The following is a 273,817-nucleotide window of genomic DNA, read 5'->3' as shown; positions in this document are numbered from 1 at the left end:
TCGCGTTCGCACACCTGACTATATTTTTTTCCCGAGGGCTTTTTACTGTGGAATGCGTTAAACCATCCTCAAACATTGTCATCTGAATGCCTCGAATAATTCACTGCAAAATACACCGACGACTCGTGCCAAACGAACCCTGAAATATTTTGCACTCATCTCAAATATTTTTGATGAAGTTCAAAGCTCAGTTGTGACTTAAGTCCAAAAAAAATGTTTTAGATCTTAAAACTGTTCTTAAGTTGTCAGATTGACTATAGAAAGAGTCTGCAACTGAACCCTAGGCACACCACTGGCACACCGCTCGGACACCACTGGCACACCGCTGGGACACCGCTGGCACACCGCTGGTAAAATCCACGGACAATCCATACTTAGTGTCCAGTAAAACCCTGGGCGTACTCAAGTTTATTGAGGCCTCGGGTGCAGTAATGTCCAGTAAATGCTGAGTGAGTCCCTGGGCGTGCTTATGCCCAGAAGGTCATCGACACAGCGGCGATGTTCAGTAAGACCCCGGGCATACTACGCTGGGCCAGTAAAGCACTGGGCACAGTAATGCCCATTGGGACATAGGACACAGTGACGTCACACCCCACACCTCGAGTGCCCTCGGTCTCTCCACCCCCTCCCCATCGCGGGTACAAGATGCTACGCGCACTGATGGAAATCTGTCACGTGTAACCCTTCTCATTGAGTATGACACTTCACGTGCGTCACGTGACACGCGCGCCGTTCATAAAATTCCAAAACGAGTTTTTTTTTAAACTAATGATTCTCGCAGGGAGTTTTTTCATCATGAGATCATTGATTCGCTATTTATAATTATAACAACAAACGAAACCGGTGGCGTCGTCCACCCACGCGATTATACGTAACCTCGATATGACTGTGTGAACCGCACTAGGGCGCTGGGAGAGAGCTGATCGCGCGGACACCTTATTGACTATAGCTATCTGAGGGCAAGCAACTGGGCGTGGGCATCTAATCGGGGTGGCTATCTGAGGGCTAGCAACTGGGCGTGGGCATCTAATCGGGGTGGCTATCTGAGGGCAAGCAACTGGGCGTGGGCATCTAATCGGGGCGGCTATCTGAGAGCAAGCAACTGGGTGTGGGCACCTAATCGGGGCGGCTATCTGAGTGCAGGCAACTGAGTGTGGGCACCTAATCGGGGCGGCTATCTGAGGGCGAGTAACTGAGCGTGGGCATCTAATCGGGGTGGCTATCTGAGAGACAAGACAGTCACGACTGTGCAACATAGCCCTTGATCGGAGCCAGCCTATTTTTCGCCACTAATCTATGCTGTGTGATACTAGTAACCATTTCAGTCCTTGTTTCACATTGACTCTCTACGACTTGTGACTTCAGGTGTGACTTCGAAACTCTCATTTCGCTGTGGTTCTTATCGACACACCTAATACAGTTTAAAAGGACGCATATTTTTAACGCAAGATCCATTCATATACGCATTATTGGCCTTGCTTCTTTTCAAATCCTTTATACACCTCGATGAAAGCAACCACAAATTAAAAGGTCGCCGAATCGCAGCGTGAGTCGTTATCAAATTAACCGTTATTCCATTTAAAACATCGTCAAATCGAACTATACCTGGATAAACAAGTCAAAAATATGTCTAAAACGAAAGATTCCCATGTGTTATGTTTAATAGCCGTTCGATATTGGCTCACACAATACCAACAGTACAAATGGAATATGTCATTTAACAATGTTCTAACAATTAAGTTCGCAGTCTAGTTTATGCACATAGTAAGATTGAATAAACCCGATCCCTTTCAAGTTTCGAACGTTTCGTTCGGCTCCCACGATCAGCCGCATGAGAAAATACTTCAAGTCGTTAGAAGGTATTTCAGCAATCGTTTCGTTGCGTCGAGCCAACGAAGAAATGTTTCGCCTACACAGGGAAAACTAAACCTCTGCACACGCGCCCGTTTCCACACCGCGGACTGAACAAGACAACTTCGCTATCGTTTGCAAAAATCCAACATTAAAAATGAAAGATAAAAGTTCGAAAATGTTTCTTTGAGCCGTGGTTGTTCATTCGACGTTTCGACTTATCGTAACCTAACAGACAGGAATACGGACTCTAATTACGGATGTATCCGCGCTCAAGGAAACATTTCGGATTGTTTTCATTGATTGTTTGTGGATTGTATATTATCACCTTTACAACACGGACTCAGAGTTGTTACTTCACGGACTCAGAGATGTTAGTTATCGTTAAATCTTTCATTCGTGTGAGTTCTGTTGACGCTGCAAAGTCGATATATTTTCATTGATGAATTTTAACAAGAACTTATTCTGTTTCACTAAATATCGAGTCTAGAAATACTTATTGACGATACAACATATTCTAATTAGAGGAAATATAACAGTTCATTTCGGTTCCCAAAAGTGTAGTGACAGTTTTAGGCGGTAACAATTACAGACAGTGACTGTTTTAGACATTTATTGACAGTGACAGTTTTAGATATAGAGCCATTTCTAGATCGTAACAGTTTCGACAGCGAGAGTCCTTGACAGTGACAGTTCTTCTCGGTGACAGTTGTGTGACAGAAGCTATTTCTTATTTCACAGCTAAAAAACCGCAAGAATCAACAAGAGTCAACAATGAAATATATTATTGTTGTTTAAGGGAGTAGTTATACGTGTAGAAGGTGAATGTCCCAGCTAGACGGGGGCGTGAGTACTTGACAATAACAGGTCAATTGACCTTGAGATTATTACATGAATAGTTGGAATTCATATCACAAGTTTTCATTCATTGGTTATAAAAAAGAGTTTAAAAAGTTGAAATCAAAACCTTACTTCTGTCATTGAACGAGATAACAAGATTGCTTTCAGTACCGTTGAAGCGGTTGAATTTAAAATTTAAAAATCTCATGTCGTCGGTGTCTAGATATCGTAGTCGTTTATTACTGTATAAAATATCTCCTCTTATTCAGACCGTTCTTTATTTTATAAATTTAACAGCAGAACCCAGTTCCACGTTTCCACATTTCCACAGTCCCACGGTTCCACAGTTCCACGGTTCCACAGTTCTCAATGTTCACTTTAACTCAACAGATTTGAAATGAGTTGATTTGCGATGTTTTTACCCTGGATTCCGATAGAACAGTGAAACTGACTATGTTTGTAGGGGTCAAAACGTTTTTCAGGTTCATTTTCTAAACAGCAATTTTGCATAAAATTAATTCATATACATGTAAAAAATCACCGTTTAATTTTAAGTTGCTCGTGAACTGGACGGGTATAAACCAATCTTACAACTTAAAACCATTTCATAAAACAACTTAAGACCTGTCTAACGAAGAGCAGGAAGTGGCCCCCAGAAGTAGAGTCAGTCAAACATCAGCATATGTGTAATTGTTTTTTCTTTTCGCGGTGCGGCCAAATGGTTTGATTGAATAATAGATTAGATTCGGTCGTGATGAAAATCTCTCAATTGTTTCCTTAAAGAAATGAATTTGATGAGATTTGAATCAGTCACGCGATACGTTTTACTCCAGATACAGACTGAAGGATAGGTATATAGGTGGTTTATAGGTCACTGTCTGGTCTAAAGAGATGAGACATTATTTGACAGCTGCGGTTTCTATAAAAATACATGTTTCAACGTGTTGAAGATGTTGCAACATTTAATCTTTATCCTCTCCTTGCCTCCAGAGGAGAGAGGAAGTTTCTAACAGATACAGGTCAGTTTTGATACAGTGCTATGATACATATACAGGTCAGTTTTGATACAGTTCTGGGCAGTTGAAAGTCATCATAAATCAAGTTGCGGGTTTGGCTATAGAACAAATTTGGTCCTAGACTGGTTGTTTTTTTATTGGCTATAGAACCAAAGTGATCTTAGACTGGTATTATGTCTTAGCCATCATTGTGTTACTGAATCTTGGGCTAGAAAAGGGACTAGTTCTAACCAAGAACTGTATACCATGATCCAGGATCCATTTCGATAGCTTTAACCCCCTCGGGACGTGTTGAGTGTAGGTTAACATGTCTACAGGTTCTAACCCCCTCTAGGCTGACATGTCTACAGGTTCTAACCCCCTCTCTAGGCTGACATGTCTACAGGTTCTAACCCCCTCTAGGCTGACATGTCTACAGGTATGAACAACCTAAAGTGCGTCACAATTAATCAAAGGATTCAAAAAGGATATTTGTACAATGAAAATATTGATATCAAGGTATGTTCTGCGAAAATCTTTTTTTTCTTCTTAATCTAAAAAATTGCATCAATTTCTACGAAGATCGAGCGGACATTGTTGATAGTACATTTAGACACCTAAAAAAATCGATATTTGAAAGTCTAGTGAGATTAGAGATCGTCTGATATTCGGGATTATAGGACAATAATCCGCCAGACGGTTTATTTCAAACAGCTAATCCGATGTAATCCGATCTTTGACAATAAAACACTTTTAAACCGTTATTGATAAATTGTTAGATTGAATTAGATCACTTTAATAAAACACGCGCAGATTTTTAAACGACATTTTATTTTGGGTGATCACCTCAATTACGAGGCTAATAGCGTTTAAATGCTTTTCTTAATTCGTGTATTTTTACTTAAATCGGATTTGAAATTTCCTGATAAGAATTCATTAAGCGATTTCTTTCAGGTTTATGATTTGTATAATAGTTGAATAGCCTGGAGACTAATGTGTCTGTCTGATCAGCAGGGCACAGAATGGAAGTATTCAGTAAGAAAATGTTTCAATTGTCTCAATGCGGCCATTCAGTTCCACTCAGTTCCATTCAGTTCCATTCAGTTCCACTCATTGGAAATGAAATAATTCACTTTCATGTTTTTTAGGCTTCCTAACTCGGTAGTCTCGTCTTGGTACCGACAATAGAATATTATCATAGATCTTGGATTCTTTGTAACGAAAGTTTGTGTTAATGGATGAAATTCTTCAGATTCTGAATTCAATTCACGGTGGCTCTATGGATGGGTTCTAAACGAAAGGGAATTCGATCAGGTGACCACGAGCGAGTTCATTTCGGGTCAGAGATAGGCTGTAAAAACAGCCCTTTCACGCCTCTTTAATCGAAGGAATTCAGCACCATTTATTTAGAAAGTTTATTCTCTTGTTAACATTGTATAAACCTCTTGTTCCGTGCGATAAAATTTAAACAACTAATTGTATTTTGGTGATTCGTAGGATTGAACATACAGGTCACACATATAATTATAGATGTCACTCACTGTCCTTTAGAACCAATACTAAATCTTGTTTTGATAATTGAAAATCTCATGATAGATCATCAATCTGAGGCCGCGGTTCCAATGTTCTCCCTCTCTCTCTCTGCTCTCTCCCTTCCCTATTTCCCTCTCTCTCCCCCCTCTCTACCCCTCTCTCTCTCTCATCACTCGCTCCCTCTCCCTCTCCTCACTCGCTCCCCCTATATCTCTCTCCTCCACCGGCCCCTCTCTCCTCTCACTCTCTCTCCCTCTCTCTCTCCTCTTACTCTCTCCTCCCCCTCTATCTCTCTCTCTCCCTCTCTCTCCTCCTCTCTCCTATCTCTCTCTCTCTCCCTCCCTCTCTCCTCCTCTCTCTCTCTCCTCATCTCTCCTCACTCTCTCCACTCTCGTACCCTCGATGCATGCTTGTAGTTTCACCTGGCCTCGTATTTACGCTCGCGAGTCAAATAGTAACTGATAGTAGTTGTTTCTAGCGTTGAGTTTTCCCACGCTTCCGACGAACCGTGGAATTTTAATGGAAGTAATCTCTTTACGTTTGGTCTTCTTTTCGTTTTAACTCTCCTCAGACGCTCATAGTTCGTCCGCCGGGGAGATGCTTATTACCTAACCTTTCTTGTCGCAGTTTATCAGATTTTGAAGCCGATTACTGCAGATTTTATAGCAGAAGAGTAGCAGATTTAGTTTTTAATGTTTTTATCTATACAAGAGGATGTACAAACACGTAAACATTCTTCAAAAGGTAAAATGATCCGGGACATAAGATGAAGCCCGCAAACAGGTCAAAATTCGCTCGACTAATATCGCGTTACCGTCATCGAGCGCCATCTATGTGACCGGTGACACGTGACACACTAGCAGACGATGTTAGTGACAGATTCAAAACTGTTTAAATAACGAATTTATTTACTACATTGTAACTTTACAATGTATATAATATAGAGATTATTGATAACGAATATCATTGAAATTCTATACGAGTATAGTTGAAGTATTTGATGTTACATCTATTGAAGGACGCCCAACTATCTGTACCCCCAGATAACTGAGACCCCAGAAACCGCCCCAATAAAGTTAACTTCTAAAATCACATAGTTTCCAGGATAGTTTCCATAAATGCAATGCATGGACGTCACGCTTATTGTTTACCTGTGTCATGTCTGACGTCAGAATGGCCGTCATCGTGCCTTTTTATATCAGTAAAAGTCGCTTGTGATTTACGTCCATCATGACGCTGATACTATCGAAAACAATACACGATTTCTAACGAGTAAAACTGAATATCTAAATTAATAAAGATGTTAAATATTTGTCAATCTTGTAATAATACGCCGAGGGTAAAGAGGTCCAGGTGAATCTAATTTCAGTAACGGCGCGTTGTGCACATGCGCGCGTAAATTAGTTCGATTAGCTGATATAACGACTTCCAGGTTACCTGAAAAAATGGAGGGAAGTTTAAAAGAGAAGTATGTTGATCCGTGGAGCGTTGGCTGGCCGCATATTTTCAGAAATAAAAACGCCATGCGCGGAGAGATGGATGGGAAAGAGTTCCCAACAACAGTTTCTTATATGCGTGGAATTTCACTTCAAATATGAAACAACGTCTTAAAAACGACGAAAGAAATGGGTGGAGAAAGTAATTAGTGAATGGTTGCTGAAACCCATCCCGTATAAGGCGTGAGATTGTGCAGTTAATTACCGGCGAACCCGCGAAAGCGTGTGACCGCCAGACCGGAAATAAATCATTCATTTCAAATTCGTGTTTGATTACCGCAATTCGTTAATAATTAAATAAACACCGGCTTAATTAGAGTCTAATCCCGATTGTTAAGTCGCGAGACCTATTATCCGTCTAGTTCACATCAATAATCCGCATTAATCTACGGATTAACTATATTAGGCAGCGGTCGGGTTTTAGGTGTTTTAAGTAAAAGCGATAGCCCGATTTTTATTTAGTTAATTGCTCGGTAGGTTGAATAACTGATATTGGATGAATCTATGATTGTCTTGTGTACGGACTAATTACAGACTAACACTCACTCAGACTATTACACATTAATCATGTTTATAAGGAATTGTAAAAATCTCGTTTGATTAGGATTTATCTGAACGACGTTTAAAAAAAACTGTTTTAGTGGTCGCCAGACTTGACGCCTGCAGATATATGTGTAATTAATCCTATAAACTCCTATAAATAAAGACTGTTCGATTGAGACAGATATCATTCGTGATTCTCTCTCTCGAAGACGGACCTATAACTAACTCTCTGCGTGATTCGACATCAGACATTAGATATCAGACATCAGATAGGAGTTGATATATAGATATCTGCAGTGGTAAGTTCATTATCGATAATTGAAATTACGTAAAAGGCGTAGTTAACGAGTGTTACAATGTGTAAGATGAGTAACGAACATCTACAAATAGAGAACTGGTTTCATATTACATTCTAATACATGCACTGATTATCAAATCCTTGTTCAGTAAGAGAAAGAGGAAAAATAGAGCGAAATGAGTTTCATCGGGTTGATTTATTTCAACTTTAAATTCTAATAGTAACTTTGGTCAAATTTCGTGTAATATCTAATCGATAGTGTCTACAGATATAGTGGAAATGTTGATAAACAATACTAGCATAGGAAACATTTCGGTCACTTTTCTTCACTTCTATTATGTTTATTTTACAAAAAGTGCTCATAGTTTTATCAATAACATTCATGAGAACTGCTACTTTTTTATTAGATTAAATATTGATATGGTACTTGAATAATAGAGAAACTATTGAACTTCTCGGTTTTAAATGCAATTATACACGATCAATTAAGGGTCACAGATTGTTAATATGGAATGAGTGCATAATTTCTGAATTCGTGAGAAACAGTTCAGGTATTTTATTGCTCGGAGGAAATTAAAGCGTTTGTTTTTTAAACCGGTCCCAGAAACCACCAGACCGATTCTAAATATTCAGGAAATTAAACAAATCGAGAACCTGTTATACATCACAGAACCGAGCACTGGAATGTGAATTAACATCCTACTTTTAATTCCTAGTTTCACATATTTTACAGAATTAACGATGAATTAATGCTGAACGTTTCATTAGTCTGCGCGAATTCATTAAATAACTTAACAAACATTTTTATTTTTTTTTTTTTTTAGTCTACCGTCTATACATCTCAGTATATCCATATTTTACAATCATTGATAAAAGATTGAATCATATCTGAAGATTAAATTGGGATTTTATATTTGTATTATCAAGGTCAAAAACACGCGGAAGTTTATTTTCTATTGATATAATATACAGTTATTGTACGGATATTCTATCTCGTCGAAACAATATCTCAGTTTAGATACCGGTGGTTAAAGCATGGCTTGTTTCTTTACAAATTAGACAGCATTTTTACCTCGTGGTTTAGAGTTTCTTTGTAAATCAGTGAAAACTGTTGATGAATTACGGGTTGTACGGTCTCTCAACTCATTGTATCCAATCATCTACTATAATCGAAACAGTGTTACCTATAGTCTATGACAAAGAAAACATCTTATCTTGGAGTAATTATCTTGGAATGATTATCTTGTCAAGATAATTACTCCAAAATCTAATATACCCACACTGTCTATCACTCGAATTATACAGATGGCTATAGGATAAAATTTGACTTATGGAAGCAATCATAATTCGCTATATTTCATGTCAGCTTTAGTTACTATGATGAACTATTCGTACTAAATATTGATATAGTCCATGTAAACACTCAGACGTGGAGATTATATTATAAAATAAGGACACGGATAAATTTAAAAGAATCCCTCGCACCTGACGCCAGTTCGAAACGTCGTATTTTCCGGGTTTTTTTTAATTTTCAATCTTTTGATGATAAATTTTGTCTTTAATCATTTCGATTTGTAAAAAGTTCGTTCGAATCATATTTTGAACACGTTGAACCAATGCGTAAATACATATGTTTAAATCATACGATTTCACATACAATCTAGATGTGTATAATGTTGGAACTCTGGTTGTAAACAGACATCTTTCTCTTCTTTCGTGATGACGTCTAGAAAATGTTCTATAGACATCTTTAAGCCCTCTATAGAGCGTGAATGCGCCCGTTTATGTGCGCCGAACATCTGTCAAGAAATTCCGATTCTTAAAACATTCTAGAATTCCTCATCCTCCTCTCGGCGTTGAAAGCATTAAAACTGTTATGATACGTTTTCGATTGATTCATCGCTGCTTATAAAAAACTATAAATCTCTAGACAGCGACGGAGCCTCGGAATCCCCGATACAGCGGCTGCGGCTATATCCATACACTGCCGAGAATGAACTTTAAGAGACGGCCCTGGTTACATTCAGAATATTTTTCGGTCTAAAAATAATATCGTGTAGCGACCGCAAACATTATTCACAACTCTCTCGGCTCTCAACGCGTATTGTTATAGACGCCATGGACCTCTAGGCTTTATTATAGTAGGGTCTGAGACTGTATAACAAACTAAACCCCGAAACTAGTTTTTAACCTCCTCCGTCCTTTAGCCCTGCGTGAAAATAACATTCTAAAGAGGAGCGAGTTTCGCTGAATGAATGAACGCGACGTCTCCGTTACAATAAAACCACAGAACGCGCACTAACGACATCTCAGTCTCAGTGTGCCTGTGTTAGTCGTGTGCGATACTCGTGTGCCGTGTGCGCTCCTCCTTCACTCGTCGTTCGTTCGGGATATTATTTAATAAAACTCTGATTTTTACCGGAAACGCGTTATATTCGAGTTGAAACCGCTAACGTTTTAAAACGTTGTACGAATTAATAAACGTCGAAACGTTAAGTTACAATGTACAGCGTAAACGCCACGTTACGACGCTGTCACGTTGTTTTACGCAAGCGTTATTCAAGTTCATTGTAGTAAGCGTTTTACGATAGCAACGTTTATTTTAGATCGCTGCCAATCATAAAGAGGGCGGAGTCTAACATCAAGGGTGCCACGACTCGACAGCGAGGCTGTTGGGAAGAAAGCCAATATCATCATTAGTGGATATTGGAAGAGTCACACGCAACATCCAAAGATGCGGTCCAAAATGCCGGGAAAAACGGCATTTGGCAGGACAATCATATGGACCTTACTAGTTACATCTTTAATAGATAAGGTTTGTATTATGTCATCATTTTTACGAAATGACATCAATTTTTGACGTCATAAACGTAGATTTTACGCGTTAATATTTGTAAAACGACGTGTTATTTGTAACGTTTACGTTAATTACATTGTAGGTAACGTGTAACGGAGTGTTTGAGTTACGTTTAACGTCATTTTTTAACGAACAAGGGATTAATTCGGAAGGACATTGTTGCGGCGGAATAAAAAAAGACAGAAAATGTACTCAAACTTGTCGGACCATGTTTTACGTGTGTTTGAAACAATACCAGGCGAAGATATCTCTAAAATCGCCCTGTACTTTCGGATCTTTCACGACTCCGGTTCTAGGAGAAAATTCATTCGGAATAAATACAAACAATAATCTGACGACAGGTTTCGAGAACCCGATTAAGTTCTCCTTCCAATTTAGCTGGCCGGTAAGTTGTTGAATTTCGGCGCGAGTTTTACTCGGTATAGTGATGAGTGTGTGAGAGTGAGAGACAGTGTCAGTAGTAGTAGAGAGGTAGGGGCTATAGTGCCGTGTCGCGTAGTGTGGTTTAAACCTATATATATATATATCTCTCTCTCTCACAACAGCTGCGGGAAACTGTACAACATAATTCAATATTCAATCAATAAATATTGAACATATTACACGACATATAAGCATAGAAAATTACCTTATTACCAACGACTTACCTTAAAAAACTTATCAGTTACGAAGGAAAATTTACTTATCGTAGATTTATCGATCGTTTCTTTCCTCGCAATGTTCTCGTTCGATTTCTACAAATCAGTATCTAATGGTAACCGTTACTATGTGACATCATCGATCGTTAAAATGGATTTTTATTTTCAGGGCACTTTTACGTTAATAATTGAAGCGTATCACAGCAGTAACGATAGCCTCAGTCCGCGAGATGGTAAGTGTTCATAACCGTACATAGATCAGTCTGATTGTCACTAGGCTCACCAGTTACTGGACCCAGTTCCACAGTTACTGGACTCAGTTCCATAGTTACTGAACCCAGTTCCATAGTTACTGAACCCAGTGCCACAGTTACTGGACTCAGTTCCATAGTTACTGAACCCAGTTCCATAGTTACTGAACCCAGTTCCACAGTTACTGGTGGACCCAGTTCCATAGTTACTGAACCCAGTTCCATAGTTACTGAACCCAGTTCCACAGTTACTAAACTGGGGCCAGTGTGGAACTGAGTGTGGAACTGATTCCAGGTGGAACTGGGTCTAGAACTGTGGAGCTGGGTCCAGAATTGTGAAACTGGGTCCAGAACTGTGGAATTAGGTTTAGGGTCACTTTAAAACTGGGTTCAGAGTCATGTTAAAACTGGGTTCAGGGTCACTTTAAAACTGGGTTCAGAGTCACTTTAAAACTGGGTTCAGGGTCACTTTAAAACTGGGTTCAGGGTCCCTTTAAAACTGGATTCAGGGTCACTTTAAAACTGGGTTCAGGGTCATTTTAAAACTGGGTTCAGGGTCACTGTGTCGTGAGGTGATTTCAGCGTGAAAACAAAAGTTACCGATGTATTTTTTATAATTACGTTGTTGAAGTTGTTTTTGTTTGTTGGTTGTATTTACGCGCTATGTTATACCTAACATTGTTTGATTGACAGCGAGTGTGCTGCTGCTGCTGCTGCTGCTGCTGCTGCTGCTGTTTCACTCTTAGATAACTAGTTATAGCCATCACGCGATTAAAAATACTCGTGTTTTAGACGAGATGAGAATTAGCAGAATGGAGACGAGTATAATTTTCGTGGATTTTGAAAAAGTTGCGAAAATTCGAATAATCAGTAAAGTCGAAGTCGTCACAATGTGTGTATTTTCAAGTCTTTCATATGTTTGTGTTTGCAATGTTTACTAAGTGAAGGACCCAGTGTCATCGAAATGGACGATATAGAGCTCGGGTTTTACTGGCTATAGACCATCACGTGCCATGAATCACAGATGGGCTCCGGAAATTATAAAACGCTATTGAAAGATTTCTTGTTTCATAGTAAAAGCTAAGTTATATTTTGAATTTGAAAAGCGAAGATTTCGATGCCTTGTGGCGCGAAGGAAGTTAAGTATTTATTTCATTCAGGTTTTTATGGCGCGTTTATTGATATCGAGTTTGAATGAAGATGGACTCGATGAATCCCCGCCCCGTGTTTATCGAGGCCGCAACATCTGTTGCTTCGTAGCACCATTTGTAATAATGATAACATTCAATTTTACGAAGAATTCAAGAATTCGATTTAAAAAGATTTTGTCATTTTGACCGCGATGTTGTGACCAACACGTCGTGTCCCGCCGAGCAGCTCCGGTAGCCATCTGGTAAAGTTATCAATTGCGTGAGAACAGAACTGGAAATATGTTCCAGGCCTCCAGTAAATACTTAGTAATTGCCTCTATTAGCAACGAACCTTCAAATCTAGTTGATGGTTGTTAATACCTGAGTCATTCTCTCTGACTACGGCAAGAGAACATTCTTGAAAAAAGTTTAAAACTATTTTCATAGTGTGGTATGCGATGTATAGTGAAGAGAGCGTGGTTTTTGTTATGTCTGAGAGACTGGTTCTATATTGGACGGGTTGTCGGGTTTAATAGGACGTAACCAGGTGCTAAACTCGGCCAAACTGCTGCCGTATATCGCATGCCTGCAGTCGTCATGTCAGAGTCTTCACTGAGTGCGTGTGTGCGTGTGTATGCAAAAATTGTATACGTTCAAAACCACAAAAAATATATCGCTGTAAAAGTGCAGCCTGAAGAGTAGAGGGGAGAGAAAGAGGAGAAAGAGGAGAGAGAGGAGAGAGGGAGAGAGAAGAGGGAGAGAGAGAGAGGAGAGAGGGAGAGGAGAGAGGGAGAGGAGAGAGGGAGAGGGATGGATGGATATCTGAGACTAAAATTGACATAGGGCACTTTATTTTTAGGGTAAATCAAATATGGAAGCGCCTTTTGACAGTAACGGGAAAGCGCCCTGTTTGTTGTCCTTTCCGACACGAGGGACCTTTCAATATAAAATCAGGGATGCTGTTTCGAGTGTATTTTACCTGTGTGAACTCAACTCAGCTTCAATCATGACGGTTCTCTTTTTGTGTGTGGTTCATGAGTTAAAAGTCGGTTAGATCCTCGCACGTGTCCGTACAACATACGAGATTGTCTCCAAATGTTCGATGATAACAAAACTCGTAACAAAAACAACAGAAATCACTGTTCAGGCGGGCGGGCGGGGAGGGGAGGGGAGGGGAGGAGGGGGGTCTCGGTTATAGATTCCTGGTTAAGTCAATATCACGTAGATCCCTTCGTTAAAAATTAACATCCTTTCTTTGTTCTAAGAGCCTTAGGAAAAATATTATGATTTTCTAACTCGGGCGCGCACACGTAATTCGGATTACATTTTTTTCTGCTTTCAATTTTCAGGTAAATCAGGGCAGTTGATTTTGAGGTCGGCTACCCAAACGTCGGTGCCCGTGGGACAGCAGTGGAGCATGTTTAACCACACCGACCCGTCGCAGACGAACGGTAGCCGTTTGGAGTACGCTTATCGTGTCGTGTGTGCTGAACATTATTACGGGGATTCGTGCGAAACTAAATGCGTCCCACGTAGAGATAAATTTGGATATTATAAATGTGATAAATCGGGCAGGAGAATATGTTTGCCCGGTTGGCAAGGCCAGTATTGTGATAAAGGTAAGAGTTAATTATTCAGCTAGGTTGCGGAATTTATGGAATTGTTCTGAATGGTAAAACATAGTCTGCAGTTGCTCTAAAATTGGTGAAAGATAACCAGTGGATTAATACTATATAAATAATGGACTTTTAATCGTCACGTTGTTAACTATCCACTGGTTAACTCTAACCAACTTTTGGGCAGCTAGTCCCGGGATTTCATCAGTTAGTACAGAAGTGGTCTAAAGTTGTTAGATCGGTTATAGAATGAAAATGAGTTTAGACTGGTCCTAACAACCTGGGTCCTGAACGTGATACGGCTTAAAGTACATAGTATCCCGTATAACCAGTCAGATACAAATTGTCTTTGTCCCCTCAAACTCGTTGTCAGTGACTCGTCGCCAGTTTGAATTAAAATCAAATTTCTCGATAAATGACCGCAACAGACACAACAGATTAAGAAAGATGAGAGGTTGGTCGCGTGTCGTATATTTACATATGAAATCAGTCCCTCAGTTCGCAGAATGACTCGATGCATCTCGGTCAACAGAATCCTTTCATATATACTTTACTATCAAACACATGAATACCAATACACAATGACTCATTTAGTGGACAGATTTTTTATATATAGCCCCGAGGTTTGATAGTGTATGGTTAGATATATTGGTCAGATGGTGGTTTGGTTTTTTTTAGCGACGGTTGATTGAAATATTTGAATAGAAGGCGTAGATTTAACTAAGTAATCGGCCGCAGTTTAACGTTCGTCACGAATCGAAAATGTTTTGGTTTATTTTTTGTCTAATTTCACGGCCGTTTGGATAAATCCGCTCAGAACGTATGCAACACTTGTGTTACTACGATACGAGCCGCATTTAAAAATATAACGACCTTGTTGAATATTCGTGTGGAACAAAGGAACGAGAAAATACGAGGATAAAATGTCTGTTTCAGCTTGTTCGAACGGACGTCACAGTTGTTATAACTCAGTCAGTTTAGGTAGAACTTGCCAGTGAAATCGGTGTTAATAGGACCTGTACAGATCGGGGCATCTGGGCTAAATCATCAATTTCTATAATCAATTTTATACTATATTGAAAGATTGCTTTAAAGTCTTATTATAAAGAAATGAGACTCCATTTTTCTGAAGTGTTTTCAGCGCGCGTTTCGTTGATACTGATGATTTGAAGATAAGCAAATAACCACAAGGGGTAGACCTAACGAGATCGCAAATTCAGATAATAAGTAAACAGTGTTTTTTTAGAAGTTCAAGTGACAGTTTATATTTATTGCTGTTGTGTAAGGCACTCTCCACGTTACTACGATACTATAACACGACCAGACTATCATTATACGAGATTGAATAATCGATAAAACCAGTCTCCGATAATGGATGCTGCGACAATATCACATCTGCTTTACCGGATTAGTGCTTGATAATCCGTTTTTATCCCTATTTTATATAATCCCAACGCGTCGACTATCAGCGCTCGATATATAAATCTCATTAAAATTTAAAAAAAAAAGCTCGCTGATATATCAAAATCTTCTCGAGATATCAAAATCCCACTGAGATAGCGAAACTATCGTCGAGATATCAAAAAGCTCGGTCCCTCTTCGAGATAGCTAAATCTCATCGATACTTCAAATTCCCATAGGAATACAAAACATTATTTAGGACTTCGAACTTTTGGGGACGTGCATAAACTTTACTTGACAACTAGGTGGTGTAGTAAACAATTTCCCAGATAATGAAAATGCCTTGTGCCGCAGAAAACCCGTTATCGCTGCTTTGCAGCTATATTTAATTATCGATATTAATTAAGGATATGCATTCAAATAATCAAACCGATAAAGTTGATTTATATCTAAAAGTAATTGTTTTTCTATTTGTAGCGATTTGTCTTCCTGGTTGTAACCCTCGCAATGGATACTGTGAACAACCGAATGAATGCAGGTAAGAGCATGAGAGAGAGAGGGAGAGGGGAGAGAGGGGAGAGGGAGTGGGAGGGAGGGAGAGAGAGAGGGAGGGGAGAGAGAGGGAGAGTCGTAGTTAGCAACAACTAACCCTTCAGAGATCAAACAGCAGACCCTTACAAAATGTGAACCAGATTCAATATTAGCTCTGTATAAATACACTTTATTTTACGGTGATATTTTGTAAACATTTTATCGAGGATAAAATTCTTTGTGAAGACATTCACAGTTTGTTTAAATCCTTTCTTAATTCTATACAAACAGTTTACTTTATTTGATAGTTTTATACATAGAGATATAGGGGTGTCTTGTTGTATCTTTTGGCGCTTGGATATTCCTCAATGAAACTTTCAATAGATAAGATCTTAGTCTGTATGATATGTCTTAGATTGTATTGGCGCCAAATCTTTAGAAGACCAGTAGTTGCGTAGTTATTGCTGTGAGTCTTGAGACCAGCTTTAGTTCTTTAGCTAATTCAACATCGTAAATTCAGTCTTTTAAGTCACAACTGTGCTGAAAGGTCCAGAATCTCATCTAGCGGTGACTTTTAGAATGAGAGTAGAGACTTAAGATAGATTTAATTTCCTAAATATTCTGACGAATTGTTCAATGCATTTAGAAGATAAAAACCTCGATAATCGTCACTATAGCGACTAATGCAATTATTGTTGAACTGTTCCAGTTAAGAGACAAATTATTTGCTCCAGTTGTTAGACAAATCAAGTACATTCTGATAACATTCTTATTGGGAAAAAAAGAAAATAAAATCTAACCGTTTATTATGATAATGTTTGTAAAATGTTGTTCAGATGTCATCTACATATGTTTCAAAGGGCGTCTTTAATATACTAAAGTCTACATCTGGTGAAACGACCCTTGAATTTCATCTTGATCGCTAAAAGACTAGTCACAACCACCTGCCGACCGAGACTAGGGTGACCTATATATATATGATATATTACTTTTCTATCAGGTTTACCTTTACTATCAGGTTTATCTGAACCTAGGTTTACCTGAACCTATACTATCAGGTTTACCTGAACCTATACTATCAGGTTTACTTCGTAGCATTACTTTATCGAAAATACCTTCTTTGTTCTGTTAAATGATGCTAAAAGTAGATGGCATTCGAAAACGTCTGTAGGTTTTTATAAATTCTTTAGAAAATATTTTCTAAATTTTGATAGTATATATAGAAACAGGAGCCCTCGGCAGACGATGTGGTATGCGTGTATGTATTATACTTCCGTAGTAAAATTCATATCTCAAACCATACAAAAACATCTGATGTATTTCGCATTCATATTTCATATATATATTGCGATTGCTGCCTGGATATAAAAATACTTTTAAGCTCAGATTTGAGATAATCTAATAACAGCAATGCGATGATAAAAAGAGAATTCTGCTATCAGGAACTCGACGATATTTCGACTATTATCAACTCGAAATGTGTTTTTTATTTCACGGTATTTTCAAATGTGAAATAATCGATCAATTAGCGATAAAAAGTGAAGTTCTACGAACGGAGTCAATGTGCTTAATTGAACTAGAAAAAACGGTGTTTTTCAACGTCGACGGCTGATCCAGGGTCGACTCCTGGGACCGGTTCCATAGTCGAGACTTAAGACCAAAAGTGGTCTTAAACCTAAAGACTGGTTTTAAGTTGTTAGATTGGCTATAGAACTTAGACCGATTTTAAGTCTAATTCCTGTCTATGGAACCGGCCCCTGACCATATAGTACCAACAGCCTGAAGCGGGCAATTTCAAAAAGGGTAAGAAGGGTGCCAAACATAGAGGGCGCCTCTATTTACGTTCTTGGACACATTTAACGGATTTGGACACAGATATTATGAACGGTTAAGAAGGGTTCCTGATATCTGGATCACGACTTGAATATTCTCAGTTTCTCGTATTCAAGTCTGGTTGTTTTCCAACATCTGTCGTTACAAAATTCCTCATCGTAAATTTTTCTTCACATAACGTTATGAATTTTTATGTATGTTTGTTTTGAACAGATGTCGCCATGGATGGCATGGTGAAAATTGTAACCAATGTCTTCCCTACCCTGGCTGCGACCACGGATCTTGTAAAGTACCTTGGGAATGCACATGCGATGAAGGCTGGGGTGGAATTATGTGTGATTTAGGTAAGAAACTTTTGAAAATATTTTTGATTATTTCATGTTCGTATATTTGCAAGAATTAACTATTGAATGCAGGATTCACTATACATATGAAATCACTCAGTGCCGCAGTTTGGAATATGTAGACACGATATTTTGTGCCCGAAGTCGGTAAAACTTGAAAAAAGCTCAACTACAAAATTGTCAAAACGACACGATAATATTTCTTTCGGAAACTCATTGGAGACAAATTATCGTCATTCAGACTCGAATGAGAAAATTAGAAATAATTCACGTGAAAATTGTATGAATTTTTTATAAACTCGTTCTATATTTGTTTCTACTGTGTTTTTCCCACGGTCAAATTAAACTCTAACAAAACAACAACTCGACGAGTTTTACACCAGACACTAGTTTATTGTACAATTACTACCCGAATTTATTACGCTTGTTTATCTAACAATATCATAATCTACTGAAAACGTTTCTTGATTTTAGTCTGGATTTCTTTTAAACCGGGATTATTTTACGATTTTCCGTGTTTACTTGTAGTATACTGTATATCAACCGGTTATATCGGTGTGACACCTGGATTAAAAATTAATCGCGTTTTAAAGCTCGATGTAGCGCAGACATAACTGGGAATATCTGGTTACCCGATTTCCCATGGTCGACACAGGTTGAATTATGCATTTAATAAGAAATGTTCAGATATCGTTAACGATGATGTCTGTAGGGAGTTTATAGAATAATCTACGAGAAAGCACGGAAATGTCCGATCTCTACCGATCTGTTCCGAATATTTGATACTTGGAAAAAACCGATTAAACATAGCTTTGATTTCATGCACCTCGATAGCGGAGCGCGTGAATCGTTTGAATATTGACACAAAAAACACTATTCAGAAATCTGAAACGAAAACGAATTTTTTACACAATTGAAATATGATTATTGAATTAAAAAGACACGACATATCGGACTCTCAGAAATATATGAATATGAATTTCAGACGTTTTCTATTTGATGCATATTTTGTCCTAACCCCAACCTGTGCATCAACTCATATTTAAATTCCATTGAAAAAATACTTTACCGGTTATAATTGCGCTGTTGTACATGGTGTATTTACAACTACCACGTCGGGTGAGGGGAGTAGAGGGGGGGGGGGAGGGGGGATGTTACCGGGGGGAAGCTGTGTTAAACACACTAGTTCAGGAATTCCATGTTCTATACACCTGCATTTGTAAAACATAACTTTTACTATAAGAATCACATATCTAGTTTAACATACTACGCTCACTCGGCGGCTGAGAGAGAGAGAGAGGGAGAGAGAGGAGAGAGAGGAGAGAGAGGAGAGAGAGGAGAGAGAGGAGAGAGGAGTTTCAGTACCGGGGTATTCCACCCTCCTCCTTCAACCTAACCCTACAGTATTATTATCATTACCTGATTAACACACGCCGCTATAAGACAAGTTGAGATGCCTGGGAAAGAGTTCAATAAACATTTGTTAGCTATCTATCTATGATATAACTTTTACTCCTGAGTCAAAACACATTGTGAGAACTAAATACTATCATTCTGCTTTTATTGTTTATTGCTGTTTCTGTTATTTTATTTTCTATATAAAAATAAAAATGATATTTATTTCGTTGTGGTAATTGTTTTCAGTATCTTGAATGAAAGTTCAACGACATTCCGATTACTATCTATTCGTTTGCTAAATCTATTCTAGAAAATATAAAGACAGAACATTTATATGCGAATTTAAACGATTTAAATGCAAAATCGAGGTTCAATTAAAAGCTAAAATCATTCATGAATTTTCTAAATTTTAGTCTAAAATTAGGAGAAAATGAATGTAATCTCAAATTTAGCATCACGGGAACACGCTGCATGGGTTCGAGGCAAAGTTGAGTTTAAAGTTAGAATTTACTGATTTAGATTTATTTTGATTCAAAGTCAAATGTTACAATCGGTGGAACTGGAGTCAAATCTAACTCACAACTGTGGAGCTGTTCTGTCGCTCTGATAATTCTATTAAACTGTGTGTTTTTTCTATTTCTATTTTGTGAACAGATTTGAATTACTGTACCAGGAATCGACCATGTAAAAACGGTGCTACATGTCTGAACACAGGACGAGGAAGTTTTACCTGTTCTTGTCGACCGGGATTTTCTGGTACAACTTGCGAAATAAAGAATGATCGAGATAAAGATGATTGCGCTTCGAGTCCGTGTCTAAACGAGGGAACATGTGTGGTAAGTGAGGAATCTTAGGGAATCAGAAGAATCTGTTCACATTATGATCAGAAGTTCATTGTATTCGGTATGAAATTACAGCGGTACATCAGGATTTCTAATTGCGGTGGAATCTCGTTACAACGAACTTCTGATTACAGGAAAATCTGTTCGTTATAACCGATAGTTCGCTGTATGAAATAGATTGTTATAATCAGGTTTCAGTGCGTCATTGTCGGCACGAATATTGGATTTTGGGGTTATTTTGTCAGTCTTTGAGTGAATGTGTAATTAGTGGAATATTTACGGTTTTTACGATTTCTATAGAGAGAGACCCAGTCACATATTAGAATACCTATCAGGTTAGAGCCAACCAATCGCGTACAAATGTATAAACTCATTTGATGGTTATATTTTGGATGATGATATCAACTACCAAATGAAGTCTATAAATCAATCCTGAAATTTAGATGACATTATCTTTTATATACGATATTTCTTCTGGATATGTTGGAACTGGTAGAATATACAGTAAACGGGGTCAGGTAATCGTCTGCTGCTGCGCGATCAATGAATGAATGAATGAATGAATGAGTGATTGATTTGTGGGACTTCAATTGTTGTTACCTTCAGACCGGAAATCATTATAAATGGCGGACATTATTGCGAGGACAAATACACAAAACTCAATAATTAATGATCTATTCTCACCAGACTTTCTCACTCCCTCTCCCCTCTCTTCTCCGTCTCCCCCCCTCTCTTCTCCGTCTCCCCCCCTCTCTCTTCTCCCTCTCACCCTCTCTCTTCTCCCTCCTCTCCATCTATCTACACTATATCGATGTTTTATATATAGTGACTACAGTACCGGTGTATTTGTCTTAAAGACATTCAGATATATCTGTGATGATATACATTGCATCAGAGCTGAACAATAATGAATGTATATCGCCGGTGCCTCTCTGCAGATGTATTACACATAATAATTCCTTATATGTACCATATAACCTTATCAGTAGTGGCATCAGCTGGTTTTTCATGGTGTCACGGCGGTGACTATTTTGTAGTAGAGCCTTTTGAACGCGGTGTGTGGCAGGGAGAGAAGAGAGAGAGAGGAGAGGTTTTTGAGAGGTGTATTTGTGTATGCTATCGAAGCAAGCTGTTTCATTTTCGTGAAATCGATTTATTTTACACAATAAACTAAGATTCTTGTTCTACATCAATTACAATTACTAATGTATAAGTGAGTGTATGAGCACTGAAGATCGCAGTACAATCTGGATTTCATGTTCCACTTCGATTTCCGATTTCAAAATCAAACCCCGATCCGATACCGGCAGGTGTGATGACTGCATGTTATACAACCACTTCCAGGACTGGGTGAACTTTTGTTGGCTTGTAAAATACTGTTAAAATGAAGTTATTGATGAACTTATGTTTGGGATACTTGAAACTTGAACTTTAATTTTATTGCTCCATATAATATACAAGTTACATAGGAAATGACATGCAATAAAATACTAACATCAAAACACAGGAAAAACAGTACAAAAGTGGACATACATTTATAATGGATATATATGGATGAAATACCGAAGAAGCCCTAGTTTAATTAAAAAAAAGTTAAAATCAAAATAAAACAGTTTATTTATCGTATGATATGTTTTAATACATTACAGGATATCGGCAGAACATTTCAGTGTATTTGTAAAGAAGGTTTTCACGGTCGGAATTGTGAATCTAACGCCACGAGTTGCTCAGAAATTCCCTGTAAGAATCGAGGGACATGTATCGATAGATTCGAGACGTATCTGTGCGAATGTGCACCCGGTTATACCGGAGTCGACTGCGAAATGGAGGCCGACGAGTGTCAACCTAATCCCTGTATTAACGGTAAGATTAATCCTAGTTTTATATTTACACCTGTTCTTCCTGTATAAACAACGTTTTCATATCGGTTTCACTAAAGCGATTAGTTGCTAATGACAACCTCTCAATTCTCGGCAATTTCGCCATCTTGATGTGTCTTTGTGAAACTGGTCACAGAAACTGTTACATCTCCAAACGAAAAGCTATATTAAAAAGATTTGATATTTCAAAAATGTTACTAAAATGATATTTCACACGATGTATTGAAAAATACTCAAATTTTTATCTGATAACGCGAAATTCTACGAACTCTAAAAAAAAATGTGATCAGAATTCTTTATTTGTTGTAAATTCTCCCACGACATATTGAACAATGCTGCAATTACTGTTGAAGAACTGGTACGAGTAGAAGTACATCTAATATAGGGGACGATTAAATCATTAAAACTTGAATAAACATTTGAACATATGTGAATTAAATGTAAACATTGATGACACGTGACGTGGGCGGTTGATTCTTCAAATTAAAATCGATAAAATCAAAACGTATTCAAGATAGATCCAAAGTTGAATACAAATCCATTTTATTGACGCGATAATGAATTCCATCATTTCGTTCGAGAGTTTTATTTTTTTTGGTCTACGTCGTCGCTACGTTCCGGCATTCCTTACGTTTTAATCTGATTTCTGGGTTAATTTAGATTGTTACGTCGATTTACGAGTAACGTAGATCTACTACATACTCCAATACTAACCGATACCATTACTCCACATAGGAATACCTGGCATTCAGCCAACCGAATCAGTTATTTCGCTTCCGACTGAAAAGCTCCATCATTTGTTTATGTCTTCAGTACGAAAGTCTAAGAAAACAATTCTGCGGCGAAAATACTCGCGAGTTTGCTCAATATTTCTCCGAAATATTCCGTATTTTCGTGTACATTGTGTAATACAGTATATATAACCCACCCTAAACACCCGAGTAATACTGTATATATACCCCACCCTAAACACCCGGTTATACTGTATATATACCCCACCCTGTACACTACCCCACCCTGTACACTACCCCACCCTAAACACCCGAGTAATACTGTATATATACCCCATCCTGTACACTACCCCACCCTGTACACTACCCCACCCTGTACACTACCCCACCCTGTATATATACCCCATCCTGTACACTACCCCACCCTGTACACTACCCCACCCTGTACACTACCCCACCCTGTACACTACCCCACCCTGTACACTACCCCACCCTAAACACTACCCCACCCTGTACACTACCCCACCCTGTACACTACCCCACCCTGTACACTACCCCACCCTGTACACTACCCCACCCTGTACACTACCCCACCCTAAACACCCGGTTATACTGTATATATACCCCACCCTGTACACTACCCCACCCTGTACACTACCCCACCCTAAACACCCGAGTAATACTGTATATATACCCCATCCTGTACACTACCCCACCCTGTACACTACCCCACCCTGTACACTACCCCACCCTGTACACTACCCCACCCTGTACACTACCCCACCCTAAACACTACCCCACCCTGTACACTACCCCACCCTGTACACTACCCCACCCTGTACACTACCCCACCCTGTACACTACCCCACCCTAAACACCCGGTTATACTGTATATATACCCCACCCTGTACACTACCCCACCCTGTACACTACCCCACCCTAAACACCCGAGTAATACTGTATATATACCCCATCCTGTACACTACCCCACCCTGTACACTACCCCACCCTGTACACTACCCCACCCTGTACACTACCCCACCCTAAACACCCGAGTAATACTGTATATATACCCCATCCTGTACACTACCCCACCCTGTACACTACCCCACCCTGTACACTACCCCACCCTGTACACTACCCCACCCTGTACACTACCCCACCCTAAACACCCGAGTAATACTGTATATATACCCCATCCTGTACACTACCCCACCCTGTACACTACCCCACCCTGTACACTACCCCACCCTAAACACCCGGTTATACTGTATATATACCCCACCCTGTACACTACCCCACCCTGTACACTACCCCACCCTAAACACCCGAGTAATACTGTATATATACCCCATCCTGTACACTACCCCACCCTGTACACTACCCCACCCTGTACACTACCCCACCCTGTACACTACCCCATCCTGTACACTACCCCACCCTGTACACTACCCCACCCTGTACACTACCCCACCCTAAACACTACCCCATCCTGTACACTACCCCACCCTGTACACTACCCCACCCTGTACACTACCCCACCCTGTACACTACCCCACCCTGTACACTACCCCATCCTGTACACTACCCCACCCTGTACACTACCCCACCCTGTACACTACCCCACCCTGTACACTACCCCACCCTGTACACTACCCCACCCTGTACACTACCCCACCCTGTACACTACCCCACCCTGTACACTACCCCACCCTGTACACTACCCCACCCTGTACACTACCCCACCCTGTACACTACCCCACCCTGTACACTACCCCATCCTGTACACTACCCCACCCTGTACACTACCCCACCCTGTACACTACCCCACCCTGTACACTACCCCATCCTGTACACTACCCCACCCTGTACACTACCCCACCCTGTACACTACCCCACCCTGTACACTACCCCACCCTGTACACTACCCCACCCTGTACACTACCCCACCCTGTACACTACCCCACCCTGTACACTACCCCACCCTGTACACTACCCCACCCTGTACACTACCCCATCCTGTACACTACCCCACCCTGTACACTACCCCACCCTGTACACTACCCCACCCTGTACACTACCCCATCCTGTACACTACCCCACCCTGTACACTACCCCACCCTGTACACTACCCCACCCTGTACACTACCCCACCCTGTACACTACCCCACCCTGTACACTACCCCACCCTGTACACTACCCCACCCTGTACACTACCCCACCCTGTACACTACCCCACCCTGTACACTACCCCACCCTGTACACTACCCCACCCTGTACACTACCCCACCCTGTACACTACCCCACCCTAAACACTACCCCATCCTGTACACTACCCCACCCTGTACACTACCCCACCCTGTACACTACCCCACCCTGTACACTACCCCACCCTGTACACTACCCCACCCTGTACACTACCCCACCCTCAACACCCGAGTCATTATCTCTACTTATTGCAAAATGCTTTCGTGGTAAAACGTGATCAATCATAGAAATCTTGTCACCAATTCCTATGGATAAAATACGAGATAAACTTCCACGATACAAAATGAAAATAAGGATCGAAAATGTTTCCATTGGCTACAATGCATTCAGTCGACGTTTCGACTTCATCCACATCTTCTCATTTCTATAATCACAAGAAGATACCAAGGGATGAAGTCGATACGTTAAGTCATTTTCTCGAAACTGACGAAAAGATGACTATTACGATAGTCAAACATCGAAACAACTACTGATAACTAAAGGAAACATTTCGGAATCATGTTTCTTTTTGTAATTATCATATTTTACATTTGCATCTCATCACATGGCGCACGCACACTGTAGATTGTAGTTGGAACCTCTAGGTATAACCAGACCCGTATGAATTTCAAATAATCACAAGAATTTGATGATGATAATAATTATTATCAGCAGCAATAAAAGTACAATTTCTGATTCCGCGAAATGGCGCTCTAAAATACAAACTATGTGTTTCAACAGCGGTTGTTACAACAATTTCATTATCATCACTAAGTACACATTCATTTGATACACGTGTAATTTATATGAATTTTCCCACAATTTTGATAAAGACTATAAAATGTACATACTATGTATCTAATATATCTATCGGTGGAAACCCGACCAGAATCCCGGCACAAGCCCGTGCGTTATTTCTGCTTGATGATTCATACTCTTCTCCGAACAGAGAAAGAAAAGCAATGCATCAAAATCAAATGGTGACAATATTTGTCCAGCTGTCCTTTTAGTTTCCATAAAAAATTGATATGAATGAGTAGCGTCCCCTCCTCTGATCAGACAGACAGACAGACCGACAGCCAGAGACAGAGACAGAGACAGGTCATGCAGCTTACTAGCGCAACGACCACCCGGGCGACACTCAGGGCAAACTTCAGTTATCGGAGTTAGTCGTCGACTATTTGCGAACTAAGTGAAACCGAATGTCAGTTAATAGTCGGAACTATTAGTCCGCAGATAGTCGACGACAGGACCGAGCGCCTTCGTAGACCTAGCTTCAAGATGGCTGACTCCGTGTGACCAAATTCAAATTCAAATTCAAATTCATAATAACGTTATTGGTAAAGTAGGATAAGTTTTCAAAAAGAACTATATCGCGTTCGTCATTAGTTCCAACCACTAGTCGAGAGTTCGCTCTGGGTTTCTTCCCGGCTGAGCCGGAATCAATCCTTCATCTTCCTCTGCTGGGACTCTGTGGTTTTATCGTCTTCAATTGATTGATAATCATGTATCGGGGTTACATCACTCAGACTGTCTCTCGTGTCTACTTATAACTGACATATTTATGTAATTGCAGTTTTTGCAGCCGCGGCGGCTGCGCGACTGCACGACTCTGCTGCTGCTGCTGCTGCTGCTGCTGCTGCTGCTGCTGCTGCTGCTCACTAGATACAGACATCATCGTCAATTCAAGATCGATTTTATCGATCGCTTTTATAAAAACTATTCTCTCTAACTTCAAGGTCGTCTGATAACAAGGTCAAGAGTTGACTTGCCCCGTTACGTCACAGTACTTCCGCGTGCTTCAAAAATGAAACATTAATTGAAGAAATAAAAAAAGGAATATTTTCTCCCAAAGTGCCGCCGACTGACGGGTTTGGACTCGAAAATAGCACTAAACAAAGCTCATCGGATACTAACCCTAGCCCGCAACAACCCTAACCCTAGGTGACACATAATAACCCTAACCCTAGCTCGACTGAGACTCGAACCCGGGTCTCTGCCATACAAACCCAGAGTGTCTACCACTAGACCATAGAGTTCTGGTGACCAACTAACTTTGTAAGTTTGTCTGGTCAGTGTGGTGACTGGTAACCAGTCAGGTGTGGCGACTTGCGACCAGTCAGGTGGATCACCAGACAAGGATTTTTTGCTACGAGCCTGGTATCTGTAATTGACTAAATCAGTTTTTGTTTTTTATGATATTTTCAGGAGATTGTATCGACGAGTTTAACGGATATAGATGTGTCTGCCCGGTCGGGTACAGCGGCAAACATTGCGCACAAAACGAGAATAACTGTTTAGATAAACCCTGTCGAAATAACGGCACCTGCGTCGACTCTTTAAACGATTTCAAATGTTCGTGTCCGGCGGGATTTACCGGGAAACGTTGTCAAGTGAACGTTAACGAATGCCGTCACGTGACCTGTAGTAATCGCGGGAAATGTCTGGATCTTATAAACGGATATCGATGTGTTTGCGACGCGGGATTTTACGGTAAAAATTGCGATTTAAACGTCGACAGGTGCGCGTCGCGACCTTGTAAAAATGGCGGAATTTGCGAAACGAAACGCGACGGATTTATTTGTAAATGTGTGAACGGTTTCGGCGGATCGGAATGTCATCTCGGTAACACTTCGCTGGATTTTATGCGGGCGCTAGACTCGACGGAGGAAGGGTTACCTTTACAACAGGTAGTCATCATTATCTGTTTAGGCGCCGGGATACCGATAACCGTCATTATTATCGTCGTGATTATTTTCTTGTGTCGTCGCCGTCGTACTATGACGTCATCGGAAGATGACGCGGCGGCCAAACGAGAAAACGAACAAAATCACCAAAAAACTAAATCGCTAAATAATAAATGCGTCGATAGTGACGTCACGATTCCATCTAGTAGAAATATTTGTATTAAATTGACGAACGAAATGCAAAACTGTAAAGAGTTTATAATAGAAAAACCAAACAATGACAAGCATTTAATAAGAAACGACTTACAGACGGTCGATGAAAGAGTTCAGAGGAAAGAACTACAAATTCAACATAGACATTTATTAAATCGTATGGATCTGGATTATAGTAATACTAGTAAACTTTCATCATCATCCAGCTCCAGCGGCAGGAGTCACGTGCAATCTAGTTCATTTAAAATAGACTCTAATCATAAGAGATTGTCATCGCATCGGAGAAGCCGACCAGACTCTGATGAATGGTAAGCCATAATATTGTTTATGTTTGTTCTGTTATTTTCTGCATGTCACACAGTTTGTAAGGAGTTTTTTGCTTCCAAATACTGAGTACAACGTCTTAAAGTTTTCATTTTGTTTTGCAATTCAATTTACTAAGGAGTTTTTGCTTCTAAATACTAAATGAAACAAGTCTTAAAGTCGTCATTTAGATAAGTTCTGACACTGCTGAATTCTGATTTGTATTTGCAATTCAATTTACTAATTGTAAGTCGTCATTTTGTATAAATCGTCAACATAATCGTCTCAACTAAGAAGACTTAAAGTTTAGATAAGTCAAAACCGGCAAAATGATTCCAGACTTTGAGAATATTAAATTAGGGAAATGTTTGGAATATCTCTTCTGGTTAAATTGTTTAATTGCTTTTTTTTATGTCCAGGGTTTTTTCATTGCAATCCAAATAAATGAAATCATTGATTCTAAAAACGATTATAAAAAAGTAGACGTTTTAGATGTTTAGATCTGATTGTGGATCGCGGTCTGTTTACTGGGGTAGATACAGTGTATATCCAGAGTCACGTCTGTTCTCCTCGTGAGACTGGAAGTCTATAGTTAGTTCTAATTAGATTCAATTAGTTTAAATCAATTTGTTCAGTTTAAACACGTGGTGATGAAGTCGAGGGGGGTTAAATATTCAACATATGTCACCGTTACAACGCGTGATGGGTTTCTCTTCAATCGAATAGCTCTGCTCAATTTATACATCTATTCTATTTCATCTTGGTCATAACTCAGCCAGATACCAGATATAGGTGTCAGAATGACCAGTACAGATCCGGCAGCTGAAACTAAAACATCGATTTCTATAATTCATCTTACGCTATATCTAAAGATTTCTTAAAAGTCTTCTTTTACTCAAGTTGAATCCGTGGAAAGTGTTTTTTCAATATAAAATCAACTTATCAAATTCATTGTTAGTGAATATTATGTATAAGCCAACGTATATAATTCATATTGTTTCAACATAGAAATGTATTAATATAATACATTGCAATGCAATGTAACCGGATATGAGAAATAATCGATTTTTTTATTCGCTCCTGACACATTTTTTCCAAAACGATACATACAGATCTACAAACATGGACCTGTACATAATTATACAGACCCTTACATTAAAGATGGCTCTCTCCTCGATCGCCGATGACGTCACCATCTTATTGCTCCACCAATCGGACCTTTATCATGGTCTTATTTTCAGTTTGAGTATTTATAGGTCACTCGGTGATGTCATAGGGGGATTTAAAGATGTGGCTATCTTTATTTCCAATTAAACATATTTTAATCATTGGAAAGATATCCAATAATAATAAAATGCACGATAGAATCCCTATTTTAATAGGCCCCCGATTTTCCCCAAATTGATTAGTTGAATTACATGTTGATGAAAGTCTACTTCAGTTTGGATTAGAGAGATACGTTTTTTCTATATGTTATTTTTTCCTATCGCTAATGAAAATAGTTTATGTAATATGCAGTAGGAATTGATGATAGAGAGAATGCTATAAAATGCGCATTAGTTTAGGTAGCGTGTGATGTATTGCGTGACGACGATATTGAAAAACCTATAAAAAATATGTTCGGCGCTCACCTTTCAATCTCTCTTGGAATGTTTATACCGAGGCAGATTATTTTGTTGCTGATTGATTTTCTATCGGGTCGATATGGCTATGAATAGATAGAGTTAGCTTACTATCAGCCATCATGAGACTGAGTTGTACTGAGCGGAAAGAGAGAGAGGAGATTATAGTAATAGTAGTGAGTTTTTGGCGCCAAGAATTGCGCGCGCCAACTGAACGCGGGGTCAAGGTCACGAGAGTAGAGAGAGAGGGATGATGATTACCGCTGATACAGCTGTCTCGCGATCTGATCAAGGGTCTCGCATTAGCGTCGTTTTGTGTCACGACCTTGTGTCATGGACCGCGTTTTTTGAAAAAAAAGATTTCTGAAATGATTTTTATTTTTGAAAACATCAGCTGTGAAATGATGATTTGTGTATACCGTGTGCGGTGGGTCTACCGGAGGGTCTCTTACCATGGATCCAGTCAGTCGAGGCGCGCAAGGCCGAATATTCCTGAAGATGACTATTAGGACATAAAAACTAGTCTTAGTTTCGGTTGTCAGGCCACAGCTAACAAGTTAAGACCATGTTAAGAGCACTATTGACTGTGCTGTGCTACGGCGGATGGGTTGGTCTAGGGCCCGTAAGTGGATGTTATGGGTAGGCCCTGGAAACTAGTGTGTCCAGGCATTCGGAATCATATTGAACAAAAACGTCACTTTGAATAAAAATTTTTCCGAATATATAGAAATTATTTGGAGTATTTTTAAATGCATATTTTAATGTTATTTGATTCACTGTTAGTTATCTGAATGTGCCTGGATCCTGATGTATATATACAATGTGTATATGGTGTTTGTACCCTGTACCGTCACAGGAGACCAGCTGACGTTGAATCGGGAATCCCTCGCCGTCAATGTTCACATTTTCTAAGTGAGTTTCGATTGGTGCTCGATTTTTAAGGCTATTGTTTGTTATTTCGTATGAAACGCGCAATGAATTTTAATTCGATTAATTCGTTTTATGGGTTCAGACTCGATGAGAGGTCGTGGAGGGTCGTCCGTCTCGTTCTAGAATCACACTTCAGGACCCTGTTCTAGTTCAGAACCCGGTCCACAGTTAAGGACACAACCACACTTCTGGACCCAATTCGACGAACCCGTTCCACAACTTTCTGGACTCAGATCCTCTGGCACAGTTCTGCATTCAGTGCCACAATTTTTGTACCCAGTTCCACAGTTCTGGACTCAGTTCTACATTGGAACTCTGTTTGTTGATTTAGTTCATTCTCTTCGCCAGAGTCAAATTCTAACTGAAGAAGTGTCGTTGGAACACAGGTCCTGCCGTAAGTGTATGTCACATAACGGTCCACATTGTCGTCGTGTCATCAATCACATTACAAGAAAACTTTTAGAAAAAAAGAAACCGCCTGAACTAAATTTGAACTCTCGTAACCTTGATAATCTTATAATCATTAACTTTCAAATTAAAACTTAATCGATTTTTTAACGATGGGCGTCACGTGACACGCGTCATCGTGCTTCAATACAATAATGACCTTCGTTTTTTTTTCATGGTCGTTTTGGATTGTACTTCAGCCGCAGAGATTGGTGTCGCACGATTTGACCCCCTGAAGACAAAACACACATAGTTAAAATCCTTCTGTCTACAAAAATAATTATCCCTAAATGTAGCAAAATCACTTTAGAATAATGCAAACAAATTCCGGATCTAAAACAATGTTTCTGTAGTATTTGCAGATATTCTTTGTTAATGCTCGTGAGGTTTTAGAGCCGCCACTAAACCGGCGCGGTACGCTTTATAATTAGATTACAATATATTCAAGGACACGTTTTAAACTGCTTTCAAAGAAAATTTACATTTTTTCCTGCCGTTGTGTTTTCTATTTAGGCCCGAGGCTAGGATTAGATTCACCTCGCATTCGATTGTGTCAATTCAATTCAACGTGTGGTTGAACTTTCTTTTAACCACAAAATAACAAGCAGTTCTAGAATCGAATTATCTAGCAGCATGCGACAGATACGGAGCCCGAGAAGTGTTCACAGTGTCCTCCTGATCGGGCTACCGTAAACAGAGGACGCTTTAAAAGATATTTCACAACAAAAGAAAATAGTTGAACCTGTTTCGAAATTTTCGTATCAAAGTTTTGAATATAGAGTTGGTGATTTCGAGGGACTGTGTTTGTTGGTATCATCCAATTATACGCCTTAAAATCAGAAAAATACAGTTTTTGGTCTCACACAAACATGATGTTTCAGCCGTTGATTTTCTTCCTAATTGAGGACTCATTTTGTAAAATCCCTGGAGCTACCGGAACCGGTATAATTCAAACCTGAATCATGCCGCTAATTCGGATTAGATTGTATTTTCTGAAGTGGTCTATTCGAGGATTAAACAGCGGTAATACTGGCGTACAGAGGAACGCACCGGGGTAATTTCTACTCCTGGAGTACTCCTCCTGTTACATCTGTCCCGTCGTTGTCTACCGATCGGTTTTTTAAAACCAACAAAAGCTTTTTTGTTGTCGTTTGGTTAGAGATAAAAAACTGCAGAAGGATCTCGTGGTCACACGAATAAAGACAGTGTCACCGAGAGAGGGCTGGACGAAAACAATAGAGACTGAACTCAGAAAACACGCGAATACATGTAGCTATCACACAGGTGTCTCACTAAACTACTAGCCGCATTTTTTGGACTGAAAAGATCCTGACAGAAGGCCGATAGTGACCAATTATATTGACCACAATGGGGCGTTGATCCGACAAAATAATGATGTTAGAACTTTAATAATCTACCAGATTGGAAAACCCTTCTAAATACAGATCTACGGATAAAAAACCTGAACGACGCTTACAAAAAAGGAATTCGACCGTTTTTTAAGCACGAGGATGTCCATCTGGCTTTAACCGACCACTGAGTGTCGTCTTTCACTGGTCGAGTAGCCGTTACTCTTCAGTCTTTAATCGACCAAAAGGGATCGATAAACCCGGTTGGTTTTGCTGCATTTCTCGGTGTCTAGTTTTACCTTACGCATAGAAACATATAATGCATTTATTGACTTCAAACTGTAGAGATTTTATTGAAAATCCTATTTTCATACAATTCAAACTTTTCATTGCGATCAAACATTTCAAACTCGCTGCTGCCAGTGTTTGTAGTTGTGACGACAGTGTTGATGACTTATTCAAACGACGACTTATCAGGATTAAAGATTGAGGTATTAGGACGGCTTATCGGATGCTGACTTACCCATGTTCAGCCAGCCAGCCAGCCAGCCAGCCAGCCAGCCAGCCAGCCAGCCAGCCAGCCAGCATGCCAGCCAGCCAGCCAGCCAGTCAGCCAGCCAGTCAGTAGAGTGGGGCATGCTAGTAACTAGCACACACAGTTACTGTTGTGCTAAAAGTCTAATAGATACGTTCAGATGAATGAAGAATTCGTCTTATCATTTTGGTCAGGTGTGTCAGGGATATTTCTGTCGCTGTCATCACTGACGTTACAATGTTTAATGTGTTTTAATTAAGATCTAGGTAACCTCATAAAAAGCGGCAGAAAGTGAATTTTATAATAGGTTTTCAGTTAAGGAGACATGTTGAGATATGTGGCTATTTGAATAGTTCATTTAGGATCATTTTTCAGAATTTGTCTCAATAATTATAACACCCTCAGTCGGGGTCAATGTACGATCGATCATAATCCGTCCGATACGTTTTCATTTCTGACTGGTTTTATTTTGGACGGGCCCCGAGCATTTTACGCGTACCTATTGATGAGATGTTTGAAACCCTGCGGGGTAGCGTCATCTGTGGTAATCAAAAAACGTGCGCGGGCCAAATGTCTGTTTTTTAGGTGCCAACAACATCGATGTGCCACTGGCAACGTCGTTAGTTAGACAAAAGGTTTTCCTGGTATGCGAAGAGAAGATCTCATCTCCCTCTCTCTCCTCTCCTCTCTCTCTCCTCTCCTCTCTCCCTCTTTCTGGTATGCCAATATAGAAATGCCATTCTTTAAAAATTCTTGCTAAAAATATCAGTAAAACTTTGAATCATAAAAAGATGAGATTTAGGCGGATTTCATACGGATGCTGATTAACGCCTGGTCTAGTTATAATTCCGTTTTTTTATGAACGATGTAATAATAAAGCTTTATGAAAAAAAATATGGTTTTTGTAGATGATGTCTATATTGAATGTTAGTTCGGTTGAATGAGATGGTTTCTGGTACTCAGTGAAGTAGACATTTTGACATTCAGGAAACTACTTCAGAAACTGAAGCATTTTCTAGCACTTGAATAATAACCGTTTTTATTTTCTAGACCTATCTCGTATTTTCAATGTGTGCTTGAAAATTACAATTCCTCTCTCTCTCTCTATATATATATATATTACTATTCTCAGATGATAGACCAGTAAAAATCAACTTTCCCTCTCCCTCTCCCTCTCCCTCTCCCTCTCCCTCTCCCTCTCCCTCTCCCTCTCCCTCTCCCTCTCCCTCTCCCTCTCCCTCTCCCTCTCCCTCTCCCTCTCCCTCTCCCTCTCCCTCTCCCTCTCCCTCTCCCTCTCCCTATCCCCTCTCTTCTTTATCATCCATTTCCTCTCTCCCCTCTCCCTCTCCTCTCTCCACTCTTGGCATCGTCTCTCTCACTCTCTCCTCTCGTCTCTCTCCGCCTTGTTACTGTGATATTTCTATTGATATTGCACTTATTTATGGTTTGAATGGAAAACATATAAAACGTCTCGATATCAGTAATAATAGAATTCTCAGACAGTTAGAGTCAAAAGGCTCAAACGACGTTCAGTTGGACATTAATCGTCGTCAATCCCGATTTTCAATGTAATCTTTGACGCTGTTTTATTATAGATGTGTTTCTATTGTAACTAAGCAACTACGCCCATTAGAATGGTTGATGCCTCTGGGATATTACTGTTCACCCTACTACCGCGCATGCGTGCGAGCTGTTTCTGACGCTAGTTATATCTCGTAATATTTTATGACCCCGCAATATTAAATTGTCGGCTTGATCAAATATACATGAATGGTTGTGTCTGTGAGTTGGGTCTGTCCACCCCACAGGACGTCGTGTATTGTATATCATTGTTGTGTTAATTGATAGTAAATAAAACACGGGTTTCACCTATTTGTTCGATGATATATCAGGCAGCAATATCGATATATCGACAAAAATTGAGATTGTCAGAGGATCAATCGAACCAACACCCGCGATACATCAACGTGTTGTGTGATATATCAACTCGTTTCATCACCAATATCTCAACGCTGCCTTTATGGTATCAATTTATCCCTTATCTTAATATACGTCACAGCGCATCATATTGGCCGTCTAGCCTGTCAGTAACGGCCAATATGACGTATGTGAAAACACTACTGCTCCTCCTATTCGCGATTCGCTAATTCTAATCACATGACTCGATAAACTCATTCTGATTGGTTGCTGACCATTTTTTCAAATGTTCTCTCTTTACAGTAGTGAAATATATCCAGCTGAATTGATGGTGTCGAAACCAGTGACGAGAAGCGGCAGTAGCAGCAGCAGCAGCAGCAGTAACAGTCGAGGTGGTGCAGGGGACAGTACGTCGGTATACTCGTTACACACTCATCACCCTTACCGGGATTCTATCATCCTCGCCACTGAAGTATAATTCATCATCACAATTATTCTCACTCATGACTTCCCTTTTTAATGAACACTGCTTAAAAGCTTGTTACGGATGCATTCTTTAAATGTTCTTGTCTAATGTGTAAGTGTTTATATTATACACTGTGTATATTTTGTCGTATATACAGCTGAGAATGAAATACCAGTAAACCTTGCTTGACTCAAACAAACCGCGATCAGAAAAACTGGTCCGATGTGAGCGAAGTCCGAGAAGGTCAAGTCAGAAAAATGATTTCGATTTATTCCCCGAGTTTGTCAAAAATCATATTTGCCATGTCCGGGTAAGGCTGTGAGGTTTACTGCGATTTCTTAAAGATGCCTTCATTGAAAGATTCATCGATTTTTTTACAACAACATTTTTGAAAATAACGGTTAAACAGTTATACATATATGTATGTAGAGATCGGTCATTTGAAGGCTGAAAATAAAGGGGCTGTTCGAATTATGGGCCTCGCTTGCCGGGGTTAACAAAAGACCAGACTAGGCAGGCGAGGATGACGCACGAGCTCGTGCGTGACGACGTCATTATGCAAATTAACTCAATGTCAAGCAATAAAATTAGCATTTAATATAAACGACTATAAAATACGTAATTGTAGAATATAGTTTTATGAATGGATATGGAAATCATGCTGAAATTAATGTTACAGTTTTAAGTGGTTGAACCTCCTGATAAAAGTACATTGAGAATGTTATGAAAGAATTTTGAATTATCATCCATGGTCTATATGTATGTATGTAAACTGCAAACCACTAGAACTTTTTTATATTCTTAATGTATGTAATAATTGTACACTGAAAACTTTGGTTTGACCACCACCGATTCCGCATATATATATACATATATATATATATATACATAAAATGTGCTTCTAGAATCTTGTTACAACGAATGTACAAAAAATGTATTTATATTTGTCATGACGTATTGTTGTAAATTTATTACGTGTTAATTACATTTTCGTCCGCTGCGGAATGGCATTGAATCCTAGCTCTCCCCAACTCGATAGAGTATCTATAGGCAACGCAACAATGTCTGCGGTTCGTCGCCATCTACTTAAAATATCGATTTTTAGGCTGTGAAACGCACCGGAAATGACGTGCGAGTATAGAATCCAATATGGCGGATATTAAAGAGTGGTTATCAGTAAAAATAACCACATTGAACTGAAAACACTGCCATTTTGAAATGTACGTATTACTTGGGCTGGTCTTATAGACTAACCTTAACCTTGGGGAGGGGAGGGGGGCTAACTCAATTGACCCCCGGGTTAAAGGTGGTACCAGTCTATAAAACCGGGCCCTGATTTCTAAATTTCTGAAAAAAAGCTGACACTTTTTGTAACAATCATAATGCTTTATCGTCTACACATGAAACTGTGTCGAATTTTTGTTGATCTGAAAAAATTATGTACAAAAATGAAATGTTGTAAAGTTAATCAATGTATATGTAGATGTATAGTGTAAATAGTCTGCGTGACACCCGTTCGATTCGCTTCAAACAGTAAATCGTTAAATCAACAGGTTTTTTTATTTGTGTATACATGTACAAACAAAACGATTTCTTATCCAGAATTTCTCATCAAACTTGGACCAATTTTATTCCTTAGATTTTAATCGTTCAAACGCTAAATGACTATAAGCAGAGTCCGACTACTCCATTATCACCGATTCCTCACTCACCAGAGTCGCCATCTTCTGCTGTTGTAGATTTAAAGTTCAGATATATCAGAGAGATTTTTTGGATTTGACTTTTGTACTCAGTTACCAGTCGCCTTCTGCTGTGGTAGAATTTTTAGTGATAGTTTGGATAGTATGCTATGTTTGACACAAAACACGCCGCTGTACTCTCCAGTAACTTAGTGCACGTTTTATTTGTTTGCCAGCGCACTTTTGATGATCTAAACCTCAAAGAAAATATCGGAATTATTTTGTCCTTTTATCCGCACCATCTGTTTCACATCGGGCGCGATAACTACAACACCCCTACTACCCTTACTATCGCTACTATCTGTGAGTTGTAAACTAATTTTCTATAAATCTATGATTCATATTTTTAACCCGGGGAGTCTACGCTCGTAGAATACCTGGAAAACAACACACTCACACACGCGCAGGCTGCATGCTTATGGCGCATTTTTGCTTAGTCTAGAATAACAGATTTGATCTAGTTCGATATAGTTCGATTCCTTGCGGGGTTTTTATAAATATGTATATAATGCCTCACACGATAAGCTGCTTTCTGTTCGTGCCCTACAGGGGGCGTTGTCCACCATTTCTCGGTGCACTGATTGGTTCATCTATAAATCATACCACACAGACTCATGAAAAGCACAAATATAAATGATAATTTCTCTGGTGTCCACGCGACAACGCGTTCGGATACTCGCGGATACTCGCGGATACACGCGGATACCTTTGTTACGTCTGTGATGTTCTTTTGTATATAATATGTATATTTATAGAAAAATGATGTCCTGTAAATAAAATAAGAGAAAAAAACATTATTACCACATTTGTTGGTATTTCCATGATTATGAAATAAAGATGTCACAATTTGACTATTTTTTCAAGTAATTCTGAAAATTCGTCGTTATGGTTCTGTTACATTTGTTTGTTGTCGGTTGCTATGCGATGATGTTACTGCAGACGGATTACATCATCATAACGAAAGATCGATTATCGTAAGTGCCAGACGGTCATCCATCATTCGATTTTAGTCTTAAGACTCTGCGGTGGTTATTGACGTAACTGTGTTTATTTAAAAAGAACTAATTGCGACCCGAGGAGGAATTATTTCAAACGTCACATGTCGGCAGGGTAGAAAAGTCGCACGAAGATGATCAGACTCGTCATCGGGTTCGAATCCCAGCCGAAGAGGTGTATCAGCGTTTTTTCAAGATTTCTAGAGAGAAAAGGGAGGGCTATGATTTGAGTTGGGAATCGGCTTTGTAAGTTTATAGGTCGAAGCCATGACTACACAATTCTGACCACGAGACCGCGTTTTGGAGAACGATTGATTTAAGTATTGTCTCAGGATTCAGTTTCATAAAAGAAGTTTAAACTCCAAAAAACCTAAGTTCTGTTCATTCATTTTATCTTTAATCGATTTTAAACCTTTTTGTGAAACTGAACCCTGGTACAGTGGCATGACCATCTGAGAAACCATCAAATTCAGGATCTCATTTTAATCAAGTTGTTTTTTTACGTAATCTGATTATAATCTATAATGAACCAGGCATGCGATAGGCTAGGACAGACTGCAACGCGACAGAATGATAAATGACTCTCTCCTCAGCGTGGATGCGTGATCAGAAATAGATTCAACAAAATTATCAGCTTTTTAACCGTTTAATAATTCGGCAGACGGCATGGCCGTAGCAGACGTGATTACAGATGGCAGACTGACACAGAATGGATACATCATACAATAATATCAATTTCATCAGTAATATGCAAATTTTTACTACGATAGTAACATCGACCTTGAGAATTTGCCCTTGGGCACTATTGCACTGTTACGGAGATCGACTGCATCGATTCAAGTGTGATTTATCTATTGAAAATGTACCTTAGGGAAATAACCCGCGAGGCGTTCGCTCACAATTCCTGGTATTGTTTATCAATGACTTCTAAATTCCGCTTAAATTCTGTCCGCTCAATTTAATTACAGAATCTGATTTCGTAACTGATCTAACGTTGTTACAAAAGCATCGTAACATTGTTTCCAATTAACCAATCAGATGGTTGGAAATAAGACACGTGATAGTGAATTAACCAATGATTGGTCGTTATTATGTCGTAACCTTAACGACTGTTTGATTGTCCTGGTCTCCAGGGTAAAACGTACTATTTGAGGAGGCCCGTTACAATGGAAACAATGGACACTAGACGTCCATGATCGAACTTTCTTCACCCCGGAATCTGCACCGGGGATCCCCACCCCGGGTTACCCACCCCGGAATCTCACCCGAGACTCAGTTCCACAGTTTTGGACCCAGTTCCACAGTTCTGACCGTAGGTACACAGTTCTGGCCCCAGGTACACAGTTCTGGACTCAGTTCCACAGTTGTGACTTAGAACTGGTTCTAGAACTGTGGAACGGTGTCCAGAACTGTGGAATTGAGTCCAGAACTGTGGACCTGAGTCCAGAACTGTGGACCTGAGTCCTGATACATCATTTGTTGTATCTCTAATATTGAATATTCTGAACTGTAAATTGTTTTCCCTTCACTATTAAACAATACATAATTACAACGTACAATTGAATACAATAATATATTCAGTGTATGAAATGAAGTGTCCAAACAACACGTGGATTTCACTGAGTAGTAACACCTGAGCTTTTATACTTCTTTATATTCTAAATTGTACTAATTGGATGTCAATATAACGAATATAAGGATCGGTGCTTCATGTGATCGATAACTATATTAAACCGTCATATGGCGTTAAACACGGGCCGTTTTATTATAAGATTCATTAGACAAATCTCTATTCTATTCATACCATATGTAATACATTAGTACTTCCTTACATAGGACCCTGTTCCAAATGAGTTAAAACGATGAACTAATGTCTAGTTAACTCGAACTCTGTAACGAGTCCAGTCCGTGTCACTATTATCATTCAGACGTTCGGCTGTTTATACCTTGCCTCAAACGGGGCACCTGGCAATCAGCCCTACCCCTGTTCACAGAACTCGGCAATCAATCCTACCCCTGTTCACAGAACTCGGCAATCAATCCTACCCCTGGATCTCAGCGCCCACAGAACTCGCTAGTTTAGTGACAGGTTTCCGGCTACGAACGATAAAAGAATTAGATGATATTATTTCAGCTAAAATCAGATTAATATTTTAATCCTACTCCCGGACTGAGTCATCAAGAGATTGAGGAGGAGTTTACTGGAACAATGGACTGCGGCCGGCATTATGCAATTCATCTGTCTGTGAGTTTAATGTGGGAATATAACCACATCGACCTGCTCGGGACATTCAACTCACAACTCACAACTCACTACTGCTGCTGCTGCTGCTGCTGCTGCATTTATGTGTGGTCATCAAACTTATTTCCAGTTATTGGTTTTTTGAGTATTTCCCAACACGAGAATCACTCTCCAGTGAGACACTTGGTTTTTGTCGACCCCTGATACCCGGGTTTGGTTCCCTGACTCTGAACAGACCTCTCTACACCACCGAGCCACCACTAGGGATACAGTGCTGGGAAGTGGTTGTCTCCACACCGTGCTCTGGGACGCTGTTCGATTCCTACCCAATCTTGAGTACCGAACTGGTGTGGTGTACAAAACCGGGCATGCTTAAATGGTCTTGTGGAGAAAAAAACACTTTTATTTGATTAGAGACGACACATTTATATTCAACCACAAAAAAGATACAAATCTATCAATTGTACATAAATCCGATAACAAATATATACAAATCTAACAAATATATTGTGTATAAATCTAACAAATAGATAGAAAACGTTACAATTTGATACAATGTATCTAGATTATTATTGATTAGAAACATTGTAACAAGTTGTAATAAATTGTAAGTAAATGTTGGGAGGGGGGTTATCATGGTTGAGTCACATGGATGACATCTGTTGTGAGACTAGTCCTAAATCAAAACGATTGTAGTTCGAGTTAAAATTACCCGGTTTAAACAACGTTTAAGAACATGGATTTATAGACGTCAAACGTTTTCAAAAGAACAACGAAATGAAACCACGAAAAAAAATTCATCCGAGAAATTTATGAATCTGACTACAATAGATTTAGGTTTGGCTCGGCGAATGAGTAGGCATAGGACAAACATTGAGGCTTTTACTAATCGTGAAACACTGACCCCCAGCGAAGACGAAACGGAACCGAATGCAGTGAACGGCGGGATATAACACATGTGTTATGGTATCACGCTAAGGTCTTCACATAGAAATCAAACTTGAGGCTTTTGTTCCGAATTATTTCCCTTCAAACCAGAATCGACGAAACACGCGCGCGCATGCGCGTTCACGATGTAGAAACCGTCATTAAAAAGTAGTTAAATCTAAATTGTATTTAAACACTTCCCTCCCCTCCTCTCTCCCCTCCTCTCTCCCCTCCTCTCTCCCCTCCTCTCTCCTCATCTCTCCTCTCTCCCCTCCTCTCTCCTCTCTCCTCTCCCCTCTCCCCTCTCTCCTCTCCCCTCTCCCCTCTCTCCTCTCCCCTCTCCCCTCTCCCCTCTCTCCTCATCTCTCCACTCACTCCTCCTCTCCCCTCTCCCCTCTCCCCTCTCCCCTCTCCCCTCTCCCCTCTCCTCTCTCCTCTCTCCTCTCTCCTCTCTCCTCTCTCCTCTCTCCTCTCTCCTCTCTCCTCTCTCCTCTCTCCTCTCTCCTCTCTCCTCTCTCCTCTCTCCTCTCTCCTCTCTCCTCTCTCCTCTCTCCTCTCTCCTCTCTCCTCTCTCCTCTCTCCTCTCTCCTCTCTCCTCTCTCCTCTCTCCTCTCTCCTCTCTCCTCTCTCCTCTCTCCTCTCTCCTCTCTCCTCTCTCCTCTCTCCTCTCTCCTCTCTCCTCTCTCCTCTCTCCTCTCTCCTCTCTCCTCTCTCCTCTCTCCTCTCTCCTCTCTCCTCTCTCCTCTCTCCTCTCTCCTCTCTCCTCTCTCCTCTCTCCTCTCTCCTCTCTCCTCTCTCCTCTCTCCTCTCTCCTCTCTCCTCTCTCCTCTCTCCTCTCTCCTCTCTCCTGCGCATTGTGCTGAGATATGATGTCAAAAGTTTCATTAACCCACAAAATACATGTATCTGATTCAGGACGCACGTGGCACCTCCAGGAGTAGGGTATACATGTGGTGACGTCTGCAGACACAAAGTCACATACCACATAGAACTACCATATCATCCAGGACCTGGCTGCGATTCACAACTTGAGTCTAAGCACATTTTAGTTCTATAACCAATCTAACAACAAGACCAGCCTAAGTTCATTTTGGTTCTTAACCAATCTAACAACTTAAGACCAGTCTAAGCTCATTTTGGTTCTATAACCAATCGACAAGTCTAAGTTTATTTTTGGTTCTATAACCAATCGTACAACCAAGATTTGATACCAGGTTTGGGCCTGACTCCAGATCTCTTACAGGGCGTGGAAAAACACACTCTTTCTATCGGCGTCTAATGTAAATCTCTGAGTTTTTTATTGCATTTTTTCTAAGAATATCGGATCTGCCGCGGTTCAGCAAGCGACATCTGGCTTAAACCCTATGAACAATACGTTTATTACCGATCAAACCGTATATTGACTATTGAAGCTAACTAATCAGCCAGTAACCCCAGTCAATTAAACCAGACTTCAAAAAACTGTAGACCGCCTAAACGGCCATTACAGCGGCTGAGATTATGTAGTTAAACCTCAATGTACAAGGCTAATATTGACCCGAGTTATACAAGGTTCATTGGTCAGTCCCATCTGTTCGACAAGTCGTCAGGATCGTGATTTTTCTGAGAATATAAAAAGTGCACCCGAAACAGAGCGAAGTCCAGCCGCGCATAGTCTGAGTCGAACAATGAGTATTTTTGTAAGATTTCTAAACCTCTGTGAGTTGATGAGTCTAGCGACCTCTATAGCTATTGTTTTCGAGTCGTTATAGTAAAGCTGACAGCTATAGGTCACCGGGCTCGTATTGTATTTGACCGGAAGTGGTAATAATTGGCACGCAGCCCGACAACAATGAGCGTATTGTATCCGTCTGTAAAGATGGATTATTTTTTTTTATTAGAGCAAAAATCAGTGCTACTCCACACTATACTATAGAACTAGACCCTAGGAAATCGAGGTTGACATTGAATTGAGTTTTTTTTACAATGATACCCGAGGATTGAAACAATTGACCCGTAATCTTCAGGGATACTGACTTTTAGAATATAGTCGAAATTTTGAATAAACTACTAGCTGAATACAATACTCCCGAAGATGATTGATAAAACGTTGAATAAACTACACTAGCTCGAGGAATACAGTATTCCTGAAGATGACTATCAGGATATAGTCGAAACGTTGAATAAACTACACTAGCTCAAGGAATACAGTATTCCTGAAGATGACTATTATGATAAAGTCGAAACGTTGAATAAACTACACTAGCTCGAGGAATACAGTATTCCTGAAGATGACTATCAGGATATAGTCGAAACGTTGAATAAACTACACTAGCTCAAGGAATACAGTATTCCTGAAGATGACTATTATGATAAAGTCGAAACGTTGAATAAACTACACTAGCTCAAGGAATACAGTATTCCTGAAGATGACTATGAAAATGTAATGTCAATATCTACACAATGATTTACGATAGATGTTTTGCACAGACTCTGTAAACTCCTACTGGCGGCTCGAGCAAACATCTTCGGACTTCATTTTTTCGTCATTATTGTGGGACTTTCTACACATCATGACACGGGTACTTAGTGTTTATCAATGTTAACTGGATGAAGCGATTCTTATAGCGAAAAATCTGGTTGTACAAAGTTCACTATGTCTAACGTTTATTGATTTGATACCGTATTTTATAGTTTCACTGGCCCTATATAGATACAGTTATTTCGCTCAATCATTTCCTTTGTTTAATTTTGATACAGTCGCGTCTCATCTATAGAAAACTCATCAGCTGATAAAGATTGTTTACACGAGGAATATCTGTTGTTTTCTCATGCTGGCGATGATTATAATGTCCCCGCTCTCAGCCCCGGCGCGTGCCGTCCCATACCCCCCTCGCGTCTGGTCAGTTGTTACTCGGATATTGGGTTGTTGTATGTGTAGATTATATTGCACTGTCAATATAGATTTATCAGACGAACTTTTGTCCCTTGTCGACAAACAAACAAAAATCAATTCTTCTCAGAATATCCGTTATATCCAATATTGCTACAGTACTTTAGTAGTGTCCATATCCATAAAGCAATTATATATACATAACTTAATATGAGTTTTCAACTTCCCAGGACTGGGTTTAATACTGAGATGAGATCAACATCACGACCGCGTTCCTTTAGGTTTTCAAATCCTTGTCGAACCAAGATAGATTTGCCTTACAGCAAAAATTCCTCAATTCATCCCTCATACGATATTTGAGAATGTCGAAGTTCAATGCGATTATAGTTAGATCGGATCCCGCGACTTTACAAAGGCAAATATTCAAACTTCAAGTCAACAAAGACTCATCAAACATTATGCGATATTTTCGAGAAAATCATCTAATTTCGATGTCTGAATTCTGTTGATATCTTCAGTTATGAAACAAGTGAAGAAATGAAAAATGATTTATCTACAAATCTAATGTTTATAGTTCAAACTCTCTGAAGAGGACATTTGGCCGACTTCACAAACATTACCATTATTAATGTTTCTCATATGAGTTATCAATGTCCCCCAATTTTCCACTAGATTGTTCACATGTTCTATTGTATAAATCTCGTGGGCCTCTTTATTGTGTCCAATGATAAATCAAATCAGAGATCATTTTAATGAATTATGAATACTAGGCATATGTCACAGTAAAGGAGGCCAGTTTCTAATCATGTGCTACTATAGGTTAGTTATAGTTGTAAACTGATAGCTCTCGTGGCCTATTGTAAATGCAGGTGAACTATGGGTGATTATAGGTGTATTGTTATCTTGGGGATACAGCGTGCCGTGTCAGTCAGATCGTTACCCACAGATTCACAAGGAGTCGTTAACACAGCGTGAAGCAGAGAACACTGACACAAACACTGAGTCACAAACCCTCAACCTCTCTCCCTCTCCCTCTCCCTCTCCCTCTCCCTCTCCCTCTCCCTCTCCCTCTCCCTCTCCCTCTCCCTCTCCCTCTCCCTCTCCCTCTCCCTCTCCCTCTCCCTCTCCCTCTCCCTCTCCCTCTCCCTCTGCGGAGGCGGAAGTTGTAAGATATTTGGGAGAGAAACCGTGTTAACCTGGCGTCAAGTCAGACGTGATAAGGATAAACACCGTATAGGTTTAGTATATGATAGATATTATCTGGGTCTTTTTCTACTGAGTATTAGCTTCATCAGTAAATAAGTAAAGTCTCCAGCTCACTTTCTCTCAGTAGTTTCACTCTCCCTACTGTCTCTCTATTGACTTAACTCATTTACCTGATGAAGCTACGGTATTCACCAGTAACGACTCACTTTGAATAAAATCTAGTTGCTACCTACGAAGAACTATTTGTTTTCACGTTTAACCGAAGATATTTATGGGTTTGGATAATATTATGGTTTGTGAGGTGCGGTATTTGTATTCACAATTTGCGGTAAAGTTGAGACTGAATTGTTGAGGATTAGCGGTTTCTAGAGTCACCTCATCATACCCCCCTCCCCCTCCCCTACACACTACTCACAAAGAGTAAAGAAAATGTCAAAAACCGCAACCAAGATTCTACTGAATATCTGAACCGAATTAGGAATATTCTACATCTGGTACAATAAGTCTTATATCTGAAAACCTATAATTGAGCATTTTTGGAAGATGAGTCAATGAAATAAAGGAGGCTGTCTGAGAGTCTGTCTGTATATATAAGCCTTGCAGGCCTTCTTTGATGGTAAAGAATGATATGATGTAATTATCATGCCGGCCCGGGACTGTCGGGCCCCAATTCTATCGGTGGCCTTAAATACTTTACATCCAAAAGCCCAGGGGTTGTTCAAGTCCAACATGGTTCCACGAGCTAAGGGACTGATACCCGAGAACTTTTCAGATTCGAGATGGATGCACCACGGGCTATCAGTTGGAATTTAGGAAACTATGATGATTAGATTATGGTTGGTTAACTTGTCGAGTTTATGAATGACAACAATAAGATTTGACTAACACGATAATTGCGGACGACTCCACCAGCCTATTGTCACCACAACTAATTCTGGTCATTCGGGCAAACAATATTTCGGACAGTTATCTGACTTAATCTGGCGTAATGTAACCCAGGAATCAATGAGAATGGCGCCCCCCACGACTAACCTGAAATGACCAAAATCTGGTGTCTTTTGCGTTCACAAACCTGTACACTTTCAGATATATGGAGGATGATTGTTTAGCTGTAAGGGATGCACTCAGCTGTATGGAGGTATCTGAACCAGAGGGGGGGGGGTGAGAGCCAGGAGGTATAAGGGTACTGCAACCAGGGAGCTGCTGAAACGAAAGGCGATCCATTATGGCTTTAGCCCACAAACAAATCCTTGCAGTTTAACAGATCTTCACCAAACCCGTTGTAAAAATTACGAAATATACGCGATAATATGACAGATATAAAGACTGACTCTCAGATCGCTTTCTCGGGCGACAGAAACATAAAACTTCGCGATATTTTATTTATTGCAAACAGACGAACAAAAAAATTATTGAGAGAGAGAGATAATCAAATCCACTTGAATGAACTGCCCCTCCTAGAATGGTTCCCTCGAATTAGAGGGCGTTGGTTTTTTTGGTGTTTAAATCTTACCGATGACTAAAGGAGACTCTTCTCTCTCTCTTCATGTTTTTTATACCGAAGATTTATTTATATATAGTTTGTGTTGTGACGTATTGTTGTTGTGTCGTGAAGGGAAGTTTTAAGGAGTGTTTTATATAATTACAGTGTCGTCTGGCAATGAAGAGAGTGAGTCAGGAAGTCCATATTTAGCCTCGGCGTCTCTAGCGCGACATGTCTTTTTATGCAGTCTGGACATTTAAAAAGTAAGACAAGGTCACTTAGATTCTGTAAATTCTGTAAATAGTAAATTTTCCAGTCTCTAGGCGCCATTTTGTGGCGGTCAATCGAGGTCCCCATTGTTGAGATAAATTTGGAATAAAAGTTTTCATTGTATATCAATAAGCTCGGCTGCGATCCCTCGCCTGGCAAACTGAACTTATACATCGTTTTAAAGGAAATGAAATGTAGATTTTTGCCGGTAATTTCCGTGTTTTTCGGTCGCGACAATTATTAAGAGCAGTGACGATGTGAAACCAGCGTTTTCGAAATATCAAAAAAAGCAAGCGTAATGAATTTTGAATTGTGAAAAATCTATCGAATTATTCTAATATTTGAAAAAGAAAGCACTTAATTGTCTTCAGTTGATTTCGTTTTCCTCCACACGGATGGATAGAGATGCACTATAATAAAGATGCCACGCAGATGCTGCATGACTCCGGGCTTTGATGACATCTTTAACAACCAGAAAAGAAAACATTATTCAGAAAGAATGAACCAATTTTCTATTACAAAGAAAACAATCGAAGAAACCAATAATTCATTGAAATCTGAACCTACGATCAAACCCTTAAGATTATTAGCAGAAATAGCGATGACCAATTGACCACTTGACCACTTGACCACCTGTTGTTTTTCTTGTTCTGGTCATCAGTGGTCAGTCGAGGATGTGGACAGTGGTCATGGTTTGATCAGCTAGCTCATTGGTAGTGAGTTGCCAGTGTTACGCAGCTTTTTGGCTTTTCTGAGGTCAGGGCTTGAACTGTGATCGTCTTTAGTTCTATAACCAATCTAAAAACTAAGACGACTTATCAAAGAGTTATGAATCGACTTTGGAACTGGGCCCTGGACCTATGCTATGACATCATTTGTACATATTCTATTTGAGTTGGGTTAAGATCATTTTCTAGCACTTCTGGTTACGACACCAGATTCCACGCTTTCCATCAACTTTGCGCAGGCCTGATGTCATATATACCCGTCATCAGGTTAAACAATCCATAAGTGGTTAGTTTTGGAAGATCAAGATCCCAACAATGTTTATAAATCAAGGTAAACAAACGAACAAACAATACAAAGTTTTTATTTTTCAATGCAATTATAGATAATTGTATTATTTTAGGGTCTATTGAATTCTAAAAAGATGTAGAATCACTAATCATAGAACAGATATATCGAAATTAATCATATCCATTTAGAGTTAGTTGATTTCATCTACGGTTGTTCTATGGAGACATTTTCATATTTTGAGGGCCCGTGATGAAGAGAACCCGTGTTTATTGGGTCAGAAGTTATATTGATTTATAGAACTATCCGCCATTGATTCTAGGCGGAAGTTGACAGACTATAGTTTGACCTGAATTCTAACTAAAGATTCTCTATTCAATTTAGTCTGCAGTTCAGTGAACGGTTGAATGAAGAATCTGACTTCAAATCTCAAGAGTTGATTTCCTGTTGTATTCAATATAAATCAGTGAAAGTCTTTTATTCGAATTCTGAACACAATGGCGACCGCCTCGGGGTAGAAATGTGACGAAGAATTTGAAACATCCAACATTGTACGTCGTCGCGTAGAGACAACACTCAAATAATAAACATACCACAAACTAAATGATGCTCAATAAATTGTCAGATTTCAAACAAATTATATACACCTAGGAAACTGAAATGATTTATACGAAGTTGATGCTTAAGTTGTAGTATGTTGGGACAATGACCTATCATCCAAATGATGACTGACACTTAGTAAACTGAATTGAAAGTACAAATTTGGTCTCAATTTGGTAATGACGACTTATCCAAATGACGACATCATCGAATTAGTTTTTAATATCACGATCTGGACCCAGTTTCACAGTTTTGGGTGAATTCTGGCTATGAATTGAAAACTTCAAATGTTCCTGTCAAAATTGTGGTCGTGTCACTCTGTCTGGTTGTGTAATCCTCATGTTATGTGACCACAGTCAGTGAGATTATGATCAGATCGAGACGGCAAACAAACCTTACACAGACCGCTCATACGCAATCTATAGATTGACCAAATAGGTCGGATTTGGATTGTTCTGGTACAAACCAGTTTGTGGCCTGTACGACAAAAGGTCACGTTATTGTTACGTGACGAAGGTAGCGGCTTCACTTTATACCCGTCCTGTACACGAGAATCTGACGAAGAAACTGCAGTTTTCGAGAAATACGCATTCTGACGCCGAGTCCTGCTATCTGATCATCGCAATTAGTGACCAGTTTTTTTTCTCTGGTAATACTGCCCTCTCCTTCAGGGCAACATTGACATAAATCGGTTTTTCATAATTAACTTAGATACTCTGGGAGAAATGATTGCCTCCCTTGTGACTTCCCATCCATCCGTTTATCAATCAACTGACCAACTGACCACTTGACCACAGCTAATTTAATTGCAATCAGCTCTTGAGAGACTGGACTTGGGTCAATAGTCTTTATCATAACTTCCGATGATACAACTCTGGGGCAGGATTTTTATGGACTGATCCCGATTCAAACCCAGAGGCCACAACTAAAGTTAAAGTTGATACCAGTCTATAAAACTGGGACTTAGTTCCATAAGTTCTACGTAGAGCCAGCGATGTGACGAAATCGGTTAGGATTCAAATATAGTCAGACTTAACTAAGTCTGCGGAACTGTGACTTTTTCCAATATTTTGACTCTCAATGGTCAAAAATTTCAACTCACAACTCGAAGGAGACAGCTGTCAGTTAGAGTAAACTCTGTGTTAAATCAATTCATTTTCAATGAGGTTTTAAACTGTGAGTCAAATCAAACCGCTGTAGAACTTCGCCCTCAGTTTCTTCTCTGTCCGATTTTGTCAACAGGCCGTCATTTGGAGAAAGTATAATGGTTGCCATGTACCGGATCAAAATCGTCGAAGCATTGTTACATGCATTGTACCAATGTATATAAATCGTAAATACATTGTTATAATACATTGTAAGTTATAAGCGTGATGCTTAAAACGTAATTAGGCAGATCAACAATTCCCATCTTCAGATCGCTTCAAACGCCTTGAGGATATTTTAAAATGAACAAATTTTCCATTGACTCAGCTCAGTAAAAGGACACGGGACCTCACAGAGACAGTTGGAGGTTTAATTAAGGGTATATCTATGATTCGAATTCATTCGTATGAATTTAACATCAATTTTCGGTTGATCCGTGACCGGATGTGATGGAATACATGTGACCAACAGATGGACAGACAAACAACACCTGTCGAATCTAAGACATCCACAAAAATGATGAATCGAAATTCAGCGAATTTAGGATGATTCCTTTTGGGCCATCTGTCCGAGATAACCTGATGAGGAGAAACTGAATGAATGTGGTGAGATCCTATCAAACCGTCTCATAAATCTTACACGATATATCAAACAGTCGCCAAGACACGAAATATCACGATTATTTTTTCCTTAAAGACGATCAATGTAGTTTTGTCGATAGCATCTTTGTAAAGCGCGACACTTAAAAACATATGTCATTTCTGAGTCAGTGAGTTTCACATAGATCTTCGTTCATTCTGCATCTTTCATTTTCTACATTGAGTAGAGACATCTCTATAATCATTAAGTCAGTGTAAGATCATCTCAAACATTTGCAGTTCGAATGCTATTCAATTTTTCCAGGGGGTATCGGGATTAGGTAAAGGGCAGTTGTCGGAAGAATACATCATATAGTATCGGGGGTAAGGGGTTTTGTGGTAGATACAGGTTTGTGGCGTTTGGTGATTGTTAACATATCGTAGTGTCCCAGGTTTTTCTAAGGATATGTTACAGGATATTTCTAGTGGTATACAACCATACAGTCAGTATACAAAGGGCTCAGACGATGTTTTTGATTGATCGACTATAAACTGGGAGGGTGAGTGGGCCGGCCAGTTAAATGTCTCCATATCGCACTGGAATAAAGGATGTTGTCACAGAACAATTAGCATTGTGTAATAGCCTGGACAGATGTGGTTTTATCTGCGGGTTTATTCTCCGGGGAACTTGCAAATACTAAACGCCCATAATATTCTATACCCATCACTCTCTCATTACGCGACTAAACTCAAAACTTTGTGGTTTTATACTTCGACTTAAAAGCCGAACGTGAAACTCAGTCCAGTTCCGGAGTGTGAAATATGTAGATTAGGCTTTTTTCCATGAAGCCGATTTCACCAGTGTTTTTAAGTCCTCGCCCACTCCTAGGAGACAGATTACTAAACTGCCGCCGATTTAAGGACTGGTTCTCTCCAGGGACGATATTACACTCTGTGATTCACACGATTTAACAAGAACAGTTGGTTTAATGGTCGCTGCATGCGCCGTAATTAATGTTGTGATTTTTATGCGGTTTTTGCGTCATCGTGAGAATCGTCTGCAGCTCTCAATCAGCGGTCGTGAGAATTGGTCACCAGGTGACTGAACACGTGACTCGTGTCAGTCACCAGGTGACCAGCCACGTGACCGCTCTCAGGATATTTACGTCTCAAAGGTTTTTTAAAACGATATTCTTTTGCATGAAAATAACAGCGTTGAAATATGATTTCTGATAAATGGTTTTTAATAAATTACAGTATTTGAATTTCTAGTTCAGATCTCTGATGGCAATCCTGATGTTTCCAGACTTATTATTTGGAATATGGACCACCAGTCCCATTTTAACGTGGTAGAGACCTACACATGCATGATTAACCTCGTTAGTAACAGAAGTATCACAAATCAGGTTACAAGAAAACCTACTTTATTTACAATTAACATCAAACATTGTAAATTTAATGACACAAACAGCCTGACACGGAGAGCTCGATACAGGGCTCACGATTCTGATATAAAATCTAAGCGCAACCGTAAAACATGATGCGGCTGGATAAATGTGCTTTAACCCGGGTTCGATGCCATAAAATCACGAATTTACGATTTTCATTTTTTGTCGAGACCGACACGTCAGATTATGCCGCTGCCGCCGCGCGTCGATCTCTCCGTGGCTTAATTCAAAAAACCAATTTAAAAAACAATAAAGATTCAAAATGCCGCCGGATTTAGAAAATAAAACAATGAATGGGAGTGTTTTAAGCCTTGGTTCTCGGAGCACAGATGGGATTTGGTTAGAATAAAGATAAAACGCCTGTAGCGCTAACTAAACACATATATAAATACATATCTCTACCACAAAAACAATAAAGATTCAAATAGTGATGAATCTGCGGCGGCGGCGTCTGACACTGCGAGGCTATAACTGGGATGATCTGGCAGGAGGGAGGAGGAGTGGTCACATCCTTTACAGCTCAAAGAAAGTGCCGTCTTTTCACTGTGTTTTAATCCAACAATCGCCGCCGGCAGTTAATTTCAAGTGGTCGCCTAGAAACAGATGTCGCTTTTTGACAATTTTATTGTATATTTTTGAAAGCGGATCCTGGTGTCTGCAGTAATGTCCACACTACACACGGATGATGTCACATGATGGACTGCAGTTTCGTATGAGTTTGCGGCTAATTTTTGGCTTAAATTTTTTTATTCAAACAAAAGATTTAATTCATTCAGGCAATTCTATGAATTAATGCCACGCCATCGTCGTGTAAAGCGGCCTATCTGCTCAATTTCTGAGATAACATCGCTTCGCACAACGAGCTATTTTTCTATAACTCATTTTTATCTTTGTTCGAACAAAACACTTAATTCATAAAATTGTAAAATGAAGTTGTCTGTGAGATACTAAACCACATGTCATGTTTACTATCCATAAAATATGGACCTTTAAGTGCCTGCTCTATAACGTCTAGTAATAAACCTGATCGTTAAGATTAGAATATTTTATCAATAATGATGTTAAATTCACAGTTGTCACAAAGATTAGTTTCAGTTTTATGGTCATAGATCATCAGTTCGCAGACGGTGGCTGAGCGTTTGAATCACACGCTTATTCACCGTCAGGTGTAGGTGGCGCTACGGGTAGGGGTCTAGTCCCTGACGTGACTCATCTAGATGTTTGATGCAGAGAGCCTATATGGCATTTCTTTTCCTATGTACGATACAAATTCGTTTAGATGTCATATATGATTCATTTTCTGGCTCAAAATACTCCAAGTACATAAAAGCTTAAGTTGGAGCGAAATAAAGATAGCTCAAAGAAGGTAGTCAAAAAAGTTTATTGGATCCAGTTCCATAGTTGTGAGTTAGAAATAGGCCTTATTTTCAAATTATCCAGCTCGAGTCAAATTTAAGGAATTGTGCCGAAGTAGATCCCGAACTCAGTTCCACAGTAATGTTGTGAGTTTATCTGAATTGTGGAATCATGGATCCATTGAGTTTTCCTCACAGGGAATACACGGAACTCGGAGAAACTCGTGGTAGTGTAACTGTCTCGGTCAATGACTCTACTCATGTTTATGGCTGTAAGAGCTAACACTGCAGACTTTGGACTCTTCAGCCTTTATACTACTGTCAGTATTTATGAGCAGAAAAATCAGCCTTTAGATGATCTGCGATACAATTACCGCCAAATAGACAAATATAGACAAACGTTGAAGCTCTATGTTGATTTACTGCTACGAGGAATTATTGCTCACATCTTGGGAATATTTAGTATAAGTTTTTGTGTAATCCATTATTTGCTTTGCTGTTTGTTAATATCTCCTATCGTGCATTTGTGCATATTAGATTATGAGGAGATGGTGCCTGGGAAAATTGAGTCAAATTGAGAGAGTACTGATTATTTTTATCGATACTGCTGCTGCGGCTGCTGCGGCTGCTGCGGCTGCTGGGAGGCAGGGGGAGAAGGAGGATCAGGATGCTACTCTAAATCCGTCTGATAGATTTTCGTATCGTCTGTCTCGTTCATTATCAAGGGGCCAGTTAAAGAAATCCAACAGACTTTAGACCAGATCAGTTATAGCTGTAAAATAAGCTTACACTGGTAAAGTTGTTAGATCAGAGGTCCCGGCAGTTGCGCAGTCTAAATCTCAAGATGCGGCAGAAGTTGTCAGATTGGCGATACATACAGAAAAAAAACAATAGGCTTTACTGGCATGAACCAGGGACTGGTCTTATTAGATTGGTTAGAACCAAAATGGGCTTTGAATGGTCGGTTAAATCTTTCCATGTGTGAATTTTTTACCAAAATCCACTCAATCTGATGTTAATTACTTTAGGCGAATTTGACATATTAAGTTGCTAGATGTTAGAACCAAAATTGGCCCAGACTTGTCTTAATGATGTTATCGGATTGGTAAAAGAGCGCCAGGTCAGTTGATTTGACAGTTACTTAGCTCATAATAGTCTGAGGAACTGAGTATAGTCGGCGTGAATCCGGTATTTCGTTCATTGACGTCATTCAGCATCTCACTGAAAAACTCCTTAAAAATTCATGTCCTGTTTTTAGTATAAACACTATTCGACTACCACACCTGGTGGTTCCTAAGTTTCTGATTCTGACTAGACCTAGTTCTATTCAGGTCAAATGACAATAAATTCTGGATAGTATTTTTTCTTTTCGATGTAGAGTCTGAGAGAGGGAACGAGAGTTACTCGTGTCTGATGCAGTGTCTAACGCAGGTCGCCTTCCAGACCTCGTTGACGGGACTCACGTCAACCCCAGACCTCACGTCACAGTATTTGTTTTATACAGAGTTTAGAGCGTCGATCGTTTATAAAATTAACTTCAGCGCGAAAAAATCAGTCAAGTGCGCAGCCTTATTTCCGGAACCGGATATTGGACTATCTATCAATAGTGAACGTCAGACGGTGAAATGAAATGCGTTTTGATACTGATAGAGTTTTATTACAGGACGGTAGGGTCTGAAACACGGCCATTTAAACGAAAAAAAAGAGCGGCCGCGGCCGTGTTTAAGACATGTGCGGCCGCGGCCGGGACCGTGTTCCAGACGTGTGGCCGCGGCCGCGGCCGGGGCCGGGGCCGTGTTTCATACCCCACCCTACAGGACCCACTACCGTTATGTGGTACAAGGCCGCGTAGGGTTCTGCATTACGTCACACTAGACTTAGATATAGATCACCATGATTCCCGTGTTGTAATGATGAGACACTATCTCCGGGCACAAAATAAAAAAAGAGTCCTTAATACTCGAAACGTCGACTGTCAAACCACAAGGAAACATTTTGGATTCCCAGAGTGCAGAGATTTTCTGTGAAACTGGATCAGGCAGGTGTGGACCCGGGTTTACAGTCACTGAAGATCAACAACTCCTCCATATCTTTATTTAAAGTACATTATCTTTTCTTGTCTTTTTCTCCGTATCTTTTTTCTTGTTGACAATTTCTGTGTGTTTCTTGTCGTGACGTGGTATGAGGAAATCTTAATTCGATTCCCAGAAATTTATGATCAATAATTGATGGATATTTCGAGGAATTGATAGATAGAGATAGATGAAGAGTGATATGCCTTGAGGGAGACTGCGCACTCAATTACTCCTCTTATCACAAACTGAATGAAATATTTCTATATTCAATGCGGAATTGCTCTCGCTCATAAAACCATTCCATCCTAAACGCTAACGATTTTCTCAACAACTCAATGTTAAATCAGCGTAATCTTTCGAGGGCAAATTACGTAAAATCGTCTTTACTTGGCGACTTCAGACTTTCTAAATCTAACCATAAACTCGCATTTATAGCGAATCATTCATTACTCCTCGCTTCAGTTCATCAGATGATGTTGTTCTGATCGGTATCCGTGTAAATGTACTATTCCCAGATCGGCGCATGTTTATAACCGGCTCATGAGGCGAACGGATTTTTTCGATACTTATCGTAAAGGCTTAAACCGTTCTAAAATCAGTTTATGAATTCATCATTGATTCAAATAGAAAATATAGTTATTGTTATTGAAGTATATGAAAGAAACACAAGCTTTTGTGCTCGGTAGCAGCTGAGGAGTATCAAAATTCAACTCGATGATAAAGAAGATACGAAACTATTGTTTGGCCGGGTGCGCGAAGAGAAGGAGGCTTTCAATCGTCTCAAAAACTTAAACAACTATTTTTTACCGAAAGCTTTAGAAGTGAACACGTGCGACAACAGTGACAAGGATCCAGACATCGTCCGCCCTAAACGCTGCGCAGTAAAAACAATTTAATTGCTCCCGCGATCTTTATATAAGAATGACACTTCTATTTAGTTATTATTTCAGGTTACAAAGCTAGCTAGTAGGAGATGAGTTGTCTGCAGCTCGGTAACCAGCCTCTTAGATTTTAGACATATGTGAGACGAGCGTAAAAAAAACCGCAAAATCAGTCTGAAAGATTGGATGCGCGTGTAGAGAAAGCGAATGACAGCATGTATGTGACGGGTTTAATCAAGCTGATAACTGCCATGACCGCGCATTTCACGCGGGGTCACGTTACGCTTTAGACTCTGATGTCGTGAATTCTTTTTAAATTGGAAATTTAAAGCGTTCTTACTGTTAAAATAATCGTGCATACATTCGCCATCTGTTACTTGCGGAAATCGTAGAGGTCACGCACTAATCTGTCGTCGATTCGCCGCTTTGTTAGTATCTTCAAAAACGAACAAAGAATTGTATCTGTTAAGAAATGTATATGTGCGTATTGTATGTGGATATCTGTTGATTATTCTTGAAAGTTTTAATCGCGTGACGAAGTCTAGCATCAATCTCCAAACCAAACACAGCCACAACGAAAAACGATAATTCATCCACTATGGATGCTGCGAAAAGTTTTTCCAAAAGTGATGACACTTTTGAAAATGCCTACATTGCATGTGAATCAGAGATGAAACTAAAAAACAATACAAAGTAAAGAATGTTTCGTCTACCAAGTAAGAAATATCTGTAAAATGAAGCGTCTGTTTTGTAGACACCTTGTAGACAATATCTTAAAATGTCTACATTTGTTACTTTGTAGACAAACTCAATCTTAAAGATTGTCCTAAAGTAATAAATACTAACAATGTAATGAATCCCTAACGTTGTTTACAATGTGATGTTAAATGTTTACAATTCTGATGTAAATTACATGTTCCTGTCTGATGTTATATTTCTAACTCGCTGTTTATTCCATTCAAGCTGCGGCTGAACTCAGTATTTTTAACATCAACGTTATTAAGTTATTTTCCGGTAAACCGAAACGTAAACATTTTTATTGTCGTTGTTACGTAACTCTATTTTTCCGGTTCGCGTACACAGCCGGCATTCATATTGTACGTCAGTAACGCTATTCCCATAGCAACCATTAAAAAAACCATTTTCCAGAAAAAAATTTCTACATCCACGTCGGGCAAATTGCAGTGGATTTCTGAAAACTCTAAGGTTTAATATAACGATCAAATGAAGCTTCTATTTGAAATAACGGTATCATTTTGGTCATTTATATCAATAATCAACGTACAGACTCAAATATCCTAGGAAAAACTGCATTCTAGTCGCTGTTTCATTGTGAGATTCTCGTGTACATGACGGGTATAAAGGGAAGCCGCTACCTTCGTCACGTAACAATAACGTGACCTTTGTCGTACACACCACAAACTGGTTTGTACCAGAACAACCCAAAACTGACCAATTTGGTCAATCTATAGATCGCGCATGAGTGGTCTGTGTAAGGTTTGTTTGCCGTCTCATACTGACCATAACCTCACTGACTGTGGTCACATAAAATAATGATTTTACAATCAGAAAGGTGACACGACCAGAGAGGTGACAACTTCATCACTTACTAACTATCAGTGCATAGTACATATAGTCAAGCGATGTGACATTTGAAAAAAATGAAATCTACACCAAGTTAGGTTATGATGGAGCTGAGAAGGCGACCTCTTCTCATTTGTGAGATACATATCTTGAATTAATCATATTTCGCGAAATAAGTGTCAGTTTTAACGGATTAAACTGGTCAAACATTGATAATCCGAACTAGTTTTTGTATGAAAACACTCGCACATTTTAAGTAGTGTTTTGTTTGTCAGATCGTCTGCTACTTCAGCTGTGACATGGCTAATTCCGGCCACCATTCACCGGTCATTGTCCCTGTCAATATGGCCGCTAAATTCGACCGTTCAATCACAACAAACTTCACTTATTCGCATCGCAGATAAAATAACATTCGAGCCCGGATTAAATTGGCCAGGAATCTAAGTAAGCATATTTTTTTCCTGGACAACAGTTGGTTCGCGGTGCATTCCCGGCCACAATCCGAACAGAAGGATCGACCGTAAACGACAATCACATTCTGGATCACTGGGTTTGTCGACCACATGGGTTCGTCATCACTGGTCCCAATAGAACAGCCACATAGTAAGTGTGAGACCGCTTTGATCGATTCTTATCAATGATTGATAAGTTTTTTGGAAAATGAAATTAATGAACTGAGTTTCACTGTTATATTAGAACCATGAAGAAAACTACTCGACTGTGTGGATCAGGCTCAACTGTTGCTGGTGGTTTTGAGTGTCTACGATGCATATTTTCTCGTCTAGTTAAAACACTAACAAGATGTTACTGAATCTCAGGGAGAAATCCCCCTCTCGACTGAGCAGGCGGCGGCTCGAGGTATGTCAGAATCAGGATTAACTACAAACAGTGAGGAATTACCCGGCGAAGAGGAGCAGAACCACAATCTAAAAAAACGTTACATCATAAAACCATTTAGAGCTCCGTGGTTTTATACTGAGAATTCCTCCGCTGCAGTTCGTAGTAAAACTCAGGCTTTCGTAGTAAACCACGTACTTTATGCTAACAACAGTGTAAAAATACTGCATCTAGAATTCCACAATTCTGAATTAGAGTTTGACTGAGAATGACAACTCGAAGTTAGGTTTAACCCACAGACTGTTGCTTAGCTGATAAAGCTCCTGTTTCAAATCATCAGTGTAAAAATGTACAGATATCAAACGATGAATGAATTGCATTCGCTTAAAAAGTGATTTCTAAAATTCTAAATTTTGCGCCTTAGAGGATGACGAAAGATGTAGTTCCGATTTCGTTCGTTAGATGGCACTATATTATGGTAGTGCATTCTACTGGACGTCACAATGCGTCGTATTGGCCGTCAAGCAGCTAACCAAGTCGTATACGGCCAATATGTTGCATGTACACAGCGTTTTAATTACTTTTCTCCAAAAAAGATTTTTTCTAGAGCATTAATAAACAGATTCAAAAGAAGGGATCAGTCGAGTAGTTGAGCTATTTCAGTTCATCCTGTAAACCTGTAACCAATGCACGCAGCAGTAGGGCTGTCCAACAGATAGGCCAATGATTCTCAACATTGTCTCTAGGTGGAGCTCTAGTCATAGCAATTAGGTTTATCTAAGGCCAACGATTGTGAACATTGGCCGTATGTGGAGGAGGACTCGTCATAGCAGTCAGGCCAATGATTCTCAACATTGCCTCTAGATGGAGCTCTCGCCCAGAACATCCATAAAATGAAACGAAACAAGAAGAAAGACTAAGTCTATTTTTTCTGTCTGTACATTGTTACAACTTTCAATTTTATTTTCGAGTCAAAAGTATTTTTGAGGTCTGTGACCCATCACAATCTAACACGGCCTCAACGTAACATAGCGGCTACATCGTAACGTGGCTACAATGTACGTAACATAACCACTTCGCATTGTAACATATAGCTACATTACAGATAGCTACATCGTAACATAATCACATTGTAACATAACGTAACGTAGCTACATTGTTATCATGTTCTAAACACTGAAAAAAAAATATCTACATACAAACAATGTTTGTAGCATCCATTGTAACGTTTTATATACATCAATGTTTTACATTTACACGCAATTGATCGAACTTAAAAATTACCCCGGATATTTCTGAAACAACCTTTGAATACAGTCGAACACACTGTTTAATTCATCATCATGGTTAACTGGTAATTTAATTGAATTAGAAATAAAACTTGCGACTCAAATACAAATTTAATCAGTAATCTGTGGTTTAGTTTTATGATCGAATAAATTCATGAACGGCAATGGTTGGTATAAACCCATCAGGTTATAAAAGCTTACCGCCAATTATTAGGTAACAAACTAAACACAAATTGGGCCTAAAAATAGAAACAACTTCAGTATAATGATGAGTCTTATCCAAATGATGACTTACATTTAGTAAATTGATTTGGAAATACAGATTAGAGCTAAAAAATAGAAATGGCTTCAGTTATGTGACGACTTATCGAAATGATGACTTAACCATGTATGACTGCATTGAAATTCAACCTTTGATAACCAAAGAAAACTGCAATTTTTACCCCTAAATATCAATTTCTTTTGCCTGAAATAGAAACGATACATGAAGACAACAAGTAAATAAACAAGATTTCTAGAAATGATTTTGCAAGTTCAACTTTTTTACGAAAGAAAAAGAAAGGTTGACAAAAAATACGACGACTGAGGAGTAGGTTTGTTCGAGGGTTGTCTCTAAAACTGAGGGGTCACAATATTTCATCAGAGAACTGACAATGACTTATTATAGAGTTACAATAGTTGATGATGCAAAACTTATAAATTTAACAAAACATACAACGACTGCACAGGTTATATCTAATACTATAGAAAATATAGATCGCTGAATTCTGCTGCCAAACAATTAAACCACATTTAAGATTACAACTGGTTTAAATAGTGGATAAACAAACATACAGTATATTAATCCATACAATGTAACCATCATGGCACTTACACTAGTTACATACAATAGACCCTTCTCTCTAAACTCAGTAACAGTCAAAACACTTTAGCTTACAGTCATGCACGTATCAGTGGAACCTGCACTACCCAACAGGCTGCATTCCTTCAATACATCATCACTTTACCAATTATCATCCAAAATTCACTAATAGTGTTCAGAACTTCACCAGACATTTTCATTTAGACAACGTTAATCGAAAATGAAACATCAAGTAATGCTCAACGTCTGGAAGGGAGAAGGTTCCAGGGCTGGTTGCATAGTCATGGCTTAGACTTAAACCTAGTCTAAGGCCAACTTAGTTCTATAGCCAATCGAACAACTTAAGATTTTAGACCACTTTTGGACTTAAGTAACGACTGTGTAACTGGCCCCAGGGCTGTGGCGCGATAGCTGCATAACTCATATTCAAGTTGATGTCAAGCGACCCCAGGGTCTCACTGCTCAGAGTCTACTGTATAAACTTGGGATTTAATTTGTTCGATTCAGGAATGTTTGTTTGTTTATTATCTTTCTGAGTTCAAAAACTCAATTCATAAATTACACATATTCTACGCATAAACTGAAAACATCGTTTTAATTTAAAGGTATGAGAATGGTACGCGAGGCGGGGATTTCTACATCGAGGAGGACAGGATTCATTCTAAACCGGTTTCAATCTAAAACGAACGTTTAAAAAGCCAGTTTTTAACTAACTACAATAATTCAAAAATACGCACAATAGAAAAAAGACACAGAAAATTGTTGTATTTTTATTCCATTTATCAGGTATTTATTATTTATCTATTTACACTGTTAAAATTGTATTTGAACACATTTTTCTCTTTTCTTTTTTCAAACGTTTTTCCCTCTCAATTTTTAAACTTTCAATAATCATCGATTGTAAAATGAGAAATAACGGATTTTGCTGCAGTGTTTCGTAACAAAGTTTACAGCAGTCGGACCGAGTACTTAAGCTTTCCAGAAAGACTATTTTTCTAAATCAATGATTAAGCCATGAAATTTAAGAAAACTACATTTGCAGCCTAAATTAGTCTAAAAATAAGCACTTTTCAGAATTGGTTAGACTCGCTACAAACCCTGGATTATATCAGAGGCTGTTTAAACTCTTGTTTAAACTCTTACTCAAAATGTAAACGTGTCACAAAATGTCCATTTATCAATTCCTGCTTTTGCTGTTGAGAAAAACTAAAACTAAAACTCTAAACGACTCTGGTAGGAATCGATAGCACTCAATATGTTTATACTGTTAACTCGGTTTGACCTTAAAAATGCTTTCGAGAACAGACACAAGGGGGCGCTCACTCGTTACGGTGGCTCCCTCTATACAGACGGACGTGTATTTACGATTGTTCCTCCATCGGAGATGGAGTTTGCTCGAGACCGTTCAAAAGAACATCGTCATCACCGGTAGTTCTATAATCAGTGTCTGAATCGTCGACAAGAATAGGCTTCACCGGTGAGCTGTAAGAATGTTGGGATTCAGGTGAACTAATATCAGCAGCTACAGCTACTGTTATAGTTGTAGCTGCTGCTGCTGCTGCTGTGACATCGTTTAATTCAACATCACTAACCACCTGATGCTGCTGCTGCAGCTGGTGGTGCTGTTTAGTCAAAGTCGTGGTAATGCTAGTAGTTAAATTATTAGATGATGAAACAGTCTGCGGCAGGTGAGGGATTATCTGCCCGTTAATTTGCTCATTGTTACCGTTCTGTGATTCAGTATGTTCCCAGAAGCCCCCGTTCTCGCGCCGCGTTGCCGTGGTAATCGCGGTATCGTCTGTGACGTCCATTAATTCGTGTTTTATTTCTGTCCGTGTCGGCTCGATGGTAGCCGCGCCCGTAGTGCCCGCCGCCGGTTCACAATCATCAGACGCACACTGTAAACCAGTCTGTTGTTGTTGCTGCTGTGAATTAAGAAACTCGTTTTGTTTTTGAAGTTTATTGATTTCTTCTCGAGCTTCTTTTAATTGTTGTTGTAAAATATAGATGGTGCTCTGCATTCCTTCGACATCCTCGTCCAGTTCTACTAGGAATTCATCGATTTCTGAAAGAAAATAAAATATGTCAACATTTACATCTGTAACTCATCTCTCTATCAGCCCTCTCTCCTTAACCAGGTCACAGCTATTGCAGCTGCCCCTCGGACAAACTGCTGTCTGTTTCCCACAAAACCTGACAACAAGAAAATGTAGTCTTTCTACCTAGTGACCCGACAGATATGGACAGATTATGGATCCATTAAATGGTGATTGACTAAGGTGATTGCAGGAGGAATTGATACCTGCATGAAATCAACTATTTCTATAAAAAGAAAGAATTACATGACAATTTATCCCAAGAAATCATTGAAAGCTGAAATGAAAATTAGATAATCATTCTCACTAATTGTATGAAAAATTAATTACCTGCTTGACTTTTCTTCATTTCTTGAACTAAAGTTTTTTCTAAAGCGATGTCACCCTCTAATTTAGCGATTCTCCCCGATGAAACTACTTTCCCCAATTCATCGTTTTCTTGTAACAACATTCGACATTTCGCCATCAGACGTTTTCCGGTTTGACTGAAAGTGATATCAACGAATCAATCGAAAACTGATTAAAAAGAGTTTTAGGGTTTTACTCACTCATACCTCACAACATAGCAAGAGAGTTACAATAATAACTCATCCTTCGAAAATGTCCTTAGTAGAACAGTTAAACAACATAGACTTCTCAACCAGGTACGGTAGGTCCTGTCTCGAAAAGAGTCCCAGCGATGAACTCATCCCGGTGTCAGAATGTAGGAAGTGAGTTGAACTCATTCCTCATTCTAAGATTTCTATAAAAGAGACTTGTTAACTCGACCTACCTCGAGTTTACCTCAAGTTTCCGCGATCAACTCACCTGTCTGGGGTAAACTTCCACGCGCTGAACTCATTTTGAGTTTGTTCAAGTTTTTGTTTTGTTTCGTCGAGTTCTTTGCGCATTTTTTGATACATGATATTCACAGCTGGATCCAGTAACATCGAACGTAGCTGAGCTGTGCTCGAATTCTGAGCTTGTTTCAATTCTTGAATTTGATTCTAGAAAAAAAGTATGTTTCTAATAAAATGAAACATTCACCGACCAATACTGATATTAATCTCAATATTTCAGAGTTAATCAGTAAAACCAACAATTGATGATAAAACAATTTATTTTGTCCAAAACTTCATCATCAGAGAAGAATCCACTTTTTACAGTAAAATCTGGCCTAACTTGGACAAACTGGGACTGTAGAAAAATCAAACCCAGTTAAGTGAAATCCATGTTAAGGACCTGAAGAACTTAGAAAATGATTTTTCTTTTAGTTTAGGTGGGCCCGATGTTAGTGTTGTTATAGAAACTCACCAGATATTCTTGCATTTCTTGCTCTTTAGTCGTCAATCTCATAACGAGAATATTCTCACGATGTGAAGCTTCAATTTGTTGTTTACGTTTCTCTTCTGATCCAGATTCAACGACGCATCCTAAAAAACAAAACCACACCAACCCCCGAGACAAATATATTCAACTATTTCTGGATTCAGGGCTGAAGTTTCTAACTCAACTTGACAGATATTCGAGCTTTAATGACTATTACCGTAGTATCTGATATTCGATTTATATCAAAATTTGATATTGCTGATATAAATTCAATATTTCAAATTTGTCTGAAAAAAAAACCCTTCCCCTCTAATCCCTCCCCCCAGACAGTTATTACATATTTACCAGTTTCAATAGTCGGTTTTTTCTGTGATTCTAATAATTGGATGTAATCATTTTGTTGTTTCCATCTACAGAAAAATTATCAAACGAAAGAACTTAGAAACGGAAACTGATTTATTTCGACAATTCACGAATAATGAATCGAACACAAACCTCGCTACGAGTTCGTCTTTAGAGATCTGTTCTAAGTCTTCATCAGTCAATAAAACCTACAAATAGAAAATAACATTGAGAAACGAAACAGATTTAAAATTGGTCGTGTTTGTGAATATCTAAAAACTTACCCTTTTAGGGTGTATTATATTATTAGTTGCCATGATCCGTGGTTTATCCCTAAAAATATAAATAAATCAGCAAATAAATAAAATACATATTAAATGGTTACAAGAGTTGATTCTAAAGTTAAGTATCTATCTATGTAATCATTATGCCCAGAATCAGGGGCTTCTGTGGGTACTACAGGGTCCGATCTAAGGAATAAGAACCACTTGCCCGGGGGTAAGCATATCTGAAATTTTACTTGTCCCCTCAAAAATCTACTTGCCCTACACGCAGTCCAACTGTTGTATCGATTGGCAAAAAGCTTTGAGACATAGAATAGCACTAGCCCGGGGGACAAGTGATAATGATAACCTACTTGCCCTTATGACAATATACTTGTCCCGGGCAATCGGACAAGTGCTTAGATCGGACCCTGTACTACAGTAAGTAGCAGACTCCACACGTGCTTTTATTGTACTAAATGACAAAATATTTAAAACAAACAAACTATCTTCTGTTACGAGAGTCTGTAATCTTATCCTCACATTTGCGTTTATGTGATTGCATATCTAGCAATGTTCGTTGCAATGTTGGAACTAACTCTACGCTAACCAAGTCAAATGAATGCAGATGTGAGGATTACAGATTCTCGTAACAGTAGAAGAATGGCAATGCGATCCTACAAATAATTCAATCCCTGATCTGACAGCTTCAGAATTCTGACACTAGCTGCCTCTACTACTAGCTGTGCATTATTGATATTGTTCCTGTTATTGGGGTATCGGTCTAACTGCCTGCAGTTTAGATCACTTTTTGCATTCCACTATGTGGCGCTACGTGTTCATTTAAAGAACGGTGTACAAGAAGATTAAGAAACAATACAAGAGTTTGGTTGGACAGATACCGTATATAAACACTTAGAGAACATATTAACTGCAGTCATCCCCAACAGGGCACCCCCAACAGCTAAACAGAACACAAATCTAACACGAATATACATTAGGTAAAAAACCAATTCTTCTCTGAAACTGACGCGGAAGTGAAAGAAAGTCTGGTCCTGGATTCTGGTTTGTAGCTGGAAACATCCGAGATATAAATAACAGATACACGAACATTAAAAACACTGACACCTGGCGGTGAATACTAACAGTTCAAACCCGATCCATCAGTTTAAATATCCCGATTCAGCTTCCACTAGATCACAGCTACAATTTATTATCGAGATTTTCAAATGAAAAATTTACTGGACGCCGCCATGTGCAATCCTAACACGGTAACGCGTACAACGCGTTCGCGGATTAGAAACTAAAACCCGGCGCCGGTGAAGAAATCCGATAAACCTAAGTAGTCAAAACCCGGTGCCGGCCTCGGAACCCTAACCCTAATTGAAAACACGGTGACGGTCACGGAACGGTAGGCAAGCAGCCGGCGGACACGAGACCCGGTGAGTATTCCAAACCGTGATCAGAACCTTCAAACCCGGAAAAGATGTTGCCCATACGAAAATCAGCTTCTCTTCTTCGGTGAGTGAATAACAATCCGTGATTTCATACTTTTTATTCAGATAATGTTAATTTATAACTGTAAATGCTGCAGATTGGGTGCATTTCCGGAAACTATTGACGCAATTAGACCGTGCGAATATATTCATCCTTGTTCAAGGTCGGAATACGGGACCGGACTGTTTATCAGGAGTCTTTAAAATACCGGACTGTTTATCATTTCAGCAGGAGTCTTCCAAAATGCGCTGGTGCATTGAGCAGCAGTATGATCGGAAGAATGAAGCATACATTACCAGATTTACCGTACGACTATAACGCGTTAGAGCCAGTAGTATCCGCCGAGATAATGACGTTACATCATCAAAAACATCATCAAACTTACGTCAATAATCTGAATGTTGCCGAGGAGAAACTAGCAGAGGCGTTAGATAAAGGTTTCACACTTAAACACCATTAAATGTCGGTTTTGTGTGGTCCAAATATCTATCTAGGGTGGATCTAAAAAATCTTATTCTAATATGTATTAAAATTTGGATTAAAAATGCGGATTCAGTTGGGCAAGGTCAACAGTTGGTTAAAAATGAATACCAATATTTAATGAACTTTTAATTGTCACTTTGTCAAACTGTCCACTGGTAAACTCGTATAAACTTGTAAATATCTGGTCCTTCTTGATTGGTTTATTTTACAACTAATTTGTATTGTTTATTGTAATTTGATAGGAAACACATCTGTAGTGATTGGACTTCAGTCAGCTCTGAAGTTTAACGGCGGAGGTCACATCAATCACTCGATATTCTGGGAGAATCTCTCTCCTAATGGAGGTGGTGACCCATCTGGTAAGTATGTACCCAGCCAATTCTTTCACTTAGAAATTTACAATATAGTCAGTTTAACTGATTTAGAATTCAAAAGTTTTCAGTTAAACTGATTTGAAATTCAAAATAAAGTCAGTTAAACTTATTTTAAATTCAAAAGATTTTCAGTTAAACTGATTTTGAATTCAAAATATAGTCAGTTAAACTGATTTTAAATTCAAAAGATTTTCAGTTAAACTGATTTTGAATTCAAAATATAGTCAGTTAAACTGATTTAAAATTTAAAAGATATTCAGTTAAACTGATTTGAAATTCAAAATATAGTCAGTTAAACTGATTTTAAATTCAAAAGATTTTCAGTTAAACTGATTTGAAATGTAACTGATTGAATTGTTGTTGTGTTTCCAAGGTGATTTATTGGAAGCGATTAAGAGAGATTTCGGATCGGTTGATAATATGAGGACGAAACTTTCGGATGCGACTGTCGGAGTTCAGGGGTCCGGATGGGGTTGGCTCGGATACAACCAATCTACTGATCATCTTCAGATTGCAACGTGTGCAAATCAGGATCCACTTCAAGCTACAACTGGTAGGTTTAAAATAAACATCTGATCACAGTTCTCAGTTGTGTCCCTTTTCAATTATTCTGAAGATGATGGAATATTCTTCTGGTGTGGATCTACCCCAAATTGTTTTGTCAATGTGACGGCAGAAATTTTCTGCCAAGGAACAATGTAATATCTTCAAGAAGAGAATGATTGAAAAGGCCCTTAAAATTTTAATCTTCAGTAAAAATCAACTCTAATCCATCTTTAGAGTCCATTTCAACAACTGTGGAGATTTTGAGATTGCTGAATGATAATGTAATGATGTTTTAATGATTGATAGGTTTAATGTAATGATGTTTAGTGATTGACAGGTTTAATGTAATGATGTTTTAATGATTGACAGGTTTAATGTACTGATGTTTAATGATTGACAGGTTTAATTCCTCTGTTTGGTATCGATGTTTGGGAGCACGCTTACTACCTTCAATATAAGAATGTGAGACCGGATTATGTGAAAGCTATTTGGAATATTATCAATTGGAGCGACGTCGCGAACAGATTCTCCGCTGCAAAAATCTAAAAACTCTTATCAGCTTTGTTTGCTATACATTTTAAAGCTGTGTTTAATGTGTTGTATGTTTGATATAGAATAGTTTCATGGTATGATAGATCAGCTCAGTAGCGAAAAATAAATTGATGAAATGTAATGAATTGAAAATTGAGTTGAGTTGTAGGAAACCATATGTGATGCATCAGAAATAAAGTATTTTAAATACTGACCCTCAATGAGTTGAGTTTGGTAAATTTTGAATTAGTTTTTGACAATCTAGACTTGAAGGAATTGCGATAGTTTGCCGTTAAATTGGATATGGCCTAGAGTGGCCAGGAACATCTTGGCCCAGCACAGTTCAGCAGAGGCACTTACAATTTTCGAGGCTAGGACTTGAAGAATTTTTCGCATGCCTGCTCAGAAAAACACGGGTTTCATACTATCTAAATCTGCGCAAAGAACTAAAACCGAACAGTTCTGTGCAGCCGGTGTCCGAGCCGTTGTCCAATTTATTCCACCTGCGGCAAGCGAGTTAAAGAGTAGCGCCGCCTGTAGGTGATGACGCGCTAATGACAGCTCAACGCTGATTATTATTTGCCGGTATTATAAAGTTTATTCTCGGATGAGTATTGCAATTTTATAAACTGTAAGTTGAACATTATTTGAGATTTTCAATGGCGATTTTATTAGCAATAGAAAAATTCCAGAAATATAAGAGAAATGTTAGAAAATGAAGAGAATATGTTTCACTTCCGGGTTCAGATACTGGTGGACTGACTGCTGGTCACTGACACATCATTCAGCGCCGTCCATACGGGTTACAATAGGGGCTGAACATAAAACACGTAGGCAAAATGTTGCTGATTTTAGAGCCATGTACCTGGCCTAAATTTCGCTATCTAAAGTATTATTTATATCGAAGAACTACTCGTCTCAGTAGTAACCTGCTGGTGTTAGTTAGTCACTCTCGCAATATCTCATTTTTTAATCACGTTTAGTTTTTTTAAGTCATCAGATAATGATATTTATAGGCCTCGATAGTGGAAATTGGCCAAAGTCCATATTACACTTGTGATATTATATATTTTCTTGTGAAGAAAAGTGACCGATTATGAATTATTAGATTTCAGAAGTTAACAATAATGAACCAGTATAACCAGAAAGATTTGAATGAATCATTCGGACAGATGGATCTCAGCGGAAAGTTAATAATTAAAGCTGAATTAGGAGACGATATTCGCAGAATTCCAATCCACAATGAAGATATCACGTATGATGAATTAGTTTTAATGATGCAGAGAGTTTTCCGTGGACAATTATCAAGTACCGATGAAGTTGTAATCAAATATAAAGATGAAGGTTTGTACGCTTTCTGGGGTCGTGGTTTTATAGGGTTTTTACGGGTTCTGGGGTCTTTGTTTTATAGGGTTTGGGTTTTAGGATCCCAAAAATCTGAAAAAATCAAAGATCCCAAAAATCAAATATTAGGATCCAGTTCCACAGTTTCAACTGAATTGTAATTAGAATTAATTTTCAAGAAATAGACTCAACTTATATCGGATTCAAATCATAATTGAAAACCTGAGTCCTGATAATTTGCGGGCAGTATTGATTATGTATCTTTAACTAAAAAGAGCATCAGGGGCTGCAGTTGCTGAAAGGTTGGTTAATGATAACCGGTGGATAGATAACATAGTAACGATGAAGTTTCGATTATCGCTATGTCAACTATCCATTAGTTAACTTACTCTAACCAGCTTTTCAGTAACTGCGGCCCCTGCTCTCATGTGTCAGACTAGGAATGCAATCTGACTCAATAACAGATTGCCAGGGCTTTGAGAAGTTTCTCAGTAATTTAATGATTAATGCTTGTTTTGTTTCAGATGGTGATTTGATAACTATTTTTGATAGTTCTGATTTATCATTCGCCATTCAATGCTCAAGAATACTCAAAATTACCATATTTGGTAAGTAAAAAACGATGATCGGATCTATGATTGGTCGTTTTCAGATAAACCGTTAATATTTGAATTTGAACGGATTTCAGTGAATGGTCAACCACGGCGATTAGATTCTGACGAAGTGAAATATTTACGTTCGGAATTAAGAGCAGTTCGAAATAAAGTGAATCAAATTCTAGATTCATTGGAGCCGAGTTCAACATTAGCAAGTATGTAATTACCTCTTCCCTTCTCCCTGTCCCCCTCCCCCCGCCGAGTTCAAAATTAGCAAGTATGTAATTACCTCTTCCCTTCTCCCTGTCCCCCTCCCCCCTTTTCTGCATATTATATGTGTATTGATTTACCATTGTATATTTTCTGTTTCAGTTAAATCAGAATCAACAATAGAAGATAAAACTGAAACCGTTAAACCTGTAAATATTGCAGAAGGGAAAGAATTCGATCCTTTATCGAGTCAAAGGTCGATCGATGACACAACGCAAAAAGTGATTTCTTCGTTTGGTATTCCTAATGACAGTAAGTTCCTCTATTTCATACCGCAGTTACAGGGTTCTTTACAGAGCAGGCAATTCTCGATTTGTTGTCAAGCAAAAATCAGGGAATTTAGATTGTTGGGTGTTTTGTTGTTTTTGCCAGTGACGAGTGGCCCCATTGAGAACATCTTATTATGATTTAATCAGAGAGACTTTGGTCTTACATTATGGAAACTTGAGGAATCATAGATTCCCTCATCTGAAGAACCCTAGAACCCTAAAGTCGATAATGAGGAGAGCTTTTTGTAAAATTCTAAATCTTGTTCTTTTTTCAGCTTCGACGACCAATAATAGTCACGCCAGTCCTCGACCCGGGAGTCCTGAAAGTGTTTCTAGTATCGGTTCTTCTGCTAGTCACCAATTAAAACAGCAGCAGCAGCAGGCGGCTGGTCAGATTCCAGGACAAGGTCAATTTCCACCTCAACAACAACAACAGAAACCAGTACAACTTGGTTACCAACAACAACCATCACAACCACCACAACAGCAACAGCAACAACAAGGTTTGTGTCGTGTTTGAAGAGCTCAGTTCCTGATTATTGTGTGAACGTTTTTCTCCTAACTTTAACACTTTTTAAGGATTTATCCTTCAAAATGTATCTAAAACAGAGAGTGGGAACTTTGAAATGGCTGCTGTCTATAAAACACTTGGCTAAGATTTATGGAGTAAAGTTTTGATATTTTCTATTTGTAGCTTATAATCAACAGCCCTCACAGCCCGGATACACCGGCCAGCCCGCGGGCTACCCGGGGCAACAACAACAATACTACCAACAACAACCAGGACAACAATATCAACAGACGCCGACGCCCCCTGGTGGACAACAACCATATCAACATTACGCCGGACAGCAACAGGTCAGATTAATATAATAGGTAACACACACAGCAGCAACATGTGGTGTATATATATATTGTGTTGTTGTGAGACAGACAGACAGGTGTGGTTCAGTGTAGATCCACCAGGTGTCGCTAGTAGTTACTTGAGTCCTCTGCGCCTCAATTCATTTATTAACTATACCAAACGCAGAGTAGGAATATTAATTTAATTTCTTTGATTATTATTTACTGACTGTTCGTCACGCCATCTGGTGGTAATAATGTAAAATTATTGTATTTCAGGTTTATAATTCTCCGCAGCATCCTCCAGTGAGCGGTCACTCGCCAGTTCCTACTCCACCACCATCGCAACAACAACACCAATATAACCCGACTTATAACACTCAACACCTAGGAGCGAACCCACCACTAGGGGGCCCTCCTAGTGGTAATAATCCGTATAGTCGCAGCGGACCAGCAGGGGGCGCCCCGGGAGCTGGAGGATACGCAGGACAATACACGAGGCAAGCTAATTACCAACAGGGATATAATTAGAACTAGCGCGGGGCGAGCGGGTGAAGGGTGAAGCTTTATTCGTTTTCATGCATCGATCAAAATTCTCGGAAAAATCAAAAACATTTTTTATTATTTTTATTTATCAAGTGTCGACAGCTTAAAATAAACTGATGAATGAAACGCGAACAACTCTATTATTATTGATGATGATAGTAGGTCATGGTTTGATGTGATTAAAGATGGTGAATGATATTCGTAGTCAAACTCTCCGTTCAGTTATTGTCGTAGACCTAAGACTTTTCCAAATGAAATTGAATTGAAAATACAAAAACTGGACTAATAAATAAAGATATCTTCTCTGGTAATGACTTAACCGATGAGTTTCACTGAATTTTAATGATATCTCTGTGGTTTGAGTTTATATCTCTGGCTTCTAAAGCTTTATATGAACTGTTCTTAATGAATTGGTGGACAGTAGTAGAATAAATGGGTTTGGGGCTATTCATAAAGGACAAGCACATTAGTGAAGAGAAAGATTGTCCATTTCTCTCTTACGTTGAGTGGTTTGAAAATCACTAATTTCACCTACGTTCTTTATGAATGGCCCTTAAATCGTGTCTCTTGTTTCAACTCCTAAATCGAGTTTCAACTCTTAAATCGATTTAAGATTGACGTGCATTAATAGAGTTGATATTAAACTGATTTAGGAGTTGAAATCTCTTCCTCCTCTCTGCCTGGTATTTACTGCTACACCTACAGCAGTGTTTTATAAGTTCTTGCTCAGTCTGTTCTATGTGGGTATAATTTACTGGTACTTTAACATGTGCATGTTTTCAATAAATATATTGATATTTTATTTAGTCAGTAGGAAACCTGTAATTATTATGGAATGGTAGTAGTTGTAGAGGTGATTGAGTTGTGGAGAGGGGAGAGCAGGGGTGTGAGGGGAGAGCAGGGGTGTGAGGGGTAGGTAGTGAGGGGAGAGCAGGGGTGTGAGGGGAGAGCAGGGGTGTGAGGGGTAGGTAGTGAGGGGAGAGCAGGGGTGTGAGGGAAGGGCAGGGGTGTGAGGGGTAGGTAGTGAGGGGAGAGCAGGGGTGTGAGGGAAGGGCAGGGGTGTGAGGGATAGGTAGTGAGGGGAGAGCAGGGGTGTGAGGGAAGGGCAGGGGTGTGAGGGAAGAGCAGGGGTGTGAGGGGTAGGTAGTGAGGGGAGAGCAGGGGTGTGAGGGAAGGGCAGGGGTGTGAGGGGTAGGTAGTGAGGGGAGAGCAGGGGTGTGAGGGGAAGGGCAGGGGTGTGAGGGAAGAGCAGGGGTGTGAGGGGTAGGTAGTGAGGGGAGAGCAGGGGTGTGAGGGAAGGGCAGGGGTGTGAGGGGTAGGTAGTGAGGGGAGAGCAGGGGTGTGAGGGAAGGGCAGGGGTGTGAGGGGAGAGCAGGGGTGTGAGGGGAAGGCAGCGGTGTGAGGGGTAGGTAGTGAGGGGAGAGCAGGGGTGTGAGGGAAGAGCAGGGGTGTGAGGGGTAGGTAGTGAGGGGAGAGCAGGGGTGTGAGGGAAGAGCAGGGGTGTGAGGGGTAGGTAGTGAGGGGAGAGCAGGGGTGTTAGGGGAGGGCAGGGGTGTGAGGGGAGAGCAGGGGTGTGAGGGGAAGGCAGCGGTGTGAGGGGTAGGTAGTGAGGGTGAATAGTTAGTTACCTAATTCTTGGTGGTAAGCTTTTACAATTGGATGTTTTATACCGATATGGTTAGTGAAAATATCCGATCGTGAAACTAAAACCACAGACAGGTGACTGACTATGAGGGGAAGGTGTGTGATTTTTAGTGTGTTGTTGTATTCAATGTATACATATTATCAATATTTATGTAATAAGTATATAAATATATATATATATATATTAATATAAACACAATTGAATTAAATAAATCTGATATGAAAACTGTTTATTTGTAAATTACTGAAATATAATTGATGCTAATTATAATAAATATTGAAAAACTCATCAATCTTCTTTATTGTTTGACAAATTCCTCCAATACGCCATCTCTCGACAATAAATCTAACTAACTCCATATTGTATTTTTAGACGACTTCCGCCGCGGACAAATTAAAGAATTTGAAGATGAGAGTGTTTCTTATGTGACGTCTGTTTAAGGGGATGGAATTTTGTTTTGGGATTATTTCGGTTCTGGTAGCTTTTAATTTATAACGAATTTATCGAGAAATTCGTGTTTGCCCGCCCGCCAATATGTCTTACAGTTGTTTCTAAAATCTAGGCGTCGCCTTCTTACTAAACTCACCCTCGCTTGCCAGAGTAAACGGCGTCAATCAAACTTTGTTTCTGACAACGACTGAATGTTTCAAAATAAATATGTTTCAGTTATATGTAAATAAATGAGAATGATGTCAATAATTAAACTTTTATCTTCGTTCCTGGATCTCGTTACCCCCCCCCCCCCGATAACCGTCAGGGGCGGCATTTTGACGAACTCTTGTCACGCATCCCAAAATGCATTTCGATGTCCAGAAAGGCAATGAATATATGCTCAAAAATTTTGAGGACTTACGTGCAAGTCTCCCCGATCAGCTGTCACCTGATAAACCACCACCCTTTGCCTAGCCAGGTTGTTTTTTTCTTCTGGGAATGAAACATCTGTATTTTGTCTTGGAACTGTGTTTTTGTCTCTGAGGCACGGTTATGGAGGCCGATATCAGTCTGTGTAGTTGTCAAATCAAGTATCCCCGGGTTCGAATCTAGTGTTTAAGTGAAGCCTGTCGTGCTCTGAGATATATCGGGTCGGCTATCGAGAATGATATCTCAATATCGAGGGTGAGATCTCAATATCGAGAATGAGATCTCAATAACAGATGGCAATGAAAGAACTAGTGGAAAGATATTATAGTGCCTGGTCATCAATTTATTGATTTCATCTCAAATGTCTGTTTGATGCTTCCCATTGCTCTCACTCTCTAACATCTAGAAACTTTCATTTACATGTCGTGGTGAGTGTTGAAGACGATCAAATACAGCACTACGAACGTATATCATCACTATACAACCACTATCACAGCTCTCTTATAAGGTATCAATATTCCTCGGTGACCCTGCACCCGGCCCCTCGTGAACATATTATGAATACGATCATCATTCTCCCAAGACTTCACCTGCGTTTAGAACGTGTTCAGGACTTCACCTGAAATATGTTCGATTGAAAATGAACTACAAACACCAGACATAAGACATTATATCAACGCACTTTCAAAAACTGATCGTCCAGACGCTGTCGAGGGCTGCACAATACAGGAGACGTTTTCTCACGCCGACTCGTCGCGCGGTTTGATTGACAGATCATCGAGAAAATACGACACATTAATCAACTTACAGAGAACGAGTCAAGTTGTTGATAAGAGCATCATTTCAAGTGTTGATCAATCTTAGCCTCAGCGCGCAGACTCAAATATCATTAAATTATCACCACCAAGAGACCGAAACCAGGTCCCTGCCAATTTCTATCCTGATGAGCGACGACCGTCATTGTGAACTTACCACAAAAGCAAACAGTCGACAGTTACGGGACATGTAGTTAATTGAGTCGCTGCAGTAAGATTTGATGGTTAGATTATGTGTAAATCCCCTGTGAGTGTGTATGTGACTGCGGTTACTGCGACGCTGCGGTTATTACTCGGTTTTTAAACCCTGTAGCTTTGAAATATCTATCGTCTTAACGGCTAATCGAAACGCAGTAGATTTTATCGTCGTTGGCGATGTCACGGATTTATTTGAGGATTTAGACATAAATTCCTGTTTTCATCGCTTCCCGCTGATATAACTATATACGTACGCCACATACTGGCAGCGGCTGCAGCTTAATACATGGATTTAACTGATGACAAGATTTTACACCCACTAATAACCCTATTCGAACACATAAAACATGCGTTCGCCGATAGAAATGACGGTCGTCGTTATTTAGAAATACCGTCGTGTTTCAGCATAAACCCTGTTTATACCACGTCCTGCTGTGAACTCCATCCACACTCATCACTAACAAGGATTTAACTGTTAATAACAAAATTTATATAGACAAAACCGATATTTCAAATCAAGAGAGGATTTAGGGGATATTTCAGCGCGTCTGGACGCTGATTTCCCACATTGAGTTCACCATTTTTGTTAAAACTTGCTGGTATATTTATGACACTCATTCTTTCGGCAATCGCAGCCTTCGGTGTGGCTGCTTAAACCGAGGCATCACCTTCTTTATCTTTACCCTTCATCCACAGTATTGGGATCCGGGAATTGGTTGTATCCAAAGAGATCTGTGACACTCTATGATCCTAGTGTCCTACACAACCTTGTAGCAGATACGTAGATATAGAGAGTGGAGGGAGGAAATACACTCAGGTCAGAGGAAGTGGATGAACCCAAAGTGCTCTACGTCGTCCTAGTGCCCTACCCAACTCTCGGTGATGTACACTGACACTTGAGGTAGAGATATCAGGAGAGTCGAGAATAAATTCATCCATTCATGGAAGTGGTTGCATCCATAGTGATGACGCCCTATAGTACCCTATACCCAATACTACACTGGAACTGCGGGTTCTCAATGAACTGTACCGGGACCCCCGACCCCCATCACCTCCCCCCCACCCGAGCTTTCAAATAGTGCTCTAGATCTGTCCGTGAAAACGCGCGTTCACGGAGAGTCAGACAACATCTCCGATCGTGTTAAATCTTTAGTTTTACAGTCGCTAAATTAATCACCCGTAATTACAGTAAGATACAGTTAGATGTTGAATCCTGTGTGACTGGTGATAGATGAGGTTTTACCGACAGCAGCCGAGAGAATTCTACTCTACTTCAACTGATTCACGACTTCACAATAGATAATTGATGAATATATAAAGAGAATTTTAACACCAATAACATCCCCAACAAAATTATACAACTAGATTCAAACCAAGGCTACAGAATATTTAACCAAGGCCACTATGATACTTTGTTTATGTGTCTGATGCCAGAAATCAATCACTTTTTTCTAGGATTCAAAAATCATTTGCAGCAGTATTTCACAGCTTCAAGAATTAACCTCCACGTTTTTATCGAGAACGGGGTCGGAGTTGCCACCAGAATGTATCTTTTGATATTTCCAACTGTCCAATCAATGTAATTCAGTGGTCGCTCATTTTCTGTTAGGGATGGGAGGATGGGGGGGGGAAGGAAGGGTTAGGAGAAGGGAGACGATTTATTCTATGATTGACTCTCTATTTCCTGACTGTGATTTAATGAACTTTTTGTCTGTATAACTTCATTAGTGATCGCAGTTCTCTCTCTCTCCGGCCTCTTTCTCTCTCTCCTCTTTCTCTCTCTCCTCTTTCTCTCTCCTCTCTCTTCTCTCTCTCTCACGCAACATTCATAATCATTCATTATTCCTCACAGTGACAGTGACAGATACAAAGTGACAGTGACAGCCCTTGAGTGAAGGTCATAATATACAGCTTACTGTGAAAATCAAACCTCTCAAAACCAGTCCTCAATGCTGAACTAAGTCTTAATTAAGTTTTGATTTAGTTCAGATGACTGACCATAGCAAGCAGGTGTCACTGACCCCAGCGGTGTGAGGCAGGTGTCACTGACCCCCGCGGTGTGAGGCAGGTGTCACTGACCCCAGCGCGGTATGAGGAGGCCGTTGTGTAAGGAGGATGTAATCAGATAGATACAATCTCACACGTCTGGTCACGTCTTGTATCTGGTAGTAATTGCTTTTGTAAAAGTAATTATCTTTCGTAAGACGCGTCCGGTCTTAACCGGATCACCACAATCATACCTGACAGTAATAGAGATCAATCACGGACGTCATTACCAAAAGTAAAGCTTACCACAGCGCGTCGACTATAACCCTAACACCAGCCGATCTATAATCCTAACCCTAGCTCAGCCGGGGCTCGAACCCGGGTCATTACCACACAAACCCAGAGTGTCTACCACTAGACCATAGAGTTCTGGTGACTGACGAGGATTGGAAGTTTGTCTGTTCACTGCGGTGACTGGTGACTGGTCACGTGTGGCGAGGAAGGGTCATTAGGGGCAATGACAGTGACAGTGACAGTGATAGATCTCAGAGGGACAGGTATATAGACAGTGGTGATTGCTGTCCTGTATTCAGTTCACGTAGCGAGTCGGGTCTAGTTATGCTCGGTGTCAACTTCTCCGAGAGATGAATCCAGATTAATTGTATATCATCATCACCTTTACAGAAACTGATCACGTGCAACTCAGCGCAGCGAATACCGTATAAAAATGTATACACAACAACCAGCGAGTCGTGATTGATAGAGAAACATCGTCACTAATTGGACAAACGAGCGACGTCATCATTATATACGTCAGCATCATACATTCCATTTATCCGAGACAGATACAGGTGATAGACCTCGAGATCACCAGCCTAGAACCTGCCGCCCCGCCCAGACAACGCGAGATCACCAGCTTAGAACCTGCCGACCCGCCGAGACGTGAGACCACAAAGCCTAGAACCTGCCGACCCGCCGAGACGTGAGACCACCAGCCTAGAACCTGCCGACCCGCCCAGACAACGCGAGACCACCAGCTTAGAACCTGCCGACCCGCCGAGACGACGTGAGACCACCAGTCTAGAACCTGCCAACCCGCCGAGACAACGCGAGACCACCAGCCTAGAACCTGAACCCTTCTAGAAAGATTTACATCGAATATTTTTATACGTGCAGTGGTTAAAATACCAGAAGAAGATATCGTTATCAAAATCCACCATTTATCCAAGTGATTCAATGACTGAGACCCCCCCCCCCCCCACCCCGCGTAGCTCAGAGACACATGTGCGCAGAATGAAACGTGATGGTTGATGTACAGACCCGGTGTTTAAAGCCACCTGATTCACCAGCAATAGGTAGCACGTTTATACGTACGTGATTTTATATAAGATGGATGAATATTCAGTAATCAATCATTTCAAATAATGACAAAGATGTTATTCTACAATACCACACAATATATCAACTATCTTTCCATCCATCACTGAGATATACCGTATAAAAAACAGCACTATCACATCCGTGTCTACCATTTCTTAAAACTAATGATAGAAATACTTTCACTATATACAAAAAGACATAAGTCAATTGTTCTTCTCACTGTAAAATCACAGCATAATTTCTGAATTCTTCTCCAATATCTGTAGTAGTATAAATTGGTATTATTCATCCAACTAAGACTAATTCTTTAGCGTGGAAATCAGGGTTTTTGAATCAGGTTTAAGAATTATCCATTAGTGACACACACGTCTTTCAGAGTCACATCATATCCTACAAAATAGAGTTGTTTTATTAAACGTGAAATGTGTTGAATTTTCACATTTAGGATCCAGTTCCACAATCGTTAGTTAAGTTTGACTGTTGAGATGAAAAATATGTTCAGCTTTGCTGCAGTCATATTTCAGTAGCGGATATATATATATATATGATTTCACAAATGAAGTTGAATTTTAAATGTGGAAGCGAAATGTATAAAGTTTCTCATTAATTGCGGCAGTGTTGATTTACACGGCGCACATCTAGCTCCAAACGTGTTTCGTTGCCGACAACCGTTATTTTATGCTTGATCGCTCTGAAATTCAACCACTGATGATGAAAATTACGGATTATCAGCCCGCGTTTTTAGGAGACTCGGTTGATGAACGAAAATCGATGTAGAGATAGATACTAAACGAGAGGCGGTGATAAGCAGTGATCAACAGCCGGATAGTAGCTACAAGTTCTCACTAAATTGATAATATCGAAAATCTCATCAGCTCATCTTGTCCAATGTTTGTAGCGGAAGAAATTGAGTGGAAAATTTATGATAAAAAGTTGAATTTCTAGCAGAGAAAATTGAAATAAAAAGAATTTATTCACAGCTGAAAAACTTATCGAATGATTGTACTGAACCGACGAACAGTTTGATCTCAATCCTGGGTAGAGTTAAACAAAATATTTAATTCTTAATCGATTTAATTTCTAAATTAATCCAGTTCAAGTTTGAGTTTAGACGGGGGAGTGGGGTTAACTGCTGATTGACTCATAGTTGAGTTACTTTCAGGTTAAAGATAATATCAGTCTATACCATACCCCCGCCGAGTCTCAACTGATTTAAATACCGTTAATAATCAGATACTGATAAAGTCTAATTGCATTTCATAAAATTATAATTGAATCGTTTAATGCACAAGTGATAAAAGTTTGGTGATAAAGGTTGATGTAGGCAGGATGTACACGTGTATTCATATCATATTCAACTCATGTTGAACACTAATCTGTTTATGAGAGTGTCTGTTGTCTGCTTGGCGCTGGTGGTGGTGGTCAGTCTAATAATGAGAGAAAGAGAGGCCTGATTATTACCCAAATTAGCCATTAGCTATTTACCATTGTTTACCATACTATATTTAGAACAAATACAATTACAGAGACCTGACATAACTCCAAAAAGTGGTCCTTTATCGTGAGACTGGTCTTAAAGAAGATGTTAGATTAGAAACAGGCTCTACCGTTTTCAGAAGCCAGGGACAGGTTCTATACAGTCATGGCTTAGACTTACGACCAGTCTAAGTCCATCTTCATTCTATAGTTAATCTAATAATCCGATTTGGATCGTAGTTTCGACTGAGGAACCGCAGACGGCTTAGGTAAGATGTGTCTTGAAATTAAAGCCACTTGTCGCTGAGGTCGGCTTACTTGTCGCATGTAAAGTGTTTGGCTTTTAGAGATATCTCAAGACAGGGAGACCGTACTGGATTGGGTAAGCGGTCAGTATAGATCTGCTCAAACTGTTAATCCGCTAATCCGCTCCTCAACCCGATTATTAACGGATTATCTCGATATGAACGGATTATCATTGGTCAGATCGTATTTTATCCGCTGATGGGAGACACACGCGACCAATAATCATTATTTGATGTATCTCTCATCTGTGGCAGCGCCAGGAGGCAGTAACACAGTGCACGTTACAGCTCTCTCACATCATACCGTGCTATCACTCACTGCTGAGAAAATATCCGTGGAAATATTCGCTGAAACTTTTAATTAGAAATGATTCAAAAATAAAAGTAAGTAAACTTTGTTTAGATTTGGGGTAGAATTGCACTCAGTTCTGCAGTTGCGACATCAATTCGACTCTAAGAGTTTTCAAATATTTGATTAGATCGTCAAGTTTTAACTCACGATTGTGGAACTGAACTCGGTTGCGAGAAAATAAGTTAATTTCAATGTTTAGTTGAGACAAATATCTTACCGAGAACCAGAGAAACATGTCTAGTTTCACGAGAATGATGATGTTCAACCCCGTAATCGATTTAACATAATTTGAGAATTAATGTAGATCAAATTGAATTGATTTAAGAGTTGAAACTCTCTAAATGAATATATTATCATTGTTATCGATATATGTAAACTCGATGTAGATTGGTTTAATACAGATAGATAGAACAGTGTGGGTTGTTTATAGTTGTTTTGGGGGCTCTATCTCCCTCTTTCCCTCTCTCCCTCTCTCGCACCGGGATCTATTGCTGTTATCAGTTTTATTTCACCCTAGTGATTTCACAAACTGTCAGTAACCGCTCCAAACAGATTATACGCTTGATATCGCGTTCACCCGATTAGACGAATAGCTTCTGTCTCGTCTCGCCGCTGCCTAAACCGACCAGGATATCAGTATTTTATCTCCTTTGTAACGCTCAGATGCCAATCATTTAACCATTAATTAATAGCAGGATTCAATTTAAAAATCGTAGTCCTTCCAATTTACATGTTTAAGATTCAGTGATGGCGTCAGTAGCGGGGTTTCTTACACGACCCGTAATTTGAAGTCTCAAAAACGAAATTTATCTTTCCAGATTTTGCGATAAAAACGTTTGAATGCTCCCCCGCCCTAAACTGCACCCCCCCCCCCAATAGTTCCCCAGATAACTGCGAAACATTTCTAGGATCTGGAATGAGCAGTAGCTGAGCATAATCATCAGTATCAATGAACATAATGTACCTAATTTGTTAGCCCCCTCCCCTGAACTGCCCTGAGCTCCATCAGTTAATACGGGTAAATTGTATCATGTTGATCAAACTTGAAATCACTGGTTATTCGTCTAAATTTCAGTACAACGGATTTTTGAGCAAAAATATTCACGAATTTCTCGTCCCAGTAAAAGATATATGTAAAAATTGACCGCGCAGTTGCATAATTGGAACTGAATGGCGAAAATATACAATAGAAATTCTCTCTGTTCCGGGGAGATTGGTAATAATCCACTAACAGTGGTTGGAAGTGTAAATGTTGCAAATGCCAGTGAAACTGTTACAAGCATTATTGTCGTACGTTTTGATTTTGTAGTTTTCTGATCGGACGAAACTATTTTTGAACCTCTGAACAACTGAATTATTATAACAGAATTTGATGTGATAATCAATGTTAACGGTAGGATGTAAACGTAAATGACAGTGATCATAAAATATGTTATTTGATCTGATAATTTATAGTAACATCCGAAAGACTGATCGGTAAAATGCAAAGATAAAGCAGGTGTGAGACAAATAAACAGTACATTCACTGCGGTAATTATCAATGTAGTAAATCTAGCGAATGTCGGTGTACATATCAAACGAGATGTGATCGGGAAGAGAACAACTGCCGCTCGTTCTAGAGATATCGCTACTATTAACCACGAACTATTACGGATTGCCAGTGTTGAGATAAATTCATAGGTTTGACAACTGATCAGTGAATTCATGATAAATGCGGCTCCGCTTTTTGTTTTCAACAGAACAAACTGTAAAACAGGCATCAAAGATAGATTGATACAATAAACTAAATCACTGACTGACAAAACGATCAGATAATTAGCGTAAGATAAACTGCGGAATCTGCGACTTATCATTATCAGGAAAGTAGCCGAATTTCCGAAGGCTCCAAACAAGAACAAGACCGGCAGAGTGACCAGTGACACAGTACGGTAGACTCCGGACTTGTTCACTACAGACATTAGAACGATGTAGCTGTTATAAGCTCGACCAACTTCCAAATAACTTGAATTCATTATTTCAAACCGGTCTCCTTTGTGGACAGGTTGTATCTGCACATATTTGAAAATAGTTTTAAGCGAAGGAAAGAATCGATATTAACAATGCTTTATCTATCAGAGACAATATTCGTCTGTTTGTTAGAAATCAAATCATTTCTATCCAGAAATTGTAATTGTTTTGTGAATACAAAGTCCTAAAATCGATCTCAAATTTGTAAAGGTTCTTTTGTGTTGATAATTCAATACGTAACAAAATTGAATATGATTTCTGAACTTTGTAAATGGTATCGATTGAAAATGTATAGTGTTTCTGCGGGAGAAATTAAACGCGTCAAATTGCATTAACGTAGATATTGAATGTGCGAACATCAGCCACATTTAGCTTCAATTCTGATCCGAATCGGCGCCATACTCTAGCAATGTAAACTAAAACATTTAACATTCGATCAACAGACATCATTTATTCTGATTTATTCAAGCTTACATCTAATGTGGTCGTGTCACCTATCTGATTATGTAATCATCATGTTATGCGACCACAGTCAGTGAGATCATGGTCAGTATGAGACGGCAAACAAACCTTACACAGACCACTCATGCGCGATCTATAGATTGACCAAATAGGTCAGTTTTGGGTTGTTCTGGTACAAACCAGTTTGTGGCCTGTACGACAAAAGGACACGTTGTTGTTACGCGATGAAGGTAGCGGCTTCACTTTATACCTGTCCTGTACACGAGAATCTCGCAATGAAATATCGATTAGAATGAATTTTTTATGATTATGTTGAGTGTTCGTTGCGTCGTCACTGAAGCGAAACAAATAAAAAAAAAAATCGTAAACTCGATCAAAATGCGACATCTATATGTGTGGCAAAACGCTGGAAACGTCGACCAGCAAACACGTCAGCTAATGAATGTTTGAGTACACGATAGCGCTGGATATTCTGAAGCAAAGTAAACTAAAACATTCTACATTCGAACACCCGATAAAATGATGATGCTCGAACGCTTGCCGGCAATTCAAATACGGTCAAATCTATAAAGGTTCATGCATTATCCAGAATTCGCGTCGCGGCGTATCGTAGGGTACCGCTTGTTGAAGTCGTCGGGTACCGCTTGTTGAAGTCGTCGGCTACCGCTTGTTGAAGCAATTCGGTTAAGAGCTCTTAGTTTATAGCAAGTCGAAAAATGGATAAATGTAAAACAGTTTTAATGTGTTACCGATCATGTTACGTGTGCGTGTGGATACTCGACCGATAATAACCAGAGCAGAACCGGATCCAGTATCCGCAACCGGGTCGTTCGGGTTCACCGTACCACTGAGGTACATCATATCCCACTGAGGTACCTCCATATCCTACTGAGGTACCTCCATATCCCACTGAGGTACCTCCATATCCTACTGAGGTACCTCCATATCCCACTGAGGTACCTCCATATCCCACTGAGGTACCTCCATATCCCACTGAGGTACCTCCATATCCTACTGAGGTACCTCCATATCCTACTGAGGTACCTCCATATCCCACTGAGGTACCTCCATATCCTACTGAGGTACATCATATCCCACTGAGGTACCTCCATATCCCACTGAGGTACCTCCATATCCCACTGAGGTACCTCCATATCCTACTGAGGTACATCATATCCCACTGAGGTACCTCCATATCCTACTATACTATACCCGAAATTAGTTGATAGATTGGTTAAAGAACCAAGATTATCTTTAACTTATCCTTTAGATTATGTTTGTCTCATCCATGACAACGGAACTGGGTCCTGAGATCGAATATAATATATATCCAATATAGATAATGATATACACTTTTCCCATAATACATCTCGTTTTTGGGGAATAATGTTGCTATGATACGATATTGTTGAACGAACAAATTTTGCTCAACAATGTAACGTATCATAGCAACACAGCCCTTCCCAAAATTCTGATGTATTATGGGAAGTATCGAAATGGCCGCCTATCATTGAACAAATCCAACTCAAATTATTCCTTTATTTCAGAATGGTTGCGCCTGATTGGCTGTTGATAGGTCACGTGATAACGTTTGTCACTTTGCACGTAATATTGCGTTCAGTTGTGGTGACGTCATCGATTCTGGAAGATCGTCTGTCCGGTCAGTCGTTCGTCGAACATTGTCTGCTGAAATGTGTTTACTGTCAGGAGCAAGTAGTTCAATATGACGTCACTAGTTGCAAGGACGATTGTTGGAGTAGTGGTGGTTACCAACTGGACGACGGTTGCTCCTTATTCAAAATTCAAACATTCTACAATACCAAACCGGAAACGACAGTGCCGCCACCTGTTCAACCGAAAATAAAAAAGAAACCGGCCAGACCACGACGCATGCGCAATGGAAGAGGGAGACATGGAAAACATGGAGGAAAACATCGCCATCACCGGAAACAGCACAACGGCAAACATTATTGGACAAATTCAAAACTTGTTTTATAAATCTACTGTTTGACTACCCACATACCTGTTTCGGATTCCTGAAAATCAAAATATGAATCCTCGATTTATTGTTATATTATTTTATTTCAATATGTATATATTTCGGATATAGCATTCTGTTCTGAGTGGGGTAGATGGCGCTGTTGCTGCTATACTGTCTATTGAATCTTGTTCCAATTAATAACAAAATGGTTCACTTTCTCTGCGTCTCTTGTGGGAATGCTCCGAAAAAAAATCGATATTTGAATAGAAACAAATTCAATTCACCTAAAAGGTTTTCTCTCTCTGCCCGATGACGTCACAACTCACGCTCTACACTGTCACAATCATTGTCAAAATACGATTGAAATTTGTAGCAAAAAGGTAGTGACTTGTTGTATTGACTGGGTATTAAAGTTATCGCTAGGCATAAATCCTCCTGCAGGGCCCTCATTTCTAAATGGTCCCGTAGGACTTCGACTACAGTCTCTGACCTTGACCTTATGGAAACTAGCAGCGAAAGATTCCTGGATTGCGCTGTAGATCTGTGGAGGATACCACGTGTTCACTGCTGTTGATGTATCAATAATAAATCGTATTATTTATACCTTAGAACTAATGATCAAAAACCAAACCGAGCGACGAATTGGTGATCAAAAAGCAAACCAGACCAGAAGTGAAAATTGAATTACATCGGTGTATATCACAAATGACATTGCTACACGTGTTTCCTCTGGTTTGTTAGTGACAATTTGATTTGTATGATTTGATTGGTCAACAGTTAAGAGATCGGGGGTTCTCCAGGGATACCACCTAACTACCTTGCCGTTCCTATCTCGGGTGTACGGTCGGGAACATTGAAAATTGATTCACTTCGCAAAGAAAAATTTAATCGAATTTTATTCGAAACTATGCGCGAGTATGTTACTACTAGCGACACCTGACGAATACTCGCTTGCCTCAGAGTTTGGAGGCCCTTCTCGTTAAGGGTACACAGTCGTTTCTATTTGGAAAATAATTCGCCTGCTCCAGATTTCTACGTAGGATAAAAACAATGTTTGTCGTAATGAGAAAGTTCACAATATTATATTTATTCACGAATCGAACGGAAGATAACAGAAAAATAGACCACAATTCGGAAAAAACCTAACATAGTTTTATTGATTCGGTGTATTCAACTTTTAGTGATTTTGATTACGCTGATTCTTTGTGACATCTCGCTTCAACCATACATCTACCACCGGGACAGTCGGCGTCTGACTGGCATTTCCATACAGTTTTACCTCCGCTCTGTACCTGACTTTTAGTTGTAAACACGTTCACCAGGTTAGCTTCGTGTTTCCATCTACAATTGTAAAATAGATTTATGATCCTTACTCATTTCAACAAATTGAAATTCTAGATTTGCGATCAACTCAACTGGATTTTCTGGCCGATGAAATACTCACGGAGAGAAGATATTACAATCAGTCATCTCAAATCCATCCGGACAATTAACTGAAGGTCTTACAGAATATGGCGACTGAACAGTCTTCCAGTCGTCACCACACGATTCCGCAATACATTCCGCAACCGCCTGAAACAGGCGAATTGTTTACAAAATCAAATAAGAGATTCCATTACCAGCCCGATAGCCATCCTCTCGGGATTCGAACCTGATGGGATGGTGAGACTCTCCCACCTCGGATTCGAACCCGATGGCATCGTGAGACTGCGATCAGGTTCGAATCAATATGTCATGAAAGGATGCCACATAGCTGGCTATTTAAACGATTTTTAGGATTTTGTGATCACATTGAGTAACCTTTGTTGCAGTTTTGTCGTGACTCATGTGAATGAGACACGTTTGATCATCTTCGAAGATCGCTCCGTCGCATCTAGATTCACACCCGCAACTACAGGTTTTAATCACGTGACCCGAAGGACAGACGGCTCTACTCTCGGCGTCATCTTTTTCCTCTGCGAGGTCACCTGTAACTTTTACTACCGCGTGTACCGCATAGAAATCTGTAGCGACAAATCATTTAGAAAACTTCATTAAGTTGAGCAGTTCTAACTCCCATTTCCAAAACAAAAACGAAAACAAAATGGCGGATTTTTCAATCGCAGAAAAAAAGGGTTTAGGGTCTAGAGGGTTAGGTAAAAAGTGGGTTTGGTTTGTCAAAAGGTACAGAGTTAGTGTCTATAGGGTAAGAAAAGACCGTTCATTGTATCGTATGATACCACTTAAAAATGTCATGTTAAAATCAGCCAAAAACAATTAACTTTAAAATTGATTAATTGAAAACTTACCGGCGAATAAAGCGAGGATAACCACCAAGAGTTTCATCATCACGTGCCTAAAATAACCATTGATAAAACACTATGGATCCGCGTTGTAGCGAGATTATAAAGAGAATCCCACAATTATAAAGAAAAAATGATATACGTCGAGTCCGAAAATTTGTAATCCTGAAGATGACTATTTAGAATTTCATTTCAAAAAAAGTTGTATAGCTTTCGCGATAAACCTCAAATAAAGATCAATAGAGTTAGAAACTTACTGCGCAGTATTGATAGAATAGTTGTTGACTGATCACTGGATTCTTAGCAAATAACACGTATACAATCATATACGTGTACATTATTCTCGTCTGGTCTCACGTTTTTGCGTCGTCGTTTCAAAAGTAAAGTCACTTGAGTGTGAAAAACATATGTCGTTTCAAGCTCAGGAATCATATTCCTCAAGGGATATCAAAATACAAGTAAACCCCATACCACCCTCCCCCCTCCCCCTCCACCCGTTCCCTCGCCCCGGGTACGTAATGTTACACCTCTAATACGTTTCTGATCACGAAGCGAAATGTTTAAGAACGTTTTCTCGTTCTTTGGTAGATCTTCTAAAAAGTACAATGTATCTTGATGTTTTTTTTTCGTTAACAAATTCAGGTTCAAAGGGACCGTTTTAAACTTTGAATTATAATGTCTATACGGATTATTCAGTCGATGTTTATCCTGGTCGGGCAGAAATTCGAACCGTTTGCCCCGCTATGCCATCGGGTTTTCGAATCCATGCGGGTATATTTGAATATATTTCGCATTCATTGTAGTGATCAATAATACACCTATCCCCCTTAGCGGCAGTAGAGAGATCTTCTGGCTTTCATATCAAAACTCTACACAAAATTTAGGTAGAACCTGAGAACTCCGCATTGTGCCCGTACTAAAGAGAATCAGTTTTGTCAGCGTCAGTTGTTTCCTAAGCTCTCTCCACAAAAAAACAACGTCAGCTTCAACTTGAAAAAATACAAAACCGATTTGAAAAAATTTTTGATAGATTGGAGACATGTCAATTGTAAACACGTGTTACTTTGGTTCAAGCACCCGCAAAAATGTCAGAAATCCAATAATCTTTTATTGATCAACGATATCAGATCACTAAGTATCTTATTCTATGAGCGATATGCTCTGTGGTTGAATGTAGGTTAAGGTTGTAGCATTGATTATTTGTAGTGAACACAATCCGGCTAGGGATACTAATGGTGACAACATGACCACCAGTCATACTAATGTTGACAACTTATTGACCACCAGCGATGCTGATGTTGGACCACCAGTGATACTGAGAGCAAAACAATCCGTCAGAGAAGTGATGTATTTCATAAACCAAAGCCTCCTTCATTTAAGTTTAAACCGCAAGGTCTTAATGCAGTAATTTTTCACGAGCAAGATCTGATCGACAGAATTATAATTATGGATATTCTAATTCATATATTCAATAAACTGGATACGGAGATTCACTGTCGGATCACCGGAAACTTTAGTCCATGTTCCTTCATTTGTAGAAATTATCTGATGTTTAATGTTCAGGTATTAGCTTGTAGGTCGGAACGACAAACCCTCCCCCGAATCGCAGAGTAAGTCAAATTCTACTCGAGATAAAACGGTTTTTTGTAGCGAACAATTTATATTTTATTCATTAAATACGAATGGAAACAGAGAACAGAAAAATAGAACAATCCAGAATTAAGTACTACAAATCAGTAATATATAATACCATAGTTTTATTGATTAAGTTAATTCAGTTTTATCGATTTTTATTATGATGGCTTGAGACATCTCGCGTCAACGATACATGTTGAGTTTGGACAGTCGGCGTCTGACTGGCATTTCCACACAGTTTTACCTCCGCTCTGTACCTGGCTTTTAGTTGAGTACACATTCTCCAGGCTATCCGTGGTTTTCCATCTACAAATATATTTATTCAGTTTTACGTTTAGATTATAGCTGGACTCGATATAAAAAAATCGAGACTCATTCAAGTACAAATTGAAATTCTAGATTTTTAACAATCTGACTGAATTTTCTAGCTTAGTTGTTAAGCATTTTAAACGTGATTTCTTTTCATTTTAGGGATTCGAACCAGATGCATCAGGATGCCATCAGGTTTGAATCCCTGCCTAGCTTCGCGGGAGGCAGGACGCCACTCAACACCAACTGTGGCAGTTGAGTAGTGATCTAGACTGCAACCTGGCGGTGCCGTTTTAGCGGATGTGACGAATACTTACGGAGAGTAGATATTACAACCAGTCATCACGAAACCAGGTTCACAAGTGACCGATGGTCTTACAGCATATCCCGAGCGTTTAGACACCCAAACATCACCACATTCATCCTTGGCGCATTCTCCAATCGCCTGATTATAAAAAGAAGGAGTCTCGGCTTATATGGCTCCGCTGTGTGATTGAAGAAATAGAGTAGAGGCACCCTCTCTTGGGCAAATCCAAAAACAGCCCCGTACTTTGTAGGTATTGGTCCTTAGAATAATCGTGTTAGATTTGGAATTGATCTAATTAGAACTGTAGGACGAGTAGCAATTTGAAGAAATAGAGGTCCTTTCCCTAGGGGCGCCCCCTATTCGACTCTGTGATGACATCGTGCGCGTCTGCCACATTCCTCCCGCCGAGGAAGGCATTCGCAGCGTCCTCTCGATGCGGTAGGCTGTACGACAAATGCAATCAGGTTCGAATCCGGATGTCGTTGAAGGATGTCACATTTAATTGGCAAGGTGATGTTCTTGGGTACCGGGTACACGACTTTTTAAAGAATTTTGTATTCACTAATTAAACTTGAATATAAATATAATTGACCTTTGTTGGAGAGGCGCCAGCTCTCATTCTTATGATGCATGTTTTGTCATCTTTGAACAGCGCTCCGTCGCATTTAGTCCTATCCTCGCAGCGACATGTTTTAATCACGTGACCTTCAGGACAGACGGCTACACTCTCGGCGTCATCTCGTTGTTGCGCGAGATCGCCGTGAACAGTAACTAACCCGTGCACCGCGTAGAAATCTGTATCCAAACAAATCTGGCATCATTCGTAGTAAACGCTTTATGTTGCTTAAGGAACTTGATCGGTGAAAAAATAAACTAAAATTTCTATGGGACAAGACAACCTTTTGATTTCATCTCCCTTGGGATTTTTTTCCATTGAAATTACACTTCATAACCTAATGATTAAATGTTTCAGTAAACGTGGGATTCGAACTCAATCGACACGTATGGTGCATTTGACCGATTGAAATGAGTCGCCGCCATTACATTATGCAAATTTTAACTTAAAAAACAAATGACATGTAGAAATTGAATGAACATAAGATAAGTTTTTAATTCCGTCTCTGGTATTTGCGGATTGAGTTGTCTAAGACATTTTAGATAAATTTATTTGAATCACAAAGCTTTCTTCCACCCTAATTCTTATGAATATGGTTTTTACATTCTTGAAATTTTTGTGAATGATAAATTGAAAACTTACCGGCGAATAAAGCGAGGATAACCACCAAGAGTTTCATCATCACAAGGATACGTGTCTAAAAACTACAATAAATCGTAACAATTGTTTCAAAATTATCATAATCTGATGGATAAAAATATCGTCATTAAATCAAAGTTAAATTGAATTTAATTTAATTAAACTAAATTGAATTTCTAATTCATATAACTCTATTTCAGAATTTTCGTTATAAATTCTTAGTAATGAAATTAAACTTACCGTGCAGTATTGATAGAATAGTTGTTGACTGATCACCGGATTCTGCGCAAATAACACGTATACAAAAACTCTCGTCTGGTCTCGTTTCAAAAATAAAATCGCTTGAGTGTGAAAAACATATGTCGTTTCAAGCTCAGGAATCATATTCCTCAACGGGGATATCAAAATATATAACCATATACAACCCGCGGTATAACGTTTCCTACCAATTTGAAATCGTTTCAGTGTAATGTTCATTGAGAAAGATCTATTAAACGATTACGGCTAAGATTCACTGTGTCTTAATATCTATTTTTTATTTAGAAGTCAATTAATATTTCAAGTTATATGCATCATATCGGTCGGATCCAGGTCCATATATGAATCCTATAATGCGGCAGGGATTCGACTCAGTTCCACAGTAAGTTGTGAATTAAGATTTGACTCAGAGTTAACTCATTGAAAATGAATTGATTTTAAGTCAGAGTTAATTAACGCTAACTCACGACTGTGGAACTGGTCCCTGATGGCATTGGGCTCCTCCAAGATTCTAGCCGTGTAAGGTTCGAGTGTGACAGGGCTCTCCCAAGGCTCGTCTCTCAAACGGATCTGTAGAGAAGGAGGTGACTCAATTTAACTCAGTATCATATAACTTGGATTTTTTGAATCGACCCCGTCCATGTTCACGACAATAAGTGTAGTTTATCTACAAAAAGAATACCCCTATCTCCCGTTTCGGCAGTGGAGGGGAGATTCCTACGAATTCATCAATTAAAATAGAAAAACTAGAGGAATTCAGTGTGTCTGTACTAAAATGCGTCAGTTGTTTCCCTCTCCATAAAAAAAAAACATCAGCTACAAACAGAAGAAATACAAAACCGATTTGAAAAAGATGATATTTTTGATAAACTGGAGACACCTCAATATTAATACCTAACACACGTCACTGCGTGAACAGATGGGGAACATATAAATCTCCAAAATTGTCGCTCAGAAAAACCAAGAGTACGTTATTGCATATAGTTTTATTTGATAAAAGTGAATTAGATTCTATCAATTCTTATTGTACTGATTTCTTGTAACATCTCGCTTGAACTGAACATTGGGACCTGTAACCCTCACATCGCGCATCTGACTGGCAATTCCAAACGGTTCTGCCTCCACTCTGTACCTGGCTTTTAGTTGCATATACATTCCGCAGATTAGTTTTTTGTTTCCATCTTTAAATATATACAGGTTTTTAACATTTTACAAGTGGAACGTAATTTATCATTTCTATCTAACTGAAGGTTGAAGTAGTGATCTGAACTGCCCCCTGGCGGCATCGTCCTGAAATAACGATATCCAGTGTAATCTCGATGAAATACTCACGGAGTGTAGATATTACAATCAGTCATATCGAATCCATAGGGACAATTTACTGATGGTCTGATGAAAAGTTTTGTGCTTGCAGTATTCCAAACATCACCACATATATCCCGAGTACATTGTCCAATCGCCTGAGTATAGAGATAAAAATAACATAAAGATTAAGGGATTCCATTACCAGCTTCATAGCCATCCTCGGGATTCGAACCTGATGGTATCGTGAAAATCAAAATCATGTTCGAATCCATATCGTGGAAAGATCACATTTCCAGCAAGGAAAAAGGTGTTTGTCTTGGTAACATCATCTTTAATAATTTTATAATCATATTTAGTAAATGAGTAAACCTTTGTTGGAGCTTTTCCCGCAGTCATCTTTATGAGACATGTCGTTCCATTTTCGAACAAGGCTCCATCACATCTGTTCCTGAACTCGCAGCGACATGTTTTGATGACGTACCCGTCAGGGCAGACGGCCCGACTCGGGGCGTCATCGCGCCGTTGCGCCAGTTTACCACGAACTGTTATTAATTCCTGACCCGCCGCTTCTGTATAGAAAAAGAAAATTCACCATTCGTAAAAAAAAAACATTTTTTGACGCCGTAAAAAATGGTAACACTAATGTTTATACATTGATACATGCGTTGTTTAAAGGGGTTCTGTGTGAGTCGATGTGAACTACGTCATCAGTAGTGACGTTTCAAAATAACAATCACAATTTTGAATTTTTGCATTTATTTTGTAATCAAAAATATTTCATAAAGTTTATTCAATTTTTTTTTAATTTTAATTTTTTGAGAGGATGTGCACTACGTCATCAATGCATCATCATTAGAAGTGATACGTACAACATTTCAGGAATAAATGTGGGATTCGAACCTGATCAAAACACAAAGTGATTGAAATGATTGCAACCTGTCGAAATGAATAACCACCGCTACTTTATGTAGATTTTGATCAAAAGTTTTCAAAGTAGAAATTTTCAAAATGGCCAGTTCATTTTTTTCTTTTGTTCTTGATAAATTGATAACTTACCGGCGAATAAAGCGAGGATAATCACCAACAGTTTCATCATCCCAAGACGTGTCTAAAAACTACAATAAATCGTTACATTTCAAACTACAGCAAAGTGATTTTTTTTGTTCACTGAGAATTCAACAATAATCAGAATTTCTTGAATGATCAGTAAGTATTTCTATCAAAATCTAACTAACTTAATAGATATGATGTTGTTTTCTGATTAGATTAGATTAAATTGATAAAGCCTTGTTTTTAATTAATTGTAATACGGATCCGGCTGCCGGAATTCTGCAAAAATCATCAAATTGAGAAAATTATTTTTTTTCTAAATCCTCCGCATTTTCATTACAATTTCTTTGTTCTGCACAATTTTTACTCCTTTTTAATTTTTTTCTGCAGTCGTTCCGAGGATTTATGCGGAAAATTATACTCAATGATAAAATGTTTATTTTCATCCTTTTTCGGTTCCCTTCCATTCTAAAATGCCTATTATAAAAAGACCTCTATCTATATGACGAATACTCTGAAATTCTCAAAAAGTCCAAGCATTATTTATGTCATAATGATTCATTCATATCAATTAATTTCTAATTTTCGTTATAATCTGAAGAATTTTAAGATGAGTGAAATCAAACCTTACCGTCAGTAACAATGATAAGATAATTGTTCCAACTTGGATTCTGAGAACATAATGTCTGATCTGCTGGTTTTCTGTCCGTTCTTACATCAAGGTACTAAAAAACACTGAAGTGTGAGAACCATGTGTTACTCCTTCGTGAAGAATCAAAAATACTTAGTTCCCTGCTTCAACCAGTCCCATTTCATGAGAAAAGTCACTTGATTGATTGGAGCTATATGTTAACATTTGTTCATCTTTAAAGTCGAGAGATATCACAATTACACAGCCCGCGTGCTGGAGGGGGTTAGGGAGAGAATTAGGGAGGGAAGACTGAGGGACGGAGGGAGGAGGGAGGGGAGGAGAGAGGTACAACTCACTATCTACAGATTAAAATAATTTAAAAACTCTAAAATATATAGAAGACACGACGTTTCGATCTCACCCTAGAGATCATCGTCAGGTGTGAACTTATCAATTCTACGTGTTAATACTGTCGTTCAAGCAGCTAAAAAACATTTCAGAAAATAATCAATCTTTTATTGATGAGTTTCTTATGACAGATGTAGCTCTAATTGCGACCCACTTTCCGGCGTTTTAGAAAGGCTCTGAGTATTCTGCAGAGAACGCTTTTTACGGCCAATTACTATTTTTACGAGCCCCAATGCAATGATGAACTGTCGCATTATGATGTTACCGGCGACAGAAATCCTTTTTTTTAGAAATAATCTTTGACAGTATATGACAAAAATTCATGAGGGCACTTTTTCAATCAGCACTGTATTCTGACGGGATACAGCCTGATCTTGAGGACTGCCACATGCGCTACTGAAAATTATCATCGAACTGATGAAGGCTGCATGATACCGAAGAAGGATATGGAATTGATGTTCCTCAACCGGAATTTTACGACGGTTCAATCGAAACCCCTGTCCGCGTATCATCCTGTCTGGTTTTAGTATTGCATCAGATTATCGTTGTTGCATCAGCTTCAACCACGCACCTGCCGCTCTGTCATCCTATTGGTACAGCTAGCTGTGACGTCATTGTCGACACAGTCTCGGCATAGCGGACGCTCGTTTCATTCAACACACTAGCGATAACAGCTACTACTATCACGCACTATACATGTCTGTTAGCTATCTCCAAAATTATAACAATGATTATTTTACCGGAAGAAAAAGAACGGTTGTGGATATTTGGATACGGATCGTTGCTATGGAAACCGGGATTCGAATACGAGAATGAATTGATAGGTTTTATAAAAGGATATTCGAGGAAGTTCTGGCAGAGCAGTACTCATCACAGAGGCACTAAAACATATGTAAGTGATCAGAGATAGAATGCAAGACTGATTCCTTTTATTTGGTTTACAGTTAATACAGTAAACCATTTCTCATGAATAAATTTCTGTATCGTAATTGTAATTTGTGTGTAGAGTGATTTTAGTCTGCCCAGGGGATACGCTAAAAAACAACACAGGTTGAGATTCGCTGGCCAGTCGCTGCTTAGGCTTATACAGGAAACCTTCGCTGATAATAAATTTCTGATTTTTAACCAATTATAAGGAAACAAAAACATCTGTGAAGTGCACAGTTGTCGTCTGCGGCTGCCTGGGTTCTAGCATGAGTTCTCTGCTGCCTGGGTTCTGTAGCTGGGTCCTGGGTTGCGTATCTAGTGCTTGAATGCGATTTTAATGAATATTATTTATCAATTTCAGCCTGGTAGAGTGGCGACTCTTGTTCCAAACGAAAACGTACGTATATTTTTTCTATAAAAGCATGGGTTTTGTTTGTTTTGGTTACCAGCCAGCTGCCACTGCACTAGTTCACTGCGTATTGCATCAGCTTGTTTACATTGATATGATAATTAGCCACGTGCGCGTGGACATCCGCGTGTTAGTAATACTAGGAATCTGTTGTTAACTATACACAATAATAGCTAACAGCTGACGAAAGTAAAATACTCGGAAACTCGGATTTGCCGGAAATACTCAACGTGTATGAAAATAAAGCCCCTACAGTATTATATATAATATTCAAATTCTGAGATGGTCAAATTCCCTTAATGTGGATTTCCTGTATTTTAATGTGCTTTCATCGAATCCAAGGTTTAAAATTCAAATTCATTTCAAATTAATTTTATATTCATCATAAATGAAAAGTAAACGATTGTAATTGAAAAAAGAAAAGAAAAAGCGATCAACAATAAAGGAGAAAGGAGACCATACATTAAATGTCAATAGAGTAAACTGTGGTATTGTTGTTAATCGGATAAAACTGCAATGAATTAATGAGCATTTTGAATTGTATATTTCAGAGCACGGTTTGGGGAACTGCATTTGAAGTTGTCGGCAGAACTCAAGTAAAGGAAGCTTTACTGCATTTAAACGGGCGGGAAATACTAAACGGTGGCTACACGATGTTTCATAGTAAATTCTATCAGTATTCAACTGACAGCAGACGATCAGATTCTGATATATCTGTAATCGTTTATTCGGCTACTTGTGATAATCGACTTTATACGGGACCGGAAGAAGACGACGTTCTCGCTGAGCGGATCGTTAACGCTCGCGGTTCCTCGGGACACAACGTCGAATATGTGACTCGAATTGCGGAATATTTGCGAACTCGTTTTCCCGCTGATTGTTACGACCATCATTTACAAACATTAGATTCTCTCATTCGACTAAAACTAAAACAAAGACAAATCGATTGTGTGCGGGATTTATGGTATCTAGGAACGTCAGCGCTCGACTCGAAAACCCATTCGCATCCGGTTGATGAAAACAATAATAACTCGAAGTCATGAGTGTACTTTTAGACCTCGTGTCTATCGCGTGACGCTGTTTTCAAGGTTTCCCGGAAAATAGCGTGGATTCACCTCAGAATAATAATAGCTATTAATCTCATTATCAGGTATAGGACGATAGAAGCAAGCACTACAGATAACGGGTTTATTTGAGGAGTCGTTTCCTAAATACTACCTGCACAGAATGCGTTGCAATCAATGCGTATTGGACTCGATCCAATGTTTGTTTATCAGTTCGATGTTGGAAATGAGCCATATCTATATAAACCTTGATGAGTGTTGTCTAGGGTTCAAGGTGAACAAAGTGTTCGACTCGGGACTCGTAGGTGCAGCGTCCGTCCTTGAAGGGAAAACTTGAATTTCATTTTCTCCGGAGATGAAAATAGGTTTTGTAATTATTGTATTGTTTCTATTTGGTGTAAATAATAAATTGTTGAAATTTCCTTTGAGATAAAAACGTTGAAACGTTATTAGGGTTGGTTTTCTGTTTCTTCACAGAAAAAGATACAAACCAACAACAATATTGCCACCTAGTGTTTTTTCTACTATGTTTCATCATGATTTTGGTTGCCATGATCGAAGGGGCTTTAACATTAATTTTCCATTTGGCTCCGGGTATTTCGTTTATTTTCTTTGTCCAGAAATCGTACATATACTATCTCCACAACCAACACTTTCTCGCCAGACAGCGAAGATTGGTCTATATCCCTCTGCGAATGTTAATCATAATCGTGGTGGATTTTCTTATTTTCTACATCATAACAGCCTATACTGTAATATTCATGCATACAGTTACCATAGCTAGCGAGATTTTATGAATATTGCTAATTAACAGTCAGGATCTTATAGGTTACACAATCATCATCACAACCACCATAGCATATCTATCAAACTCTCTAATGGGTTTAGCAAATTCTTATAATTATCTCTTCCTGGATGTTCTGAAAGCGACCGAGCACGAACACGTGGCTAACAGCGTCTTACAGTCGCTTAATTCGGGAATGCAATACGCCCCGGAAGTTCTAGTAATGAATGTAGAACCAGGAAAATCAGAGTCAACAACTAAAGTGATTTTGAACGGTGTTTTATTTTCACCCACAGATCGCGGAATCGAAGCGGTCGATGATAATCCTTGTAAAGAGGTTTACTGTAAATTAGTTACATGTACATTAGTTACCCCTATGATGCTGCTCTTGCACTAATCCTATGGTGCTGCTCTTGCTAATCCTATGATGATGCTCCTACTGCTCCTGCACTACTCATGCTGCTCCCAAAAATGCTCCACCGTTGCCCGAATAGTATTTCAAGCCGCGATGATAGTACGTGACATGACACCTGAAACAGAGAATATTATTTGATTTCACATCTGTTGATTTATTGTATGTATTGTTGTTTCCATCCACCAGTCCAAATCGCTGATTGACGACCGGTAGGTTTTGACGGCGCTGTCACGCAGCCATCCTGAATTGAATGCCGATATTTTCGGTACCACACGCTAAACAAGTGCCTGCAGAAGCGTTACCTGGCAGTTTTAACGGAATTTCTTTCTTCATTGGTATAAAAAATGACTTTAAAGAGGTCCATGGAACGTAAATCGAGACACAGTGTAGGCGGCCATGTTACATTGTTCACGTGATGAAATACTGAAATCTGATTGGATCCGTATATTCCGCGGAGGATAAACCTGTCCCGAATGCAGGTGGCGCAGAATTGGACAGGGCTACCAGTCGATTCAAAAATGGCTCAGGGATGTGAACGATAAAGATAACCTGATGAATTATCACCTGATTAAATCAGAATTTTGCCTAGAAAAATATCTGATAGAACTCTCCCGCATAAACGATGACTACTAAAGTCTCGTTCAAATAACCATACGTTGCCTGTGGAAGTAGATCGGTATACACGTGAGAATTTTGATAAATCTTGGGATAAATAGAAATAGGTGATGAATTCCATGTTTTACTCGAATGCAATTCATTACGAACAGAACGCAAGTTACACATTCCCTCTTTTTTCTGGCGTCCGCCAAATATTCTGAAATACAAGGCTTTGGTAAATACCATTGATTTAAAACATCGGCCTTACGATGCTTGTCCAAGTGTGATATATAAATTGATTACATTTTGAAACTAGTGTGACTGTTATATCTTCACTGATAATATGGAAAATATCTTGTATGAACCTCCGTTGATGATACTTGTCCTTTAACGTCCAAGTCATTTAAACCTGGCTAGGCTACTTGGTTACATTATGTACATATCATTGATTCAAATTTTGCATTGTAACTAGAAAATTGTTGATATTATTTGTTTGTTTTAGCTAGACTAATCATTGTAAATACATGTATATATTAACGTGATAAAACTACGCAATAAATCGCGAGAGACGAATGAAATATAAGTCCCACATTCACAAGTTCGAAAGAGATTTTAAAACATCAAAAATATAAAGAATTTATTAAAAACTCGAATTTTCGGTTTTATCCCAAAAGCCATTCTCAAGAGCCACATTCTCAAAACCATTCTCACTCTTGAGAATGGTTTTTAGGATTAAACCGAAAACCGAAAATTCGAGTTTTTAATAAATTCTTTATAGTTTGTAGGACTACAGTGGAAAAAAGAAAAATAGAACAATCGGAGGATTAGACAATGATTTATCATTTATTCGATGAAATCTGAAATAAGTTACGATCTTTTGTAGCATCTGGCCTGAACGAAACATCCTCCGTCAGAATTACACGATTTACTGGCTTTACAATTCCATACAGTTTTACCTCCCACGATTCTCTGACTGACGACTGATACAACCGATCTCAGAATCGGTATGTGCTTCCACCTATGAATATACATTAATTTAAATAAATTTAAATAAATTAAATGGTTTGAATGATAAACGCATTCACTATGGGGCTTATTTTAAAACCAAAATGAGTTTTATTTCACACAAGAAATTAACAGAATAAACAAACCAAACAAAGCGTCGTGTTGACATTATATTACGAGTGGGGCTTATTGGACGATACTCACGCAGAATAAACATTACAATCGGTGATGAGGTATCCATCGGGACAGTTAATTGACGGCTGCCCTTTACTGTATCCCGTCTGAACTGTCTTCCAATCATCACCACATAAACCTTCAGTACATTCTCCGATCGCCTGACAATCGAAATATTAAAAAAAATGAATTAATTTAAAAGATAAAAAATTATTTGAACGTGTCAGAATATTTCATATGGTCCACCCCTCTAAGTCTAGTTGTAGAAATGTATCAATTCTTTAATCATAAAATGTTTTGAAAGCTTGTGACAGAATCCTGTAACAGGGATATGAATCAAAACAAAGGATACTATCAACTGCTCATGTGGCAGATATTGACGGGAGTTCAGTCATTTAGTGACATTAATAGAGAATATAATTGTATATGCCCAAATACTGTTCAGCTAACTACTGCTCGATTAGAAACGGCTGGAGAAATATTGTTCCGAAAAAATTCCAATTGGTTCCAAAGGGTACGGAAAGATAGCAACGGGAGAATGTGCTGTGTGTGCCCCCGAACGGATCATAGGCCCCAAATCAATGAATTCAGTGGCGGTTTTTAGTTGACTATTTAGAAAAACTTGATGAATCTAACCCTTGTAGGACTTTGACCGTTACTCATTCGAATTAAACATTTTTGTTGTCCTTCAACTATGGCTCCATCACATCTAGAACTATATTCACAGCGGCAGGCTTTAACGACTGTTCCATCCGGGCACATGGCACTACTTTCAGCGTCATCGCGTCGTGCCGCGTAACCACCGTATACATTCGACGCATACGCAGCATAGAAATCTGTATGGACAAAATGTAATTTGTAATTTTATTTTTAAACGTCCAGAATGCTCTACTCGGTAAATGTCAGCAGTAGTAGAAACAGAAAATTTTTTATTCTATTTCAGATGATAAGAAACCAATGAGGGGTCCAAATTATTCAAATTTCAGCGAGATCTATCATTTAATGTGGGGTTCGAACTTGATCAATACAGAGTGTCCTTTAACGGATTGAAATAAATCTCCATGTCCACATTATGCAAATCTTAATTCAAAACAACAAAAATTAGCACATAGATTGTTTCTGATCATTTCTCGGGGTTTTTTTCTGGTCACAATTCTTAATGTTTTCATAGCAGTTTTGAAATGTAAAGAAATTTGTTCTAGATTCTTCTAACGAAATGATACTTTCTGGTATTATTTAGAGAGATTCACAATAATTTATCCACTTTATCAAATTAAGATAAATTTTACTACCTTTATAAAAATTTTATACATTTAAACTATAACCTTGTCTTTTATCAGCTTATTAATAATCATAGAGTTTAGTTTTGTAAACAATTTTCAATGATTAATTAAATGAATTCATAAACTTACCGGCTGATAATAAAGCGACGATAACCACCAAGAGCTTCATTGTAAAAATGCTTCCCGCGTAGACTAAAAATAATAAGATTTTGAAAAAGAGATGATTAAAATAATCATAATCTTTCCGAATTCAAATTTCCGTTCGTTTAATCTATTTTCAATGTATTTCCTCCCATTCATAAATTTCTCTTGTCCGCGAATTAAAGATTCGTTGATATATATTAACCCAACACGAACCTAGATAGAACGGAAGTTGTTGCTGAAGCTTGCTGGTCGCTGGAAGTAATAAACTGAAATGCGCGGAACGTGGCGCAAAATCTGCCACTTGAACAAACACATATGTTCGTTAATGAAACGGCTCAAATTCTGCGACGCTATCGCGGAAAAAATAGTTTGTTTTGGAAACTCGTTGACATTCTAGTGCCGTTCAAATTTTTTTCTTTGATTGAATACGAATCATATTTTCTTTAAACGTTTACACACGAAGCAATAGGCTTGCATACGCATTGTGATAGGGTGTGTGAGATGCTTTGAATGCACGCCCCTTCAGAAAATATATCGCTGAGACTTTTAAGATTACAGAATTAGTAAATTTTCTAGAATACTCAAATAAATCTATAGGGGAGGGGCTAAACAAAATATTGTAATTTGTTCAAATCATTGTTTATCGTTTCAATTAACGTTTATTTATTATAAGAAATATTTTTATATTTATATTACTCCAGATTTCTGACACCCATTGTCAGGTAGAAATGTGGTGAATATGAGGGCACTGTAATTGCGATGGTGAAAACTGCCACGCGGAATGAAGCTAAACAAAGAAAGTCAAGAGTCAAACACGTTTGCGACTCGCAGTAGGAGTCGTTTTACATCAGGTGCGGGTTCCCTGTGCAAATAAACAATATACTACTCAAACATGAACAAAAAGTTCGCTAATAAAATCGGAATTAACTCAAGTCAATAAAAACATGTGTTTTTCAGCTGTTTTTCAGCAGACCACATTCAACTGATTCATCTATTGTGTCCAGTTTCTTCGGGAATTCGCAAAAATCATCATTCTAGCCATCATCCGAGCGAGCAAGGTTCATTTATAGCTGTTTACAAACAACACGTTATACCGCAATGATAAGACATTCCAGAGGTGATCATTACAACACTGACCCCGCCGAATGCGTCAATATTTTGACAGTCAGGTGCTGCCGCTACATTTTACATTGACGGCGAATATGTGAACTAATTTGACAGCTCAATATTCTTACTGTGGCATGCGGGTAGTAAGTTAGTTCACACATTCGCCGTCAACGATATGTATAGGGGCAGCACTTGATGGTTAAACCGGGCGTCTGATTTTGTACGCGGTGTCCGTAATTCTGATCTGGATGCAGTTTAAAGGATGTGCCGCGTTTGAACCCAGTATTTACTGGCACTGATAGCGAGGTGCTGATACTGAATGGAGGATGGAATACAATAACTACAGATATTCATTCAGAGCCATCCTCCCACGACAGTCTAATCTAGCCGTGGATTCAGAGTATCACGACAGGGCGATTCGAACAATGGCATCGCTACACTCAGGGCGAACTCTTTTATCAGATCGGAGAATCCGTTTGCCTCCAATCGTCCTCTTTTATTGGTCACGTGACTTTTTGGAGTCTCCGAAACGGGCCACCTTCGGTTATCTGAGTTAGTCGACTTTAGTCGAACTAAATGAAATCGAATGTCCGTTAGTCGGAACTATAATTCGGAAATGGTCGACCACGCAATTGAGCACGGTCGCTACAGTTCGGACCTAGGTTAAAGATGGCCGACACTGTGAAATACGTTACGACCGAACTATAGTGTGTTCGGTTATTAGTTCCGACCACTAGTCGACTATCTACCGAAAACCGAAGTTGGCCGATCGAGGTGGATTTTGTGTGGAGCCAACCGGAGAATTCGGTGGTCATAAGAGTACGCCCTCAGCCACGACACGAACCGCGGCAATCTCGATGCCATCGGGTTCGAATCCCTGTCGGGGAGGATGATTCAAAGTAGTAAACCTAGAGCCTGGGAATGATGCAGAATAATGAATAGGGGATGAACAGAAGATAATACATTGGTGTCCGTGGTTCGAACCCAGTAAAATCCAGGAAATAGCCAAGAATATTGATACATTGTTTCTCAGCATGCTGAAGTTTTTACCATGTACATTACTTTTTAAAAATAATTATCAGGCTAACACCAGACCTAGTGCAGAGATAAATGAACTGGATAAATTTCATTAAGATTTGACTCCGAGACGATGAATCTTAACTCAGAGAACTCTAACTCACAGCTGTGGAACTGAATCCAGCTGATTAGGAGAAACAATGTATATCTTTAAGCCTTACCTACTCCGACTCAAAACAAACCACAAAAAACAAGCTTTATTCATTTTTTGAACATACAGCTAACTCCAGACTCAATGACACCAGTAAAAAATGGTTCCATCATATATAGAGGTTTAAACCATGCTTTATACAATCAAACAACTTGAGGTTTACCCGAAATAAATACTTTACATACCGTACTTACATCATCCGATGCAAGTCGTCCATAAAAACAAAACAAAATCTGGTTTGAAAGTCTAAAACTACGCTTGATGACAATTCATTGAATGATGGTTATACATGTACATGTATCTCATGAAGTATCAAGCATTCTATCATATCAACTACTTAAAAAGTTTGTGTAATTAGATGTTTTTTAGTTTAAATTGTTTGTTTTAAAAGGTTACTATTTATAAGTAGTTGAGCTGATAGAATGCTACAAATGACTATCATGAGAACAAGGACATACTGTTCACATACATAAAACCTTTAAAAGTTAATCGGCATTTTATGAACCATTGAAAAGCACCACATAGAAAGTATTGAGATAAGATTTAACCAAACGAACGAAGGATTTAATGAATGCAATTTTATTCTTTGACAACAATCATACCCATTAAAACAAGGCCATCACTGCAGCCATAGGTTGAGATACTAAATACATGTAGGCCTATAGAAAAATGGACATATAATAATTGTGACAACACCAAATTGTAAGTTTCTGTTTTGAACCATCAAAGAAATTTGAAAATGACTGATCTTCGTCTGGCCCCTACCCCTAGACCTGTCTGGTATGGTTGAACCTGCCAGGAGATATTATACCCCCACCAGCATAGCTCTCAGGATCACGGAGGCACACAAGCTACTACACCGCGTCAAGGTGTCAGTCACGTAGTAGAAGACCGTTCATAAAGTTAGATCTACCTACATAGCAAAGTGGCTATTTTAACAAAATATAGCGGACGATATGCGTACACAGAGTAAATAAAACCTTCAAAAACTTGTGTGTACTTTACGAACGATCCCTTAGTAATATAAGTCCTTATTTTCCATAAATCAATTATATTCACATAAGTGAATCGGTGGGCGCTATTTCAATGAAAACTTGATCTTTCATCAGTTATTTAAAGCATTCTATCATATCAGTTATTATTTAGTGTTTTTTTTTATTTAGTTTTTGTTTATGGACTCGAGAGTCCGTGGTTTATATGCTTATTTGTTTGTTTTGTTTATTTAGTTTTGGTTTGTTTAGTTTATTTAGTTTTGGTTTGTTTTGTTTATTTAGTTTTGGTTTGTTTAGTTTATTTAGTTTTGGTTTGTTTTGTTTATTTAGTTTTTGGTTCTTTGTTTTCTTTATTTAGTATATGGTTTATGGTTATGTGTTTGTTAATTACTAACTGAGCCGATAGAATGCTTCAAAAATAACAACAGAAAAGATCTCAAGTTGCTAGCATACTTAGAGGAGGTTGTTCTATGGAAAAATAAACCTTATTTACTAAACATGGTAAATTATATTGACACACTCACATTTACTTAATTCCATTACAATCATCCTGCAAATTACACTGTTAAAGGGGCCCCTTGTAAAAAAGCGCTATGAAGTCACTGCAGCTCCTGAATCATTGTTTATATAATCCACTGTTGTTTTTTGTAGGTCCTGAATCAATGTTAATGAAATCCGTGTTTGCAGCTCCTGAATCAATGTAGAAACTACCACCATAGAAGAAATCCACGGTTGAGTCTCGCTACAAGCTCCAGGATGAAGAAACTTTGAGTTCATTTGTGTAGACCTGGAAATAGAAGAATCAGAGACGGCAGACGTATGTTGATTATACATAAACCACCCACCTGCTGCGAATGAAACAAGGTTTGAAATCAGAAATCGAAGTACAGATATAGTTGCGTGATCGATGGTAAAATTTACAGAATTTTCTGGAAATATCGAAGTACATAATTTGAAATTTTGGCACCAGTGACTTTATTTGCTGTTAGATGTCAAACGGAGATGCTGAACTTGACCAGCACTCCAAAACTCACTTGCAGCTATCCGTCAGGCCCTGGATGATTTGAAAAAATCAATTAACTTAGCTTTATTCATGATGCCAGGTTCAGTTTACTGTGGCGTCTTCATGGGCTGTGATGCAACTCGTGGTGCCTCGACATCGGGTTGACGGAGTTCTTCGAGTAGACGTGGAAATAGAAGAATCAGAGACGGCAGAAGTATGTTGTTTATTGAGGGTTAGAGGTGAGGGGACTCGGGAGGGGGCGTTAGGAGATCTTTGAGACTCCAGCTGGGAGGGAAACCAGGTTTGATTTTGAAATCGGAAATCGAAGTACAGATATAGTTGTGTGATCGGTGATCTAATTTACAGAATTTACTTGCAGCTATCCGTCAAGCCCCGGAAGATAACTTAGAAATGATAAATCAACTTAGCTTTTTATGTGGCGTTTTCAGTTCATGTCTCAGCGGTGGTTGATTCGGCGGCATCTCTTCTCGTCTTCTCTGGTCGTCTTCGGGTTGTCCTGAAATGAGAGAAGAGAGTTACTTAGTGCTAAAAAGCAGGGTTTTTACGTGTTTTTCAAGAATAAGTCCCCTAAAAATAACTTGATCACTATGAAATTTTTGTGGGCTCGAGAACTCATTATAAGCCAAACCATGACACCAAAAATCAACACTATTGGTTCAACCGCCAATCAACAGCCAATGTTTGTGCCTTGTTGACACACCGGTACTCTATTCATTTTCAATGAAAACTGCTTCCCCAGACCATTAACATAGGCAAACCTACGGTTTGCCAGAAATCAACTTACATTTCAAGTTTGCTGGGTTCAGTATCGGTTAAAATGTTCTAAGTTCGTATCAAATATCAAATTACCTTTTATGATGGCTGGGTTCATTATCGGAGGATCTCCTAAGTTGGTTGGTTGAGTTTCATCCAAATTGGTCCCTTCTGTGCACTGTTCTCTAATCGGCAGATCTTAGTTGATGAGCTCTCGTTTGACTTTTTGAGTTGGTGTACCTTACGAATGTGACACATCTGCCAGGAGCGAAACAGGCGGGAATCGAAGTACAGATATAGTTGTGTGATCGTCGGTCGACTTTACATCATTTTTTTTCGATAATTTTACAATATTTGGTCTTTTTTTCATGTGGTCCGAAAGTTTACAAGGTTGAAGTTAATTTTGTCTAATTTATTTTTTTGAAATCGAAGTACAGATATAGTTGTGTGATCGTCGGTCGATTTTACATCATTTTTTTCGGAATCGAAGTACTTCTTTGTCTTCATGGGTTTCGTTGAAGCTGAAATTGAGTAAAAGAAAAACATTTTGTAGTCACACATTTCTTCATCATTAATCCTAATTTACATGGGTATCAACTTAACTTTCAAGATTGCCGAGTTCAGTATTTTTTCGGCATCTTCTGTAGTCGCCTTCTAGCATCTTCTTCTTCAACTTCTTGGGAGTCCTGAAATGAAAAAAAAGAGAAGAGCGATGAAAACCTGGTACGGAACAAAACTAATGTTCGAAAGCTTTACAGCTCTCCATCGCCGGTTACATGCCGAGAACACCAGACAATGAGCCAGCCAGGAATATACTGCCCTCTACACGCCCTCACACAGAACGCGAAAACCAGAATGTCAACTCCTCACATTCCCCATCTAACCACAGGGTGTACTGGGCGACGTCAGTAACTGACACACCTGTAAAATTGCACGAAACACAAATAGCGCAGTACAACCAGCTTGACCGGGTTGAGATTCAGGATCTCAACTAGCACCCAAAAGCGTGACAAGAGACTTCATCCACTGACCGAGGTTGTCACAAGGACACAATGAAACTAGCACTCACAAGCCGACGAGAGACTTCATCCACTGACCGAGGTTGTCACAAGGACACAATGAAAACTAGCACTCAAACTAGAAATCAAAGAGCGTGACAGTAGAATCATCCCTCAGCCGACTCAGAATACCAGAAACAAAGAGCGTGACAGTAGAATCATCCCTCATCCGGGCGGTCACAAGGACACAATGGATGCTAGTAGCGTGACAATCCAGTATAACCGCTCCATTTGTATCCCGCGCAATCCCGCAGATATGCCTGTCATTGACATCACTCAGCACACTTTGTAGATAGGTGGGGGAAGTGAGGCCTCGTCATCCTGGTTTTCGTGTTCCGTATGAGGGCGTGTAGAGGGCAGAATTTCCTGACCGACTCTTTGTCTGACATCCTCAACACGTGACCGGCGAAGGAGAGCTGACGCTTTCGGACATTAGTTTTGTTCCAGCAAACGTTGAAATTCGACAGAGAAATCGGCCCTGAAAAATAAAACGGGTTAATTGCTGAAAAATAGAACGGATTAATGAACACGGAACAGTACAGGACAGCACAGAGACGAACAGTAACACATAAAACATAAAGACGTCGTTCCTCAGGAAGCAGGAACAGGAGCAGGAGCGGGAGCGCAGCGAAGATCGCCAGGAGGAGAATCCACGGTAGCATGTTCACAGTGTGAGTGTGCAGAGGTGAATGCCTATGCTTGTGTACACCGTAGTCAGCCGGTGACGTATTCAATGACGCGTGTCAGAATAATATCAACAACACTGAAAAACCGCCATTGTGTCTCTATTGTTGAATTGAATTTCAATTGAAAGCTTATAGAAGGTTCTACTGCCCGGTTGAATACACGCCGGTAGCCAGCTGAACAATATCGTCGAACTTTAAGGCCATATAAAATAAATTACTTGATTCTCAACAGCTCGTCTCTCGAATTTAGCGCCGCCTGGTTTTTTCAGTCTGTCCGGTCTGCTCCGGTCGGTTTTTATACTGCTACACTCTTCGGGCGTTAGTCGATCGTTCGTCTGGTCCTAATTAGCCTGCTGAAATGACAAAAACATGAAACCGAGTTCGATTTAAATGGGTTGTCAAATAAAAAACACAGGAATTAAATAAACCTTTTAAACAGAGCAGTGACTTAGACTCCGGACGCCGCCAACAGAGACTCCGATACCGGCGCCGAAATTGACTGAGGAATTCAGTCATAGCATTAATTCTGTTATTAAAAACAAAAATTAGTCTCAGTTGCGTTTTCATTGCTTTCACGCCCAGTTTACAGTATCAATTAGTGAAAGATTTCAAAAAATTACTTAGGCTAAGAACAAAGCTGCAATTTGAACTGATGGTCGGCGCTCTGGATCCGGCAGAGTGAGTCTTAACTTAGGCAGTGCTGTCTATGAGCGTCAGGCCAAAACTGAAAACGTCCATCTACCACGCGGCCGGCCGGGTTAGGTTGCTGCAGAAATTGACATCTGCGGTTATTATTAAGCCATAAATTCCTTTTCATGCATTGCAAGATGATGTTCGTAGGACAAGTCTTGTTTACTGTCTCTGTCTAGATCCAAAATCCCTAGAATTTGGTCGGTGTGACGGGGAGCCGTTTACAAACCGCCTTTTAAGTTTCCTCTTTTATGTTTAGTTGACTCCCAGACGGCGAGCAAAATGATATAAGGCTAAAAGTTTGCACTGTGGGGGTGCACATCTGTGGAAGTGGAGTCTGGGACAGTGGGACTAGGTCGAGTACTGTGTAGACGTACGTGTATCGGGATTTCTAGTTTCTTCGCTCTAAAAAAGAATTCATTGTGGGCAAGTGAAAAGCAGTATTAAAAAAATCAATACATCATTTCAAAAACATTGGCAATTTCATTTTCCATTTACAATTCAAATCTAAGGATTTTTTGGGAGATCCTGGTAAGAACACAAAGATCACTGGCTGTTAATTGGGGTCTTGTTCCATTTGTGAGATCGGTTTTGAAAAGAACCAGAAAGTTCTGCCTAGAACTGTTTGTCTGTTTCTGTATCTACTGAATCTGTGAATCTCTGACTAGAAAACACTTCGATCGACCGAAAAAAGAATTCAAGAAGACAACAAGAAAATGAGTTGAACTGAGTGGAGGAAGATTTAATCTTATTTATTCATCACACATTCCTGGTTAATCAACTTTACAAAATAAACAATATACACAACTTTATATACATTAGACATACGACTTTATACATTAGACACGCTACTTTATACAATAGACAATTGTAGGACTTACTAAAAAAATTAAATGCTAATTATCGGTATTTTCGATATCAAATCATCTTGATAAATGTTTATAAATACAGAATGATATCTAATATTCTTTCATGATAAATCAATTGAAACAGAACATACTAAATAGCACCAACCATACTCAGAGACAAATAGTTCACACAACGCCTGCCTCTAATGATTAATTATATCGATTACAATTTATTATGAAACTTGACAATCTCAATAGATATATCAGTAGTCATATTTAACAGTAGATATATCAGATATCTCACGGTGAAATTGCAGATATTGTAGTTGATATATACGATTTATCAGTAGATAACGGTACTCATTTCTGATTGGCTGACAATCTCTCATGCCGGTTTCTGATTGGCTGATGTACCAGTGGATGATGTTGATGATTGACGGGTTAATGACCTTGAAGTAGGTGGAGTCGATCCTGCCAAAAAACAATCGGATAAATTCATTTAAAACAAGAATTATTTTGATAAAATCGTTTTGCAATAGAATCTCGAACTGTTGAAAATTAGTTCTGAACTGTGGAAGCGAGTACTGAACAGTGGAACTGAATCCAGTACTGTGGAACTGGAACCTGAACAGTGGAACTGAATCCAGTACTGTGGAACTGGAACCTGAACAGTGGAACTGAATCCAGTACTGTGGAACTGGAACCTGAACAGTGGAACTGAATCCAGTACTGTGGAACTGGAACCTGAACAGTGGAACTGAATCCAGTACTGTGGAACTGGAACCTGAACAGTGGAACTGAATCCAGTACTGTGGAACTGGGTTCTGAATTGTGTTCGAGTCATGAATTCCTCATACCTTTCAAATTGTAACCGTAAGCAGCATAAGCAGCAGTTAATCCAGCCTGAGCTCCTGCAATCTCAGCAGCTGATAGAGCTTTCCGTACGCTACCACGTCCTCTCTTACGTCCACCACCAACACCGGAACCTTTCGGTCGTCCTCGACCACGTTTCACAGGCGGAGGAGTCGTCACAGACTGTGAACTCACTAGAAATATACAACACAATTACCGGTAATCAGGACAGAATACCATAGACACAGAGAATGAAGAGGAGAGAGTAGAGAGAATGAAGAGGAGAGTAGAGAGAATGAAGAGGAGAGTAGAGAGAATGAAGAGGAGAGAGTAGAGAGAATGAAGAGGAGAGAGTAGAGAGAATGAAGAGGAGAGAGTAGAGAGAGAATGAAGAGGAGAGAGTAGAGAGAATGAAGAGGAGAGAGTAGAGAGAGAATGAAGAGGAGAGAGTAGAGAGAATGAAGAGGAGAGAGTAGAGAGAGAATGAAGAGGAGAGAGTAGAGAGAATGAAGAGGAGAGAGTAGAGAGAGAATGAAGAGGAGAGAGTAGAGAGAATGAAGAGGAGAGAGTAGAGAGAATGAAGAGGAGAGAGTAGAGAGAATGAAGAGGAGAGTAGAGAGAATGAAGAGGAGAGAGTAGAGAGAATGAAGAGGAGAGAGTAGAGAGAATGAAGAGGAGAGAGTAGAGAGAATGAAGAGGAGAGAGTAGAGAGAATGAAGAGGAGAGAGTAGAGAGAATGAAGAGGAGAGAGTAGAGAGAATGAAGAGGAGAGTAGAGAGAGAATGAAGAGGAGAGTAGAGAGAATGAAGAGGAGAGTAGAGAGAATGAAGAGGAGAGAGTAGAGAGAAGGAGGAGAGAGTAGAGAGAATGAAGAGGAGAGAGTAGAGAGAGAATGAAGAGGAGAGAGTAGAGAGAATGAAGAGGAGAGAGTAGAGAGAATGAAGAGGAGAGAGTAGAGAGAATGAAGAGGAGAGAGTAGAGAGAATGAAGAGGAGAGAGTAGAGAGAGAATGAAGAGGAGAGTAGAGAGAGAATGAAGAGGAGAGTAGAGAGAGAATGAAGAGGAGAGAGTAGAGAGAATGAAGAGGAGAGAGTAGAGAGAATGAAGAGGAGAGAGTAGAGAGAATGAAGAGGAGAGAGTAGAGAGAATGAAGAGGAGAGAGTAGGGAGAGAATGAAGAGGAGAGAGTAGAGAGAATGAAGAGGAGAGTAGAGAGAATGAAGAGGAGAGAGTAGAGAGAATGAAGAGGAGAGAGTAGGGAGAGAATGAAGAGGAGAGAGTAGAGAGAATGAAGAGGAGAGTAGAGAGAATGAAGAGGAGAGAGTAGAGAGAATGAAGAGGAGAGAGTAGAGAGAATGAAGAGGAGAGAGTAGAGAGAGAATGAAGAGGAGAGAGTAGAGAGAATGAAGAGGAGAGAGTAGAGAGAATGAAGAGGAGAGAGTAGAGAGAATGAAGAGGAGAGAGTAGAGAGAATGAAGAGGAGAGTAGAGAGAGAATGAAGAGGAGAGAGTAGAGAGAATGAAGAGGAGAGAGTAGAGAGAGATGAAGAGGAGAGAGTAGAGAGAATGAAGAGGAGAGAGTAGAGAGAATGAAGAGGAGAGAGTAGAGAGAATGAAGAGGAGAGAGTAGAGAGAATGAAGAGGAGAGAGTAGAGAGAATGAAGAGGAGAGAGTAGAGAGAGAATGAAGAGGAGAGTAGAGAGAATGAAGAGGAGAGAGTAGAGAGAATGAAGAGGAGAGAGTAGAGAGAATGAAGAGGAGAGAGTAGAGAGAATGAAGAGGAGAGAGTAGAGAGAATGAAGAGGAGAGAGTAGAGAGAGAATGAAGAGGAGAGAGTAGAGAGAGAATGAAGAGGAGAGTAGAGAGAGAATGAAGAGGAGAGAGTAGAGAGAATGAAGAGGAGAGAGTAGAGAGAGAATGAAGAGGAGAGTAGAGAGAATGAAGAGGAGAGAGTAGAGAGAATGAAGAGGAGAGAGTAGAGAGAATGAAGAGGAGAGAGTAGAGAGAATGAAGAGGAGAGAGTAGAGAGAATGAAGAGGAGAGAGTAGAGAGAATGAAGAGGAGAGTAGAGAGAATGAAGAGGAGAGTAGAGAGAATGAAGAGGAGAGAGTAGAGAGAATGAAGAGGGAGAGTAGAGAGAATGAAGAGGAGAGTAGAGAGAGATGAGAGGAGAGAGTAGAGAGAATGAAGAGGAGAGAGTAGAGAGAGAATGAAGAGGAGAGAGTAGAGAGAATGAAGAGGAGAGAGTAGAGAGAATGAAGAGGAGAGAGTAGAGAGAATGAAGAGGAGAGTTAGAGAGAGAATGAAGAGGAGAGAGTAGAGAGAATGAAGAGGAGAGAGTGAGAGAGAATGAAGAGGAGAGTAGAGAGAATGAAGAGGAGAGTAGAGAGAATGAAGAGGAGAGAGTAGAGAGAATGAAGAGGAGAGAGTAGAGAGAATGAAGAGGAGAGTAGAGAGAGAATGAAGAGGAGAGAGTAGAGAGAATGAAGAGGAGAGAGTAGAGAGAGAATGAAGAGGAGAGAGTAGAGAGAATGAAGAGGAGAGAGTAGAGAGAATGAAGAGGAGAGAGTAGAGAGAATGAAGAGGAGAGAGTAGAGAGAATGAAGAGGAGAGAGTAGAGAGAATGAAGAGGAGAGAGTAGAGAGAGAATGAAGAGGAGAGTAGAGAGAATGAAGAGGAGAGAGTAGAGAGAATGAAGAGGAGAGAGTAGAGAGAATGAAGAGGAGAGAGTAGGGAGAGAATGAAGAGGAGAGAGTAGAGAGAGAATGAAGAGGAGAGAGTAGAGAGAGAATGAAGAGGAGAGTAGAGAGAATGAAGAGGAGAGAGTAGAGAGAGAATGAAGAGGAGAGAGTAGAGAGAGAATGAAGAGGAGAGTAGAGAGAATGAAGAGGAGAGAGTAGAGAGAATGAAGAGGAGAGTAGAGAGAATGAAGAGGAGAGTAGAGAGAATGAAGAGGAGAGTAGAGAGAATGAAGAGGAGAGTAGAGAGAATGAAGAGGAGAGAGTAGAGAGAGAATGAAGAGGAGAGTAGAGAGAATGAAGAGGAGAGAGTAGAGAGAATGAAGAGGAGAGTAGAGAGAATGAAGAGGAGAGTAGAGAGAATGAAGAGGAGAGAGTAGAGAGAATGAAGAGGAGAGTAGAGAGAATGAAGAGGAGAGAGTAGAGAGAATGAAGAGGAGAGAGTAGAGAGAGAATGAAGAGGAGAGAGTAGAGAGAGAATGAAGAGGAGAGTAGAGAGAGAATGAAGAGGAGAGAGTAGAGAGAGAATGAAGAGGAGAGAGTAGAGAGAGAATGAAGAGGAGAGAGTAGAGAGAATGAAGAGGAGAGAGTAGAGAGAGAATGAAGAGGAGAGAGTAGAGAGAATGAAGAGGAGAGTAGAGAGAGAATGAAGAGGAGAGTAGAGAGAATGAAGAGGAGAGACGAGAGAATGAAAAGGAGAGAGTAGAGAGAGAATGAAGAGGAGAGTAGAGAGAATGAAGAGGAGAGAGTAGAGAGAGAATGAAGAGGAGAGAGTAGAGAGAATGAAGAGGAGAGAGTAGAGAGAGAATGAAGAGGAGAGAGTAGAGAGAATGAAGAGGAGAGTAGAGAGAATGAAGAGGAGAGACGAGAGAATGAAAAGGAGAGAGTAGAGAGAGAATGAAGAGGAGAGTAGAGAGAGAATGAAGAGGAGAGAGTAGAGAGAGAATGAAAGAGGAGAGAGTAGGGAGAGAATGAAGAGGAGAGTAGAGAGAATGAAGAGGAGAGTAGAGAGAATGAAGAGGAGAGAGTAGAGAGAATGAAGAGGAGAGAGTAGAGAGAATGAAGAGGAGAGAGTAGAGAGAATGAAGAGGAGAGAGTAGAGAGAATGAAGAGGAGAGAGTAGAGAGAGAATGAAGAGGAGAGTAGAGAGAATGAAGAGGAGAGTAGAGAGAATGAAGAGGAGAGTAGAGAGAATGAAGAGGAGAGAGTAGAGAGAATGAAGAGGAGAGAGTAGAGAGAATGAAGAGGAGAGTAGAGAGAATGAAGAGGAGAGAGTAGAGAGAATGAAGAGGAGAGAGTAGGGAGAGAATGAGAGAGGAGAGTAGAGAGAATGAAGAGGAGAGAGTAGAGAGAATGAAGAGGAGAGAGTAGAGAGAATGAAGAGGAGAGAGTAGAGAGAGAATGAAGAGGAGAGAGTAGAGAGAATGAAGAGGAGAGAGTAGAGAGAATGAAGAGGAGAGAGTAGAGAGAATGAAGAGGAGAGAGAGTAGAGAGAATGAAGAGGAGAGAGTAGAGAGAATGAAGAGGAGAGTAGAGAGAATGAAGAGGAGAGTAGAGAGAATGAAGAGGAGAGTAGAGAGAATGAAGAGGAGAGAGTAGAGAATGAAGAGGAGAGAGTAGAGAGAATGAAGAGGAGAGTAGAGAGAGAATGAAGAGGAGAGAGTAGAGAGAATGAAGAGGAGAGTAGGGAGAGAATGAAGAGGAGAGAGAATGATGATGAAAGTATTTTTACCGGGAGGGAAAAGTTGATGAGCGTCGTCAACAATCACTAAACCATCATTACTATCGTCATTAGCAACATTAAACATCGAATCTAAATCCATCGGCTGCAATTATAAATACAGACAATGAGTGATATACAGGGGGCGGGGGGCGGAGGGGGGAGAGGGGGAAGAACTGAACTTACAGTATTACGTGGACTAGAACTGGTAGATTCCTCAGGTGTAACTGTCACCGCTGGTGAAGCAGCTGGTGCCGCAGCTGGTGCCGCAGCAGCTGATGCTGCAGCAGCTGATGCTGATGCCACTATTGTCTGATTATATTCAACACTGTTTTGTTTCTTCTTCTACAAAAACAATTCAAATGAGTTACACTTTAAACATCACCCCCGTTCGTTGACACCCCACACTCCCTGGCAGCTCCGCTCCCTGGCGGCCCCTCTCCCTGGCAGCCCCACTCCCTGGCGGCCCCACTCCCTGGCAGCTCCGCTCCCTGGCGGCCCAACTCCCTGGCGGCCCCACTCCCTGGCGGCCCCACTCCCTGGCAGCTCCGCTCCCTGGCGGCCCCACTCCCTGGCAGCTCCGCTCCCTGGCGGCCCCACTCCCTGGCAGCCCCACTCCCTGGCGGCCCAACTCCCTGGCAGCTCCGCTCCCTGGCGGCCCCACTCCCTGGCAGCCCCACTCCCTGGCGGCCCAACTCCCTGGCAGCTCCGCTCCCTGGCGGCCCCACTCCCTGGCAGCCCCACTCCCTGGCGGCCCAACTCCCTGGCGGCCCAACTCCCTGGCAGCTCCGCTCCCTGGCGGCCCAACTCCCTGGCAGCTCCGCTCCCTGGCGGCCCCACTCCCTGGCAGCTCCGCTCCCTGGCGGCCCCACTCCCTGGCAGCCCCACTCCCTGGCGGCCCAACTCCCTGGCAGCTCCGCTCCCTGGCGGCCCCACTCCCTGGCAGCCCCACTCCCTGGCGGCCCAACTCCCTGGCGGCCCAACTCCCTGGCGGCCCCGCTCCCTAGCGGCCCCACTCCCTGGCAGCCCCACTCCCTGGCGGCCCCCTCCATGGTGGCCCCCCTCCCTGGTGGCCCCCCTCCCTGGCGGCCCCACTCCCTGGCGGCCCCACTCCCTGGTGGCCCCCTCCCTGGCGGCCTTACTCCCTGGCGGCCCCACTCCCTGGCGGCCCCACTCCCTGGTGGCCCTCCTCCCTGGCGGCCCCACTCCCTGGCGGCCCCACTCCCTGGTGGCCCCACTCCCTGGCGGCTCCGCTCCCTGGCGGCCCCACTCCCTGGCAGCCCCACTCCCTGACAGCCCCACTCCCTGGCGGCTCCGCTCCCTGGCGGCTCCGCTCCCTGGCGGCCCCGCTCCCTGGCAGCCCCACTCCCTGACAGCCCCACTCCCTGGCGGCTCCGCTCCCTGGCGGCCCCACTCCCTGGCAGCCCCACTCCCTGGCGGCCCCGCTCCCTGGCAGCCCCACTCCCTGACAGCCCCACTCCCTGGCGGCTCCGCTCCCTGGCGGCTCCGCTCCCTGGCGGCCCCGCTCCCTGGCGGCCCTGCTCCCTGGCGGCTCCGCTCCCTGGCGGCCCCGCTCCCTGGCGGCCCCGCTCCCTGGTGGCCCCGCTCCCTGGCGGCCCCGCTCCCTGGCGGCCCCGCACCCTGCCCCCGCACAGAAGGTTCACTGCTATCTTACCAATTCAGCGTATTTATCACGCTTTCTTCGTTTGTCTTTCTCTCGATTGATTTCATCGCGTGATTTTTTATCTTCTTGTTTGAATTTCACTGAATTTACAAAAATGAATACATTTTACATCACCACAAACAGCAGCAGAAACAGCAGCAGCAGCAGCAGCAGTAGCAGCTACAGATTGAGGAGATTTTACCTTTATTAACCATTTCATCATCATCCAGTAACAACGACACAACTTCTTTAGGTTTCAGTATATCAGGTCTAAATGTGCCTCCACTAATTACCATTCTCTGTATCTATACATCATATACAACAAACACATATCAGATATCAATCAGAGCATGATATATCAGAGATGAGATAGCGGTATCATCAGGGGATGATATATCAGAGATTAGATACCGGTATCACACAGCAGGGGGTGATATATCAGAGATGAGATAGCGATATCAATCAGAGCATGATATATCAGAGATGAGATAGCGATATCATCAGGGATGATATATCAGAGATGAGATACCAGTATCATCAGGGGATGATATATCACGGATGAGATATCATCATTCATGCATCATTCATTCATTCATTCTTATCAGAGATGAGATACCAGTATTAGAGATGAGGGGAATATCAGATCTAAGATAGCACAAGGAATAATATATGAAGGAAATGCTATATCAGATATTTGGATGATATATCAGATATTGGGGATGTCGAGATATGAGGTGTTGAGATATTTCACTTACCTCACTTTTCTCTTTAGCTCTTTGTATGATACGTTCCTCTATTGTGCCTTTACAAACTAATCTATAAACGGTGACTTGTTTAGTTTGTCCTAATCTGTGAGCGCGATCCATCGCCTGTTGATCGACAGTCGGATTCCAATCGCTGTCGTAGAATATCACCTACAAACATAAATACCGTAAATATCATCATCATCATCATCTCACAGAAATATCAATATCGATTGATACTGCGGTATAAAGAGTGATACTTACAGTATCGGCAGCGGTTAAATTGATACCTAACCCACCAGCTCTAGTGCTCAATAGAAATACAAATATATCAGATCGAGCCTGAAAATCAGCGACCATATCTCGTCTATCTGAGATCTTAGACGAACCGTCTAGTCTGATGTATGTGTGTTTCCTGTGCCACATGTATTCCTGAAATAGTATCATCAACTCTTATACTACACATAAACAGTGATCCTGAGATTCACCAACACAGAGTGATATATCAGAATCTGATATTCACCGGCACAGAATGATATATCAGAATCTGATATTCAATGACACAGAATGATATATCAGAATCTGAGATTCACCGGCACAGAATGATATATCAGAATCTTAGATTCATCGGCACAGAATGATATATCAGAATCTGATATTCACCGGCACAGAATGATATATCAGAATCTGATATTCACCGGCACAGAATGATATATCAGAATCTGAGATTCACCGACACAGAATGATATATCAGAATCTGAGATTCACCAACACAGAGTGATATATCAGAATCTGAGATTCACTGACACACAATGGTATATCAGAATCTGAGATTCACTGCGCACAATGATATATCAGAATCTGAGATTCACTGGCACACGATGATATATCGGAATCTGAGATTCACTGGCACATGATGATATATCGGAATCTGAGATTCACTGGCACACGATGATATATCGGAATCTGAGATCATCTTACCTCTAAAATATCGATCATTCGAGTCATTTGAGAATAGATCAGAACTCGATGACCTTCACATTTCAGTCGACCTAGTAAACTATCTAATACATGTAGTTTACCAGCATCAGTTACAAGAGTTTCTTTATCTGTATAAATATAAATACAATCACAGGGTCATTCAGTTCTAAAGGCACGACTCAGAGAACTGAATGGTTTATAAACTCACCTGGAACATGAACCGATGAGAAGCCATGATAAGGGTTAACAGTAGACAATCCTCCCAGTACCGGACTGTATATATACCAGTTCCTATAGCGATTTACCAGAGCGTTGTCCGGACAACCGTATAACAATGTATTCTTGGCATCTGGGTGACCGCATTGTTGTGATTTTAATATCATTGATTGTGAAGTGCGGTCTACGCTGTAATACTGACGCGGTTTACTAGATATCTATAAATATAATGTATCAGTCATTAGATATCCATAAATATAATGTATCAGTCATAAGTGTCTCAAGACAGAACCAACATTTACGATGTTAAACTGATTTTGATGTTTCAACTCGATGATTTTCAAAACATTTCGGAAATGTCTTATAGAATTTGAGTGAAAAACATCAAATTTCTCTATTAGTTTTTACTTTGGATTTTTACTTCAATAATTGATTGTTTATAGTGAGTAGAAATACTAGAACTTACTTTAGGAATTGTATAGTTCAACAATCGAGGCATGTAGGTTGCCTGACAGCGATGAGTGACAGGTGGGCGGGGTTTATGTTCATGAATCCACAATGATTCGTCGATCTCGGCGACAGGTGGCGCCGCCTTCTCCGGGCTGTGATGTTTCTAACCAAATAAATACAAAAGATTTTCGTTTATACGGAAAATATAAAAACTTACGAGATTTGAGAACCTGTCATACCTTGGTAGGAGAATGATGTTTGGATTTAGTAGGTGATTTCGACGGTGAAGTGATATTCTGAGGGGTGGTAGCTTGTAGAACTTGTTTAAGTCGTATTTTCCGATGTGATGTTGTTTCTCTCATACAGTAATACGTATGATCTATATGCGTGTAGATCGTCGATGTATTACTAGTGAATACGAGGTCAGTTAAAACACAGCTGTTCTGTGTGTTTGTAAAATACGTAGTACGTAAAGGTGTCAGTAATAAACTGTTTCTATCTAATGTTTGTATTTCCTGCTGTTCCTCACAGCTCCAAATGTGTTTATGATGTAAATTAGACGCCGTCTTCAACCACAAAAACACAGCCAACCATCTAGAAATAATTCAATAATCAATCGGTTTAATAATGAAACAGAAACCTAAACTCAGTTCCTCAGTTTTATTCACTCTTTAAAGAGCTTAAAACATCGGATATAAACTGATTCTAGAGTTTAGTATAACTGGAATTGAATCCTTCTGAAAAATACAGATTTCTTCCAATAAAGTTCAATTGATTTCCTATTGCTAGGATTCAGTTCCACAGTAACGTCAGTTAGAATCTGACTTAAAGAGTTCAGAAAGCAGATTCAATTTCAGTATTTCATTATGCGTAGTAAGTGTTTGTTACCTGTATAGTAATCCATTGAACATCAATCTATGAATCTCCATAGGAGACAAATTAATAAATCTACTGAATGAGAATTCACTGTTTACATCGGTATCTGTAAATACAAACATTTCAGCTCAATTTAATGATTAGACAACCGACACTAAGACTCGGGATCCAGTTCCACAGTTTCACTCACAACTGTAACACTGAATATCGTCTCATTAAGCTTAAAATGATTAAATCACATTTTTTGAGGTCTTCGAAAATGAGGAGGTTGTCATAAAGTATCTACTGGTAATCATAATAACGCTTTGTGAAACTAGTCACCGGAATGCTAGTCCAGACAGGCTTGGTCCGCGTATGCTACTCCAGACAGGCTTGGTCCGGGAATGCTAGTCCAGACAGACTTGGTCCGGGTATGCTAGTCCAGACAGACTTGGTCCGGGTATGCTAGTCCAGACAGACTTGGTCCGGGAATGCTAGTCCAGACAGACTTGGTCCGGGTATGCTAGTCCAGACAGACTTGGTCCGGGAATGCTAGTCCAGACAGACTTGGTCCGGGTATGCTACTCCAGACAGGCTTGGTCCGATATGCTAGTCCAGACAGACTTGGTCCGGGAATGCTAGTCCAGACAGACTTGGTCCGGGAATGCTAGTCCAGACAGACTTGGTCCGGGTATGCTAGTCCAGACAGTTGACTTACCGCTGGTAGATGTCAGTGATGTGTGAATGTGCTCAGGATTAAACACATTAAACAGATTATACAATAATCTATTTCTACTCGGTAATGAGTGCTCTATCAGACCTGAAAATAACAACAGTTTCAGTAACTCACAGCGTTACCGCTGGGGGTGAGGGGGCTGAGACCGTAGAGAAATGTTTCTTACCGTGTTGATAGATGAGTTTTGGGATGAGGTAAGTTTCAGGCTGGATGAAGAAGGATGAACGAATTTCACGCCTTTCAAATAATTCCGGATGATTACAAACCTAAACAAACACAGTATCACTACATTACTACAGGTATACCAGTAGTAGTCAGGGAGGGGGTGGTATTCTCAGGGGGTTAGGGGGTTGGGAAGGGTTATTCTCAGGGGATGAGGGGGTTGGGAGGGGTTATTCTGAGGGGGAGGGGCCTGGGAGGGGTTATTCACAGGGGTGAGGGGGTTGGGAGGGGTTATTCTCAGGGGGTGAGGAGGTTGGGAGGGGGTGGTATTCTCAGGGGGTTAGGAGGGGGTGGTATTCTCAGGGGGTGAGGAGGTACGGAGGGGTTATTCTCAGGGGGTTGAGGAGGTTGGGAGGGTGTTATTCTCAGGGGTGAGTGGATAGAAACCTTTCTGAATTGCATGACTAAATTCATCAGACTGCTGGTAGTAGATTGAGCCTGCGATGGAGCTCCGGAAGCCGATTGGATTAAATCTTCAATCGAGATTTTATTCTTGATTCCTTGATATAAATATTTCTGTCGTTTTGTCATCGGGCAATAAACCAACACTTCAATCTATAAATATAGAAACAACACTTCAATCTATAAATATAGAAACAACTGACACATCGTAGAGGTGTATCTTAAATAAAGGGCTGCACAGTACGTCAAAAATTGGCCACTTCTCCTTATGCTTAACTCTGCGTTTAAGGTTTCAATTGTTCTAGTTTCCCAGAGTTTCAATTAATTGCACAAAACTGCACATTTTTCACTTGAATTTATAAAATATTGAGTGTTTTTTTTACCTTATCAGACAATTCATTTTCTACATCTTTCTTCACACGTCGCAGCATGAATGGATTTAGAATCATGTGTAAACGACTTAAATGCTCTACAAATATAACACAGCACATGATTTAAACACACTGGTGTAGTAAGGGGGGGGTCATTCATAAAAGCATGTACGCAACAAGCACCTTACTGAATCAAATCCTTTCCTCCCTCCCCCTAGAGGAGATATTCAATCAATTCCCTCTCCCTCCCCTAGAGGAGATATTCAATCAATTCCCTCTCCCTCCCCTGGAGGAGATATTCCATCAATTCCCTCTCCCGCCCCCTGGAGGAGATATTCCATCAATTCCCTCTCCTGCCCCTGGAGAAGATATTCAATCAATTCCCTCTCCCGCCCCCTGGAGGAGATATTCCATCAATTCCCTCTCCTGCCCCTGGAGAAGATATTCAATCAATTCCCTCTCCCTCCCCTAGAGGAGATATTCAATCAATTCCCTCTCCCTCCCCTGGAGGAGATATTCCATCAATTCCCTCTCCCGCCCCCTGGAGGAGATATTCCATCAATTCCCTCTCCTGCCCCTGGAGAAGATATTCAATCAATTCCCTCTCCCGCCCCCTGGAGGAGATATTCAATCAATTCCCTCTCCCGCCCCCTGGAGGAGATATTCCATCAATTCCCTCTCCCGCCCCCTGGAGGAGATACTTACTCTCATCAATCCCTGATTGTTTTTCTGCATGATTTTCGATATCTTTCGCGAACCATTCACTGAATTCCTCGTGTGAATCAAACATTGTCGGCATTATAAAATGTAGCAACGCCCATAACTACAAATCAACAAATACATCGACATTTAAATTACATCGGTCAGTTGCACAGTTGTGGCTTTTAGATTTGAGACCAGCCTAAGACCAACTTAGTTCTATAGTCATTCTAACAACTTAAGACCAGTCTTAAGATTTAAGTCCCCTTTACACACGCACCTCTCCCATACTGTTCTGTATCGGAGTTCCTGTCAACAATAACCGATTTCTGCAGTTGAAACCTAACAATATCTTCCATCTTACACTACAAGATATAACATCATTCAAAATTAAATAAATATTTACAAAGACTGAGTACTCCGCAAACTAAATCCGACCTCTCACTGACCTTGAACTACTTTTGATCGCTTGAGCCTCATCTAGAACCATATAATGCCAGTTGATCCTCTGGAAGTATCTGACGTCTTGAATAATGAGTTGATAACTGGTAATAACTACGTGAAACGATGCTTGCTGTGTGTGCATGTTCGAACTATTCCAGAATTTACGTAATATCCGACGATCTTGAGTATTACCCCAATACGGAACGCACTATAAATACAAAATACATGTTATACATTTAACACATATCTGCATCAAGTTCACAAGTTCAGGCTGCAGTTCCACAGTTCTACATCCAGTTCCACAGTTCTACATCCAGTTCCACAGCGGATCCAGTTCCACCACAGTTCATGGTTCAAATTTGACTCGGTCAAAATGGATTCTGTTGATGAAATTGAAAGACCAAGAATCTTCAATCCGAGAATTTCCCTGATTTCCATGGAAAAATTCCCAGATTCCCTGCAAGGATCCTAAATTCCCTGATCTGCAGGTGTCAGAACCTGAAGAATTGTGTCCAGGACAGAGTTCAACTGTTTCACAGATAACCATCTAATCTAGTGACATTCAATAGCAATGGTTTCAATCTCGATAAAAACAAACCTTGAATTTAGGCATGAACCTTGCTATTTCCTGCTGCCAGTTGTGAAGAGTTGAGGCCGGCGCAACTATCAGGAACGGACCCCAAATTCCATACGTCTATAAATAGAAGAGTATACATTAAAATTCTGATTCAATCATGTGTAGAATGACTGTGATATCTGTATTTATACAAACCTCGGCTAAATGAGCTAGAAATGCGATACTTTGAACAGTTTTTCCTAGACCCATTTCATCAGCGAGTATTCCATTGATACCTTGTGAATAGAGATTAGCCAACCAATTCATACCCTACAAACATTAAAATACCGATATCATCACCAAACCAGTTTCATAATGTTTATTATAGTTTAACCAACAGATGACAAAACATAGAAATAATACAGTTTTAATTACCAGTTATCAACTGGTCGTTCACTTTGAAGAAAGTTTTAGTACCAGTAACTGACCCCTGGATCCAATTCCACAGATCTGAGTTTGACACTTAAGAGTTTAAAGTTAACCTCGGAAATGGGTGGCTCCACAGGATAACTGTGAGTTAACAATAACACATACCTTTAACTGATAACCTTTGAGATTGCCTTCAAACAGTGATGGTTGAGGACGTTCTGCATCTGAACTAATTGTAGGATTCACTACAAATAAACAAACATTGCTTGTGTTATAGTGATATATAAATCTGGAATCTGCAGCCACTATGTAGAATGTAGCCACTTGTAAATGGTTTGTCATTTTACAGATCTGGAAAAAGATGTTTATTCTCAACAGATGAAATGAACTTACATCCGGAACCTTTGATTTCATCATCGAATACATGAATCTTTGATTGATGAGTGTTGTAAGCTTCTTCTGCATTCTTTAACGCCGTCTTCTTTACTTTATCACAATCTACAATCAATCAACAAACACATTACGGTTTAAGATCTAACATCAATCTTAGCGAATCTTCTGATTTCGCATCCGAACTAACAATTTCTGTTCAAATCTTGATTGCAGCTCATTTACAGCGCAAGATGTTTGCAACAAGATGAATGTAATTTGAATGTTGTTTCCTTCACGTAAAAGTTTCATCATCAAGTTCTGTAGTTAAATTTTCACTCCAAATTTCTGACAACTGTGGAACTGGATTCAGTTCCAGCCGATTGTGATTCTAACTGCTGAGTTAAAGTAAGTTTGAAAATGATTCTGCAGTGAATTCAATCTAACTGTTCTTACCGTATCCATCTTGAAGATTATCATGTACAATTCCACCTGATAATTCAACTTGTCGTTTAGGTTTCTCCTCGTCCAACCGGCCGAGTATTTCCTCCTGATTGTCGACCCCGGTTATCTTACGAGCCATGAAATGAGCGTAGAGCTCCGTTTGAGTTATGAGGAAATTCAATTTCCGTTGCTGTCGTCTCAACTAAAAATCAAAAACACAAAACAGTTGAATAAATTAAATCTTTTTCATTACTTTCATCACTCTATATTACAATGATTTGAGTTTGCTCGGTTTTTCCTGAGGTTTCATCATCGGTGTGTTTAATTATGACTCAGTTCAGTCAAACGCGCGAATTCCGATTTCGTTGATTTCAATCTAATCTGGAAATTATTCATTTGAATTTCATCAGCCTCAACTGATCCAGACCACGCTATGTCTAACTTGCACAAGTTTCCAGTACAGTGCCATCCAACAAGTTTTCTTAGTTAAAAGTGAAAGGGTCTTGTTTCAGTTTAGATTACTGGTTAATAGCACTTTATTAAGAAATTCATTTCAACGAAACTTTTACGAGGTCGGTTTCATTAAAACCTAGCGTTATTCACTGTTCATTAAAGGCTGGGGTTTATATACATTCCCCAAACTTTGAGTCACCTTTAACTTCAACCACAAAGTCTCACAAGTTTTCTTAGTAAATCATGTGAATATCTTAAAGAAGAAAGTAATAAATCTAACCTCAACCATCTCTAGATCCATTTTACGTTGTTCTAACGCTTCTTTTTCTGCTCGTTTACGAATATCTTTCTCAACTTTTTCGAATCGTTTCCAGTAAGTGAGCATCTCACGAGATAAACGCCGCGCTCGTACGACCGCTTCTTTCATTGTTTTCTGTGATTGTATCGCAGCACGACGACATTCTCTCTGACACTGCTGAGCTAACTACAACAACAATAACAACAGTTCTATTTCAATTCTATATCACTCATTAAAACATGTCCTCTCCACCCAAGAATTTGAGGTTTCTATTTTCTTTTTTCATTGTCAACCCACTGAATGCTGCATTTATAAGCAGTTCTAAGGTTTTCCCTGCAAACAGGGTTCGTATTAAGGTCATTCCAGAATTTGAGGACTTTTCAAAGATTTTTCAATGGACTATTCATTCATGGAAAGAGACCAGAAAATAAACAGCAGGATTGAAACTGATGAATTGTGTATCACTGCTAGTCTTATCTATGAATTTAAACTTACTTTCTTTGCGCTTTGTAAAACTTCTTTTTTCGCGTTATTTTTCTGTTTTTGAGCTTTTGAAATCTCCTTTTTACAAATGTGAATCCAGATTTTACGGCGTTTGATCAATGATTGTTCAGGAGTGAGAGTTTTATTTTTTGATTGTCGACCGCCGCCCTGTTTTTGTCCACCTTGATTTCCAGATTCTTTCTTTAACTTTTTATGTTTCACTGCAAAAATTAAACAAAACATTTATGAAAATTCTACATCGATAGATCAACAAACTGCGATCTAAAATTGACCATTGACCAAAAAATCCATATAATCATTGAGATATCCTCAGTGAGGGCTGTTTCTTATCAAAAGGTTCCTTGAGTTCCATGTGTCACTCGTCACCGGCAAGAACATGACACCAAAAATTAAAAATTCTCTGATCGAATTATAGATATCCTCAGTGAGAGCTGTTACTTATCAAGAGGTTCCTAGTGCCACTCGTGTCACTAGCAAGAACAACAAGACACCAAAAATTCAAAATTCCTATTATTTTTCAGATTTTCTATTCAGGGAAAAATCAATCTGGAATTTTTCAGATCTCTAAAAAGACTGAAGTTCTGTTTTTACCTTTCGATTTCTTTTGATCTTTCGGTATTTTTTTCTTCGATCCGACGATGAGTTTCTGTTGATCTGGATATTTATCGTAATTTGACAGTAATCCAGTGCTGTAATACTGATACTGTGAATTCTAAAAACATCAAAATTACTATATCAAAACACCACGGAAACAACGATGAGAATCGGTAACAATGAAAACAGTTGATTTTTAAACTTACTTCATGTCTGTTTTTATAGAAATCTGATTGCGTTTGACGCTGTACTTTATGCATTTTCAGTAAAGATCTCAAATAAGAGTCGTCCATTTTTCCCTGACTGTCGGGAACTAATTCAACATTATCTTCTTCACTAGAACTATCGCTCAATAGTATATTCTACAATAATCAACGAATTCCACAAACATGTGATGAATGTCTGTATAACAGCAGGATTTATACAGTTAACAATCCGTATCTTACTCGGATACGGCCAATTCTGACAGAAACGAAATCATTTTCAGACTTTCAGAGGCCGCAGTTGATCAAAAGTTGGTTTAAGTTGACTGGTGGACAAATAACATTTGGTACAATGCAATTTCAATAATCACAATGTCAACTACCAACTGGTTAAAACTGTCACTAACTTTCGAGCAACTGCAATCTCTGATGTATTTTTCAATGCTTAAATCGGGCCAAATTTGGCAGCGGTGTGAGTTTGTTTGAGTCAGGCAAGGTTAACATTTCGATTATTCAGAATTTGAGGAGTTCTTTGCGAATTCAAGGAGAAATTGTCAAACTGTGAGAATTAAACGTGGAAATAATATCACATTCAGAGTTTAACGTAATTTAAGTTCAATGGATGCAACGGTTTTGCTTAAAAATAAAATATTTACCTTCAGCCACCTACGACTTTTCTTGACTCTAGTGAAGTTATACAACCGCATCTGATCAGATTTACGTTCTGTAAATAACAAATTAACGCCAAACAATGAGACAACATGATACTGTTTGTTCTATCTCAGGTATTCTTGCAAGAGAAGGTGATCTCGGAGGGGGTGGGTAGAGGGGGATGTGAGATGAGGGGGTAGGGAGAGGGGGATGTGAGATGAGGGGGTGGGTAGAGGGGATGTGAGATGAGGGGGTAGGGAGAGGGGGATGTGAGATGAGGGGGTAGGGAGAGGGGGATATGAGATGAGGGGATGGGGAGAGGGGATGCGAGATGAGGAGGTGGGGAGAGGGGGATATGAGATGAGGGGGGTGGAAGTTTTACCTGCTTTAGTCGTAGCGATACCATTCGTAATTTTAACCCCTTCATCTTCAGGGTCATCAGAATCACGATCTTCATCATTCAAATCACCTCCGATATCCTCCACATCACTGATAAACATAGAAATAAAAACATTATCAGTTCAACAAACCGCAGCAGCAGCAGCAGCAGCAGGGCAGCTGAAACTACCGCAGCAGCAGCAGCAGCAGCAGGGCAGGGCCTCTTAGCTGGAATCTCTCAAATCTTAATGATTTCAACATCAGGCTGAGGACCACATCCCAGGCGATGGTTCCACAGTTAAAATCAAAATCAAACTCCTTCTTGAGTAAAAACATTGGAATTGAAGTCATGAACTTAAACCGACATCTGTTGCGCTGTTGAAGATACTGGTAAGTCTAATCCTACTGGAACTGCAGTAGCAGCGGTCGTCCGTTTGATATTTACCTGATTTGAAGTGGTTTTTTCAGTAAGTCATCGATATAATCCAATAACGGGTTCAATCGTAAAGCGTGTATCACTTTCTGTACGTGTATCGGTTCTGCTAGTTGTTTTCCTTCGCCGGTTTCTACCTCTTCGGCTTCGACGCAACTCTCCATCGCTGCGTGACCTTAACGTTATAACAATGGGCGTTAATCAACCCCAGCAGAGGTAATAGCTAATTCCACTATAACAGCAGAATTCAGGGTTTACTGAAATCCATTTTCTTTGACTAGAAGATATTCAAGCTGAAGGAATCTTCAGTATTTGAATTCTGGCCCTAATTTAGAGGATGTCTTAGGATTATGAATGATTATTTTTAGTGATTAGAGGCCCCCTAATTGAAAAAGATCCTTTCTCAAATCAGTATCTATCTTTTTATTGAGGAGCGCATCTAAGACTTGAATCACTTTGTTTCGATTTATTTTAGTAAATTACGTGTTTATGCGCTGGCGAAATTCGCCCACCTTCCTCAGGCGAATTAACCGAGTTCGTTAAAATAAAGTAAATTTGCTCGATTCGACGAAACCGAAAAATATCGACATCGATTGGAATAAACGATGAAATATTTACGTTTACGCGACTGTTGGTGGATTGTGTGCTGTATATGGCTACAGTATGAGTGTACGTTGAAATACAATCAACATGGCGAGTATCGAGCTGTGTTCTACTGTGGTAGGCAGCGCCAAACACACACACGTTCATGACTATCCTCTTCCTTCGTGGGGGGTCGGACGCCATTGAAATTTCAATAATCTCCGATGAAATTTTTTCCTGATTTCATCAAAATAGGCTTTAATTATCATGCAATCAACAAAGTTCATTGGTTTGAGTGTAGAAAAGTGAATTCAGTGTTTAAAATTCATTTCTAATACTTTTATTCGATATTTTAAAGATAAAGATTAATATTGATGAGAGGTTAAAGTTCAATCGATGACGTCATTCCATGTATATGTAACATCGCGTATCGCATCCCTTAAAAACTACAAAATCATCACATGAATCCCATTAAACTTTCAATTTTCCATCCGTAGAAAAATTAGATAAATAATTGACGATTTCATCATTTGAAATTTAGTTATGATTTTTGTGAAATAATAAAAGTGTTGGTACACAGTCCGCATCTCTGTCCGCATCCCCAATCCATCCGCATCATTCAGCATCAGTTGCTCCTGCTTATCTTTCATCATTTTCTTGTGATGGTGAATTGCTTTCAATATGCATCTGCGGTAGTAAGTATTTATTTGTGTTGTTTGATGTTTTAAGAAGGGTAGCTCGGAGGCTGGCTGCAGCTGCTGCTGCTGCTGGGTTTTTAATGCTTTTAGTCGGAATCCCTATTGATTTTTTCACTTTCAGCTCTCAATTTTATTTCTGAAAAAATTTTAATTTTTTGAAATGCAGCGCCCCCTAGTGGACATAATTCCACCTCCCCTTACGTAGTTAGTTAGGGCCTACCTAATCGTTGGTGGTGGCGTTTAGCCTATAATCGAATGGAAAATATCCAATAACTAAACCACAGACAGACAGACAGACAGATTACTGATTAGGCCTACCCCTTACAGTGCCCCCTAGTGGACATAATATAGCCCCTAGAGTGCCCTTAGCCTTATTACTCCATCATACACCAGTGCCCCCTAGTGGACATTTACTACATGATAGTAGGGTTCCTGGACAAATAATCAACTAGGCCTACAATGTTTATTTCACACCTCCCCCTAGTGGACGTAAATCAGCTACAGTGCCCCTAGTAGATCTCATTATTTTAGTGCCCCCTAGTGGACATATTCATTATTCAGCCTAAATTTATTATATTTTAAATTTGCAGGTGTTTTGATAGGAGCCGAGAATGCATATACATCTGGAACAACTGACCCCAACACGTAGTGACTGTACCATACAGACACTGTCGTGGATGGGTAAAGTTCCTGACGGTGGCGCCCCCGAGCAGGATGGTTGGAAACTAAATCGTCAACATTATTACCAGGAAGGTTGGTTAGCGGCTGGGAATATAAAGGGAATAGTGAGCGCCACGTTCACGACGTGTCATTGTAAAACGAGTTTCGAAATGCCACTTAGAACAAACTTTAACTTACGAGGACATCGTAATGAGGTAAGGATAAATTCTGACTTTTACTCTTAATAGATATTGAGCAAAACTAGGGTTTGATAAAACCATCCGACTTGAGCTGAGTCTACTGTATCATCCAACTCAGATATCACTCTCAAGTCAAAAGATCCGACTTGAGCGGAGTCTACTGTATCATCCAACTCAGATATCACTCTCAAGTCAAAAGATCCGACTTGAGCGGAGTCTACTGTATCATCCAACTCGGATATCACTCTCAGGTCAAAAGATCAGACTTGAGCGGAGTCTACTGTACCATCCAACTCGGATATCACTCTCAGGTCAAAAGATCAGACTTGAGCGGAGTCTACTGTACCATCCAACTCAGATATCACTCTCAAGTCAAAAGATCAGACTTGAGTGGAGTCTGCTGTATCATCGAACTCAGATATCACTCTCAAGTCAAAAGATCCGACTTGAGCGGAGTCTACTGTACCATCCAACTCAGATATCACTCTCAAGTCAAAAGATCTGACTTGAGCGGAGTCTACTGTATCATCCAACTCAGATATCACTCTCAAGTCAAAAGATCCGACTTGAGCGGAGTCTACTGTACCATCCAACTCAGATATCACTCTCAAGTCAAAAGATCCGACTTGAGTGGAGTCTGCTGTATCATCCAACTCAGATATCACTCTCAAGTCAAAAGATCCGACTTGAGCGGAGTCTACTGTACCATCCAACTCAGATATCACTCTCAAGTCAAAAGATCTGACTTGAGCGGAGTCTACTGTATCATCCAACTCAGATATCACTCTCAAGTCAAAAGATCCGACTTGAGCGGAGTCTACTGTATCATCCAACTCAGATATCACTCTCAAGTCAAAAGATCCGACTTGAGCGGAGTCTACTGTATCATCCAACTCAGATATCACTCTCAAGTCAAAAGAGATCTGACTTGAGCGGAGTCTACTGTACCATCCAACTCAGATATCACTCTCAAGTCAAAAGATCAGACTTGAGCGGAGTCTACTGTACCATCCAACTCAGATATCACTCTCAAGTCAAAAGATCAGACTTGAGTGGAGTCTGCTGTATCATCCAACTCAGATATCACTCTCAAGTCAAAAGATCCGACTTGAGCGGAGTCTACTGTACCATCCAACTCAGATATCACTCTCAAGTCAAAAGATCCGACTTGAGCGGAGTCTACTGTACCATCCAACTCAGATATCACTCTCAAGTCAAAAGATCCGACTTGAACGGGGTCTACTGTATCAGCCAACTCAGATATCACTCTCAAGTCAGTGCAGTGCGGTTGTACACTCTGATAAATTGAATTGTTCTTGTAATCAGTATCTAAATGCCACAGCAGCAGCAGCAGCAGCAGCAGCAGCAGCAGCTGCAGTCTTACTAGTCTCAGTTTCTTTCCATATTTAGCAATTTGTCATTAATCGTCAGTGTTCAATGGAGTATATCAATGGCTTCATTAAACCATACACAACGCACAGCGGCAGCAGAGTGAGATTACCTCATCACTAACCTCACTGAGCTGTAGCTGGATACCCTCGTGAGTGAGATTACCTCATCACTAACCTCACTGAGCTGTAGCTGGATCCCCTCGTGAGTGAGATTACCTCATCACTAACCTCACTGAGCTGTAGCTGGATACCCTCGTGAGTGAGATTACCTCATCACTAACCTCACTGAGCTGTAGCTGGATACCCTCGTGAGTGAGATTACCTCATCACTAACCTCACTGAGCTGTAGCTGGATACCCTCGTGAGTGAGATTACCTCATCACTAACCTCACTGAGCTGTAGCTGGATCCCCTCGTGAGTGAGATTACCTCATCACTAACCTCACTGAGCTGTAGCTGGATACCCTCGTGAGTGAGATTACCTCATCACTAACCTCACTGAGCTGTAGCTGGATACCCTCGTGAGTGAGATTACCTCATCACTAACCTCACTGAGCTGTAGCTGGATCCCCTCGTGAGTGAGATTACCTCATCACTAACCTCACTGAGCTGTAGCTGGATACCCTCGTGAGTGAGATTACCTCATCACTAACCTCACTGAGCTGTAGCTGGATACCCTCGTGAGTGAGATTACCTCATCACTAACCTCACTGAGCTGTAGCTGGATACCCTCGTGAGTGAGATTACCTCATCACTAACCTCACTGAGCTGTAGCTGGATCCCCTCGTGAGTGAGATTACCTCATCACTAACCTCACTGAGCTGTAGCTGGATACCCTCGTGAGTGAGATTACCTCATCACTAACCTCACTGAGCTGTAGCTGGATCCCCTCGTGAGTGAGATTACCTCATCACTAACCTCACTGAGCTGTAGCTGGATCCCCTCGTGAGTGAGACCTCCCCTCATCTATCATTCTAACCTCACTGAGCTGTAGCTGGATCCCCTCGTGAGTGAGACCTCCCCTCATCTATCATTCTAACCTCACTGAGCTGTAGCTGGATCCCCTCGTGAGTGAGACCTCCCCTCATCTATCATTCTAACCTCACTGAGCTGTAGCTGGATCCCCTCGTGAGTGTGACCTCCCCTCATCTATCATTCTAACCTCACTGAGCTGTAGCTGGATCCCCTCGTGAGTGTGACCTCCCCTCATCTATCATTCTAACCTCACTGAGCTGTCGCTGGATCCCCTCGTGAGTGAGACCTCCCCTCATCCATCATTCTAACCTTACTGAGCTGTAGCAGGATCCCCTCGTGAGTGAGACCTCCCCTCACTTATCATTCTAACCTCACTGTTACTGAATCCAGTGCGAGAACAAATGATAAGTTTCTGACATAGCCAATTGTAAAACAATTTGTTGCTACTCTGGGACCTTGTAGATAAACAGAAAAGAACGATCTCAGATTGAACATCTCATTTCAAGGATAACTATAAACAGAACTTGGCCCAGTTTTTTTAAGAAAGAGGTTTAAGTTTGAATTGATGCAGTAATTGTCAGGATGAAGTATTTATTATTGATTAGATCGAGTATAAACTGTTGTTTTAGTGAATCGTAGTCCGAACCCTCCCGATCCCTCACGACCCCTAACGATCCCTCACGATCCGTCTGTCCCAGTTTATAATTACACATTCAGGAGATCTGATTAATAGCTGTAGATGATTGAATGAAGATAATGTTTGTGTTGTTAGAGATTAGATGAGAGGAGAGGAGAGTGAAGAGGAGATTCTAGTTAATTCTATCTGTTGATATCTGATGATACTTGCATTAGTTCATTCACTGACTCATTATAAACAGTATAAATACACCACACTACTGGTGATTAGTCGCGCAGTCATGAGTTAGATTTATCTTACACACCCTCACGTCCAGTTCCATAGTCGTGACTTCAGTCCAAAATTGGTCTTTTCTCAATGGTCTTAAGTTGTTAGATTGGCTAAAGGACCAAAATGATCTTTGGCTGGTCTGAAATCTAAACCTTGACTGTAGGCCTACAACTCTGGCCCCTGGTTCTTTATCCAATCTGAGAACTTAGACTAAATAAATACTGATGATTAGTTGCACAGTCACGACGTGTAAGACCAGCTCAAGAGCAGAGCTTACTTCTACAGTGAATCTATACCACTCTCAAGACCAGTCTCAAGTTTTAAAACGACTTTTTGATTCAATTCGATATTTTATAAGACTGATCTGAAGTTGATAGATTGGCTATTGAACCAAGATGGTCTTAGACTGGTCCTATAAATCTTATAAAGCTTTTAATGTGTAACTGGGTCCTCATTCTATGGAACCAGTAGCGGCAGCACAGGCAAAGCTTAGATTCCTTTCAAGACCAGTCTAAGCTCATCTTAGTTCTATAACCAATATAACAACTTAAGACCAGTCTAAGCTCATCTTAGTTCTATAGCCAATCTAACAACTTAAGACCGGTCTAAGCTCATCTTAGTTCTATAACCAATCTAACAACTTAAGACCAGTCTAAGCTCATCTTAGTTCTATAACCAATATAACAACTTAAGATTGATATGTCTAAACTAATTTTTGTTCTATAGCCAATCTAACAACTTCATCAGTTTTAATATTTAAGACCATTTATGGATTTAAGTCACAACTGCGCAACTGACCATCAACCATTGTTGATCTTTGAAACAAATGTGAAGAATTGTATCTGTGGCTGTCGTTGAACAGATTCAAAATGATTTTTATTTTTCAGATAATTCTAGTGAAATGGAACGAACCGTATCAGAAACTAGCAACGTGTGACGCTAATGGAGTTATATTTGTATGGATTAAACATGAAGGAAGGTGGTCTGTAGAACTGATTAATGATAGAAATAGTCCGGTAAGTCACTCTAATACTCTATAGCACCAAACACAGGGGGCAACATTTTCAGATTCCACTGTTACAATTAGTTCAGTTAAACCTCACTCGGAACTGTTGAACTGTTGTTGCTAGATCTTACTGTGAAGAACTGGATCTTGAATTTTTAACTTGTCAAGTGTAATCGAATCCAGTAGATATTTCACGATGTAGAGATGTATCAGCAGCAGCAGCAGCAGTCTCAGTGTTCGGGTTATTGGACCACTGGGATCACACATTATTCTCTACACTTGTCACATTGAATCATTGTTATAGATTTATTAATTCAGTTAGCCTCAGTTTCAGTTGTTGCGTGTAACTGTTCTCATCGATGTTCAACAAAGTTAAACTAACCCTCCCCCCCCCCGACCTCTAGCCCTGTGTGTAATAACTCAGACTACCCCAGTGTTAGCATGCCTCAGAGAGAATCTATCGGTCCCCGTGAGATCAAAGGCAAACACAGTCTAATGCATCAATCTATTCAATGTCTCTTTATATAGAAAAACTATTGATAAATTTGTGACAGTGATTTGAAGGATTGATTATAGAATGTTTATCCTTGATTTCTGTATGACCCCCGGTGTTGAGGGAGAGAGGGGGAGAGGGGAGAGAGAGAATGGGGAGAGAATGAGGAGAGTGACAGAGGAAGGCGAGAGGAGAGAGACAGAGGATTAATTTGTTACTCATACAACTTCTAATTGATTCAGTGCATGATCTAATCTAATATGAAGCTGTAATCTGTTGATCAGTTTGTATTTGTGTCTGTCACAGTTTCTCCCTGGTTAATACTCTGCAAGTGCACAGATATGTCAGGGGCAGCAGGGCGGTACAACTTGAGCTTACTGGGGAAAAAATGTAAAAGTTTGCTATTTGGATGGTTCTGAGATTGAGTAGAAGTGGTTGCTGGTTTGATGGTCCAGGAGTTGAGTAGAAGTGGATGCTAGTTTGACGGTTGATGGATTGTATTTTATTGATCAATTGATCTGATATATTCTGATAATGACTCATATTATCAATGTTTCTTGTAACATGAGACTAGTTGCTTTTCTTCTCTCTCCCTTCCTGCCTCACTACTGCTGCTGCTGCTACTACTGCTGCTGCTGCTGCTGCTGCAGTATCAGTCATATCAGTAACGATGGATTCCCTGCTGATTCTCTTTGAGAATCGGTCACATTATTTCTGTCAATGCGATTTGTTAAATTTTTGATTTACGAAGCGAACAGTGAGATTATAGAGGAGAGAAGAGAGAGAGAGAGAGAGAGAGAGGCTGACAGTGAGGAGAGAGAGAGGTATAAAAGAGAGAGAGGAGTGAAGAGAGAGGAGAGGAGAGAGAAGAGAGGGAGAAAGGGGAGAGTAGAGAGGGGAGAGAAGAGAGGGGAGAGAAGAGAGGAAGGAGAGAGGAGGGGAGAGAAGAGAGGGATGAGAGAGGAGAGAGGAAAGAGGAGTGAGGAATGAGAGAGGAGAGGGAGGAGAGAGGAGAGTGGAATAAGAGAGGAGAGAGTGGAGAGTGGAAAGGGGCTGACAGTGAGTAGAGAGAGGGGGAGATAGAACAGAAGGAGAAGAGCAATGATGGAATCTAGACAGAATAACATTTTTCTCTGAGAAGGGGAAAGGAATAAGGGAGAATTAAAGAGTCGCCCAGTTTCAGATTGTCTGTTAAATAGTATATGTATGAAGAGTTAATACATGTATTGAATAAATACAGCAGCTTTTTCATGCAAGTTATTATCATTATCCTATTGGGATTAACTCTTTACTACCCAACCATTTCACTACAGTACTCAGGGGCCACCAGTGATTGGTCTAGAGCTGGTCACCTGATGTAAACAAACAACGTGCCTCTCCTAGGTTTAGAATGGATTAACCTCAGGTCTTCAACTCATCATCCCTAGGGTTAGGGTTAGAATGGACTAACCCTAGCTGGTCACTTCTGGCTACCCTAGGGTTAGGGTTATAATGGACTCACCCTAGCTGATCACTTCTGGCTACCCTAGAGTTTGGGTAAGAATGGGCTAACCCTATTCTGATTGGTCTAGAGATGGTCACCTGATGTATACAAGTCAATATGAAACTGCCCAAACCTGAGGGTCAGATATAGAGCACCTGGGGCTGCAGTTGCTCAAAAGTTGGTTACTGTTAACCAGTGGATAGCTGACATAGTGACAATTAAAAGTTCATTGTTACTATGGCATTTATCCACTGGTTATATTTAACCAACGTTTAAGCAACTGTGACCCCAGGACCCAGTTTTTTAACTCTGAACTGTGGAACTGTACCCTGATCTCTGGATCGGGCAGGCTCTTGATTGTTGAGATATCTAATATTTAAACAAACACACATCGGATGGCGAAGTTGAAAGGGTTAATCACTTAGTTTGATATATTTACACAAGTCCTCTTTAATCTTAAGTAGAAGTTGTTGATCTTTTAATGGAAGTCGTTTATCTCTGAGATCATCAAATATCAGAAATCTGATATATCACCGATCCCGTCAACAGGTTTCAATAAAACAGAAGAGAAATATTGAGAATCTCACAGTACAAGAATGCGAGTGCACATTCCCCTCTCCTCCCATTCACTGTCAAACAGAGACCATGAATTGTAATTTCACTATAACCGTGGAATGTCAGTGCAAATAAAACTTATTACAATATCACAAGATATAAAAAAGATATAAAATTGAATATTTTACGAGTACATCAGGGGTTATATTAGTGAATGTGAGATTGTTCCACTGATTGTGAGATTGATCCCCATGATTGTGGGATTGTGCCCCTGATTGCGAGATTGTTCCACTGATTGTGAGATTGATCCACTGATTGTCTGATTGATCCCCATGATTGTGGGATTGTGCCCCTGATTGTCAAATTAATCCCCCTGATTGTGATATTGTTCCCCTGATTATGAGATTGTCCCCCTGATTGTGATATTGTTCCCCTGATTGTGATATTGTTCCCCTGATTGTCTGATTGTTTTTACAGGTGACTGATTTCGCGTGGTCACATGACGGTCGAATGGCTCTGATCTGTTATCAGGATGGATTCGTATTGGTCGGTTCAGTTGCCGGGCAACGCTATTGGTCAACAATGTTAAACTTAGAAAATACGACTATAACGTGTGGTGTTTGGGTTCCTAATGATACAAAGGTAAATTATACTGATCAGCTCCGCGGGCTGGTAGGCAGGTACTGATCAGCTACGTGGGCTGGTAGGCAGGTACTGATCAGCTCCGCGGGCTGGTAGGCAGGTACTGATCAGCTACGTGGGCTGGTAGGCAGGTACTGATCAGCTCCGCGGGCTGGTAGGCAGGTACTGATCAGCTGCGTGGGCTGGTAGGCAGGTACTGATCAGCTCCGTGGGCAGACAGAATCCGCTGTATCGTGGGTAGGCCGGCCGTTTGATGGGTATATACCCGTGTATATTGTGGTACATGATGATGTTATGAATATAAAGTGATTTGATGATTACAACTGTAACTAGTATTGATTTTTGTACAAACTTCCTGTCTCTTTCCTCTCAGTCTACAGTCTACCAGTATACAAACTATACATCCTTTCTCTCATCTCCTCTCTCTCTTCTTTCCTCTCCTCTCCCCTCTCTCCTCTCTCTCTCATCTCCTCTCTCTCTTCTTTCTCTTTCCTCTCCCCTCTCTCCTCTCTCTCTTTCTCTCTCTTCCATCTCCTCCCCCCATCTCCATCTTTCCTCTCTCCCTTCTCATTATCTCCTCTCCTCTCTCCCTTCTCCTCTGCCTGCTCTTCTATTCATTTTTAAACCAATAAGAACAGCAGCACATGATTTCGATGATTTGTTTAAATGAATCGATTCAGTGAAATTGTGTGAAACGTATATATGAACAGATGTTTAATCAATAATCTATTACCTTCTCTCAATCAGTCGCCCTCCTCCCCCCCCCCCCGGGCCAACTGTCTCACTTCTACATCGCTTGCACCCAGACCAACCACACCAACTCTCCCCCTGTCTGCCTCTGTCCTCTCTCTCTCACCCACTCCCTTCTCCCTGTCTCACTCCCCCTGTCACTCTCAGCCACTCACTCCCCTCTCCCGTCTCACTCCCCCTATCTCACTCAGCCACTCCCTCTCCCCCTGTCTCTCAGCCACTCCCCTCTCCCCCTGTCTCTCAGCCACTCCCCTCTCCCCCTGTCTCTCAGCCACTCACTCAGTGTGTTCAGTATAAAGAGAATCAGTAATATGTTTGTTTTAGGTATTAATAGGAATCTCAGATGGTCATGTAATAGTGATCAGTTCTACTGGAGCTATGATCGGTCAGGAATCAGTATTAGAAGGTTCTGAGATTACTTCCATGTCATGGTCGTGCGAAAAATTCAAAATGGACGAATCTACCGCTGATGATAAAGATGAACTTAAAGGTATTTCGTTATTTCAAAGTTTGATGTAAGAATTGAAATTTCACCGATAAAATGTAATGTAAATTAGTCATCAGTGATGTGGAGTTTATCGGTAAGAAATGAGAATATCGAATACAGTGAGTGAGATTCTCAAATAGATATATCAGATTACACTTCGAGAGATAGAGCTGTAAATATCACTGATGAAGGTCAAGGATGTTTAGTCTCGTGTAGAGATTTGTCATTACAAATAAATCATACACTAATTGACTGTCATACGGTATAATCAACACTAGATGGCAGCACTAGCTCACTGATATATCACTGTGACGATGATGATGATGATGATATTTGATGATGATATTTTCAGATGATAATGATGGGTATCTGTTAGCTGTTAGTTTTAAACAGGGACTCATTTACTTGATGTTGAGTTACGACGACGTTTGTCCGAGAATTATCGATACAAGACTGACAGGTAACCGAGCAACCAAACCCCTTCCCATAACCCTGAACGGGCTGACAACCACTGAAACGGAAAACTTGGAAAATTCAGGAAATTTGACAAATTTTCCAAAAAACCTGAAAAACTCAGGGAATTTGGATGTACAATTTCTTAATCAATATGTGATTCATGAAAAATGAATGAATTTTAGAATTTTTAACCTTGAAATTTCTCCAATCCCCTGCAGCAGATTCACTCAGGGAATTTGTAGATAGTGGACAGTGGTGGTACCCCCCCTCCCCCAATTAGTCTAAACCATCCCCTAACTCTAAACTATCCATAAATCTTTTCCGTTAACCTAGAACCTAGCAGTCTATATACCTAGTTGTATTGTTTTATGTATTGCAGGTGTTAAGATGGAATGGTCAAACGACGGAGCAGCCCTGGCAGTCGGGGGATTCATACGTCTACCAAATTTAGAATGTAACAATAGTTTACAGTTTTATACTCCTGCTGGTGACCTGTGTTATACTCAACCAATCCCTTCTCAGGTAACGTACCATTAACTATAACACCTTGGTTCTTAATCATAGGTCAGACCATTTATTACATAAACTGTCTAGTATGAATCTGATTTTTCCCCTGTGAGGGAGTGGTAGTCTGAGCTGCTGTTCATATCATATGTTCATATGTTTTTGCTATATGGTGATGATATTGCTAACAGTTGTACAACCTCTGACATTTGATACTTGTTTTCATTCTTCCAATTTGTGATCGTCCACACTTCACACTACGATAGCAAATGTCTTGAGGGGGGTAGTGTAGGTTCCCGGCTCAGATTGATGAAGGGGAACTAATTTCAACTCGCAGAGTTAACTCTAACTCACGTTCTGTGGAACTGAATCATAAGTTCAGAGTTAACTCAAACTGTCTCCTCTAACCTCCTCACTATCTCCTCTGACCTCAGCCTCACTATCTCCTCTGACCTCGGCCTCACTATCTCCTCTGACCTCAGCCTCACTATCTCCTCTGACCTCAGCACTGTCTCCTCTGACCTCAGCCTCACTATCTCCTCTGACCTCAGCCTCACTATCTCCTCTGACCTCAGCACTATCTCCTCTGACCTCAGCACTGTCTCCTCTGACCTCAGCCTCACTATCTCCTCTGACCTCAGCCTCACTATCTCCTCTGACCTCAGCACTATCTCCTCTGACCTCAGCACTGTCTCCTCTGACCTCGGCCTCACTGTCTCCTCTGACCTCAGCACTGTCTCCTCTGACCTCGGCCTCACTGTCTCCTCTGACCTCAGGCTTTAGGAAAACCAGAAAAATGAATGATAAAACTGAATATAATTTTCGATTAAATTAACTTTTATTTACGTGATTTATAGAATTTTATAAACGGTAACATCAATAATAAACACAGTTATTTATAGTTCATTCAGTTCTAAGTTTCACGTTGAAGAATGTTTTTGATTTTATTCGCTACATACTCGTTATCGAGTTTCCTGTGTTTGCCGTCGCGTATAAACTCCTGACACAGTTTCACCAGCCGATCCTCGAGTTTACGTTTCCGCGTGAACGCGTTCGTATTGTTAGAACGACAACGTTTATTTGAAAACCAAACTTTCACTTGATGAACGGTGATAGAAGCGGACGCGGCTAACGACTGTTTCTCGGTCTCCGTCGGATACGGATTATCGATGTGTTCATTGTACCACGCGGTCATCAATTCGATAGCTTCCTCCGATAATGGTGACGATCTCTTCTTGCGGTGAGTTTTTGAAGGTTTTTTCAGTTTTCGCAGAATGACGGACGGATTATCACTGGACGGATTATCCCTGGTTGGATTATCCTCGGTTGGATTATCGACGCAATCCAATAACGCTGAGAAATCTGTATTTTCATTTTCGACGAATAGAATTTCTTGATCTAAACGAGAAAGTTCTCGTAAATCAACGTTTCGTAAATCGACGCATTTTTCTATTTCATCGTTAACCATTAAATCGTCGAGGTCTAATTTCGGAAGGTCGTCGCACAGAGCGCCGAGCCGGGTTGACGTAGAATGATGATCCAGAACGCTGATCTCTGACGTCTGTTGATGATTCTCGCTTGATTCGCTCGATTCGTCTAAATTGTAGAATCCAGAATCGTATAGAATTTGATGTTGAACGCCATCTATTGTCGGTGATTGGAAACTGGTTTCGCCGGTGAAATATTGCACATCCGGAGATGGAATATTGAAGTAGAAATTCTCTTCGAAATTCATGTTTAATCTTTGTCTCGGTTGTTTCTGAAAACACTGATAATTTCTCCATGGAAAACCTGGTTATTTATATTAAAATCTACATTTTGACAGAGATTTTCTCAAAATGTCGGTTGCCAAATTTGTCAAAAATCTTATCGCACACATTTCACTCGTTGAGAGGGATTCAGAACTGATACTAATTAGAATCAGTAATTGGTTAATTACTGTTAGAGTTTAGTTCACTAACTAACCTATCTAGCTCACTAATTAGCCTTTGATCAGATGATTGGAGTTATCTAGTTAATCAAACGAGCAATTACCCACTAATTACTGATGATCTTAAGTAAACAAAGATCATCACTAATTATCCCTTTGATTAAGTTCTGCAGATCTTTAAGTGTGTAATGAGACTAGAATTCATTAGTTTTCTGCGGTGCACTGATTTTATACTGTAGAATCTGTTTATGAGTCTTGAGGCGAAAGTGTAACTAAAGTTTATAATAGAGCAATAAACCCTGAGACCAGTGGTCAATAAATCAATAAAATCAATAGATTATAGATCATTGATCAGTCAATCATTGTTATTGATCACTGGAGAGCTGATTGATTGTTACAGATAGCTGTAGCTAGTGCTGGTGCGGCGGCCACTGCAGCTGCTGGTGCTGCTGGTGCCACTGCTGCTGCTGGTGCTGTCTATTCGTACATTCATTGAATCATTACATAATTTGTTCTTTTAATGCACAAAATATATTTCTGTCCATATTTAGTAAATTGATATAAAGTATTTGGTCTATTTTTGAACTCATTTCATATTGGTAGTAAATACATTGTGAGACTAAAAACACCATATTTGGACAACGCCCTTAAGCACTGAACATCAAATTTTAAAAGATTCCAAAATGAAAATGGATACTAGCTCTGAAAAATTGACCTTGATGTATCGCACCATATACGCTGAATAAAACATTCACAGACACAAGATTTTTATAGATCAGATATGATATGATATGATATGATTTATTTTCTCCACAAAAAAGTTTTTTATAATTAACAATATATATTGAATAGTCGATTATCATCAGATTTTACTGCTAGAATTTACAGTAGAAAATCCCTCTATATTCAGAAAACGAAAAGATGAAATGTTCTGATAGCTGTGAATATACTGAGGTTTCAGCCACCATCAAACCATGGACGTATAAACTAGTCCATCATCAGGCATACTGGACATGTATCAGAACTACGGCTGATGATGGCTATTAGATAAAACATGAAACGCGCCTGAAATATCTCCACAGCCGATGAGAGACGGATAGTACTTTATAGGTTAACTTGTTTTTATTTGAAGTACTAAATAGCATCATCAGGTGAATGAGTAAATGGAATAATTCTTATTCGAGGAGACTTTATTGTAGGATTTTGTGCAGACACTGCGTAGTATGTTGACCCAACTGTGTAGAAGTAACTAGACACTTGGAAATGCTCGATTGAAAAATCTTTGTATCATATCTTGTAACAGTTTTTCAGAAAAATACTTTTTAAAGGAACTTTTTTAATCTATATTCTATAGGTTTTATGTAACTATAAACCATGAAACTTTAATTTTTCTCAAACTTAATTGAAGTGAAGTAAGATCAGTCAGTTTGTGTGTACGTGTCTGATAGTGTGTGGTGTATTGTATTGTGAATACTAGTAATTACAGAGTGAGTGATGATTATACTAGATCTAGTCAGTATCAACCAGCAGCCAATCACAACCCTCGATACTAATTACTGAGCTGATAATTATGATTGTAGCCAATGAGAGAAGAGATAAGAGAGTGTACAGGGTATTTAAATGGTGTGATTTGGTGTAAGTGTCACATTGAGTCTTATTGACACCAGATAGAACAAACATGTCTACAACCACTACTACAGCAGCACGAGGTCAAGGTCACCCAGCCGTCTGTCCAGCAGCACGTTATAGTCCAGTAATGCCTCCGTCGTATCAACCAGTACCGTATATGATACCAGCACCAGCTGCCTGGTCGATGCCTCCTACAGCCTGGTCGACACCACCACGACACTGGTCAACACCGTTGAACTGGTCGACACCGATAAGTTACCATCATCTACCACAGATGGCGCCTCGTGTGCTGCCGATGTCTCCGTTTATGTTTTCACCGCTGATCCCAGCAAGATCGCCGGCAACGCCACCTGTAAAACCGAACACAACGCCATCTACTGTAAATTCGGCGAACTCATCCGGCTACTCAACAATGAACGAAACTCCGCCTGAAACGAGCGACGTTACCATGGCAACAACAACTCCGAAAGTAAAAGCGAAGAAACCGATGACAACTCGTCGTATCGTCCGATGTCGTCGAGTTTACCAGAATAACGAGGTTAAACCTCGTAACGCGGGGTTACCGCAGAAAGCCGTTACAACAATGTTAGACTGGTTCGAATCGCACCGCGAAAACCCATACCCGACAACCGAACAATTACAACAGATCTCTGTCGATTGTGAAATAACCGTCGCTCAGGTGAAGTCGTGGTTCGCTAATAAACGAAATCGATCGTTTACAACTCGAGCTAAAACTGAAAAACGTAAATTGGAGGAACATTTACTGACGCTTTGCGAGGAATTGATGCAACCAAATAAACGTCTAAATCTTACAGCTCCGTACGTCGTTAGCAGGATCGTTAAACTAATTAAACATAGCAACAAGAACAGCGCCATCTAGTGGATGAATCTTACAGCTCCGTACGTCGTTAGCATGATCGTTAAACTAATTAAACATAGCAACGAGAACAGCGCCGTCTAGTGGATGAATCTTACAGCTCCGTACGTCGTTAGCATGATCGTTAAACTAATTAAACATAGCAACGAGAACAGCGCCACCTAGTGGATGACCACTACCGCCACCTGGTGGATTCCTCAGTAACAATACCTTGTAGTGATATGAACTATAGATATATTGATTGTGTATATATATATATATATTACCAAAGCTCTAATTTGTTAAGATTTTTAAAGATTTTCAAAGTTTATTCAATTTGTATAAAACTTGTATTTTATAGATATCATTGTGAATAAATAAATTATAATATGATATATGATATTGAGTTGTTTTATTATTGTGGACAAACACAGTGACGCTGCAGTAATCCCTGCTTGTATCTCCAAACAGCTAGCACATTGTGAATCCACCCGTTTCAAGAGAGGACCTTAAATTCATCCACAACAGCAGAAATGGGTCTTGAAAAGGTTTCATTTATTCCTGGGAGATATGTAATAGCTATCAGGTCAGGTAACATTGGGACTTCCAACCCGTGGCCAAGTTGCTGTGTTAAGTCAAAAAATCATCTTAAATTGTTAGACGCAGTTTACTTTTGTGCCACAGATGCTTATAATGAGTGAAGCTCCGTGGGTTGAGGGAATAATATACCTTGAACCTGCTAATGATACCCTGAGTTGGGCTCAATGCGTTGACGGGTACAAGAAACCTCCAACCTGCTGAGTGGTGGTGCTCAGTGGGTTGAGGAGTACAAGAAACTTCAAACCTGCTCGGTGGGGTCTAGGGATCTCATTAAATATGATTTTATTGCTGATTTGTAGAAATGATATCTATTCTATTTTCAGGGTAAACCACTGACTGCTTTAACCTGGGGTCACAACGACAAACGTCTGTTTATAGCTACAGGATGTTACATACACACAGCATGGGTCACTAAAAACATCGTCATGCTTCAATTCCTCTGCTCAAAATTGATTAATCGCTATATGCCTGATGAAGCTAGTATTAAAAAGACACCACTGCCACAAGCTTTAATGGATCAAGTATCTGCTTTATACGTTCCAACTGTTAAAGTAAGTATCATTGTAAACTATTGGTAGAGAGAGGATAAAACCACATCAGAATCACAATAACTGCAAAACTCATCATTGAAAATGGTATATTTCAGTATAACTGATTTTGCTGAGTCTCTTCAGTCTCTTCAGGTTTAATGTTTCAGTTCAGAGTGATTTATATCACATCTCAATTTCAATATTCCGAGACTCAGCAAAATTGATCGTGCTGTAATATATTATTTTCAAGTATGAGTTTTGTAATAGTTTGTGATTGTGTTGTGGTTTTATAGAATCAATACTCGGGAGATCGTTTTAAAGACCTATTTTAACTTAAACTGAACAATTTCTCAGACTCTGATACAGTTAGAATAAGTTCATTTGCGATGAATTAACTCTAAATTCAAATCTTATCTGTGGAACTGGATTCTCATCTTTATAACTGACTTCTGGCTTTGTAATTCCCATTTCAACTGTTGTGAGTGAGAGTCAACTCATGTCAATATTCAAACATCCTCTCACATTTTATCATTACCATCAATCTTCTTCTTTTTTCTCACGGGGGCCTGAACATCCGAGTGATTGTACAGCCTTTAAGGCTCTGTTCAGGTCCCTCATCATCAATCTACTTATTTGTTATACAATTTATTTGTAATTATAATTGATGATGAAATAAATTACATCACATTACATCCCTGTAGAACTGAAGCCAGTTCCACAGTTGTGAGTTATAGTTAACTCTGAGTTAGAATCAGTTTATTTTCATGATTCAATTCTCAACTCACAACTGTAGAACTGGCTGCTGGATTCTGTTTTTTACTGGCAATGAATAAAGGATGGTTATTTCTCAATGTTTTAGGGATATATACCAAACCCGTTTAAACTGAGGGAATTCGTCAGCCTGCCACCTATTAACAACGAGAGATTACACTGTACAATGATACGTCACGGTGAAGAGAATTCCGGAGGATATTATACTCTATACCTGGAGTATCTCGGAGGATTAATACCGTTACTCCGGGGTAAACGAGCCAGTAAAATACGTCCTGAATTCGTCATATACGATCCGAAAATCAAATCGAACCAGAAAACAGGTTAGTGCTGCCCCCTAGTGTCCTCCGAGTTGGATAAATGACCGGTCCAATTATTACAGTTATTCCAAATTTCAAGGCCAAGACTTAGTTAGATTTATAGATCCTTAATTTATCTAACTTATGATTTTTGACGGAGATTTTGACGGGATGTTTTTCAGGTGTTGATGTAGATATATTTGCGAGTAGTTCCAGTAGTTGTGAAACAGACTCTGATTGTGAATTACCGGCAGACGGCGGATGTGGTTCTCCGAGGATGAGGCGCAGACGTCGGTTTAAAATCTGTCGTAACGAACGAATTGAACAAAAAACTTATAAAACAGTTGATGAACTGCTGTATGATGATAACTTACCAGAGGTAACATATATATACCTCCTTCCTCCTCTCCCTCCCTCTCTCTCCATCTCTCTCTCCCTCCCTCTCTCTTCTCTCCCTCCCTCTCTCTCCATCTCTCCCTCCCATCTTCCTCTCTCTCCCCCTCTCCGTCTCTCCTCCCTCTCCGCTTATTCTCCCTCTCTCATTCTGTCCTCTCCCTTTCCTGTTCCCTTTCCTGCTCCCTCTTTCTCTATCTCCCATTTCCTCTATCACTCCTCTCCCTCTCCCTGGCTCCTTCTTCCTTCCATCTCTCCCTCTCTCATCTTCCTCTCTCTCTGTCTCTCCCTCCCTCTCTCTCCTCTAATTCTCCCTCTCCTCATTCCGTCCTCTCCCTCTCTCTTCTCCCGGTCCCTCTCCCCTTTCCTCTTCGTAGTTCCCTCTTCCTCTCTGATACTCAGGATCCAGTTCTAGAGTTGTCGGTTAAGATCTGATTCTAGGGTGAAGGCATTTGAAATGAGCTAATCATAATTCTAAGAGTAAAATTCTAACAGTCTAACTCCACAGTTCTGGATCCAGTTCTAGACTCAGTTCAGTTCCACAGATCTACAGCAATATTTCAGCTACTAATTCACATTTTGTGTATTGTATTTTGTAGAATCATAAACTGGTTGAAGTAACGTCGAATATTTGGGGAACGAAGTTTAAGATTCACGGACTAGCGTCGTATTTACCGGTAGATTTAGGACAAGTAGTTTATAAAACTAGTTTATTACATTTACAACCGCGACAAATGACTGTAACGATTACTGAACTCAGTCACGACATGCAACACCAACCTAGAGATATGAACTTTAGTCCTCATAGTTTCAGTGAAGATGAAGATGAAGATCAAGGTATTTATCATCATTCTTCTTATCATTCTCTCTCAAAATGTGTAAGTCACCTCGATCCAGTTATGGGTGCTGGAACATGTTGGTTTGAGCACAGACTCAAAAATAAACTCTAAATTCGTTTGAGGGCCCATGGTTTTGAGTTAATGGTGACGGTGTAATTCCACTGGCATTTATCCACTGGTTAATTTAAACGGCCGCCTTTTGAGCAACTGTTTTACTGATGGAAATATAGTTGTCTCTTACTCGGTTAAAGTTGAAACTAAGAGAATTTGTTTCAACAAAGTTACTGTTTTTTAAAATTTTCATCTGAGGAATAATCATATATAATCCAATATGAAATATGTCCATCGGTAGGTGTCTCAATAATGACTCCAGATACCTGCTATCCAGTTGACATGGTACGCCATCTATATTCTATTGAGCGAGTTTGAATGTTGAGGTTTATTTTCAGGTCAAACTGCACCGATTACGAATGGAACTAATCGTCCGAACTTTCTCTCAGCTGATAACGTTATACCTATAGCTCCTGAAATAACGCAAAGCCCCATCGGAATTCCAAGTCCGGGATTCGTTAGCGGTCCGGTCGTTGTGGAAAACCACGCCGCGTTTACGTGCGAATCCGATAATACGCTAACAACGCCATCTATAGTCGATTTAAAACGTTCGAGTACGTCGGAATATTCGTTAAGACATCGGTTACTATTAACTAAACACGAGAACTCCGACGTTCAACCTTCTACATCTGCTGTCGCTACTGCTACGCCATCTATTGAGCAAACGGAGAACGATATCGTCGACGACGACGAATTGAATCTCGAAACGCTGAAACAATTAGAAAAAACCGTCGAAAAAGTCGTTAAGTATAAATCGCGGCCGAAGAGTTCGATTGGAGGCGCGCCGAAAAACTGCTTAAAAACTCAAGGGAAAAGTCGAAGTTTAGAAGAGATTTTTATAGATTTGAGAAAAGGCAAAAAATCAGCGGAAAATTCGCCGAAACACGCGACGCCTAACGACAGCTACCTGTGCGTGAAACGAGGGTCGTTAGACTCGCGAGAACCGGAGGGTTTTAACAGTTCGATCATCCACCCTCGACCTCAGAGTACCTCATTACCCGCTACTCCGACTAAACTCGCGAGGAAACGTCTTAATCGAACTGACGTCATCGGTAAACATAAAATACAGAGTCCGCTCTTCCATCGGCGGTGGAAAAACGTAAAGAACATCGTAGAATCTTCAGATGAGGAATATTTATGCAGCGGCGATGAAATAATGACTTATAGTCACAATTATAAAGACTTAGAAACATTTCAGAAAGCTCAACTTAGATTAAAGGTATTGGATTAGTTTAGTGAGTTCATCTGTAGCCTGCAACTACCCTTATCAGCCTGGAACTACCCTCCATTCAGCCTGGAACTACCCTCCATTCATCCTGCAACTACCCTCCATTCATCCTGGAACCTGCCCTCGATTCATCCTGCAACTACCCTCCATTCATCTCGCAACTACCCTCCATTCATCCTGCAACTACCCTCCATTCATCCTGGAACCTGCCCTCGATTCATCCTGCAACTACCCTCCATTCATCCTGCAACTACCCTCCATTCATCCTGCAACTACCCTCCATTTAGCCTGGAACTGCCCTCCATTCAGCCTGGAACTGCCCTCCATTCAGCCTGGAACTACCCTCCCTTCAGCCTGGAACTACCCTCCCTTCAGCCTGGAACTACCCTCCATTCAGCCTGGAACTACCCTCCCTTCAGCCTGGAACTACCCTCCCTTCAGCCTGGAACTACCCTCCCTTCAGCCTGGAACTATCCTTTCTGACTAGAACTATCCTATCCAGGTATATAATCATATCAGTGTCTGAAAGATCAGTTTTTGTTGATAAAATGTATAATTTGGATCCAGTCTGAGTAGGGGTGCAGGGTTCATGCCGAGTAGGGGTACATGGTTCAGGCTGAGTAGAGGTGCAGGGTACAGGCTGAGGGTTTCAGGGTACAGGCTGAGGGTTTCAGGGTACAGGCTGCAGATTGAGCACTTGTATTACAATTGTTTAATTGATAACTTTGATTTGAATTGTAGATACGTAAGAATAGAAGAAGTGTTGATAGAGGTATGGCTGGTATGAAACAGTTCGTCATGCACAATAAAGCTCCTCTATGGAACGAAAATAGTCAGGTTTATCAGTTAGACTTCGGCGGAAGAGTTACTCAGGAATCTGCTAAAAATTTCCAGATTGAATTTAGAGGAAAACAGGTACGTTTTAATCATGTTCCGCTGGTTTTAATACCGGTATTTGTGATTATCGTTTATGATCTGGAAATATTTTGAAAGAATTTTGAAAAAAGTGTTTCAATCTTAATTAGATTCTACATTAGGAAAACAAGCGATTGTTGTATTAAATCTAGAACAACAAAGAGTAAAGTAAAGTGACCGCAATATTTGAATTAGTTTTCTGTTTGAAACTACTCTATTATTGATTAGCAAAACTAACAGTTGATGATGATGTAAATGTTTATTCTAACAGTTTTGATGTTCCAACTAAACTTCATCATCAGAGAAATGAAGGTTAAAATCATTTTGATATTTCGGTTTCTGTGATGATGAAGTTTAGTTAGAAACTCAAAACTGTTATATCATGAACTGTAAGTTTTACTTATCAACTTCAAAATACTGAGAATATTACAGTTGAGTTTACCAGTCTGAATGGTGAGTTTGTATTGTATTAAAGGTGATGCAGTTTGGACGTATTGACAGTAATGCTTACACGCTAGATTTCCAGTATCCATTCACTGCTATACAAGCATTCGCTGTCGCCCTCGCTAACGTTACGCAACGTCTGAAATAAACTGACTGTGAACAGGAGAAGGAGGAGAAGAAGGAGGATTTAACTGTCTCATAAACCGCTGACACCTTCTCATTGTCTCCAGCCTAATTCATCTATGTATGTATATATGAATGACTGGAGGTCCCGGGTTCAAACCTGTTTTAACTAGTCAGATTATAGAATGATATTGATAGATACATGATGTATGTGTGATTGCATGCTTTTGGTGGTTTATATTCTAAACAGTGGATATCCTTATAGTCAGTGGATACCCTGCTAGTCCCTGGCTATCCTAGTCAGTGGATACCCTGCTAGTCCCTGGCTATCCTAGTCAGTGACTACCCTGCTAGTCCCTGGCTATCCTAGTCAGTGGATACCCTGCTAGTCCCTGGCTATCCTAGTCAGTGGATACCCTGCTAGTCCCTGGCTATCCTAGTCATGGGTTACACTAATAGTCAACTTTTGTTCAGGGTTGACTTGAGTAAATGCCATCATAGCTTATAAGCTAGATGTTAAATACTATTGCTATAATCTAACAACCTTCAGGGCCCTGTATAGGGTCCTCTAGGCCGGTCTTTCACGATTGCATAAGGTCCTGTAAGGTACTTTATGGTCTTGTAAGACTCCTCTAGGAACGTAGATACAATATATCTGGAAGCTTTGTTTGTTTAACCAGATATTGTCGATGTTATCATAAATGTCTAAACTCTGTAAAATCTGTAAAAGTATTAATTTGTAAAATTCTGTTGTATTCCAATGTTTTAAGTCTGCAAAATTGTGTAAGAATCGACGTGTGTGTTTCATTAGCAGAGTACACTACTACGTTAGGGGTAGTGACCTCTGACGCACGGGTGAGGTTTGATACCAGAAGATAGATTATAGCCATACACCGACTGGACTAGTGAACTGTTTACAGCGTTGCGAAAAAATGTTCCACAAATAATTCTGTGCTGATTTTCAAATAGGGCTGAATTTAATTTGATTTGAATTTATCGATCTATTCCTATAGTCACAGTTTTTAAGTAAAGACTATAAATAATAAACTGCTTCATTTGTTCATGTTTTACAGGCAGCTAATTCTGTGTACGATTTCATTAACCATCCTAGCTTGCCAGGGTTGGAACTCATGTGCGTCAATATGTACGGCAGGTGTATAATGTATTACATTGCTAAATTAGTAAGAAATTCCAGGACCAGTGGTCAGTTGTACAGAGTTGTGGCTAAGAGTTTAGGTCAGTCTAAGCCCAAATTCTATAGTCAATATAACAACCAGCCTCAGCTCATTTTGGTTCTATAACCAATCTAACAACTTGTTAGATTCAACGAATGTGCAACTTGGACCAGGTTTTACTGACCAGTTTTAACTTAACCTCTTGTTTTGTCAAGTGTAAACCTGGCCCTGGGAGGAATATTTCTTACAATTAAGAAACAAATATTTGTGAAATGTTTTTGTAATTGTTCCATTGCAAATTAGTTATTTATTTGAAGTAGGTTTTAAATCACGTATATTTAGCCTATAAGGTTAGAGAGTTAGATCTTTTAGCAGTTAAAGGTTTATTGAATCACATTCCAAATATCATTCCTTAAAACTTTATTCCATAAATCATGTTTCAAATTTTATTACTGATGACCAATAGGTGGCGAATGAGTGTGCTTTATATTGTCAGATTTTGAGATTTTCTTCAAGTAGTATTGAATATTTTGATAGAATTATTATCGTAAGGACTGAACTTCAGTCCGGTTACTGACTTGTTGTAGACCACAACCAAAGGGTTAACTCATCCTCGCTTGCCAGGGCTCAGTCGCCTCGCGTAACGTGACATTTTTTGTTGACGAGTGAGGATGAGGTACACAAGAGTGTGGAACTTGGTTTGGGTCTCCTGAATTTATTGTTAATTCTGTTGTGATGATTTTCTATGTCTGATTCAGGACCTGTTCCACAGATCCGGTTCCACAGATCCGGTTCCACAGATCCGGTTCCACAGCTTTTGGTTCCACAATTGACTTCAAAGTTGACTCAAAAGTTTAATCATTTCATTTTCGATGAGTCAAATCTGGAGTCAAATGTGAACTGTAAAACCGGGTCCACAATTGTGAACTGCATTTTCTATTTAATATTTATGTGTTCAACTGTTTTCTTTGCATTTATATTTAATATTTAAACTGAGATGTTTTTTAAGAAGGTTTATGTTTGTTTATTTGAAAGGTTTATGTTTATGTGCCCGACTGGAGTCCAATTATTATTTCATATTCTACTCCGAGATTCAATGAGCTGGAACAACAATTAATCCATACATTAAAAAACTAATCCAGTATTATTTTTAAATTGTATATATTTATTCTGATTGTGATAATATTAATTAAGGTTTATGTACAAAGTAGTGAAAATTATCACTGATGTTGTTACTTTATATTTTACAAAAATATCTCTGCAAAATCAACAAACCACCTGCTGTCTGTACCCTGCGGCCCCTCGGACAGCCTGCTGTCTGTACCCTGCAGCCCCTCGGACAGCCTGCTATCTGTACCCTGCAGCCCATCGGACAGCCTGCTGTCGGTACCCTGCAGCCCCACAGACAATCTGCTGTCTGTATCCTGCAGCCCGTCAGACAATCTGCTGTCTGTACCTTGCGGCCCCTCAGACAATCTGCTGTCTGCACCCCCATCCCTCATGAATCAGACAATCTGCTGTCTGACGCGAAGAATTGTCATTCCCAACAAAATGCATTTCATTTGATCAAATTCCAATATTCTTGTTCTACTCTTTACTTTTTAATATTGATGAAAAACCATTCCAGACAATTCCAGAGAGATTTGTTGTAGAATAGCCCTTGTTCACTGGACGTGGAGAATAGATTAGAAGATTAAAACCCACTATATATAAATAGAATGAAGACGCACCTGATGTTGGTCTCTAAAGACAAGAGTCTGAAACATTGTCTTTCAATTTTATTTCTCAATAAAGAAATTTCATTTTTAGTCTAAGTAGATTTGTATATAGCAGATTGTAATCTTCACGTCCAGGTGTGCGGCAGTTCATCAAAAGTTGGTTAGAGTTTCTGGTGGATAGGTAATATGTGGTTATAATGCAATTTCAATTGTCACAATGTCAACTATCCACTGGTTAACTTTAACCAACTTTGAGCTGAACTTCAGCACCTGATAGTGAGTTCCTTCTGAAATCAGTTTTCTCACAAATCATCATCAAATTGATGCCCGAATTTCAAACGGATTCAATGTTAAAACTGTAAGATACCAGAAAATCCCCGAACAATTTGTTGTAAATTTTTATAGTTATTTGTTGTTGTGACGAAAGTTCGTATAATTCTAACCCTTGTAAAAAAAGAGTTAGTTTTTTTTCCACTGTGAAAGTGAATTATTATTCTTTCATACTTTGCCTTTTTCTTTATGATAATTGTTAAATTATTATTATAATTATGTTTATTGAATAATCAGATATGTGTTTAATTTTGTTTGTCTCCGGAGTTGGTTATTTTTTTTCTGTCAAGTCAAAAGTCGTTGAAGTTTGCAGGGCTGAAACAGTAGCTCGCAGCCTCTAATACCAAGCAAAATATGAAGACAATTCTTAAGTATATATCAAGAGTGGCCACTTTTATTAAGTGAATAAAGGAGGGCTCCGAGAATTTCCAAATCACAGGGACTATACTGGGGTTAGACCATTCAACCAAAAAGAGGATTGCTCCGATAATATCCAAATCATCTCATTTTATTTTTTCCATCGAATACCCGGTAATTAATTTTTCCTTTCGATCACATGCATCCAGAAAACCCGTTATCGCTGCTTTGCAGCTATTTTTTGACTTGCTTTTTCCCTGACTATTTATTTCCTGACATGTACGTTGTTTTCGCTGATTTAATCTGCTAAGAATCCAATCGATTAACACAGTCGAGTACCGCGTTAAACGTAGACGAAAACTTTTTTATTTTTACGCGCAATCTAATCAGATATCCATGACTCGCCTGATTTTTTGCTTTTTTACAAAATTCCCCGAATTTTTTAAGGAAAAGGAAATTCTTGATTCCCAGGTAAGTCGTACCACCCTGGTATATAGTTGCAGGAATATTTTAGGATCCAAGCTCTACCTTTGGTTCACCCCTAACTAATACGCCACTGTGAATTTTTCCAAGGATTCGTTAGGATATTCGGTTTCTGGGTAGAATCTATTGTCTCCTGTTTGCTTGCAGTAATAACACCTCATCCGGAGATTGGTTCACTTTCTACGAATCGCGCAGGTGAATTCATTTTCATTTGCCCTTTTGTGTCACATTCTGACGTCATCAGCGTTTCCGAATGACGTATTTTAAAAGCCGAGCGCGCTGACACCTGGCGGCGGTATCGAGAACTGTTTCGATCGTCTGCTATGGTGGCGATGCGCGCGCGTCCACAGCTGACTGTGAACAACATCATAGTACGCGTTAATTACATCAAACGCTTCCATTTTTAAATCAAAAATGAACTTTTGAGTTTATTTGTAAAAGATTAATGATATTCAAAAGCTGGAGGGTCGAATTTTGAATCTTTCAGAAACAGTGTCGTCTGCGTGGATTTTCTAAAGGCGCGCGTGTCGGCTGCGAACGCCGCATCAATTCCCATAATTCACTACGATACACATACACAAACGCTCACACTATCACAAGGCGGAAACATGGCAGGGCAGACGGCAGCAGGCTGTAGGGGTGGACTTGGTGCGAATAACACCGAGACCGATGATAATAACGGTTACGTACAAGTATTTGTGAAACCGATCGAACAAGGAGCGTATAATGGAATTGTGAATTATATCTGTCAAACGTACGGTAAATTATGGAACGGCAAATTAACATCTGGGATGATCTGTTTATGTAGCTCGGTAGCTGTTTGTGTCATAGCAGTTATAGTAATGTACTCAGAATTAGGCGCGTTATTTGACAAACTTGCGTCTATTCTAATGCCTATTTGTTGCATCACATTCGGATTTTATGGAGTTTCGTTGTACTTACGAAAAACATGGGGCGCGACCAGCATCTATATTGTGTTCTGTAGCTGTTTTCTTGCCGAATTCGTCGGACAATTCGTCTTGAATCGCGGTAGACCTTCTGTCATAGTCGATGTCAATATAAACTACTCGTCAATATGCCTTCATCCAATACTAATTGTTTTTATACTAATTACTATCGCTACTACTTGTCACTACTCAAACATGGAAACTAAAGATAGTATTTTGGTAGTTTTATCGGTGAATTTTAGCCGATTATTGGCCTGTTTAACTCTGCCAGATTTACCGGATTTAGTTAAACCATCGTTAGCATACTGCAGCGGTATAGTCGGGGTGTTAGCCGCGAAATACATGGAAACAATATTTAAACCTCCAGTGAACAGTTTCATGACAGTCGATGGGAAAATTCCGATAATAAAAAGACGCCGATCGAGTTCATCTTCGAATCACGGGTTTTCTGCTCATCGAGTTGGCAGACGTACCTCGCTACCAGCTCTTATTCAATCTAAATCTCAGGTAAATATCAAACACAATCCTCTTATATCGGATATTTTCGCTATCTAAATCTCAGTGTAATTATCAGAAAATCATATCAAATTTTAATCCGGATTCTCGAGACGCACACAATAACATCAGTTCCAGATTACCACCAGTCTCAATTACATTTAAACACCTACTCATTTATTTCTTAACTTTGTATGACACGGAATTAAACTGATACACGTTTATGCACTGCACTTGTTAAATAACATGACAATGATAAATTTGATACATTTCAGATTTAATCTATTCATGTATTGTATCATTTGTACCGTTAAATACCATCATGTATTCACGTATTATTAAATAGAGACGGGGGATGAATTGTTTGAGAGACTTTATGTGTAATTAGAGCTCGGTGACATTTCAAACTTATAAGAAATAAGACGACTTTATAGACAGCTAGCTATAGTATATGCATGATGTTGATGACACACGTAGGCGTCGTTCAGGCAGCAGGTTATATCGTGATCTTCTGTCTTTTCCTGTCTGTGTGACCCAGGTATCAATTCCATAGAAACCACCTGTAGTTTCTGTCAGACACTATTGAAGAAAGAGGGATTATTATTTTCTATCGATATCACGAAGGGTGAATATAGGGTGCGTTAATATTATATTAGCACCATTGAAAGTAATTTCGAATAACGCTTGTTCAGCTACAAAAGAATAGCGGGGTATGATTATCATCAGCCAGTGACACGGGCCGGATCCACGGGCTCTTCGGAGACAAATATCGCTCTATTTTATTTTGTCAACAAAGATAGGTGCGTTTCAGTTTTGGGCAACAAAGAGAATCTAATACTGATAAGACAACAAATCCAAAAAATTTCCTTCAAGCTTATAATTTATTAAGGCCATTTATTGAGGATCGCACTCTGATATAACGAGAGAGATGAAATCCGAAAAGTCTCTTTAAGCTAACAATTTGTTGATTCAACGTTTCGACTTAATCCTAATAGTCATCTTCAGGAATACTGTATTCCTTGAGCTAGTGTAGTTTATTCAACGTTTCGACTATATCCTGATAGTCATCTTCAGGAATACTGTATTCCTTGAGCTAGTGTAGTTTATTCAACGTTTCGACTATATCCTAATAGTCATCTTCAGGAATACTGTATTCCTTGAGCTAGTGTAGGTTATTCAACGTTTCGACTTAATCCTAATAGTCATCTTCAGGAATACTGTATTCCTTGAGCTAGTGTAGTTTATTCAACGTTTCGACTTAATCCTAATAGTCATCTTCAGGAATACTGTATTCCTGAAGTTGGTTGAGTTAACATCGAATTAATAAATTGCAATGATAGCTGAAAGGAAACTTTTTGGACTGCATCTTTTTCTCGTTATATCAGTGTAGAAATCTCTATATATCGTCACAACACGGACTCTAAGTGTTTCATCAATGTAATGACTCACTTATTTCACTAGATCCTAATTGTCATCTTCAGGAAATTCATGACATAAAATGTCGAAAATGTAAGAGTGTTTTTAATGAAAAAAGAGGACTTTGTACCAACAACAGTAAGGTGTTGTTCCAATGAAAAAGGACTTTTTTATTGATACAAATTCTTGCTTATAATAAAACGTTTTTATTCGTATGAAGCTTTTTATCGCGGGACCTTGTACCGAGAGAAACTGTAGTGTCGTTAAATTCCCGGCAGCTACAGACGCGGCGACATCGCAATCCTTATTGCATCATAAAAAATAATGCCCTGTAAACAAGATACAAAACTCGTATTAACAAAATAGTGTCGTCAATTAATAATGAAACCACATCCTGATACTGAGTATGAGCAAAAACTCGGAACTATCCATAAATCTAGTCCCTAATCGTGCATTGAAGTTATACCAATGTATTGTGAACTTTATTATGATACCCCGAAATTCTAAAGATTTTTTTATCTTCACGAAGAACCGAACTTGATAAAACCGGTTTTTTATGGAATTCTAAAAAACAAAAACACTCTTAAAATCTAGGACTCGAACCCAAACTACGTACAATAGGCCGCCGAAATAGAGAAATTCTGGAGGTTTCGAACCCGTTCTGGTTCAAGTTCAAATTTATTTCACGGAAGGCACGTGATAGGCTTTTTCATATACAGAACTTGAATGAGAGAAAAAACAAGCAATTCAATTTTTTACAATTTTTCAACAAGAACAATTATAAAAATAGAGATGAGAAAAGTAACTTCCTGTGCGGACCAAGCGTTGTACCGTCACGGCGTAAGCTCCGCTTGTGACGTAATCAAAATCCTAGGGAATATTTAAAAAGATTAATCCTCACGTTGTCTGTCAGTACTTCGCGGATTATCCTGCTGGAAATGATAAATGTTTTGGTATATTTTATGGAAATTGTCCCGCAGATATTCGAATTTATAGTTTGTCGAGGCGGAAGTTTTTAATCTTTCTGAGAAACTGCTGAAATTCACCGACGATCAGAGAATAATGATTTATCGGTGAAAGTCACAAGAAGAAGATTTCAAAATTCGCGCACTCAGATTATGAGACTTCTAACATCGTGTTTCCATGGCAATAGTTTATAGAAATCAATTATATGTCGCTGAAAGCGGCTTCGGCGGCATTTCAGCGTGAAAATGTATTCGCACCAGACTTTTTAGATTTTTATTTCTGGTGACTTTTAGATGTATGTAAATAAAGTTAGGGGTCTTACGACGTCAAAGTCAGAGAGAAGACGTTTCAGTTCATATGGTTAATATACACAGGAGATTAACGAGGCTTTCTAGAACAACATGTCCTAATGTAGGACAATGGGGCTGGAATCTTGAAGTAGAAACTTTTGTACAATCGTAAAAACTTGATAGAATCAGTTTAAGTTGATACAATCGGAAGTTAAAACTTAATCCAATTTGTAAAGTTTTCAAAAATTTAATAGAAAATGTTAAAAAGAAATCTTTCTCTGAATGGTACTAACTATATGCACAGTATATACTTTGATAAAACTCGATTCATTTCCGGTAACGATTTGGAAGGTGATAATGAAATGATCGCACTCTCCGGGTATCGAACCCGGGTCTCGTACGCAGAAAGCAAGCGTGCTAACCAGTGCTAACCAGAACCAGTACACTTGTCTTTTTGTCCTATATGCGTGACAAAGTGACTTAATGCTACCATTAAAATGTGGTTAGAACTGAACTCGGCGACTGTAAAGCCTGAATTATGTTACAATTCATCGTTTTTTATTCGCAAAATCACATGATATGAAACATTGAGATACAAACTGCCTTTAGCTGAGATATCTGATATACGGCGGGTGTGTAGGGTAGGGATGTGGGAGGCTCCCAGCGGCAATATTCTCATATCTTGCGTTAGATAGACAGTAAGTCTTCATGAAATTGTCTTTTTGCCAATTGAAGCATTTTTTAAATCAGTTATCGGCACCTGTATTGTTTGTAGATTGCAAATTCTTGATTGAAAGAAAAAATCTTTTTTTTTAAATTTCTAAAAATGATTTTTAAACCATAAAACGCCTGATCGTAATAAAAACCTAGACATGAAAATTAAGACTCTACTTTCACAGAAAACAGTTGTACTCCTGCGGGACATCGACCTTGTCTTGATTGCGACTCCGGCGGCCATTTTGAAAGAGAGCAATAATTTAGACATGAAAATAATCGTCTGTAGCGCGCGTACCCGCTGTCGCTGCTGTCGCCGCTGTCGTTTGTATAAACGTTCTTCACACGAAGATATTTCACGTTTATTTTCAATTATTTCTCAGCGGTAAAAACGTGGTATCGCATGACAACAAACTATAAACGGTTTGTCGCATAATGACGTTTAATTATGAATTGAATGCTAAGAATAATTATCTGTCAAGTTATTTCCAGATCGCTACTGAATTCAAGTGATTTATCATTTGAAAAATTAAAAACTAATGATAGCAATTTTCAGCTGAATTTCAGATTGAAATTACGTACAAAGTCTTCTGTTACTTTCGATAACAATTTTCGCTTGAATTTGGCTAAATTTCAAAGACAATTCATCATCTGTCGAACCAAACTTATTCAAGTGATATTTCGAGTCAATTTGAGATTAAGTTTAAAAGTGATATTTCTATACAATTTGAGATTAAGTTAAAAGTGATATTTCGAGATGATTTGAGATTTTGACTGAAATGATATTTCGAGAAAATATGAGAATAATTCCGAAGTGATATTTCAAGAGGATTTGAGAATAATTCGAGAAATTTCTGATTTATTTTCCTTCGCCGTTGGTGATGAGGAGGCCATTGTAACCAGCAGCAGCTAGCGAGACTCCTATCCGATCGCGTTTTATGATTTAATGATGTCATAGGGGGATTACTGAAAGCAGCCATCTGGATCTTTATGCAATCATAAGGCATTTAACGGGCGTGCAAGTCGTATGTTACGAGTCCGGGCAATTCGATGATGTCGAAAAAGATATCGAGTTGTCTATAAAGGGCTAGGGATAATTATTTTCTGATATCGCATATTGGCTGTTTGTGAAGGGGTCGATGATGATGGTAAGAATGGATAGATAAAACAGGATGCGTTTTTATCGTCTGAATGAATCTTACTGATGAAGACGCGTCTATTCACTTCATCACATCATCTCGTATAAACCTTGAAAAGCGAAGAACACGTTTTGTGGTTATTTTTAGACAGTTTTCTGATAGTTTTTCCGGCTTCAGCTCTTGTGTGTCAGTATGTAAAACAGTCGCATGGCTTCCTCAACCTGACGTCTCCTTACATCGTTTCTTGTATCTATTTCAATTTTCTCATTTTCCTGGAAATGATATTTCATAATGAGATCTGATATTGTGATGTGATTTTACAGTTTGTTCGCGAGGTTTACTTCGATATTTCTTATGAATATCAGATGTATTCCATGATATATCAGATATATCTGATATTTCTTATGACAGAGATAACGAAGTCCCTTTACTAAAGATGCATAATATGACCGAACGTTTATAAAAAATACAATATTTCGGCCATTGTCAGTTGTAATATCTAATGAAATATCTGATATTTCTAACGAATATCTAATGACTTATCTGACATTTCTAAAGATATCTTGTATTTCTTAGATATTTCTAATGATATACTCGGTTAATGATATATCTGATATATCTAATATTTATAGTTCACAGTCGCACTATAATGAAGTCTATTTGCTGTGTTGTAGTTTGATACTGGAGGCGAGTTGCGCTCGCGCCATTCTTACTGAAATTGATGTTCATTGTGGTGGAAATTATTGTAAACTGAACAATTCAATTACATTTCAAATTTCACTTCATAAAAAAGGGGCTTGCCACAGTAAGGCATAGTTCTTACTCTATTCAGCACAAATTCCAGTTTCACATTTTCGCCTTCAAGTAAACTTAAAGTACATTTAAACTGGCAAATAAAAACCATTGTGATCTCCGCTCCGTTCTAAAACTTGAAATATCAAATAAGTAGTGGTCTGGATGCAAAAAACTAATGGGAAAATTTTTTGGTGGATAAAAATGATTTGTATGGATTCGAACCCGGAAACTGTTGATGCAGGGTTTTAGCTCCCGTTTGCCATTCAATAGGTAACGTGTAATTTTCAAGAGAAATTATAACATATCATAAAAATATCATAGTGTTTTGGGTATGACATTGATAACAGCAGCATAACCAACATTGATGACGTGAATCGTACTTAAGCGTAGGAGCTGTTCTTTTAGTTGTTCCCGGGTCTCTCGCAGTAAGATGTGACCATCCTCTCACCCCACTCTTCCACTCTCCACTCTCCCACTCTCCTACTCTCTCCACTCTCCTATTCTCCTACTCTCCCTCTCTCCACTCTCTCCAATCTCCAACTCTCCCACTCTCCTACCCTCCCACTCTCTCCACTCTCCTACTCTCTCCACTCTTCCACTCTCCCACTCTCACTCTCAAACAAGGTGTGATATAATCCTCCTCCATACACGACACTGTGTAATTAATTCAAACATGTTCTCAATAGACAGGTGTGAAACCAAGCAACACTAAATCTACTAATTGAATCTCACCAGAAAAATCTCAACAACGTTTTTTTCTTAGTTTGTGTTTATATAGAATATATCTACAGTCAACCCCTGATATACCGCGTCCGCCCACATCTATGATGAAGGATTCTGGCTGTAAAGAGAGCATAATAGTTGGTTCAATGGTTTATCAGGTGTAGATTTTGACTGAGTTCTAATGTAAAATACATATGTTCAGTTCCCAGCGAAAAACTTGGAGTTGATTTCAGAGTTCTGGCCTCATTCCTTAGTCGTGACTTAGTAAGTCCAGAAGTGGTCTTAAATCTTGATTGGTCTTAGTCTTCAGCAGGGGCCAGTTCCATAGTCATGGCTTCGACTTAAGACCAGACAAACTAAGTTCTGTAGCAAATCTATAAATTTAAGACCAGTCTTAAGATTTAAGACCACTTATGGACTTCAGTCACGACTGTGTACCGGTTTTAATATTCTAGACCACGTTTGGACTTTTGGAATTCGGGCGCGGATCCAAGGGGTACCACCTGGGGCACGTGCTACCCTCTAAATTTTCAGTTGGCCCCGTAAATCATTCCCGTCAAAAATTCGGTACCACCTGAGGACGTCAAAAGGCTCCTATATATCTTTCTTTGGTTGAAACAAGTTCAAATCCTTGGAAATCTAATTTGCAGGGGTTTATTTTTAGAAATTTTTAGTAGGGGAGGGCTAACAGAACCCTCTTTCGTTACGCGTGGGTAGTGCCTCTTTGTAATAATTATTGCTCTTCTTGTCGGGTGCTATCCCTCAATATAAGCTCTGGATCCGCCTCTGGAACTGGTTTCCAGTTGTTGACTTACTAGATTCAGACTTCAACCCGGAACTGTCGAGTTGTTTGTGATGTTCGTGACAGTTTTGGTTTTGGTTTAATTTCCTATTTTCCTTTATTCAAAATTAAAGTCAATATTTGTATTTCATCTCGAACGATGTTGTGATAAAATATTTGATGGCTGAAGCAAAATTCACGCATAAAGTTTGTTCGTAAAACAATCGTTTTGATTAAAAAATAACTCAGTTCCCGGTAGCGCTTGTTGCATCAGGGTTAGTAATTAAACCATATTCAAGCATTAGAAAATCCCACACGTCAGGGCCGTCCGAACAGGGGCGGCCAAAACCGCCCAGCCGCCCCACTTTCTTGCTTAACAAAAATGTTTTCAAAAGCACGCTGTACCGCGTAGCAGCTCGTCGTTCTCTGTACTAAAGGTTGGCTGGCTCACGACTTCTCATGCTTCTGTGAATGAGACCGTGAAATGGCCCCAAAACGCATCTCCGGCGATTTAATTTTCAAAATTTTTCTAAGGAAGGGTCCCAAACCACCCTTCAGAAATAAGCCTCGCCACTGAAAAATTCCTTCCGACGGCTCTGAAAGTAGAATGAGATATAGAGTCCGAAATGTTTCCTGAAGCCACGTTGGGTATTAAGGGTTTTAAGGAGGCCGTGATAGAAGTATTGAAGGGATACCTTCAGTAAGATGTGGAATCAATGAAACTAAGATATCGATCTTCAGTTTCACATTTTCTTTCAGTTCATTTTTAATCACCTGTTTGAACAAAGTCTTCCGAAACAACGATTGCTGCTTCAACCGTTTCTGAGATAAAAATATCAAAAAACACTCATAGATAGATAGATGAACATGTAGCAGTTTCAAGGAAACATTTCGTGATCTATTTTCTATTTCAACGTGTGCAGAGATTTCATATTATCGTCACAACACAGACTCATAGTGTTTCATCAGTGGTTATTCAAGCATGGCGGTTTACTCTGATTTCACTTAATTCACCTATGTCACGGATTGTTCGCAATAATGACCGCAGCTATGACGCGTTGTGACGTCAAATGAATGCCAAAACTATTAATAGTCATCGGGTTCGAATCCTGAAAATATGTTGCTTTTTTAGTTCAACGCAACAACACGATTCGGTCGTAATCTTACTTCTATCAATTATGCATTATCGTTTGAAGATTATCTGGTTGGATGGGTTTATCTTTGCGAAAAGAACGTTTTCTTTCTGGGCAAACAATACATTGTGTCCACAAAAGGATATGGGTAACCTTAGTAACTGTTTTAGATATTTGTCTAGTGATGTTCAAATTTACTCAGGGATCGTATAAAAATCTCCTGTCTCCGTCGAAGGGACCGTGTAAAAAACCTGATGTCTGCGAATTCTATTTAGCTGTATATCTGCCCTACTGTGACAATACCCCGTGTCTTATTTGCTCTGTAAATATCATTAAATTCGGCTGAACTTTTCTTTCTCGCAGCCTGAAGGTATTATCATTATACCGCATCGGTGGGTTCACTGTGAGCTAAATAATGACAACAGCTAAGAGAGACAGAGGAGAGAGCGAGCGATAACACTTCAGTCAACCAAACTGAAAAATCTGTTAATTTATCACTCCTTCTTAACACCACATCCTCGCTTGCCACATCTTCGATCCAGGGGCAATGGCGGATCCATGGGCAGGAGTGGATCCATGGGCAGGAGTGGATCCGTGGGGCAGGGGCGTATCTATGGGCAGGATCGTATCTATTGGTAGGGGTTGATCCATGGGCTCGGGGGTCGATCCATGGGCAGGGGCGTCCGTCCCTGGTAAGCGAGGCTGACTTACCCAATTCGCACACAGACATCAAGTGTGATTCATTCTGCTTGAAATGTTTACTTCATCGTTAGAAAGCAACCGAGCCCTGGTAAGGAGTAATCACATTTACAGCACACCTACACCAGGTGATAGGTAGATTGCTATTTGACTTTGTTAATATGGAATGTAGCTGGACGTGACTAGCTGATTCTACTCACCGTCGCCTTACACCAATTTGTGACGTGAAAATGAGATTTGAAAATCTTGTTAGTTTGAGACCCGCGTCGTGATGACAAATGAACAAAAGCTATAGATTGATTCTGTTCACACTCCCCTCTCTCTTTCTAAACACAACACACGGGGAGGAGAGACTAATATTCTCGGCAATATTTGATTGAATTTGAGCGTGGTTGATACTGGTCGAGCTGCTCGCGTCTCTTATCGCTGAGTTCGGGTAAGGCATGAAACGTGGAGTCATTATCCGAGGCGCCGAATCCAAGGTCTAGTCATGTGACACATTAAAGGGGTTTTTTTATTATCGAAAATGCATTTAGAGGCAAGTTGCAATCGGGACGTTGCTTTTGATAATTGTGGTACGTTGATAATTGAAAAAGCACATATATATTTTGAGGATGGGTTTGATGAATTCTTTGTATCGTTTCCAAGTAGATAACTGTTATTCTTTTGCTATCGTGAGAGACGTTTTTAAGATTGCACGACGGACAGATAGTGAGATTAAAACTCATTTCATACAAATTCAAAAGATTTAAAAAAAAATTTATGTAACGAATTTTTTAGCTATTAATATAATATAAATAGCAAGTTTATACATAGATTTTCTCATCGAAATAACTCAATTTGTCAATAATGACAGAACAGAATTTCTCTTCAATATCTTGAGTTCAATGAGATATTGAATTAATGCTGTAAGATCAAGCCGTATTTCAATGATAAAACGCCTTAATGTACAATTCGATTTATCATTATCTGATAATGAACATGTCACAAACAGATACCCGGTTTTAATTCGCGATCTCGATTTCTTTCTGCCAGTGGTACATATTATATAGATTAATACTGAACAACTACCGACTTCAAAGTTTATTGACGCATTTGAAAAATAACATACAGTCTAATTGAATTGAATTGGATCGACCGGCAACCAGTCTGACCCCAATATCGATGACGTAGCGCACAAAACCTTCTTACCAATAAAATATTTTATCAAAAATGCATGAAAATTTATTACATAGAAAAAATGAGTTCTGAAGATTCATTACAAAATAACAATATTCAATTTTTAATGTATAGTTAACTTATTATTTCGAAACGCCAATATTGATGACGTAATACACATCCCCTCACGACACAGCGTTGTTCTCATCACACGATGTTTCGTGAGTTATAACGGAATTATTCAGCAAGCAGAAACAGAGAAAATTGAATATAACTGCGATCAAACAACTTCGTCATCTATATAATAATAACATACACCACTTCCAGTCTCAGTCGTGGTACTGTGGCACTCTGAAGACTCATTTCAGTTCTATAACCAATCTGTCAACTTAAGACCAGTCTAAACTCATTTTGGTTATATAACCAATCTAACAACTTAAGACCAGTCTAAACTCATTTGAGTTCAATAACCAACTTAAGACCAGTCTAAACTAATTTCAGTTCCATAACCAATCAAACAACTTAAGGTCCAGTCTCTAAGTTTCTTTTGGTTCTATAACCAATCTTACCATTTAAGACCACACTTATAGACATCAGTCATGTACTGGGCCGGTTCCATAGACAGGGGTTAGACTTAAGACCAATTTAAGACCATGTTAGTTCTATAAACAATCTAACAACCTAAGACCAGTCTTAGAATTTAAGACCATTTTTGGACTTAAGTCTCAACTGAGGAACCGGCCCCAGGTGCTTTGCCTCCTCATTCCGCCCGATGCTCACTAGACTGTCACAGTCTCCACGGCAGTTTCTCAGGGTGTCGCTGTCGGTGTAACTTGGTTACTGGTGTTTTGTGTTGTTACTGATTGCAGCCAAATGGAAATTGTTTGACGCGTGTTTATGACATAATTTGTGCAATAGAATCAGGCAATATCGACTAATCATAAAACTGGCAATATATCCTCGCCTGCCACAGTCCACTATCAGTCTAATAACAGCCAACACTGTCTCTTATAATGATATTCATCTTGACTGGAAAAACGTCGCATAAAATGCGTCATTTACTTAAACACGTTTTTCTGCTTCAAACTATTTATAGAGAAAACCTCGCGACGCTTACTGTGGCAATCGAGGATTCTACTTATGGCAAGTGAGGATCTACCAGGGTCGCTAGTAGTTACTCGGCGCCGTTAAAGTGAATCAATTATTGATTAAAGCTGTGAAGAAAAATGAAAAGTTCAAAGTCGAACTAAGAAATTCAAATGATTGAAAAGCAAAATAAATTCTAATTCAGTATATTGAAATTCAATCATTTGGCAACAATCTCTGGCTGACCTCGAACCCACGGTCGTCCGTCTGGCAGTGCAAAGCACTTACCACTCCGCCACCGGACCTATACAATCCTTAATTTATTTAAACTCCAACCAAATCCATCGTATCGGGTAGGCCAACATAGGAATGAGTTACGCCGTCTGGCGGGGAAAGTTTGCGCTGCGGTTCACCTTGGTATCATCCCCGCCGGTAAAAGTAGAATTCCAGGTTCTCGGTCAATAATCTTCTGTTTTGCCTCGACGATGATCAATGTATATTTACCAAGCGCTCCTATTGCCTTGGTTACTAAAATATTAACTCATTGTTGAGATCGACAAGATTTCTCCTGAAGAATTAATGTTTTTACATTGTTACGTTGTTACGAGGTTACACGACGACGCTGATAACGGCAAGATTTATTGCCGATTTGTCAAATTTTCGACGGAAGATTATGGAACCTTACTGAGAGGATTAGGTCGCAATGATTCATCAATAAAGATTATCAGATTTACAAACAATGAATTCAATCTTTGTTACTGACGTCGTCCTTTGACGTGTATTGATAGCATTCTAGGGTTGCTTTATGAAAAATGTATGAAAAAATACCCCCCTCCCCCTCCACCGCCCGCGCACCCTGACTCCCCACAGAGACAGAATAATCGTCGCACTAAAGCCTACTTCAACCTGTTTGTGCAGACGCCAGGTGCCCGGAACTCAAGTTATATGTACCCAATATAGGTCTTAAAATTACAGCAGATACGGACAATCATAATTCAATTTTTTAGTTCAGCTGCCCATCTGTGTTGATCAGACTTTAACAGATCACAGTTATGGAACACCACATATACGACGTTAACATGTCTTTTTCAACTTGGTTTGAGAGGACGTCAGGTGGCCTTGCTCAAGTCAGTTTTGGTAGTAGTGAAATGACCAGCGTAGATCGGCAGCTGAACTGAAGGATTACTAGAAAGTCTTATTTTACTCAAGTTGAATCAGTGAGAAGAAATAAAGTGCCTACAATGCGCAAAGAGGTTCACCCTATCCTAGAGGCCTACTCGAAGCCCCCGAGATCGTACAACAGGAAACCCCTGTCAATAAACCAAACAATATTACAGACCCCCCTCCTCCCTCCCCCGGGGGACTACAAAGCTGATTCTGTAATCTAGAGGTATATCTATATCCGGTTGTCAGCACGCTGTCACATTGTGACGAGTGTTATTTTCTTAGCTGTCACCGCAGTTGCGGAAGATACCAAGGTTTGTTGTAGTATAATTGAGATGCCAATGGCAACAGTCTCTTCGCAACATATATATATATATATATATATATACAACAGATACAAGGCACGGAAGAAAATAAAAGCACGAATCATTTATTACATTATTTGTGTGTCCTGACGGGCATTGACGAACTAACCAAAATCAGCAACCAAAACATCAACAACTTCACCTTTAAACACCTGACGTTAGACATTCTATCAGCACACTTTCAAAAACTGATCGTCCACACTTCACATGTGTTCATGACGTCACTACAAACACCAGACATTAGACATGCAATCAGCACACTTTCAGAAACTGGTCATCATCACTTCACATGTGTTCAGTGCTTCACCTGAGACATTCTTATTGTTGAAGATTTTACTGTAACCGGAATTTCATTGTGCCATTGATTTCTACCTGAATCAAACACAGAGGCAGAGGCAGAGACAGACAGAGACAGAGGCAGAGGCAGAGGCAGAGGCAGAGGCAGAGGCAGAGACAGAGACAGAGACAGAGGCAGAGGCAGAGGCAGAGGCAGAGGCAGAGACAGAGACAGAGACAGAGACAGAGACAGAGACAGAGACAGAGACAGAGACAGAGACAGAGACAGAGACAGAGACAGAGGCAGAGGCAGAGGCAGAGACAGAGACAGAGACAGAGGCAGAGACAGAGACAGAGACAGAGACCGAGGCTGTTGACCGATCTTGCTGCATTGGCTCGGGTTACATCAGGTCACGTGCGCGCGCATGTTGTCTTTACAAATTCCACCAATTTCCGTTTGGTTGAGTTAATGTTTGTTTCTGTACGTGATGTCTCCATCAACAGACAGACCGACACCCAGACAGGGTTAATATACACGATACCGTGTGAGGAGGGGCTGGATATACGACCAACTGACACCCAGCCAGGGATACCGTGTGAGGAGGGGCTGGATATACGACCAACTGACACCCAGCCAGGGATACCGTGTGAGGAGGGGCTGGATATACGACCAACTGACACCCAGCCAGGGATACCGTGTGAGGAGGGGCTGGATATACGACCAACTGACACCCAGCCAGGGATACCGTGTGAGGAGGGGCTGGATATACGACCAACTGACACCCAGCCAGGGATACCGTGTGAGGAGGGGCTGGATATACGACCAACTGACACCCAGCCAGGGATACCGTGTGAGGAGGGGCTGGATATACGACCAACTGACACCCAGACAGGGATACCGTGTGAGGAGGGGCTGGATATACGACCAACTGACACCCAGCCAGGGATACCGTGTGAGGAGGGGCTGGATATACGACCAACTGACACCCAGACAGGGATACCGTGTGAGGAGGGGCTGGATATACGACCAACTGACACCCAGCCAGGGATACCGTGTGAGGAGGGGCTGGATATACGACCAACTGACACCCAGCCAGGGATACCGTGTGAGGAGGGGCTGGATATACGACCAACTGACACCCAGCCAGGGATACCGTGTGAGGAGGGGCTGGATATACAACTAACTGTGTCTCGTAATAAACTCATAATTCACTTATTTATTATCATATTATTACAAACACAAACGTCACCATTCTTCCGCCACCCGAACTTAAATGTGTAACATTCTCAGCGTGTCATACTGGCCGTCATACTGTGCAACCACCATCATATCAAACCCTGAACGCCGGCTGTCTGTCAACCGCTGAACAGCACCAATGACAGGCCACCAGCAGCATGTCAACCGCTGAACAGTACCAATGACAGGCCACCAGCAGCATGTCAACCCCTGAACAGCACCAATGACAGGCCACCAGCAGCATGTCAACCCCTGAACAGCACCAATGACAGGCCACCAGCCTCACCGTAAACATATTATTCAGGGCAGATTGCGAAATGCTGCAGTGTTCAATAAAACACCCACATGTTGCTTGACGAATTATTATCATTATTCAAACGGACATTGATTGTTGTAACATATGTTGTAACTACCGGTTACCATTGTTACCATTGTAACGCATAGAATTTAAAACGATTATAAATTCATTCTGTTTTTGTTTCCTTGTGACGTCATACTGTACGTAATAGCTGCAACACAACAAGTAATGGTTTTCTCTGATATTTCATATCTGATTTTATTCATAAAAATTTGAATATTCCTTTATTAAATGTTATCACGCCATTTCGCAATATAGAAACATGATTAGGAAACAGAAGTGAAGCAGAACCGTGAAGCACTTGAGAGCGACTCACGTACATCACTGTGAGTTCTGTATTCAGGACCATTTATTTAAGAATTCATAGAATGTGCTCAATCTAAAGATCTGAATTACGTGGAATAGACAATAAATCCTGGATTATACTTTATAGTCTACTAGTCGGGAGTAGTAACGAGGGTAACATAATGAATGATTGAATGACACAGAGTCGATATAGAGCTAATGCACGGACATCACACTTTTGTTCACATGCGTCATATTGGCCGTATGATGGCCGTCAACCGTCCCCTGTTTACTTACTAGAGGGAGAGGGAGCCAGGGAGAGAGGGAGCCAGGGAGAGAGGGAGCCAGGGAGAGAGGGAGCCAGGGAGAGGGAGCCAGGGAGAGAGGGAGCCAGGGAGAGAGGGAGCCAGGGAGAGGGAGCCAGGGAGAAAGAGCCAGGGAGAGAGGGAGCCAGGGAGAGAGGGAGCCAGGGAGAGAGGGAGCCAGGGAGAGAGGGAGCCAGGGAGAAAGAGCCGGATTTCTAATTAGAAGATGTTTAAGAGCCGGTGAAAAGGTAGACACGAGTACGGTAAGTCTTTTAACGGCGCACGTATCGGATTTCAAGTTTCGTCGATACGTCTCAGAAAAACCCTTCAATAACGTCGTCGTCGTCATGGTAACCGACGACAACAATCGTATCAGAGTTTAAAGTACGGTGCAGTGTTATATTAATTTGTAATAATGAGAGTGGAGTCAAGTGGAGTGGGGTGGAGAGCGATTTTCACTCAGGGGGAAAGTTTGGATTTGAAAGTGATTTTAGGAGCGTCAACTTAAAACCTTCGAAATTAAACCACCACGGCAGCTTATTTTTTATATACATGCGTGTGTGTACATGCGAGTACATGCGTGTACATGCGTGTGTGTACATGCGAGTACATGCGTGTACATGCATGTACTCGCATGTACACATGCGTGTACATGCGAGTACATGCGATCCCGAGTACATGCGTGTACATGCGTGTTTATGCGAGTATATGTGAGTATATGTGAGTACATGTGCGTACATATGTGTACATGTGCGTACATGTGTTCAAGTATGTGAGTATATGCTTGTACATGCGAGTATGTGCGAGTACATGCGTGTACATGTGTGAGTACATGCGTGTACATGCGTGTATATGTGAGTATACGCGTGTACATGCGAGTACATGCGAGTACATGCGTGTACATGCGTGTATATGTGAGTATACGCGTGTACATGCGAGTACATGCGAGTACATGCGTGTACATGCGAGTATACGCGTGTACATGCGAGTATATGTGAGTACATGTGCGTACATATGTGTACATCGTTCAAGTATGTGAGTTAGGGTAAACTGGACTGAAGCAATAATCTCTAGTAAAGTATATTATAGATTTATTTGACGTATGACGTAAAGAGTCCATTTCCTGTGTTCTAGTACAGTTTATCGCTTACACAAGGAGTACTGATAAATAGCCAATATATATCACTTATCATATCACTTATCATATCACTTATCCACCAATGTTCAACCATATATCAACCTGATTTATACAGTAATTGACACAGATGGCTGCTGGCAAACTAAACTCCATTCTTAAATGTGAAAAAAAACGTGAATTAAACAATTGGAAATAAGATCCATTTCTAAATATAAACAACCTGTTACATTGTATACAAATTAATTTCAAATTAGTTACATTGTTTAAAAATTAGATTTTGACTAGTAACAAAATTGTTAAAAAATCTATACAAATATCACCAATCAGTTACAATGTATAAAGTTCGATACTATTAGTTACAATGTATCAGTTTCAGAATTAAGTTCAGGACCCAGTTCAACAGTTATGTCGGTTAGAATAAACACTGGAACTGGGCCAAATACAATAATTACAATGTATGAAAATTAAAGTTCGATACTATTAGTTACAATATATAAGATTGAATACCATGCGTTACAATGTATGGAAAACGTCGACAGAAATTAAAAATTAGCGCCTGCAATTTATAAAAATATTTACATTTATAAATATGTCTCATACAAGAACCTGTTAACGATGTTTATCACATTGATTGATGATTTTATTTTTACAGATTCCCGCAGCGGGCTATGAGTCCGGATTGGTGGCTGAAGCTCATGGCTTACTAACTGATATGATGGCCGATACACACCTTCCGCCACATATAATCAGCGGGCTAAGAGCCGTCAGTAACCTTCTAAAACCGCAGGAAAATCATTTCCCCGTCAATAAACCGAAGATAAGTCCTTTAGTGTCGCTAGCAGAAGCCGCGAACTATGGGTCAGATACTGAAGATTTGCCATACACGGGAGAACGACCTTCTACACTACCCAGGGTAAGTATCCCATCTGTAAACCAAACGTAGCTAGATAAGTGAGTCTATTGACGCCTTGATAAATAGCGTATTTAGGCTTATTTCTTGATATTGTCAATAATGAATGATTTATATCATGAATCTGATTAATATGATATGATATTTAGGACGAATAAAGTTTTTGAATTTGAATGTAACGAAAATTGAATTGACCGGCAACCAGTCTATCCCCGATATCGATGACGTAGCGCACATTCTCTTACGCAATATCCTTATTACCATTACGAAATATTTTTGATTACAAAATAAACGCCAAAATTCACAATATTGTGATTGTTATTTTGAAACGCTAATATTGATGACGTTGTGCACATCGACTCACACAGAACCCCTCAAATATGAATAGAACATTCTGGGTATCAATTTATAAAAACATTATTGTAACGGTTTTTACGGCGTCTCAGGTCATTTAGAATTCTTTCCAGTCCAACTGAAGGTCTTATTTTGAATAGTAGAACACTTAATAAACCTTTCGGTCGATGTACTCTTTTCAAACAGGTATCTGCACTGACAAATACCTTGAAACTATACCTCGAAAATAAACTTACAGTACATTCTAAAATAGTCTGTGCAGAAATCTCGTTTGTGCAGAAAAAAAACCTCGAACAAATTCACTGCTTGAAGAAACTTCAGCTTTGTAAATTAGATTACAACCGACTAGAAGGAGTTTTACTGTTTCAATTTTTAAGTACAAACTTGTGTTCGGATGATTTATCAGCATCTACAGAGCTGCTTAAAGTGCAATTAGTGCCGGTAACAAGATTCCAACTAGTGATATATCTGAGATTATCTTCCAAATACCTGAGATTATCACTAAGAATATCGATTGCGATAATAGAGATATCGACGATATCAGAATATCAAATTGATTTGAAAAATGCATGTAAATTTAACAACGGGTGTTTGTGTTTATCTCCCCTCTCACTGTCTCCTCTCTGCTCGCCTACCTCTCCTCATCTCCGCTTTCCCTTGCCTCCCCTCTCCTCCCCCCACCAGCCCCCTCACTCTCCACACTCTCTCTGTAATTGTAACATGAGTTTAGAATCCCTCCATTGAATTCGGTAAAGTATCAGTTTCACGTAATAAACCTTCACTGCAGTTTTCAGTTCTCATCACTCCCCCTGACTCCCTCCCCCCCCCCCGACTCTCTACACCTATCTCTCTCCCTCACCTGCCAGCTAATTTCATCCATTCCAATTTCGCGTAGATTTCTACAAAATTTTTCTTATGTCAGAAATAGTAACTGGATGTCTGAAGTTACTTCACTGAAATGTTTAGTTTTATTTACTATTAAGCGAATGTACGCGAAGAAAATGCTAAAGCGCTAAAAGTGAACCTGGGGATCGTTAGTCGTGGCTGAGATCCATTACCGGTCAAAAACAACCAACTTAGTTCTATAGCCAATCTGACAACTCTTCTTGATGCGTGAATCAAAATCTCAAATAAAATTCTATAGACTTGCAGATAAAAATGTGAAATTTATCAGAAAGATCAAAATCTCAAATAACATTCTATAATTGACTAGCAGATAAAATGTGAAATTCATCTCAAATATCAAAATCTCAGATATATCATTATTTGTGAGAGATTGAATTTCATGTGTTTGTATGTACGTCAGTAATACCTGACACCATCTGGCGAATCTACAAACCGCTTATCAATTCCTGATATAGAAATAATTACATCTCAAACAATCATTGTGTTTCATCATACACGAATATCATCCATTTATAACTTCAATCTCTGTTTAAACGTGTCATCTTTTTCACATTCACTCGAAAAACCAAATTTGAAACTATATCGGGATAATCGGTGTGATTATATCTCACACACCTGGATCCAGTCCAACGCGTCTTAACAGTTTACATTTTTGCCCTACAGTAACAAAAATATTGGAAACGAACCAATTTTAACTCTGAATTTTGAATATATTTGATTTAGGCCCGTGGAACTTCAATCTCATGAGAACTTTTTCATCAAAAGTTTTTTTTGGGTTTATCAAGCCTAGCATTTGAATAAGGTCTTGATTTTCAGTCGGCCAAAAAGTCTCGACTTAAGGTCTATTTTGACCTAAGTCCGGCCCTGATATAAATCTCATAAGAGTGAATCAATAACATCTCAATATCTGTGTTAAATCGATAAAGATGTGAATTACTATGTTAGATAGATAAAAAATATTTCTTTCAAAATTGTTAGAAATATTTCGGGTGATTCCTATCACCCTTCTTGAGATATGAGTTTAGACTGGTTTCAAGTAATGGGTTTATCGCTATGTCTTACATTGAAAAAAGTCAGCCGGGTTAAAGTACGAAAATGTTTCCGTGAGTTAGTGTAGTTTATTTGTCAATCATCTTCAGGAATACTGTATTCCTTGATCTAAATCGTAAACATTTTTTTTTTGAAAATCGTTCAATGATGTATTTTTGTATTTGTAGAGATTAAGAAGAAGTCTTCCTCCTAGTTTATTGAGACGGATGTCCACAAGTACCTGGACGACTACAACATCAGCTACGGGTATGCCGACACTAGAGCCAGAACCATGTCGAGTCAGGAGCGCCAGTTTCCGACATTCACGAGATAACACCCCGGGTTCGAGCCCGATTAACAGTCGCAGTAACAGTCCATCACCCAGTTCGCCGACCACTACTTTAGCTATACCTAAATCCCGATCGTTTTCGATAGCCACGACTGGTCAACTTCAGCCACCACCTCCTCGTCGAGGTCGCAGAAATAAGAGCATGTACTGTATTGGGTCGCATGATTTAGGAAGTCCTAATCATCCGCCGACCGACTTGAAACCGTTCACGATCGAGATAAAACCGTTGAATTCGAATAAACGACTGATTGTGACGTCGGATTATGAGAGCAGTGATTCGCCGAGCGATCATAGTGATAATATCGGAGGAATTGAGGATAACAGTGGGAGTGGTGGGTGTGGTGGGTGTGGGGGTGCAGGGGTTAAAACTGAACACATTGATCTCAATACTCAACATAGTATCGACGATGTTGATAATTCGACTTTTCAAGATGAAAACGAACATCACAAGGTAACGTCATTTATATTTATTCTATATTTAAATTTATGCGTATTGTGAAGGGAATTCCAAAATACACTATAAACAAATTTTAAAACCTTGATAACAATATTCATTTACTAAATTGTTGGTCTCTAAAGAGAGTCCAAGACTTTGTGTCTTTCAATATTTGATCAGATAATATATTAGAAATTTTCTTTTTTAATGTTTTAAATTTGTGGATTTTGATTTTATCGATACACTAATAACAATTCTGCCGAATTGACAAACTCTTTTACAATTATATGCAAATTTATGCAAATTTGTGCATATGTTTTGAATTTTTACTTTGTATAAGAAACGTTTTGATAGTAATTGTAGCGATTTCCAGTCGAATTGAGTTGTATCGCTCTCGTAAGTTTGATGATATGATCTATCAGTAATGAACCTGCGTGAGGTGTGTTAGTATCCCCTCAGTCTGCTGGGAGTATATAGTTCCTTTACACGTCTAACTGTTAATTAATAATTAGTAAATCTTAGTAAGCCGAGAGATCTCTATCAGGGGATTTGATGAATGAATCGCTCGTAGCTCAGTGGTGGTTGTACATCCGATCAGCAGCTCAGGTCGTATCCGTTCCTTACTAGAAATTTAATACCTCCACGGCGGATTAGCCCCTGTATATACTTCCGTTATCAATCTATATATTTCCGGCGCCTTACTCAATATATTCGTCTGCCGTGCGGATTGATATCAACTTTATCAAAAGGCGAGGAATTTGACAATTCATTGCAACAAATACATCTTACTGAAGCTTTTTTAAACATGGTTTGTTTAACAAACAGTTTCACTTTCAAATAAATAACTCCTTAGAATATTATCTCAAAACTGTGAAGTCATGGATCTTAGGTTTGTTAGGTCCAGAGTCCAGAACTATGGAACTGTGTCCAGAACTGTGGAACTGGGCCCAGAACTGTGGATCTGGGTCTAGAACTGTGGAACTGGGTCCAGAACTGTGGAACTGGGTCCTGAACTGTGGAACTGATCCAGAACTGTAGCACTGGGTCTAAAACTGTGGCACTGGGTCCAGAACTGTGGAACTGCACTGTGGAACTGAGTCTAGAACTGTGGAACTGCGCTGTGGATCTGGGTCTAGAACTGTGGAACTGCGCTGTGGAACTGGGTTCTCCAGAACTGTGGAACTGCGCTGTGGAACTGGGTCCAGAACTGAGAGAGACATTTATCTACAGCTCAATCGGTTCATTGTCTGATGCTGGTTGGTATCTGTTGAGATCAAACGGTGTTGTTAACGATTCTACTGAAATTACACCTGAAAGCAGGGATTAATTTGCGATTGGAAATTCACGTCAGTTTGTGACATTCCGTAATCTTAGATTCATTAAAATCCTATCAATAACTCACGTGATATATTGATTAATGTCATTTCATACGACATTTTAAACCCATAATTAAAATCTAGCATGATCTCTTCGTAACGGCAGAAAGATTTAGAACCCATTGTGACATGTGACGTATTACATACTATGTCTTTCATCACGACAATGTCTCTAATATACCGCGTAACCGAACAACAGTGAGAGTGTCATTTAGGAGCGGTCGTATATTCGTCGTATATTCTCGACTAACCATGAATACCTTCCCTTCTCTTAGCTTCCTTTAACTAACTCTCATTTCTCGCAATATAGTTTGAGCTCATTCCTGGTTACAAAGAACATACAAGGCAGTCAAACACTTTTTTTGATCTGCTTTGAAACATGTTTTTATCCTCCTTCCCAACCTTCATTCTCTGAAGCATATCTCCCTTGCCTTCCGGCCCTTGCCTTTGTCCATAGGAGCCGGTTCAAATCATGGCTTAGACTTAAGACCAGGCTTAGACTATCTTAGTTCTATAACCAATCGAACAACTTAAAAAGAAATCTTGATATTTAAGACCCCTATTGGGACTGGTCTCGACTATGGAATATAGACAATGATGCCGTGGACCAGCACGAATAAACTACGTTTAAACTTTCCCTGACCCTTTTCAAGTATGCGTATAAACCCTGCCCGAACGGTAAACCTCCACTATACATGTCTTCATTCAAATACAAATCCCTTCAAAAGCAGACTGCTAATATATTAATACGGTACGATTAAGATATTGAAACCTGGCGACACGCAAAGTGTTAATAGATTCATGTTAAAAGCGAATGATTAATGTGACTGTGAAGAAATAGAGATTGAAAAATAGCTTTTAATAAATCATTTATGAAATGAAAGAGGTGTTCGCCTTGTCCCCCCCCCCGATCTGGTGGGAAGGGAGGTATCCCTGAGTGGTGATAGGGGGTTTGTTGTAGCTGCTGCTGCTGCTGCTGCTGCTGCTGCTGCTGCTGCTGCTGCTGCTGCTGCTGCTGCTGCTGTTGCTGCTAGTTAATAATGATGCACCAGTCAGCACCTCCGGGTGTTGTTCATAAAGTCTGAAAATTGATGAAATATTCAGGATATTAAAACTCAGTCATACACAGCGTGTTTATAGTTAATGTCAATATCACTCACTTACCGCTGTAAGTCTCTCGTCTGACTCATCTATAAGGCCTGCTGTCTAATCAGTGAGACCTGCTGTCTCATCCATGAGGCCTGCTGTCTAATCAGTGAGGTCTGTGAGGTCTGTCTCATCCATGAGGCCTGTTTTCTGGACAAAAATTAGAATTTTTTGAATTAAGTAGAAAATAGAAAATTGTAAATTTTAGAAATGTTGGAGTTTTATAAGTTTTAAGTCTATCGTTATTCCACTTGAAATACGATGAAAGTAGAAAATGAATAATAAAATATCATCATTGTATACAATTCTCATTGTTTCCTCTGTGATTTACCTGAAGAACCAGACAACAGTTCAACACGAATATATTCAAATGCATATATTCAAATTGATATTTCTCGATTTCACATTAGACGGTCGTCTGTCTGCGATCTGATGCGGGGCGGTTCTCTCTCTAACGGCGGATGAGACAGAAATGAATACATAACTGTATTCATAGCATGTCTACTGTAAGAGACTCTGATCATCAAAGTCGTTTTTATTTGATCTATAAACCTCTATTATTTTGCCAACATTATAGATTCATAGCACACATCATACTCAGTATCACCTCTTCATTTTCATCGTTTCTTTCCTCTCATTCGATAAACTTCGTCTCGGAATCAATCAATACTTCAATTCTGCTCAGATTCTGTGATATTTTTTTTCGCAAAACTCTGGATCCAGTTCCACAGTTGTGTGGGTTTGATTCAACTCCGGATCCAGTTCCACAGTTGTGTGGGTTTGATTTGACTCTGAATCCAGTTCCACTGTGTGGGTTTAATTTAACTCTGAATCTAGTTCCACAGTTGTGTGGGTTTAATTTAACCATGAATCTAGTTCCACAGTTGCGTGGGTTTAATTTGATTCTGATTATTCCTAGAAATAAAAGATTCTGAATAAACCCAACGGCAGCCTGTTCCCAAAAGCTACCGTCGGTTTATCCGTAACCCTTAGCAAAAGATCTGCCTCGATTCAGCCGTAGTGACCAAAGCTGTGGGGACCAAAACAATCACTGGTGGTTGTATAAGATATCATGCCTCCCACTCTGTTTCCTGCCTAATCCTCCCCTACCTCCCTCAACCCCCCCCCCCCCCGCTGCTGGAACCTTTGTTCAAGTGAACAAACCTCTCATCAACTACACAAAGCCGATTGTGAAATTTCAGCAAATGCATGTCTGTAGTAGTTTCTGATCACGCGGTAGTTATTGTTCTTTCTTTGGATAAATTGGTCTAAACGGTATGAAATCTGCTTTGAAATCCTATCCCTCTCCCTCTCCCTCTCCCTCTCCCTCTCCCTCTCCCTCTCCCTCTCCCTCTCCCTGTCCCTGTCCCTCTCCCTCTCCCTGTCCCTCTCCCTCTCCCTCTCCCTCTCTTCCTCTCCCTCTCCCTCTCCCTCTCTTCCTCTCCCTCTCCCTCTCCCTCTCCCTCTCTCAGTATCCGTAATTGGCGTCATTTTTTATGTTTTGACCTCGGACGGGATCCGAGCCGCGCGCGCTGATTGGCTGCGGTGACTACAACGTCACAAATTAATAACCGATAGTGAATTTAATAAGTGGAATATTGATATAGGATTATATCCGACTCGCGACTCAGTACTCAACACGTGTCTACTTTCTCACAAGACTCATTCAATATTTATCAACCGTAAACATAAATCAGCTCATAATTTTGTGGTGGTGTTGATTGTGGTAGTGTTACTCGTGTCAAACCATCAGATTTCAGTTTTCTCGTGTAATACAATCGAGGATGAAACACTCCGAGTCCGTGTTGTAAAGATTACATGAAATCCCACAGAATAAGAGAAGTCCGAGTTTTGTTTTGTGTTTAACTCTGGTCTTTGTTCTGGATTATATTTCATAATTCTGTTAAGAAGAATGCGAAAATAGTAGAATAACCCCGTACACTTTGACGTGGAGGAGAATACCAGTGATAAAATAATAAACTCGCTATACATACAGTTTCAAAGTTAGCGAATTTTATTTATCAAAAATTAGAATCGAAACACTCGACGACGTTCCGCACGCTCACTAGAAAGAGATCATCGTCCGGTATAACGAAGAATCCGAAAAGTTTCCTTGTGCATTAGTTTATTCAAAACTCTTCCTGGAGATTATAAGGATTTAGTCAAAACGTCGAATATATAAATATTAGCTCAAGGAATCAACATTTTCAGTCTTTATTTGTACTCCAAAAGCGATGTTTTTTAGGGAAGAGATAAAGTATTCCTAAGACTAACGATGAAGCATTACATCGAATAAATATTAGCATTTAGGGAAAGTTTTTGGGCTATTTTTCATTCTAAGTGAGGTATTTTATATCATTAATCAGCCCCCTGGTATTTGTTGGTGTGGTTTACAGAATCTGGTGTTGTGTAATAAATCTACCTTGTGTACGGCGTAAAGAAGGTACACTACGAAATCTGTAAATGGTACTTTAGGGAGGTTTTTTACGCCGTTGCCTCGACAGACGAGAGTGTCGGCACCTCATTTTCTATAATCGTAAAGAACATGAAAAGGTCATTCTTAACAGCAAAAAACAACCCCGGAAAATTATAGCTTGAACCAGCATTATAACCTGAACCAGGGCCACTTAAGTACACTCGTGACTAAAGTTTAAAGGTAATCTGTTAGACTGGTTCTTAGATTGGCTATATAGACCCGAAATGATCTTGACTGGTCTTGGTTGATAGATTGAGCCCGAATGAGCTTAGACTGGTCTTAAGTTGTCGGATTGGCTATAGAACAGAACTTAGATTTAAGATCTTAGGTCTTAAGATGTTGATGTTTAACATAGCATAGCATCGCATCGAGATAAGCTTTGACTGGTCTTAAGATGTTGGGTTGGTCATAGAACCAAGATGAGATCAAACTGTTCAAATTTAACTCTAAGGTCAAATTCTAACCAACAGTCATAAAAATGTAACAATTTGTGCACTTTAAAATGAATTTCTTGATTTCAAGCTCATATATCTCGTTGTAATGTGTGTATACAGCTTCGAGAGATGCTTGTTGCTGGTTGTTTTTGTCGGTCTATTTCTGTAGGGATCCTGTACGTGTCTGTTCCACCGCCGCCGCCGCCTTCCCAAGATTCTGATAATTTATATCTCTAGTTAGGCTAATGATGTTTGATGTATGTCTGCCACTCCTCTGACAAACCGTAGTCATTTGCCAGTCTCGAAATTGCCAATATTTGTATATAATTAATCAGGGATTTATATGACAATGAACAATCTGAGCTGCAGCCTTTGTTTTATTGTTGACAATCAATAATTCAACACCACCAGATATCCCGCTAGATGGCGATGGCCGGGGAGATGGCGTGACAGGCAATATTTGTCTTGTTAACAAAATCAAATTTGACCTATATTTTAGGCTCCCGAATTCATACATTATCACATGACCCACCAAATAAACATTGGTAGCCTATAGAGCCTAGTTTCATTGACAACTGATAGAGAAAAGATTTTTGCTTTTGAAACCGAAATACCGAATAACTACGAGCGACACCTGGAGGATCGTTGCTTGCCACAAATCGGAATCCTCGATTGCCACAGTTGCGTTGGAATTTCCCATTGATGGTTACGTCTGCAGTTTGTAACAGACCAATCATTCCTCACTCAAAATAAAACCACTTCAATTAGAATTATAAAGATCGGTATAAAAAACAGATTTACAGTACGGCATTGTGAAATTGAAAAGCGAACTAATTCTCTCTCTCTCTTCAATCTCAATCGAATGACGACTGTTAGTCGGCTGCTGTTGTCGCCAAGCAACCGGACAATGTTCGATGACAATGCTGTGTTTACTGTAAGAAATGGAAGCTAAATTTCGTCAATAAAAGTAACGCATTTTGTCACCTGCATTTCTTCAATATAATGTTTGCAATATCTAACTGTTTACTTTGACCGTTTCTGGCGGCTGGATTAGTATTGATTCCTAAATCGAGATGGAAGCGGAAACGCTTCAGCTAGTTGTAGTTTAGAACAGCGAGGTCCCTCAACCTTCCTGGACTACAGTACATAGAATTCACTTTTAATCATTGGGAGTCAAATTTCAGAAATTTTAATCAGTTGAAATCAGTTTATTTTTTAGATATTTCTACTTTAGAATTAAATTTTGACTCGGAACTGTGGAACTGAGCCCAGCCGGTTATGAAGTGTTCATGAAGTTCAGAGTCGACTAGCATTTGACGGCCAGTATGACGCGTGTTCGAGCATTCATTCGGCCTATACTAGGCAGTGGCGGATCCAGCAAAAATTGAAAATTGGGTCCAGTGGAAAATGCATTTTCATAGGCTAGGCTAGCGGGTTCCACCTGGTTCCTATAATCGGTTATAATTTTGAAGGAATTCATCTAAAAGGTTCCAATATCCGAGAGGAAAGAATTAGATTTACAGATTTTCACGAACTCTTTTAAAAAAAAGGCCACCTTGGAAAGGTAGGGGTTCAGGCCCCCGGGAGACCACCCCATAAAACCGCCCTATCAAGTACTGTTGTCCAATTTCATCAACGTTATAATTTCTGAAATGATTCTATGATGGTTTATCTTCATCTGTTTAATGATGGCTTCGATATGCAACAATTTGTTGATTAACTGAACGTAACTCTGCACAGAAACTCTGTATAAGGTACAGAGCTATCGAGGCCTCGCACATTCTATTGTTATTTGAGTAATGTAAGTCCCTGGTGATAATCAGATGAAGGTGTTCACTGTATTCGGTACTGGCTTCGTCGTATTCAGTCGCCTTCGTTTTAGATCCGACATCAAAGCCATGAAAAAATCCATCTAAAATTACTTCGTCAAACTGACAATAGTCTCTACTTATCGTTGAATGATTCCCGTTCAACAACTCGTTTCCTATTACTGTAACATATTGTGTGGTGTGTCTATACTGGTGAGTTCTCAGGAAAATAAAGTCTATTAGCAATTTTCAGCTGTGCGCGTTATAGAAAATGTCAAACCTTTTACGGATATTGATGAAAAAATTACGGGTGCTGCTATTATACGAATTATATGATATAACTTATTCAGTTAAATCTTCAAAAGGTTATTTGGTATTTACTTCAGACTTCAATAGAAAGGAAATGCCACACGTAGGTTGCCATTTAATTATAGAGTATATATTCTAGAACTGTGTAATACATTTCAATTTAGATAACATAATTACAAAATGAACATTCTTGGACTGATATCAGTTTATGATATCAAAAAATGCATTCTTTCTGTTAAAACATACGTTCATACTGTATGGAGTATAATCCAGAAATCATACTTGTACCTTGGATAAAAACATTTCCACGTAGATAATCAAACTAAACTGATAAAACTGTCGACTGTCTGTCTACTCTATGTTATCATCTTAATATTTGTCTGTTGAGATATTTCATGTAACGGACTGTAAATAGAAATTAATATCATTAATATCAATAATTATAATAATTACATTATTAATATTATTATTATTAAATTTATTTTCTAAACAGTATCGTTATTTTTAATGAATTGTATCACAAAGTGTGAATTGCAGAACAAACATTTGAAAAAATGTTTCTTTGAAAGGGGATGTAACTGTATAATGAAGAAGGCCTGCGTGAAGTTATATCATGTTACAAATACTGAACTGAATTGACATCAATTATTAAAAAAGTGTCCATTACTAATTCTGCAGCGGTGACTGAGAGAGACGTAGAGCTCCGGAGAGAGAAGAGAGAGGAGAGAGAGGAGAGATTAGTAAATGCATTAGCCTGCGGGGTTTCACACAATTTGTTAAAGAGAAAAATAAAAGGACAGTTGAAACTGTGTTAAATAGCTTCATTCTGTGTAAATTCTAAATGGATTTAGATGTAATGTCTAATGATAGAAAACAATTACAACTCATCAAATTAACTTCATTACATTCAAACACTGTCTGTGCGTCTATATTGTAACTATATCCATCATCATCCGTGGAGGTTTATATTGCCTTGGAGTAATCATTTGACAAATGATTACTCCAAGATATTGCAGAACATCTAAACACCAGTGAATATCTAGGGACAATATTGCCAGACGTACGTGTTTAGCCTCCCCCCACTTCCAGACCCCCCCCCCCCCAAAAAAAAAAAAATAAAAACTGAAATGGCGTCTGTGGGCAGTACAAAAAGATATTTCCCAACAATTCTTCGAACATAAGACTCGAACCTTGGACCACCCGCTTGCCAAACCTTTGGTCTAACCACTTTGACCACTGAGTTCTAGTGATAGGAACAGTTTGTTAGTTAGTTTGGTCAGTGTGGTGACCAGTCATGTGTGGTGACTGGCTGTCAACAATTCTCTATTCATCCAGAGTTTCTTATGAGGCCCTTTAAAATAACAAATTCCTATATGACTGCTTTGCGGCTATTTTTTGAATTCTCGTATTTATTTACAGGGCGATGAAGAGGCCGAAGAAGATGAAGGAAGTTCATCAACTGCTGCAGCTGATGACGTTATTGATACGGACAATGATAATGATATTTTTGATATATCAGATTTAGATAGAAATGAATTGTTACATATATCTAAACTATCGATTTGGGATTATCCGATATTCACGTTAGCAGATGATTGTAAACAATTCATCCTATCAAAGGTGAGTCCTCGCTCTCTATCTCTCTCTCCTGGCTCACCCTCTCCATCTGTCCATCTCCCTCACTCCATTTCTCCCTCTCTCCCTCTCTCCCTTTCCCTATCTCCCTCCCTCTGCTTCCCTCCCTCTCTGCCTCGCCCTCTGCCTCGCTCCATCCCCCTCCCTCCTGTTCATTCATCAGTTATTTGTTAGTCAGGTCTAAAGAGTATGTACACTCTCATCTGTGATCTATTTCTATTTCTGTTTCTATTTTCTTCGCGGTTTCTTTTTATCTGAAGCTCAATTTTCTACGATTGATCTAAACGCGTGTGTTTTGTATTCAGCTGAATGGAACTAATTCACACCGATACCCTTCTTACTCTTCAACCCTCCCCCATATTTCTACCACTCACAGCATCTATCAACATCTAACCCATTCTTATTCACCTCTCTCTCTCACTTTCTTGCTCTCTCCTCTTTCCCTCCCTGTCTTACACTTTTACTCACTGTCCCTCTCAACTACTCCACCAGTAATAGATAGTTCACCATTCACATCTCATTCATAACTTCTCTCCCTCCATTTCTTGCTCATTTCCCCTTCTCCCCTCTCCCATCTCTCTCCCATCTCCCTCATGTTTTACTTATACACTCTACCTCTGTTTCCCTTCTTCCCTTATTACTCGCCCTCTCCCTTCCTCTCCCCCCCATCTCTCTCTCTTTCTCCTTATATCTCACTCTCCATGTTAATCTCGATGTCAGTTTTCAATTAATTTCAATAAATTCCCAATGTACTTTAGCCTCAATACTGAAATCATGAGCTGTCAGAAAATATAATCAATTCTTCCAGTTTAAAATCTCAAAAATAAACAAAGCATTGCGACTGAGAAATGAGTAATAACGGAAGCTCCACGTGTTGGATGTGTTTCATCGTGAAGAAGTGTTGATTTTTATATGGTTGTAATTTACAGGTTGCCTACAAGTTATTTATGGAAGTTGGTTTATTCGAAACATTCCGAATATCGAGAACTGAATTCCTCAACTATTTCCACGCGTTAGAAATTGGATATCGGGATAAACCTTGTAAGTTTCATATAAATGTTGTTCAATTGAGATTTTTAATGATATTTTCAAGAAGTGAGTTGTTAAAAGAGACTAGGATTGAAAGAAAACTAGAAACATCAGAGTTTGTGACGAATCGCGATTCGATGTTACTCGATTTTAGAAGTTTTATTGAGGAGACAGTTTCAAACAAATCCAGGGCAAATCACATCATTCTAATTACAGCGAGATCTGATAAACTAGAATTTAAAGATCTTTTAACTACAAAAAAAAATTAAACAACAAACCCCGGTATTTTAATTTCAGAAGTTTTATTCAAGGACACACAGACAATTTAACAACTTCTAAGCCTTTTGTCACTACATTTTTAGAACTTCTAATCCTTTCGTCACTTCATTTTTAGAACTTCTAAGATGCCACAAAGCTAGTTTAACATTTAAGAGTGAATGGCGTTGTTTGAATATTCAGTTCTATATCCAACAGAGTTCACACGAGGAGGGGGAGTTATATCACATCATAGACTGTCAAGATATGGAGTTTTTTTTAGAGTCGATGATCAGCGTATATAAATGATGAAAAGCCCGATTCACTCATCAAACGTTAAACACTATTCGTAATCAGAGGCGATTTGTGTGGTTTACGAGTGTTTGAACTGTAATTAAAGGGACGTTTGTGAGAGTGAGGAGAGAGAGAGAGAGAGAGAGAGAGAGAGAGGGAGAGAGAGAGAGAGGGACTGTAGAAAGGGTTTATTGAGCGTGAACTTCACACAACCATCCATTAATAAAATGAAATGATAGATTCACTCATGCTATTAATTTGGCCTGTCATCCGTAGCTGCTGTTGATGCTGTTCATGCTGCTGCTGATGCTGCTGATGCTGTTGATGATACTGTTCAATGTTTATATTTATCTGGTACTAATCCGTTAAGTATCACGTTATAATGATTATAATTCTATCATTAAATGGAATTATCTCTTCATTAACGCGCACAGTAACAGAATAACCACTTACACCACGCAAACCACACATCTATATCCATTAGGATTGGAGCCATCCATCCATAACGGTTGGAGACATCCCTGAGGGTATGAGCTCCTGCGTCCATTCAGGAAAGGAGCCATCCCAATTCAATTTAATTCAATTCAAAATTTATCAATCCTTATAGATGCATTAACAGCAGCATTAGATATACATCACTGAAGTGTAATGTAATAACAAGAATATAAAAACAGAAAGAAAAACAGCAAACATTGGTAAAAAAATGTCGCGTCATTGAACGCTTAGAGCTCCGCATCCAGGATAGGATAGAGTGATCGTCGAGGCAGGCCCTGGTAGCCAGCATCATCAGGCTATTGATTTTACACGGTCGGGACACCGGTCTATGGTGTTTACTATTTGTGTTTTATCCTAGTCATTTATTGAATTTATATGAAATAGTGAATTTAGCGGGGACATCATTTATTTCTGACATTCAATAGAATGCAAGAATTATACTACAAGTGTGTTACTACCACGGGTTTTTGTTTTAGCCCAGAACTTTGCCCGCGAATGATCTTCGGCGCTGCCCGTATTGAAACAACTAGCTTCCTATAGTACATGTTTGAATATAATCTAAATTACACAGTTATATTGTAGAGTTTATTTCATACAGATCAATCAATCATTTCATTCTTCAATAGAAAACGTTCTATTGATAATTAAACCGTTGTATCCTGCTGGATTACTGTATGACAAATCACAGCAAAAACGTGTCACTTTTTTATTACCTTTAAGGTGAATTTCAGGTCGAAGTCGTTTATTATCTACAGAAATTAATTGTATTTGTCTCGTGGTAATTTAAGGAGGGTCGAGTTATTAGGTACAAGGCTCGAACGTGTAAACGGTGGATTCATTGTAGAAGACATTAAATCATTTGTAAAAAAGTGACATTTCTTAGTTTGTACTTTCATTGACCTGACATTGTGACAGTACACTTAACCACAGTTTCAGTGTTTATTCATTTGGTTGAATAGAAATTGCTAGTACAAAACGACCACGGGTTCGCTATAGTGACGTATGTACCTTTCAAGTTGCACTCACTAACATCAGGTTCGAATCCCACAATAAATATATGACTGTCAAATCAATTCCAAATTGACTGATGCTACTATTAACCCTATTGATAAATTGAGATCGATATTGATATTGATATTGATATACTATTTAGGATGTTTTGATGATATTGATATATCATGATAGATGACATGTTGTAATATCTAATGGTTTAGTTGTAATGGATATGATTGATATATTATAGATTTTGCTATATTGTTATATCTTGATATTTTAATGAGATATTTTGTTGTTGTTGATATATTTTGCCAATATACTGTTGATATTCTATTGATATTTTGTTGATATTCTGCTGATATTTTTGCTGATATTCTGCTGATATTCTACTGATATTCTATTGATATCTTGCTGATATTCTGCTGTTATTCTACTGATATTTTGTTGATATCTTGCTGATATTCTGCTGTTATTCTACTGATATTTTGTTGATATTTTGCTGATATTCTGATGGATATTCTATTGATATTTTGTTGATATTCTGCTGATATTCTATTGATATTTTGCTGATATTCTGATGGATATTCTATTGATATTCTGCTGATATTTTGCTGATATTTTGTTGATATTTTGCTGATATTCTGCTGATATTTTGTTGATATTTTGCTGATATTCTATTGATATTTTGCTGATATTCTGATGGATATTCTATTGATATTTTGCTGATATTCTGCTGGATATTTTGCTGATATTCTGATGGATATTCTGCTGGATATTTTGTTGATATTCTGCTGATATTCTATTGATATTTTGCTGATATTCTGATGGATATTTAACTGATATTTTCAGATCACAATCGGATACACGCTACTGATGTTCTTCACGGTGTATATTTCCTCACATCTCAACCGATTCCCGGATTTGTGCAGATTATTCCAGAAGATGACTCCAGTAATACCGCGACCTGTAATATTAAACACGACACTGGTATGTATAATATCATCATTCCCCTCATCCTCATCACCAGTCTACTCGCCAGGGATTAAACCGTTGAAAAGAACACCTGCTGTTAAATCCCTGATACTTACACACGAGGGATCGGCTTTTATAACGGTTTCATTTCAAAAACCTCGCTGAACTCTTTCAATAGATGTTATACATTGAACGTTCATGCCACGTCATATTGGACGTATTTAATTTCTGTTAGCCGCTTGTGCTTGATAGCCGATTGACGGTCAATGTGACGTCACGTGCATCGCGGCCCGACCTGCGGGTCTACCACTTTCACATACGGATATAGTGTCGTTTCTAGTAACTGCTGCTGTTGGGCTTATCAGTTACATTCTTATCAGCGCGGCAGACTTATCCTTGGCTTCTATCGACGAAAGACTTACCGTCGTCGTCGCACGTCTCAAAGAGCTTACCATCCCCGTATCTTAATGCATTGTTTAGATCAATTAGAGGCTATGAGTTCATTAGTTGATTGGACCGAGCAGGAAAACACGTAAACTATAGAATAGAAATAACTCACCGCACCACCGCGTTATTATATGCAAATTTATGCAAATTTATGCACGTTTCGTTGTAGATTCTGAAATCGACCGGCCGACGATAAAACAGAGGACTAGTTTCGTAGCGGAGGATACGTATGGTATAATGGGTGGTAATCTACCGGCTTTAGAATTGATGGCTATGTATACAGCGGCGGCGATGCATGACTACGACCATCCGGGACGAACTAACGCCTTCCTAGTAGCTACACATGCCACTCAGGTAATGTGCCCCAGGACCCACCCACTCCCGAATACATCTCTACAACACCTTATTCAGGACCCACCCACAGCCGAACCCATCTCTACACCTCACCCAGGACCCACACCCGAACCCATCTCTACTTGTCACCTCACCCAGGACCAGGTCCCATATACCCCAGACCCCTCCCAGGTCCTACCAAAGACCATCTACACTAGGACCCACCCAAACCTCACCCAGTCAGGAATGTCCTATTCCGCCAAGATCCCTCAGCACTACTAACACCTCACCGAGACCTGCAGCTCGTCCAGACCTGCACCTCATCCAGACCCTCACTAGCTCATCGATACCTGCAGCTCATCCAGACCTGCAGCTCATCCTCATCCCTCATCCAGTACTCATGAACTCAGGATGTCCACCAGATTTATTCAGGACTCTATCTCCTCAGGGCCCGCAACACATCCCAGGACCACCCAGATATGTCCTATACCCACCAGGGCCCAGTATTCCACCCACGACCCTATTCCACTCAGGTATTCCCCCATGCACCCCAACACCTGATGGGATTAAACTCACTGTTTATGACGGGTTGGATTAAACATCAAGTAAATAAAATCCAAAACGGTTTGGATTTAATCATCATAGATCATTGATTTGAGAGTATAGTATAAACTCACAGTGTGAGAGAGAGAGATAGGTGAGAGGGCTTGGTATTTCAGACCCCCGGGGACCCTGGGGGTTAGAATCAATTCTAGAATAACACTTGCATAGATGGAGAGAGAGAGAGGTGTTAAATGAAATATATACAGATATCAAGTCCTCAAACAGCTTCAATCTTTCACCTGATAACTGATTCCATCATCCGTGTGTGTAAGAGAGGTGAGAGGCAGAAATATGTGTGAAAGTCATGTGTTTCACTTAAGTACATCCGCCAGGTATTTATACGTAGAGGTCACGTGTTCATTCTGTTTACACTTCTATCCGGTGAAACCTTCCAGTATCACGTGGAACTTTCACGCGTGAAACCCGCCTCAGAAATTCGCTGTTTTCTTACGTAAATTGATGATGATGCGAAATCAGCGCAAGAAAAATAATGTCTGAAATGTTTCCTTGAACTACGTTTTATTTATTCAACGTTTCGAATTTGATGACCATTGATGAAGGGAACATTCAGAGTCCGTGTTATAAAAGTAATAGTCACCACGCTCCAAGATAAAAAAAGAGGCCGAAATATTTCCTTGAGCTACAATAGTTTATTCCACATTTTGACTTTACCCACTTGTATTCCGAGATATTGTGGGAACGTTGAATTAACTAAAACAAAAAGAGTCTGAAATATTTCCTTGAGCTTTTGTCGTTTATTCAACGTCTATAAAGCTACTAGCTCAAGGAAACATTTCTGCATCTTTTGCACGCTTTTCAAATATTACATTTATAGTATTAAAATGTATGTTATGTTTATTTATTTGTAGGCAATATTATATAACGACAGATCAGTATTAGAGAATCATCACGCGGCCGCCGCCTGGAATCTACTCCTAGAACATCCTAAATACAACTGGTTGAAACATCTGGATAAATCAGAATTTAAACGATTCAGATATCTGGTGATAGAAGCGATATTAGCAACTGATCTCAAACGCCATTTTGAAATATTAGCAGAATTCAACGCAAAGGTATTCCCTCTCCCTCTCCCTCTCCCTCTCCCTCTCCCTCTCCCTCTCCCTCTCCCTCTCCCTCTCCCTCTCCCTCTCCCTCTCCCTCTCCCTCTCCCTCTCCCTCTCCCTCTCCCTCTCCCTCTCCCTCTCCCTCTCCCTCTCCCTCTCCCTCTCCCTCTCCCTCTCCCTCTCCCTCTCCCTCTCCCTCTCCCTCTCCCTCTCCCTCTCCCTCTCCCTCTCCCTCTCCCTCTCCCTCTCCCTCTCCCTCTCCCTCTCCCTCTCCCTCTCCCTCTCCCTCTCCCTCTCCCTCTCCCTCTCCCTCTCCCTCTCCCTCTCCCTCTCCCTCTCCCTCTCCCTCTCCCTCTCCCTCTCCCTCTCCCTCTCCCTCTCCCTCTCCCTCTCCCTCTCCCTCTCCCTCTCCCTCTCCCTCTCCCTCTCCCTCTCCCTCTCCCTCTCCCTCTCCCTCTCCCTCTCCCTCTCCCTCTCCCTCTCCCTCTCCCTCTCCCTCTATTCCTTGTTTTAACTGCCCTTCAGAAAATGATTTCAACTCTTTATACTGAGTTAAACCTAAAATACATAAAGATTTATGCGAACATTACAGAAAATGAACTCGGGTATATTTGGGCCTCGGGGGTCAATAACAATCTCTACTCATTGTAAAAACGCGTCTCATCTGTAATTAAACACGTACCGGGGTAGAATACTAGAGTTTCACTATAAATCATTGACATTGAGTTGTAACTGTGAAACTCGTAAGTGTTCTATCTTTGTAGTTTCTAATCTTAAAAAATTCCCAACAACAAGCGACAAGTTTTAATTAAATCTGATCGAAAACTGTTGTTTAATCACCCTAGACGCAGCAGCAGCAGCAGCAGCAGCAGCAGTAGGGTGTCGATTCATTCCCGGGATTACAGAACAATCCCCGGATCTATGAGTTAATCCTAGATCTGTGAATCTGTAAAATCTCAAATGTCAATGATTAACATTTCACTAAATCTGATGGATTAAAATCCGTTACAACATCAAACACAGATTTCTGAATGGTTGTAAAGGAGTAAGCGCGGAGGAGGAGAATATGGAATGGCAGAGTCAAACTGAACCCCCCCCCGCTCCCCCTCCCCCAAGTTCTAATCTATTACAGAATGCGAGCGGGTGAAGTTCGGTTTTAATTCGCTCTTTGCAATGACGTGATACTGAATGTCAGTTAGTTGAAAGGTCCGGGAATGGTCGACGATGGGATTGAGCGCAGTCGCTGTAGTTCGCGACCTTTGTTCCAAAATGGCCGACACGTAACGAACTATAGTCCGTTCGATTATTATTAGCTCCGACCACGAAAACCTGTGTTCGCCTGGACCCGGTCCATCCCTGATCCCTGAGAGACAGATATACGATCTCTTACGGAAAGTCTCTTGCCTTTGATGAAACGCTAATTAACTGTGGTTATCTAATTATAGTGTAATGATGATGTTGCCACTGGGCTCGACTGGAGTTCTGAAGCCGATAGATTACTCGTATCACAAATTATTATCAAATTAGCCGATATTAACGGACCAGCTAAAACTCGAGATTTACATATAGACTGGACTGATAGAATTACTGAGGAGTTCTATGAACAGGTAAAATATCAAATATCGCACATTCTCGATATATCATCCAATAAATATCAGATATTCTAGCTATATACCAAATGAATATCAGATATTCTCGCTATAGCAAACTAATATCAGATATTCTAGCTATATACCAAATAAATATCAGATATTCTAGCTATATACTAAATAAATATCAGATATTCTCGATGTACACGGAAAATATCAGATATTCTTGCTATAGCAAACTAATATCAGATATTCTCGCTATATACCAAATAATTATCAGATATTCTCGCTATATACAAAATAAATATCAGATATTCTCGATGTACACGAAAAATATCAGATATTCTTGCTATACCAAATGAATATCAGATATTCTCGGTGTATATCAGATATTCGTTGTATAATCAATTTATCTGAATTCAACTATCAGAAAATTATTTTTTATCTCTTTTTTAAATTGTTCGTTTATCTTCCACAACGGTCGATGCTATAAGGCAGACGTAGCAGCCATTTTTCATATAACCGATAATATTTTCCCAGTAAAAATTATGAAAACATGTCAGTTTTAAACTGTGTAAGTTTAACTAATTCTGTAAGGTTTCAAACTCAACGTTCAGTCAAACCGTCCGTTACGCCTTTGAAGCTTTTAACCGTTATTTCTAATGTTTGAAAAGGCGTTTTGAATATAGAGGGTATGACGTCACAGAACGTCATAATGGCTGCCATGCACGTCGACCTGTGACGTACCGTGAACAATAGCGATGACGTCATTGCGTGGCTACAATTCAATGATTTAATAAATAGTAAATGATATTTCAGGATTTGACATATTGATTTCTGGGTGCATATGAAGAATATGTTTTTTAAGCTACAAATGGTTTTGGGCAAATCTTATCAGATTCGTTGCGTAGATTTGTTATATATTATTGTTATGTGATACAGGGTGATGAGGAAGCTAGTCTAGGAATGCCTATATCACCATTCATGGATCGACGCTCTCCACAGTTAGCCAAATTACAACAATCATTCATCAACCACTTGGTGGCGCCACTAGTGAACGCGTGTTCTGCAGCAGGTCTCATACCGGGACAATGGATCGAAGATGAAAGCGATAATGAAGGTCATTATATCAAAATATCGAAATAATCAAGATGAGATATAATCAAATTTAACTCGCATTGTGTCAAATATCGATGATAAAGATATTTTCGATGAAAATGAAGTAAAATGTTTATGGAAATTATGAATGTGAAATTCCATCTCGAAATATATTAACGACCCCCCTCCCCTTACAGACTCTTACATACCCTCGGAGATGTAGGTTTTATTTTTTTTGGTATTTATAGCGAGTTTATCAGATACAGAGCCAGGTATTGATACAAACAGTAAGGATGCGGAAGAAGATGCAGAATCAGGTAAAATCCTCGTCGATACGAATTGTGAATATTTGCTACGAACTAAATTCCACGTGCACTATCTATCGGAAATAGAGAGAATTCTTTAATTTGAATAAATAGTCGTGTCCTATGGTGTTGTTATAGAAACTGAGATATGGTCATAAGTCGTACAGTAGATTATCAACCACTCCCTTTATCTGACGGTTTCCCCAACCAGCGATACAGATATATGTAGATATGAACTCTCATTGACTTCATGCTAAACGTCGCCTTGTTCATTCTCTATTCAAATACCCCACAGGGATAGTTGCATCAGACTAGTGTCTAAACACACCTTGGCTCTATAGACAATATAACAACTTTACTCGGTTCTCAAAACGAATCTAACGACTTATAATCAATCAATCTCAGTTTTGATATCAACACCACACCGGGTTCGAACCTAGGACATCCCTTTGTTAAGTAGTCCTAAACTTGAGTGTCTGCTGGTTCTAAATTGGCACATTTAATCATCACTGAAACAAGCCCGCCCTGTGTGTCGGGTTAGTTTTGAATTCAAATTTTCTTTTCTCGTCTATTTTTTCAGATACCAGTTCTTATTCCCAGTCGTCTCTGAGTCCGAATCGACCGCAGGCAAAAACGAAGAAAATCGCGTGTATATTGACGAAAAATCTGAAAGATAATTTAGACATGTGGCTCGCTAGAATTAAAGAAGAGCAAGAGTTAGAAAACACAACAGATGTAAGAAACTTAAAAACAGATTCTCTTACATCACTGCTCTACCATATAGACACAATAGTGATTTATATGCTGATTAATTTGGTCGGAAACTGGTTCTCTTGTCGACCTTGTGCAGGATCCTTAAAAGTTGCTTTTTTTTCTGAATTATCTCTGAACTTTATACCTGAACTAATTCTTATTGCCTTATCTTATGGAATCTTATAAACTTCTCTTGTATAGTTGGTCGGATAAGGAAAATATTTCTACTTGGAAATACTATAATGAATGCATCTTACTCATCCATGACTTATCACAGGCTACCAGGCAAAAAAAAACAACTTTTAAATGATCAGAAATACATATCCTAAAATGTGTCACACGACCTTAAAGAATAGGCCTTGGATCCGCTGCTACATATAGCTTAGGATCCATTATTTTCAGCGGTTGTAAATCATCAAGGATTTTAACACAGGTTACGATATTTCTATTTTAGGAAACAGAAAATATCGAAGTTTCTAAAAAGGAGATGGAACCGATTGCGGAAGAGGAGTCGACGTCTCCTACGAGTCGAAATGAACCACAACAATCTTTAAATTCTGTAAAAGCGAACGGTTAAAACTAATACTGAAAATAAACTGTGGAAAATCAGGGTCTTTAACACAAGAAGAGATTGAGGAGGTTTGGTGGAAGCCGGTGAATTATGTCTGATACCATGACAAACATTTACATGTTCATATATCATGTATTATATATACAGTGGTTTAAATAATTTGTTAGTAATTTATTTCTAGGAAATGTTTATTATATTAATAGCATTCATATTAGTTATTAGTTATGTAGTTAATAAATCAACGGAATATTTCGGGTAAGAAATAGTTAAAAAACGTCAACTATTTTCCCAAGAAATCGTTGTGTATAATTATTCGTTCTATTTTATGTTAAGTACTTTTCGAAATCATTTTTAGCACGATTAGAATCGGTATTTTCTGAGTCTCAGTTTCATCGTGTTGATATCGATAAAGCTGGTGGTATACAGTGACTCGTAAACAACGAAGGGATTTGTCTTGAACAAGAACAGACTCTTCAAAATGACCAGGGCTCGGTTTCATAGGATCTGTGGGTATCAAAGTAAATCCTCCAACCAGAGCGAACTTCGGTTATCGGAGTTTGGAGTAATTCGATGATAACTCCAAGATAAAAGTTTGTCGACTATTTGCGTACTAAGTGAAACCGAATCTCAGTTAGTCGGAAGGTCCGAAGAAAGTCGAGCACAGTATTTGAGCACGGTCGCTGTAGCTAGTTCGGGCCTAGTTCCAAGATGGCGGACACTGCGTTACGACCAAACTTCCGTAGTTCTGACCAAAGTCGAGATTAACCCACGAAAACCGAAGTTCTCCCTGGTTGACAATCACCACGCGATAATAACTGACAAATTTCACAATGTTTCCATGCACAGATAATTTCGCCCTCACATATATGAGATTGGGCCCAGGTCACGGATTTGTAATAAAGACTTTGTGATGATTTAGTTTGTGAATGTATCGCTTATTACCCTGACACAGTTTGGATACCATATATATATTCTCTCTCTCTACTATTGCTCAATCTTCATAATACTTTATATATTTCTCTTCCCGTGGTAGCTATCATTGTTTAGTACTGAGTGCCCCACACCCCCAGCCCCGGAGCCAGCCCCCGTCTTCAATACCAGCTCATAGATAAAAAAGCAACCAAAATATTTTATATTTGTAGTATATAAGTCAATATCATGTCTTTCAATTTAAACTGTCTCAAAATTCCAGAAACTGATTCATTAAACTGACGGAAATTCTAATTACAGAAACTTGATTTTGATTTAAGAATTATTTCGGAAGTTAAATCATAAAAGTATTTTGACCCTAGAACAGTTTCTAACCCCAGGTTTCAGGTTATTTATATAGAACCAAAATTATCTTAAGACTGGTCTTAAAGTTACTAGACTTGTCATAGAACCAAAAGTTATTAGATTCACTATAGAACCAGTGTGAACTCAACTGGCTCGGCCGATTAGGTCCTATATTTTCTGATCGATGTTATGTCGAATTGATGCCCAGGATTCTCAGTCACACAGTTACAAAATAAAGCCTTAAAACTGCATTTCAACCATTTCTAATTCCGTACTTAACTATAGAATAAACGCCCATATCTGGTCACATGATAATCTATTTTCATATATATTTAAACATTATAATGATTATTATAATTCACATGTGAACAGTTCTTGGATGAATTGTTCCCGAAATCAGCGACGATTTACGATATTGTTATTTATGTAAATAAACAAGTGATAGAAACAGGTGCGCGGTGATTTTGTAATTGTTAATTACCGCGCTATGTGAAGAGGGAGGGGGAGGTATATATGAAATTATTCACACTGACCAGTACAGAGAGTGATAACAGAAAACATGACTTCTTGACGGCAGGTATATATGGGGAATGGGGAATGGGGAGGGGAGTGGGGTGGGCGTAATGGGAGAATGGGAGGGCGGTTAAAAGTTATCTGTATCATATCAGACCTATGACAATATATCGATAAATCAGTTGATATCAACCAGTAGAAGATAAGAAACGATTTCTGAAATAACACTTAAACAAATGACCAGGATTGAGTTCCGCGGTTGTGAGTTAAAACCTTGAAAATAAACTATGAGTTAACTCAAACTATTACTGTTACTACGAGCAGGGAACCTCCCTGCTAAGAGAGTTAACTCAAACTCTTTCCGTTACTGTCGCACCGGACTCAGTTCCACAGTTGTGGGTTAAGATTCTACATTTCTGAGTTTTATTTGATTCTTGAGTTAAAACATTAACAATGAACCGATTTTAACTCAAAGGAGTGTTGATCGCTCCGGTTAGCGGGTGAAGAAACCCCAGTTAAGGGGTCAAGGGCGTAGAACTCTTCGGTTAAGGAGGAGTAGAATCATTATAAAGTGAAGTGTTATTTGTATATACTAGAATCATTTAGAATAACGAATGTACTTAGAAAACATTCAATCATTTCGTGTTTTTCCAGATATTGTAGAACTTATATTTTCATATTTATAGATATGATATAACTACGTGATGACGTACGTGTGTGTTTATTTTTTTGTTGAGAGGCGCTGGAATCTGAAAAGTGTCCATGGGCTGCTGGAGCATACTGTGAGCGCCCATGGGCCTTAAACAGATCATTGTCGTTTGTAATTAAAAGAAACCAGAAAAAAGTCATATTTTATATGAAATCATTATAAAACCGCTTCAATCATCTGCTCCCATTTTAAACTCTTAAAGTCCCGGATCCAGTTCCACAGTTGCGAGTTGAGGCGACTCTGAGTAAGAATCATATCATTTCCAATGAGTAAAACTCTCTAAACTCTGTGGAACTGGATGCTGAGATTATTCTGATGATCCTATCAGTATTTGTTCTTTATTCGTGATAATCTTACATTACAGTTTTATTTCAAGTGATATAAACTGCTGTTGTTTATTTTCTCGCTATTTGCTCATCTCTTTATTTCTCAGTATTAACAATCAGTGAATAATCAATCGCATTCAAACGAAAATAAAATGTTTAAAAGTTTATCACCTATAACCCCAACTCGAATCTTTGACGTAACTGGGGCCACGAGTATTTTTGATAAAACATATATTTGTCGCTATATCAATACCGGGTTCGAACCCCAAGACACCTTTTTGTGACTGAAATACATCAAAATTGTAAATTCGATAGTTCAACAATATTCTAATGTTGGACTTAACGCATCATGAGTATCCGCTTTAAATCAGCGATCACTGTTTGTAACCATTGCCTGGCTCCAAAGGCTGGTCCATCCTCTATTCAGCGTCGGAATCACTGGTGTCAGGGATGATTGGATTCGACCCCGGGACACGCCATGTATTCATTTCAGTATTTTAATTATTTCTATGAAACCAACAGAAAGTATTTATTACTGAGACAAGATTTTGTTAAATCGACGCCAGTTTTTGCTTACGTATCAACAACACGATTACAAGTCATTGTATCCAAGGAGTTACGTCGTCTCCTGGATACGCGTGTATATAATACTGTAGAATTAATAGATCTAGGAATAAATTGTTGTCTTTGTAAATATTTAGGAGTAATTGTTTTAGATCAATTGTTATACGTATTATTGGTCGAATTCGATAAAGACTCGCGAATAGTCAGAGGTGTCAACAGCATTTCTGTAAGTTGAGATGGGATACGAAGTCCTCGCGTACCAGGGGCGGTGTTGTAAGATGTCTTCCCTGGAATGTGAGGATATGAATCTTGTATTTATGTTGTGTCAATCTATTTTTGTGCTGTTTATGATAATTAGTGAATCTTGTGTGTCAAATCTCACGTGATCTACGACGCTATATTATGATACAATAAAGGGATCTCTCAAAAATACTTAATTCTTGTTTTAATGATTATTCAGTGTCTGCTAGGGCTCTGCCTATGGCTAGTGAGGATCCGCCAGATGTGCTGCTGTACAGTAGGACATCTTTTGGGTACGGAGTCTAGAATCTCCGGCCATGGGGTCCGCACTCGGGCAGAGTCTGGGGAAATTGACTCCGAACGAAAGGTCTATAGCGATGGATAAGTTGATGAAATAATAGTTTTCCTTTCTGGGCAGCAGAAAGCCTCAATAACATATACATTGTATTCATTCATAATTCTTTAGCATGCCACAGTAGGAAAATCGAGCGCGTCAGATCTGTACCGTAAGGTGCTGCCCCTAAATGAGACGGTAAATGTGTGAACTAATTTGTTACTCGCATGCCAGAGAGGTCGTTGAGCGAATTAATACACGCTGCATATAGTTTTTAATCAAGGTGGTCATTTAGCCTCAATAACATCTACATCATTGTATCATATTCATAATTCTTTAGCATGCCACAGTAAGAAAATCGAGCGCGTCAGATCTGTACCGTAAGGTGCTGCCCCTAAATGAGACGGTAAATGTGTGAACTAATTTGTTACTCGCATGCCAGAGTGTACGGTTGTACAGAGACGCTACCCGGTGTCAGTCTGAAGGTCATTGAGCGAATTCAAACACACTGCATATGGTTTTTAATCAAAGCGGTCATTTTTGGCAAATTTTACATCAATTTAAGAAGGAATTATGGCTTCGGAAGGAAATGATTTAGATGTAGGTATAAATTTGATTTCAATGATTCCATTGCATCCTGATCTGATACTACAACAAAGTACAAAAATGAATAGGTTTCTTATGAATATATGTTAGTCCTTATCTTTAGTTTAATCTCTGTCTCTGATGTGTACTTATTGAAATGTTTCGGACGAATACCAACAACCAGACCATGTTGACGTAGTTGTGTACCTACGGGGTTCCCCTTTTTGGTAACAATCGACTAAAAGAAACCCATCCCTCATTCATCTCCTGACCAGCCTACCCACTGGGACTTGTCACGGTTCATTATCAAATGTGACCTATGGGCCCTACCAGCACCTACCCATGAAGAACTGCTGCTCCTGAAAACTGACATAATAATTCTTTATTGATTTATTTGTAAAGGTGACAAAGAATGAATATAAATTGGAAGCAGATACAGAATTAAGATTTGAAGTTGAATCGGGAGCTCAAGTAACAATAGAGGTAAATCAGTCAGTAACTAATTACCGCTGATTCTAAAAATCAATGAAATGATGTTGATATTTTACTGAACATTGTTGTTTAGTTGGTCGAAGGTAAAGCTGAAATATTTGGTTCAGAACTCGCTATTGGTAAGAAGTATGTATTTTCGTCCAGTGCTAAAGTAGCTGTGTTTACCTGGCACGGATGTCTAATTACTATATCCTTTTACTCATCAAAACAGTTCTACTGTCATTTGTGTCGCATCATTTCGATGTTTATCTCCGTCGTTGAATGTAACTCTCAATTATAAACAATCCTTGACGTAATAAGATAAAATCCCACTATTTACAGATTAAAAGAATTTAAAAACCAGAATTTATTTGTTAAATCTAAAATATTTAAAAGACACGACGTTTCGATCTCACCCTAGAGATCATCGTCAGGTGTCAAAGGGTGAGATCGAAACGTCTTGTCTTTTAAATATTTTAGATTTAATAGATGAATTCTGGTTTTTAAATTCTTTTAATCTGTAAATAGTGGGATTTTATCTTATTATCCGTTCACCACGTTTGAGTGGTGGTCATCGTTCTACCAATCCTTGACGTATTTATAAACTTGACCGGTAAAACTGAGGTAGCGTATATAGCTAAAGAAACTCCGATGGGTTTATACGTGAATACACACGCAGCTCTGGAGCAGATGAGACAGAAAGCTGATGAAAGTGGACGCGGTCCAAGGGTATGTAATGCTTGTATCAAATCTGGGCCTTGTTTGTGTCAAAGGCCCAGATTAACGCCCAAGGGCCTTGTTTGTGGCTATAGAACGAAAATGGGCTCAGATTGTTCTTAAGTTGGATAAATAAGTTATAGAACTTAAGTGATCTTAGACTGGTTTAGACTGATCTGTTAGATTGGTTATAGAACTAAGATGAGCTTAGACTGGTCTTAAGTTGTTAGATTGGTTATAGAACCAAAATGAGTTTAGACTGGTCTGAAGTTGTTAGATGGTTATAGAACTAAGATGAGCTTAGACTGGTCTTAAGTTGTTAGATTGGTTATAGAACTAAGATGAGCTTAGACTGGTCTTAATTTGTTAGATTGGTTATAGAACTAAAATGGGGTAAGCGATCTTTGGATAAGTTTAAAAGCGTCTTCTATGTTGATTTGTTTTATAGGTGATGGTTGTCGGGCCGACTGACGTAGGGAAGAGCACATTGTGTAAGATATTATTGAACTATGCTGTGCGTCTTGGACGGATCCCGATTTTTGTAGATTTAGATGTTGGACAAGGAAACGTCGGAATACCGGGCACTATTGGTAAATATTGTCATATTGTTACATGTTTTAGTAATACACATGTACATTGTAATATCTATTGTAGGAGCTCTGATAGTTGAGAGATATGTACATTGTAATATCTATTGTAGGAGCTCTGATAGTTGAAAGACCCGCTGATGTTGAAGAGGGTAATTTCGCGCAGACGGCGCCACTAGTTTATCATTTTGGACACGCGTCTCCCAGTAGTAACATCTCACTGTATAATCGATTAGTCTCGAGATTAGCGTTAATCTGTAACGAACGATGTGAAGTGAGCAAAAAAGGTAATCAATTAATTAATCATCAGTTATTACAGTTTAGTTAATTGATTCGATTCTGAATAGTTGTTGACCCGATGAAGTAGTGAAAGCTCATAATGAATTCAAGTAAACCTGCCCACAGTGACTTCCTGTTTCAACCATGTTTGATGAATAATTGATAATGCTGTGTATTTATAGCTAATGCTAGTGGAATAATAATAAACACATGTGGATGGGTTCGAGGAGGTGGATATCAGTGTTTAATTCATGCAGCTGGAGCATTTGAAGGTTAGTTCCCTCCCCTCCCCTTCCCTCACTCCCCTCTTCCTCTCTTCCTTTCCCTCACTCCCTGTCCCTCTCGTTTCACTCGTGTATCTCTCCGGCGTTTATTAATCCGTTGTTTGTTTGTTTTTAGTTGATGTTATCGTCGTTTTGGATCAAGAAAGAATTTATAATGAATTGAAACGAGATATGCCTGATTTCGTTAAAGTCGTTCTTCTTCCTAAATCTGGAGGGGTAGGTTTATCAAGGATCTAGTCTACTGTATAGACCTGCACAATACGGATTAAGAAAAAAATATCTAACTGAGCATTTTAACATTTAGACCCAAATCTATGAATGAGCTATTTGCAAAATCAAGCTTGATCCAATTTTTGAAAATGGCCTTAGAATTTTGGATCGAAACATCAAATGCTCATTTAGTTTTATCTTCACCCGTATATCGCGGGTCTTTACTTCAAACAGTATACTATAAGACAATCACGTGTCCGTGGAAACCAATAGTTTGTTATCTCATGAATTTGAATTTGAATCAGTTCCATGGCGAGTAAGGAGTTTACTGGTAATTCAGCGAGATGATGATGTTATTTATTTCACAGGTTGTTGAGAGGACTCAACAGGCTCGAGCTGATAGTCGAGACGCTCGAGTTAGACAGAATTTCTACGGCATCAAAAACAATCTTTTCCCGCACGCGTTTGAAGTGAAATTCAGCGAAGTCAAAATATTCAAAATCGGAGGTAAAAAAGACGTGGTCATTTTATAGTCTTAGATTGATCTGTGATGATGTACTGATGAATGCTGTTTATATTTGTAGCTCCTGATTTACCAGATTCATGTTTACCGCTCGGAATGAAACCACAAGATAATAAAACTAAACTAGTTCCAGTTTCACCAGGTAAAATCCGTTCAGATATCAGCTCTCCGTTCTGGACCCAGTTACTCAGGTTCAACTTTCAGTTAAGATGATTTTCAATGTTTTAACTCAGAAATTTGAAATGTGTTCTAGCTAGGTTAAGATTACCAGTAGATTTCTACATTCAGGTCTACGGTTGTTTATGTTTGAGTAAGAATAAGTTTACCGGCGCTGTATATAGTGAAACTTGTCAGTATCCTAAACCTGTCTGTGGTCAATAACCTAAACCTGTCAAACCACTGGTATAAGCCTATCTGAGTTAAAAGCTTACCGCCGACGATTAGGTAACTAACTCAAGTGAAATCCTTACTTAGAACTGGGTCTATAGTGAAATCTAGAACTAAGTAGGATTCTATAAGTAGAGATATAAGGCTAAACAAAAATGATACCTTGTTTCTCCGCAGCGGCCGGGTGATTTTTGTAAAGTATGATAAAATTTATAAACAGTTCATTTCTATAGCGGCTGGGTCTGTTATGGTAAAATTGATCACGATTTTTAAAAAAAGTAATGTATAGGGTAGATAGGCGGCCGGCCGGGTCAACATTTAAGCTCAGCAGAGCGGAGAAACAAGGTATCAATTTTTTTTGGCCTAATTGATGTTGTTTTGTTATTACAGGTCCAGGTTTATTACATCACGTACTCAGTGTTAGTATGGCTGTATCTACTGACGAGGACATCGTACAAACTAATGTAGCTGGATTCATCGTAGTGTAAGTATTACTACACACAGTAAACAAGGCTTCATCATCCGTCTGATAAACTAATCATCTAAATCTCTGATGCGTTTTAGGAATGGAGTGAATTTAGATCGTCAAACGTTGAGTATTCTCTCCCCGTCACAGAGACCATTACCGCGTAATATTCTACTCGTTATGGACGTTCAATTTATGGACATTCGATGAATGAATGAATGAAATCAAAATGAAAATCAAATTAATTTTATAAACAAATAAATATGCATTTAATTCACTGAATTGTGAGTGTTGAGTTGTTAGATTGTAGAGATGCAGGTGCTCTTACATGACTTGGTCTTGGGTAATGGAAATGACTGCTCCTACTGCGTCCCTACGCCTGGATTCAGCATCTGTCTCTGCTGATAATCTGTCTGTTATGTTGACTACAGTATCTGTATGAGAAGATGGTATTCGTCAATACAAAAACAACTTCTGGAGGCAGAATTGTGTTGTGAATTTAAAATATAGCTTTATTTCATTCACACATAAATAATAATCAATAAATCCCTCTTAAACATAAAATATTGATAATAACTCAAACCATAAGAGACAATAAACTTGTGTGACTTACAAACACTGGCTCATACAGCAGGGGATCTTACTACAGTCAACTCCTCATTACCGGTGTACCTTAGTCTGATGGATCATTGAGTAGAACTGAATATCAAGTTAGACAATGAATTTCAAAGTGGATAACAAGAGTTGACCGTACTAAAACAGACTAAGACCAGTCATAATTTGCATTGTCAATAAGTCTGGTCTCATGGAACCAACCCCTCAATTCAACGATCAAACCTGCTTAAACCTGAACCAAGACCCAAACAATTCATCATCAGATTACAACATATTTTGATTTAAAGTATACTAGATTTAAGCAGGTATAACTGGACTGACTGACTAGTTAGTGACTTCTATGAATCATCCTGTAAACCATTATTACTATTATTATTTACACTCTTTTTCACAATAATTGCCAACTCTTTAACTTGCGGTTTTAACTCTTCGAGTTTATTTTCTATTTCCACTAATTTCCCGTCGTTATTTTCTGATTTCTGTTTCAACTGTTTTATTACCAGATCTGTAAAAACAAGACGCATTCACACAATGAATTCAATATGTGAAGCCGATTCATAGGTAGAGCTTAATCTGGTTGAAACGAATGCACCAGAAGAGAATGCTGGAATAAGTAGAGACCAATCAATATGAGTCAAATGTTATCAGAAAACTGGGACTAGTTTCACAGAGAACACGCAATTCAACATAAACTGGACAGTTGTAGGTTCAGTTTGACTTCAAAGACGTAGGAGGAACCTAGAGTGAAAACTTCACTTTCCAACTGCAGAGAACTACGGAACTAGATCAAACAGAATGAGAATGAAATCGAACAAACCTTGATATTCAGTGAGTAATTGATGTTGCTCTTGTAACATGTGATCAGCGAGGAATGTGAGTATATGCGGAACACAGCGTCCGGGAGCGTGCACCATACAGCCGCTAAACGTTTGAAATAATACAACAGCCACGAGATGTAACAACATCGCTGAATCCTGTTCTAACTTTAACTGATCCAATAAAACTTGACGATGACTAAAAATCAGTTGTCTGTAAATGAAATAAATCGATATAATTACTAACAAGGTTAAAAGTACATCCATACAAAGAGGACTGCACAATTATTGACTCTCCTCTCTCTCTTCCCTGTTCTCCTCTCCCCTCTCCTCTCTCTTAACTTTTCTCCTCTCTCCCCTCCCCTCCCCTCTCTCTCTCTCTTCTCCGCTCCTCTCTCCTCCCCTCTCCGCTCCTCTCTCCTCCCCTCTCTCCTTTCCCCCTCCCAAACATACTTTAGTTGCCCACAAGGAAAATCTAGGATATTGCTTAATACCTTTCTTTTTTCTTGTCAGGTTTTTTCAGCATGATTCCCAGACAACTCGGGTCACAGATTAAATCCAGAGCCACATGAAACTCGTCTAAACTCTGCAGAAAAAACAACACAATCAGACAAATAGATAGAAACAGTTTATACAGATAAACTGTGGAACTGGGTCCAGGGCCCTGGAACTGGATCCAGGAATGTGGAATCTGGATCCAGGGCCCTGGAACTGGATCCAGGGCCCTGGACCTGGATCCAGGAATGTTGAATCTGGATCCAGGGCCCTGGAACTGGATCCAGGAATGTGGAATCTGGATCCAGGGCCCTGGAACTGGATCCAGGAATGTGGAATCTGGATCCAGGGCCATGGAACTGGATCCAGGAATGTTGAATCTGGATCCAGGGCCCTGGAACTGGATCAAGAATGTGGAATCTGGATCCAGGGCCGAGGAACTGGATCCAGGAATGTTGAATCTGGATTCTGTTGCAGTATTTACCTCTTTATTCAAAGATGTATGAAGTTTAGTTAATGATACTTTGACATCGTCTGGTAATTTACTCAGCAGACGAACTCTAGCCTGTAAAATATATAATAGTCATTGTTACAATAAATTCATTAAAATATCAATAATTGTTTCATTTTCTTCAGAGGCAAAAGCTATAAACAGAATTAAAGTTACCATTTCTATTTACAGAATAACAGAACCTAGTTCCACAACACTGTCGGTCAAAATTTGACTTTCGAGATGAAAGCTTGGAAATAAACCGATTCTAAAAAACTCTATAAAATCAAACTGCGGAACTGGATCCTGAGCCGGATTTTAGTGTTACCTCGGTTGTCATTTCAGCGTCATCTCCTAAAGACATCATTTTATCCGTAGCTACAGCACCAAATATAAGATTAGTGATATCTGTTGAGATGGTTTTCAGTAAATGTTTACTCAATTGTATTTGTAATTCACCTGAAATTATACAGTTTATAAAATCATCTTAATATCATACAAACAAACTGCATTCATCTCTGAACCCACTGTTAGCCAGTCACTGAAACTCAGCAGTCTCAACAGGATTCGAGCTCTGGATCACTCAACTTCTCTGAGGCTATGTGAAGTACACTGACACTTGCTTAAGTCATCAGTAATGTGACGACTTACCTGATGGCGACTTAAACGAGATTGACTTGAATAGAATTCATTTATTTCATTGAAATTTCTACTAATGCTACAACAGTAAACCCCTCATTAATCTGGATCAACAGAAACTGATGATAAAATTCATTGAATTTATCAGAAATTGTGAATAGAAAGTTTATAAAGGTACGAGTACAACAACAGCAGCAGCAGCAGCAGCAGCAGCAGCAGCAGCAGCAGCAGCAGCAGCAGCAGCAGCAGCAGCAGCAGCAGCAGCAGCAGCAGCAGCAGCAGCTGCAGCAGTATGTGATCCAGATTAACAGAGTTTTAACTGGTATCAAAAAACCTTTCTCAACCTACTCATGCATGTTCTAATTCAATCGATACAAATCTTTATTGATTCTTTACGGAAATTCTTTACCAAAAATACAGTAAAACTTGCTCTCAATTCGGGACACGAGATGATTATAGAATTATTAGCACGAACAAGTTTTACTGTATTTATACTGAGTCGGTAACATTAGTATACTCTCAGTAAACCTTGCCTGACTCGGACACACGGAAAACCAAGACTTTCGATTAATTCTGACAAAAACAAAATTATTTTCTTATCCTTAATTAGGATTTTGCTTCACTCAGACCAATTTTACCGGTTCCAGTTTGCCCGAGTTAGGCAACAGTTACTGTATAAAATGCAGATTGGTGACTGAAAAGTGTTAAGTTGGATGACAGCATACTCACTATGATCATTATTACCACGTAGTTTTAAAACTGAAAAATATAAGCACCGATAAATCTGAGGAATTCCATTTTAATCAGATTTACATCTGTCTGCGTGACTCGCTGTCAAATACATGCAACATGCATCAAGCATTTTAAAGCTCCATTAATGAATTACGGATTAATGATTCAGGATCCAGTTACACAGTTCCATTAATTAGACTCTTACAGTTTTAAATATTGTTGTGAACTAATTCTAACTGTAAATGAAGTGTACTCAGATCTTTGCAACTGGGACCTGTATGATGACATCAAAACACGACTATGCATTGTGTTATAGCTAAGCTGTGAAGCTTGAATTATTATTAAGATTAATATTTTAATCAATTATTGATTTATGTTTAGATGAGTGAATGAATGAATATGAATTAAGCTTAGAATGAGAGGTAAATTTAAAATACTGAGATTTTCTAAAGCTAAAAATAGTTAAAACATAGAAGCGCTTAATTAACTACCACAAAAAACTCCAAAACACCGAGAATAAAAACAACACTGAAAACCACGGTTGAAATAAAACGTTGAAACTTACGATTGAAATATTTAATTCCTTTCTCGAATAGTTTTATGTTCGTCCACAAACCGTTGATTTTATCTTGTAATTCCGAGTGTGTCTTTTTGCGTCCAGATGATGTCGCTGTTTGAGTCGTTTGTAAATAAACTGATTTGATTGATTCTTGATACTGTCTCTTCAGCGGCCTGTAAATATACATTACATTAATATCAGTGCCATTGAGATGGACAGGGGGAGGGGGGACGGGGGGTCTCTGTACGGGGAGGGTTACTGGGGTATATATAGGGGGGTTTACTGGTAGCCCCGTAGGGGAGGGTTAGAAGACTAGCAAGGTGATACTAGGGGTTTCCAGGGAGATAGTGTATTTAAGTGTACTGGGGCCTCTGTTGTGGGGAGGAGGCAGCCTCTATTTGGGGAGAGGTGGTCTCTGTAGGGGGAGAAGTGGTCTCTGTTGGAGGAGAGGGGGTCTCTGTTGGAGGAGAGGAGGTCTCTGTTGGAGGAGAGGGGGTCTCTGTACGGGGAAGAGGGGGTCTCTGTCGGGGGAGAGGGGGTCTCTGTCGGGGGATTCTCTGTCGGGTGTTAGTGATTATTACCTGTATAGTTGTTGCGCAATCTCAGTTATAAATTCTGACGGACATTCACTCAATGATTTCATTAATTGCTCCTCTATCTGTTCAACTGTTAGAAATTCGACTTCGACGTTTCCTCTCGATCTTGACGAGGATGATGAACTAAAATCATCATTCTCATCATCATCATCACCTCCTCCTCGACCTCCTTTTCCTCCTTTCTTCTTGACAGATTTAGTTTTAGTTTCTCTTCCTTGAGTTCCGCCACCTTTACTGCTACCTGAAATCAATCAATGATCAACAATCAGAAATCAGTGGTCGAGTTGAATCAAGATGAGTTGATTTGAGATATTTCTGAGTTGATTTTTGAGATATCTGAGGAGTTGATTTTTGATATTTCTGAGGAGTTGATTTTTGATATTTCTGAGGAGTTGATTTCTGAGATTTCTGAGTTGATTTTTGAGATTTCTGAGGAGTTGATTTCTGAGATTTCTGAGTTGATTTTTGAGATTTCTGAGGAGTTGATTTTAGATATTTCTGAGGTGATTTTTACCGGATGCTTTTTGACGTCTCTGATCTTTCTTATTCTCTCTTCCCGACTCTTCTAATCCACTGCGTTTCTTCTCTCCGTCCGGTGAGAGTAAATTCGGATTTTGTCGAACATCCTTGAATTAGAAATTATCGCATACACAGTATCTATTCATCAGGACCAAAGAGCCAATTCCACAGTTCTGAACCCAATTCCACAATTCTGAACCCAATTCCACAGTTCTGAACCCAATTCCACAGTTCTGAACTCAATTCCACAGTTCTGAACCCAATTCCACAGTTCTGAACCCAATTCCACACTTCTGAACCCAATTCCACAGTTCTGGACTCAGTTCTACAGTTCTGAACCCAATTCCACAGTTCTGAACCCAATTCCACAGTTCTGAACCCAATTACACAGTTCTGAACCCAATTACACAGTTCTGAACCCAATTACACAGTTCTGAACCCAATTACACAGTTCTGAATTGAAAACTGTGGAACTGGATCCACATTTCAGGGATATATTTGAATGATTTCTGACACCAAGCTGGAGGGATGTTTGTTTAATACTTACATGTTCAGCCCTACCAGGCATCAAAGATTCTAACATTGATCTCTGATCAGATATTAAACTGTGTTTCACGACTATTGTGTCGCAATATATCGAAATATCTTTCTTCGATTTCGTTAACATTTGTAACAATTGAGACGAATCTTTCGTATTAAACGACGACGGCAAGAATTGCTGTAAAAATAGAAACAAAACATTCAACACATTTTACACAAAACAGCTCTAGAGAATAGAGAATGATCATGAGACTTCATCAGCCTTCTTCTAACTCAACAGGCCAGGAACTAAAGCCTAGCGCACATCGACACTGTGATTGGAGACAACTAGTTGCTACCGAACGATTACCCCGCGCACATCGAAATCTAGTTACAACCGGTCAGTTGCAGCAACTGCATGGCGCGTGTCGATCGTCGAGATCCAGAGCGCGCACATCGACGGATATGACTGCGATTGAGTACAACCAGTTGCTCAAAAGTAGAACACGGGCAACTGGCTGGAACTGGAGATAGATCGACGCTTACCAATCGTAAGCTCGCTCACATCGACACATTCAAGCAACTGATCGTATCCAGCCAGTTCCTCTCATGCGCCGAAAACTGCCTTGCAACTAGTTGTCTCCAATCGCAGTGTCGATGTGCGCTAGGCTTAATGTCCCAGACAGAAATACAGGTTTCCAAAAATTACTTTAACCCGAGGGCTAAATCTATTGAAAACGAATAGAGTTAGCCCCTGGGTTTAAGCTGATACCAGTCTATAAAAATAGCCCAATAGAGTTTTAGAGTTATTTTTCGAAATAAGAGGAGTTTTGAGGTACTTGAAAATGTTTCCTTGAGGGCTGGTTACAATGATTTAACTGAGAGTTAAATCTTAACTCGGAACTGTGGAACTGGACCCAGTTAAAGCTAAAACCGCTCTATAAAACCAGCCTAGAAGTTTTCAAGGAGTCCAGCAGGCATCCTCTGATAGGAAAATAACGTTAAACTTACACTGATGTCGACCCATGAAACAGTACGTAATGATTCATCAACCATCGCATCAACCGTATCCAATAAAACCTGTCCAACGCAACACGACCCCAAATAATATAAACTCTCCTCCTTCAACCATTTCTTTATATAGGATTTCGCATCAGTTATTCCGAGTCTGACCATATTATCATATTCTACAATAACATCATTCATTGATTACAACTAAATCGCGGACAAAACCCACTCGTGTTCCATCAGAGAGGGCTCGGAGTTGGTCACTCCTTCATACTTCAAAGTATATCAGCTTAATCAAATGCTAAAAAACAACTTGTATCAACTGTTCATAGAGCTTTATCATTATAGTGCTCTATTCCTTTTCCGTTTACATTTCAGTCGATTCTTAGAGGCTTTTCAATCTCAAATTAAGACACACCTTTTTACTACAGTTCATTTTTAAGTGCACTTTTAATTATTATTTCACATCATTGATGTTATTTTATGAGCCAAACAGGATATTTCATGAAGAATTATGGCAATAAATGATTATTATTTGCGGTGTATAAATTCAAGCTGTTTATACAGTACCCAGATATCCATTCTGTTTGAAGCATGATAGAACCCATTGAGTCTGTGTTTGTATATATATATTAGGTATATAAACACTATCACGCCTGGAACCGGTCAAACTACCCGGTAATTCAGATATCAGTTCTTCTACTACATCTATCAAATAAAATATACATTCATTCAGATCATACTGATAATTGTGGAATTATTGAGAAAGAGCACTGGGAGAAAGGAGGAGAGCGAGGGTGAGGAGAGGAAGGGGAGAGAGTTAGAAGGTGAGAGAGATGGAATGAAGAGTTACTGAGTGGGGAGCGGACAGAGGGGGGAGAGGGGAGAGAAAGTAACATGCTTACGATGCAATATTTTCTCTTGGCCTCCAATTTTGTGAAGAATGTTTGAAACTGAAGTTGGTCTGAAAATACACAAATTTTAAAACAAATGAATAATGTATCATAGGTTAAATAGAATAACTGATTGGTAAAATGATGATCAGTGCTTACCGAGTCAGAGAACTAAACGCACCACGCACTTTAGCTTTATTTCTCGAAATAAATGACTGAGTGAAGATAATATCGTGATCAAAACTGTCGATTTTACCATGAATTACTGAACCTATAAACTTATCAATCACCTACAATAGAACTTATATATTACCTTCTCTGAAGCAGAAAATTAATAAAATTATTCAATTAATCAGATATAAATGATTTACCGATGAACGAAGGTAGTCGGATGGTAGGTCGTATTTTTTCGTCAGTTCAGCTACTGTTATGTGGCCTTGTTCTTGTAAATAATCATTGATTTCTTCGGCTAAACTTCTCAAATACGACCTGAAAATAAAACATGACAACTGTGTTTAAATATATCATACTGGGTTCACTCGCAGAAAAGACTATTAAGGGGCCTTTCACAGTAGTTCATTAAGTTTACAGTTGAGATTAGTTAGTTTCCAATGTTTTAACTCTCACGTTTATTGTCATTACTGTTAATGGAACTGGATCCAAACAGTTGCACAGTTGACACTATCTACATTATAGTTAAAACTCGTTCATTTTCGATGCTTAAGACATATTCTAACCAACATAACTGTGGACCTGGATCCTGATTTTACAAAACTATAGAAAATCAATTGAACTTGAAAATTGAATTTCCATCAATTCTTGTATTCTAAAACAGAAAAAGTCCTCAGTTAAGATCTGACTCATTTGATTCAAAAAGTCAAATTTCTAACTGGTCGCGAAGTTAAAGCATATTCTTACCTATCGATGAGTTGCCCAAGAATTAAATTTACTCCTTCCGTTTTAACAATTTCATGAGCTTTAGTTTCGATATGACTAAAATCGACATTGATAATTTGCTGTAGTTCAACCAGGTTGATACGCCCTACAAAATATAAATAACACGCTTTAAACCTGACGGGGTGAGGAGAGAGAGAAAGAGTTCAACAGGATCGGAATTCTATTTTTACCTCCTCTTACTAAAAGTTCTTCGTGAATTTCTTTTTTTAATTCTTGAGGAGTTAAATATTCTTTGCCGTCGATTGTGTAGATAACGTCCAATAAATTGAGTCCGATTAATTTAGAAACAATTTCGATACAATTACGATCTGACAATCTGAAATAAACAATTCATTCGATTCAAGCTGGAAAATGTGTAAATTGGTCACCATCTCAGTTGAGTAGACACAGGGACTGTGCAGGGTAGACAGGGACTGCCGCAAGATCCCCACAATTCTGAACAAGACAATTATTCAAAGGTAATTATCTAGAAAAATTGCAAAAGCGACAAAACTGAAAAAGGTAGAATCTGTCAGATTGTTGAAATTCTGGTCTAAAAAAAGAGGACTCCACTAAAAGAGCTCACTCTTATTAAAATTTGTTAGTCCTAAAAGATAAAAAAAAAAATAATTCAATGAACCTCTGAGGGTGGAGGACTTAACTACAACTGAATACGACGATTCAAACACGGAACAGTTTTTTGACAGATATGACTGTGTGACGTGGTTGTGATCTGGCGGGCCGGGTTGGATTTCACTGAGTATCACTGTATGATTGATAGTGATATATCTCACACAGATTCACTGTATTCTTTAGTATTTAGATATAGATATAAAATACCTCTGTACTGTAGTACTGAGCTGAGCGCGCTGAAAATCTGCTGCCAATCGCTTCACTTCTTCCCAATCTGCCGACGACATGATGGAAATAGCGACTAAATCACGGGTATGGATTGGCACGAGTCCAATACCTAGAAATAGTGAATCTACTTCCTGTACCTTGATTAGAACCGATACGACCAACCTTAGCCATTTTCAAACATAACTGCCTGGGTTCGAACCCGCCACTCCACTACGTTTGTAGACATTTTATTCCATATTCCGATAGATGGTGCTTGTGAAATGTGGTACATTACAAATATTTACAACGGTTAATTCTAGCTATTTGATAGTTTATCGAAATTCCAATCGGTGGCGATAATAGTTATATGTATAATTGTATCGTACAGTCCTATTTAACTTCATTTCAACATTAGGATCATTCCCACATCTACGTTCGAACCCAGAACACCTTTACATCGGCTCATCGTCTACTTCAGCATCATGGCATATCAGAAACAGCTCGAGCAATAAGATAAAATCCCACTATTTACAGATTAAAAGAATTTAAAAACAAGAATTTATTTATTAAATCTAAAATATTTAAAAGACACGACGTTTCGATCTCACCCTAGAGATCATCGTCAGGTGTGACCTGACGAAGTCTCTGAGTAATCAGACAAGATCGGTCTGTACTCAAAGTCAAAGCCAAGAGAAAGGTGTCGATCTGTTGCCTGGACACCAGACATTCTATCTGAAAGGGGGTGGGAGGAGGGTTCAAGCTGTCTTTGAAGAGCGAGTACTTCAGATTATGAAGGTCTAAAGTCTAAACGAGTGTCTGAAGGGTATGGGTGGGTACTGGAGTAACCTCAGCAGATAGGGTAGTGCCAAGCTGCGGCAGATTGATATATGCATAATTTATGAGTAATCAGACTTGATAACTTTAATAAAAGAAAGTCTCTACATCAGCGAGAACTGTTTGAAGTGTTCATTTTACATTGGATCCTTAGTTAAATACAAATCTTATGGTTGAAAGTGAAATTGTCGTATTATCAAAATATGGATCGATGTAAATTAGCCGGGACCTGCTGGAAATCTGAACGTAAACACAATCGTATTAATGAGGTTCAACTGTCGTCTCGTTTCATTCAATTCACTTCCAGAGAAAAAAGAATCCATGTACAATAGACTTGACTAACTCGAATCAATTAAGACAAGGTGATAATTGCCACCTGCAGATAAAAGAATTTCAATGCAATAGCTCAATGTCTTTATTTCCAAGCTTGAAGAATCAATACTCCAAGATAAAAGTGACTGGACTTGAAATGATTCTAGTTAAGAGAGAGTCCACCGTACATTATATAAAGAAAAAAATAACACATACGATTTGTAGTGAACAACTAACCACTAATGATACTGATGTTAAAACAACTAGTGGTTAGTAGTTCAAATGGTATTGATAAACAATAGTTCAACAGATAATCAAACACCATAAAATCAATGTATTCATCAATATAATAATCAAACAAGTCAAGACCAAATTGTGTATCTTGAGTTTAACATCCTCAGAATGAGATGCAACACAAAAACAATCATTTTAAAGAAATAAATGTATTTACAAAGTCACGAGTACAAAATCTCACAGTGCAGTCATTCATCACTGTAACAAAACTCTAAACCAAAGTTTGACATCCTCAATTATCATTTACAAAATAATTTAACCAGCACAACAAAAACAAGAGAAGCCCTTTGAAATGTATGCATTTAAAACGCTAAGTCGCAGCACATCAGTAATTAATAACCCACAATCAGATTCAACAACAAACCAGCCAATCAAACCATCAGTTCATATTTATTTTTCAATGCGTATTTACATTCAACCTATACTGAAGCTATCAGCCTCAGAGAAGTTGGTCGGCATCCCTGGAACTAGGCTAACTCACGGTAACAAACACTGAAAGTTCCGATTTGACAGAGAAATTAGTCGGCATCTCTGGAACTACGATAACTTGCAGTAACAAACACTGAAAGTCCTGATTTGACGGAGAAATTGGTCGGCATCTCTGGAACTACGCTAACTCGCGGTAACAAACACTGAAAGTCCCGATTTGACGGAGAAATTGGTCGGCATCTCTGGAACTACGATAACTCGCGGTAACAATCACTGAAAGTCCTGATTTGATGGAGAAATTGGTCAGCATCTACGGAACTGCACTAACTCGTAGGTAACAATCACTGAAAGTCCCGAATTGACGGAGAAATTGGTCGGCATTTCTGATCTGATCTTTTCCTGTCATCTGATGTTCTACAGCCAACCACAAGCTCAATACTACAATGACAAAACACAAAATATGAATAATGATATCATTTTTAAGACTCTTCTCCAAAGATAAATATCAACTATACCTGATTTATAGTCAATTCAGAGTCACGACATCGACCTGGAGAAATTTGCTCAACACTTCCAGAACTTTGATGTTTCCCTTTCCTCTAGTATTACATGTCTTTACCAACAACGACCACAACAAACAGACAAACCACTGGCTACAACAGAAATACATGAAATAAAAGTAACCAGCTTCATTGAGTCTGCTGTTCCTACCATGAAATTCATATCAGGTTTAATCATACCTGATTTATAGTCAATTCAGACTCATGACTTGGACCTTGAGAAAGTTGCTGAACGCTTCGTGAACTCCAATGTGTTCCTTTCCTCTCTACCAACAACCAACAAACAGACAAACCACTGGCTACAACAGAAATACATAGAATAAAAGTAACCAGCATCATTAAGTCTGCTGTTCCTACAATGAAATTCATATCAAGTTCAATTATACCTGATTATAGTCAATTCAGACTTATGACTTAAAAAAAGAAAGTGCTCAGAACTCCAGCAACTTTTAGTATCTTCTTGAACTTTCTGTTTGATGTGGAGATTCCTCAGAATACCTTCGATTTCTACAGACAAACACTGAAAGAAGAAATTGTTCAGCATCTCTGATCTGATCTTCCTGTCATCTGATATTGTACAGCCAACCACAAGCTCAATACTATAATGTACACAGAAAAATGAATAATTCTTAAAAAAAGAAATTTTAATTTTACCTGATTTATAGTCAATTCAGACTTATGGCACCTTAAATACTGCTCTGCACAACTGGAACAATCCTGAATGGCGGTTCCCATCAATCCTTTGGTATTTCGTACTTGACGACCAAATCAATACACACTACAATAAGATAACATGCAATTATTACATGTTATAACTAACTTACCGTCCTAGTTGAAACATTCTTATCTACAAAACAATTCATAGCAATATATATTTTACCTGATTTATAGTCTTGACTTAGCGAAATTTCTCAGAACCTCAGAAACTTTCGGTATCATCTTGAACTTTCTGTTTGAGGGGTGGAGATTTCCTACGATCTCTGCTGACAACAGACACCAATTCAACGCTTCTCTCTCTGGGACTCTCTTTCTTCCTCTTTTCTCTCATTTTACTCATTAATATTTAACTATGCAACACTTTTCATTTTTACAACATAATAAAATGGACATTATGTTTTTCTTTACATCATCGTTGTTGGAGATTGTACAAGAAATGACACAAACATACCTTCTTTAATTTTAAACTCACAGCTGTTTGTAAATTCTTTCCACACACAAAGATGGCATGCTGCAAGCTGATCAATTTGTTTACCATGCGCATGGACCCGCGGGTGTGCCAGTGCTGTTTTGTGCAATCGATGCGTCGGTGTAAGTGCAAAGTGGGACGTCAAGTGCAAAGTGGGACGTCAAGTGCAAATTTGGACGTCAAATGCAAAGTGGGATGTCAAGTGCAAATTGGACGTCAAATGCAAAGTGGGACGTCAAGTGCAAAATGGGATGTCAGGTGTAAATTGGGACGTAAATTGTTTTCACCAGTGTTTACGATGATCAACCATCTTTCTGAAGATGTTTAAAGCAATTTGAATTCTAACAGTTTTTTTACACTGTCGGCTCACAGATTTAAAAACTGGTTTACCTCATCATCAGAGTTTAGACGCCGACAATTTTATCACTCCTTAAGTGGAGTAATATAATCAAGTCACTAACAATTCAGTTTTGTCAATTCAAAAAGGGAAAGGAGGGGAAGGCATTAAACCTCAATATCACCCCAGCCTTAGGTCACTTACAATTCAGTGTATGTCACAATTAACTTGACAATTCTAGAGGGGGAGGGATCACTAAATTTCAATTTTATCACAAACAATTGTTTAGCAGTAATTTACCAACAGTGTTTTTTAACACGTAACTTCCATCAACACCTTTTGAAGGAGGTCATCAGTGTTGTAACACACTGACAATTCTGTTCATTAGTCACGTTTCTACATGACAGTTCACAACCTTCAGGTGAAGCTATCAAACAATAGCATCTTTGAGTATAACACTTTTAAAATGAGTAATGTGATAATAATTTGCTGATACAATATATACAAAGAACCAACACCAGCATTATATCAATGATTCAACCACCCCAAAGCTATCGATGGATAGCTGTTTTAAATATTTATACATTTAAAACGTAAAGTCGTAATAAGGACGATCAGGAAACATAATCAATCCCATTTCACCATTACAATATATACAAAGTACCAACACCAGCGACATTTCAATGATACAACCACCACAAAGCTATCGATGGATAGTTGTTTTAAATATTTATACATTTAAAACGTAAAGTCGCAATAAGGACGATCAGGAAACATAATCAATCCCAATTCACCGACATATATTACAATATATACAAAGTACCAACACCAGCGACATTTCAATGATACAACCACCACAAAGCTATCGATGGATAGCCGTTTTGAATATTTATACATTTAAAACGTAAAGTCGCAATAAGGACGATCAGGAAACATGATCAATCCCAATTCACCGATATTACAATATATACAAAGAACCAACACCAGCGACATTTCAAAGATTCAACCACCACAAAGCTATCGATGGATAGCTGTTTTAAATATTTATACATTTAAAACGTAAAGTCGCAATAAGGACGATCAGGAAACATAATCAATCCCAATTCACCGATATTACAATATATACAAAGAACCAACACCAGCGACATTTCAAAGATTCAACCACCACAAAGCTATCGATGGATAGCTGTTTTAAATATTTATACATTTAAAACGTAAAGTCGCAATGAGGACGATCAGGAAACATGATCAATCCCAATTCACCGACATATATTACAATATATACAAAGTACCAACACCAGCGACATTTCAATGATTCAACCACCACAAAGCTATCGATGGATAGCTGTTTTGAATATTTATACATTTAAAACGTAAAGTTGTAATGAGGACGAACAGGAAACATAATCAATCCCAATTCACCGACATATATTACAATATATACAAAGTACCAAGACCAGCGACATTTCAAAGATTCAACCACCACAAAGCTATCGATGGATAGCTGTTTTGAATATTTATACAATTAAAACGTAAAGTCGTAATGAGGACGATGAGGAAGCAAAACTCGCCAAAACTCAATATCACTACAAAACAGAGTGTATCAATTAACACCCAGCAGCAAGCAGCAGTATTAAAGGAGGCCATCAGTGTTGTACGACACTGACAATTCAGTTCGTTTGTCACGTTTCTACATGACAGTTGAAGAAGGAAGGAGGAGACTCCTGCACTCAATATCACTCCAAAACAGAGTGTATTAATTAACACACAGAAGCAGTATTAAAGGAGGCCATCAGTGTTGTAACACACTGACAATTCAGTTTGTTTGTCACGTTTCTACATGTTAGTTGAAGAAGGAAGGAGGAGACTCCTGAACTCAATATCACCCCAAAACAGAGCCGGCAGCAAGCAGCAGTATTTAAGGAGAATGATTCTTGATGTTATAATGTTTAATGTGATAATTTTTATTATAATAATGTTTAATGTAATAATTCAAGAAGTTCATGGAAGGTGGTAAGAATTAACACGCAAGCAGCAAGCAGCAGTATTAAAGGAGGTCATCAGTGTTGTAACGCACTGACAATTCAGTTTGTTTGTCACGGTTCTACATGACAGTTGAAGAAGGAAGGAGGAGACTCCTGCACTCAATATCACCCCAATACAGAGTGTATTAATTAACACGCAGCAGCAAGCAGCAGTATTAAAGGAGGCCATCAGTGTTGTAACACACTGACAATTCAGTTTGTTTGTCACGTTTCTACATGACAGTTGAAGAAGGAAGGAGAAGACTCCTGAACTCAATATCACCCCAAAACAGAGCCAGCAGCAAGCAGCAGTATTTAAGGAGAATGATTCTTGATGTTATAATGTTTAATGTAATAATTTTTATTATAATAATGTTTAATGTAATAACTCAAGAAGTTCATGGAAAGTGAAAAGAATTAACACCCAGCAGCAAGCAGCAGTATTAAAGGAGGTCATCAGTGTTGTAACACACTGACAATTCAGTTTGTTTGTCACGTTTCTACATGACAGTTGAAGAAGGAAGGAGAAGACTCCTGAACTCAATATCACCCCAAAACAGAGCCAGCAGCAAGCAGCAGTATTTAAGGAGAATGATTCTTGATGTTATAATGTTTAATGTAATAATTTTTATTATTATAATGTTTAATGTAATAACTCAAGAAGTTCATGGAAGGTGGTAAGAATTAACACCCAGCAGCAAGCAGCAGTATTAAAGGAGGTCATCAGTGTTGTAACGCACTGACAATTCAGTTCGTTTGTCACGTTTCTGCATGACAGTTGAAGAAGGAAGGAGGAGACTCCTGAACTCAATATCACCTTAAAACAGAGTGTAGCAATTAACACCCAGCAGCAAGCAGCAGTATTAAAGGAGGTCATCAGTCTTGTACCACACTGACAATTCAGTTTGTTTGTCACGTTTCTACATGACAGTTCACAACCTTCAGGTGCAAGGAACCAAAGTGAAGCTATCAAACAATAGCATCTTTGAGCATAACACTTTTAAAATCCGTAATGTGATAATAATTTGCTGATACAATATATACAGAGAACCAACACCAGCATTATTTCAATGATTCAACCACCATAAAGCTATCGATGGATAGCTGTTTTGAATATTAATACATTTAAAACGTAAAGTCGCAATAAGGACGATCAGGAAACATAATCAATCCCATTTCACCATTACAATATATACAAAGTACCAACACCAGCGACATTTCAATGATACAACCACCACAAAGCTATCGATGGATAGCTGTTTTAAATATTTATACATTTAAAACGTAAAGTCGCAATAAGGACGATCAGGAAACATAATCAATCCCATTTCACCATTACAATATATACAAAGTACCAACAACAGCGACTCAACTACCACAAAGCTATCGATGGATAGCTGTTTTGAATATTTTTATATTTAAAACGTAAAGTCGCAATAAGGACGATCAGGAAACATGATCAATCCCAATTCACCGATATATATAATACATTATATACAAAGTACCAACACCAGCGACATTTCAAAGATTCAACCACCACAAAGCTATCGATGGATAGCTGTTTTGAATATTTATACATTTAAATCGTAAAGTCGCAATAAGGACGATCAGGAAGCAAAACTCGCCAAAACTCAATATCACCCCATAACAGAGTCTATTAATTAACACCCAGCAGCAAGCAGCAGTATTAAAGGAGGCCATCAGTGTTGTAACACACTGACAATTCAGTTTGTTTGTTACGTTTCTACATGACAGTTGAAGAAGGAAGGAGGAGACTCCTGCACTCAATATCACTCCAAAACAGAGTGTATCAATTAACACGCAGCAGCAAGCAGCAGTATTAAAGGAGGCCATCAGTGTTGTAACACACTGACAATTCAGCTTGTTTGTCACGTTTCTACATGACAGTTGAAGAAGGAAGGAGGAGACTCCTGCACTCAATATCACTCCAAAACAGAGTGTATCAATTAACACCCAGCAGCAAGCAGCAGTACTGAATGAGGCCATCAGTGTTGTAACACACTGACAATTCAGTTTGTTTGTCACGTTTCTACATGACAGTTGAAGAAGGAAGGAGAAGACTCCTGAACTCAATATCACCCCACAACAGAGCCAGCAGCAAGCAGCAGTATTTAAGGAGAATGATTCTTGATGTTATAATGTTTAATGTAATAATTTCTATTATAATAATGTTTAATGTAATAATTCAAGAAGTTCATGGAAGGTGGTAAGAATTAACACGCAGCAGCAAGCAGCAGTATTAAAGGAGGTCATCAGTGTTGTAACACACTGACAATTCAGTTTGTTTGTCACGTTTCTACATGACAGTTGAAGAAGGAAGGAGGAGACTCCTGCACTCAATATCACCCCAAAACAGAGTGTATCAATTAACACCCAGCAGCAAGCAGCAGTATTAAAGGAGGTCATCAGTGTTGTAACGCACTGACAATTCAGTTCCTTTGTCACGTTTCTACATGACAGTTGAAGAAGGAAGGAGGAGACTCCTGCACTCAATATCACCCCAAAACAGAGTGTATTAATTAACACGCAGCAGCAAGCAGCAGTATTAAGGGAGGTCATCAGTGTTGTAACACACTGACAATTTTGTTCGTTTGTCACGTTTCTACATGACAATTGAAGAAGGAAGGAGGAGACTCCTGCACTCAATATCACTCCAAAACAGAGTGTATTAATTAACACACAGCAGCAGTATTAACGGAGGTCATCAGTGATGATTTAGCAGTAATTGACCAACAGTGTTTTGTAACACTTAACTTTCATCGCCACCAATTGATTTAGCAGTAATTGATCCACTTTCACTTCACTTTTATCATAGTTTGAAATGCGCTGCATTCAATGAGCAATTTCAAACTTTTTTCTATTGAGGAAACCACAGCAAAAAACTAAATGTATACAAACATTGAGTGTATTATTTAATTGTTGATGAGAGGAGAGAGAGGAGAGGAGGCATGTACACCTAACACAACGTTTAAAACTCAATATCACAACCAAAACAGAGTTGAATGATAGCAAGCATCAGTAACATCAAGTTTTCAAATAAGGAAGTAATCAGTATTGTAAGTCACATCTATTTGACAATTCAAGAAGGCAAGGGGAGGAGAAGAGTCTCCAAAACTCAATATCACCCCTAGAACAGAGTGGAATGAGCAACATGCAGTAGCAAACAACAGTATTTGCCGTAGTAGCAAACAACAGTATTTGCCGTTTTTAAAGGAGAAGAAAGGAGTATCTTCTGTATTTGATACTCGTTTGATGTCATAGCAAGGCCATTACCGGGAGTTATAGAGAACAAAAGGAGAAGCCATGCAACCAGAAGATTTTAATTGTCTATGATTTTGATATTGTATATAAAAATGGCACGATATATCACCTCGTAGCAGAGGAAGGAGGTAGAACAACCGCAAGATCAGTACATCTATCAATGTTTCATTACATGTATCATTGTTTCAAGACACCAACTTTCAGTGTTTTGTAAGACTTAACTTTCATTACCACCAATTGATTTAGCAGTAATTCATCCACAGTGTTTTGAAACTCGTAACCTTCAGATTTGTGTCTTACTTATTTCGTGATGAGAGAGGAGAGAGAGGAGTCTTGTAGGAAATGTAGCCATACACCTATCAAAGCTTTTTTACAAATGCAAATCAGTTTGTTCGAGACTATGGACGTTTGTTGCTGGAGGAGACAAACTGTATTCCAAATTGAAACCCTTTTAGCTTTTAGCTTTTTCTCAGAGAGATCGAACCCACACGACGTCTGGCAAAGGCTTCAAACATTTTGATAACTGTTCGCGTAGAGCCAATGATAAAACCAGCATTTATCATCATCAAACCAGAGCTGAAAACTGCAAACCAGTGAGGGGAAGTATGCACAATCATTGAGATGATTGTTCATAGCTGCAACCAATGGAGTGAACTGTGACCAGTGAGGGGAAATTAATTTTCAAACCAGTGAGGGGAAATGAGCTCAACCAATGAGATGATTGTTCATAGCTGCAACCAATGGAGAGAACTGCAACCAGTGAGGGGAAAGTATGCACAATCAATGAGATGATTGTTCATAGCTGCAACCAATCAAGTGAACTGCAACCAGTGAGAGGAAATTAATTTTCAAACCAGTGAGGGGAAAGTATGCTCAATCAATGAGATGATTGTTCATAGCTGCAACCAATGGAGAGAACTGCAACCAGTGAGGGGAAGTATGCACAATCAATGAGATGATTGTTCATAGCTGCAACCAATCAAGTGAACTGCAACCAGTGAGAGGAAATTATTTTTCAAACCAGTGAGGGGAAATTAGCTCAACCAATGAGATGATTGTTCATAGCTGCACAACCAATCAAGTGACAACCAGTGATGGGAAAGTATGCACAATCAATGAGATGATTGTTCGTAGCTGCAACCAATCAAGTGAACTGCAACAAGTGAGGGGAAAGTATGCACAATCAATGAGATGATTGTTCGTAGCTGCAACCAATCAAGTGACAACCAGTGATGGGAAAGTATGTACAATCAATGAGATGATTGTTCATAGCTGCAACCAATGGAGTGAATTGCAACCAGTGAGGGGAAAGTATGCACAATCGATGAGATGATTGTTCATAGCTGCAACCAATGGAGTGAATTGCAACCAGTGATGGGAAAGTATGCACAATCAATGAGATGATTGTTCGTAGCTGCAACCAATCAAGAGAACTGCAACAAGTGAGGGGAAAGTATGCACAATCAATGAGATGATTGTTCGTAGCTGCAACCAATCAAGTGACAACCAGTGATGGGAAAGTATGTACAATCAATGAGATGATTGTTCATAGCTGCAACCAATGGAGTGAATTGCAACCAGTGAGGGGGAAGTATGCACTATCAATGAGATGTTTGTTCATAACTGCAACCAATGATGGTAAAGCATATTGCAAACCAGTAATGGTAAAGTTTACTCAATCATTTACAAACAAGTGATAGTTAAATACACTTGCAAGCTAACAGATCAGAGATCTCAGGAAGCAACGTCACTCCAATCCTTATTTCTTGACATATGATATAAAATGCTCTTCAGCCTGTGACAAAATGTCTTCGATGTTATATGCTTATTACTATATGCTTAACTAGAATCTTCTTTCAAATATCAATTCAAAATGAGGAGGGACTTATCTAATGTAATGGTATCAATGCTACGAATGTATGTGAAAAGTGAAAAGAAATAGTTTGAAACTAAGATTGAATGCATTCATTCTGTTGTATTGAATAAAGTGAGATCCGATGAAAATTATGAAAAAAAGAAAAAAACAAACTATCTACAAATTTACAATATTTACAGAAAATTAAAAAGAGAAATAAAAACTACTATTTACAAATTTACAATATTTACAAGAGAAATAAAAACTACTATTTACAAATTTACAATATTTACAAGATAGAGAGAAAGAGAGAGAAAGAGAGAGAGAGAGGAGAGTGAGGAGAGAGAGAGGAGGGAGAGGAGGAAGGATGAAGGAGAGGGGTGAGAGGAAGAAAGGAGAGAGGGGAGAGAGTTAGTGGGTTAGAGAAAGAGGAAGAGAGAGTTAGTGGGTTAGAGAAAGAGGGAGAGAGTTAGTGGGTTAGAGAAAGAGGAAGAGAGTTAGTGGGTTAGAGAAAGAGACAGAGAGGGAAAGGATAGAGACAGAGAGGGATAGAATAGAGACAGAGAGGGAAAGGATAGAGACAGAGAGGGAAAGGATAGAGAAAGGTAGAAAAAGAAGGGGTGATAAAAATGATAAAACATATGATAAAAACAATAAAACATATGGGTAAAAACGGTTAAAAAGAGGCAGTTTAACGTCGTACCACAGGACAAATAGATAAAAATCACTGATAAAATTTATCGATAAAACATATTGTTAAAAAGAGGCAGTTTAACGTCGTACCACAGGACAAATAGATAAAAATCACTGATAAAATGTATGGATAAAACATATTGTTAAAAAGAGGCAGTTTAACGTCGTACCACAGGACAAATAGATAAAAATCACTGATAAAATGTATGGATAAAACGTATTGTTTCAAAGAGGCAGTTTCACGTCGTACCACAGGACAACTTGAAAATAGAGGAACACTAGCTATACTACTTATATGTTACTAGGTACAGTATTTTAGACAATTCTATAAAATTGTATAATTATTTCAACCTCTTCAATACCAAATATCAATTCGACAAAAAGTCATCTTTGAAAACGTTCGTATGAAATAAAACAACAAAACATAACGTAGCATTGAATTAATATTAATGTTATCAGAAGCTGAAAATCTGAAATCAACCATCAGCCATAAATGAGGAGGCGGGACTAATGCAATGAAATAATATCAATGCTCCAAACTTATAGGTTAAAATCTTGTTAAAACAAAAGATGCAACAAGTGATATCAGGATCAAACTTAGATTAAATGCATTCATTCTGTTGTTTTGAATATTGAAATTATTCAATAGAAATAAAAATATTGATTATCAATTAAATCTATATGAAAATCTGCACTAAAATAGTTCGATTTGATGTATAGATTTTATGAAGTTTAGAAAATCAAAAACATTTAAGATTATATTTGAAATGTATAAATAATCATTAAAATCCAAAGTTAAAGAGATATCTAAAAGATAATTTACAAGTAGAAATCAAAATCAATAAAAAAATCTAAAAAGAAAGATAATATATATGATATATACAAATAAAAAGCTATTTAAAAATTTACAACATGTACAAGTACGGATAAAATTTGTCGATCAATTTGATGAAATATTCTATATTTGTCAATCATAATCGGAACCCAAGTGATTTCGGAATGGAATAACTGGGCCAGGCCAATCACTCACTCGATGATCATCAATTACTGGTACTACACAACCACAGAAAGAGTGGTTTTTACCGCGCGGTATATTAGGCCAGGTGCACCTCAAAATAATAATGCCGCCTATTATGTTTGGCTTTTTGAGTGTTGATATGTACATCGATACATCCTCAATCACCAGGGTTTTATTGCCGCCCACCGGCACTCACGCTTACACAAACTCTGGTCACAAACCCTTCATTGGTCTCTTACATTGTCCAAGATATCTCGAGTCGACAGGTTGCTGCTAAGCGGCCACCAGTCTTTACATCTAGTCAATCAGATGTGTAGCGAATCTGCGAAAAACAATGCATCTCATTGACTTAACACATAGACTGGTGACCGCTCAGTGGTAACCTGTCTAACCAAGGAATCTTGAGCAATGAAGTAGACCACTGAAGAATTGGCAGCCGGGATTTATGTTGGCATGAGCTTCGGCAGACGACAATTAAAACCTGGCAAGTGAGGATGATATTGATATTGAATGAAAAAGCTGCATGAAATGTGAACGAGAACCTTGATAGCAGTGAAAAAAGATAAAAACAAGGGGTGCAGGAAGACCATGCCCTGGATCCTTAAAATTAAAATTAACATTATGTTTCAATAACTTGAGAGTAAATTCATTACTAATTAATCTAATTAAGTGCAAGTTCATCTAGAATTTAAATCATCTATTCTATAACCCGTGATGTAATTATCAATAACAAGAAAACGGGGGGTAATTAAAACTGGTGTTAACGCTAAAATATTTTAAACAAATGATGAATTTACCCTCAGTTCATTCATTGTTTTAATGATGATCCTGAGAGTAATTTCAACAATGATGAATTTACCTTCAGTTCATTCATTGTTTTAATGATGATCCTGAGAGTAATTTCAACAATGATGAATTTACCCTCATTTCATTCATTGTTTTAATGATGATCCTGAGAGTAATTTCAACAATGATTAATTTACCCTCATTTCATTCATTGTTGTAATGATGATCCAGGGAGTGATTTCAACAATGATGAATTCACCCTCAGTTCATTCATTGTTTTAATGATGATCCTGAGAGTAATTTCAACAATGATTAATTTACCCTCATTTCATTCATTGTTGTTATGATGATCCAGGGAGTGATTTCAACAATGATGAATTTACCCTCAGTTCATTCATTGTTTAATGATGATCCTGAGAGTGATTTCAACAATGATGAATTCACCCTCAGTTCATTCATTGTTTAATGATGATCCTGAGAGTGATTTCAACAATGATGAATTTACCCTCAGTTCATTCATTGTTTAATGATGATCCTGAGAGTGATTTCAACAATGATGAATTTACCCTCAGTTCATTCGTTGTTTAATGATGATCCTGAGAGTAATTTCAACAATGATGAATTCACCCTCAGTTCATTCGTTGTTTTAATGATGATCCTGAGAGTAATTTCAACAATGATGAATTTACCCTCAGTTCATCACATTCTAAGATGTTACTATTTTATTCAGTGAAAATCTCTGAACTGCATAAAATAATGAGATCTTAAACGGGATTATTTATTAATAACCTGAGTGTAACTTATCATAAGATAAATTGACCCTCAGTTTATCAGAGGTTTATACATACTTTAAGTTAACAACAATAGTTACGACTTGATCAACTTGACCTAAACGAACTTAAACTTAAACTAAACTTGACTTAAATCAACTGGAACGAATTAAATTTAAAACAGCGAAAATTATTAAAATGACTTAACAAAAACTAACTAATCTAAACTAAGGCTAACTTGAAACACACTAGTGATTAAATATTAAACATCATGCTCACAATTTAACAAATCCCAGTTCAACAGTTGTGCAATTGTATGTATTTAAATTCTTGTATCCAAATCCAACTGTGGAACTGAGTACGGTTTTGTATGGAACGAAATAAATAAAATAAAAAAATATTGAGTGTATTTTTTATATGATGTTTTCAGCGACATATTTTGTTATGATGACAACAAATTAGCTTTGATTTATTTCATTTCCAAAAATACTATAGATTATCATTACGTTCAAAGACCAATAAAAATAATAACATGACTGCTAGCATTAAGGCTAGAGGAAGTTCTGATTCAAAGATAGTATGGACTTAACTACTATTTGTATATTGTGCAGGAAAATAAAGTTTGTTGTTACTGTTTGTACTACAAGCGGTTGTATTATTATATCTATCTGATGTCATTGAACTAATAATCTGAAACGCCACCTAGTAGTGATTTTCTGAATCTACGCTTCAATAATCTACGTCAATATCATACGTCGAGATGCTGAAAATATCATATGAAAAATACACTTGCACTTTTTTTTTTATTTGTTGCATTCCATTATTGTGAAACACCGACTGAAAATGAGTGCATTTTCTGTTGTTAGTAGAAAACTGAAAATAAAACTATAAGAAAAAAGGTAAAGAAAGTATGAGAAAAAGTTCTCAATCACATTTCATATTTACTAAGCCTATATCAACTACGAGTAAAAGCTCTTTATGCGTGCACTATATACAGCATGGGCCTTTTATATAACCACTATTTATATCTGTGTTGTGGACCACGTAATTGTGTCAAAGAGTATTCGGTGATAAAACCTGGACCTTCAGTTATTCCATTCTCATGAAATCACTGGGGTTCGAATATACACAGTGATAGTCGAATATAGAATATTTCATCAAATTGATCTTTTAGTTTGTATCAAAATACAAATAAAACATTGTTCTAAAAGAATATATACACATTACATAGTTTTAAAATATATACAAATTAAATAGTTTTTAAAATATATAGAAATGAAATAGCTTTTAAAATTTAAACAAATAAAAAGATACTTTTAGATAAAATATAACAGTTTAAAACAGTTTAAAAAATTACTTTGAGATAAAATATATACAAATAGAATAATATTCACATAAAATTGTTTTTAGATATCATAGGTATTTTAAAATTCAGATATAAAATAGTAACTTTAATAGATTAAAATTCAGATAAAAAAGTTAAATTAAAATTGAAATAATTTAAAATCGTTTCTAGAATAGTCTTAAGATACGTGTAAAATTGTTTTTAGAATTATTTTAGAATTACTAGTTTAGAAGTATCAATGAAATTGTTTTCAGATATGAATATTTCAAAAATTAATACAAGAATAGTTTTAGATGGATCACCTCGATCAATCACAATATCGAACCAAACCCCACAAGACCTGTAATCAATCAGTGAAAGAATCAAATAATAGTAATAATAATTCATATGAGATATGATTTTGGGCAATAGTAAAAACGAAACCAGGAAAATAATTGATCATATCATTGATGAGACATGTATTCCAAAAACCGCAAATAATTTTGAGAACGGGAATGAAATCTTTGACAAGAAATGGAATAGGAAAAGTTCAAACTGAAGGACTCAAAATTTAGGAATTTAAAATCTAAAACTGGAACCACAAAAATTACAATATTAACTGTCTTAGAAATCTATTAATGATGCTGGTAGGATTTTGTGACCTCTTAACAACAATAATTGCAAAGTGGCTGAGAAACTACAAGTAGCCTCTTAGCATGTAATAAATTAGTAGGTTACTGGTATGTCACATACTTTGATACAACTTATGCCGTTTTTGGGGACCAAGGAAGCACCTGAGAACCTGATCTGATTAACTGCAATATGAATGATAGACCTCTTGAAAACAACTTCATCCTCGATTTCTTAAATCTATTGATAATTCACTCTCAACAGCCTTAATCTGACGTGTGTTTTATGCATTGCTCGCCTACATGGAAACAATTCCACGCTCTATCAACCATATTTCAATTGCTAAACGCAATTCCTGCAATTTAGACCCCAATCGAGGACCAGGAGTTACTTTATCAGAGCGGTGTCTATTACTGAGTTGCTCGATTGTTATGTACTTAACAACTTTCCTTTTAGACCATCTCCTCTATCATATCTCTCTAAACTCCTCTCTCTCATATCTCTCTAAACTCCTCTATCATATCTACCTAAACTCCTCTCTCATATCTCCATAAACTCCTCTATCATATCTCCATAAACTCCTCTATCATATCTCCATAAACTCTCATACCTCCCTGAACCTCCTCTCTCATATGCCTTATTGATTTCAACAAGAGATGCAGATTAATCTAACAAGAGTCTTAAAATCAAATCTTCATCCTGGTGGTCGTTAGGATAAGTAGAGATCAATATCAATCAATAAAACCTGATCACTGAAGTGATTACGACTAATTCTCTAGTCCAAGATCTTTATTTTATTCTTTTTTTATCAAAGATTTGGATTTATCATTGCATTTTTGCAGATTTTAGCATGTTCAATTAAGAACTCGTAAATTCATGGATTGATTACTGATCCAGTGAACTTTCACACCCAAGAAATGTAATGAAATTGATTACCGTAGTCTTTGCTGTGGTTTCCTTTCTTGTGCAATTTTTAATCCAGACAATCTCACGTATATAAATATATATTCCTTTTCCTTATGAGTAAACATTTTAAATCCCTCCGATCACATGTGAAGGATTTCCCTCCGTTGTTGAGCATTAGATATTAACATTTCAATCATTCAAGTTTTCGCGTCATATTAAATTAATCTTTAATTCTGTAATTAGAAAAACAAATTTGTTAATAATGATATAATGGTTTTACACTTGACGTATAAACGTCATAGTATTTGTGGGGAGGGGGCAACATGGAACATTGAACAATCTGTTTCAATGTAGTTTCCTAAGGAATCGCATTATGTGAAACATAGCTGTTCCTTCTCCATGTTATTTTCAGCTTCATAAGGAAATGCATTATGCGTGAAACATAGCTATTCCTTCTCCATGTTCCGGTAAAGTTCGATAAGGAATCACATGTGAATCATAGCTGTTCCTTTTGATTTGAAAAATCCACCTTTTTCAAACTCCATAGGAGTTATTGTAGGAATTGATTCCCTGAATATCCCAAAAGAGATTTACAACGGCCGACCATAGCATTAGAATAGATGTCTCCTAAGAAGGCTACTGCCACAATCAGGTGGTATGGATGGTTATTGCTGCAAAGTAGTGGCAAGGATGGTAAATGCTTCAGCATCGTGAGAAGCAAAATGAACCTTAATGATTAAGGTATTGTAATGGAAGTAGTAGCAAGGATGGTAACTGCTTCAGCATCGTGAGAAGCAAAATCAACCTTAATGATTAAGGTATTGCAATGGAAGTAGTGGCAAGGATGGTAACTGCTTCAGCATCGTGAGAAGCAAAATGAACCTTAATGATTAAGGTATTGTAATGGAAGTAGTAGCAAGGATGGTAAATGCTTCAGCATCGTGAGAAGCAAAATCAACCTTAATGATTAAGGTATTGTAATGGAAGTAGTAGCAAGGATGGTAACTGCTTCAGCATCGTGAGAAGCAAAATCAACCTTAATGATTAAGGTATTGTAATGGAAGTAGTAGCAAGGATGGTAAATGCTTGAGCATCGTGAGAAGCAAAATGAATCTTAATGAATATGGGGTGGAACAAAAATGGTGTGGAACACAGTGGGACGTACAGTCAAAAAAAAGAAATAAATAAATGATATAAAATGTATATGAATGAGATGATGGATAAAAATTCCTTTCATCCAAAAAATAAATAAATTGATGAAATGATAATGAATTTTTTTTTAATTTTTATCTTTTTGAATTTTTTTGGAGATAAACCGTAAAACTCCATAAAATCCATATTTACAAGGCTGGTTTTTATTTTTTTTCATATTTTTTTTCAAATAAAAATAAGGAAGGACTGCACGCCCACTGGTTCAAGGAGTGTTGACAGATATTTAACACTGCGCAACCTGCAGATCGACGAAGGAGGAAGGGAAAACTGAGTTTCAAGAAGTGCCGATCTGCAGACGTGCTGGGCTGATGTTGTTGCCCGGGTGATGGCGAGTGAAGGGGCTGATATTATATTATTGTGTTCGCCGACGTTTTACAAATTGATATTTTCCTTTAAAGGCCCCTTCAACATCGCGGAGCATTCTTATTGGATCTTTATACTCGATGTTTCTTGACCAACCAGGGCCGCGCGCGATGAGCTCGACAGCGGGGGAAGGTGGTGGCCCCGCTGGAGCGCCCGATGTCGATGCCTGGGCGGGCGTATTATCATTTTCGTAATCATCATCACTTTCTTCATCTTCAAGTCTTCTTTTTCTATTTCTTGTATTATTTGATCTAGTTGTCGAAGTTGTAGTAGTACTAGTCGCAGTTGAAGTAGGTGGTCGTGGTCGTCTTTTCTTAGTAGTGGTAGTAGTGGTAGTAGTAGTAGAATTAGTAGTAGTTGCAGGTGGTTGTCGTGGTCGTCGTGGTGGTCTTATATCATCGCGAGGTGGTGGTGTTGCGGGCCCTGGTGGTGTCGCTCCAGGAGTGGCGAATTCCTCCTCATCACTGCTCGCCTCCTCAAAATTTGGTTGCGGAAGTGGGGGAGGACGAGCTGCACGTTTGCCTTTTTTTTTTGATTTCGGACGCCCCGAACCTATTGTGTAATCTATATCTCTTGTCTTTTGACGGGGCGACCGACGCAGTGAAGGCGTCTGAAGCTGTGGCGCCTCTGTCGGGGTCACCACTGCAGGGGCGACCTCCTGCTCCACATTTACGGGAGAAGCAGGGTCCACCTCCTGCAAAGGAACCAACTCAAAAGGTGGAACAATTTCAGGAAGAGTTGGTTCCTTAGGCCCGCAGAGAGATACACACCTTGTATAAGTATCTCGTAATGCTGGAAGTGCTCTGCGGGCTGCTTCAGACTGGTCATGTTGGATGTTTTCAATGATGTCTATATCTGAAATGAAAAAAAAAAACATTAAGGATCATGCATATTACACATAAATGACAAGTTCGCATATGATTATCATATTTGTAAATAGTAACCTATAAAATAATGCAGTTATCCAATAGGTGAATGTGATGTGATGGAAAAAACGAAGAGAGTTGGGTAAGAAGGGTCATTTGAACGTTTGAAAGCGATCGTAAGCTTATTTTGCGAGAAGTGATCATGTCACTGGTTGTACGATACGGTTGTACAACTAACTCTGTTGTAACTACACTTTTAACCGCTTTCATGATTTGCATCATCCATTACATAATAACGATAAGTCGACAGTATCTCTGAATCTTTCAATACACATTTTATAAAGGTATTTTTATGTCTTATATACTTACATATTTCAGAACCAACCCTGTACGTGGACGGGTACACTTTTGTTAATTCATTAATGGAACTACTGATTGTAATAAATTACATCCTACCATTACCTTGACAATCAATTTTGGTAGCAAATCATGAATCAAAAATACACTTGATTTTTTTTTCTGGGGTGATGACGTACCAGGTTCCAGGTGACAAAAACTATACATTATAATGAATGGAATTGTTACCCATGACCCTGGTTTCAAAATCTGGGAACCTCTTTGGAATAACACGCATGATAACTTTTCATCTATCAACCAATTGAAATGGAAACTTTGCAACGATAAAAGATCTAATTTAAAACAACAGATGTCGCGCTGTATCAACAAAAAATTAATCGATAATTCCTTTTATTCAGTAATTACTTTTCGAATGGACGAGTGAAAAATGTGTCCAAACTTCAGAAATGTATTCAATTATTTTGTAGAACACTTTTTTATTGCATACAGGGCCACACTCCATCCACGGTAAGTGGGAGAACTTGCATTTCATTTCCTCTGAACATGAGGCAAGTGTGTACATATTATATTTTCTTCTGAATTTTCTCAAAAATGAAGATAAAAATATGACTGATTTTTTAAATATTTTATTGTTTAAACTATTTACAGCATGAATTAAAACAGAAAAACGACACAAATAATTTCACTTCGCTGAATCTAAAACCAGTAAAAACCATTTCACACAATACTGCCCGCTACTGCACCTTCAGAAACAACACTCACTACAAATAAAAAACATTCATTTTGAAGAACAATATTTAACTATAACCATAAATGGCTGTAATTCATTATTCCCAATAGAATATTCATTGTCGGCAATAGGCCTATCGGTACTCCACATATTCATTACATAACTCACCTAGAATGTATAATTCATCGTACAGCAGCCATTCATTTATTCAGATCAACAAAATTCCATGCACAGCCATTTCAGCTGATATTCATCATACAGTAGCCTCCGCCTAATCCGCTACAGTTTGGCACCTTCTATTTTTTACCTTATTAGGCACCGGTTTTTAAGAATTGCAAAAATCAATTGATGAAAAGATTTATTGAGCCTAATAGCGGTCAAAATTATCAAGTTCTTTGTATTTTATACAATCTGATTAGATTTTAGATTTTTAATTATTAGCTCATTTTCTAATTATAATTACCCATATAATTCATATTTCTGACCGTAGACATGGAATATTCCATTGTCAGCTGTTAGCTGAGGGGTATATACCCGATTTGTTCATTTTGATACAAGAAATTTAGTGGGTTATCAAATAAATAGGTCACCGATTATAATTTATGCAAATTAGCTCATTTCCATAGGACGTCACTTTCAGTAAGAAAAATTACCACCAAAATTTTCCAAGGGTCAAACCCTACAAACTTCATGTTTCTTTATCCCGCAACATTTTCCTCCGATTCAGTTCACTTGTGATGTCCGGATACTGAGTAAACTGTGGTCCCGACACTGAGTAAACTGTGGTCCCGACACTGAGTAAACTGTAGTCCGGATGCTGAGTAAACTGTGGTCCGGATACTGAGTTAACTGTGGTCCGGATACTGAGTAAACTGTGGTCCGGATACTGAGTAAACTGTGGTCCGGATACTGAGTAAACTCACTGTATAAGACTCAGTACCTAACGAGGCACCAACCATTGACCGTAATAATGAATCCGTTCAAACATCATATCCTTAGTTTAGATCTAGTATAAACATTGAGTGGGTGTGGCTTTAGAATAGTTAGCTGAATGATAGCACTTGCGAGGTATACCTCCTTCCTGCCATAATCTCCGGATCTCAAACTGTTTTGAGCAACTACCTTGAGATACGAGGAACAAAGTTTAACCAATAAATCAAAAATAGTGATCCTGAATTTCCTGACGATTGATGAACGATTAATAAAAAAAGAAAATCACATGTTTTCGGATCCTGGAGTCGCAGAGAAAAACAAAAGTAACGTAAATACTAGTTCTACTTTTCAGCGGTATCTAAAATGTTGGTCCCATAATGTGACGGGTATCTGGGACTTAACAGCTATCCGGTTCCTGTCTAAACTATCAACTAAACCCGGTCCAGTTATTGACTAAAATATGGACTAAACCGTAGTCCACTAAAATATGGACTACACCGCAGTCCAGTTAGTGACTAAAATATGGACTAAACGGTAGTCCAGTTATTGACTAAAATATGGACTACACCGCAGTCCAGTTACTGATAAAAATAAGGACTAAACTGCAGTCTGCTTCCTGACTAAATGGACTGAACCGCGCAGTCCAATTACTTGATTTATTAAACATAAATCAGGATTTTCTATGAAATGCATTGGTCTGGAGGCCTACACAGTTTAAATTATTTATGTTGTAACTTATCTCTATTGACTGGAATATGAATAACATGATGAACATTTCACAATTTGGACAATATTTGGAACCGAAACCAGGAAATGAAGTTACTTCCTCGAGTTAATTCTCATCCACCAGAGCCTCTACTCACTATTCAATTCAATTCAATTCAAACTTAATTCACCATAGATTCGATAGCAAATTCAATTAAGTTTAAGAGTTTTCCAAAATTAAAAAGAGAATTAAAGAAATTGACATTAGATGATATTAGATTTTTTAATTGATGATATTCGAAATAATTGAGATTTAGACAATTTGAGATTTAGGAAATCAAATAATGCGGAGATTTGAGATCAAATAATTTCAGATGTTGGAAATCAAATAATTTGAGATGTTCATCAAAAATAATCGAGAATTTGAGATACCCAAGATGAACTAATTGAGATTGATGAAGTAGACTTTGTACTTACTCAAATCAAAAAACGCGCCGAGGGTTTCAGGGTCTAGAGTCAGCACCTCGGCGCGAACCAGCTTCAACAGTCCCGAAAAAAGGTCATATTTTGTAGACATATTCAAAGTTGAAGTTCAAGTTTTAATTGTTGAAGTTGTAATTGTTGTAGTTGTCGTTGTACTGCTGCTGTTGCTTTTATAACTGTTGCTTTTTTAACTGCTGCTGTTGATGCTGCTGCTGCTACTGCAATGTAAAAACAATCTTATTAAAATCAAGAAAATCGAAAATTATTGACTCTAAGAAATAGCTAAATCGAGTTTCTATTAAGTAATAATAATAATTAACGTTAAATTATTGGGTATCATAATTTTCTAAATATTAAATATAGAAGCCACCAGAATTAAGTTGAACGACGCTTCGAATGAAAGGTTTCTATGGATTCGAGTCATGGTTGAATAGACTGAGCTGTCTGTGTATTACACCTAGGCATGTCAACTAGCCGCTTTAGCGCGTAGATCTGAACAGCAGAAAAACTGCTTCCGAAAATTTCATAAATAAAATTAATAAATTTCCTCAATGAAATCACAATAACGTCTTCATTATCACGAGAGCGAAATTGCAAATCAATGTTGCAACTTACTTCTAAATGTTAAAAACACCATTTGGACAATTTAGAGCAAAAAGAACGTCAAAATGGAAATGTCATAATTAAACACCTATATAATATAATCCGAACTTTCGGAACTCTTGAAATTGTCTTACATAAAGCCGTATGCGAAACCTAAGGTCTATATGTATAAAATTTACAAGTAAGATTGATAGATAAATTTGATCGAAAGAATTAAATAAAATGGACGACGTTTGAATAAAATGGACGACGTTTGCTTACCTGTAAAATGGCCGAACTGGAAAGAGGGATCGGCTGACCTGAGTTTTTATACTGACAGTATGACGTCACTGATCCTGACCAATGAAAAGTACCAATATTACCGCCAAGTTTAAAAAATAATTTTCTGATGGGATTCGAACCTGATCAACGCCACAAAAAATTCCATTTGGTTCGAATGCACGCAAATTCAATTATTATCCACACTGATGTGTCCTCAGTTTACCCCAGTTATCTGTTTAACTTAATCTGTTTGACAAACTGTTTAAGATGCATTCTGAAAATCGATTTTAAGCAAACTGAACACATACAAAATCACATACGAGACAAACTTACACACACGAGTGATTACCACAGATCTATGGTCTAGTGGTTAGAGTTCCCGCCTGGTAAACCGGAGACCATAGTTTCGAGTCCTGCCATAGCGAACATACGCTTTTGGTAATTTGCCCAAGTCTGTTTCTTTTTTTAATATTTCAGATTGTGATGAGGGGTGGCCTACTCGGGTGATATTGATTTGAAGATGAAATAATTTTAGTGGATCATGAATTTAGGAAAAAGATTACAGCACCACTGACCCATGTTTAAAACCTACATACATATTTCGGATGATGGATGTAATTTCAGAGGGTATTATTTGAAACGCCAATAAGAGCAGCCCCAAATTGTGATCGGTAGTGTGAGTGAGTGAAACCTGTGATGGCTCTCACTCTTAATTACGAATCAATTCGATTCTTATTCAGTACATACAGTCGGTCATTTACTGTTGGGTGCTGCCCCTATGCGTATTATAAACGGTAAATTTGTGAACTAACTGATTCCTACTGCGGCGCGCGAGTAATAAGTTAGTTCATATATTCACCGTCAACGATATGTATAGCGGCAGCACTTGAGGGTTAAAATATGTATGGTTTCGAACCAATATTTACACGGTTCGAACCCGGGACACCCCAGAGTACATCCTCTATTCAGCATCAGGGCCATTCCAGAACCACTTTCAGTAATTATTGGGTTCGAACCCGGGACACCCTTGTACATCCTCTATTCAGCATCAAGACCACTCTGGGACGCAGACTCTATTCAATCCGGACGCGTCCGGATGTCTCCAATTACACTCTTTCATCGATCACGCGATCATCTGGATGTCATCCGGATACAAGTTCATCATAGCATTAACAGGCAACCAGTCTAGGCTCAGGAAAACCATTAACAAAAAATACGGAATTGTTTTGTCATGAAGTTTATTGAACTCTGTTTTAACTAAAGTCTACACCATAAATCAACCAGTATCAGACCTCTTTCAGTCTCTCCCTTTCGCAGCGGTTAAACATGGGTAAAAGTTAGTATTTTGTAGAAACTGTTTGTATAAATTTTTGTACAAATGTTTTTATTTTAATTACGTTATTTACATTTATTATTGTACATTGTTTTTAATATCAGGTTTTGGTTTGTGTTTTTTAATGCTTACATTGTTTTTAAGAATAATGTATCTTTAGGAACCAACTATCCTCATTTTCCGACCCCCCAACAAGAGAACCCATAGACCTCCACCCACCTCTCCCTCTTCCCCAGAGACCTTCGTATTAAGTATCACAAAATTCTCCTCACCCGAGACACGAAACATACACGATATAAATATTACATCATGCATGTTTTAAAGTAGGACAAGTTTACAATTAAACCCAACCCAGGACCAGCAGCAGAATCATAACATAAGAGACTGGTTTTACGTCGTTAGTTTAGCTTTAGAACCGAGTGTCGATTGCGTAACTGGCCCCAGGAATACAACCCGTCCTCCCCCCATAAACCCAGGACTTACTGCAAAGACCAGCTTTGACGAAGATAATAGAGGAATATTCACCACTTATTCGTTGTCTATAGCACAATACAGTATATTGTGGAAACGTATCATAAATAACTACGAATAAGAAACACGACTAGAAACAGTTACAACAATACTGTATACCGTTACCGTGGTGAGGTATCAACGTACAGCCCAGTTCAACTATACCGTTAAACTACGTGAAACCGAACTACTCGTCGACTAAATATGAAAACCGAAGTTCGCCCTGAACTGCCACAATTTACACTTCAACAATCTGAAGAGGTGCAGCAGGTTTCGGGGGCTGCAGAATGATACCTGAAGTATAGAGGTCTTGTAGTCATGTGCCTTTACTACTTGACTTCAGCCATCGGCGGTCAAACACAATAACAGATTACCGGGACAGACCTTCGAAGTTTCTTAATCCCTTCGGCCTATTTTAACACAACTGAAAGACTAAAATCAGAATTAACTCATTGAAAATGAACTGATTGTAACTGAGAGTTAATTTGTAAGTCACAACCGTGAAATGGGGGCCATGATTATCCTTCATAGCAATGTACAGTAAGTCACCAGTGTTATAGTAAAATTGCCACACTTAATTGACATGGAGACTGTAGGTTCAACACCACTCTATACAAATCTAAAAGATTTGTAAACATTTTTATGGTCTTTAACCCTTTAACCTCCAGGACTGTTTTACAAACATCACGTACAAGACCTCTATAAACTACACTCTGATGAGCCAGATCTTTGGTACAAGTAGTCGCTTAAATTATGTGTAATTTCTTATTCAAACACATGTTAAATAGTAAATAATCTACTGACAGTAATATAACTACAAACAGTAGACTACGCTCGAGTGGCTTCTTACAAAATTATGAAATCCGCGAGAAATGTGTTGGACTCGAGAACGATTATCAGAGACAGAAAATTATTCCAACAAATATCCTGAGAATTGTTTGGATGCGAGCGACACTTGAGCTCAGTCTAACTGTTCTTACATTCATCGGAATCATAACTAACGTGCATTTATTTAGCTGGACCCATTAAGCTGACAAAACATCAAACAGGGCAGGTAGGGCCTATCAATATGATAACAACCCCCCCTAGAAAGACTAGAAATACCCCCCCCCCTCTCCCCTAAGGCAGCTTTTTACTGCATTTCCAATTAAATCATTCTATCTCCCTCGAGTTGATATATTCAACATTTTTCAATGATTTTGTTTCAGCTTGAAGAGAATCAATCGTACATTAAGAGTATTCACTTCTAAAAAAGGCCAGATCTATCTAATTGAGGTCAGCAGATCTACCTCTCGAAGAGGTCATATCTGAATGATTCAGAGGACAAATTCAGTGTATTCTGAACAGTGGGGTTTTATATTACTACTGCATCATGTATGAATGTATCATTAATGAATTGGATTGTTGTTTTTTTATTTTAATTCTTAAGAGTCTTGTGTTTTATAGATTTAGTGTAGTTTTCCATGTGAAGTCTTGTCTTGTATTTTGTAAATCTTTATGTTTATGAAATCATTTTGTGCAGACATTTATTCACTGAATTTCAATATTTACATGAAGAATAAGAGGTCAGGGGCCAATGAATTCCAAACTTTTTATTGGATAGTATTTTAGAAATTTGCGGGGTGAGGTCTCAGTTTTATAGAATCGGTATTATTCTAAACCGAGGTATTGTTATAAATCAGCCTATTTCAATCCATACTTCACTACAAGGAGAATGAGCGGAATAACATTAATTCTATAAAACCAGGCCGCGGTGTTTGTATGTGTGAGGTACAAGGGAGGAACTGATGTCTGCACTTGTTTTTGATGAAATTATATTAATTGTGAATGAATGCACAAAGAAAGCCAATTAATCTATATTACATCATTACTAATAATACACAGTCATAGAGTCACAACTACTGAAGTCATCAGAAAATAGTGAAAATACAATTAAACTCAGTAAGAGCAACAGCTCTTTCTCTCTGTTCTCTATCCCTCTCAGTGAGAGTAAAGATGTTACGGTACTCATCTTACACAAGAATATCAAATTTTACTAAAAATACATTTTAGTGTCACATTCAACAAAACTATTTCGAAATACACAATAATTTTCAACATAATTATCGAATAAATATAAGAGAAAAACATTGAAAGAGAAATAATAAACAGAACCTGATAGACAAGGAGTATATTACTGGACCCAGTTCCATAGTTCTAACCAACCAGTGACAACCATTAACAGCGGAACCAGATGCAGGCTGGTGGAACCGGGTCCAGAACTGTGGAACCGGGTCCAGAACTGTGGAACCGGGTCCAGAACTGTGGAACCGGGTCCAGAACTGTGGAACCGGGTCCAGAACTGTGGAACTGGGTCTAGAACTGTGGAACTGAGTCCAGAACTGTGGAACTGGGTCCAGAACTGTGGAACTGGGTCCAGAACTGTGGAACCGGGTCCAGAACTGTGGAACTGAGTCCAGAACTGTGGAACTGGGTCCAGAACTGTGGAACTGGGTCCAGAACTGTGGAACCGGGTCCAGAACTGTGGAACCGGATTCAGAACTGTGCAACTGGATTCAGAACTGTGCAACTGGATTCAGAACTGTGCAACTGGATTCAGAACTGTGCAACTGGATTCAGAACTGTGCAACTGGATTCAGAACTGTGGATCTGGATTCAGAACTGTGGAACTGGATTCAGGATGACTTCAAAATAGCAACGGAAAATACATAAGATTTGTTTCATCATTCGGTATAAATTAAATTATCAAATCAGTGAAACAACCTCTTCTCTCTCTCTCTCTCTCTCTCTCTCTCTCTCTCTCTCTCTCTCCTCTCTCTCTCTCTCTCTCTCTCTCTCTCTCTCTCTCTCTCTCTCCCTCTCACTGCTCCCTCTCACTGCTCCCTCTCTCTCTCTCCCTTTGCTCTGACTGTTTGAGAGATATGAAGCAGGTGTATTTAAAGCGATCTGATGAACTGAACAGAGTTTAATCACACGCAGGGAAAATCAATTTAATACTCATCGAGATTCGAATTTCGTTGTTTTTTTTTTCTAAATTCCATTTTTCGAACTTTTATCGTTTCGATAAACATCGGCAAAAATAAATAGATTAACAATAATCCGAACACAAGATTGAGAGAAAGATCTGTAAATATTAAATCCTAACGTGTGTATATCTCATTGTAACTGAAATCCCCCCTGCGGAGCTTGTTCGCCGAGGTTGAAGTTATACTGTTGTCCGTTAGCGTCGACGCCCGGCGCGATGTATTTCACCTCTTCCTCCGCCCCGAAATATGCATCGATTATGTGATAAGCTTTTTGATAAATTTCTCCGTTTTCGTGGCTTTGCAAAAACTCGATTTTATCCAAACCTGAAACGGAAAATAGAATAAAATAAACAGCTGGAAATATTTTCAGTTTGTCGATGATTTAACTACGGAATATTTCAAAACGAAATTAAACTCAAGCTCAGTTAAGTTAGAACCAGCGCTTGCCTCAGATTTTACAGGACCAAAACATAGGTCATCATCGCATGAATTTGATTAGGTTTCAATTTTGAATATTTTGACACGCGGGGTTTGTGATAATCAGAGGATATTAGCTCCGTGGCAAACAGAGTCTACCGGTAATGCAGTTATGATACCACCTTACTAAGCAATACAGAAAACTAAAATTCGACCTGAACTCATTTATACTGGACACAGTTTGAGGTTGTATTCTCCAGAGACACAGTTTGAGGATGTGTTCTCCAGAGACACAGTTTGAGGATGTGTTCTCCAGAGACACAGTTTGAGGATGTGTTCTCCAGAGACACAGTTTGAGGATGTGTTCTCCAGAGACACAGTTTGAGGATGTATTTAAAATACTTACCGAAACATTCCTCAACAATAACAGCGTGCGAGTTTGGTTTGTTTTTAAAGTTTGCCTCCTGCTCGCCGAGACGTAGAATATTCTCCAAACCGTTCAACGCTACTTGAATAATTTTAACATCCATAACGGTCAACAAATCGCACAACGGCGGAATACAACCTTGATTTACCAGAAATCTACAAACAAATAATTACATCGACCGTGTAGATAGTAAATTATAAAATAAGGTAATCACTGTGTAGTTTAACTGATTACTACCACTAATGTCTATTCATGAATTAATGAGACCTGTTGTTTTTCTGGGATACTTTGCATGCTTTTTGGGGTACATACCTCATTCATGTCTTAACAGAATGCCAAAAATCGCGGACAACAACTGAATATCCGATATCATTCCAGTTCAGTACCAATTAGATGGATTGGCAAAAAGACTCCTTATGTCCAATTGAATGAGTGAAAATCCTCCATTTTGTGAAATTTCTTAATTTTTACATTGTCACCATGCCTACGAAATAAAGTTATTTTTCTTGTGGGGTCTCAACAACTAAATCAGGGTGGCGTAGGCATGGTAACAATGTTCAAATCCAAGAAATTTGACAAAATGGAAGATTTTCTCTCTCATTCAACTGGACTTAAGGAGTCTTTTTGCCAATCCATCTAATTGGTACAGAACTGGAAATATATCAGATATTCAGTTGTTGTCCGCGATTTTTGGCATTCTGTTAAGACATAAATGAGGTATGTATCCTAAAAAGTAAGCAAAATATCCCAGAAAAACAGGTCTCATCAATTAATAAATAGACATTAGTGCTTGGAGTAACTTCATCAGGTAAATCAACTTCCTATAAATACTTTTTTTTCTCCATTCATTTCACAGTCAAAGCTACCTTATGCACTAGCAGTAAAATCGTGAAAGTTGACACTCAGCTCTAGGCCGACCTGTTTTCACACTTATAGACAAAAATTACATATAATATGATTGATTCATATTCCTCAAGTTGTTGTAAATTTCATTTAGACAGAAAGAAGAGAGATATGTAGGATATGTAAAAACAATGTACTTGATTTGATCCGGAGTTCCTCCCGATGTAGCGTTAGTTATCGCCCAAGCCGCTTCTTTTCTTGTTTTAAACTCAGCTTTACCGAGAATTTCGATCAACACGACAAAAATATTCGCGTCGATGACGTCCTGAAAAACATGTACAATACTCTCTACACTTACAGACACGTCACGGGTCAGTTTAGAGTTAACCACTCAAACCTCGGTTTCACTTCAATCAATGTTCCCCTAATTTATTTGATTTTGTCTGGCGTGACTCTGTAACAAACCAACCCACAACACATGCCGGAAACGAAATAGGGGTTTGATTTTAAAATCGGAAATCCAAGTACAGATCTACCGGCAGTTCGAAAATCAGTGAAATTCATAGAATTTTTTGTTTAAATCGAAGAAATACATCATTGAAATCTGTTTCAGTTCATTCAAACGATCTTCCAAATAGCAAAGATTGATTGGGTTGGGTTTAACTTGAACCCGATTATCAACTAATGAATTGAGTTTAACGATCCCAGCCTGTAATCTATAATACATATGAAAGATGATGAATAATTTACCTGAATTTGTGATCTATTTCCGGCGGTTATATTCGATATTGTCCAACACGCTTCTTTTTTAATGGATTCTTTCGGACTGCTGAGTAAGTGTAACAAGTACGGTAAAGCTGAACAGTTTAATATCACCTGAAATACAGAAAATACTCGTCACTCTTCAGACAGTTCTTCTCCGATCATAGAAACACTATTGGTAGAATAACCCCCAAACGAGTTGAAATAGACATCAGGGCCCAGTTTCACAAAAAAGTTAAACTGGAATTTTTGTTGTAATCGCTATTAGTTACTTCACATTTTCAATGAGGACAACAATTCAAACTTAACCGTTTTAGGCTTAAACTTTTTCGTGGAACTGGGCCCAGGGGACGGTTCCATAGTCAAGACTTAACACCAAAAGTGGTCTTAAATCTTAAGACTGATCTTAAGTTGTTTGATTGGCTATAGAACAAAGATGGTCTTAGTCTGGTCTTAAGTCTATTTTTTTGGTTTTTTTTCTAACACCCTCAACCTACTAAGCGCCACACAGGGCATTATAAGCGGGTTTGATGTTTCTTTTTCCCAATGGGGGAGAGACCAGAGAAGAACCTTCGACCAACAAACTCTGTCGCCACCAGGGTATGAACCCATAAACCCTGGATTGACGAGACCAGTGACCGGTGGCTTAAACCACTCGGCCACTGCGCCTCTATAAAGTCTATGCAAATGGTCCCAGTTAAAGGTATACCTGTGTTTGTATATCATCACCGGTAACTATATTCCCTACAGCTCTCAATGCTGCAGATATTACGCTCTGTTGACTATGCATAAGTAATTCTACCAGACGTCTACAAACTCCCGAATCAATAACAGCCTGTATTTTATCATTAGTTCCGTCCGATAAATATGATAAAGCCCAACACGAATCAGCTAATACGTCTTTATCTTGATGAAATAATAATCTTGCTAAAACTGGTAGAGCTGGCGACACCTTTAAAATAAACAATCAGTTTCAACAATACTTGAAGCCTGTTACTATCGGCATAGTTACTATCGGCATAGTTACACCATGTTCGTCCGAACACGACGACAAACCCCCCTCTCTACGTACGATCCGTTTCAAACTTACCTTTTGAAAATCAGGCGCAGGATTTTTGCCTCTGCATAAATTGGATAAACACCAAACTGCATTTCTTGTCATTGATATTCGAGGTTCTTTGGACAGTATTCTAAAAATAAATTATTTTGCAAAAAATAAATTAGATGAGAGAATGGGGTACGGTGAGAAGGGACTCTTTACTTTACTCACTGTAACAACGGTACTAAAATCTCTTCATTAAGAACGTAATCGCGACATCCCGGTCCGTCGCCCGCGATGTTACCTAGCGCCCAAACCGCCTGCTCCTGAACGTCTGCGAATTCCGAACTTAATAACTGTACGAATATTGGCACGGCGCCAGAATCAATAACTATACGCGTTTGTAGTGATGTACCAGACGCGATGTTAGTTAGCGCCCACGCAGCTTCAAACTATAAAACATCAATCAGTCATATATATATCAGGTTTAGGCAGGTTTTGATTGGTCGATTCGGGATTTCTCTTCTGGGGTCGTGTCTGTTCTGGCCAGAATACGCTCTACCAGACTAACATACCAATAATCTGTAAACCTTCGGCCGCTGGAGAGTTTGCAATCCAGGGGCTGGTTCCTAAGATGAAACTTAAGTCCAAAAATGTTCTTAAATCTTAAGATCGGTCTTAAGTTGTTAGATTGGCAATAGAACTAAGATGGTCTTAAATTGGTCTTAAGTCTAAGCCATGACTATGGAACTGGGCTCAGAATTATTGATATTCCTAATTACAAATGCTCAATCAAAACCGCCTTCGTGAATTTTTTCATAGAATTCAAGGATTAGCCTCGGGGGAGGAGGGAGAAGAGTGAGGGGAGAGGGGAGTGAAGGGAAGAGGGGAGTGAAGGGTGAGCTCGATATCTTACCTGCAAAATGCAATCATTTGATTGTAGAAAGTTAACGAAACAGGGTATAATACCAGTATGGATCACTTCATTGATCGGTGGATTCGGTTCTACAATAAATATATATATATATCATAATAATAATATTATAATACTCGTTAGGCTTCAGGTTATAAAATATAGTTGTATTCTTTTTGTTACCTCTTGAAAGTAATTTTCTGAATTTTTGAGTAGCTTGTAACTGCTGTTCTGAATCGTTGCTGTATAATGCCTGAACCATCTCAGGCGCGATACCACCCTGAAAACTGGATGAACCTAATTCATCCTAAAATAGATATATTATATTAGAATCTACCAGTTACTACTCTGTAATAGAATCTACCAGTCTCTACTCTACAATAGAATCTACCAGTTACTACTCTGGAATAGAATCCACCAGCATCTACTCTGGAATAGAATCTACCAGTCTCTTCTCTGGAAAGGAATCTACCAGTCTCTTCTCTGGAAAGGAATCTACCAGTCTCTACTCTGGAATAGAATCTACCAGTCTCTACTCTGGAATAGAATCTACCAGTATCTACTCTGGAAAGGAATCTACCAGTCTCTACTCTGGAATAGAATCTACCAGTTACTACTCTGTAATAGAATCTACCAGCATCTACTCTGGAATAGAATCTACCAGTATCTACTCTGGAAAGGAATCTACCAGTCTCTACCTTAGAATAGAATCTACCAGTCTCTACTCTGGAAAAGAATCTACCAGTCTCTACTCTGGAATAGAATCTACCAGTATCTACTCTGGAATAGAATAGTTTAACATACCCCTATATTAACGGTAGATTGAGTTGAAGGTAGATCTTCCATGTCGTCTGATCCGACTAATACATTCCTACGTTTAAAAAGTTGTTCCTCTCGTTTCTGTTTGCGGAGTTGAATTCCTTCCTCTTCTCTCCTGCGTCTCATCTCCTGTACGTCTAAAGCTTTATTCTTGTAAGCTTTTAGTCGATTCGACACTGGACTACCGGTGTCACCCATCTGGAATTAAACAACATCCATTCTAATAATAAAACCATGAAGCCTGAGTCGCCGGAATGAGAGGACCTCTTTCTCGAAGAAGGGGTTATGCTGCAGTGCAGAGTAGCCCCCCCCCTCCCCTCCAGAAATACAAACTTAATTCAGTTTATCCTCACTTGATTTGGGAATTGAAACCAATCTATTTCAGTATTAGTGAGACTGGGTTCAGACTCATGAGACAGTGAGACACAGACAGGTGGTTTTTTGGGGAACGGGGAAAATGTCACTTGAAACCCTGTCGTATTTTACCCCCGTTTAAAGCCTGAATATTCACCGTATGCATAAATTCAGATATCTTTATTACCGTTATGGGTATAATGAAGTGATTAATGGTAAAAATATTTCTTACCATGCTCGAAATTTGCTCGAAATTTCGATAAATTTCAATTTTTTGTCACAAATTTGACACAAACAGCGTGTTGCGTACTACGCATGCGTCAACTCGACTCGACTCAGTTTTACAAAAAAAAAATTTTTGAATGAGAAAAAAATGCAGAATTTCATAAACATAGAAAATCTAAATCTGATGAAAACTGAAGTCGGCGATTGAATTAATTAGTCAGAGTTTTTACGATTATTCATTCACTGCCTGTGAATGCAATATGGCGTCGCCGGGTTCGGGAAACTCTGTGGAGGGATTAATCTGCGAGGATTTCCAGGAGTTTCAGGTTTGTTTTAACTCGAATTTCACAAAAAATATAAAGTTTATGAACGCATCAAAACATCTGTAACAATCGTAAAACTCGTCAATCACTGATATCTTTATAAGATGCAATTGAAGTGAAAATTAACTGATTAGTCCACGAGATGGCAGCACGTCACGGTATATACGGTTGTATATTTATCGCGGGCTGTGTGTTTGTTTTTTCTAGGAGACTTTGAAGAAGATGCGGCTTATCGATGATAGATTAACTCAAGCGTTGAATACCACAATTCCTACCGATTCATTCCGTGGAAAGGTGGATGCTACTGCTACTTGTAAAGGTCTCCATGAAGAGGTAGGCGCCTACAAGAAATTTCTGATGCAGTTATTGATAAGTTGGCAGGCCACCTGTCTGTGTCTCACAGTCACAATATGACAACTTTACCGGTCCTATGATAACTTCATCAAGTTTGTCGCGACTGATTTAAAAACTGAATTTTGTTCTTTGCTATTTTTTCACAGATGATGAATTCATACAATCGACGAGAAACTATGATAAAGAAATGTATTCGAGAAGTGAATTCTAAAGTGATGGGTTTACGCGCGGAAAGGGATAAAAATCCAGATGATTTAGAAACAATGAAAAACCTACGAAGACATCAAACATCGGTAATAATCAGAATTCATACTACCAGGTGGCGTAACTTACTGTCAGTTTTAAATTAATTTACGTTTAGCTTTCAACCGAATGGAAATATTGGGTCTCGAAAATCTTCTCTTTATTGTTTAAACAAAGAAAAGATAAATTGATTCAATTTTAATTGAAATGTAGAAGGAATTGATGTGTGAAAGACATGTGCACCTGCTAGCGGCACCTGGTGGATATTCTATTGCCACAGTAGCCTTGCGGAGCGAATTCACTTAAAACTTTAGTTTTTGAATTTGTGTTTATTTCTAGGTGCGGTTAATGCAAGGGGAACTAATTGTAGAGGATGTTATAAAAGAAAGAAGTTTAAGAGTAAGTAAACATGAATTGTTGTTACAATTAAGCATGGGCTTTATGCACATGAACCATTAAAGATTGACGCTATCCTCCCACAGCAAGAATTCGAACCTGATGGCATCGAGACTCGCCACTTCGATCTGATTGGTGCTGCAAGTGCCAAACTAGTCAGTAATCTGTCTGTGGTTTAGTTTCACGATCGGATATTTTCACAAACCACAAAGCCCATCCGATTATAAAAAGCTTACCACCAACGATTAGGTAACTAACTAGTGCCAAACCTGCACATCAGCGGTATTTGTGCGGTATGGTTTCTTGCTGTTGGATTCTTAGTAGATAAAGTCAGGGAAAAAGCAAATCAAATGAAATTGGCCTGGGTCCAGTTTCAGGAAAAAGCTTTTTTGTGAAACTGCCCCGCATCCTGTTTAATTATCTGGTAACTTTGCTTATATTGATGATGTATCTTGTCTATTATTTGTAGTTATTCTATGAAAGATGTAGAGCTCACTATAAACCAGCCACCCCAACGTCGACTGTATGACCAGTAATCATAGTCAATCTAGGATTAATCGTACAATAGTGTGTGTAATAATGAGTAGATCAAATTCAAATAGTTCCGAATATTGAATTTAACAAAGACGATGAAATGATGAATTTTTATTGTTTTTCTGTTTAGATGAAATGATTGTAGTTAAAATGAATGATGTGTTCAACTTGTAATAAAATAAAAAAATTTCTGTGAATCATTTTGAGTCAATTATTTCGAACCCAGGATCCCCGGTATCAGCAGTACACGTCGATAGTTTCGAACCCAGGACCCCCGGTATCAGCAGTACACATTGATAGGTTCGAACCCAGGACCCCGGTATCGGCAGTACACGTCGATAGGTTCGAACCCAGGACCCCCGGTATTGGCAGTACACATTGATAGGTTCGAACATGAGTCAATTAAACTTGTCATTACAAAGAGGAAACTTAAAAGGTGGTTTGTAAACCCGGGAATATTTAAGAAACATATCTGCCTCCGTCACAACGGCTAAGGCACTCGACATTCCTCGTCCTGCAATATGCACGAAAACAAATTCATGGTGAACACTTTGCCGTAAACCGGTAAAATAGAGTGGTCAAATATCCACTTCGTTACCGCATCTGCAGTTTCGAAAATTTACTACCAACTTCTCAAATGCTACATGTTACTTCGTTCATGGAAACAGTGTACCGGTATTAACGACAGAAATCCCACAATAGATTCAGCCAAAACGAGAAATTTGAATAGATGAGTATATATAGTTGCGCAACGTTTCGGCTAAAGACATCAGGCGAACTGAGAAACAGCAGCAGCAGCATAAATAAGACAAACGCGCGGAGCGCGTTTTATTGTCGAAAGTGTTCGTCACTCTCCTACATTCCGGACGCGTAGGTGCATGATTATTTGCCTAATGTGATGGTGGGTACATGGAATAATCTATTATCAGATGGAGCTAAGGAGGATGTGGGTGATGTGATAGTATGTATGTATGTATGGTTACTGATAGAAAGATTCGAGCAAAGGTAGACGGAAAGAGCAGTTACTATATACGGATTTTGGTTTCGCTTGGACTGAGAACTGAGAACAGGAGAATATTACAAGATATTTATACAAGACCAAAACGATAGAAACAGAGTGAGTGATTATAATATTGAAAGGGGAATAGATTAACGTAATGACATAACGGCTGGAAAACTATGGAAAAGTAAGCAAGGCAAACTAGGGGCAATGTAGATTAAAGTAATATATAAACAAAAGACACAAACTAAAGTGATTAGACCGCGAGTACAATTTAAGGGGTAATCAGATGAAAATAAACTAGAGAAGGAACACGCACGGCGATCAGTGAGTAAGTAGAAATAAGCAAGCGATGTTCAAGGCAACCAATGGAGGGAATTACTATAACGGGGGTACAAGAGAAGCGAGAAATTTGGAGATCAAAATGTTGTGGGGGGGGGGAGAGAAACCGTTATTCAAATTAGAACAATTTCCCGAGTTTTCGATAATCAGAGCCGATTCCATAATGTGTCGTTTAATTTTTTGCGGACAGGGGAAAATTATGGAGGCATTTTCAAAATCAAAATTGTGGCTGGTTTCGTATACGTGATTGGCAACACCACTTTCAGGCTAAACATTCTTAACATCATTCCTATTCACGGATGCGCTTGTAAATCGTGCCCGGTTTCACCAATATATTGTTACAAACTTTACAGGGAATTGTATTCCATCCTCTATTCAGTATCAGCACCTCGCTATCAGTGCCAGTAATTACCGGGTTCAAACGCAGCAGATTCTCTAAACTGCATCAAAAGTTATCAGTTGTGAATTAGGAACACCCGCGCGTACAAAATCAGACGCCCGGTTTAACCGTCAAGTGCTGCCCCTAAAGATATCGTTAACGGCGAATGTGTGAACTAACTTACTACTCACATGCCACAGTAAGAATATTGGGTTGTCAAGTTAGTTCACATAAAAACCGTCAATGTAATATGTAGCGGCAGCACCTGACGGTCAAAATTTTGACGCAGTCGGCGGCGCGGGTCTGGACTCTCCTCGCACTGCAGAGCTAAATTTCAAATATTGATCCGGCTAATAATGCCCCAAACAACCCGGTTCTGCTGCCCATGTTATGGCAACACAGTCTGTAGTCCCTTTGAAAATTCAAAAGAGCACTCTGCTGCATTTGCAAGCTCAACTGAGGATTGTCAATTCTGCAGCAACCCTGACCCGGCCGCCGGGCCGCGTGGTAGATGGACGTTTTCAGTTTTTGCCTGACGCTCATAGACATCACTGCCTAAGTGTGATAGATTTGAACAGGGAGCTCCTTGTATAAGAAATAGTAAAACTAATCTAATACAAATATTTCCAAATGACGTTAATTTTTTCGGCATTCTATGGACAATTGGCAGCCGGAAAACTGTAAAGCATCACTCGGGTACCCTTGGGCGTGAAAGCAATGAGACTAATTTTTGTTTTCTCAGGTTCTATTTTTCTAGTGATTTTGACAGGCTCTTGTACTAACATGAATGTTTTATTCCGGGAAAGTATTCTGGAAGTAGTATAGAAAATGGTCTAAATGTATCTAAACGAAAATGATTAACTTCAAGGGGGGATAGACTTTATGCCCCAAATATACTTAAAGATTGCATCTCAGAGCCTTGAAAAATCAAAATTTTCTGGGGGAGTGTCCCCAGGTCCCCCGTTTTGTGGGTTGCCCTTCCAGTTCAGCAGGACTCAGAAACCGCTATGGGATGGTGAAACATCTGGATCCGTCCCTAGACCAAAGATAACCTTAGAGGCATTATATTATCTACAGAAAAATTATTCAAATATGAGCTCCCATAGCCATCAGAACGCATCTCAGATGTTTTAATGTTCAAAATTTTCTTGTGGGAGGGCCTCCAAACCCCCCCTCTAGACATCGCGCCTTTGGCGCTCGTTTGGATGTGCGCCTCCGGATTGTCGCACCATTGAATTTTAGGTGGCTACGCCCCTGAAAGTGGGAGGGCTGTGGCCGCCCCTGCCGCCCCGTTCCGACGGCCCTTGACAGACAATTCCCTCGGTAGCGTAGAATTCGATAGACTGGTTGCCTGTTCAATTAATTAAGCACTCGGATCATCAACCTGTCTCTAAAGGCGAATTTATCCGTGATTTTCCTAATCGTAATTTGCTAGTCAATGACTTTGAATATATATGACATTAGGAGATAGTAATATTGTTGTTAGAATATATTGTTATAATCATGACTATAGATTTTTGACTTGCAACATTTTTCATTGGATGATTAAATCATGTTTTCGGTAATGCCGTTTATTCGTCGTAGTGTTGAAGCTAACCCTAGTGTTGGCCTGCTGAATAAACGCTGTAACCCTAGTGTTGGCCTGGGGAATAAACGCATATATATCCCTAGTGTTGGCCTGTTAATAAACGTAGTTACCCTAGTGTTGGCCTGATGAATAGTCACATGCCACAGTAAGAATATTGGGTTCTCAAGTTAGTTCACATAAATACCGTCAATGTAATATGTAGCGGCAGCACCTGACGGTCAAAATCTTGACGCAGTCGGCGGCGCGGGTCTGGACTCGCACTGCAGAGCGAATAATGCCCCAAATGCCCAGGTTCTGCCGCCCATGCTACGGAAATAGAGTCTGTAGTCCCTTCGAAAATTCACGTGCATTTGCAAGCTCATCGACTGAGGACTGCGTCATTGTCAATTTCTGCAGGTCATCAACAGGTTAAGACCATAATTGGTAAAAGATGGACGTTTTCAGTTTTGGCCTGACGCTCATAGACAGCACTGCCTAAGTGTGGTAGATTTGAACAGGGAGCTCCTTGTATAAGAAATAATAAAACCAAACAAATACAAATATTTCCAAATGACGTTGCATTTCTTTTAAATCACGAATTTCTATCAATTCTTTTTGAAATATGAAATAATAATCTCAAAAAATATCCTCAGTCATTAAACAACCCTAAAATAGGATTGATATTCAATCAAATTATTACATCTTGGACCGTTGCATATTCAATTATGGATGGATCGAATCTTTATGTTGGAATGCGTATAATTAAACATTAAATATCTATAAAAATTGCACCATTTTTCCGCTTTTTGCAAATCCCTTTATTTACCATGTTTTATCTGTTCATTTTGATGTGTTTTTAACAAAAGTCAAAGTGATCACGGATTTTTTTTTAGTATCAAACATTCATAATATACTATCACATAAAAAACAACAACACAAATTAAATCATTTAAATATAGATAGAATCTTATCCAAAATCCCCAACACATTTTTATATCAATTTTCTCCCAACAAATTCTATACAAAAAATATTCTATACTTTATCTACATTTTTATACATTAGTAAAATACATATTTACACATTTCTCAAATATCTACAGAAAATATCAACTTTTTGTGAACAAATAGAAAAATATCCCGATCATCGTTCAATTGCATTCGGTGATATTCATGATCTTAAAATCTCACTTCAGAACAAGATTTATCAACCACAAATAATCATTTTCACAAAATCAAAAACTTGCTCAAGTCATCATAATTAGGAGGATCATTGTGTCGAGGACTTTATCAAAATGAGGTTTTATACTTAGATTTGGACTGAAAAATGGTGGTAATGATTTCAGTAATGCAAAGACTTATCCAAATGATGAGAGTAAATTGAAATACAAATCAGGATTCAACAATAGAGATGACTTCAGTAATGTGACGACTTATCCGAATGATGACTTACACCAAGTCAAACTGTAAAAATAGAGACGACTTGTATGAAAACTACTGAAAACAATCGACAAATGCATCGAAAAAGAGTCGGATTCTGTACAATTGTAGATCGCTATTTACAATATTATCCTACACAAATATCAAAATAGTTTCAATTTCACAACCTGGATATAATAATAAATGCATAATAATGACCATGATTTTGAGAATGATTTGCTTTGCGAATAGAATATAACACTTTGAAACAAGATTCAGACAATATAAGTACAAATTAATATTATTATCAATATCATTATGCGTTTGCAAACATCTTGGTAATTTATTCTTCCTCGTACAGAAATGCTTAGTGAATGAGCAATATTTTTTCCTATGTACAGAAGCGCCATGCAGATACTTTTCTCTACTAGAAAAGGCACGTAAAAGTTGTTTTGTATTGTTTAGTTTTTGTCGACCGTATCGCAACTGGGAATAGCAGGGCGACACAATGCACCGAGTTCTAGAATTGTAATTGTTGTTGTAGTTTGATAAACTGGTCGACTTGGCTTAGCTGACGAGTCGATTTAACCATTCTGTAGAGTATCGGACAGTCGATAGAAACACAACCCAACCTCGGGTCACGAGATCCGATACAATTATAACAGATTTCTCGTAGATCGTAATATTGAGATTCCGCCGCACGGATTTTATCGTTCAGAATTATAGCTGTCGTCTGTTGATTACCACGACAACCGTCACATATTCCCTGATTGGTCAGTTTTTCGCAGATCGGACAATTCAAAGTGTTGAAATATTGAGAGATCGTTCCCTGAAAAATAAATACGTCCAAAAAATGAATGCAAACATTTCAGAAAACTTGTATTTCTTATTCATACCTCAAACCAACAGAGAAAGGTATCTTAAAAGCCATGAACCTAGGAAATTGATGAGAGACCAGTGACTGATTCTACTACTTCAATCTTTGTATTTTATATCTATTTCGATAAGATTTTTCCTGCATTTACTGAAATAAATCTACTTTTCCAAGCTTAACCAACGATAGCAAAATGACATGTTACTTCTATTGACATATCATAAAAAATTAGTATTATAGAAATGAAAGAAAATACCTTTTTGTTAGCATCAGAGAAATGTGACATAGGAACGATACGAGAAACACGCGGCATTTCTGAGAACCTAATAACAGAAGAATCAATGGATTAGAGATATACCAACACAGACCCTGGGTAGTGAGGTATAGTAACACAGACCCTGGGTAGTGAGGTATAGTAACACATACCCTGGGTAGTGAGGTATAGTAACACAGACCCTGGGTAGTGAGGTATGGTAACACAGACCCTGGGTAGTGAGGTATAGTAACACAGACCCTGGGTAGTGAGGTATAGTAACACAGACCCTGGGTAGTGAGGTATAGTAACACAGACCCTGGGTAGTGAGGTATAGTAACACAGACCCTGGGTAGTGAGGTATAGTAACACAGACCCTGGGTAGTGAGGTATAGTAACACAGACCCTGGGTAGTGAGGTATAGTAACACAGACCCTGGGTAGTGAGGTATAGTAACACAGACCCTGGGTAGTGAGGTATGGTAACACAGACCCTGGGTAGTGAGGTATAGTAACACAGACCCTGGGTAGTGAGGTATAGTAACACAGACCCTGGGTAGTGAGGTATAGTAACACAGACCCTGGGTAGTGAGGTATGGTAACACAGACCCTGGGTAGTGAGGTATAGTAACACAGACCCTGGGTAGTGAGGTATAGTAACACAGACCCTGGGTAGTGAGATATAGTAACACAGACCCTGGGTAGTGAGGTATAGTAACACAGACCCTGGGTAGTGAGGTATAGTAACACAGACCCTGGGTAGTGAGGTATAGTAACACAGACCCTGGGTAGTGAGGTATAGTAACACAGACCCTGGGTAGTGAGGTATAGTAACACAGACCCTGGGTAGTGAGGTATAGTAACACAGACCCTGGGTAGTGAGGTATGGTAACACATACCCTGGGTAGTGAGGTATAGTAACACAGACCCTGGGTAGTGAGGTATGGTAACACAGACCCTGGGTAGTGAGGTATAGTAACACAGACCCTGGGTAGTGAGGTATAGTAACACAGACCCTGGGTAGTGAGATATAGTAACACAGACCCTGGGTAGTGAGGTATAGTAACACAGGCCCTGGGTAGTGAGGTATAGTAACACAGACCCTGGGTAGTGAGGTATAGTAACACAGACCCTGGGTAGTGAGGTATAGTAACACAGACCCTGGGTAGTGAGGTATGGTAACACAGACCCTGGGTAGTGAGGTATAGTAACAGGCCCTGGGTAGTGAGGTATAGTAACACAGACCCTGGGTAGTGAGGTATAGTAACACAGGCCCTGGGTAGTGAGGTATAGTAACACAGACCCTGGGTAGTGAGGTATAGTAACACAGACCCTGGGTAGTGAGATATAGTAACACAGACCCTGGGTAGTGAGGTATGGTAACAGGCCCTGGGTAGTGAGGTATAGTAACACAGACCCTGGGTAGTGAGGTATAGTAACACAGGCCCTGGGTAGTGAGGTATAGTAACACAGACCCTGGGTAGTGAGGTATAGTAACACAGACCCTGGGTAGTGAGATATAGTAACACAGACCCTGGGTAGTGAGGTATGGTAACAGGCCCTGGGTAGTGAGATATAGTAACACATACCCTGGGTAGTGAGAGATACATACCATGTAAATACATCAACTCCCAAAAGAGAGAATACTCGTGCTAGCGGTGGTAGTATCGCCTTGGTGATATAATAATTACAATTAGGTCGTAAACTCGGATCTTGAAGTACGTCCATAGGTTGTTTTACTAACTGGATTAACGGTAATCCGGGAGTTCCGTAGACGATCATATACGGTACACGTTCTCCTACTCTAGGATCAGCTCTTCGATCTTTCTGTAATAACTTCCTAGATTGAATAAAACCAAGCATAAAAACAACACATTAGAAAATCTATGTTTCATTAAGTCATAAATAAAGGCCTTCCTTCAATTCCATTCTGGAAAAAATAATTATGGCAAAACAGCTTGATTGTGTAGATCCTCAAACCTTTGATTGATAGTTTTGACACTAATTCTGGTCACTTAGTACAAACACAGTACAGCACAGTGAACACCAGTAGCCATGCCTTATGCCAGGGGCTGGTATTAACTTTAACCTGGGGGCTACCGGGTTGAATACGATACCAGTCTATAACACCAGCCCCTGGTTTTTTTAGAACAGAACACACATATTTTGCTATGGAACTAATCGAAGTTAACTCGCAGTTAATGTCGGGAGTTGACTAGACAATTTTTTAAATTCGAAATTGTTTAAGATTACGACTAAAAGAATAACGATCATACTTAGCGATCTCTTTAGCCGGGACGCAAGCGGTCGGTCGATATCCATTTATTCCACGGTATTCTTTAGCGAACGTTAAATCTTGTAAATTAATTCGACCTTCCATGATTTTAGTGAATTGTTTTTGCACGTAACGTTTCACGAGTGAGACATCTTTATTGCTGAACAGCAGACGCAATGATTTCTCTAGGATCTATATAGAAAATAAACACGATCAATATTATTGATTTCTGAACAGCAGACGCAATGATTTCTCTAGGATCTATATACAAAATAAACACGATCAATATTATTGATTTCTGAACAGCAGACGCAATTTCTCTAGGATCTATATACAAAATAAACACGATCAATATTATTGATCAGTTTAATGAAATATCTATGTGGAGCAGAATCAGAAATTTCCTCAACATGAGGTCTATGTCAACTGAGGGCCCAGTTTTCCTATAAGACAACATCCCGCCCTCTAACACAATAAGTGACTCAGCAATAAGGATTCATCTTGGTCAAAGTGCTAGTCTAACAAAAAAATTAACAATTAGCAAATCATAGGACTTAAATATTTAAATGTTGAATTGGGGCTCTAAATCCCGAGACACAACTTTCAGTTCTTAAGATAAGTAAAACCAGGTTAATCTCTCTGGCCCAGTCTGGATATCCAATTTTAAGACCGATGTCTGTACTGCAAACTGAATGAAAAACCCAATTTATACCCAACTGTTTATCTTGCCTTACAAATTATGAAACTCTGAACAAACTACGAACCTTAGACACAGCGGGGCATGTGTCTCTTCTAACGGTTTCTATTCCTTTAGCATCGAATTTAGGAACTTTTTGATCCAAAGTTTCGTACATATATCCTGCATATCTTTTCTTTGTTTGTAAAACACACGGTAAATAAACCTAAAATAAGAACATTTCAAAGTTAGTTTCATACCTCCCAAATCCAGGACTCAGTTGCAAAGTCATCAGTCAGAATTTGGCTCTAGATTCTAAACATTGAAAATGAACTGATTCTAAACTCTGCAGTCAAACTTATATGTGAACTGTAGAACTGAGTAAAATACTTTCATTGAAGTTAAATTCTACCTTTTCAAATTTGAGTTTAATCGGTTTTGGATTACTGGCAGTCACTGCTTCACAGATTTGATGTCCAATCTGAAACGCTTCCTCTTTGCTTTTTCCTTTCATTTCAATGAATAAACTACAAACAAGAAATCAACAAAAAAATCAGCTAAAACCTTGTAACATCTAGTCTCAAGTGGAACCAGCGCAAAATTGCATTTCAGCAATGAATATGATTGAATCAAAATAACATGTCATAGTTAATCATGCAATATAAATCACAGGACCCAGTTCCGCAGTTGTGAGTTAAGATCGGACTCAGTTAACTCATTATTCTAACCCAGAGTTAACTGTAACTCCGAACTGTGGAACTGGATCCAGAGGAGTAGAAGTGTATTTTACCTGTCAGTGTCTCCATACACAACTCTAGCTCCCCAATCCACAGTATCATTCACCAGTTCAATAGCGCGTTCTAATGTTTCACGAGCTTTCCTCACGATACTGTCCCCGATCTCGACCATCGGCATTCGACCAGAGAAATTAGCAGACGTATAACCGAACGTAACGTTAGCGATGAGTTTTAAACCCAACTGACGAGCGTCTAACAATCTCATTAAACTCTATAAATGAACAAATTAACAACAATTACTGATGGGGGTGGTTTTTCACGAGGTTGAATTGGGTTTTGTTGAATCTATTGAATGTCTGACCTTATCTTGTTTATTCTCTTTCATGCTTTGTTTCACCATAATTCGAGTATTGAGAATATCTTCAACCATTCTGAAATACATTACCAAAACGTTACAGTTCAGCCACACAATTCCTGATTGGCTCACAATGTGAACAAACTCAGCTTCATTCTCAATGCTCATTGATCAATTTCGATCACTGGTTGAATATGTAACAGCTCCAATGCCAACCTATGAGTACACTCGTAATGGTAATAGCAGGAAAGTCCAGAGGCTGGTTTCATAGTTCTTAGTTAAGATTAGACTCCTGGGCCCGGTTTCATAGACCGAGTATCAAAGTTATCCCTAGGGATAAATCCTCAATTTGGGTGACAACCACCATAGTTACAATGAGAAACCATGGTTATAACAGACAAATTTCAAAATGTTCTCAGGGACTATTTTTCTTCCACATCTATGAAACCCACCGCGTAGCTGTTACTTACTTGGGAAGAATGCCTTGTCTGATGTGGTGTTTAACAAAAGCGACTCCATTCGGTGAAATAGTGATATCATCTTTTAACTGCTTGAGAAGTTCCGGTGATAAACTCAAACTGCTGCAACCGAGCTCAAATTCACCTTCACTAAAAATATACATAATTCAAACAATATTCAATAAGGGGCAATTTTAATAAACTATCTATACGTCAAAGTGGGGGAAGGGCAAATCAGCTTTATGTATGAACACCGGGGGGGGGGGGGGGGCTCAGACATTGGCCACTTCTTTCTACGTAAACAATGCTTAATTAGCAGTACTTTGATAAACACAAGCCTGTTATTGAATTAGTGAGAAACTTACTGAGCTTTAGACAGAGACTTATTGAGCTTTAGTGAGAAACCTATTGAGCTTTAGAGAGAAACTTATTGAGCTTTAGAGACAAACTTACTGAGCTTTAGAGAGAAACTTATTGAGCTTTAGAGAGAGAACCTTACTGAGCTTTAGTGAGAAACCTACTGAGCTTTAGAGAGAAACTTATTGAGCTTTAGAGCCAAACTTACTGAGCTTTAGAGAGAAACTTATTGAGCTTTAGAGAGAGAACCTTACTGAGCTTAGTGAGAAACCTACTGAGCTTTAGAACGAGACTTACTAAGCTTTAGAGAGAAACTTACTAAGCTTTAGAGAGAGACTTACTGAGCGTTAGAGAGAAACCTACTGAGCTTTAGAGAGAAACTTACTGAGCTTAAGAGAGAAACTTACTGAGCTTTAGAGAGATTTTCCACTCTTCCGAGACATGTAGAATAACAGTAATTATACGCTATCATTATCGATGGATACAAACTCTGGAAATCTAACACAACGACAGGATCACTGTAAAACATCGATTCCGGTTCTAATGTGAGCGGAATTACTTCCGACGCTCGCTGTAGCGCCCTCTGTTGAACACTTGGAGAAAGGGGAATGTAGTTCAACGGTTTGGCCATTCGTAACATCATCGATTCAACTCGATACTGAAATAAAGAGATATCATCAATCAGCTGTTACGCGATTGGTTGTCATTTGAGATCGTGGTTTATAAACGTTGAACTACGAACCTGTGAACCACGGGAAAGCACGTGATAAAATTCAATACCAAAAACTCGAGCGAATTCCGCCGTTCGTCCGATTAAATCGACACTTTCCATGATTCGAATATTTCCACGAACTCTCGTCACATAATGACTTATAACCTGCCATCTATATAGAACAAATCATAAATCATATTCACATTCACTGCCATTGTTTTTACCAGTTGCTACTATTGGAGTCATCTCCCATAGTTGTAGCTATTAGAGCTATTACATAGAATCAGCTACTGTTCAAAATACAGCCATGAGTATTGAGAATATAGCAGAGTTTGATCACATTGTCGGCCAATCAGGAACTGAGTCATTCCAGTGCAAATATCTAACAGTGAATAAGAAGTATCAGCTATGAAATAACTCATAGTGACAAAACCAGAACTATGAGATATCTCATAGTGGCAATGATGGCTGAACTGGAACTATGAGATAACTCATAGTGACAAAACCAGAACTATGAGATATCTCATAGTGGCAATGATGGCTGAACTGGAACTATGAGATATCTCATAGTGGCAATGATGGTTCCACCGGTGACAGAACTGGAACTCTGAGATATCTCATAGTGGCAATGCTGGCTGAACTGGAACTATGAGATATCTCATAGTGGCAATGATGGTTCCACCGGTGACAGAACTGGAACTCTGAGATATCTCATAGTGGCAATGCTGGCTGAACTGGAACTATGAGATAACTCACAGTGACAGAACCAGAACTATGAGATATCTCATAGTGGCAATGATGGCTGAACTGGAACTATGAGATATCTCATAGTGGCAATGATGGTTCCACCGGTGACAGAACTGGAACTCTGAGATATCTCATAGTGGCAATGATGGCTGAACTGGAACTATGAGATATCTCATAGTGGCAATGAGGAACTATGAGATAACGGAAGTTATAAAACTCATATTGATACTATGTAGATATTGTATAGAATATTGAATACCTGTAATTATCAGTTTTATGATGAAACCATTGATTCAATGTTCGTGTCGTAAACAGTGGAATTCTATTGTGTAAAACATGAAACGCAACATTCTCAAAACTGTAAACATTCAACGTTACCTGAAAATACATTCACATTCATTTATAGAACACCGGTTCATCGGGTTCTTTAGAACCATCTCCTTCCCTGAGCTTATACCACGTTACAAAATCATTTGAAATATTCCCGCTCCAATTCATGATTGAACCCGCTAAGTCTGAGGCAAGCGAAGTCAGAGTGGAGAATTCCGCACTCTTCAGACTTACTTCATGTCTCATGATTCTCCAGAGATTTAGCACTATTCGACCTGCTATATGTATCTCACACATGTGATCAGCTCCCCAAGTATCTGCCTCAGGTTTAAACTGACTATCAGTCTTACAATCTGAAATCATTTCAATATCACTATATATCTGGTATATTCAAGATGAGGTGAAGGGTAGGGCAATTACTGTGAGGGTTCAGAGTGGATAATAACCTGGAACTCTCGATAGTTGAGCGCAGAGATTCATGTTTAAAGTTGAAGCTCTTTGGAATAAATATCCCCAGGATAACATCTGAACTTCATAACCCACGAATATATCAGGATCATATCTGAAAATAATCAATACTGATTTATTCATACAGATTAGTACACAAATGCAAATACATATACAGTTACTTTGGATAAGTAAGTCATTTGGATAAGTCATTAAATTGCTGAAGTCGTCACTATTTTTCCAATTCAATTTACTAAATGTAAGTCATCAACACAATCGTGGTCCAAACTATGACGACTCCAAGCGAGTTTCACAGTAGAGTTAATCAATATAATTTACCTTCTAACAATATCTATCAATGATTGAAATAGATTTAATTCAGAGGTGACATATGTGACATCGATATCAGTAACTCCCGATCTCATTAACAGAGCCCTCTTTTGTCTATCGTTCACACTATCAGCAGCAGCGGCGGCGGTTGAGGTAGAAGGTCGTTGTTGATTGGTCGGAACGGTTGTCATGGTATCGACGATTATTACGCCTGTGAGTAACGTACGATCATCTGTAGCATCGTCATGGATACAGTAAAATACGGCAACAATTGGATCGAACTCAGGGTCTGGACGGAGATCACCGCGAGTGTTACAATGTAATTCAACACTCAAAACCGTTAGATATTGTTTCTGAAAACAATTTGAAAATCGGGAAATTAATATAGAAATATTACAGAACGCACTATACCAGTGATTATGAACGCACTTACTACCATTTAAACCAGAGATAAATTCAGAGTATGTTTATAACATATCTGTAAAAACGTCGTTGAAAACTATATCCCTCAAATAATGAAACCGTTCTTCCAAAAACTAATGAAATGAAATTGATGAACATACAGTGAATAAAAAAAAAACCTGTCAAATGAATTCATGATTAAATCCCCTTACGTTAGAACAGATACACAGAGACTGATAGGTGATGGGACAGACAGATACTAACAACTGACATCATTAACAAACCTTCAGAAAGGTAAAAATAGAAGAGGAGAACCCTGAGTTTGAAGCTGTATATACTATCCATTTACCCCATCTAACAACCACGACTGAACCTATCAAAAATATCAATCAATTATTCCGATTCTCTGAACAGAGAGAAAATGGAGGAAGAGAGGAAAGAGAAAGAGGAAGAAGAGAGGATGAAAGGGAGATGGCAGAGAGAGAGGAAAGAGAAAGAAGAGGGGAGAGAGATAAGAGATGAAAGGGAGATGGCAGAGAGAGAGGAAAGGTAGGTTTAGAAGAGGGGAGAGGAGAGAGCGTGGAGAGAGGAGCAAGAGAAGAGAGAATGAGAGAAGAGAGAGAGAGTGTGATAGATCTAACCGACTGACGAACCTGTGAATATAACTAAATATCATGCAGCCCGAATTTACGCTCAGTAAAAGTTTAAAATAGTGCACACACCAACCAATGAAGTAAGGATCCATACTCACATACCAGTTACATACCCTGGCATGTGAGGTAGGTGCAGTGTAACCCGATAGATGAATATATAACTCACCCCGATCACTGAGGCCGAAACATAACAACAGCGAGATCATTACAACATTGGATTGAAATAAACATGAAACCAAAACTCAATCACGATATACATACAACACTAGTATCATGCTATATCATAATTCATTTCAGCTTATTTCTTTTAATTCCTAATTCTCTTGATTTTCTTTATTTCAGGCTCAAAGACGAAAAACCGAATCAATTTATGGACGCATAGATATAAATCAACGATGAAAAACCTGTACGTAAATGATTCATGGATACATTGAACAACCTTACATTCTACATTGCCAGCCTATCTAATTCCAGTCCTATTCCCAGTCAATCTGACAAGTTAAGTGACCCTCACTTTCTAATAATTACATCGACAGCCAATCTAAAGATCTACATTAGTTCAAATACTGCACACAGACTATCAACAAAATCTCATGCAATAATATCAAACATTATACAATATATCTTACATCGAAGATAAACATAGAAACATGTATGAATTCAGAATACACAAACTCAATAATACAGTTTTGCATATTTTAAATAACGACTTTTGAAATTAAGAGAAAATAAATTCGCATTGAAATAAGAAATTACAGACAGTAAAATTCAAACTAAAAATCTGACATAGACATCTGACATCTGTTTTTAGAATATCTGAGATTGAAATCTGGATTCAACGTTCCACGGTTTTGAGTTGAGATTTGACTCTTTATAGATTTAAGACATTGTAGAGGAAATAGAGTGAAACTAAACTGCTAACTGTGGAACGTGATCCTGATCATTCAGAGTTTCATATTTACCTCATTAACTGCTTTTGCTTGTTGTAAATTCTGTTCCGCTACTCGGAATCCGTAGCTATTTTCAGGTGTGACTGCATCGATTTGTGAAAACGCTGAATTCTGTGGAGTTAAAGGATGAACCTGAGAAAAACAAATGAAACCATCATTACATATCTTCACCATTTAAAAATCTTTTCCCAACCTGAAGAACTCAATTTTGCGTATTTTCATCCCCCCTCCCACAAGTCCCCACAATCAATTGTTTTTCGATTTTAGATAACGAACCTTTTGTCTATTGATGATTCCTTTTTTCGGTAAATCTGACGGTTGTTTGTTCTCATCACTGATTGGGGTATAATTCGGACACGGAAGATCAGAAAACGCTTTCCGTATCGGAGTACTGTGTAAATTAGTGTTTATTTCATCGCTACGACAACGACGTAACGGCGTTCCCACGGTAACGGTTTGATCCAAACGACTCAAGCGACGATGTTTTGCCGGAGGACTTTTTAAATCACGATTTTCGATTTTGTGTTCGCCGAAAGTTTCGCAACTTCGGGATCGAATACGAGTGCGTTTTAGCGGTGTAAATTGTTGTGAGGTTTCCATGACGATAGAATCGTCACAAGCCGAACCACGTTCAGAGTTAGAATCAAACATATCGGCAGCACTACCGAGAGAATCTACAGATTCACGTCGATAAGATTCACTTCTCGATTCCTGTTCCATTGATTCACTGTGAGGTCCTGATTCCTGTCTATCTGATTCACGTTGAGGTCCTGATTCCTGTCTATCTGATTCACGGTGAGGTCCTGACTCCAGTGCTACGGATTCACTAGTTTTCTCAGATAACTCTTCGTCACTTGTTACTGATTTAGTTACGACATCAACATCGAAACTCACTCGACGTTTCTTAATCACACGTTCAGCTTTTACAACATCTCGAACGAGTTTGTTCGCTGGCGTAGATGGCATTTTAGGAATTTCCTTCTCAATTTGAACTACAATTGGTTTCGGTTTTGGACTCAAAAAGTCCCCGATGTAATTGTTAACTATAGAGTATTTCGGGGGTACACGACATGGTGTAATTACTATATCCTTATTTCCCATTGTAGACGCTTTTAAACTGTTGTCTTTTTCGATCATTTCCAAATATGTAAATCCACCTTCTAATTGAGAATCACCGAACTGTTCGCGAACGTGCAACGCTTGATGTGATTTCAGCGAACCATTCGGTAAACAGCTTTCAAAATCCGTCAGTTGTTTCGCCTGAAAATAAACCATTCAGTAACTATTAGAAACTATTGAAGACATTTCAGATATCTGTAAGAATGAAGCTGATAAACGCTAGGGGTGGATTGAAATCCCATATATTACTAGTGCTGCTGGCAAGACACTTATCGTCATTGCCTCCCTCCACCAAGGGGGTAAATTGGGAATAGGGGGGGGATACCTAACCTGAACACTGAGTACAGTTGCTTGAATGTTAATTCTAAGATGCACAGTTACAGATTATAGGCTACCTCTGAACAATAGAGTCCTAGGCAAGACATTCTCCGCCTAGGGGTAAATGGTTACCAGACCTGACTTGATGACTCCTGAGGCTGGTTCCTCAGTTGAGACTTAAGTCCGAAAATGGTCTTAAACTCTAAGACTGGTCTTAAGTTGTTAGATTGTTTATAGAACTAACATGGTCTCAAATTGGTCTTAAGTCTAAGCCATGACTATGGAACTGGCCCCTGAGCAGTAGTAGTATCTCAGGAGAGATGACTGATATATAACGCTAGAGACAATCTGAAACATTGTACTTACCCCGATAGATGATATTCTAGGTGTCGTTATATTGAGTTGTTTTTGAGTTGGTATATCCGAAGGATCGCTGCAGTATGGTTGTTTATGATGATAAACTCGTAGATTATACTCGTCACACGTATTGATAACGTGTTGTCTACTAGGTGGCGCTCTCTTCGGCGTATATATTCGTGGTTCGTGGAGCGTTTTACGTAATCTTTTAAACGGTATTTCATCGGAATCTTGGTTCGTTTCGACCTCACTGACACCGCTCGATACAGCAGCAGGTATCTCACTAGTCTCCTCAGAATCAGCACTTTCTTTATTTGAATTATCAGTGGTTTTATTTGTATCTTCTGTTGTAGTATTTTCCTCACCACCGGCGAGTTGATTCGGCAATATTTCAGGGTTCATTATGTTCGACTCATCTGCTCTCAGACTTACTGAAGTTTCTAATTCATTGTCCTCTTTGATTGGTATTGTATTGTGAGTTGTTTCTAACAGGGAACTGATTGAGAATGAAACAGGTGAAGTAGTTGTTTGTGGCGAGATGGTTTGATGATCACTAGGAGACGAGGGTTTACTCGAGTCATGGTCTGATCCCGGAGACCAGATAGCCGTCGGTTTTGGAGATGATATCATTTCTTGAATCGGAGACCAGATTTTTCTTTCTGAATTTTCCGCCGCGGGGACCGGAATTTCTAGTTCGGATTTTTGGGCGTCATTTGAATTTCTTCGTTCCTGGTTTAAACTTGCAGGTGACAGGACTGGACTGATCGGATCATTCAGAGACTGAACTGGAGAATTGTTACCCGATTCTGGTGGTGATTTTAATCGATCCCACGCTGGAAACCACAAAGGGCTAGAATCAAAAGCTCCTTCGTAAGGTTTGACAGGTTGTTGTAATGATAAAGCAACGGCTCGTGCTAGTTCTCTCTGCGGAGTAGAATCACGGGAATCATCAGAGGAAGAAGTGTCTTTTGACTGACAGATCAAACTTCTATCTCTAGGTGTTTCACTTTCTTCATCTCTTCCAGTATTTAATTCCTTATTGTTTGGGGATTTTAAAGATTGTGGTACTTCTTCATTTGGAAATGGTGGTTCCTCTGAAGCAGATTCATCTGACTCGGGTTTGACAACATTAGGAGACTGTGGTCCTGTATTTTTAGGAGACTGTGGTCCTGTATTTCTAGGAAAATGTGGTCCTGTATTTTTAGGAGAATATGGTCCTGTATTTTTAGGAGACTGTCTGCCTGTTTTTCTAGGAGACCGTGGTCCTGTATTTTTGGGAGACTGTGGTCCTGTATCTTCAGGAGATTCTGTGTCTTTATGAGATTCTTGCTCTACAACTATATGAGATTCTGGCTCTAAACCCTCTTGAGACAGTTCAGTGTCTTCACTTGATGCAGGTGAAATTGCTGGCTCGTCATTAAAATGTTCATTATCATCTTGATGTTGATGAGTATCCAGTGGTTCAGCTAATACTGATTGACCACATGGAATAATATCATCATATTCTGATGTTATTGATTGGTGGTTTTTAGAACTTTCACTTGCATCAGATGATGATGTAACAGTAAGATTTAATGATAATTCTGAAACTGATTCATTCACTTCTTCGCTTTCTTTAACTTCAGATGAATTTAGTTCCTCACCATCCTCACTCTCAGAAAGCTCATCTCGATGCGGCGACCAAATCTTCGGTTTTGGGGTCACATGTGAGACTTTTCTTTCTGATTGTGGCTGAGCGCAAGGTATCAAATCTTCATCAGAATTAGACGTAACTTCGTGGTTTTGTAGTAGCTCCTCTTCAGATTCTGGTTTTTCAGAAGCTGGTGAGTTTTCACTACTGTATTCACATTCTGTTGTCCTATTCTCTTGTCTCACGTATGCACTCAGAGGCCAAACTGAGTATTGTGCGCCAGCTGTTGAAATGATTTTAGGTTTCGGTGCTTTATAAGGGCTGTATTCCGGAGGATTCTGTTGATATTGAGGAGATGATGAGCCATCATCACTATTATCTGAAGTATCTTGATGATGTATGTCTGGAGGCGTTGCTGGTATCCGGAGTGGTGTTTGCGATCTGTCTGGCTGTCCACACTGTAGCAGCGGTGATGGACTGTCATACTCAGAATGTGGTGACCATATTTGAAACTTTGCAGGTGGACTTTGATTCGATTTTATTGAATCATTAATTTTCATAGCTTCATCTGAACTGTTACTCGAAGTAGGTTTATTAACTTCAGTTTGCTGTAGAGATTCATTAAGACATTTCTGTGATGATGGATGAGGAAGTTGCGCGCAAGGAATCAAATCCATATCTTCATCTTCCATCGTCTGCCTCAACTCCATCTGGCTCACCTCCGTCTGCCTTGCGTCTGTCTGGCTCACCTCTGTCTGTCCATTCTCAGTCTGCTCTACTGGATTTTGTTCAATAAGGTCGGCTCCAGTTTCATTCAGTCTTTCCGGTTCTGGTGAACTTTGCTCTGCGATTTCACATACATTGTCTAAATCACGATGCGGCGACCAGATCGGACTTTTTCTTTGTCTGATCAGATCATCCTCAGAAAGTATCCCAGGTTTTTCATCCGGAATTTGACCAGGAGAGGCAAGAATTGGACTAACAGATAGAGGAATTGGACTGGGAGATGTATAAATAGCACAAGGAGGATTTGAACTAGGAGATCTAATATTCGGACAAGATCTAGGATTTGGACAAGGAGATCTAGGATTTGGACTAGGAGATCTAGGATTTGGACTTGGAGATCTAGGATTTGGACAAGGAGATCTAGGATCTGGACTAGGAGATCTAGGATTTGGACTTGGAGATCTAGGATTTGGACTTGGAGATCGGGAATGACTTTGTACCGAATTTGGAGATTTCAAATCTATATGTGGAGACCAGATTGGACTCCTCGATATTGACCGAGTTGGAGATTTGTCCACTGTTGAGGAATGCGGACTTCGTTGTGGTGACAACCGATCAGAATCTACTGGACTTTTACATGTTAGATAAACCGGACTGGGGCTATCTCTGTAGGGGGACCAGATTTGAGCAGGACTTTGTTGGCTCGGTGATTGGACAAGTGAACTACTGTGATCTCTATGAGGAGACCAGATAGTAGGTCGTTCAGGTGATTTAGACTGCTGTAAGTCTCTCTGATTACTAGATTCTGATTTCTCGGTTTGTTCCGGTTCTATCACCGACTGTTCAACTGTTTCAACAGCACTAACATATATCGACACTGGAGATAATTCATTGTCATTTTTATCATCATCAGCATCATCTTCATTTCTATGAGGAGACCAGATCTTTGGTTTAATCCGGATAGATTCAGGTTGTGTAGGCTCAATTTGTGATGTAAGCTGCGTAGTTGGAATTGAAAATTCAGATACCTTTTCATTTTTGTCTTCAGTATCCTGATCATTTCTGTGAGGAGACCAGATGTCAGGTCTATTCACTTCAGGTTCAGATTCAACTGGACTTCGACATACAGATATTTTTCCATTCACATCATCAATATCATCATCCTGTTCATTCCTGAGCGGAGACCAAATTTTAGGAGGTCTCATCACTAAAGGCTCAAGAGTATAAGGCTGTATAGGTTTGATATTCGAATTAGACTGCATAGTTGATTCAATTGGACTTGAACATTGGCCTTTCTTTTCATTATTATCCACAGGATCATCATCTTCCTCTTTTCTGTGTGGAGACCTGATTCCAGGAGTTGGATTTACTATGTATTCAGAACTAGGTTGCATAGCTGATTCAATTGGGCATGAAAATACCAACTTTTGTCCATCTACATTTACATCATCATCTTCATTTCTCTGAGGAGACGTGATTTTAGAAGGTCTATTCACTACATATTCAGGAGAATCAGGTTGCATAGGTTCAATCTGAGAAACAGGTTGCATACCAAGAGATTTAATCTGTGAACTAAGCTGCATAGTTAACTCGATAGGATCTTCTGATTTCTTTTCACTTCCATCAACATCCTCATTTCTGTGAGGAGACCAGATTTGTGGTCTATTCACTACAGAATCTGGAGAACAATGTTGCATAGGTTCAATCTGTGACATAGTTGATTCCCTAGGACAAGGACATTCAGATATCTTGTCACTCTTGTCATCTGAATCTTCCTCGTTTCTGTGAGGAGACCAGATCTGTTTAGGTGAAGGTTGAACAATTGATTGCGGTGATAGTTTTTCAGGTTCAGATACTGGACTTCTAGACAATTCTTCTTCGATTTTAGGAGATTCACAATCTCTATACGGTGACCATATAGGACTACGTGTGTCAGTATCAGAGATGATTGAAGGACTAGCCGATACTGGTGAAGTTCTTGTTGATACTGGAGAAGCTGTAACTGATACTGGAGAAGCTGTAACTGATACTGGTGAAGCACCAGGTGAATGTCCAGAAATTGTTGATGAATGTTCCACTTCAGTCAATCTAACGGATGGCAATATTTTAGGTTTAGTAGAATACGATGGATTTGATCGAAGTTCTATTGATTCTGGTGATATTAACTGATCTGAACTTTCCGATGGTTTCTCAGAAGACTCGTACGACGGACTCATTTCCGGACTCGGTGTTAAATGTAGCCTGAATTCACTACTTTCATGATCTTCACTTGACATAGACTGAGTATCGAAATCTATTCTCTCAGAAGATGACATTTCTATTTCTTCAGTATCTATTTTCTCTTCACTCTCCTCTTCCATTTTGAACGGTGACCATATATTTGCTAATTTTTGGGCATCACTATTCATTTTGTTTCCAGATTTTTCTGTATCAAGTGAAACAGTTTTAACTCGAGGTGATTCATCACTTTCAGCTGTTTTATCGTTTAGCAAAAGTGGTTGTGGAGTTGGAGAATCATAAACCATCGGTAATACAACTAAACGTCTTCCAATGTCACAAGTTGCAAGTGGTTTTTTGTTCATAAATATTTGAGGTGTTGGCGACTCGAAAACTTGTGGTAAATTAACTTGAAATCTTTTGTTTAACGGTACCGCAGTGTTCAGAACATCCGATTTGAGGTGGTCTTTAGTTGCATCTGATTCAGTCTGTTTGTTGTTAGAAACATCGTCTTGATTTTTATTTATAACTGGCGACAAAACTGGACTTATAGGGCTGGTAAAACTCGGTTGCAGAGAGACGCGATGTTTCTCTATTTTCTCAGCAGAATCTTTGTTTTCTGGTTGTGCAGTCGATGTTGAAGCTGTGTCAGTTTTATGAGGTGATGAATGCAGCCCTGTATAACACGGACTATTTACAGTTTGAGGTGAGAAGTATGATCTCGGCGAGCTGTTGTACTCGGATTGACAATCCGAATAATCGAAATCATCCATTAGTTTATCATCGTCAGACCAGATTGATCTCCTCGGATGAAGAGGGTGGAATTTTTGAATCACAGTCGACAGATTGGGTTCTTCTGAGAATTGTGTACTGTTTGTAGCAGGTTTTTCAGGTTTATCG

General features: G+C 39.1%; 16 protein-coding genes and 1 long non-coding RNA gene across 23 annotated transcripts; 9 read left to right on the top strand and 8 right to left on the bottom strand.

The window, feature by feature from the left end:
* Nucleotides 1–10,237: 10,237 nt before the first annotated feature.
* On the top strand, nt 10,238–38,309 carry LOC141905386 (uncharacterized). Its single transcript, XM_074794234.1, has 10 exons — nt 10,238–10,371; nt 10,496–10,798; nt 11,221–11,284; nt 13,782–14,051; nt 15,927–15,987; nt 18,027–18,157; nt 20,210–20,391; nt 22,047–22,260; nt 27,464–28,463; nt 35,562–38,309. Exons 1-10 carry the CDS (start codon nt 10,291–10,293, stop codon nt 35,734–35,736), a joined length of 2,481 nt encoding a protein of 826 aa, XP_074650335.1. The 5' UTR covers nt 10,238–10,290; the 3' UTR covers nt 35,737–38,309.
* Nucleotides 38,310–59,913: 21,604 nt separating this feature from the next.
* Nucleotides 59,914–66,399, bottom strand: LOC141914951 (pre-mRNA-splicing regulator WTAP-like). The gene is made up of 8 exons (XM_074806301.1): nt 66,283–66,399; nt 65,158–65,206; nt 65,027–65,082; nt 64,877–64,941; nt 64,517–64,635; nt 64,031–64,209; nt 63,554–63,708; nt 59,914–63,192 (listed from the first exon to the last, which is right to left on the bottom strand). The coding sequence occupies exons 2-8, from the start codon at nt 65,188–65,190 to the stop codon at nt 62,489–62,491; spliced, it is 1,311 nt and encodes a 436-aa protein (XP_074662402.1). The 5' UTR covers nt 65,191–65,206; nt 66,283–66,399; the 3' UTR covers nt 59,914–62,488.
* Nucleotides 66,400–66,566: 167 nt separating this feature from the next.
* On the top strand, nt 66,567–68,775 carry LOC141900076 (superoxide dismutase [Mn], mitochondrial-like). 2 transcript variants are annotated; one of them, XM_074786812.1, is made up of 5 exons: nt 66,567–66,657; nt 66,865–67,070; nt 67,359–67,475; nt 67,864–68,043; nt 68,437–68,775. In XM_074786812.1, the coding sequence occupies exons 1-5, from the start codon at nt 66,623–66,625 to the stop codon at nt 68,580–68,582; spliced, it is 684 nt and encodes a 227-aa protein (XP_074642913.1). In that variant the 5' UTR covers nt 66,567–66,622; the 3' UTR covers nt 68,583–68,775. The 2 variants fall into 2 exon arrangements, with proteins under 2 accessions (XP_074642913.1, XP_074642905.1); XM_074786804.1 differs by having other exon boundaries at nt 66,570–66,657; nt 66,862–67,070.
* Nucleotides 68,776–69,095: 320 nt separating this feature from the next.
* LOC141914859 (protein TFG-like) lies at nt 69,096–73,340 on the top strand. The gene is made up of 8 exons (XM_074806184.1): nt 69,096–69,198; nt 69,676–69,911; nt 70,436–70,519; nt 70,600–70,722; nt 70,880–71,029; nt 71,322–71,549; nt 71,741–71,904; nt 72,169–73,340. Exons 2-8 carry the CDS (start codon nt 69,695–69,697, stop codon nt 72,418–72,420), a joined length of 1,218 nt encoding a protein of 405 aa, XP_074662285.1. The 5' UTR covers nt 69,096–69,198; nt 69,676–69,694; the 3' UTR covers nt 72,421–73,340.
* A 13,753-nt stretch (nt 73,341–87,093) lies between these two features.
* Nucleotides 87,094–88,474, bottom strand: LOC141898098 (uncharacterized). The gene is made up of 5 exons (XM_074783919.1): nt 88,443–88,474; nt 88,192–88,238; nt 87,704–87,906; nt 87,348–87,475; nt 87,094–87,244 (listed from the first exon to the last, which is right to left on the bottom strand). Exons 2-5 carry the CDS (start codon nt 88,229–88,231, stop codon nt 87,094–87,096), a joined length of 522 nt encoding a protein of 173 aa, XP_074640020.1. The 5' UTR covers nt 88,232–88,238; nt 88,443–88,474.
* Nucleotides 88,475–89,941: 1,467 nt separating this feature from the next.
* Nucleotides 89,942–91,101, bottom strand: LOC141915533 (uncharacterized). The gene is made up of 3 exons (XM_074807099.1): nt 91,029–91,101; nt 90,447–90,574; nt 89,942–90,126 (listed from the first exon to the last, which is right to left on the bottom strand). Exons 1-3 carry the CDS (start codon nt 91,053–91,055, stop codon nt 89,979–89,981), a joined length of 303 nt encoding a protein of 100 aa, XP_074663200.1. The 5' UTR covers nt 91,056–91,101; the 3' UTR covers nt 89,942–89,978.
* Nucleotides 91,102–95,980: 4,879 nt separating this feature from the next.
* Nucleotides 95,981–98,159, top strand: LOC141914745 (glutathione-specific gamma-glutamylcyclotransferase 1-like). The gene is made up of 3 exons (XM_074806030.1): nt 95,981–96,235; nt 96,632–96,667; nt 97,231–98,159. The coding sequence occupies exons 1-3, from the start codon at nt 96,071–96,073 to the stop codon at nt 97,720–97,722; spliced, it is 693 nt and encodes a 230-aa protein (XP_074662131.1). The 5' UTR covers nt 95,981–96,070; the 3' UTR covers nt 97,723–98,159.
* Nucleotides 98,160–98,981: 822 nt separating this feature from the next.
* On the bottom strand, nt 98,982–102,181 carry LOC141898093 (uncharacterized). Its single transcript, XM_074783906.1, has 5 exons — nt 102,131–102,181; nt 101,355–101,554; nt 100,749–100,879; nt 100,411–100,557; nt 98,982–99,057 (listed from the first exon to the last, which is right to left on the bottom strand). Exons 1-5 carry the CDS (start codon nt 102,168–102,170, stop codon nt 98,982–98,984), a joined length of 594 nt encoding a protein of 197 aa, XP_074640007.1. The 5' UTR covers nt 102,171–102,181.
* Nucleotides 102,182–110,449: 8,268 nt separating this feature from the next.
* On the bottom strand, nt 110,450–129,701 carry LOC141900408 (chromatin-remodeling ATPase INO80-like). The gene is made up of 33 exons (XM_074787297.1): nt 129,552–129,701; nt 128,946–129,108; nt 128,505–128,611; nt 128,128–128,195; nt 127,475–127,630; nt 127,266–127,386; nt 126,666–126,874; nt 126,153–126,356; nt 125,432–125,621; nt 125,000–125,104; nt 124,772–124,851; nt 124,394–124,507; nt 124,220–124,315; nt 123,627–123,829; nt 123,458–123,542; nt 123,184–123,301; nt 122,491–122,576; nt 122,093–122,260; nt 121,650–121,749; nt 121,466–121,567; nt 120,781–120,874; nt 120,132–120,486; nt 119,909–120,055; nt 119,435–119,660; nt 119,227–119,354; nt 118,510–118,677; nt 118,258–118,416; nt 117,705–117,807; nt 117,515–117,603; nt 116,026–116,184; nt 115,852–115,945; nt 111,389–111,577; nt 110,450–111,002 (listed from the first exon to the last, which is right to left on the bottom strand). The coding sequence occupies exons 2-33, from the start codon at nt 129,095–129,097 to the stop codon at nt 110,917–110,919; spliced, it is 4,461 nt and encodes a 1,486-aa protein (XP_074643398.1). The 5' UTR covers nt 129,098–129,108; nt 129,552–129,701; the 3' UTR covers nt 110,450–110,916.
* Nucleotides 129,702–130,153: 452 nt separating this feature from the next.
* Nucleotides 130,154–151,555, top strand: LOC141914532 (tubby-related protein 4-like). Its single transcript, XM_074805757.1, has 14 exons — nt 130,154–130,210; nt 130,804–131,088; nt 135,233–135,361; nt 138,360–138,524; nt 139,599–139,764; nt 140,114–140,221; nt 140,597–140,739; nt 146,060–146,287; nt 147,126–147,360; nt 147,531–147,715; nt 148,329–148,566; nt 149,018–149,898; nt 150,649–150,837; nt 151,298–151,555. Exons 2-14 carry the CDS (start codon nt 130,825–130,827, stop codon nt 151,412–151,414), a joined length of 3,048 nt encoding a protein of 1,015 aa, XP_074661858.1. The 5' UTR covers nt 130,154–130,210; nt 130,804–130,824; the 3' UTR covers nt 151,415–151,555.
* Nucleotides 144,330–145,289, top strand: LOC141915250 (uncharacterized). Its single transcript, XM_074806721.1, has one exon. The coding sequence runs from the start codon at nt 144,330–144,332 to the stop codon at nt 145,158–145,160; it is 831 nt and encodes a 276-aa protein (XP_074662822.1). The 3' UTR covers nt 145,161–145,289.
* Nucleotides 151,556–156,059: 4,504 nt separating the features above from the next.
* On the top strand, nt 156,060–197,090 carry LOC141898085 (cGMP-inhibited 3',5'-cyclic phosphodiesterase 3A-like). The gene is made up of 13 exons (XM_074783896.1): nt 156,060–156,906; nt 173,575–173,835; nt 176,310–176,921; nt 185,875–186,075; nt 187,020–187,131; nt 190,009–190,146; nt 190,748–190,932; nt 192,384–192,587; nt 194,024–194,185; nt 195,110–195,287; nt 195,514–195,582; nt 196,151–196,305; nt 196,778–197,090. Exons 1-13 carry the CDS (start codon nt 156,061–156,063, stop codon nt 196,898–196,900), a joined length of 3,246 nt encoding a protein of 1,081 aa, XP_074639997.1. The 5' UTR covers nt 156,060; the 3' UTR covers nt 196,901–197,090.
* A 4,240-nt stretch (nt 197,091–201,330) lies between these two features.
* On the top strand, nt 201,331–205,637 carry LOC141907436 (polyribonucleotide 5'-hydroxyl-kinase Clp1-like). Its single transcript, XM_074797081.1, has 12 exons — nt 201,331–201,455; nt 201,843–201,923; nt 202,006–202,119; nt 202,518–202,640; nt 203,077–203,218; nt 203,329–203,502; nt 203,677–203,766; nt 203,894–203,994; nt 204,357–204,495; nt 204,573–204,653; nt 205,289–205,382; nt 205,463–205,637. The coding sequence occupies exons 1-12, from the start codon at nt 201,429–201,431 to the stop codon at nt 205,572–205,574; spliced, it is 1,278 nt and encodes a 425-aa protein (XP_074653182.1). The 5' UTR covers nt 201,331–201,428; the 3' UTR covers nt 205,575–205,637.
* Nucleotides 205,638–205,666: 29 nt separating this feature from the next.
* Nucleotides 205,667–215,117, bottom strand: LOC141907405 (E3 UFM1-protein ligase 1-like). Of its 3 annotated transcripts, XM_074797052.1 has the most exons (19): nt 215,021–215,117; nt 214,372–214,517; nt 214,163–214,286; nt 213,616–213,733; nt 213,404–213,534; nt 213,257–213,315; nt 212,922–213,059; nt 212,355–212,530; nt 211,372–211,542; nt 210,820–210,931; nt 210,291–210,546; nt 209,716–209,882; nt 209,148–209,177; nt 208,108–208,238; nt 207,774–207,854; nt 207,289–207,380; nt 206,797–207,008; nt 206,360–206,484; nt 205,667–205,798 (listed from the first exon to the last, which is right to left on the bottom strand). In XM_074797052.1, exons 1-19 carry the CDS (start codon nt 215,098–215,100, stop codon nt 205,790–205,792), a joined length of 2,358 nt encoding a protein of 785 aa, XP_074653153.1. In that variant the 5' UTR covers nt 215,101–215,117; the 3' UTR covers nt 205,667–205,789. The 3 variants fall into 3 exon arrangements, with proteins under 3 accessions (XP_074653153.1, XP_074653137.1, XP_074653145.1); XM_074797036.1 differs by lacking the exon at nt 205,667–205,798 and having other exon boundaries at nt 205,879–206,484; XM_074797044.1 differs by lacking the exons at nt 205,667–205,798; nt 209,148–209,177 and having other exon boundaries at nt 205,879–206,484.
* A 1,609-nt stretch (nt 215,118–216,726) lies between these two features.
* On the bottom strand, nt 216,727–218,991 carry LOC141907445 (uncharacterized). Of its 3 annotated transcripts, XR_012619488.1 has the most exons (6): nt 218,330–218,991; nt 218,104–218,227; nt 217,836–217,969; nt 217,630–217,748; nt 217,405–217,542; nt 216,727–217,327 (listed from the first exon to the last, which is right to left on the bottom strand). It is a non-coding gene; the product is annotated as an uncharacterized LOC141907445 (long non-coding RNA). The 3 variants fall into 3 exon arrangements; XR_012619489.1 differs by lacking the exon at nt 218,104–218,227; XR_012619490.1 differs by lacking the exons at nt 217,836–217,969; nt 218,330–218,991 and having other exon boundaries at nt 218,104–218,133.
* A 24,485-nt stretch (nt 218,992–243,476) lies between these two features.
* On the bottom strand, nt 243,477–249,523 carry LOC141907423 (importin subunit alpha-7-like). 2 transcript variants are annotated; one of them, XM_074797063.1, is made up of 11 exons: nt 249,449–249,523; nt 248,848–249,060; nt 248,227–248,350; nt 248,047–248,135; nt 247,362–247,582; nt 247,182–247,281; nt 246,801–247,043; nt 246,080–246,205; nt 245,527–245,654; nt 244,466–244,641; nt 243,477–243,966 (listed from the first exon to the last, which is right to left on the bottom strand). In XM_074797063.1, the coding sequence occupies exons 1-11, from the start codon at nt 249,449–249,451 to the stop codon at nt 243,773–243,775; spliced, it is 1,617 nt and encodes a 538-aa protein (XP_074653164.1). In that variant the 5' UTR covers nt 249,452–249,523; the 3' UTR covers nt 243,477–243,772. The 2 variants fall into 2 exon arrangements, with proteins under 2 accessions (XP_074653164.1, XP_074653172.1); XM_074797071.1 differs by lacking the exons at nt 243,477–243,966; nt 244,466–244,641 and adding an exon at nt 245,184–245,415.
* A 172-nt stretch (nt 249,524–249,695) lies between these two features.
* Nucleotides 249,696–251,477, top strand: LOC141914876 (protein MIX23-like). The gene is made up of 5 exons (XM_074806210.1): nt 249,696–249,767; nt 249,972–250,097; nt 250,265–250,411; nt 250,701–250,760; nt 251,227–251,477. Exons 1-5 carry the CDS (start codon nt 249,702–249,704, stop codon nt 251,284–251,286), a joined length of 459 nt encoding a protein of 152 aa, XP_074662311.1. The 5' UTR covers nt 249,696–249,701; the 3' UTR covers nt 251,287–251,477.
* Nucleotides 251,478–273,817: the final 22,340 nt, after the last annotated feature.

The sequence above is a fragment of the Tubulanus polymorphus genome, chromosome 1 (genome assembly GCF_964204645.1).
Source record: "Tubulanus polymorphus chromosome 1, tnTubPoly1.2, whole genome shotgun sequence".
Classification (NCBI taxonomy): Eukaryota; Metazoa; Nemertea; class Palaeonemertea; order Tubulaniformes; family Tubulanidae; genus Tubulanus; species Tubulanus polymorphus.
Note: the sequence above shows the minus strand (reverse complement) of the source record. Positions and strands in the feature narration are given on the sequence as shown.

Bases quoted from the DNA above. Each gene is read 5' to 3' on its own strand.
- LOC141905386 (XM_074794234.1), top strand. From the start codon at position 10,291: ATGCGGTCCAAAATGCCGGGAAAAACGGCATTTGGCAGGACAATCATA. The intron at 10,372-10,495 runs GTTTGTATTATG...ATTACATTGTAG, and splicing joins TTACATCTTTAATAGATAAG to GTAACGTGTAACGGAGTGTT. The intron at 20,392-22,046 runs GTAAGTGAGGAA...AATACATTACAG, and splicing joins TAAACGAGGGAACATGTGTG to GATATCGGCAGAACATTTCA.
- LOC141914951 (XM_074806301.1), bottom strand. From the start codon at position 65,190: ATGGCAACTAATAATATAATACACCCTAAAAGG. The intron at 64,942-65,026 runs GTTTGTGTTCGA...ATTTTTCTGTAG, and splicing joins AAAGACGAACTCGTAGCGAG to ATGGAAACAACAAAATGATT. The intron at 63,193-63,553 runs GTAATTAATTTT...ATTTTCTTTCAG, and splicing joins AATGAAGAAAAGTCAAGCAG to AAATCGATGAATTCCTAGTA.
- LOC141900076 (XM_074786804.1), top strand. From the start codon at position 66,623: ATGTTGCCCATACGAAAATCAGCTTCTCTTCTTCG. The intron at 66,658-66,861 runs GTGAGTGAATAA...TTATCATTTCAG, and splicing joins AAATCAGCTTCTCTTCTTCG to CAGGAGTCTTCCAAAATGCG. The intron at 67,476-67,863 runs GTAAGTATGTAC...TGTGTTTCCAAG, and splicing joins TGGAGGTGGTGACCCATCTG to GTGATTTATTGGAAGCGATT.
- LOC141914859 (XM_074806184.1), top strand. From the start codon at position 69,695: ATGAACCAGTATAACCAGAAAGATTTGAATGAATCATTCGGACAGATG. The intron at 70,723-70,879 runs GTATGTAATTAC...TTTCTGTTTCAG, and splicing joins GCCGAGTTCAACATTAGCAA to TTAAATCAGAATCAACAATA. The intron at 71,905-72,168 runs GTCAGATTAATA...ATTGTATTTCAG, and splicing joins ATTACGCCGGACAGCAACAG to GTTTATAATTCTCCGCAGCA.
- LOC141898098 (XM_074783919.1), bottom strand. From the start codon at position 88,231: ATGATGAAACTCTTGGTGGTTATCCTCGCTTTATTCGCCG. The intron at 87,907-88,191 runs GTAAGTTTTCAA...TTGTCGCTACAG, and splicing joins TATCCTCGCTTTATTCGCCG to ATTTCTATGCGGTACACGCG. The intron at 87,476-87,703 runs GTTACTCAATGT...CGCCTGTTTCAG, and splicing joins ACGACAAAACTGCAACAAAG to GCGGTTGCGGAATGTATTGC.
- LOC141915533 (XM_074807099.1), bottom strand. From the start codon at position 91,055: ATGAGAGCTGGCGCCTCTCCAACAAAG. The intron at 90,575-91,028 runs GTCAATTATATT...TTTTATAATCAG, and splicing joins CTGGCGCCTCTCCAACAAAG to GCGATTGGAGAATGCGCCAA. The intron at 90,127-90,446 runs GTAAGTATTCGT...ATATATTTGTAG, and splicing joins GGTTGTAATATCTACTCTCC to ATGGAAAACCACGGATAGCC.
- LOC141914745 (XM_074806030.1), top strand. From the start codon at position 96,071: ATGATTATTTTACCGGAAGAAAAAGAACGGTTGTGGATATTTGGATAC. The intron at 96,236-96,631 runs GTAAGTGATCAG...TATCAATTTCAG, and splicing joins ACAGAGGCACTAAAACATAT to CCTGGTAGAGTGGCGACTCT. The intron at 96,668-97,230 runs GTACGTATATTT...TGTATATTTCAG, and splicing joins CTCTTGTTCCAAACGAAAAC to AGCACGGTTTGGGGAACTGC.
- LOC141898093 (XM_074783906.1), bottom strand. From the start codon at position 102,170: ATGAAGCTCTTGGTGGTTATCGTCGCTTTATTATCAGCCG. The intron at 101,555-102,130 runs GTAAGTTTATGA...TTGTCCATACAG, and splicing joins CGTCGCTTTATTATCAGCCG to ATTTCTATGCTGCGTATGCG. The intron at 100,558-100,748 runs GTGAGTATCGTC...GTATATTCATAG, and splicing joins GATTGTAATGTTTATTCTGC to GTGGAAGCACATACCGATTC.
- LOC141900408 (XM_074787297.1), bottom strand. From the start codon at position 129,097: ATGGAGAGTTGCGTCGAAGCCGAAGAGGTAGAAACCGGCGAAGGAAAA. The intron at 120,487-120,780 runs GTAACAAACACT...AATTATTTCTAG, and splicing joins TTCAATGGATTACTATACAG to ATGGTTGGCTGTGTTTTTGT. The intron at 115,946-116,025 runs GTAAGTTCAGTT...TTATAATTGCAG, and splicing joins GTTCTAGTCCACGTAATACT to CCGATGGATTTAGATTCGAT.
- LOC141914532 (XM_074805757.1), top strand. From the start codon at position 130,825: ATGCATATACATCTGGAACAACTGACCCCAACACGTAGTGACTGTACC. The intron at 138,525-139,598 runs GTAAATTATACT...TGTTTGTTTTAG, and splicing joins GGGTTCCTAATGATACAAAG to GTATTAATAGGAATCTCAGA. The intron at 146,288-147,125 runs GTAAGTATCATT...TCAATGTTTTAG, and splicing joins TATACGTTCCAACTGTTAAA to GGATATATACCAAACCCGTT.
- LOC141915250 (XM_074806721.1), top strand. From the start codon at position 144,330: ATGTCTACAACCACTACTACAGCAGCACGAGGTCAAGGTCACCCAGCC.
- LOC141898085 (XM_074783896.1), top strand. From the start codon at position 156,061: ATGGCAGGGCAGACGGCAGCAGGCTGTAGGGGTGGACTTGGTGCGAAT. The intron at 176,922-185,874 runs GTAACGTCATTT...ATTTATTTACAG, and splicing joins ATGAAAACGAACATCACAAG to GGCGATGAAGAGGCCGAAGA. The intron at 196,306-196,777 runs GTAAGAAACTTA...TTTCTATTTTAG, and splicing joins AGTTAGAAAACACAACAGAT to GAAACAGAAAATATCGAAGT.
- LOC141907436 (XM_074797081.1), top strand. From the start codon at position 201,429: ATGGCTTCGGAAGGAAATGATTTAGAT. The intron at 201,456-201,842 runs GTAGGTATAAAT...TTATTTGTAAAG, and splicing joins CGGAAGGAAATGATTTAGAT to GTGACAAAGAATGAATATAA. The intron at 205,383-205,462 runs GTAAGTATTACT...GATGCGTTTTAG, and splicing joins GTAGCTGGATTCATCGTAGT to GAATGGAGTGAATTTAGATC.
- LOC141907405 (XM_074797036.1), bottom strand. From the start codon at position 215,100: ATGTCGTCGGCAGATTGGGAAGAAGTGAAGCGATTGGCAGCAGATTTT. The intron at 210,547-210,819 runs GTAAAAATCACC...GATTGATTTCAG, and splicing joins GAGACGTCAAAAAGCATCCG to GTAGCAGTAAAGGTGGCGGA. The intron at 209,883-210,290 runs GTAATAATCACT...GTATATTTACAG, and splicing joins ATTGCGCAACAACTATACAG to GCCGCTGAAGAGACAGTATC.
- LOC141907423 (XM_074797063.1), bottom strand. The intron at 246,206-246,800 runs GTATACCTTTAA...TCTGTATTTCAG, and splicing joins GTGATGATATACAAACACAG to GTGATATTAAACTGTTCAGC. The intron at 245,655-246,079 runs GTAAATTATTCA...CATGTTTTTCAG, and splicing joins GAAATAGATCACAAATTCAG to GACGTCATCGACGCGAATAT.
- LOC141914876 (XM_074806210.1), top strand. From the start codon at position 249,702: ATGGCGTCGCCGGGTTCGGGAAACTCTGTGGAGGGATTAATCTGCGAG. The intron at 249,768-249,971 runs GTTTGTTTTAAC...TGTTTTTTCTAG, and splicing joins AGGATTTCCAGGAGTTTCAG to GAGACTTTGAAGAAGATGCG. The intron at 250,412-250,700 runs GTAATAATCAGA...GTTTATTTCTAG, and splicing joins TACGAAGACATCAAACATCG to GTGCGGTTAATGCAAGGGGA.